At 40.6% G+C, this 288,358-nt stretch overlaps 6 protein-coding genes, 2 long non-coding RNA genes and 2 other non-coding genes across 32 annotated transcripts in view; 4 read left to right on the top strand and 6 right to left on the bottom strand.

The window, feature by feature from the left end:
• The window catches only part of adam23 (ADAM metallopeptidase domain 23), a 79,819-nt gene extending 45,273 nt beyond the window's left edge, over positions 1 to 34,546 (bottom strand). For 2 of the 8 annotated variants that reach the window (XM_062962449.1, XM_062962453.1), the window contains exons 1-8: positions 34,167 to 34,529; positions 30,742 to 30,962; positions 13,316 to 13,392; positions 7,877 to 7,940; positions 5,838 to 5,920; positions 3,593 to 3,656; positions 931 to 1,003; positions 436 to 503 (exon numbers count right to left, since the gene is read on the bottom strand). In XM_062962449.1, the coding sequence (XP_062818519.1) occupies positions 436 to 503; positions 931 to 1,003; positions 3,593 to 3,656; positions 5,838 to 5,920; positions 7,877 to 7,940; positions 13,316 to 13,392; positions 30,742 to 30,962; positions 34,167 to 34,323 (807 nt within the window). In that variant the 5' untranslated portion in view covers positions 34,324 to 34,529. Of the gene's footprint in view, positions 1 to 435; positions 504 to 930; positions 1,004 to 3,592; positions 3,657 to 5,837; positions 5,921 to 7,876; positions 7,941 to 13,315; positions 13,393 to 30,741; positions 30,963 to 34,166 lie in introns of all 8 variants that reach the window. The other 6 variants (XM_062962467.1, XM_062962457.1, XM_062962461.1 and 3 more) reach the window with 6 other exon arrangements.
• A 35,486-nt stretch (positions 34,547 to 70,032) lies between these two features.
• Positions 70,033 to 99,013, bottom strand: zdbf2 (zinc finger DBF-type containing 2). 6 transcript variants are annotated; one of them, XM_003223550.4, is made up of 8 exons: positions 98,923 to 99,012; positions 95,314 to 95,421; positions 94,213 to 94,264; positions 94,000 to 94,051; positions 85,980 to 86,085; positions 84,126 to 84,253; positions 76,073 to 78,446; positions 70,033 to 71,384 (listed from the first exon to the last, which is right to left on the bottom strand). In XM_003223550.4, exons 3-8 carry the CDS (start codon positions 94,262 to 94,264, stop codon positions 71,331 to 71,333), a joined length of 2,766 nt encoding a protein of 921 aa, XP_003223598.1. In that variant the 5' UTR covers positions 95,314 to 95,421; positions 98,923 to 99,012; the 3' UTR covers positions 70,033 to 71,330. The 6 variants fall into 6 exon arrangements, with proteins under 6 accessions (XP_003223598.1, XP_008113143.1, XP_008113144.1 ...); XM_008114936.3 differs by lacking the exon at positions 70,033 to 71,384 and adding an exon at positions 72,621 to 74,826; XM_008114937.3 differs by lacking the exon at positions 70,033 to 71,384 and adding an exon at positions 72,621 to 74,806.
• Positions 99,014 to 104,116: 5,103 nt separating this feature from the next.
• On the top strand, positions 104,117 to 125,464 carry LOC134293775 (uncharacterized). Of its 5 annotated transcripts, none has more exons than XR_010000736.1 (5): positions 104,119 to 105,484; positions 105,591 to 106,407; positions 106,513 to 106,620; positions 106,738 to 109,257; positions 109,358 to 125,464. It is a non-coding gene; the product is annotated as an uncharacterized LOC134293775 (long non-coding RNA). The 5 variants fall into 5 exon arrangements; XR_010000738.1 differs by having other exon boundaries at positions 104,131 to 105,484; positions 106,738 to 112,777; positions 112,884 to 125,464; XR_010000739.1 differs by having other exon boundaries at positions 104,141 to 105,484; positions 106,738 to 119,884; positions 119,996 to 125,464.
• Positions 125,465 to 143,429: 17,965 nt separating this feature from the next.
• cmklr2 (chemerin chemokine-like receptor 2) lies at positions 143,430 to 174,253 on the top strand. 2 transcript variants are annotated; one of them, XM_008114938.2, is made up of 4 exons: positions 143,430 to 143,533; positions 153,507 to 153,563; positions 166,234 to 166,319; positions 168,021 to 174,253. In XM_008114938.2, exon 4 carries the CDS (start codon positions 168,061 to 168,063, stop codon positions 169,162 to 169,164), a length of 1,104 nt encoding a protein of 367 aa, XP_008113145.1. In that variant the 5' UTR covers positions 143,430 to 143,533; positions 153,507 to 153,563; positions 166,234 to 166,319; positions 168,021 to 168,060; the 3' UTR covers positions 169,165 to 174,253. The 2 variants fall into 2 exon arrangements, with proteins under 2 accessions (XP_008113145.1, XP_016850638.1); XM_016995149.2 differs by lacking the exon at positions 143,430 to 143,533 and having other exon boundaries at positions 152,967 to 153,563.
• Positions 174,254 to 184,787: 10,534 nt separating this feature from the next.
• eef1b2 (eukaryotic translation elongation factor 1 beta 2) lies at positions 184,788 to 194,446 on the bottom strand. The gene is made up of 6 exons (XM_003223533.4): positions 194,286 to 194,446; positions 191,572 to 191,694; positions 187,286 to 187,409; positions 186,885 to 186,951; positions 185,635 to 185,760; positions 184,788 to 184,979 (listed from the first exon to the last, which is right to left on the bottom strand). The coding sequence occupies exons 1-6, from the start codon at positions 194,363 to 194,365 to the stop codon at positions 184,825 to 184,827; spliced, it is 675 nt and encodes a 224-aa protein (XP_003223581.1). The 5' UTR covers positions 194,366 to 194,446; the 3' UTR covers positions 184,788 to 184,824.
• Positions 186,460 to 186,589, bottom strand: LOC134295796 (small nucleolar RNA SNORA41). The gene has a single exon (XR_010002402.1). It is a non-coding gene; the product is annotated as a small nucleolar RNA SNORA41 (small nucleolar RNA).
• On the bottom strand, positions 187,021 to 187,098 carry LOC134295785 (small nucleolar RNA SNORD51). Its single transcript, XR_010002391.1, has one exon. It is a non-coding gene; the product is annotated as a small nucleolar RNA SNORD51 (small nucleolar RNA).
• A 115-nt stretch (positions 194,447 to 194,561) lies between the features above and the next one.
• ndufs1 (NADH:ubiquinone oxidoreductase core subunit S1) lies at positions 194,562 to 226,922 on the top strand. 2 transcript variants are annotated; one of them, XM_008114939.3, is made up of 19 exons: positions 194,562 to 194,715; positions 200,411 to 200,478; positions 201,023 to 201,114; positions 202,311 to 202,418; positions 203,763 to 203,839; positions 204,128 to 204,209; positions 204,300 to 204,430; positions 205,731 to 205,916; positions 213,271 to 213,405; positions 214,844 to 214,958; positions 215,574 to 215,719; positions 221,493 to 221,621; positions 222,513 to 222,642; positions 222,730 to 222,890; positions 224,001 to 224,155; positions 224,757 to 224,932; positions 225,681 to 225,815; positions 226,136 to 226,208; positions 226,430 to 226,922. In XM_008114939.3, exons 2-19 carry the CDS (start codon positions 200,415 to 200,417, stop codon positions 226,519 to 226,521), a joined length of 2,187 nt encoding a protein of 728 aa, XP_008113146.1. In that variant the 5' UTR covers positions 194,562 to 194,715; positions 200,411 to 200,414; the 3' UTR covers positions 226,522 to 226,922. The 2 variants fall into 2 exon arrangements, with proteins under 2 accessions (XP_008113146.1, XP_062818433.1); XM_062962363.1 differs by having other exon boundaries at positions 205,731 to 205,920; positions 213,275 to 213,405.
• Positions 226,733 to 237,030, bottom strand: LOC134293773 (uncharacterized). The gene is made up of 2 exons (XR_010000731.1): positions 232,897 to 237,030; positions 226,733 to 228,336 (listed from the first exon to the last, which is right to left on the bottom strand). It is a non-coding gene; the product is annotated as an uncharacterized LOC134293773 (long non-coding RNA).
• Positions 237,031 to 238,804: 1,774 nt separating this feature from the next.
• ino80d (INO80 complex subunit D) lies at positions 238,805 to 284,030 on the top strand. 5 transcript variants are annotated; one of them, XR_010000721.1, is made up of 12 exons: positions 238,805 to 239,426; positions 251,945 to 252,040; positions 252,470 to 252,716; positions 253,985 to 254,763; positions 257,013 to 257,121; positions 258,668 to 258,904; positions 265,311 to 265,414; positions 266,909 to 267,042; positions 268,612 to 268,829; positions 270,436 to 270,593; positions 272,122 to 273,776; positions 274,744 to 284,030. XR_010000721.1 is itself a non-coding variant. In XM_062962316.1 (11 exons), exons 3-11 carry the CDS (start codon positions 252,499 to 252,501, stop codon positions 273,288 to 273,290), a joined length of 3,126 nt encoding a protein of 1,041 aa, XP_062818386.1. In that variant the 5' UTR covers positions 238,805 to 239,426; positions 251,945 to 252,040; positions 252,470 to 252,498; the 3' UTR covers positions 273,291 to 284,030. The 5 variants fall into 5 exon arrangements, 4 of the variants coding, with proteins under 4 accessions (XP_062818386.1, XP_062818408.1, XP_062818392.1 ...); XM_062962316.1 differs by having other exon boundaries at positions 272,122 to 284,030; XM_062962322.1 differs by lacking the exon at positions 238,805 to 239,426 and adding an exon at positions 246,651 to 248,644 and having other exon boundaries at positions 272,122 to 284,030.
• Positions 284,031 to 288,358: the final 4,328 nt, after the last annotated feature.

Here is a 288,358-nt window from a genome sequence, read left to right as displayed (position 1 = left end):
TACACAATATAAACAGAAAATGAAACCCATCACATAAGCTTTGAAGAGATGAAGCACCAGAAAGCCATTTTTTTAAAGAAATCATGAAAGAGGATGAAAAATAAGAAACATTAGCAATCTTGATTACAAAGTAAGTTCACACTCCATAATGGCCATTCATACTTCTTGAAAGGAACTAATATTCCCCCACTCAACTCTGGCCAGAGATGTATACTTCTTAATAAATATTAATCATTAAGTTGGCTGTCCTAATTTCAATTACTTCTATATGTATACATTCTAATAACATTAAATTCTTTGATGATTATTTTGTTCGTCCCAAAAACTAAATGCACGAGGAACCACAATGCATAACACAGTTTTTGCATGCTTCTTAAAGGTAAAGAGTTCATTATCTGTAATGGTACTGTAACAGTACTACTGGTTAACACTCACAGCTCTCTTTTTTCTTCGTAGCCATGGCAGCTCAGACAGGAAAGACTGTTGAGAAGAAGAGTCATCATCTACAGAAGGCAAGATTAAAAGCAAAGAGGTTTCAGTTTCATGGGATAGTGATTTATCAGATGAAACCCTTTTTGTTGATAAATAGTTATTTCAAAAGAAGCACGAGTTGACATTATGCTACGCCTTGAGTTTTCCCACTTTTGTCACCTCTGCTTCTATTTATTACATTTTGTTGCAGAATAGTTTGTAGCAATTTATTGGGCCTCCATTAGCGCTCTATCAAAGACCCTGTTAAAACGAGGCCATGGTTTTCAGAAATAACCTTATTATAGTTTGATTGACAAATTTTCTCACTTTCTGAAAATAAAGAGCTAAGTGCTCAGTATCAAAAGATATTATTACAATTATAATACCAGCTTATTATAACATTAATAATTCAGACATATAACACTTCAGATATTACTGTAATATAATATAAAATTATACCAGGGTCTTCCAAATGCTTGGAAATGTTTCTTCCTAATGTTCTCTGAATGATGTGCGGTCTACATGTATTAGTCTGTAACAGAAGAGACAAGAGGTCTACCATATTGGTGATACAGATTTTAGCACATATAATTCTAATACATGTGATATATATATATATATATATATATATATATATATATATATATATATTTGTACACAGAAAGCTTCATTATAAAAATTATACAATACTGAAATATCCTAATAAAGTAGTCTATAAATGAAGGACCACATTATGCAATTTTGACTTCAAATATTGGAAAATTCATACTATAAATCTTTCTTGTTTCCAGGGGTGTATAATGAACTGAGTGTAAAGTAATTACATTCCATTTCCTCTTCACAATGTTGTACATTTCCTCAACTCTCTGCCAGGACTCTGTGGTCACTGGGTACTCCCAGCCCTTCTTGAGCTGTTTTGGAGACAAGAACTGGATCCTCATCTCCACTCCCCCCCTCCCCCAAAGGTTTTGTTGTTCTGCAAACCTTGCAATTCCTCTGAGTTTCCAAATACCTCCCTCTGGTATATGGATGGTACCTTTCTGCTATAGAAGGACCAGCACGTGTAGAATTGAACCCACTATTAGTACAGTAGAGTCTCACTTATCCAACATTATCCAGCCCATTTATGTTGGATAAGTGAGACTCTACTGTATATGGAATTGAGACCTCCAATAACATTTTTGCAACGTGAATTTTTTTCTATGCAATGTTCCAGCCATTCCAGTCTATCTTTCCTTTCCATTCCCAGTTCCTCATCCCCAGTCAGCACTCTGAGCACAGTCAGTTCCCACTGAAATGCTTGCAGGAGAATTGCTCCCTTATGCTTTGGTAGCTTAAAACCTCAAGGTTGCATCAAGCATATAATAAGAAGAGATACCTTTGTTGGTAGAAGGAGATGTTTTGGTTGCATGAGAACAATCAGATAGAAAACTGAGACTGCAATTAGTGCATCACTTGTGAGCAGGCTACATTTATTAATTTATGTATTTATTTCTATCATTTCTACCCCTTGGCCTCGCTCTACATTTCTACATATGTCCTTGGCCTTGCTCTGCATGATCCATATATCCCTAGGGTGTCCTGCCTATTCTTTTCGCTATCAGTAAACAGATGGCAGATTGCTGTATTTGGAGAGATTAATTTGGATTCAGGGATTCTGTAGGAACAGGTTTTTGCCTCAAAGAATGCATGCCCTTCTGGTGAGTTTCTCATAGACAATTTGTTGGTCACTCTGTGAACAGAAAGCGGAACTAGAGAGGGTTAGATTCTACTCAAGCATAGCACTCCTTGTAATCCCATGACTTTTTTTGTTGTTTTTTTTGCTGCTAATAGTTTTTGCTGTTTATAAACCACACAGCAGACTGGTCTCCTGAGACCCACTCTAAATCTTTTGCTTTCTGAAAAAGCAGATATATTACTGCTTCTATATAATTCTGTCTAAATTCTACCTGCTGGATTAGTTTCTACAAGATCTCTCATTTTTCTCCCAAGATGGATGGGGGGACAAACAGATGGATAGACAGACAGACAGATGATAGATTGATGTAGGTGATTGTATAGATGGATTATGTATAAATAGATGTATAGATAGAGATGCTATCAAATTCAGTTAACGTAGGGGAAAACAATGAGATATGCATAATGCGTAACATTTTAAAACAGCTGAAATAACAAAGAGAGAGAATGAGAGTAATAGGATTGGTTAAATTTGAACTTCTTAAGAAAATAGGTATATATAATATATACTAGTTAAAAAGATATACTTTTGCCAACAAACACTGGCAAATATGGAACTTTTATCAACTATTGTGTAATCACATGTTACTTCTGCTTATGAAAGCATACAACTGTTAAGTTCAACTTGGCTATGAAACAGCAATATTAAAATTCCCTTTATCTGAAAAATACAGGTTAAGCATCCCTTATCCAGAAATCCAAAATCTGAAATATCCCAACAACTAAACTATCCACATGGATGTCTAAGATGGTAAGTCATTTAGACTGACACTTTTCTTTCTGATGTGTTAATGAACACACATTTTGTTTCATGACAAAAATTATTTAAAATGTTGTACAAAATTACCTTCAGGTTATATGTGTATCATATGTACTTAAACATAAAGTATTATTTTGTTTAGACTTGGATCCCATTTCCAAGGTATTTCATATTGTACATATATACAAATATAGTCATTCCCAAACCCAAAACACCTCCAGCCTTAAGCATTTTAGGTAAGGGATAGTCAACCTGTACAAATGAAGTAGTCGGGTTGATGAAATCCCTGACTTTCTTTAACTCCTGAGAATCAAACAAATTCTGCTAAGAGCTGTTGTAAACATTGAGAGTAAGCTCTTGAAAAATCATTACATATAGTAACACTGTAAGTGTAGTTAAAATTCAAGTTCATCAAATGTAGACCATGTAGCATGTCATTATTATTTAAAAATAGACATGCAAGAAACTTGTTGCATAAATATTTCTAAAGAGTATGTTAAGAAAATATAGAGGCACTACATATGAGACCTTAGTCTGCATAAGATGCTACTGGTCTGTGTAATTCTTATTTTTATTTGTACATGTCTATCAACAAGCAAGTAAAGATGTAATTCAATAACTTACCATACTATGAATTAGCTCCATAGGTTCTATCAAGTATACGTAACTACTGTCTTCAAACATACCACTAGAAGATAAGGGGCGGGGAGAGATTTCAAAACACTACAGCCATCAAGAAATAAATCAATTATAACAGACTATGCATATCACATTCTCATCATGAAATATCTGAATATTCCAGAAATTGTTCCCAGACATTCATGGGGTTACCATAAGTTGACAGGTGACTAGAAGAGAGGTTTAGGAGACATTGGCTCAAGCTCAGGTATGTAGTGAATGCTCCAAAATGTGCCACATTTTCTAAATTCTCATTCCCTCAGCTTCTCATGCACTAAATTCCAGAGAGGAGATTCTAGTTTACCAAACTACAGTTTTCGCTGTGATGCCCAAGTCTGAAAGTTATGGCTTAAGCACTGCCTGAAAATTGTGGTTTGAAATTATACTTTGCAGGGAGAACTTAGTCATTCCGACATCACAGAAGAACGTACTGAACAAACCACAAAGTATTGACACTGGACACATGAGAAGAGGAAGGGGCAGTCAAGCTTGTTCACAATACAGTGAACAAGATGGACAAAGATGGACAAACCATACCCAAGTGAGAAATTCATCAACAGCATCTGTTGTCTAGTAATTAGGGATGTGCTAATTGAATTTTTGATATCTCTTCAAAGCCCACTTGCATTTTCTTTCATTCATACTGGATTTGGAGGGAAAGGCAGTATTAAATTCAATGTAAATGTTTTCTGAAAAATACATTCTTTTGAACACGTTTAGTTATTTCTGCAATACCTAATTTATGTATTTTCCACTGTCTAAAAAAATCTGCATTTCTTTCAGGTGTGCATATTTCGGATTTCTATTAAAAACGAGTGAGATTGCCCCTGCTCTCATCAGATTACCTTGGAAATACCATATTTCATCATGATCGCCATTGCATAATAGTTGAACTCTCTTTTAGGAAAAGCAAAATTTGTATTTTGCTTCTCCCTGCTTAATAGTTGCACCCCTAGCTCATTTGACCAGGCAAGTGAATTAAAGGTGCGACTGCCCTTTTGGTGTTACAGGGCTTGATCCAGCCGGAAGCTGTCAAGTCTCACAGTGCCAAGGAAAGGAGGCAGGCAAGTTCATCTAAGCATGGCAAGGCTTGAACTCGTCCACCTGCCTACCTCTTCCATTTGCAGCTATGCATATTTATTTATTTATTTATTTATTTCAATTATTTATACCCCGCCCTTCTCACCCAAGGGGACTCAGGGCAGCTTACAAGTGGCAATTGATGCCGTTACACTGATATACAATAAACTAAAATGATTAAGACAGTTAAAACAGTCATAAAATAGTCATAAAATACAATATACAAAGTTTAAAACAATGCAAAGTGCTTATGCCATTCATCCACCAGACCTAATACAAGAGCCGTAATTCAGACCGCGTCGAAGCCAACACATGCTTATGTCACCACTGCATAATAGTCACACCTCCCCCTTATTTTGAGGGGGAAGGAGAAGTGTGTCTGAAATACTGTAATTCCAAAGCTCATAAAATAATCCTTCCTTTTTCCAATCCTCCCTCATCTCTTAAATAGTTTCTCTGTCAGACCTCCACTTCACAAAATACCTCTCTTTCCCTTTCATATATTAAATAACCAAGAAATGATTGCAAGAACAGGGGTAGGACATAAGCAGGAAAGAAGAGTGTTCTTCTCTTTTTCCTCTGCATGTCATTTCTTAGGAGAAGACCTTCCATTCATTGCAACTTAATACATTACTGCTAGTACTACTGACAGCATCAGTTCATGAGGACCGTTCCTCTCGCTATGCCTACCATCTGTTTTCATTGCCATCATCTTCCCTAGTAAGACACAGGCACAGAGGAATATATGCTTTGAGAATGATGCCTGGGAAAGAGGAGGAGGCTGGGAAAAAATGTCCAGCTTACAGGTTGCAGTGAGAAGACAAAGCCCACCTTTCATTTGAGGTAGACCTAAAAAAATCACCATCATCAATTTAAGAGCTTTATTTGGGAACAAATTTGTCAGAATCACTGATTTTATACCAAAAGCCTCCTGACCCGCTTTTCTCCTAGAGGAGAAGCATGTTTCCTTATGCACAGAACATCTTGTGCAATACCAATTTCTTTGTGCTAAAGAACAGAGGATTAATAAGACTCCCAAAGTAACAGCTATATGAACTAGCAAGGCAAGCCTGTAATTAGTAAGATACTTATCAGCAATATTAATACTTACTGGAGTCCATTACATGTGGAAAGTGCAGCTTTGGAGTCCTTGATACCTCTGATAATCCCATGATAGTAACAGTGCTCTCCTCCCTAAGGATAAATACGAATCCATTAACTTAAATTGTTTTCATTCAGTTGAATGTAGCATACCATACAGCTGGAATGGCTACGTGACTGCAACTCTTAAGTGAATTATAATACTTTTTATGTATCTGTTTTATTAAGGACAATACAGAAAGGCTGATTTAGGCTGTTCTATCTACTAAATGGTCAAGAAGCATACTTCTGGTTAATAAATTATACCTATAAGCAATAAATCCATTTTATTTTCAGAGAATATATGTAATGATACTGTGGAAGACATATTTCAAGGTTCTTCTCATTTTGTTAACTTTTAACCATAATTTAATTCAACAGACAGTTTTAAGTGAAATATAAAACAGGGAAATACTATTAAATATAAGTATTTCACAACAAAAAGAATTACAGGTTTATTAAGTGGCTCCCAAGTGCCAAGCATCTTAAGGCCCTTAGCCATATAACCAGAAAGTTTATAGCAGTGGTTCTCAACCTGTGGGCCCCCAGGTGTTTTGGCCTACAACTCCCAGAAATCCCAGCCAGTTTAACAGCTTTTAAGATTTCTGGAAATTGGAGTCCAAAACATCTGGGGGCCCACAGGTTGAGAACCACCGATTTATAGTGAATAACTGCACTATTTGCCCAAATCACAACTCCATTAAAACAACTGAAGTTATATTTAGAGTAAGAGCTTATTGTTTTCCATATTAAAGAAAAATGTATCAGTCAAAAAAATTAAAAATATTACTATCACTTTTAAACATATTCTTAATATTTTGTTAAAGGTTTAAGGCATATTAAATAAAAGCTTGAGCAAAGTTTTACACTTGGCTGATGCTGCCTTCAAATTCTAGTCCTGTTGAAAGGCCCTCCTTTCTGAAATTAGCTCTTTTTTTAAATTTTAGTATCAATACTCTGGAATGGAGGTTCTCCTCTTCCAGTCGACAGTTTATATACATAAGAGAAAATATCTGCAGGTACATTTGATGTATCACAAGTTGGCTTGTCAAGAATGGGCAGCCTGTTAATTTATGCAAAACAAAATCTAGAGCTTCACTTTCTCATTAGCTTATATCATTAATTAGCAATAATGTTCTGATTTTGCTCCCAAGAAACAAAGAAATGATTTATTCAAATGCTCAGAAAGTTTTCAAAGACCTTGATGGGTTTTTGAAAAGTTTCATAGTTAGTTTCCAATTATTGAGATCCATGAAACGACAAATAAAAAAAGTAACAACAACAGAAATTTTAGATAACACTGATCTACAATTCACTAGAATTGTATCTATAAGCCTTTTCAGTGGATAGGGGATAACCTTTGCAGATGTGTATCTGCTTGTTATCATTAGTGACAAACATCATGCATACAACACTCCAAGATGTGAGAACAGTAAATGCATAAAATGTATAGTCATGTATATGTCTAAAAATGTTACTCAAAAAAATCTGAGTTCAACTTACCAATGGGTCACTAGATGTACTATACCTTAACTTATCATAAAAAGGAACCATTCTCCTCTCTGAGTAGAGTGAAGAAAGGCAAGAATTTAGTCCATCCTGGGAAAATGTAAATGAAGCACTAGTGTATCCACCATAGTGCCACTTCTGGCCTTTTTAAATGCCTGGACAGGGGAATGGCAGCAGCAAAAGCAACTCATGGTGCTTGCCCTCAAAGAAGTGATGATGGTTTTGGGCCAATTTTCAGCATGTTTTGTGGATTTGGGTTTGGAAAGTGAGCTGAGTGTATAAATGGTCTATCAGGTTTGAGGCAATTTTATAGATATTTGTGACTATTTCAGGAAATCTTTAATCTGAAACAGTAAAAAGCATAGGGAGTCAGGTGCTTGAGCGCCATAAAAATAGTTTGAGAGTCATGTAGAGGCTGGGCTTTCCCGAACACTATGCTAGCAAAACCATGCTTCTAGTGAATATGCTTTTAATTTTTTTTCTTGAGCAAATGGACAATACCTTTGAATATTGTGGTTTTCCATCTTCGTAATGAATCTCCATGTAATCAGAAGATAATAAATCACTACAAATAAATAAGGAAAGGTATATAAATATAGTTCTTTAAGCAACATTGTTTTTTAAAAAACAAACAAAAAAACCCCTGCATGGACTCAGAGTAATCATAACCATGAAAAATGTTTCCTTTACTACAGAAATATGAAAACAAAATAATAATGAATCATCTAGTTTAACCATATGTATAACGTGTAATGTTTTCAACTGCAATGTTATTTAATCTAATGTTGTATAATTGTTGATGTAATAACTAACTTAATTATTCAGTTAAGAGCTTGCAAAAATAAATATAATCAGTTACTTGTAATTAATTCCTTTTTCCAATAAGGAAGGATAGGTACATTTCATTAGGGTTTCCATTTAACAAGAGGTAATTCCTTTTGCAGCTTGGTTACACTTTTAATTATTTTTGCCATTACAGCACTGTGTTCTCACTGACTGTAATGGTGTATCAACACCATAGAATGAATGTGGTTTGATATCACAACTGTCATGCCTCAATACTATGGAATCAAGGGAGCTGCAGTTTTACAAAAGCTTTAGCCTCATCTCCCAAAGAGTGCTGGTGCCTCATGAAACAACAATTCCATTGCTTCTATATCACTGAGCCATGGCAGTTAAAGTGATGTCAAACTACTTTAGATGTACCCTAAGGCCACTTCTACACAGCTATATAAAATCCAAACTGAACTGGATTATATGGCAGTGTGGACTCAGATAATCTAGTTCAAAGCAGATATCTTTGATTATTTGCCTTGATATTCTGAGTTATTATAAGGAGCCCCGGTGGCGAAGTGTGTTAAAGCACTGAGCTGCTGAACTTGCAGACCGAAAGGTCGCAGGTTCAAATCCCGGGAGCGGAATGAGCACCCGCTGTTAGCTCCAGTTTCTGCCAACCTAGCAGTTCGAAAACATGCCAATGTGGGTAGATCAATAGGTACAGCTCCAGCGGGAAGGTAAAGGCGCTCCATGCAGTCATGCCGGCCACATGACCTTGGAGGTTTCTATGGACAACGCTGGCTCTTCAGCTTAGAAATGGAGATGAGCATCAACCCGAAGAGTCAGACATGACTGGACATAACGTCAGGGGAAACCTTTACCTTTTATTCTGGGTTATATGGTTGTGTGGAAGGGCCCTAAGTATCAATTCAGTCTGCGCCTTGTGCTGATTCTTCCTGTTCTGTTGTGATTGTTCAAGTGATTTTGAGTAGTTTTTATACCACTGAAACTAGCTTTTCAGTTATTTTACACACCTATTTTGGTCACTCTTAAGAAATGAGAAAGGATTACTATTTAAATAATAATTGAAACAAACTCTCTTGGGGGAATAGTACTATTAACATAACTACTTAAAATAACTTTCCAAGCACTTATTTTATCAGAAGAACTGAATCTGTTAAGAAATATTAAGCAGCGTACTGTATATCCTTCCATTTTTCAGTGTCAAAATGGCTTACAGCCTACTAAAATTGTCATCTAAGTACAATTAAGCAAATACAATGAGTTAGAAGAGTATCAGAAAAAAACTAGATATGACCACTAACTGCAGAATTCAGCTTGGTCCCCATTTGAGTGCTGAGGTTTTGGGACACTCTCCAGGAGATGTCATAATCGTAGAAAAACAGAAGTAAAAAAAACTAACACAGGAATCAGAAAGAAAAAGATGTCTGCCTCAAAAGAAAATGAAGAATGGTGGGGCAGGAAATTGCTCCTGTAAGAAAAGTGTGTGGTTTTGTTTTAATACTTAGGAAATCATGAAAATATTGATGACAAACATAAAAGCTATTAACTGCTTTGGTGCATCCCCACAGGAATCAAAGAGCTGCTAAAAATGCTGGTTTATAAAGAGGAGAGAAACTGATGCAGAGGACTGAAGTGTATGTCAATTTGCCCTTTAAGCAAAATAAATACAAGTTGAATGTTTTGCTCTAAGAATTTGAAGGTAAAAAGGTTACATATAGACTTTTTACTAAAATCCTGAATACATACTGTATGCAAGAACATATTTATTCAACAGGGCTTCTCACCTTTGCTGGGAGTACACATACAAATGAAAATGATCTTAAATGTTGTAGTCTTAAATATCTCATGTTTTCCCTTAAAAACAAACCCATAGACAAAATATTGTTGTGTGGATTTACTGAGTATTTAAACATAGATTGGAAGTAGGAAGTGAAAATGGCAAATAAATAACTCCTATTAATAAGTGCAAATGAAATCTTAACACCTGGTTCCAAACTTTGGAAGTTTGTCATAAGCCCACACAGCTGTATAAAATCCACATTGGACTGGATTATATGACAGTATAGACTACGGTAGTCCAGTTTAAAGCAGATATTGTGGATGATCTGTCTTGATATTCTGGGTTATATGGCTGTGTGGAAAGGCCCATAGATCTCCAGGATTATTTTTATGTTATTATTTACACCATTAAGGAAATGAACTATTATAGATGCCTTTAAGACTGGGAAGGTAATTTTCCAAATGAGAAGTAGACAATTGTATTCATCCAAATGTTTTTGACCCTTCACTTTCAGTGCCCTTCCACACAGCCATATAACCCAGAATATAAAGGCAGATCATCCACAATATATGTTTTGAACTGGGTTATCTGAGTCCACACTGCCATAATTCAGTCCAAAGCAATGTGGGATTTTATACAGCTGCGTGGAAGTTCCCTTCTACACTGCCATATACTCCAGATTATCAATGCAGATAATATGGATTTTATATGGCAGTGTAAAAGGGGCCTCACTAATCTAGGGTTGGATTTACACTGCTCTATATCCGAGGATTTTATCCCAGATTATAAATTTGAACTAGATTATATGACTCTACACTGCCACAAAGGGCCCTTCCACATAGCCATATAATCCAGAATAATACAGATAATTCATAATATCTGCCAGATAATCTTGAATAAGCAGATAATCTGGGATCAGATCCTGGGATAAAGGGCAGTGTGGAAGGGGCCTGAGATGTTATCACTTAAGATAGTATAGGGGGATTTCAATGTAGGTAGAAGCTAATCCCCTATTTGACTATATGCAAGTAACACAATTTAAACTCCATTAGCAACAGAAAAGTAATATCTCTTGAGATCCAGCTATCCCTGACTCATGCAAAGTTTTATCAGATGCCATCTGCAGGATGGCATGGGGACAGCCAACAGGCAAAGCCCTTTGTTCCCCCTGACTTAAATCGCCTTTGGAGCAGGTTTTATAAACCCACTCCGAAGGAGGTTTAATGAATGTCTGGAATCGTCCTTAGACTGTAATCCTAAGGGCAAGGAACCTTCCAATTAACAATTGTATACTGCTCCTGTAAAATGTCATTATACTAATGGTGCTATATAAATTAATGAAAACAACAACAACAGCAACAACAACAAGCAGTGGTTTTGCTTACCTCAGCCCCAGCCCCAAACGTCTTCCCAAAGGAGAACTCATCACAGCAAATTTTTGAATCAGAATGGCACCATGCCATTTTGAGTTTCATTTTGGAAGACCTGTGTGCCCTACTGGGGATTTTCAAGGGGAAATGACCACCCTTACACTATAGACAAGCCATAGTTGGATACAATACAATGCTAACATACTGGCTATTACAATTAAAACACAATGTACTGGCCCTCCTCCTTCCCCCACCCTCTGACATCATTTTAAGAAGCAAAATGGGGGCCTGGATGGCATCTCGGGGCAACCTTTGTTTGAGCTGGGATGACATCTAGCTACACCTCCCAGGAAAGCCCAGGGTTTGGGTTGGGGGTGGGGACTAGAACTTGCGAGGAAGTGGGTTGTTTTAGCATAATTTAGAACAACCAGTGATTGTGTAGACACACACAAACCATTTCCTCCCCATAGCTTGAACATTTTCCACCTTAAGGTATTGCTTTTATCCTTTAAATGGCCTTGGATCCGGATGCACTGTGAATTGCCTCCCCAGATATGAAACTCATATTTATATTTACTTTCTAAGGTCCCTTCTACACTGCCATATAAAATCCAGATTATCTGCTTTGGTAAATGCCATACTTATAGACAACCATGGGAAAGAAAAGAAAGTGCTGCAGTAGCATATCTCCAATGCAGATTGCATTTCTTATTTAAAGCTTTTTTTTCTACTCCAAAGCTGGGAAAGCCTTTTATTTGCCAAATGCTCTGTACCAAACATTTTGCATAAAATATACTGCAACTTATCTTCAAATTAAGAAATGCATTTACAAATTCAATTAGCAATTGTTTCCTTGCTGTTTCTCTTTTGTATCTTTTCACTTAATATCTTTCCTTATACCTATACAGACAGCTTTCCACATCTTTTGCATCTTCCCTTCTAAGCACTGCAGTAACCCTACCTTGCAAATGCAGCAAGAAAATTACAGCAAACATTTACTCTATAATATGCAGCACACACATTATCATACTACTGCAGTCATCTAACCTGCTACACTAAATTAATCTTATTGAACATGCAGGATTTTAAAGTGAGATTAATTTGGAATAGACAAAATAGGCTGTACTTCATGCAATTAAGAATGAGAAATTTGGCAGCATAAATAACTGGTGTTTGTAGTAGCTCTTTGTTGGAAGCAACGTCTTGTAATAGAACTACAGCTGGTAACTTGTTGGTGATTTTTGTGCCTTGGCCCTCGGATTACATGTTTTGGATCTTGACTTGGACATTTGGTGAGACTATCTGCTATGGACTTTGTGGAATGGACATAAGACTACTTTCTTGCTTTGAACCTCTGTTTGGACTGATTACTGTGTTGACTTTAGGACTGCCTCTGACTATTGTATTTGGAGAACGGCTGTACAGCATGACATAAAATGTGCTCCAGAGGTTTTCCTAGTCCTCCAAAATAAGTTCTTATTGTGTGTGGTGAGCTACAAAAGGGCATTGCCAACTCTTGAGAAAACAGCAGTATCCAGCAGAAGTCTCCAACTTGAACTTGGCTTCTACGATTATTCATTGTACAGTCAGACTTCCACATTTGTAATTTGACAGTTGTAGCTTTGATTATTCACAATTTGATTATTCACATATATTCAAAAGTACGTCCCATGGATTACAATGTTTTCTCTCATAAGTCATGCTTGAGGCCCTAGAAATTCCTCTAGGGTAAAAAAATTAGCAAGTTCTTTATGCATAATTTTTCACTTTCACGGGGGTCTTGTGCCTAAACGTCGGTGAATGTGGAGGACTGACTGTTTCCTCTTTGCATAATTTTGTCACAAACATATTTGAAGGGTTAGCAATTCCTTTGTAATCTGGGATAGATAATATTTCAGGAAATGAATATATCCCAGATAATTTCTGACAAATAAAATAGGTCATGATTTCTATAATGAAAAAGAATAAGGATTACAAATGTAAACTTACTTATTCAGTGAGAGGTCAAGAACAAATGAGGAGCCAAAGGCTTCAATTTGAAAACTCGCCTGAGCCAGATGCACAGCCTAAAGACAAGAAGTGAAGAATGTAGGGGCACGGGGAGAAGAAATAAGCACAAGAGAAACATTATTTTGCCAAAATAGAATAATCCAGTTCACTCACTAAGGCTGTTATACACTTTTAATCATCTTAGGCATAGTAAATTCACCCCACTGAAATACATGTAAGACATTTCCAAATTCTTACAAGAGCATGGTAAATTACTAGCCATACTGGCTGGGGAATTCTAGTCATTCTAGTACACACACAAAAAGATTTTTTCAAGGTCTGGTTATTACATTGCAGACCTTAGAAGTTAATTATATTTTAATTGGTTCCATTACTCATTATTTGCCTTTATTGGGCAACTCACTGTCATTGGCCCAGTAACATAATCCCATTATTTCCTTTCTTTCCACTCTTTTTCTGGGTAGATGTTGACGAGAAGTGTCAAGACCACTTGTCTTAACTTATACAGTATGAATCTCTATACTTGAGACCAGGTTTTTTTTCCAGTGTTATTAATTTGTTTATTCTGGAATACAGTAGAGTCTCACTTTTCCAAGACTCGCTTATCCAATGTTCTGGATTATCCAAGGCATTTTTGTAGTCAATATTTTCAATATATCATGATATTTTGGTGCTAAATTCATAAGTACAGTAATTGCAACATAACATTACTGCGTATTGAACTACTTTTTCTGTCAAATTTGTTGTGTAACATGATGTTTTGGTGCTTAATTTGTAAAATTATAACCTAATTTGATGTTTAATAGGCTTTTCCTTAATCCCTCCTTATTATACAAGATATTCGCTTATCCAAGCTTCTGCCAGCCCGTTTAGCTTGGATAAGTGAGACTATATATATAAAATGATAAAGTTGTTTGCGCAGTGACTATAACAACAAAACTAAACATCCCAGAAATACGAAATTTGGCAACACAATGCAAAAGGCTTGCCTCCAGGTTACAACAACACAACCACACCACAAAACCACAATCCAGACCCACAAAACTCACAACAACGCATCATGTGATAACAACACAACTAAACACCCCAGAAATACAAAACTTGGCAACACAATGCAAAAGCCTTGCCTCCCAGTTGTAACAACACAACCACACCACAAAACCACACAACACCCACAAAACTCACAACAACGCATCGTGACTATAACAACATAACTAAACGCCCCAGAAATACGAAACTTGGCAACACAACACAAAAGCATTCCCTCCTGATTGTAACAACACAACCACACCACAAAACCACAATCCGGACCCACAAAACTCACAACAATGCATCGTGACTATAACAACACAACTTAACGCCCCAGAAATACAAAACTTGGCACACAACTAAACGCCCCAGAAATACAAAACTTGGCAACACAACACAAAAGCCTTGCCTCTCAGTTGTAACAACACAACCACACCACAAAACCACAATCTGGACCCACAAAACTCACAACAACGCATTGTGACTATAACAAATACAAAATCTGACAACACAACTCATCCACCTCCCCAATCCCTACATTCACACTTGGCCTCCAAAAAAACAATTACAATAATAACAATTACAACAACAACAACAACAACAATAAGAATCAACACCATCACAGGCAAGAAGCAGCCAGGCACTGAGGCTGAGAGGCCAGTCAGTGCTACACTGGGCCTCCAAAAAACAATACAGTAGCATCTAACTTATCCAACCTTCATGACCACTACAACAACAATAATAATAAACACATACACAGGCAAAACAAAAAAAAGACTATTGTACCACAATAAAAATATAAACCGCACTCAGCAGAATCAGACATTACAATTAACAACAAACCAAAGACAACAGGGATCTCAAGCAATTATCAATCAACACAAAAATTGAAGAAGGTAACAGACTTCAAATACTACTACTAATGTGAGTATAAAGAAGGGTGGAGGTCACAGCATAAATACAACCTAGTGTAGACTGACCAACACCACCAGACTAAGCCACAGCAACGCGTGGCCGGGCACAGCTAGTATGCCTATAAATAGTGAATGAGGAAATGGGGAAAGGGACAGTCATACATCCAGTACCCTCTGTGTTTTCCCGCAAGGAGTTTTAATGGACAAACAGAAGTGGGGCGGGGAGGGGGGGGTTGCTAATTGTACAAGGCCCTTGTAAAAAGCAGACATCGGTGACACCAATCTAGCTGTCAGCATACTTTCTGTTGGTTTAGCAAAGAAGATGGAAAGAAGAGGAACATCATCTTCTTCCTCATCCCTCTCCCCCTGTGATTTTTTTTTATTTCCTCAGGGCGGGATACAAGAAGCAGCTTGCCCTCACATCTGTTTCCATATGAGAGCTGTTTCCATGTCCATATCATCCACCATGTGCTGCCTGTCACTGGCCGGATGGAAGATGAAAGATGAGGGATTTTGTGTATGCACTGTCCTCCCTTCGTCCCCCTTTTTCTTTCCATCAGGGCACCTTGAGGAAAACGTCAGTGTACACAGGAGATTTGACTAACCCCCTTTCCTTAAAGATGAGAGTGGGTAGCTGACAGTAAAAAGATTTGGATTTCCGCGTATTTGGAGTCTGGGATGTCTGGATAAAGGAGACTCAACTTGTACACTTAAAATGAACATGTGGATTTATGTCTATCTTGTTTGGAAGCAAAGGAGCCTTCAGTGTTCAGAGTACAATGGAGCCCTACCAGCTGCATCACAAAAACTGAAGAGAATCAGATGCACACACTAGACACTTCAAGCCTCAGCAGTACATCCTGCAGTGGCCAGGAACACTGCATTTCCCCCTATAGATTTTTGTAATTCTCCTATTTGTACAGCTACTAAAGTCCATAGACTGCAGTCATTTCAGCTTCTATGATACAGCTTGCAGCATGTAGGTTCCCATGTCTGGAAATCTCAAACTTTTCCAGTTTTGTTTGTTAAAGCTCTATCATCCAACTTTGTGTGAATCTACACTGTAGAAACAATGCCATGGCTCAATGTATGAACTCCTGGGAGTTGTAGTATAGGTTTTTTTCATGTCAGGAGCAACTTGAGAAAAGTATTTATTGTTAATCATGTTACACATACAGTTGTATACACACAGACTATTGCATTTATTGATGTGGGGCTCCTAAACTCAGAACATTAATACCAGGACATCTGTGCTTAAAATAGTATTTTTGTGTCCTTACTCATTAATAATGTATCTTGTTGTCTGCTACATGCATCCTCGTTTTTCATCTGTGATATGTTGGAAAGCATGAGACTTCGTTTTCAAGGAAAATATAGATAGAAAATATTTTCTGTCACTTTGTACATTTAAGGTAAAATTATGCCAACAGTTTCCCACATAGTTTTGCCCTTTGCTAGCTAATCAAAGTAACTAATTACTGTAACTAGTAATGCATGGCCATAAAGTGCTTCTAAAGAAACATGTAAACATTTGGACTCAGTATTTTAATACAGTGTTCCCCCGCTACTTCGCAGTTTGCTTTTCGCGGACTCACTGTTTTTCCGGTTTTCTCGGATGCTTATGGGACGTGGCCATACAGCCCTCCCTGGCCTGGCCTGTTCTCTTCAGCCACCAACAGGCAGCACCAGTAGACTCGGCCTGCGCCTCATCACTTCAGCAAATGGCCTACAAGCCTCCCCGGGGCTTGCGAAGGGGAGAAAGGCCACCTTACTACTAAAATAATGTATAAATATTAAAATAAATAGTAGCGTCCATACTTTGCAGATTTTTACTTTTGTGGGTGGTCCTGGAACGTAATCCCCACGATAAGTGAGGGAACACTATATAATGTAACTAATTAAAGACTTATTGTGTATACATTTGTTGATAGACCTAGATTTAAAAACAATGGTTATGACTCTGTTGAAAGTGCTATCATTTTTCCAGTTTCCGCTTCTTTTGTGATTGTATTGGTGTACTATTTTGCGCATTGTCTTTATTTATTTATTTATTTATTTACCATATTTGTACCCCGCCCTTCTCAATCCAGAGGGGGACTCAAAGTGGCTTCACATATTGGCAACAATTCAATGCCATAAAAACATGCTATTGGTAAAACATCTACATTAAAAACAGAGAATTAAAGCAAATAAAAGCAGTGACATCAATTATTAATAATAACTGTTCTTTAAACAATTGACTTATTGCTTATAAAACACTATAATAGTGACCACCACAGGTTGGGAGACAGGTTAAGAAGGTCTTCCCTAGGAGGCTGATGATTTCCTGATGGCTTTGGAGGATTTTCCTGTCACCTCGGCAGACAATTCTGTTGAAGCTATGGTTGATCTCTGGAATCGGTATATGACCCAAGTGGAAAGAACAATCACTCCTGATTTCACAGGTAAAAGTTAAATCAGCCCCTTGGTTTTATAGGGAATTGATAACAATGAAATGAGTGAGACAGCAACTCATAAAACATTGCCAAAAAACCTGGAGTAAGTCCAATCAGGCATGGGCTATGGCAGAGTTTTCCAACTTTTCATGTTGGTGACATGCTTTTTAGACATGCATCCTTTCTCAACAGAGCAATTCAGTTTTACTAGCAAACTAGAGGTTAATCCAACCCTTTATAAAAGTTTCATACAATGTATGTATAAGTATGTATAAGTTTCATATTATCTTTACTGTATAAACGAGGTTTGGAATGTTTTCCTTTACTCTTCTCATGTACTACACTTGATCCTTGTGTAGTGTCTTCTATAGCTATTCGGTGTGGCTCATCACAAACATCACTGTCAACAGATATTCTTTTCTAAATTAGAAGCTTATCTATTTTAGTAATTACTGCAACTCAATCAACAAAACTGTGCAAATTATAAAAATTATAACAGTACCTATTTGTGGGCAACTCCAGAATTCCATCTATGTAGTGAGTAAACTTCTCTGGAGGTTTTTAAACAGATGCAGATGGCCATCCACTGACACTTTGATTGTTTCCTCCTGCCTGGCTGAAGGGGGTTGGACTAGATGCCCTTTGGGGATTTCTTAAAACCCTAGTGAAGTATAGACTACCTGGGAGCTCAGTGGAGTCTCCTTCTCTGGAGGCTTTTGAACTGAGGCTGGATGTCTTTCTGTTTTCTTTTTTGGGGGGGAGTGGGGGTGGACTGTCTTCCTGCATGGCTGAAGGGGTTGGGTTGGATATCCTTTGAGGGTCTCTTCTTCCATCCCAGGGGCATGCATGCAGCGAGGCAAATGGGTGTGTGGTGGTCAGGCAAAAGGAGCTGTCTGAGTAGCTGCCATGGCTGTTGCTCCCATTGGCAGCAGCTACTCCCCTCAGGAGCAACACACCGTTTGAAAAGCTCTGGGCTATGGCCTATTTGAAGGCCTATGAGACGCAGTGCTGGCCCATACATACATATATACATGTGCATATTAAATCTGCCACCATTGCATCTGTAGAGAACCATTCATCACAGCTGTCTTGATTGGTTAGGGATCTTTTAAAACCTGGTCTACAAGAGAAAGCAGACCATTTGGCAGTCTCCAGTGAAGTTTTGGTTCCGCTGTTAGATAATATATAACAGAGACTGGACAGGAAGAACGTGTCCTTATTGATTCTGCTTGATTTCTCTGTAGCTTTAGGTATAATTGATCATTGCATCCTTCTAGGCCAGGCATAGGCAAACTTCAACTCCCAGAAATCCCAGCCATCATACCAGCTGTTAGGAATTATGGGAGCTGAGGTCCAAAACACCTGGAGGGCTGAAGTTTGCCCATGCCTGTTCTAAGCTATGTAGTAAAAGTTATTTGCCTGCTGACAAAAGCAAAGCCAAAGAGGAAAGAAAGCAGCTTCTCCACATGTGCTTAAGATGATGGATGGTGAACTTCAATGTATACTAGCTTGGGGACCCGGTGGTGCCCGGGTCATCTGGGAAAGGCACTGTTTGTCTTTGAATGTTAGGTATTCTTAGTTTGGAGTGGGTGAACTAAAATTCCCAGTATTCAAAGTTGGCCATTTTGGGTTTGTGTACCAAGGGCGGTCCAGATCTGTCATTGGCTGGGTTCAGTGCTCTTTGGATGTGGGTGAACTACAACTCCCAGATTGAAGGCCACTTCCCACAAACCCCTGCAGAATGTTCAGTTGGTCATGAGGCTTCTCTGTGCAAAGTTTGGTCCCGGTCCATTGTCGGGGGGGGGGGGGGGCACTGTTTGTCTGGATGCAGGTGAACTATAACTTCATTTCCCCCAAACTTGTCCAATACGTTATGTTTGTTATGGGGGCTCTGTGTGCCAAGTTTGGTCCTCGTCCATCATTGGTGGGGTTCGGAGTCCTCATTCATTGCAGGTGAAGTATAAATACCAGTACCTACTACTCCCAAATGTCCAGGCCAATTCCCCTCCAAACCCACCAGTATTCAAATCTGGGCATATCGGGAATGCATGGCAAGTTTGGTCCAGAGCCATCATTGTTTGGATTCATAGTGCATTCTGAGTGTAGATGAACTACAACTCCTCCACATTCCCCAGTAGGAGTCACAGTGCTCTGATTTGATGCAGGGTGAACTGCAACTTCCACCATGTGGAATCAATCCCCCAAACTCCTCCAGGAAGTGTAGTTGTGCTGGGTTTGTTCTGCAGACAGATTGGAAAGGGAAGGGCAGTAGGCGGGGTCATGCAAATTCCACAGCAATGGAGAACCCTTGGATGCCTGCCTGTGGTGGGGGACAATGCAAAATCTAGGATGAAATGGTTCCCAAATGAAAACATTATTTGGGTGGTGACCTGTAGTGTTTGGGAAGGACATTGAGAGGGTTTGAACTGCATGTTCATGGTGCTCGCTGTAACCGCAATGTCAATGGAAAACAGTGACTTGCTAGATTCTTAATCCTGGGAAGTATAGCCTGTTTGTGGAGGCCGGAGGCTGTCTGTGTGAGCAGACACATACACATATACGGGTTTTCGCTTTTATTATGGATTTAGATAGATTAGATTTAGATTTAGATTAGATTTAGATTAGATTTAGATGAGAACAAGCACACATTCATATATTAAGATATAGTCTTTCGTAAAGTCTATATCCAAAAATTTGTAGCTTCTAATGAACCACTATCCAGGAAAGCTGCTGTAAGATAAGAAGTGTTTTCTGTAGCTTGCCACAGTCAAAGCATTCTGGAACTGATGAAGGTTCCTCACAGTTTCCAAAGGCACAAGGTGCTACAACAGTATCAACAGTCAAAGCATGTGTTGACATGAAAAATATGCTTCCTTAACCAGTGAAAGTATGGCTATAATACACACACTTCCTAGTATTTCTCAAGAGGCAGCCCAGGTAGTATGTTTGAGTAATCTAGACAAAATATATCTTGTGGTTAGACCAGACACATATAGGAACAGGTGTAGACTCAGCTGAACAAAATCACTCCAGACAATCGAACTCTTGACATCAAGGATCATGTTCTCAACACTGAAATATGAAGGAAGTGTGACTCCATGCAGCATACTCCCTGAAATACCTTCTAATTCAGCAGAACTACCCCAACTTAACTGGGTAACCAACCTGTCAGACTACACACCTGAAATCTCATTTCTCTGATGAGGCACAGTCATATTTAAATATTTAATTTAGGTTGAAGAAAGGTCAATGGAAGCTGCCAAGCTTCCTAGTAATTTTTTTTTTAAGATTTAAGAAATCAAGGTCAGGGATTTCCAAGCTAGTTTCATCTGATACATTAAAACAGTGTTATACTATACAAGCTAACCAGGTGTCTGAATATGATTTCTTTTTGCATGCCTTCAAGTCATTTCCAACTTATGCTGAGGCAACCTTATCAGGAATGTTCTTGACACAATTCTGTTCAAAGGGAATTTGCTACTGTCTTCCTCTGAGGCTACAATTTTTTCAGATGAAGTTTGCCCAAGGTCACCCATTGGGTTTCCATGGCTGAATGGCGATTTGAATCCTGGTCAACCACTGCACCAAACGTTTCACTAAATGCTACTACAAGGTTAAATTCATTTGCTACTATACTTTCCTTCTATAACATATATAGGTGAAGCCCACGTTAATAATTAAGAAATGTCAATCTTTGCCTCAGTCTTCTCACAAAAAGAAAGCCATCCCCAACCTCAGCAACATGGAGTGGACGAGGGATTAGGGGGAATCCAATCCCAAATAGGGAAACAAGTCGTTCAGCAATATCTGGCCACTCTAAACGAATTTAAGTCCCCAGGGCCAGATCAACTACATCCAAGAGTATTGAAGGAACTAGCGGAAGTTATTTCAGAACCACTGGCAATCATCTTTGAGAGTTCTTGGAGAACGGGAGAAGTCCCAGCAGATTGGAGGAGGGCAAATGTGGTCCCTATCTTCAAGAAGAGAAAAAGGACACCCCAAACAATTACCGTCCGGTCAGCCTCACATCGATACCAGGCAAGATTCTGGAAAAGATCATTAAGGAAGTGATCTATAAACACTTAGCAACAAATGTGGTCATTGCTAATAGTCAACACGGATTTACCAAAAACAAGTCATGCCAGACTAAACTGATCTCTTTTTTCGATAGAGTTACAAGATGGGTCGATACAGGGAACGCCGTGGATGTAGCGTACCGGGATTTCAGTAATGCCTTCAACAAGGTTCCCCATAACCTTCTGGCAAACAAACTAGTAAAATGTGGGATAGACAAAACTAGTTAGGTGGATCAGTAATGAATGAACCCAAAGGTGCTCACCAATGATTCCTCTTCATCCTGGAAAGATGTGACGAGTGGAGTGCCGCAGGGCTCCGTCCTGGGCACAGTTCTGTTTAACATCTTTATTAACGACTTAGATGAAGGGCTAGAAGCATGATCATCAAGTTTGGAGATGACACCAAACTGGGAGGGATAGCTAATACCCCAGACGACAGCAGCAGAATCCAAAACGATCTTAACAGATTAGAGAGCTGGGCCGAAACTAACAAAATGAAGGGACAAATACAAGATACTCCACTTAGATAGAAAAAAATGAAATGCAAAGATACAGAATGGGGAATGCCTGGCTCAACAGAAGTACGTGTAGAAAAGATCTCATGGACAACAAGTTAAACATGAGCCAGCAATGTGATGCGGCAGCTAAAGAAGTCACTGGGATTTTGGCCTGCATAAACAGGAGTATAGTATCTAGATCCAGAGAAGTCATGCTTCCCCTCTATTCTGCCTTGGTCAGACCACACCTGGAATACTGTGTCCAATTTTGAGCACCTCAATTGAAGGGAGATGTTGACAAGCTGGAATGTGTCCAGAGGAGGGTGACTAAAATGATCAAGGGTCTGGAGAACAAGTTCTAAGAGGAGCAGCTGAAAGAGCTGGGCATGTTTAGCCTACAGAAGAGAAGGAGACATGACAGCCATGTATAAATATGTGAGGGGAAGTCATAGGGAAGAGTGAGAAAGCTTGTTTTTTGCTGCCTTGGAGACTAGGAAGCCGAAAGGAAATTCCACCTGAAGATCAGGAAGAACTTCCCAACTGTGAGAGCTGTTTGGCAGTGGAACTCTCTCCCCCAGACTGTGGTAGAGGCTCCTTCATTGGAGGCTTTTAAGCAGAAGCTGGATGGCCATCTGTCGGGGGTACTTTGAATGCGATTTCCTGTTTCTTGGCAGGGGGATAGACTGGATGGCCCATAAGGTCTCTTCCAACTCTATGATTCTATATCCTTTTACACAGAGAACCATAACAACATTTTTGGAAACAGGAGAAACTCTGGTTTTGTCAAAGCCTTGGTTTAGTCTTTAATTGCTTCAGAATCCCTCTTCCATTATTTATCATTCTACAATAGTTTGTAGCTTATAATTAACTGGAAATCCCATTAAAACAATCTACAAAATGTTCATGAAAAGCAGGATAATCTCTTCATTTATCTCAGGCTATGGAATAGCAAAAAAAACCCCTTTTTAATATTAAAGGTTCTTAATATGCTTGCTAAGGGCATTCCATCTGCTAAAGCCAAATAAATAAATGACTATAATCCAGCAATGAATTTATACAGTTTTTAAGAGTTACAGAAACAAAGCTCTCTTTATCAGTCTAGCTAGCACCTTCTCCTCCCTAAAATGCTAGTATTGATGGAACTCTGTACCCACAGATTCACCCACTTTGGAAATATCCCCCCCAAAAACCCACAGTCTAATTAGCAAATCTCAATTCTGTCATTTCATATAAGAGACAACATTTTACTATGCTACTGTATCTAATGGGACTTGAGTACTCACAGATTTTGGTTTCTATGTGGGGTTCCGAACAAAGCCTGAACGGCTATCCAATGTCCACTTATATGTGCAATGATACAGAAATGTAGATCCAGTTAATTTGAAATTGAGAGAGGAAACACCTGAAAAATCTTGGGTTTCCACCTACAGTTCTTCATCCAGCTAGGAACTATACATGTGCAGTAGCCTATTTCCATATACACATGTAACTTCTAGCTAGAATAAAACAACTATCTTTATATAATCCATGGCTCTAAAAATTAAAATAGAATATATATGTATATATTGAGTGTCATTTTTTAAAGGTCCATACAACTATATGGAAAACGGTTTCCTCCAGGTGAGGGGTCCCAACTTGTAGTTCAGATTCCATGGGACCTGGGATGTAATATGCTCTGAAATTCCCTACTGTTGCTGAATTCTCCTCTAGCTGATTTCCCACTGAATTGCTACAGATTGCTTTTCCATTGCAGGGGGAAAGAACAATATGTAATAGAACTGTTGGAAAAAGTGATGGAAAGAAGGCTTTTCACTTTCTCACTAAAGAAAGAAAGTTGTCTATGAGCTGGAGTGGGGGAAAGGCTCTTTATATTCAAGGCAGAAACCCACACAGCCCATGGCATTGAAAAAGCCGTGCACTTCTTTTCCAGGTGGTCCATAAAAACACACTATTATTACAAGGTATGGAGTGAATTCATAATTTTTCAATAGCACAAATATTCAACAATTTTACATAGTAACACTGATGCCTAACGTTAATATTTGAGGATCATCTTTCAGCATCCATATATTACATATATACAGTGATCCATAAATTACTTCTGCATACTTTTTGCAGTACATGTGCATTTATTTATGACATAAATTGACTTGCATATAAAAGTAGGATACAAAGAAATGTACACATTTAGCTCTTTTTCATATTGATTCCTTAATTTATTCAACTATAGTTTGGGGAGTTGGGGGACAGTTGCTGAAATAAAACTGCAAGATTGGTACTTAAGTAGATAATTAGCCTGTTCCTACTTAGCATTAAGATGTAATGACACTTAAAGCTGATTTTTTTAAAAAAACAACAACAACATTATTTTGTTAATAGAAACATTAACAGAACTAAAAAAATCAACCAATAAGCTATACCTAATGGCTCGCTGAACACAAAAATAGTATGGAATGATCTCAGGTCAATATCAAATGTAAGCATATTTGTAGAAAATTTGCCTAGGCCCAAACTGGACACTACATTCCTAGTTGACTATAACATGCATTTTTATATTTAAATTCTATCTTAAGGAAGCATTGGGAAGAAGCAGGGTGGGAAAAAAACGCTTAAATACTCGTTCATATTCACAACAAAATTCCCCATATGAAGAAAAAGTCTTGACACTGTGAAAAGCCAACACTACCTTTACATACTCATACCTGACTACTCCTATAATGCTCCAGTTTGTTTATTAAGAAAGGAGAACTGTAAAAAATGTATTGGATTGTAACAATACAACAACAAGTAGAGTATAACTTGTTGCCATTATATTACAGAAGTATTAAAGAAACAAAATCAACCAATACAAGGAAAATGGTATAACTTTTTGACTCCTTTATAATTCCAGTTTAGTCTCCTACTTATATCTATCTCCATTTTTTATCCCCCCCCCCCACACACACACACACCCTTCCCTTATTCTATTTGTTGGATCATGGAGATGGTCTGAATTAGTTCCTTGTAGTCTCTTTTTCCCTTTACTCTGGCTATCAGTTCTTTCCACTTCGAGACCCAGTTCCGCATAGGATGTCCATTTATGCATTTATTTTTCATTTCAATAATATAAACCTGGAGAATATAGTCTGCTAAATATTTATATTATTTTTTATTTCCCATTTTTGTACTCTTTCTATTTCAGTGCAACCGTTGCTTGTGCCACTCCTATCATATTTTACACCTGCCCAGGATAACTATATAAGGTTTGTGTTGATGGCCCCTCTGAGAAGCAGCCTCTTTTTACCCTGAATTGGAGACTGGGCTCGTAATCATGGTTAGGGTCATTACACGGATATCCACACTGTCAGAGACAAAGGAACCAGCAAGGGTAGACACATGGTCCATAAGATCAAGAAAGTTTATTATAACCCAGGTCAATGTTTTAATGAATATTCAGATGAAGGAACAGAGGGCTACATTGTATGATGGTACAGCATACTATGTGGTATACAGTATTCACTGAATTGAGATATAATGATCACTCCTGAACTTACTTAGATTTTGGCAGAAGGCTTTATTCAAAATACAGTAGAGACTTGCTTATCCAACCTTCGCTTATCTAACATTCTGGATTATCCAACGCAGTCTGCCTCTCGCCCATATCCACAGCTGTTTCTCTAGGCAGCATGAACTGAACTTTTTACGGATGTACCTTCCAACAATGTTGTTACTCTAAGTTCATTTTACGCAATTCTATCTTTATTTGTAGTCAATTTGTTAGTAGCCAATGTTGTTGTAGTCAATGTTTTCAATACATTGTGATGTTTTGGTGCTAAATTCGTAAATACAGTAATTACTAAGTAATATTACCATGTATTAAACTGCTTTTTTGTTGAATTGTTGCAAAACATGATGTTTTGGCGCTTAATTTGTAAAATCATAACATAATTTGACATTTAATAGGCTTTTCCTTAATCCCTCCTTATTATCCAACATTTTCGCTTATCCAACATTCTGACTCCCTGTTTATGTTGGATAAATGACTCTACTGTATGTCAAAGCACATGTATTTAAGGAGTATCTCTGTATATCTTCCCTCAGGAGAAGAATGCAAAAAACACTATCTGGAACCAAAAACCAGAGAGATTAGATCAACTCCCTCCTTCCTGACCTTCCCCAAAAAAGTGAAGACATGGCTCTTTGACCAAGCCTTTGAAAATCTAGCGCAATAATTAAATACAAAAGATGTGTAATTGATCTATGGAAGGGCCCCGGACTTCGCCTATGGATCACATGATTTTAATTTGTATGGATTCAAATGCTTTAATTGTTTTAATGGTGAGGTTTATTTTTATCGTCCTATGTTTTTAAAGACATTGCCTATGTTGTGAAGCCACCTTGAATCCCCTCCGGGGTTGAGAAAAGCGGGATAAAAGAGACGTAAATAAATAATAAAAAAATAGAAGCCTCTGTGGATATCAGATGAACCTTTCAAGTAGTTAGAGACAGATGAAAAGTAAAATTAGGTGACAGAAATAGGATCAGAATCTTGAATGCAAGTGTTCAGCAACTTGTCAAAGAGAATACAATAATCAATGCAGAGAAAAAGAAGACAACAATAAAGACAGCACAAGAGACCTCTTTCAAAAATCAGCAAAATCAGTGGGAAATTTAAACCAAGAGTGAGGATGGCTCTACAACCAAAAGAAGAACACTCTAAATGTTGAAGAAGAAATAAAAACACGATAGAAACAATACATCAAATCCCTAAAAGAAATTAAAGTATGACAAACTAATTCAAGAAAGAAGCATTCACTTGAAGCTGAATCCACATTCAGAAAGTGAGTAAACTCTTAAAGAGCTTGGGAGAAACAAATCACCATGAGCAGATGTCATACCAATAGAGTGGTTTCAAGTTACAGAGACAGAATCAATTCAAATACTAACTGCGTAAAAACTGCTAACAAATATCGAAAACAAAACAATGCCCTACAGTTCGGAAATTCTTGATATATCTTTCAATATATAAAAAGGGGACACTAATAACAGTAAACACAAAACTGTTGCATTAAATTTCTGTAGAAACAAAGTAATGCTCTAAATTCTAGAATCAAGACTTTTACCATACATGGAGCAAGGAATGTCAGGCGTCCAAGCTGTATTCAGAAAACAAGGAGACACCAGGTTGGATTATAGATCATACTAAAGTATTTCAGAAGAAAATTAACCTGTGATTTATAAATTATAGCATAGCCTTTGATTGTGCAGAATGTATGGATTGTGAAAATGTATGGATTGTTCTCAAGACATTAGCATGCCACAACTTTTGATTATCCTAATGTGCAACCTGTACTCAGGAGAAGAGGTCACTACTATCAAAGAACATGGAAAAACAGGATGGTTTCCAATTGGCAGAGCTGAGCACTAGACTAGGTAGCAATCACCTAAAAGCTCACTAGAAATAGAACCTGATAAAAATGCAATGTGGTGTGCCTGAGCTATACACCCCAACTCATCCTGCCAATAGTCATCCAACCTATAATGCCCAGTGAGCATGCTTAGATTACAATGGGCTGTTTTAAGTTTCCTTATTTAGTCCTTCCCCATTCTAAAATAGTTACTAAGTCTGCAAACACTGCGATTCTCCTGGGTCTGTTGATACCTCTCTCTTCAACATGGATGTTATTTTTCTGTATTCTGGTACTTGGAATACTGAGTTTGCTACCACTATGTACCATGAATGCTGTAGTAAAAACTAACAATTTTATGGTTTTCCTGTGCTAGAAAATTGCTGATGAAAAAATAGCTCTTGGAGAAGCTGCCCCCTTCCTATTTTGCCACCAGGCAGAAAAAAAATGATTACAGAAAGCACAGGAAATCATCACTGCTGGCTGCAACATGCTAAAACAGCAAGGCATAAAAAGAGGATAAAGTCTGCAAGAACAATTTCACTAATCAACCAGGATGTTACATGAAAGAATGTCAGGAAAAGAACTGTATTTGAGTGATACAACAAAGGTTGTGCAGGCAAAGGGCCTCAGGTTCAATCCCTAGGTTTTTTTTAAGTGCAAAGAACAGAAATAGTTCTGTTTAATCCACAAAATATATTAGGTACCTTTGGCTGATTAACATTTCTGCAATTATCTACCAAAATCCCAATTCTTCTCAGTAGTTAAGGATCTCTATTCTCCTAATTTCTGAATAAGCACAATCTATCTAACATTAAAATTAATGGCTCCTCTGTTACAATATGAAAGCCTAAAGTTTGTCCCATTTGTGGTAGAATGGTGCAAAAACCATTACAAAATTGCAACTTAATGCCAAATCCCAAAGAGCCAAGATCCCCAGGCACACATGCATCCATGGCTATACCATGCTAGCTCCTGAAATGTCCTGGTGCACTCCCTCCAAACCAACTTTTAAAGGCTGGAGTACCCTACAGAGCAACATATTTTCTAGTCATAGAGTTGGATGAGACCACAAGTGCCATCCAACCTAAACCGCTGTCATCAGGAACAAACAAAGCACACACACGCACACCCTGAGAGATGGACAGACTTTGCTTAAAAACCTCCAAAAAAGGAGATTCAGTCATGCTCAAATGCAGCATATTCCACTCTCAAACAGCTCTTAGTACAAGAGGCTGCAGAAAGAAGAGAAAAAATATTTTCTTGTCTGAGTTTTGCCAAGAAACATGTGGAAGGGCCTTTTTGCTGTGGCATGTCAGGTTTGAAATACATGCCCCTTATATGTCTAACTGGCACTGCTCTTACTTTGGCAGCTATCATCCAAGACTTTGGGATCAAGAGCCATTTGGTTCTGATCTGTTGGGTTATGGATTTTGCCGTCTATTTTATTCTGTTGAATTGATCTATTTCATAAATAACTGTTTTATAGTTATTTAACATATTTAATTAATTGTTTCAAGATGGTTTTACTGCTTGTATCTCATTGAGAAATCTTTAGGACTAGGGTGAGATAGAAACATTTTAATATATAAAGAAATAAATAACATGCAGTAGAAGCATTTTGTGTGCAAGCACAGGCATATTTGAATCACAATCAATTATATCAGGTTTTTTTCTTAAAGTTTAATGTTTGGTGCTTCTAGAGTTCTCATGTACTGCAGTTTGGAGAGGTTTAGTCATATAATATTACTAATGAGAGAAAATGCTGCCTTTTCACCATGAGATCATACTATGAATAAAGGTTTAGAAGAAGCCTCCGACTGGATGTATTCTGTCATTCAGAGAGAAAGGTGCTAGCTATTTAGGTGAATGAGCAGAGAAGGGAGGGTTTGGACAAGAAAGTCAGATAAATTACAGTTTAAAACAATAGCCTTATATCTAAATACAGGCTCAGGCAATGGCAGATTCATTCACATTTCTCTTCTAATATACATTTACATACTGTGGCCTAAATTCATTCATTCATTTCATTGTTTATTTTATATCTTATCTTTCATCATAGCACCCAAAGCAGATTACAATATTTTAAAACAGCTAAAATCTCATTTTACAGAAGTTTTAAAAAGCAATCAAACAATTCTATTGAAGTGATTTAGTCCCACTAAAATGAATGGGAGAAGCTAATTATGATGGACTTAAATACTAACCTTAGTAGGAACAAGATTATATTACTTAATCCATATCTTTCTACTTGAAATGAAGTGTTTGGGCCTGGCAGGGCCTGGCATCCACCCATCACAGTAAGAGAGATATTTGACTACTCAACTATTTCCCTACCATTCTCTCTAATCCGTAAACTATTCAGGAGGAAAAATATTCTGTGCCTGTAGAGAAATGAGGGAACAAGAGTTTATTCTATATTTGATTTGTATCAGCCATGTAGCCTGGGGGGGGGGGGGGGGGGGCTTGAGGGGCTTCAGCCCCCCCCCCCTGAAATTCTCAGGGTGATCCGCGAGAAGGCCTTACATTTATTATTTAAACTGTTTTGTTTATTGATATCATGATCTGATCACCATGCTCAATATATCCCATCAGTGCCAGCAATGGGAGTTCATGGAATCATTCAACTATAGAGGAGGCACAAGAGGGTCTTGGGATAATGATACAAAAGGTTTGCTAGGATAGACCCTCCCCCGCTCAGACTCAGCCACCCCCCCCCCCCCGAACCAAAATCCCAGCCCCTCCCGAAACAAAATCCTGGCTACGGGCCTGATCTGTATTACTATTTTTCCGATGAGAATAACAATGCTGAAGATTTAGTTACAAGACGTCCTGGCACCCTATATCAGCAAGAAGATGCCACTGTATGTAATCATTACCCATCTTTTTAATTGATACAACATTTAGTTTTAAGAAAAGTGAAATGATTTCTGAAGTATTACAGATCCACTGAACACAAATTACAAAAGACAGTTCTTTAAGAGATATTCCTATTTTGAGACTCAGTACTATATCCTTTTTAAAATAGTAGGTGCAGTACTGCATGCTTTTTTAAAAAAAGCCTTACCTTATTATGTTTTTGCTGGTGCCTTGTCTTAGTATCCAAAATATGGTAAGGACTTTCAGAGTCTTTGTTCAGATAATAGACAAGTCTTGAAGGCAATGTGATTTCTTTTTGGAATGCAGTGCTATGACTATTATTTTTGCTGCTACTACTGTTAGTCTGTTGAAATGCAGTGTCTTCATCCACCAGAGTCCTTTCTTCTGCAGTTTCATTCCAATGCAGAGCTAAGGAAGACAGGAAAACCTATCATGAATTCACAAAGGAACCAGGAACAATTTATAATACGTTTTCAATTCCACTACAGATACTCTGACTAATCGAACACATTTTACTTAAATGTGGGCATTTCCCTATTGTGCCTTATTTAGGGCTATACAGGAACATCACAATACTGTATATTTCAACTATACAAAGACCCAGATTTCAAATTCAAGAAAACTTCTAGTAATAATCACCCTATTTCATTACTCTGTTTCTGTCAACTTTTCATGCCAAATATTTAGTGGCTAAATTTTACCCATATAGAAATCTACATACAAATGTAGCCCATGAGCACTACACATTAACCAATTTCTTTTACACTGTAAGTTTTCACTGTAACTTTAATTGTAACCTAAAGCAAATTTACCAAAAGTCCCAATAAACTCTGGGGGGGGGGGGGGGGGGGGGTTGAGCAAACATGTATACATCATTTGCTTTATGGATATCAGGCAGTATCTTTCTGCAGACAAAATTTCTGAGTGATCTGAATGCACCAAAACCTCAATTCTGTCTGCAAAAGGTGCATTCAGAATGGTAAGAACAGATAAAGACCCAAAAAAACCATCTCTATGACAAGCTAGATTTGTTTTGTCTAAAAATCCTGCAGAAACCTCTAAAAACCTTCTGCTTCCTTGGTACCATTTGAAATCATTTCTTGCCCATCATCCTAAGTTTGAAGCAATATGTTGTACCAATACAGCCTGAATATTCCTCATTTTTGGCCCATCATTCTATGCACATCCCTACGTGTGAAGCTATACAGGCTGAGTATCTCTTATAAACCAGAAATGTTTGGGATTTAGGATTTTGTCCCGCAGATTTTGGAATACTTATATCTGCATATATGTAGAGAATGAGGTTTCTTGGAGACAGAACACAATATTTGTTTAAGTTTCCATATACATCATATATGGAAGCAATTTTAGATGTTGTGCATGAAACAAAGAACCCTTCCACACAGCCATATAACCCAGGATATCAAAGCAGATAACCCACAATATCTGCTTTAAACTGGATTATCTGAGTCCACATTACCATATAACCCAGTTCAATGTGGATTTTATACAGCTGTGTGGAAGAGACCAAAGTCTGTGTATACTGAAACCATGAGAAAGTCAATGTTTCATGCTCTCAGCTACTCAATTTGGGAGTATTTCGGGCTTCCAGGAAAGGGATGCTCAACCTATATAAAGAAAGGGGCATGGCAGGGGGTTGGGCTGGGTAAATAGCCCTTGTGGTCTCTTCCCAAGAGAGATGAGCCAAAGCTGCAGTCCTGGCCTGTTCCTACCAAAGCCTGACAAGGAGGCGATGAGATGGGATTGCGTCAAGAGGGAAACAAATATGTGCGTGGAAGTACGTGCATGGAAGAACTTATGAGGAAGAAAAGCTCTGTGTGACAGGCAGAGAGAGGAGTCTTGTCTGAAAAGAGCTGCTGCTGCTGCTAAGGAGGTATAGAATTAATATAGCGAGAGCTCACACGGATTCTCCTGACTATCCTAAGAAGTAATAAAGGGAAATGAAATGACAAGTGTCAACATTACCTTCAAGGGGAAGCAATGACCTGAAATCAGATTTATAGAATTACAGAATTATAGAGTATCAGAGCTGGAAGTGACCACATGGGCCATCTAGTTAAACTCCCTGCCATCAAAGTATCCCTGACAGGTGGCCATCCAGCCTCTGTTTAAAAGTTTTCAAGGAAGGAGCTTCCACCACATTCCGGGGCAGAGAGTTCCACTGCTGAACAGCTCTTACAGTCAGGAAGCTCTTTCTGATGTTCAGGCGGGATCTCCTTTCCTGAAGTTTGAAACCATTGCTCCAAGTCCTAGGCCCCTTCCACGCTGCTCCTTTATCCCAAGATCTGATCCTAGATTATCTGCTTTGAACTGGAATATATGAGCTTACGCTGTCAGATAATTTGGGATAAAAAGATAATCTGGGATCAGATCCTGGGATAAAGGTGCAGTGTGGAAAGGGTGACCTCCTTATGACATCCTTTCACATATTTATCATGTCTCCTCTCAACCTTCTCTTCTGCAGGCTAAACAACATACCCAGGGCCCTTCCACACAGCCATATAACCCAGAATATCAAGGCATAAAATCCACAATATCTGCTTTAAACTGGGATATCTGAGGGCCCTTCCACACAGCCATATAACCCAAATATCAATATTATCTGCTTGAACTGGGATATATGGCAGTGTGGATAATATGGGATTTTATTCAGCTGTGTGGAAGGGGCCTCAGATAGCCCAGGGCCTTTCCACACAGCCCTATATCCCAGAATATCAAGGCAGAAAATCCCACATTATCTGAGTGTGGACTGAGATAACCAAGTTCAAAGTTGATATTGTTGGATTTTCTGCCTTGATATTCTGGGATATAGGGCTGTGTGGAAAGGCCCCCGGTTCAAAGAAGATATTGTGGGGTTTTCTGCCATGATATTCTGGGTTATATGGCTCTGAGTTCACACTACCATATATTCCAGTTCAAAGCAGAAATGGTGGGATTTTATTAAGATGTGTGGTAGGGGCCCTATATAATCCAGTGTAAAGCAGATAATCTGGGATCAGATCCTGGGATATAGGCACTGTAGAAGGTGACTGGGAGCCCTTCCACATATCCATATAACCCAGAAAATCGAGGCAGAAAATCCCACAATATCAATTTGGAACTGGGTTATCTAAGGCCCCTTCCACGCAGCTGAATAAAATCTCACATTATCTGCTTTGAACTGGGTTATATGGCAGTGTGGACTCAGATAACCCAGTTCAAAGAAGATATTGTGCGATTTTCTGGGTTACATGGCTGTGTGGAAAGGCGTTCACAGTGCTATATATTCCAGTTCAAAGCAGATAATGTGGCATTTTATTCATCTGTGTATAAGGGGCCTGGGATAGTCTGGTCTACTCTTGCGGAACAATATTATCACGATTTAACAGTGGATGCACTTCCACTGTTGCTTTAATGCAGTTGGGCATCACTTTAACTGCCATGCCTCAATGCTATGGGATTATGGGGTGAGCCCCGTGTGGCAGAGAGGGCTACAGACTTTGCAGAACAGTAACTCCCAGGATGTCCATAGAAAGCAACATGGCAGTGAAAGTGAGGCGAGGAGGCTGCAGCTTCGCAGAGGCTTCCTTCCCTTCTCCCGCGCTGACTCACCGGTGTCCGCAATGACCCCTCCGAGGCAGCCGAGGAGGAAAGCCAGCAGCCAGGCCCAGCGGAGGGAGCGGGGCAGCGGAGGAGGAGGAGGAAGACGAGGCGAGGAAGAAGAGGAGGAGGTCTGCCGCAGAGGACTTCTCCTTCCAGGCGGCTTCATGGCTCATCGCTTCCCTCAAAAAGGGAAAGGCAAGTCTTGTGTCTGAGGCGGCGAGGAGGGGGCTCGCTCATCAGCGAGGCCGGGCAGCTCCTTCCCTCATCGCGGCGGCAGCGGCGAATGCCTCAGAAAGGCGAGCGCGAGGCGAGGCAGGGACAGGCACGCGACGCAGCGCTCGCGCGCGCGCAGGGGAGGGCCAAGCCGATGAGTGCGCGAGCGCAGAGGAGGGCCGAGCCAATGAGTGAGCGAGCGCGCGCGCTTTCTCCCTCCCCGAATGGTTGCCGCCGTCCTCTCTCTCTCTCTCTCTCTCTCTCTCTCTCTTCCTTTTTCACTTTCTGAGTGACGTCAAAGGCCTCGTTTGACCGTTTAGCTAGCAGCCACTTGGAAGAAGGAGAAGGGGCGCGAGCCTTCCTCCCTCCTCTTCCCTATTTCTCTCCCCTCCCCCGACGTGGGAGGTGGTACGACCCAGGAAGCGCGAATGCGGGCCGAGAGCGGAAGAAGCCATTCCTGTTGTGAGGGGCGGGAGGAGGATTGGTGCGCGTTTCCTTCCCAGTCGCGTTGCAGCAGTTCGGCCCAGGGAAGAGAGAAGGAGGGAGGTCTTGCGTCAGGGTGCCGTTCCTTTGGTGGTCCCTTCCCTCGAGATTTGGTGCAGAGGCACTGTATGGACCGACACTGCCATATAGCCCAGAATATCAAGGCGGATAATCCACAATATCGGCATTGAACTGGATTATCTGAGTCCACACTGCCATATAATCCAGTTCAATGGGGATTTTATACTGCTGTGTGGAAGGGGACACAGTCCTTATATCCCAGGATCTGATCTCAGGCTTCTTCCTCACAGCTGTATAAAACTCACATTGAACTGGATTATATGGCAATGTGGATTCAGATAATCCAGTTCAAAGAAGATATTGTGCATAGTGTTCCCTCACTGCTTCGCGGTTTACTTTTCGCAGATTCACTATATCGTGCTTTTTCAATAAACTCTAAAAGACTATTATAAATCAGAAAAAAATTACAATTTACAGCCTAAGGAAGGGAGGAAGGAGAAGCCAAAAGGAGAGAAAAGGAGGCAACGGGAGGAGAAGGTGATTTATGAACACATGATTGGTTGATAAAGACTTAAAATAGTGTATAACTACTAAGGTTCAAATCCCGGGAGCGGAATGAGCGCCCGCTGTTAGCCCTAGCTCCTGCCAACCTAGCAGTTCGAAAACATGCAAATATGAGTAGATCAATAGGTACCGATCCGGCGGGAAGGTAACGGCGCTCCATGAAGTCATGCCGGCCACATGACCTTGGAGGTGTCTACGGACAACACTGGCTCTTCGGCTTAGAAATGGAGATGAGCACCAACCCCCAGAGTCGGACACTACTAAACTTAACATCAAGGGAAAACCTTTACGTTTACCTTTATGGCTGCATGAAAGGCCCCTCAGATTATCTCCTTGTCCCAGATTATATAGCAGTGGAGATTCATATAATCCAGTTCAGAGCAGATAACCTGAGATCAGATCCTGGGACAGTGTAGAAGGAGGCACAACCTCAAAACCCCAGCTTTTCTGCCCCTTTCATGACTGTTTGAAGTGGCTTCATCCCATTGTTTAAAAAAATGTCCTTCCCTTTTTGTCCCCTTTTCTCTCTCCCTCCATCATTGGTTCCTGAGAAGCGGGCAAAGAATTAGTCTCATCCCACACAAGGAATGGTTTAGTGATTGCTTTAAAGTCTTACTTTAAAAAATGTGGCGAGAGGAGGAAGTGCTTCCTAACACTTAAGTAATAATAATAATAATTTTATTTCTTACCCTACACACCATATATAGCCATTTTAATTAGTTTTTCCAAAATCTACATTATTAGACACATATATCTTTTATGTATTTAACATAGTATTCCTGTTTAGCTTTTTAATATACCTCTGCATTTTAGCTTTTAGCCTAGATTCCCAATGATTTTAATGTATTAATGCTTTTATGAGACTGTGCCCCACTCTCCTATGCTGGTCTATGAGCATAATGAAGATTTGATTGATTGAATATATCATCACAGAATTTTAATATTATATTAACTTGCACTTTATCCATGAGTTTTAATCAATATTTTACCTGTGTGTATCCATTACATGTATTTTAATTGTCTTGTGTTTTTTTTCCTCTCTCTTTTAACCATGTTGTAAAACAATGTGGCCAACTGCAAGAGAAATAAGGTTGAATACTGTGAAAGCTACCCACTCTATAGCTATCAGCCTCCTCCCAGTAGACTTAAATCAAGGAAAAGTTTCATGAGAACCACTACTCCTCTAAATGTTCCTCCAGCAACAGAAAGAATATTCCTGTGGACAGCAAAATCAGGCAATTTTAACTGGATGGCCCCCATGAGGGTCTTCTTCCAGGGGCAAACCAAGAATGGGTAACTTGGAAATCCCTGAACAGACCCAGAAGTGGAGTTGGCAGATCAAAAGACAGCCTGGCAAAATGGCACTATCTAGGAATCCTCCACCATGTGTGACTGTGGAGTTGAACAAACAACTCCTCCGCATCCATATGCTTGCCCGCAGTGCCCTGCCTCATGCACAGAGGAAGAACTATTTAAAGCTACAGACAATGCAGTCACTGTTGCCCGTTTTGGATCTAAAACTATTTAGCTGCTTGTGATTCCTTTATTTTATCAGTTTTAAACTTATTTCATGCAATGCTTTTTACACGAAATAAATAAATAAACCATGTTGTGCCCTGCTATAAGCTATGGCAGGTGGTAAATACATCATAATAATAATTAATATATTTTAAAACATTAGGAAACCATGACAAATTTTGGTTAGAGATGAAAAAAGTAGCTTTCTTGTTTTTATTTAGTAACTGTTCACCCAAACAGTCTTTAAGCATTAATTTTAAATGTGTATACTTTGTTTAATCTCTATTTTGTGTATTTTAATGTGTATTTTTTAAGAAACACATTTTAATATGTAGCTTTTATAGAAATACGTTTTAATGTGTGTATCTATATCTGTAGTGTTTTTACAATGGTCTTTATGTATTTTAATTATTCTGTAACCCCCCTCGAGCCATGAGGAGAGTAGGGTAAGAAATAAAATTATTATTATTATTTTCTCCATACAGTCTTACTCAGGGCAGTTGATGAGAAAATGCAAGGTACCATTTAACTAAGGAGGCATCTACAGTGCAGGATTAGTGCACTTTGACACCACTTTAACTGCTGTGGAATACTGGAATTTGTAGTTGAGTGAGGCACCAGCCCTTTGGCAGAAAATTTATTTATTTACTGTATTTATATCCTGCCCTCACCCTAAAGGGGACTCAGAGTGGCTTTACAAATAGGCAGCAATTCAATGCCATAGACATACATATAATAAAATATACAGATTAAAACCAAAACATTAAAACAAGTCAATTTAAAAAAATAATTAAAATCACGCCATCCAAAATCATAAACCCAGGCTAAAGGTCTTGTAAAACTATAACTCCCACAAACATGGCAAAACTGCAATTCCCAGTATTCCAAAGCATGGAGCCATGGCAGTTTAAGGGGTGTATGAAACTGCATTAAGTCTACAGCTACATGCACTCTTTTGGCTGGGAAATAGAACATGGTTTTCAGCTTGGCCTTTGGAGCTATCCAAGGTCCTGAAGTTATCTGTGACTCAGATTCAACTGTATGGAAAATTCCTTCGAAGCATGCACAAGCATGGAGTGAATTGATAATCCTTGCCAACTCATTAAGCCATGGTAGTTAAAGTGGTGTCAAACTGCATCAATTTTACAGTGTAGATGTGCCCGTTGTTGTTGTTGTTATATTTATTGTATTTATATACCACTTTTCTCACCCCTGGGGGGCTCAAAGCAGTTCACAACATAATCCATGGCAAACATTCAATGCCTTACATGTGTAAAACAATCACAAACACAACATAAAACATTTAAGTTTTGCATCAATCCCAAGTTTATCTTAACTATTTTCATATTTCAATACTCCCTTCATTCACCAAATGCCTTCTTGAACAACCAGGTCTTAAGTTGCTAGGAGGGAGGGGGCCAATCTAATCTCAATGGGGAGGGAGTTCCACAGTAGAGGGGCTGCCACCGAGAAGTCCCTGTGTCTTGTCCCTGCAAGGGCCGCGGGACCAAGAGCAGGACCTACCTGGCAGATCTTAGTGTTCTAGCTGGCTCATAAAGGGAGATGCATTCAGACATAAGAATACAGTGGAATGAGTTTGCTAATTGTGGGGAAACACTATCTCAATGCTAATGATGAGAACAACATTTACTTGCACCCCACTTTCCCCCCTTAAAAAGCCTTCTGTGCATTTTTCATGTAGTTACAGCTATAATCATCATCATCATCATCTTTATTTTTATATCCCGTCCCATCTCCTCGAAGGGACTCGGGGCGGCTCACAACAGGAACAAGCCCAAAACAACAACACAACATATTTGACAAAACTTAAAACATTCCAACGATACACAAAATAAAATAATGGACAATACATTAAAATCCAAGCAGATAAAATCAGAGTAATTAAAAGCAAACCAGCAGGGTTTCATAAAGTGCTATGGGAGAGAGGAGCACCAGTGGCGCAGTGGGTTAAAGCCTTCTGTCAGCAGGACGGCTGACATGAAGATTGGGTTGCTGACTTGAAGGTTGATGGTTCGAATCCAACCTGGGAAGAGCATGGATGAGCTCCCTCTATCAGCTCCAGCTCCATGCGGGGACATTAGAGAAGCCTCCCACAAGGATGGTAAAAACATCAAAACATCCAGGTGTCCCCTGGTCAGCAGATGGCCAATTATCTCACAGCAGAAGTGACTTGCAGTTTCTCAAGTTGCTCCTGACACAAAGAAAAGCTATGTGAGAAGCAACAGCTACTGAAATTCTGCTTTCTGAACAGTTAATACAAACTGCAATATACCATTCAATGGTATTTTGAACTCCTCTCTCTGAAACTCTCCATGTGTGGTCCCTGCAGTCCAGGTCTTGAGATGAGTCCCAAAGGCTCATTTGGTTGGGGACAATTTTTTTACTCAAAGTGCTATAATTTTGATATTGATTTTGTCTGCTCAAAACTGCTAATGGTTTTTATGGTAGAATCTGGTCTCTTTATTGAGTCAAAAGTGCTGCTGCTGCTGCTTTTAAGCCAAATGCCAGCATAAGCGAAAGCCTTTTAAAATAACAGTTTAAGTGGCTTGGATCCATCAAATGTTTTGTGGTTATTTGCTTGTATGTTTTCTGCATGAGACTTTGGCCTAAAACTGGCTCAAAATACCTGGACAAATACCAGCAAGTATGTTTCCTATTCTACAGGCAGAAAAACCATGACTAGGGATGTAGGCCTTGGCCAGGATTGCATAATGAATCTATGGCCCCTTCTACACTGCCATATAAAATCCAAATTATCTGCTTTGAACTGGATTATATGGTAGTGTAGACTAATATAATCCAGTTCAAAACAGATGTGGATTATCTGCTTTGATAATCTGGATTGTATGGCAGTGTAGAAGGGGATAGACTTGATCCCAGGTTTTGATAGGAGCATCAGAATTAATTCTATAATTCATGCAGTTTGACACCACTTTCACTGCCATGGCTCAATGCTATGTAATAATGGGAGTTGCAGTTTGATGAGGCACCAGCACATCAGCAGAGAAGGCTGAAGACCTGGTAAAATTACAGCTCCCATGATTGCATAGAATTGAGCCGTGGCAGTCAAAATGGTGTCAAATAGAATTCACTTTACAGTGCAGATGCTGGTTTCCTTGTACACCAAACTGCAAAGCAGAAGAAAATGATGGATGTCATGATTGTTCCAAGGACTATAATTAATTGCACGATTTCGTAATTAATGTCATATTTTAAATATCACTTGCAGCTCAGTAATCTTACTTGAAATTAGTTTGAACATGCTGTTCAGTGTGTGACCCAAAAAGCGAGCCAGGCGGGAGGGATGTGGGTGATGCACTACAGATGAAAATATCTACATTTGGAGCATTCTGCCTTGGGGCTCCCTTCTATCATTCTTCCATAGATAGCCATGGCTAACAGAAATAGTTGGTTTATTGTTAGTGCTGTACTTGGTGTTGGTGCATATCCATCATGGGTGGGAATAATGTGGTTCTCTGGATGTGGGTGGACTCCAACTCCTATCCTCTATCGCCTACCCTCCATAACCCACCAGTATTTTATGTTGGGTCATGAATGGTATGTGTACCAAGTTTGGTCTAGATCCATGAGGACATGTTAGATACATACATGCATACATATATAGTGTATATACATACAGTACTTTGACTTTTATATAGAGCAGTGTTTCTCAACCTGTGGGTCCCCAGTGTTTTGGCCTACAGCTCCCAGAAATCCCAGCCAGTTTACCAGCTGTTAGGATTTCTGGGAGTTGAAGACCAAAACATCTGGGGACCCACAGGCTGAGAACCACTGACATAGAGAGATGTTTGCTTTTGAACCTCTTGGCTCACCATATTTCATGAGAAGAGAGATACAGCTGAAGAGATGGCTGATTATGCCTTCTGGGTAGCAAATTGGGTTGAATAGATTTTTAATCCTACCTCCAAATTTATGATATTGCAGAATCCTACCAAATTCAAACCAGGTACCTTTTCCATACATTTGCCTTCTAGCCTGCATTATGTAGAAAATCTTATTTGTATGTTTTTTTTGATGTGGGTATACATTTAGCCTAAAGCGTCCTGTGCCAAAAGTGAAAAAAAAAACTTGCTGAGAGAAACCAGTATTTCATTTGCCTGTGTTTAAATGTGCGAATTGCTATGTGCCATGAAGATGGATCTGCTCGGCCGGACTGGACTGGCACGGATCCACCAGAGCTGCCAAGTGAGTGCAGCAATGTTTGCTGCCTCTGCTCTATTGCTCCGTTCGAGTGTTCCCTGCTCTTCAGGCTGCCACCCAGCATTTTCAGAAAGAGCTACCAGTGCAATGAATATTTGAAAAGATAAATTTAGCTTCAAAGAAACGCCGCCAGTTGTCTGTTCTTTGTGCTCTGTGTAAGGGCTACAGGAATCAGGAAACATTTCAGGGGCATCAGCTTGGGAGAAAAACAGGCTGTACTGCTGCAAACATTTCTGTAGCATCCCAAAAATAGATGCTTCTGTTTGGGTCAGAGCTCACAAAGCGATACTTCACCATCACCACATCCTCAGTGCTATCCGGGGGAACTTTTTCAGCTGGTTACTGTATGTGAGCTTCTCCAGTTTGGACAGTAACACAATGTTATAAATTTCTTGAAGGGCTCCTTTGATGCAATGCACTGGCTGAATAAAAAGACTTGCATCCTTTGCAGGCTGATCTCCACTTCATTTGCAGATATGTCAAGGAATGCATCCATTCATGCTTGGAACTCAAGAACATACTTAGCTGCCTTTGATCCCCACTCCTGGATATAAAATAGATAGGTGATGGAAAGAGAGTCCTTTAGTCCCATGCTGTGCGATTATTTTCAATTGCAGCCTGGAAAACATGGAAGTATTTGGGGGAGTTCAGACTGCCACTCATTTGTGAGATTTTTGCATTTCCAGGATGATCACATAAAGTAGGTTCTACCTATTCTGAAAGAAGGTCACTCCAAAATAAAGCTTTTCTCACACAAAAACTCCAATTAATTGTTTTTGGGTTTTTTTACCATGTCAGAAGCGAACATATTGCAAGTTGTTTCAGGTGTGAGGGAATCGGTCGTCAACAGAGACATTCCCCAGGGGATGCCCGGGTGTGTTACCATTTTGCTGGGAGGCTTCTCTCATGTCCCCACATGCGAAGCTAGAGCTGACAGACAGGAGCTCACTCCATCTCGCAGATTCGAACTGCCAACCTTTAGGTCAGCAGTACAGCCAGGACAATGGTTTAACCCATTGCACCACCACGGTTGGTTGGTGATAAATATGCATTTTATGGACAACATGCTGAAGTTAGATTGCTGCATATCTCCATGTCCTTTTGGGGGATTAGTTTTCTGACACTAATATTATCTGACATCCAGTTAGCTTTTGGTGATAAAACATTTGGTTTACATGGTGGGAGGTCTATGTTTGGAAAAGGACAGGGTTTCTGCTTTTTTATCGTGTCAGAAGTGGCTTGAGAATATACTGCAAGTCACTTCTAGTGTGAGAGAATTGGCTGTCTACAGAGATATTGCTCACCTCATCTCGACAATTCAAACCGGTGACCTTCAGGTCAGCAGTCCAGCCAGCACAAGGGTTTATCCCATTGAGCCACCACGGCTCCAGGGTTTCCGCTAATTCTCTGGGACCCATTTTTGATATATAGTATAATTATATTTTTCTGCAAAAGCTGAGATGGTGATTGCAAGCATGTGTTTCAGTGTCTGCTTTTGTACTCAGGTGGCCACTTTCAGGAGGTAACACTGGAAAAGTACGATTTACCCTAGGGCAACATTTTTCTAATACGTTCTGGAGTCTCATAATTTGTCTCCTCTCAACATAAAGCTGCTGGCTGAGATCATTTGGGAGATAATTGTGTCTCTGGTAAACAAGTAGCAGAAGTCTGACATGTGAATAGCATCTCATTTTGGATGTAATGGGAAAGCATTAAAAGCTATTGTGGTGCAATGATTTGCGCCCTTGTCTACAACCTTGGAGGCCAGGATTTGACTATGAGAACCCACTCAGTGATCCTGGGCAAATCAGACTCTGTCAGGTTTAGAGAAAGGCATAGGCTAACCGCCTCTGAAGGAATCTTGCTAAGATGATTTACAATAGGGTCACTGTAAGTCATAAATTATTTGAAGACACACAGCAACAAGGCAAGCATTAAAATGTATTCTGAACATTTTTCCAAGAGCAGTGCACACTCCAGGATTTGTAGTTCTAGGTGATGGCACTCTCAGTCATAGCAGCAACCTGGCTTTCCAGAGGCACCCCCAGACTGCAACCTGCTTTTTCAGAAGTTCACCTTGGTCCGATACGTAATACGTAATACTTCTGACTTGTCTGGGTCAAGCTCCGGCTTGTTTACCAACATCAGACTATTCTGTTGGCAATGGCAATACAAAGGATGTTGTATAAAACAGCCCTTTGAGAACTTTAGTGTCTTAATTTGGGAAGTTTGCATCCACATATCTGACAATATGCCCCTGGCATCAAATCATCCCTAGCACTTAATAATCAAGCTGAGGCAACCAAGGACATGTCCTCCTTAGCAATTAGCTCGCCTGTATGTGAGTTACCTGCAACTGAGGATGAGTGTCATCCCAAGGGATTGTCACCCCTTCCTCCTGATACGTGCATAGGAAAAGAGTGCGAGAACAAGACGAGGTTAATAATTGTATATGGGGGAAGCAAAAGAAAAAGAGGGAGCATCTCCCATAGTTGTACTTTGTTCCCCAAGCCTTGTCTTCCTTTTCTCACTTCTATGTGGGGCTATGTTCTATCTCTGCAGTGACTGGAGTGAAGTATGATGTTTGCTGCTGGCATCCAGAGTCCCAAGATAGAGACTTGCTTATATCTTCTAAGGAACATTCTGAGGATAGGCTGTTTTGAGCAAAGTGCAGTTGGACATCATCTACATTTGGAGGTTTAACTTTTGCAGATTTGATTATTCCTGGATTTAATATGTCCTCTCTAGAAATTGCAACTCTGTAGTCAATTTCCATGAGAAGGACCCAGAGATTCCTAAAGAGAACACCTTTCTATGTGTTTGTAAGTCCTCCAGTTCAATTCTATGGTCAACTTTCCCAGTGAATATGGAGGGTCCACTGTAGCCCCCTGTGGTGCAGTGGATTAAACCACTTAGCTGCTGAATTTGCTGACCAAAAGGTTGGCGGTTTGAATCTGGGAGCAGAGTGAGCTCCCACTGTTAACCCCAGCTTCTGCCAACCTAGCAGTTCGAAAACATGCAAATGTGAGTAGATCAATAGGTACCGCTCCGGCGGGAATGTAATGGTGCTCCATGCTGGCCACATGACCTTGGATGTGTCTATGGACAATGTCAGCTCTTCGGCGTAGAAATTGAAATGAACATCAACTCCAGAGTCAGACACGACTAGACTTAATGTCAAGGGAAAACCTTTACCTTTACTTACTGTAGTCTATGTGTAAAAGACCCTTCCCTTTGGCTCCCCTCACCACACTTCCCCCTTGTTAACATGGGTTGAGTGCTGCATGCCAGCTATCTCTCATTATAGCCTCCCTATCTGGTGTTACCTGCTGGTGATGATACAGTGTGATTCTTATCTTACTGTTAGTCTGTCATTGAATTACACTTTATTCTATGCCCTACAGTGTTGATATAAGCAAAGGGAGGGGAAATGTCTGGCCACAGTCAAGGGGTATATCTGGGGTGGGGGATAACATTGTGCACCCATAATGATTCTAATCTTCAAAGTGAAATGTTTCATTCAGTTCCCCAAATTTATAGCATTGTAATCACTTAATAATTCAGTTGAGCATTTAGAAATAGAGTTTAGGTATCAAAAGAAATGAGTCAGATAATATTTCCAAGGGAATGTGAACACAGCAAATCTTAGTGTTATCGGTGTGAATCATTTTCATTGTCTCTCTGGAAGTCAAGAACTCCTAGGACCCTTCCACATAGCTGAATAAAATCTCACATTATCTGCTTTGAACTGGAATATATGGCAGTGTGGACTCAGATAACACAGTTCAAAGCAGATATTGTGGGATTTTCTGCCTTGATATTCTGGGTTATATGGCTGTGTGGAAGGTGTTGTATCCCAGAGGTACACCTTTCTGGCCATAAGACACACGTCAACTTAATATATCAGCAAGCAGTTTATTGAAGAATATATATAAAAGCCAAGCAATAAAAAGGATTAAAAGGTAAAGTCTCAAAAGGTTTTTTCAAAACATCAGCAATAGTCCACCACTTCCAAGGTACAGGAATAAATCAAAAGGTACAAGGTTGTAAAATCCAAAAACACAAGGCAAAGCAAATCCCAAAAGACAAGGCATGAACTTAGTAAACTGGAACCAGGAAAAAAATACACTTGGGTTCAAAGAGCAAAACTTGGCATGACAGGAACCATGAATCAAAATCCATATAGGAAACTTATAAATGTCCATATAGGACATTTAGTTTCACTTTCACAGCAGATAATTTATCTGCTCTTTTTTCTCGAAGACAAACTGACTGACGAAGGAGCTGAGAATTCTCTGTTTAGAAAAGTCTCGCCTCCTATCTGCCAGCTCATTACCCTTTGCAGTTGCATCTGTCTCTGAAGAATCTCCCTCAGAAAAGCAGCCTCTTTCAGGAATTTGGCCTTGGAGCTCCGGTCTCTGTTCTGCAGAAGCCTCTGGCTCTAAGGCAAGCCTGTCAAGACCATCATCCCTATTGCAATCAGGCACAGGCCCAGAATCAGACACAGGCCCAGGCCCAGAAACCTCATTGATATCAGGCACTAACATGGGCAACACAGGCTGAGCTACAACAGGAGGACTCCTATTCTCAGCCTTACTGTAATGGTCATAATATATGGTGGTATAGTTGTGATTTGAAATAATATAAGATGCAGTTCAAGCATATGTTCTGCCCACAGTCTCTGCTTTATTTCAGGCTTTCCTGTTTATTTCAGACTTTCCTGTCTATGCTCCTGTCTTCTGGAGTATTGGCTATCCCTCCCAGTTTGGTGTCGTCTGCAAACTTGATTATCATGCCTTCTAGCCCTTCATCTAAGTCATTAATAAAGATGTTGAACAGAACAGAACAATCCGATTCAGTCCAATGCTCAAGCCACCACACCATGCAGGTACAAAGCCTATGCTAGAAATTGTTCTGAAAATAAATGAAAATGAAATTGCCAGTATTTGGGTGGGAATCAAATCCTGATCTTCAAAGTCATAGTCTAACACTCCTGGGAATAAGCCCCAGTTTACTTAGTGAGTATATTTTGCAAAACTCATGAAGCAGGATGAAGGTTTTTCCATCTCTATACCTAGCATTTTAGATATTTGTTTCATGATGATCAATGTGCATAATAGTAAGAACCTGTATATGTTACTTGAATAAGCTACAGACTTCACTGGGTGACTCAAGGAGCATGCTTCCAAGAAGTCTTGTGCATTGAGGAACCTCAAGCCATCAGCATTAATCAAATGAAATAGCCCTAACAAGATCTCATTTCTAAAAAGTAATAATATGTAATTTTTTGACAAGGAGGTTAATTGATTCCATTCAAGTGGGTAGATACAAAGATGCCTATTAAATATTTAAGCTTAACTGGGACAAAATGGAATACTGCTCTTAATGGTGGGGAGGTTTCATGTCCTGTAGGAATTAGAATCAATATGCTTTCTTCCTCCTCCAGAAGGCAGAACGAGCAGATGGCTGATCTGTTCTCACTTTTAGTAACTCCTGTTTGTGGATACGCCAGCCAGAATGCCACTGTCTCTCACTTCCCTTATTTTAGAGCGAAACATTAATGCTTATTTTAATGCTAGCCTTTTCCTAAATGGAAAAGCTGGCAAATGCAAAGCCTCAAAACTGTAGTCATTTAAAAGTAGGCAGCTTACCTTTATTGATGCCTGAACCAGTATAGCCTTGTGTGGTTAATTGTTAATTTAGAAGTTTAATTGCATGAGCTTTTTATTTTATTTTAATGGAGGGACAGTCGAGGAAATTGGCAGCCTCAGCATTATGGCTGTAAGATTTCCAACTTTGCTTAAATGTCGGAGGAAGACATCTCATGCTAGACTGTTATCACTAATTGGAAGAAGCTCTAAGGCACCTGCAGAAAGATCAGGCAATGTCAAAACTGCAAAAGAATGATAAGCAGTAATTTATTTTAAATCATAACAGTCCAGTAGTCATACCTTTAATGGGATTCCCCATTAATACTTGCAGAATGTTGATCCTTATAAATAAATCAATTTCAGCAGACTTCACTATAATCAGGTGGAAGACTTTTGTTGTTGTTGTTGTTGTTGTTGTTGTTAATCCTCAAGTCATTTCAGAATTGTGAACATCCTAAAATGAACCTATTGTGGAGGCTTTTTGGCAAGATTTCTTCAGAGGAGGTTTGCCTTTGCCTTCATCTGAGGCTGAGAGAGTGTGACTTGCTCAAAGTCATACTGCAAAAAACAGCAGCAACAACTGCAATAGTGGTTCTCAACCTGTGGTCCCCAGATGTTTTTGGCCTTCAACTCCCAGAAATCCTAACAGCTGGTAAACTGGCTGGGATTTCTGGGAGTTGTAGGTCAAAAACATCTGGGGAGCCCAGGTTGAGAACCACTGGACTACAATATATGTCTTCTTAGGGCTCTTTTACTGTGGTCTTTGGTTTTCTGGGTGAAAGAGTCAGAGAGAGCCAATCTGGCAGATGAACAAAGGAGGACTTGCAGCTGACCCATGACTCAGATTTCAGAATTACATAATATGGTCAGAAACACTATCCTTGCCTGCATTTCATCACCTACTTTTGCATTGTGCCTCACTGTATTCCCTTTCTGCTTCCTTCCTGTGATAAATATAGGTAATGTAAGAAGGAGCTGTTTAGAAACAGCTGCTCAATACTTCAGTCTAGCAACTGTCTGTACTTTTGGCAGCCATTTATGATGTCACTGAAGGCTTGGTTTACCTGGAACAAGGGGAAGGAGACTTATGGCATGTCTACACTGTAGAATAAATTCAAGTTTTACGCCATTTTAACTGCCATAGGTCAATCCTGGGATTTGTAGCTTGGTGAGACACTAGCACTCTTTGCCAGAAAAGGCTAAAGACTTTGTGAAACTACAGCTTCCATGATTCATAGCATTGAACCATGACAGTTAAAGTGGTGTCACACTGCATTATTTCTAGAGTGTAGATGTACCCTTAGTAATTTGTATGAAGTAATAAACACAGGAAAAATCACAGTATAAATAAGGAGCCCCCGGTGGCGCAATGGGTTAAACCCTTGTGCTGACAGGACTGCTGACCTGAAGGTTGCCGGTTCAAATCTGGGAAGAGCATGGATGAGCTGCCTCTGTCAGCTCCAGCTCCCCATGCGGGGACATGAAAAAAGCCTCTCACAAGGATGGTAAAAACATCAAAACATCCAGGCGTCCCCTGGGCAACGTCCTTGCAGACACCAGAAACGACTTGCCATTTCTCAAGTCGCTCCTGACACACACAGAAAGCAATTTTGACTAGGGAGATAAAGTCCATAAAAGTAATGATCCCAAGGTAGTCTACTGTTTGGATCATATCATCAGTAAAAACAAGTATGGATCTTCAAAATAGTGTTCATTTGCTTAGAAAATAGACAAGATACATTCTTATCCTGACTTCACATTCTAGATTTTGTACATCTATTATGAGGCCATTCCAGCATTCCCCACAATCCAAATGAAGTGTACTTCAGAGCCATACATCATGAGACATATTTACAAAATGTACCTAGGAGTTCAATGATTTATTTCCCCTCTTTCATTTTGCATAACCACTGTGAGAGGATCAACAAGGATCAGGACCATGGAGAGCTGCCAGAGAGGTTCATGATACAGTAGAGTCTCACTTATCCAGCACTCGCTTATCCAACGTTCTGGATTATCCAACACATTTTTGTAGCCAATGTTTTCAATACATCGTGATATTTTGGTGCTAAATTCGTAAATACAGTAATTACTACGTAGCATTACTGCATATTGAACTACTTTTTCTGTCAAATTTGTTGTATAACATGATGTTTTGGTGCTTAATTTGTAAAATCATAACCTAATTTGATGTTTAATAGGCATCTCCTTAATCTCTCCTTATTATCCAACATATTCGCTTATCCAATGTTCTGCTGGCCCGTTTATGTTGGATAAGTGAGACTCTACTGTACCATAATATGGAAAGAAAGGCTTAGTGTAGTCCAGACACTGATTTCGCGGAGGCTGGGTGTTTGTTTATTTTAAGGAAAGACATACATTGTCAAATTGCACATTTGGGAGCGTAGGTGGTATGGACCTCTGATATCTGATAGAAATGTTTTTTATCTTTGGTATTTGTTTTTTCTTGAACTTTTCATGTTATAGGGCACAAATTTGTGTGTCAGTGTATGTCCCCTTCAAGACTCTTATTGGAATCTAATGATGCTTGTGACATTTGAAAGAAATATGTATTGACAAAATTTACAAGTGAACTGATTTTATAGAAATATAAGACTACTGGGCTTGTTTTTCCTCCTTTTGTGTTTTGATTTTTCTCCTTTTGTTATATTGGAACATTCTTGCTCATAATCGAGATCTCTTTTGAATGTAATTTTTTAAATGAAATTATATGCAGATGACAGCATGCTACAAATAGAAAATGCTAGAGGCTTGGGACAGCAAGAAAGTCAAGGAGGAAACTGCAAAGGTATGTTTACAGCTGAACACCGAGAAAACAAAAACAAAAATGACCAAAGATGATAAGTTTAAAATAGACAGGAATGAAACAATTCAAGATTATCCACACCTTGGCTCTGCCATTAATCAGAATGGAAACTGTAGTCAAGAAATCAGAAGATTAGTGCTTGGAAGGGCCGGAAGGGCTATTGAAGAAGAGAATCAAAGAGTTGGAAGAGACCTCGTGGGCCATTCAGTCCAACTCTCTGCCAAGAAGCAGGAAAATTAGGAATTGTAGAAGTTGAAGTCCAAATCACCTGGAGGGCCGAAGTTTGCCCATGCCTGCACTAGAGCATGAATCCACTTTAAATCTGGTTTCTGCCTCATGCAGAATTCTGGGGTTTGTAGTTTGGGGATGCCCAGGATCTGTCTGGCTGAGCTGTTTAAAGCCCCTTCCTTAAAGTGGAATTAAAGTGGATTTAAGGTGGATCCAAGCTCTAGTGTGATGAGGTCCTATGTCTATTCAGAAGCAAGCCCCATTGAGTTCCAAGGGACTCACTCCCAAGAAGTAAGAATTGCAATGTATATGCTTTTCTGTCTTCTTCTACACAGAATTAGAGCTTACCAAAACACCCCAGGCAACAGACATGGTATGAAAAGTTGCCAAGAGTTTTTCATTTATCAATAAGTCTGAGGAGAACTTTTTAAAACATCAGGAACACAGACTTGGCTACCAGACCCAAAGGTACCAAGTGATAATAAAACTTTCCAATTATGCCATTTACTTAATAAGAAAGACTGCATTTTTGCATGACTTTGCATTCACTGAACATAATGTCTGTGTTTGCTGTGTATTCATTCATTCATTCACTGCCAAGAGTTAAATATATTGCCTTAGTGATCCATTGGTGCAGAAACTCGTGGGCAGACACAGGGGATATCTGTAAGCAGGTGGAGCAGACCTCCATGGCTGAAATACCATCTGATTATGGAAGCTAAGCAGGGTCACATTTGGTTAATATTTGAATGAGAAACCACGAATGAATACCAGGTGCTGTTAGGATATATTTCAGGGGAAGGAACTGACCAAACCACCTCTGAATATCTCTTGCCTCAGAAATCTCTCTAGAATTGATGGAGTCACCATAGGTTGATCGGCAACTTGGAGGTACATACACAAACACACTCACATACAATAGGTTACAGTACCGTTCCATTATCCTGGTGGAGGCCACTAGAGAGAGGATAGGTCATTTTATGGGGGTGGAAGGTGGGTTGAAGGAGGGAAACCATTTCCCCCTGTTTTCTTGTTTCCCCCCCCTCCCCCATCCATATCCCCATCATAGAAACAATCCTCTTTTATGAAATGGAAAGTGGGGAAAGGGAATAACCAGCAAAAATGGGGGAAATGGTTTTCCTCTTTGAACTCCCCCCTATAAAATGGACTATTCTTCCCTTTTGGAGTCTGCCTGGATAATGGAATAGTACTGGTTATCCTTATGGTGAAATTAATTATTAGCCAAAGATTGGCAAACACTTTACATCAAAGCCTGTACCATTACACATCTGATCGTATATTATTTCTCTTTCCAACTCAAGACAACTGATAGTGTCTAGGCTAGAATGCATAGCTATTTTACATTAGCAACCAAAGAAAGTAAGAAGGAAACTGGGCAGCTGGCAGAAGAAAGGAAATGTTATTCCTCAGATCTCCAATGTATTCCTCCTTTGTCCTCAATTTTCCATGTGTAGAATCACAACTGAATGTATTTGATCTCCTTCAAGCAATAACCATGAGAGCGTTCTCCATTTTTGAAATGATCAGGTGCTTTGAGGAGTCTCATTGCACAAGGCGGTATTGAATACTCCTTGGCTCAATGAAAGTAAGAGCAGTATACACTAGTGTAAAATTGTGCTAGTGTGTGTCAAGTGCTAATTTGCAAGTTTCTGGTGCTCAACCTTAATTATAAAGCTAAAGATACATATTGACTGAAGGTGCTAGCTCACAATCAGTTGCAGTCTTATTACAATGTCTTACTTTTCATTCCTCATTAGCCAAGCTCCCTTTAGACCATTTTTATAGATAGACTGAAGTTTCCTTGCAAACTAAATATTACTCCACAATTAGGAGTGGCATGTAATAAGGGAATTGTCATTTCATTGAAAATAATGTAAGAAGACAAGCAGCTTTGACATGACCTCATGTATCATCATTGTCATTTAAAAGCAACTTTGAGCTGAACTGGCTGACCATAGTCACAGAGAACAAAAGGGCAAGCCAAAGAATTGATGTTTACTCAAGAATGGATGTTTGCTCATTTGTCAAACAAAAGATGATACAATGTTCAGGAGGGTCCAGAAACCCAGAGATTAGCACGAGAGCTTTCTTGCTATCACAAGTATTTGGAAATCAGAGGAAACAAGGATATTGTGAATGATTATCCAGAAACATCTAGTCATTGGGTGAGACACTATGAGGTCACAGAACATTTGTGAACATTCTGACCACAAAATTGTTAGCTGGCCAGGCTCTAGGATAACTAGGAGTATCTTTTCGCTACTCCAACAAGTTTTAGAATTTTGCTTAGTTCTGTTAAATTGTATTAAATTGCACTAAATTTTACATTCTGCACTTGCTATCTCAAAGTGAAACCCATTTCTGCTGTTCTATCTCATGAGAAGAAATGACACAAAACAGGAAATTGAAGAAGAAATTTAAAGTTCATTCTTAGAGGTAGAACTGAAATGACCTGATTTTTTTAAATGGGAAACATTAGCACCCAGTTTATAGATTGTCCAATATACTTGACTCAGTATGGTCAGGTGATAATTCACTCTCTGGGAGTGCCTGTTTAAACTAGTGTGAGTTATTCAGCAAGTAACATAATACTTATATGGCTCTAGATTTAAAAGAAATGTATCAAATAATATTTTCTTCTCAATTGTAAAGGTATTTTGTAGGGATTTTGACATAAAGTTTTAAATTAATTTTCGAATATTATCAATCTTGTTATATGTTTGTTGTAAAAATATGTGGTGCAAATCATACGATGCAATAAGGGTCTTTATGACATATCGTACTAATGAGTGATGATAACAGAGTACAGTTTGCTGTACACATTTGCAAGTGCAACTTTTATAAATTTGACTGGATTCTCCACTAGAGATTGACCATAGTGTAGCCTTGGAGGACTTAGAGACTAGTATCTAGTTGTTTTTTTTAAATTTGCACATTTTTCACTTTCATGGGATTCTGTTATCAAAACTCTGTGACCCCAAAAGAGGATCCGAAGGTCTGTGGCCATGGAAATGTCTTGATAGCCAAGTCGAAGTTTCTAGGTTTCACCCAGAAACCTAATTTAAGTTAACCCCAACAGAATTACATTTAGCCTAGACATACAAGTTTTGCAAATATACACTCATCAGGGGAGAACATAGGAAAATCCCATAGCCCCTTCAGGAAGTAGGCCCAATCCCCTAACAATGCCTTCACATATCTAACAATGGAGTCAAACCAAAGGACACGGAAGTTGTCCAACACCTCACCTCTGTCCTTCCCCTGGGAACCCATTCAAACTGGCTAACACCCATTGCAACCCATTGTTTCACCAGGACGGACCATTGTCCTCACCCAGGCTGGGGAAACTACCATCATTGCCACCCATTACCTCAAACCTTCTCACATTCTTTCCCTTCTACACCTATGAGAGGCAGAACAAGCAAAGACTTCAACATTTCAAACTGAGCAAAGGTAGCTTATTAAAATTCCCTCCAAACCTGGAGACCAATCAGCAACCATGGCAGACAGCACATCCCAGCCAAGCAGACTGCAAATCCTATCCAGCCACGATCTGGACTAATAAACAAACAGGGCAGCAAAGTTATTTGTTTTAAACTGCTGTCAGAGTGATATATCTATATATCTATACATGTATATGTATATGTAGATATCTATATCTATATATCTGTATGTTTACATGGAGTTGTGTCAGTTTTTGGAGTGCAGACTCCACTGACAACTGCTTTGGCCAAGGTGAATAAATGTCTCTGTTCTATGCCTTCATTTCATCTATGTTTTATTCGGTCCTTTGGGAGCTTGACACACCAGGCCCTGAACCCACTGTTCTTGTAGAGCTGAAATCACTTAACAAGCCTGCAAAAGGAGGGGGGTCATTGTACTTCTAAAGTACTGTGGTGAGTAATGGGAACCCATGGTGTTCAGTAAGTACTTTTTCAAGCTCTGGAATGATGCATGTAATCACAATACAACCCTTCTCTTTCTGCAAAATACAACTTCTTTAACATCAGTCAGGAATTTTTCTCATCAGTTTTGGCTATCAAAATGCCTTGTCTGTTTGCCTCATCTGTCCCTTTTATTGTTCACTTCTGGTTAATAGTCAACAGCCCGTGGACATCCAGAAGACTCTAGAAAGCTAATAAGGCACAACATGTTGTTTGCTCAAGTACCTGCTGATCAGAAGTGGTTGCCTCTAAACACAGATATTACCTTGTGCTGTGCAACATTGGCCTCATTCAGCATAAATCAAAGGTACTTTGGCATTCTCGGTTGCTGATTTGCCCTGTTAGGGATCCATTTCTGCACACCTTAGTGTTCTTTGCCTGTGCAATCAATAAGATTTATTCTTAAGTAAAGGTCTTAGCAGGATGACAGTCCCTGAAGAAGGCCATTTGCAATCTGGACTTCCTGCATAAGTAATGATGATGATGGCAAGGAAGAACCCTAATCGATGTACTTATCTAACATCCCCCTCTTTGTGCCCAAGAAGAAGCAGAGATAATACAGTGGGCCCTCGGCATCTCCTGGGGTTTGATTCCAGGACTATCTGTGCATAACAAAATTGGTGAATATTCAGGTTCCATGATATGCATTGGTCCAGTGAAATGATATTCCTTATATAAAATGGCAAACCAAAATGTGTTTTTTGGAACTTAAAAAAAAACCATTTTCAAATTGTGGATAGTTGAATCTGTTGATGCAGAATCTGTAGATATGGAGGGCCAGCTGTAGAACTCAAAAATAAGTTCAGGTGAGCAAGCTGAGTTAAAAGAAGCTGTATCAATTGGCCAGAGAACCAAGAGCCAAGGTGAGATGGGCCCACTCTTTAAGAAAGGCAAGGCAGCTCTTAGAGGATGGACTATCCACAAATATTTTATAACATCATAGCAGCTCAATCCAGTGAGTAGCCATCCATGTTCTAGAGAAACAGCTGAAGCATTCTTCCTCCCTGAAAATTTGGCACACCAGAGTTGTAGGGAAGTACATGTTGACTTCTGCCATGAACCGGGCAACCAACATTTCCTTGTTTGTGTGGTGAATATGATTTCTACATGCTGTAAGTTGCCTTGAAGGCATTCACTTGAAATGCAAAAAATGACTCTTCTATATAAATGAAATGTCACTGCTAAAAATTACTCATTCCTTCTCTATCCAAAGTCAAAGCTCTTACATCATTAGAGATCAGTAATATTATGGACTTTTGTTTCAAAATGTTGCATTGTATTCATTGGGGGCCCCTGGTGGCACAGTGTGTTAAAGCGCTGAGCTGCTGAACTTGCGGACCAAAAGGTCCCAGGTTCAAATCCTAGGAGTGGAATGAGAGCCCGCTGTTAGCCCCAGCTCCTGCCAACCTAGCAGTTCGAAAACATGCAAATGTGAGTAGATCAATAGGTACCGCTCCGGTGGGAAGGTAACGGCACTCCATGCAGTCATGCCGGCCACATGATCTTGGAGGTGTCTATGGACAACGCTGGCTCTTTGGCTTAGAAATGGAGATGAGCACCAACCCCCAGAGTCGGTCACGACTGGATTTAACATCAGGGAAAACCTTTACCTTTACCTAAACTTACTGTATTCATTATTAAAAGTATGCATATGTACATGGTGCATCCCAGATTGTCTAGCAGGGTAGACTCATATAAATCAGGTCAAAGCAGATAATCTGGGATCAGATCCTGACATATAAGGCAGTATAGATCCAGCCATAGGATATAGTAAAATAATAATAATAACAATAATAATAATAATAATAATAATAATAATAATAATAATAATAAAAACTTTATTTGTGTTCCACTCTACCTCCCTGGGGGGACTCAGGGAGGATTCCAACATACAATGGGAAACATTCAATGCGTCCATAAAACAAACAAATACTGACATAAAATTCCAGAGAAACCCTGCATATGAAAATAACATTAAAAACCTAACATCAAATTAAAATTTAACATCAATAAATTAAATCTAACATCAATAAATTAAACTAGACATAGTCAAACAAAATTATATAGCATAAAATCTAAGCAAACATCCAACAGCCAACTAGAGTTCACAAAACAGTGTGGGTTGGTTGTGTATTCCAGTATCTGGATTATATGACTCTCCACTGCCAGATAATCTGGGATCAGATACTGGATTATATGACTATGTAGAAGGGGGCCATAGTCTCTCTTTCAGGCTGGATCTAGGCTGTGATATAACTGTTTATCAAAGCAGATAATCCATATTATCTGCTTTGTACTGGTTGATATGAGTCTCCATTGCCATATAATCCAGTTCAAATCAGATAATCTGGATTTTATATTGCAGTATAGGATGGGTCTTGAATGCCTCTTCTAATAGATGCAATCAGTAATGAGCATTAAAGTGGTAAGTCTACCAAGGAGATGACATGAGATCCATACAAGGAGCAAGAAAAGCTGAAACTGTGCTGAACGGAGCTGCGCAGTGGCAGAGTCTGAAGTGCTCTGTTTCTTTAATTCCCACCTCTAATTTTTGAGACTTTATTAAAAAATCCATAGTGCTATTAGTCTCTTTGCCAGCCTTTGCTAGCTAGTCCTGTCAGGGGTATAAAGTCTTCAAACTGACGTGTTTTATAAATAACTGGTGAGTAAGAGATCCTGTTCCCATTTCTCTAAAAATTCTCCTACAAATGATAAAAGAATGGTAAATAATTGAACAAAGTGATCTAACAGTACTAAATGTAGCACAGTGCCATTTATATTTAAAGAGGCCGCTTATTTATAGGCAGATTAATCTCAGAGCTTGGGCTGTGTTTAATGAAAGAAACAGTTCCATTGCAGGCATTGCCTGTAGGCTCTTTGTAAAAAAGGCACTTTCTGCACGTTACACAGGTAGAAACTATGGGTTCTCTGGTACATTAACAAATAAGGAGAGATGTCTGTTATCTCAGATTTTGGAAAAGCTAAACAAATCTCCCCTTTTGAGTTAACAATAGCATTATTTCCCATATTACTATGACTGCTATTGGTCTTATTATTATTATTATTAGTAGTAGTAGTAGTAGTAGTAGTAGTAATAGTAGTAGTAGTATCCCATTTTTTCTCCCTACAAAGGAGACTCATTAAAATTCAAAAATATAATTCAAAAATATACAGACATTAAAATAGAATTAAACATCAATGGTAAGGTAAAGGTAAAGGTTTTCCTCTGACATTAAGTCTAGTTGTGTCCGACTCTGGGCGTTGGTGCTCATCTCCATTTCTAAGCCGAAGAGCTGGCGTTGTCCATAGACACCTCCAAGGTCATGTAGGCAGCATGGGTGCATGGAGCGCCATTAACCAATGATATTAACTAATAATTATCTGTTAAAATCCATAAAATGGAATAAAAACGTATTCAAAGCTAAAACCAAAGCACCCCTGACTTAATCTTTTCAGAAAGGTCATTTTCTCTCTGTCCTCCAAAGTTCAGGTGCAATGACTAGAATGCAACACAAATCATGTGTTGACTTGCTATTAGCTTTTCACCACAGATAATGCTATGCAACTGTATCCCTATATGACAGGTTTAGGGAATGTTTCTTGGGGGACATAAACTTTCCACTCTCTCTGCAGGCTGGGTGAGATCACATCTCCTGACTTCATCCCATCCGTGACTGGTTTCACCTGTTCTGCACCTTTTATAGTTGGACAGGAGACTCAATTATTGGGTCATATAATGTGCAGAAATATGATGACTCATTCAGGGCTTGGCACTCATCACTGTAATCAACAACAAATACAACAATGCATACAGATATATATTGAGGATGTTAAAGAATTTACCAGTGGCGATATCAACAAACTTGATTTCATCACAAACAGGATTGCCATTACATATGAATGTATCGACCATAGATTTCAGGACATCCACCTTCTTTAGTGTCTCAGCACAAAACAATTTGGCACAGCTAAGATCCTGCATTATGAAATCGCTCTGGGCAGACTGTGGCTAATGTTATAAAACAGAATATCTGCTCACATTTTGTATGAGTAGTTGTTTCTGTGACACTTGTGCTTCTAAAACATTCCTAGTTGTCACATACCATCCTAAATTGCACTTGGAAAGTTATAAGGTCCATATTAATCCAGGCTGGCTAGACTTGGGCCAACTTGTGTGTTAATTATATTACGTTAGCACTTTTCAATCTGTACTGGCAGCTGGATCTAAAAAGATCTTGGGTAACCTTTCATTGGAGTCCTTAACAGCTTGTGTCTAGATTTGCTGTCTAGAATTGTTTCTCCCATATCTACTTAATCAGACATTAAGATCATTTTTTCTGTTAAGCAAATTTCCTTTCATACAACGTATTTTGAAGTAAAACAATATAATTTGTAAATCTATTCCTTATTAGTTGCTGATTTATAAAATAATATCCTCTAGCTTGGGTACTCGGCATTGCCCACGTTATTTGAAAAAATCAGTTTTTTAATTGTACAAAATGCATTAGGGTTGTGGATTAACTACAACTGACATCATGCCAGGTTAACCCTGAGAAATTCCATCAGTACTTAAAGTATGTCATGTTGGGCAAGTTTGCTCTGGCTGCATCATCGGTGGGGTTTAGTGTGCTCTCTGGCTGTAAGGTAAACTACAAATCCCACTATGGTGAGTCAGTCCCCTCAAACCCCTCCAGTAGGTTCAGCTAGTCATAGGAGTTCTGTGTGCCAAGGTTAGTCCAGGTCCATCATGGGTGGAGGTTTTGGTTTCTCTGGTTGTGAGTGAACTACAACTCCCAGAAAGGAAGGTCAGCCCCCCCCCCCCCCCCGCAAAAAAAAAAAACAACTCCTCCAGTAATCACATTTTGGCTTATAAGTTATGTGTGCCAAGTTTGGTCCAGATCCATTGATGTTTGGGCTCACAGTGTTCTCTGGATGCCGGTGAACTATAACTCTCCCAAATCAAGGTGAATTTTCCCCAAAGGCCTCCAGTATTTTTTGCTGGTCATGGGGGCTCTGTGTACCACGTTTGGTCCAATTCCATCTTTGATGGAGTTCAGAGTGCTCTTAGATTGCAGGTGAACTATAAATCCCAGTACCTATTACTGTAGTAACAGTGTAGAGACTCATATAATCCAGTTCATCATCATCATCATCATCATCATCATCATCATTATTATTATTATTATTATTATTATTATTATCACTGACAACTAAATGCTACCAAAGCTATCTTATGTTATTCCTCCACAACATGTACATGTATGTAGAGAGAAAGGAAAAAGACTATATTTTATCAACCTTTTTTTTTTTTTTGCAGAAGTCTGTTTATATTGATGGTAGATTCTCTTGCTATCCAGATAAGATGCTTGTTGTAAATGTGTTTATTAAGCTCTTCCCTTACAGAATGAAGTACATTTCTTGATGAAACGTGGTTTTTGTAGTGCTGCATTGGCATCCCTAAAAATAATACTGCTGCGCTAAACAGCTTCTTGAGTTCCTTAGGCAGTCATGCTGGGCAGAAGGGATGTTAGAGGCCACAGAGGTGAATAACATACTTAAAATGGGCAGGGTGCTGAAAACTATCTATCATCTATATCTATCTATTTATCTATCTATCTATCTATCTATCTATCTATCTATCTATCTATCTATCTATCTATCTATCTATCTTTCTATCTATCTATCTATCTATCTATCTATCTATCTATCTATCTATCTATCTATCTATCTATCTAAATTGATGTTAAAGTAGGAGGTCTGTATAAGAACCAGCTCCATACTATTTTAAAATATATAATCGAGCAGAGAACAGTGTAATAAGGGAGTGGTTTAATATCCCTTGAGTCCCAATTGGAGCCCCCGATGGTGCAGTGGATTAAACCCTTGTGCTGCCCAGACTGATGACTTGAAGGTTGGGTTGCTGACCTGAAGGTTGCCGGTTCAAATCCAACCTGGGGAGAGCATGGATGAGCTCCCTCTATCAGCTCCAGCTCCATGCAGGGACATGAGAGAAGCCTCCCACAAGGATGTTAAAAACATCAAAAATATCTGGGTGTCTCTTGGGCAACATCCTTGCAGACAGCCAATTCTCTCACACCAGAAGTGACTTGCAGTTTCTCAAGTCGCTCCTGATGTGAAAATAATAAAGTTTAATTCCAGCTCAAGTGACAAATAAAAGTGGCATTGCTTTGGCTGTGAAAATAAACTGCTTGCATTTACATACATCGGCCAGAAAGATGAACCCCAAGCACCATGTCACCCAATTCCATGTTCAAGTAGGAAAATAATAATTATTGAAACGAAAGTAAGACCAAAATGTTCTATGACTAAATGCATAGAAGAAAGCTAAAGAAAGGGATTGTATGGGGATAAAGAGACATTTGACTCACATTGCACTGCCTTGTGATTACAAGTTTACAAAGTGTGAAGTAGCAGCAGCTATTACAACTGTGCATCAAATGATGCTGGCATTGATTGGATGATTATTCTTGAGTAAGAGGCTTGATGAATCCAAGGCTGGAGTTAAAAATTGCTGGAAGAAACATTAACAAACTCAGATATGCAGATGATACCACTTTGATGGCGGAAAGCAAGGAGCTGAAGAGCCTTATCACCAAGGTGAAAGAGGAAAGTGCAAAAGCCGGGTTGCAGTTAAACATCAAGAAAACCAAGATTATGGCAATCAAACTGATTGATAACTTACAAATAGAGGGAAAAAATTTGGAGGCAGTGACAGATTTTATATTTCTAGGCGCAAAGATTATTGCAGATGCGGACTACAGCCAGGAAATCAGAAATTTACTTCTTGGGAGGAGAGCAATGGCCAACCTCGATAAAATGGTGAAGAGTAGAGACTGGCAACAAAGGCCCGCTTAGTTAAAGCAATGGTATTCCCCATAGTAACCTATGGATGCTGGACCATAAGGAAGGCTGAGCAAAGGAAGATAGATGCTTTAGGACTGTGGCGTTGAAGGAAAATTTGGAGAGTGCCATGGATCCCAAGAAGATCCAACCAGTCCATCCTCCAGGAAATAATGCCCGGCTGCTCACTAGAGGGAAGGATATTAGAGGCAAAGATGAAGTACTTTGGCCACATAAGACAGGAAAGCTTGGAGAAGATAATGAAAATGGAAGGAAAAAGGAAGAGGGCTGACCAAAGGCAAGATGGATGGATGGTATCCTTAAAGTGATTGGCTTGACCTTGAAGGAGCTGGAGGTGACCACGGCCAACAAGGAGCTCTGGCGTGGGCTGGTCCATGAGGTCACAAAGAGTCGGAAGCAACTGAACGAATAAACAACAACAACAACGAGAAGCCCCTGGGGGCACAGTGGGTTAAATTGCTGAGCTGCTGAACTTTCTGACCGAAAGGTCAGCAGTTCAAATCCGGGGAGCGGAATGAGCTCCCGCTATTACCTCCAGCTTTGACCAACCTGGCAGTTCAAAAACTGCAAATGTGAGTAGATCAATAGGTGGGAAGGTAACAGCGCTCCAGGCAGTCATGCCGTCCACATGACCTTGGAGGTGTCTATGGATAATGCCGGCTCTTCAGTTTAGATATGGAGATGAGTACCAACCCCCAGAGTCAGACACGACTAGACTTAATGTCAGGGAAACCTTTTACTTTTAAGAGAAGTCCCTTATTTGCACAAAATGTAGTGGTTCCATCTCCAGCTTCAGACAATGAAGAGAGATTCATGGATCAGCAAGATGTGTGTGTCATACCCGACCCCTTGGGCTTATAGATGAAGCTCAGATCCCTCTCTGAGCTTCGTTTACAAACTGCTATTGGTTTGCATGGGGTCTGAACAGCCATTCTAGGGCTGAACTCAAGGTCAATGTGTTGCTGCACTGGGCATCCTATTATGTGTCTTCTCATGCTCTTCTCTATTTGGGGAACTGAAAGAGGAAAGACATAGTAAGGCAATGAAAGGCTTTGAAAAAAAATATTCTGCTTGCATGCAACACTGAGACTAATGTTCCATCCAAATTGATTTTGTCTCTGTGAAAATTATAACTTACGTAGCGGTCATACACCAAGTCATAAATTACAAGTTTTAAAAACTAGACATGAACTTCTGTACAACATGACCTTTATTCTTCATTCTCTGTTTCTTTCACAACTTGTTTTATTTACTCTTCATACAGATGGGATTTCTCTGAAAAGAAACAGCGGATTTGGTAAAGCACATCCCAAGCACTGAGCTCTATGAAATGGAGCTTTAACACTTTATTTATATTCTGCCCTTCTCCCAGAGGGGATTCAGAGAAAATTACAACATATAAACAAACACAAGCAAACATTAAGTGCCTTGTTACAAATGAAAATACAGTGAAACACAAATACACAGACAAAGGCAAAGGCTTGTCCTTTCATTTCCGGCTCTGGAGGCGATGCTCATCTCTTGCTCTGGGAGAGATGCTCTTCTCTGTTTCCAAGCCGAGGAGCCTGAGTTGTCGTAGACACCTCCTGGTTGTGTGGCCGGCAAGATTGTTTGGAGCATCTCTTTGTCTTTTCCCGCCAAAGCAGTACCTATTTAGCTACTCACATTTGCACGTTTTTGAACTGATAGGTTAGAAGGAGCTAGGAGGTCAGCCCGTCCTGTGGATTCAAAGAGCCAACCTTCAGGTCAGCAGTTCAGCAGCACAGCAGCACAAAGGCTTAACCCATTATGCCGCGGCGGCCTCAATTTCAAGTGGCCCTGCTTCCACGGCAAACAATTTCAAGAGTGATTCATTGGAAAGATAATTGATTTTAGAAGCTCACCTAATATGGAGAGGAAACCATTTAAACTATTATTTAAGATTTATGGTACTGTTCCATTATCCGGGTGAAGGTCACAAAGGGGCACTAGGCAGAGAAGAATAGTCCATTTTATGGGGGGGGGGGCAGGGATTGAAGGAGTTAAACCATTTCCCCCTCTTTTCCTGTTATGCCTTCCACCCATGTTGCCATCATTGAAATAACCATCAAATATGATATGGGGAGTGGGGAGGAGGAACAAACAGTAAAAAGGGGGAAAATAGTGGTTTTCCTTCAATCCCCCCCCCCTCCTCATAAAATGAACTACCATTCTCTGTCTAGACCCCCTTCTGGATAATGGAACAGTACCAGATTTATTTATTGACTCTGTGCCTAAGGCACATTCCACACAGCTGTATAAAATCCCACATTATCTGCTTTGAACTGGATTATATGGCAATGTGTGCTCAGGTAATGCAGTTCAAAGCAGATATTGTGGATTATCTGACTTGATATTTTGAGTTATATGGCTATGTGGAAGGGCCCTTAGATATCAACCTTTTCTCTTGCCATGGTGCCAAATAGCTTTCTGAAAAATGTTTGAATTTCAGTATCTGGAGGAGAAAACAATATTTCTCTGCAAAATTCATGCTGCCCTCCAAATGTTTCAGACAGCAAGTCCCAGCAGCTCCAGGTAGCATGACCAATGGGAACTGAAGTCCAACAACATCTGGACATTCATTAGATATCCTCTTGTCATACAGAGATCTTCAGGAGAGGCGAATAAATAACACTATGTAACAGAATTTTTGTTCCTGGGTTATAAATGTTATTTTCTAATCGGTTCTGTCATAAAAACATGGAAAACATTTATTAGACTACAAAAACTTTGTTTTTGCAGGACATCCTGCAGCACATCTTGCTGTAGTTTTTCAATTAATATCTCACAGTCTCTCAACCAATTCAACCTAGTTGTGGCAGCCACAAAAACAAAGGTTCTGGAGCAGTGGTTCTCAACCTGAGATCCCCAGATGTTTTTTTGCCTTCAGCTGCCAGAAATCCTAACAGCTGGTAAACTGTAGGCCACAAACATCTGGGGATCCCAGGTTGAGAACCACTGTTCTGGAGAGTAACAACTGCTGTCAAAGTAAGTATTGCACAATTAAACAGAAAATAACACATTCAAAACAGGAACAGTTTTTTTTCCAAATTTTGTTACATAGTGTAATGAATAGGACGTACACTAACTATTAATATGCAATATCTGGAATCATGCATTGGGAGATTTGCAGAAAAGTTCTGCCCAGGCATCTCCTCCTACTTCCCTTAAAATTCATTTGTCTCTTGCTGCCCTCCAAAATAGTTGCACAGTGGCGAGTAAAGGAGAGCACTTGGCTACACTTCTTTAGCCAGACAAACAATAATAGCATCTTCTTCTGAAACTTCCAGAGGACCTTTGTTGTAGTGCAGAAGACAGAGAGCCTTTATTAGCAACATTTTGCTCTCCAGAAACTACTTGAGGCCGACTTGGAGGAATGAACAAGGGACAGCTGGGTTTTGAGGGAATTGACATCATTGCATAGGAAAGGTGGGAAATGCCTTCCTCTGAAACAATGGGAAAACATGTCCCACTAACAGGATATAGTCTGAAGAACCCATATTTGCATTCTGTGAATAAAAAGCCTTCTTCAGTTCATGGTAAGGATAGAAATCTAGTGGCTCTGCAGTGGGAGATCAGAGGAGTTGGACGTTTTTGCTGACTGTCCTTTTCCCCAAAGTGCATGCTATTCTTGGACATCCCCTGATTCTCCAAACACGTGGCAAGACGAGAGCTCACTGAGTCCACACTAAATTTATCTCCACGTTTCTTTGGCTTTAGACACTCTTTCTTATTCTTCAATAATCCTTCCTTCTTTCTTTCCTAGCTTCTCTTCTCTTGCCAGCTGTATATTCCAATTTCTGTTAATGCAGCCTTTGTCCCATTAGTCATGCAGAAGATTCCATAATGTCTTCATTCCAGCCAGGGTATTACATGAGATCTTTTTTTTAAAAAATTTTTTAAAAAAAATTCTAAAAGAGCACATTTGAAAAAAATATTAACATCTGACATAATATATTCAATACCCTGGAGAAAGAGGCAGCAAAAGCTTCTAAAAATAGCACGCTTAATTCTAGAGCAAGGCAGAACATGAGAATCCAACTTCTGTGTCATCATTATAGGTGTATTACTAATAGTGTGGCTTATGTTGTGGGGATGATAAAGCAAATGAAATCGTAATGTGATTTTTTAAAAAATCCCAGATATTCCTTAGTGCTTCGAAAGTCCTTTATGTCCTCAAGGCAGTCTGAGAACATTAGCTAATTACAGAGGAGAGAGGTAAAATATGCTGACTTTGGCTGCAATGTTATCCCAACTGCAGACTCCATAAAACAAAAGGTACACCAGTCTGGCAGGAACTCAAAAGCTGCAGCATCCTGGAACAAAATGATATACAGCTTGCAGTTAAGGAAGGCACACACAACATTGAGAAGCCATGAATGTATCAGACAGAACGTCATTTTGAAAGAAACAGTATAAGACACTATGATATCTTTAACACTGCACAATTATAGCACTTTGTTACCACTTTAATTGCCATGAGATTCTGGGACAGGTAGTTTGGCTAGACACTGGCACCCACCACTAGAGAATTCTATATATTCTTCAATAAATTACTGTGTTGTTTTTTTCCTAGTTTCCAAATCCACCAGCTTGCCATTTAAGATGAATATCTTGACTTGGCAACTATATCCAACAGCATATCCATGTCCAGTCACAAGAGGATTCTTCCATTTCCCCCCTATTACTTTTTGATGTGTTTTGCCCACAGCTCAAACTTGTCTGCACAGAAATCAAGAAAAGGTGTTCCCCAACTCACATCTGTTTCTCTGAGAGTTTTTAAACTTTGTGCAGGATTTTGCTCGACGAATTTTAGTATTTTGTTTCTTGTAATCCCCCTTGGGTCTGTGTGTGTGTGTATTGGGAGGAAGCTGTGAATTAATCTATACACATAATAAAAGTGAAAATGTGTATGTGTGTATGTGGAGGTGTCCACTTACACAAACAGCCTCGAGCCTCCACAAATAGCTAAAGTTCCCACTGAGCAGGAGACACCAATAGCCCTCCCTCCACTGACATGCAGGTTATATCAATCAATCAATAAAATGTTGATTGATTGATTGATTGATTGACATGCAAGTTATAGTGAGCGCCATGAACATGTAGCCGAAATCCTGCCAATGTCCTCCACAAACACCATTCTGCCCCCCACCCAAGTGAAGGGTTTCATGCGGAGACAATTTCATCCTAGATGTTCTGTTTTGCCTTCAGAATGGACATCCCAAGGCTCCTTAATTTCCATGACCCCGCCCACCGCCTCTCCCTTATCCCTTTCCTACCCTTTCCTATGGCACACAGTTTACAGAGGTATTGATCAGCAACTGAACATACTGGAGAGGTTTTGGATAATTCACCATTATTTACAACAGTTATACATGCCCTATATCCAGTGAGCACTGTGACCTCCCCATCAACAATGGACTGGGACCAAACTTGGCACAGAGAATCCCCATGACCAACTGAACATACTGCAGGGGTTTACAGAAATGGACCTTGATTTTGGGAGTTGTAGTTCATTTGCATCCAGAAAGCACTGAACCCAGCTGATGTCAGATCTGGACCAAACTTGGTACACAGACCCAACATGGCCAGCTGTGCATACAGGCCTGGTTTGGGCGTGATTGACCTCAGATCTGGGAGTTGTAGTTCACCCATACGCAGAGAGCCCTGAACCCAGCTGACGACAGTTCTGGACTAAACTTGGCACACAGACCCAACGTGGCCAACTGTGAATCCTGTCAGGGTTTGGGGGTCATTGCCCTGGAAATCTGAAAGTTGTAGTTCACCCTTATCCAGACAACACTGAACCCAGCCAATGACAGATCTGGACTAAACTTCAGTGATATTACCTAACATCCCAAAACAAACAATGCCTTCTTCTAATAACCCAGGCACTGCCAGGTTATTTAAATAAAAATTAAGTAGGTAAACACACACACACACACACACACACTTACCGACTTTGTGGTTGTTAAGTGCCATTACATCAGCTTTGACTTTTAGCCACTTCATGAATGAGAAACCTCCAAGTCATCCTTGTCATCAACAGCCTCCAAGTCATCCTTGTCATCAACAGCCCTGCTGAGGACTTAGGGCAACTGTGGCTTACTTGATTGAGTCTCTCCATCTGGAATGCAGCTTCTCTTTTCCTATTGCCTTCTACCTTACCAAGCATTATTAGCTTTTCTAGAGAGCCATGTGTTAGGGATTCCTCTTCTTCAGAAGAGGAAGGGGAGCAGGAAAGTGTTCATGAATCTGAGGGTGAGTTGGAATCTGAGGAGATTTTGCAAGTACCCACATTTCAGGAGAGGCGAAAGGAAACAGAGTAGAGATGTCATTCAGCTAGAATAGCTGCCAGAAATGCAGCTGAGTAATTAGGAACTGCCCTAGCAGCTAGGAGGGGACTCAGGGCTATAAAACAGAAGCAGGTGAAGTCAGCTCTTGCTGGTAACAAACTGATGCTTTGCTCCCCTTGTGCCTGCTTCAAGTCTGCATCTGGGAAACTGCTCCTAAGGATTTATTGCTATTTCTTTGTCTGAAGTAAGACTGCTATTTGATTTGGGAATTTAACAGAGACTAAGAACTGTGTTACCCTAAGACTTCCTTGCTTATTGTATGGATTGTATGGTTATTGTATGTCTTTCGGGCTGTGTGGCCAAGTATTCTCACCTGACGTTTCGCCCACATCTATGGCAGGCATCCTCAGAGGTTGTGAGGTATGGATAAACTAGGCAAGGAAAAGATATATATATATATATATATCTGTGGAGAGTCCAGGGTGTGGCAAGAGTCCTTTGTCACTGGGAAGCCAGCATTAATGTTTCACTTAATTACCCTAATTAGCATTGGAAAGGTTTGTCTCTTGCCTGGGGGGCTCCTTTGTTCAGTCATTAGCCGTCCTTGGGGCTCCTCTGCCTTCAGAGTGTTGGTTCCCATCTACTGTTTTGATTTTAGAGTTTTTCTTAATACTGGTAGCCAGATTTTGTTCATTTTCATGGTTTCCTCCTTTCTGTTGAAGTTGTCCACATGCTTGTGGATTTCAATGGCTTCTCTGTGTAGTCTGACATGATAGTTGTTGGAGTGGTCCAGCATTTCTGTGTTCCCAAATAATATACTGTGTCCAGGCTGGTTCATCAAGTGCTCTGCTATGGCTGATTTCTCTGGTTGAATTAGTCTGCAGTGCCTTTCATGTTCTTTGACTCTTTTTTGGGCGCTGCGTTTGGTGGTCCCTATGTAGACTTATCCACAGCTGCATGGTATCCGGTAGACTCCTGCAGAAGAGAGAGGATCCCTCTTGTCTTTCGCTGACCGTAGCATTTGTTGGATTTTCTTTGTGGGTCTGTAGATAGTTTGTAGGTTGTGCTTCTTCATCAGTTTGCCTATGCGGTCAGTGCTTCCCTTGATGTATGGTAAGAACACCTTTCCTCTGGGTGGATCTTTGTCTTGATTCTCATGGCTTGTTCTTGGCCTTGCAGCTCTTCTGACATCTGTGGTGGAGTATCCATTGGCCTGTAGAGCCCAGTTTAGGTGCTTTAGTTCAGCCTGGAGGAGGTGAGTTTCGCAGATTCTTTGTGCATGGTCTGTCAGGGCTTTTATTGTGATTCTTTTTTGACTTGGGTGATGGTTGGAGCTTTTATGAAGGTAACTATCTGTGTGTGTAGGTTTTCTGTAAATTGTGTGGCCCAATTGTTGATTGGGTTTGCGGATGACCAGAACATCTAGAAATGGCATTTCACTGAGTGTGCTGTACTTTATGTTTTGCTAAAGTAAAGCAGTTTTCATTTACTTACCACAGTGTTTTAAGGCTGTTCATGAAAGACAAAACAGGACGCCATGTTTTCTCAACTTGGCTTCTAAGGAGACTTCAGGTTTCATTCACTCTAGTTGTGTCCGACTCTGAGGGTTGGTGCTCATCTCTATTTCTAAGCCATAGCGCCGGCGTAGGTCATGTGGCTGGCATGACTGCATGGAGTATCGTTACCTTCCCGCAGAAGCGGTACCTATTGATCTACTCACATTTGCATGTTTTCAAACTGCTAGGTTGGCAGAGGCTGGGGCTAACAGCCCGCTCCCCGGATTCGAACTGCCAGCTTTTCAGTCAGCAAGTTCAGCAGCTCGGCAGTTTAACCTGCTATATCACCAGCTTTTTTTTCATAACTGCACTTAATCTACCCATATTTAATCAAGTCTAATGCACCATCGAATCTAAAGCGCACCTCAATTTTCAAAACCCAGAAACCCAAAAATTATTTGCCAGCTAATGTAATGCGCTGTGCCAAAAAGTGCACTTATTACTTGGCAAAAAAGTGTGCATTACAGTGCCTGCATGCTTATAATTCCTTCTTTAAAAACAAAAGTGTAGAATACCAAAGATTTCAGCAATGGAAAAGAAAACCTTGGTGTGGATCTATGCTAGAGAATGAATCCACTTTAACTGCCTTTATTCAATGCTATGGGGTCATGGGGACTGTAGTGTGGGATCACAGTGGTTGCCGAAGAATGCTGATGTCTCACCAAACTACAAATCTCACGATTGCATATCATCGAGACACGGCAAATTAGAGATGCCATCCCTCCTGAAGTAGCTTTCCCTTTGGCTTTGGCTCAGCACCAATTCGCGTAGCGTATTACACAAATCTAATGCACGCCCTAATTTTGTGAAGGTAGTAAAAAAAAAGAGCATTAGATACAAGTAAATATGGTATTTATTGCTAAAGTTGAAGTAAAAATTAGTTTTTCAGGAAAAGTATGTTTAGACTCACCAAATTTAATTTGTTTGAGAACTTTTACTCTGGTTGAAATTGGTAACTGGATTTAGGCATAAGGTAGGTAAAGGTTTTCCCCTGACATTAAGTCCAGTCATGTCTGACTCTGGGGGTTGGTGCTCATAATAGGCATACACATCCTATTAAAGAAAAAAAAATCTTGAGTTCACTTTCTTCATAACCTGACTGCTAACAATTACGAAGAATTACCAAAACAAGGTCAGAAGTTCACCCTCAGTTCTACAATTTATTATTTACCTTAGAAATGTAATTCTATTACATTTCAAAAAGCCAGTCTAGTGTAATGGTTTGAGCTTTGAATTGCAACTCAGGAGACCAGGGTTTGGAGCCCTATTCGACCATGGAAACCTGTGTGATTTTGTGCAAGTCACATCTTCATTCTCAAAGTCTCTGAACAAATCCTGCCAAGAAAACTTTGTGGGAGGTTTCCCTTAGGGTCATCATAAGCTGGAAGCAACTCGAAGGCATACAACAAAATTCCACGATTTCTGTAGTTTTATTTTATTTGCACACCCCTTGATACGGTAGGCAAACATAAACTTAAAAGCCTACTACAGTTATGTCACTTGATAAAAATCTGCTGTCATTTAATTGTTTCATATTAAGCTACATATAGCCTAGAGCTTTAACAGTCAAGACTGCATCATCTGGGAAGCTATTTCAGTGAAGGTCAACCTTGAAACCAATGGCAATGGTTTCAGGTGACAGGTTTTTCAAAGACTAAGGCTCCTTCCACACTGCCCCTATATCCCAGAATCTGATCCCAGATTATCTGCTTATCCCAGGATTTCTGGTAGTTATTTTTTTTTTCGTGTCAGGAGCAACTTGAGTTGCTTCTGGAGTGAGAGAATTGGTCGTCTGCAAGGACGTTGCCCAGGGGACACCCCAATGTTTTTGACATCCTTGTGGGAGGCTTCTCTCATGTCCCCGCATGGAGCTGGAGCTGATAGAGGGAGCTCATCCACACTCTCCCCAGGTGGGATTCGAACCTGGCAGCTTTCAGGTCATCAACCCAACCTTCAAGTCACTTAGTCCACTACACCATCTGGGGGCTCCTTTTTTTCTGGTAGTGGGAACTCGCATATTCCAGTTTAAAGCAGATAATCTGGAATCAGATCCTAAGAGATAAGAGCAGTGTGGAAGGGTCCTTATATGAGCACCTCAAGGATTCCTTTTAGAACCTAAGTCCTAAGGTTTAACACACAATTCGCTTTGATAAAAGTTTTATTATATACAGTAGAGTCTCCCTTATCCAACATAAACAGGCCGGCAGAATGTTGGATAAGTGAATATGTTGGATAATAAGGAGAGGTTAAGCAGAAGCCTATTAAACATCAAATTAGGTTCCGATTGTACAAATTAAGCACCAAAACATGTTATACAACAAATTTGACAGAAAAAGTAGTTCAATACGCAGTAATGCTATGTAGCAATTACTGTATTTACTAATTCAGCACCAAAATATCACAATGTATTGAAAACATTGACTACAAAAATGCGTTGGATAATCCAGAATGTTGGATAAGCGAATGTTGGATAAGTGAGACTCTACTGTACCTATTTCTTTGGCAGCTGTACAACTCCTTTTAAGAAAAGTATTCATGAAAAGGTTACAGCCAGGATATGAAGGACAGATTCACTATGTACAGCAACATTCTCGAGCTCCTTCTTTTATTCATGACTACCCCTTGCCTCCTGCAAATTCCTCCATTCAGTAAGAAGATCCTCCAGAAGTGTCTCTGGCAGAGCATGAGAAGCTGCAGTCTAACCTTAGGTCACCAGATCTTCTGAGGCTCAGGTGGTTGGACCTGGGACCTGGAGGGAGATACCTGCCGATGACAGAGGATAGCACTTAGCAAGTCAGGAAAAAGAGACTGGGGGACATCTGTAGGGTCACTTGCAAATTTTTCAAGCCAAGAAGTAAATGGCTGGCCTATGATTCTGAACACACAATCCAAAATTGTACTCTTTTCCTGATAATCCATGAATAGTAGCCACGGTTTACTGTTTGGCACTTGCTTCTGCCAGCAGAACTGGGAAGGGAACAATCCTCTGCACTTACCCACATACTCCAAGAAGTGCATCTTGAGGGCTGGGGAGAGCAACAATGAGTTTGAGGCATGACAGAGATCCACAAGAGAAGGAAACCCTGGTATGCTAATAAATATTTACTAGTGAAACAATGAGTGTAAGAGGCTAAAACTCTCAAAATCAGAAACCTGGCAAACCTAATCAGGACTATAATGGATGGTCAACTTTATTTTAAATGCGAATAACAAATAAGGACAACCTAATTGTTGATACTCAAGTTACTACAAACTTTTCCTAAGTGATAATAAGGATCAGAACCTTTGTAACTATAGTGGAGTAGTTGCAATGAATTAGATGGGTGTGTTACCAAGCCTAGTGGATAAAACAAACTCTGGGTTAGCTGCTCACTGCTGGTGTAAGTAGCTGGTGGTATTGACTGTTAGCCACTGGTGTTGGCTGTTAGCTACAAGTTGCTGCTGCTGCTGCATACTATTGGAGCTGGAAGCTGAAGAAAGCTACTGAAAAGCCAGAAGTGAATGTTTGTCTCACCACACCAGTCAAGGGCATTGTAGATCACTTCGTAAGGAAAAAGTTAAACTGTTTATATTTTCCTTCCCTCATGTTATCAAGAAGACTTCTCAATGAGAGAGTCTTTGTTTGCTTTTCAATGTGGTGAGGATAACTGCTATGAACTGTGTTGTATATTTTTGTTATACAAAATGAATGAACTACTTTCAAGCACAGCTGACTCAAGTGTTTTTCTTTTGTCAAGACTTGAGTTCAGGGACACACAGAGTAAGAAAGGGCTGTTACATCCTTAACAGGATAAGGGCAAACAATCTTCCGCACTCTGTAAATCAAACTATACGTATACTACTAACTGTGGTTTGACACTAATGACACATGAAAATGTTTGGGCATCTGTAGTATAATTTGGATTCGGATGCATTTCTTTCAGTTGTGAATATGCACTATCCCATGCGTCAAGACTGGTTGATACAATAATTTTAAAATATACACAAAGAAACACTTGATGCATAAAAATATTTTTATAACTCAAAATACTGTAATCGCCCCAACATTGACGTTTATCGAGCATATACAAAGGAGAACTTTTGAAAGTCACTGGGGAGGCATATATACAAGTAAGAACTGCAGACCTGTTTACATATTGAACAACTTCTCCCAGACTTAAACTCTTTACTTTTCAAAAAATAACCCGTTAGTCTTCGCTCTGGTTTTAAAGAAAAAAAAATATAGCTACTGAAAATTTCTCTTAAATATAATTATTTTCTTTATTTTTTTAAAAAAAAATCACTCTGGTTCTCTACACTATTTACAAAAAACATCCCAGGACTCATTCAAATATCCAAAAGAGTTTTCAAAGGTAGACAGTTTGTGCCCTAGAGGTTATAAAGAAAGATGGAAGTGTCACAGAATGGAACAACACATGAAGATGCAGAACTATTCAGTAACTGCCTAAACATACCAATCTACTCAAAACAAAGACGTTCATAAGATGTTATGAATAGACACAACTATGTATACCTGCGTTTATATACCATTTTAAAAAAATGAATTGGCACATTAGGTAGAAAGGACACTCTTCCCCATAAAAATAGGCTACCTTGAATTTTATCAGTGATAAGCCATCATTTCAAACATAACATTGTTTCTGAAAAAGAAACCTTTGCATTAAAGCCTTCATAAATAAAGTAACTTTGCTATAAAACCCATCAGTTTAAGAACATTTGTTTTAAAAATCATTTTGCATTAGGCAGAATATCAAATGACAGGCACTAATAATTAACCGGCTACTACAGTTCACCCAAAAACAATGTCCGGATAGTCAGTGGTGCAGAAAGCAGTATAAACATTCAGTCTTGTAAATGCCTGATTGAAAGACATTTTCCAGTCTTAACAATCCAAATGGATCTCATGTAGATGGTGATGGAAACTATATCTTATTTAGATATATACATTGTAACTAATCACCTGGGACGTACAGTTATAACCATTTAAATAAATCCATTTATTTTAAATAAATCAATGAACATAAAAATAAACATTAGTGATTCATTTATGTAAACCTAAAGGATATTATTTCTTCAATCAAGATTTGGAAATCTATTTTTACCTAAAGTATCATATTTCAGATGTTTTGTCTTGCCTAGTTTTAGTTTGTTTAGTAGGAAGTCTATCTAATATTTTAAGGGAAACAGGGAAATTAATAAGAGTTGCTGTGAGTTCTCCAGGCTGTATGGCCATGTTCCAGAAGCATTTTCTCCTGACATTTCTCCCACATCTATGGCAGATATCCTTAGAGGTTGTGAGGTCTGCTGGAAACTAGGCAAGTGGGGTTTATATATCTGTGGAAGGTCCAGGGTGGGAGAAAGAACTCGTCTATTGGAGGTAAGCGTGAATGTTTCAGTTGGCCACCTTGATTAGCACTGAATAGCCTTGGGAAATAATCAGTGCTTTCCCTTCAAAAAGTTCATTCTGTGTTTAATTTCAATGACAGACTAAGGTGAGAAAGATTGCTTACATGCAGCATTCTTGGTTAACAGGCATAAGAAACAGTAGATCAGCCTTCTTCCAGGAGAGGAAAAAGAGGATGAATGATTACAAAAAAGGACATCTCTCTTTTCAGCACTGGCCTCTTTCCAGAACAATGATCTCTGATAATTTTTTATCTATAATAGCAGAGATAACAGGTGAAATACAGAATGGAGGATTGATTTTGCAAGTTTGTACTTCCATCTAGAATGTAAGTGCAAATTTACACAAATTCAGTAAGAAGTTAGTTCAGCTTTGTTCAGTGGGATTTACTCCCCCCAAAAGTGTGTACAGGACTATGGACTAAAATCTTGTTGGTTTTCAGTGTATCATACTATATTTGATAGTTACACCTTGCAAGTTACTTTAAATACATATCCCCTTTCACATGACAATGGAGATGGAATGAATTACTAGGATCCAAAGATCCCACTGCATGATCCAAAGGCATGTTTGCTAATGCAGCGAGGGTGCTCCCATTTCCCAATCTGCTGTCCCTTTGAAACTGGCTTCAGATGATCAGGGATTCTCCAGAGCAGCTAGGTGTGTGTGGAGGACTGCTGACGGTGAGAAAGTGCTGATCCTCACATGTGAGCAGCATTGACTTCTGCTCATACACCAGGATGTCTGGATCCAAGTCACTGTTGGATGAGTTCTTTGACAGCTGGATAAGAAAAGTGAATCCTATCAACAAGACAGACATATCCATCTTTGCAATGTAGTGCACTATATTTACCAGAACAATAATGAAAATTTTAATCCATTTATATATATATATATACCTACCTACCATGACAAGGATGCCTGGAACCTTATTAAACATGGCTCTTATTGCTTTTGATGAACACATATGTGTTTTGTAACTTATATGTGGTAACAGAACAGTGCATACACATGAACAGGAACCTTAGGTTTTTCAGCTTATTGTTGAACCATGGATTTATTCTATAGGCTGTTTAAAAAAGATGGACCCAATTTGAAATGGCTTTATCTCTGTAACCACAAACCGCCCATGAATCTCTTATCACTTGAAAGGATGGGGCATAAAGTTTCAAAGAATTACCACTATATGCCTCTCATAGCACACAATCATTCGCAAAATGGTGACCCTGCATCATAAGGTGTAATGCGATATTCTCCATTTGCAGAGTAATTTTTTCAATTAGTTTCTGGTTCAAAATGGTTAGGAAAGCTTGGCAACTCATTAAATTGTTTGTAACTTTTTGTGCAATTGTAACATATTGCCATCATGAATTATATTGCTCTGAAATTGAATCCATCTTTCTGAAACACCCTGTATTTCTAGTTCTAAGGCATAAAAACTGAACTCATCATACCCATGCCACACTGACTACTCTTAGTAGAGCACGTCAGAATCCAAGTTCATGTAGTGTGGAAAACCCTCATTTCACAGTGCAAAGGAAACTCTCCCCTTCCCTTTCTTTACTTTGGAAGAAGGCCTTGCAGTGGCTCTTTGCTTTTTTTCAGGATTCAAAAATGTCCTCTTGGACTTCCTTGTCACCTTAAGTTTTTTAGTATCCAATTTCTCTTTCTGAAGGTGCTTTCCTATACTACTTTTCTTTGTTTGATGCCTGAGAGTGGATGAGGCAGAGGATTTTGGGGTACAAGAAGAAATCTTTCTGATCCTCGCCCTCTTTTGCTGAGCTGGAGTCTTGGGTGACTGTTTCCTATTGCCTCTCCTAACAAGACTATGCTTGGCAAAGGCTAGCCCTGAAGCTTTTTTGGAACCCCCTGACTCTCGATTGCCTTTTTTCCTCCGCCTCTTTGTCTTTGGATTATCCCTTTCCAAACAGTCAGCCACATGTGACTTCAAACGAGTTAATCGAAAGTCACCTTCGCACTGCGACTGGTGAGAGTTCAACGGTGAGAGGACTAAATTTTTATAGGATTTCTCTGAATTATTACATACCAGACATTCAGAACTCTCTGTGGAAATCGAAGATCCATCTGTCTTATGACTTGAATTCACATCATTCTCTTTAACTGGGTGTAGCAGGAAAGATGCTGAAGAACCGTGGAAATCTGTTGAACTGAAGGCCTTTGGCATTATGCCATCACACTCTGAATCAGCTTGTTTCTTCTGGTTTGCGTCAACGTTGAGACTCCTAAAGAGTTGCCGAATGTGTGGCGGGTTCCTTGACTTTTCCCCAGACAGGCTTTGGGGAGGGGTTTTTAAGACTCGATTGGTCAATGGATCATAATATCTGAGAGAACCTTGTTTGTATTTGTACCTTACAGAGTCCTTACTATCTGTGGAGTGCTGGTTTCTTCTCATTTTGGGAATGTCTTCAGTTTTGCTTCTACACTGTTTAATCTCTGGACAAGAAAGTACATAAACCACTGTCTGGGGTTGTATAGGAGTCATAATTTTGGTATACGATTCAGGTAGCTTGAAGGCACAGAGCCTTGTTTTCATGGTAGGTGTTTTCTCATTCTCTGACCATAATGGGCTCTCTTTCTGATCTGGTGGGTCACAGTCCTTTCTAATTATTTTTTGTTTTACTACTGGATAGTGATGTAAGCTGGTTTGTGTGCCATGGCTAACCTTGACTACTTGGCATCTTGAGGCAAGACGCCAAGTCCTTTTTTTAGGTCTCTTTGATGTTTCTGGAACAGGCTGTGTTTCTGAGATTACAAATGAGTTGCTGAAGTCAGAGGCAACACTTAACGCATCAGTAAATTCTGGAAGTTCTTTCACTGGCACAGCCTCTATTTTGTTAGCTGTATTTGCAATGATCCCTCCTTCTTCCTCCTGCTTTTTCTTTCTTGCCCTCCTCCTTGCATGTTTAGCCAAGGACTCGGTATCGAAGTGACAGCGGAAGCGACCTTCCCTGAAATCCCGCACAAGGGCTTCAATTTTCATATCGTCTTCATACATGATCTGGGACCACGTCTTTCCTACAAAGGAAGGAGGCACGTGGGGCAGAGCGGGAAGAACAGGCTCATTGTTCTGAATTGGCACATCATTGCCTGACTCTACTTCCTGTTGCACTGAGCCACTCTTTAAGATGGTACTGAGCTGAGTGCCATAGTTCTCATCTTGGAGGTTTACTTGGACATCTTTGAGAAGTTCTAAACTTTTAACAGTTGCTTTGGGCAGGACTGGTCCTGACTGGACAGCTGCATTGCAATCAAAACTTATGTCTGAGTCATGTGCACTATTGTGATCAAGAAGAACAGGCTCATTGTTCTGAATCGGCACATCATTGCCTGACTCTACTTCCTGTTGGACTGAGCCACTCTTTAAGATGGTACTGAGCTGAGTGCCATAGTTCTCATCTTGGAGGTTTACTTGGACCTCTTTGAGAAGTTCTAAACTTTTAACAGTTGCTTTGGGCAGGACTGGTCCTGACTGGACAGCTGCATCACAATCAAAACTTATGTCTGAGTCATGTGCACTATTGTGATCAAGAAGTGACAGAATATTTACACAGGAATTAGTATCTTCATCTCTGGAAAGCAACTCATTGGGGGAAGTTTTATCACATTTCAGAAGGGCTTCTTCAGTTGTTTTAACTACAGTTTCAGCACTTCCACCCAACTTAATTTCATTTTTTCCTGACACTTGGGAATCTACTTGAAAAGCCTGGGAACTGCTGGTACCCAAAGGGTTGCTGGTGTTCCTGAGACTGAAGTCTGAAATCTGAGTTTTATCCTGAGGTTGTAAGTGATCTTGTTTTAAAAAATGTTGACCTGAGATTAAAGAGTTGCCTTGATTACAGACGGGACTCTCTTGTGAAAGTGGAACAGTTTTTGACTGTGTTGATGGTAAAACAGCACTCAGACTCGGATGTAACACTCCATCTTCACTGCATATTTCATGTTTACTTTGCTCACACCTTCTACTGGAAACGGATTCTGGGACTACTGGATCTTGAGTATTTTTTGGAAGTCTCTGTGGAGCAGATGGAGATTGGCTAATGGGTACTGGATCAGGTAAGAGGTTCACAGCTGTACATGAGGCTTTAGGATTATTACTTTCAGACAGATCATCTTCCACTGGAACAGTGTCCTTTTTATTACAAATGATTGCTAAAGTTTTTTGTGGACTGTGTTCCTGTCCTCCTTCTAGCTTATGGAGAGGTGCAACTACTGTAGAAGTCTTCTTCAGTTCCTCTTGTGATCTCTGGGAAATAAGGAGGCCTGATTCAGCAGTGACTGCACTGTCGATGCTTGGCTCTTCCCCCCTACTTGCGGTTCTCTCTTTTTTCACATCCAATGAAAGAAGAGGTTCGTCTTCAGGAGGTTGGGAGCTGGTGAATGGCATGTCATCATAAGTCGGTCTAAGAAGGGGAGGGAGGAAAGGGGAAGGAAGGCATATAAATATTTTAAATGCACTTAGTACTAAATTGGGATTGCAGTTTAAAGATTAAGAACTAAAAGAGTTAATAAAATAGAAAAGACCTATAGCTGTACAAACAGCACTAAAGCCAAAGTGAACTATTAACAAAAATACTCTCTCACAAAGTATTGCAGAGATTCTATGCACAAACTGTGAATTCCATTTTGTTTAAACTTCATGAAGGTAACTGTAGAAGGGTGGCAGAAAGGAGGAAGCTTTGAAATTCTGCTGCATAGGAAAGACTGCAGCGCTATTCCCAGAACTATGCTCCATGCCAAGAGCCTCCACCATAATGATTAACACTGTTCTGAACTCCTCGAACACCAGGGAAGGATCTTTGGTGACAGCACAAATAAAAGAACACAAGCTTTCACTCTTACTGCCATAGTTACAGCAGCCAGTGCTGCTGCAGGAAAGCTTCATGTAATAAAATAGCTAATTGTGATTGTCAAGAGCACGCTCAGGAGAAATAAAGCATGCTTCATGTGCCCTTACATTATAAAATTAAGCTTCTGAGATCCTTGACATTCTATCTTTCAGATTCAAGCCCTTGATAAGCCATATTGTTGAATGGAATGTCAGCTTTTAAAGAAGGCTCTGCAGAATGTTACATGTGCTTTGCTAGCATCCTGAAATCTAAAATTGATGCACTGTCTTTTCATAAAAAACCAAAGCAGCATGAAACAGCAGCCTTCAGAAACACTCTCCCTACCATCAGTATAGCACATAACATAAAACCCTCTACACCCGCTTTGATAAATAATACATCAGGTACTAGAGCAAAATACTATTTTAGTCTGCAATCATTAGAATGACCTACTCCGCAGCTCATGGCTGCTGCATGTGAGTGATGTGATTATAGCTAAGCCAGAATAGTCAGGTGTTCATTTCACTCCAGGAGTTGATTATTTGAAAGACCAATGGTGACTTCACAGCTAATGTCCAGATGGTATTTTGTTCCTGATAGACTTTGAAAGTCTAAATAAGAAAAAGAGGCAACTGGGGTGGGGGGGGGGGATTGCTTTGCTTGAGTTCAATACTAGGTTAGTCTCTAAACCAGGGCTTCTTAAACTGTGGGTTCGAACCCCAAACTGGGCCCCCTTATCTCAATGTTGGGGTCCCAAAAATTTGGCAACAGTAAAACGTTTCTGAATGCCACCCATTTACAACAATCTGTTAGGGACAATGTATAGTGTTTACAATGGACAGTTGTACTTCACAAAAGGGAAACCCGCCTGTCTAGTAAGTCTTGCAAATGCCGATTTATTAGTAAATGTTTGATTATTCCTATTTTATATACCTATATACCTGGGATCACATAAAACATTACTGGGCAGAAAGGGCTCCTGATCGGAAAAGTTTAAGTCTCTAGACCACATTTGCACATATATCCTACCATGGTGAATATAATCTATGACCTAGATTTTGTGCAATGATAACTTTGGGAGATCTATGACTAGACACAGCAGACAATGTGGGATTTTTGTCCCAGGAGCCTCACTCAGACTTCAGAGAGAAGAAAGAGAGTATAATAGCACCATCTCTGTAGCTGCCAGGCACTCAGCAAAATTGTGAGGGCACTTCCAGACAGGCCATATATCCCAGGATCTGATCCCAGGTTTTCTGTTTATCCCAGATTATCTGGCAGTGTGGACTCATAACTGAGTTTAAAGTAGAAACCTGGGATCAGATCCTGCAATATAGAGCCTGTCTGGAAGGGCCCTGAGAGAGCACTCCCTGTACCCAGTTCTGAAACCTGTCTTCTAACACTTCTTTGCCCTTCATGACAATCATCTCCTGCGACAAGGTTTTCATCTTTTCACCCTGGCTCTGGGACAATCTCCCTGGCCCTTCTACACAGGATCCATTTTTGTTTGTTTTTTCACATCTGAACTAGGCAGTAAAAAGGGAAAAATACTGAGTCCCTGGTAGAAACTTGTAATTACTTGATGGTTGATTTGACTGGGTGAATCAGGTGATCTGTAGGCTTGTTTGAAACCAGAGGTGAGAATCATGAGGACCTCCAGATATTGCTGAAGCACAGCTCTAAACATTTCTTCCCTGTTGGGTATGCTGGCTTGGACTGATAGAAAGGACAGTCCAATATCATTTGTAGGGCTGCATGGTTCTTATCTTGTCTAGACAACACTGCAATGCAAACAATATAATTTGATTTTTTTTCTAGAATGAAACATATATGCACATACTAAATTCAGCTATTATAAGGCATCAAATAAATGCCGTATCATTTCCAAATATGAATTCCCAGTCCCTTTTACACTTTCTTTTACATATCAAGTAAACTGCAAAATGATTGCCACTGTCAGCCTGAGAAAGCCAAGATATCTAAGAATAAGGTCTATTTCTTATTAAGACAGTCACAAAGAATGCAACGTTGCAATCAGTCACATCACATGGCAAATGATGGGTTCAAATGCCTTCAGCAGAATTGTCAGACTTAAAACAGCATACCATAATATGCAGACAAAGGAAAACAAAATCTTCGAGTGCACTGATTTCAATCAAGGGCATTTGAATCACTGATTCAGAGTACATGAAATTACCAATACAATATGAATTTAACTCATTAACTATATCAGGTTTTACACTGGATATTCTTCATAGATTTCTTAAACTGTGCAACAAACTTGATCAGTAAAAATGTCAATTCACTAAGTATGGCATTGTACAACATTTTAATATTCTGTTGTGTAGGAAATTTCTCGTTATATTTTGTTTCTGAAAGTTAGAAAACTCTAGCTTCTTTAATAGTCTTAGGTTTCCCTTCATAATCTCTATCAAGCAACCTTTAAATAATATTTGTTCTACCATAAGAATTCAACAATGTCAGTGAAATCTGAATTGTAAATTTATTATGAAAAAGTGACATTAATAATAATAATAATAATAATAATAATAATAATAATAATAATAATAATAATTTATTTTTCTATCCCACCACCATCTCCCCGAAGGGACTCGGGGCGGGTAACGTGGGGCCAAGCCCAGAATAAAACAAGTACAACAATTAAAACCAATGTAAAAAGGGATAAACAGTATAACAAAACATTCAGATGCAATAAACAAATTAAAAACATGAGTAGCAAACAATCATACAAACAAATAGGGAAGGTAATAAAACAAACATCACCATCAATGAATAAAATGGGGTGGTCAGGTCAAAAGTGCATGATATTTTAGAAATATTTTCTATAATGTCATTTTAGCATTTGCTAAAATTTAGAATTTGGCATTCTGGATGACTGAACGCTTCTGCTGTTATGCATACTTTACTGTCTGAACTGCAGCATGCTGCTGAAAGTTACAACTTTGAAAATGTTGCAAACAGACTGACAAAACAACTAATTATTATTATTATTATTATTATTATTATTATTATTATTATTATTATTATTTATACCTCGCCCCATCTCCCCAAGGGGACTCGGGGCAGCTTACATGGGGCCAAGCCCAGGCAAAACAGACAATATAAAACACAACAATAAAACAAATCAATCAACTATAAAGCAAGTCATAAAACAAATAAGATCATATAAAACAAACATGCTTGATAAAATCCTGGGTTGGCTCCTAAAAAGAACTGGGCCATAAAAGTGCTAGTAGTATCAGATACAGTCGGGGAGAGGATGATACAAAACCATTATCCCATTAAAGTGCTGGGGAAGGCATAAACAAAGGAGACTATGGAAACTAATACTTCAATGAGATCTTGAAAAGTTATTTCAAGTCGTTATGCTTCTAATTCTGTAATTCATTTACTCATTTACATCTTTTTCAACAAGAATATAGTTTCAATACCAAATTACTTTAAAAAGAAAGAAGAAAAAATCAAGACCGATTTGATTTTCTCTTCAACGATTGACATGATTTACTATCCAACAGATGATAAATTTAACCGAACTTACTAGCACATTAACATTTGGAAAAAAAAACAAGTATAAGACAAGTATGTGTGGCTCATTTTATCACCATCTAGATACAAAATAAGTTTTCTAAACCCTAGTCTTTCTGAAAAAAGTATGGAAGCCTATATAGGAAACTAGCTGAAATTACCCTTTTCTTTGGCAGGAGAATCAGCTGAACTGCATTCCCTATCCCAACCAGAAGGGCATATCTGGATCCAACTCTACATAAATAGCAGGCCAAAGTTCCTTCCTAACTCCTTCTAAGGACCTCTTCACATCTATTACTCCAGATGCACACAAAATCAGAACCTTACCATTTATCCATTAACTTAATGACTGATTCATGTAAATCAACTTTGCAATTACAGTGCGGATCCCCAAAGAGATTCTCACTACTCAAGTAGAAATAAGAGCAAAATCTGTTCAGTTCACATTTTAATGTACCTTCAAGTCGCCTGTCAATTTATAGTGACCTTGTGAATGTCACAAGGAATACTCAGAGATGCATATGTCAGTTCCTTACTTCAAAATATAGCATACCTCATCAGATAGTCAATTGGCAGTCTTCCAGCCAAGTTCTAACGAGGCAGACCCTGTTTAGCTTCCAAAATCAGACAGGATCTGGTGGCTTTAGAGGTTTTATGCCATCAATTGAATTGCCACTTCTCAAATCAATATACAAAAAGATCATGACTATGAACTATATAACGAGGAAATATGGTGTGTCAACATTTTCCGAAAGATCTGGATTCAAATCCTTGTTTGGTTCTGGAAACCACTCTGTGGTTCTTTAGCATGTCACACAGTCACAATCTCACATGAAAGTAAGGGCAAATCCCTTCTAAATAAATTCCACAAAGAAATCCCTGTATAGATTCACCTTAGGGTAGCCATACATCATAAATAACAAGAAGGCATACCAAATTCTATGCAGGATTTAAGAGAGATTTGCATATTGATGCAGAAACAAAATGGAACCAACTTGTAACTGAAATATGCAACTGTTGCAGAAAACAAAACATATAGATTCATTATATTGTTAAATATGTCTCCCTCTAACTCCAGCAGTATATCTACCCTGCACCTACAGTATGCATAATGTCTGCCACGGTTCTTATAGTACATTTGCAGTTTGAAGATGATATCACATTGCATAAGATAATAGCCATGATGTCAGCAGCTTTAGCAAACCATAACATTCACATCCACATATTTATAGTCCCAAGTATTTCATAGGATTTTCTTATGAAAGAAAACTTCTGAAATGGTTTTGCCAGTTTCTTTATCTAAAATACAGCCTATAACACCTGTAGGCAATATTTCAAAGGAAGGAACTGGCAAAAGCAGTTTTGAATTTTTCTTGTCCAAGAAAAGCCTGTGAAATTCATGGGTTGATCACAAGTCAACAGGTGACATGAAGGCACATATAAATGCACACATAACTGCACATCAAATAAGCTTGTTAGTCCTATTATATCAACTCTACAGAGTTCAACAACATATTGACATGCCAGAAATAGGTTTTTTTTAAAAAAACACTTTCTCTCAAAAGCGTCTAATATTACCTTTCAGGAATGCCAAAAATGCCATATATTCTATATGTCAACACAGTGCTATGCAACACCACATCTATTGCACAGTAACACAACATTATTACAAAACTGTCAGATAAGCCAACAAACAGAATTCCCTACCTGTTGTCATCATAACTGTAGGGATGATGCTGTAAAACATCTTGCAGGAAACGCTCCATCAAGCTAGTTGTACCCATACGATTCCTACAGTAAGTGGCAAAATGTCTGTGCTGGGAACTGGAGATATGCTGAACAGAGGAGGAAGATATGTTTTATATTACCTAATTATCCAAACTTAATCAATTTTTTCATTAGAAAGATTATACATGCTCTAGGGAAAATTGCTGATACAGTCTGTTATGAAGACTGAAGACTTTACACACACACACGCACACACACACACGTTAAACATTTCCATTTTTTCCACACACACACAAAAAGGGAAGATGGAAAAGTTGGGTAAAAAGGAAAAAAGGGAGGATGGGGATAGTGCAGTTATTGCTAGTAAATTAAATCTTTACAAATATCTAATATGTCGCAGAGGAGATGGGAAGGATTGAGGGGACAGGAGAACTCTATTACACTTGCACACATTACTTTAAAAATCCATATATCCTCTATACCAGTGGTTCTCAACCTGTGGAGAAATCCCAGCCAGTTTACCAGCAGTTAGGATTTCTAGAGGTTGAAGGCCAAACTATCTGGGGACCCACAAGTTGAGAACCACTGCTCTATAACAAAGAGAAGAGTGATATTGTCAACTAATTTTAAGCATGGTAGCCATACCTAAGACTGAAGACTTTAAAAAGATGGCACCAGAATGTATATGTGTTAATGATATTCTTCTTCCTCTTTACCAAGCACTAGCATATCAATGGGCAGCTTCTTCAGCTGGGAGGAAAGGGCAGACAAATTTCACAACACTTCAGAAGCTTCACCACTGTCTCGCCTTCAAAGTTACATCAAACTGCCATTTCAACTGACAGAGCATCCTTCTTCACAATTCAGTGACTCACAGAAGGTAGAAGGGAAGGCTGTGCCACTTGCTGCAGGGGACATGATTTTGAGAATGTGCCTTGTGAGGGAGGCATAAATTAATTTGGTGGAAATGGAGCGGGAAACATCAAAAACTGAATTTCAGAGACCTCATGCGGTACCCACCCCTACACTAGAACAAAAGAAGACTGTAGGAAGAAATAGCTATATTGGGATAATCAGAATGGGGGTTAAGATCAGAAACGAAAAGTATTATTACTGTAGAAAGTGTGGAGAAACAATAGTTTTGGAATAGTAGTAGGATACAGAACATAAACACATAAACAGCATAATGAAAATCTATACATACAAAGGAATGTAGTGACAAGCCATAGGAAGTTGTGCATCTCTGTCCCTTTGGTCATTGGAATTCTTTTTCCTGAGGCCAAGGAACATTTCCCACACCTCAAATGTTTTGACCTCTGTCCAATTGGTTCCCAGAAACAGATGAAAAAAGCATGTAATGCTCTCAGTTCTCACTGCCATTTGCTATACCTTCACCAACAGCTCAGTGTTCTCACTCAGAGATGTTATGAGCTAAACATTAATTCTTTTCCAACAGTCATAACAGGCAGGAGACAGGGTGGCCTATGTTACAAGCACATGGAGTTTCTCTGAACAGCTTAAGCACATATTCGAAATTGTGATACTTGTAACAAGAGATAAATATGAAGAGGCTAAGAATGTTTAATCAAACATGCTTGACCATGTTTGACAGCAAGTCACAGTTTGGCCAACTTTGCTACAAATGTATCAACCCAAACAATTTTTAGTACAAAACTCTTTCAAGCTGGAAATGAAAGAGACATTGCATAAACTAAGCAAACCTTCCAATTTTTTAAACTTTCAAATGCCCAGACTTGCCCCAAATCCTTAACACATAATGGAAAATTAGGATTCCTTTAATGGAGACTTGGAATTGATTTCTTGCTTCCATACCTGTTCAAGGTTACTGTAGTGTACATGGCAGCAATTGCAATAGCCTTGCCTGTTCTGCATAACTGGTAACCCAGACCGAGCTGGCTCTGGTCCCTGTGTGTTTAAACTGAAAGAAAAGATAATATATTTAATTGTTATCAGAGAGAGTAAGGAATAAATTGAGACCTTGAATATTAAAGGACTGCCTCTAAACAATATTCATTTTTAACACTCATGCAAAGTCCACTAGGGCCCACTGGATGTAACTATGAGACTCAAACAGCAAACAAAACACACTGAAAAATGTATGTTGTACGTGTGATGCACCTACTGCAAATCTACTTAAAAGATGCATTTTTTCTTATTCATAGTTTCATTCATGTTTGCCTGCAAAGGTGTGTATTGATTTATGTTAACCAAATCTGCACTGGCAAAAAAGTGAGGACAGGGCAATAGTGGCGTAATTTCTGATATCAAAAACTGAGTACACCTTTGTATAAGTAGTTTGCCAAGAAATGTACGTACAGTGATGTTCTTTAAGAAAATAGAACAATTTGGTATACCAAAGAGCTAAACTAAGAGCTCCCAGTGGCGCAGTGTGTTAGAGCGCTGAGCTGTTGAACTTACAGACCAAAAGGTCGCAAGTTCGAATCTGGGGAGTGTAGTGAGCGCCTTCTGTTACCCTGTTTCCCTGAAAATAAGACAGGGTCTTGTCATGCAGCCAGATCCCAGGGCTGAATTTCCAAGCCCTGAATCTGACTTCATAACATAAACATGCGAGCACCTGGCGGGAGAAGATAAAATGAGCCTGGGAACTCAGGGGTGAAAGTATAAACAATTATAATTGCTGTAGTGTGGGGGGGATAGAAACCTTGGTGGAAATGTGATCCAGAAGGTGGGGTTTGATGATGATATTTGCGTGTGATATTACGTTGCATCAGAAGTGATAAAATTAGATGTATGTAAACATTAGGTCATTCTCGACTTTTCCAAAGTCATGTATTCTTCAATAAAGATTGTGTTTGAGAGCAGCTGTCTTTGATCTGCGTTCAGACTGGTCCTTTGAAGTAAGCCTGACATTAAAGTCGAGAATCCCATTTCTCACCCTCCTGCGGAATTCGCAGTGAAGTGATAATGAGCGAGGAAGAAGATCAAAGCCCAAATGAGGCAGAGAGGCCTTTGCAAGGGGCCCGGCCGAAGAGAGAAGAGACGCTGCAAGCCATAGCTTCCTCTACGGGGTACCCCAAGCCGAACGGCGTGACCCAGAGAATTCCCAGGCTCGGAAGAGGCGTCTCTGCAGCTGCAGAAACCAGTTGGGGATCTGGAGGAAGTATGCCGGAGACCGTGGCCCTGCGGTTATCCATCCTGGAAACTAATTTATCCAGGCTGTCGGAAACCGTGGGGAGATTGGTGCCATTATTGGAAGAGAATCTCCAGAAGGAGGCCAGCCGATATGGCGCCGAGAGAGAACCAAGCAAAGAAGGAGATTGGAGCCAGAGGGGCCAGCGGGCGTCAACGCAGAGCCCCGTGGCGGCAAGGGACGAGGGAGATGAGGAATACTGGCAGGAGCTGCAGTTCCGGGACAGCATGGCGCGAGAAGTGGAGCGTCAGCGAGCCCTGGGGACCCTGAGGCCGCCGTCTCCAACAGAGCTCCCAACCCCCCGAATGGGCGTCGGGGTGGAAAGGCCACTGGGGCCAGGGATCGGGTCCAGTGGATTCGCAGACGAAGGCGGAGAGGAGCGGGGGGTCCAGGAAGAGGAGGACGAGGAAGACGAAGCAGGGGAAATAGACCCACAGCTATTGCCACCTGAATACAGAGACTTTGCGGATGTTTTCAATCAGAAAGAGGCCAGTAAATTGCCTCCCAAAAGAAATATAGAAGTAGGGATTGAAATAACCCCAGGAGCAGACTTACCAAAACCAAAAGTGTATCCCATGTCTGTGCAAGAGAAGGAGGAATTGAGAAAATACATTGATAAAAACCTGGCTCGAGGCTTCATTAAGCCATCTAATTCTCCTCTCGGGGCTCCAGTGTTATTTAGGAGAAAGAAAGACAATTCCCTAAGATTGTGTATTGATTATCGAAATTTAAACGCAATTACCAAGGACAATAAATACCCTATGCCCTTAGTCAAGGATTTAATTACCGTATTGAAGAAAGGGAGCATATTTACTAAACTGGATTTAATTGAAGCGTATCATAAATTAAGGATCAAACCGGAGGATACTTGGAAAACCGCATTTTCCTGCGCATTCGGCCATTTTGAATACGAAATTTTGCCTTTCGGGTTAAAAAATGGAAGCGGCTGCTTTATGCAGCTTATAAATGAAATACTACACCCGTTATTGTACAGAGGGGTGTTCATATTCCTTGATGATATCTTGATCATTTCTGAAGATAAGGAAAAGCACGTAAAATTGGTCCGGGAAGTTTTGCAGAGACTAAGAGAAGCAAAGCTGTACGCAAAACTGTCCAAATGTGAATTTAATAAAACTCAAATTGACTTTCTGGGATATCGGATGTCTCCAGAAGGGTTAGCTATGGATCCAGCTAAAGTAGCAGATGTGAAAGAATGGGGAGTGCCTCAAACAAGGAGGCAATTACAATCATTTCTGGGGTTTGCAAATTTTTACAGACCCTTCATAAAAGGCTTTGCACAAATAACCGCACCCCTTACAGAGCTTTTAAAAACAAAAGGGAAAGGGGAGACAGCAAAAGTGAAAGCTCCCGGCGCCAAACTGAGTTGGACGCCAGAATGCCAAAAGGCATTCGAGGCCTTAAAAGAATGCTTCACTGAAGGACCCATCCTAAAACACCCTGATATCAGGAGCCCTTTCATAATCCATTGCGATGCCTCAGACTGTGCGTACGGGGCAGTGCTATTGCAAAAGGATCAAAATGGGAACTTAAAACCCTGTGGATATTTGTCACGGAAGTTCAGCGAAACTGAAAAAAGTTGGCCAATATGGGAAAAAGAGGCATTAGCCATATTAAAAGCCTTAGAATGCTGGCGACACTTCCTCGAAGGAAGCGGAATCCCATTCGAAATTTGGTCTGACCATAAGAATCTCCAGTATTTAAAGTCTCCTAGAAAATTGTCCCCCAAACAAATCAGATGGGCGCAATACTTCAGCAGATTCGATTTCCAATTAAAGTTTTTTCAAGGGAAACAGAATGTCTTGGCAGATGCTCTTTCACGCATGCCTCAACACGAAGGCCTAACCACAGCAAAGGAGGGGACAATATTCTCTGACAAACAATGGGGCTTAGCTGTCAGGACAAGAGCACAAACCCAAAAGGAGGACACGGCTTTTGTCGAACTCGGCGGGGAAGATAACTGGGGAAATGAACTAAAACAGTCTTATAAAGGAGATCAATGGATCGCGTCCAACGCAGAAAAGGGGGACCAGAAGGGGGGATTTTGGTTTGTAAACAAGAAACTGTATATCCCAGCAATATTAAGGATTAAGATTCTGCATCGTTTTCACAACAACCAGAGCGCTGGTCATACAGGAATTACCAAAACAACAAAGGCAATAGCAAAACATTGTTGGTGGCCAGGAATGAGGAAGGACATAAAGAATCATGTTGTCCAATGTGATGATTGTGCCAGAAATAAATCGGGAGGAGGGAAGCCTATGGGATTGTTACAGACAGTAGCGGAACCTACCAGGCCTTGGGAATGTGTAGCTATGGACTTTGTGGGAGAACTGCCAGTCAGCAAAGGACATCGTTATATTTGGACAGTATTAGACCTGTTTTCTAAACAGGCCCACTTTATAGCACTGACGAAGCTACCATCGGCTGAGAAACTAGCTGAATTGTACATAAACCATATTTACAAATTACATGGATGTCCAAGTAGAGTAGTCAGTGACAGAGGAGTACAATTCACAGCAAAATTTTGGGAAAAATTCTTGGAAATGCTAGGAGCAGAAAGGAGTTTAAGTTCTGCTTTTCACCCCATGACAAACGGGGCGGTAGAACGTACTCAGCAAACGCTTGGGCAGTTCCTTCGAATGTACTCTAACATGAGACAAAATGACTGGTCTAGGTGGTTGGCGTTTGCGGAACTAGCCTTTAATTCAACTATACATTCAGCAACAAACAAAACCCCCTTTGAAGTAGTTTACGGGTATGAAATACAACCGTTACCCCAATTGCCGAGGTGGACAGAAAATGAAGGAACAGAGGCAGGGAAATGGAAAACGCAAATGATGGAATGTTGGAATCAAGTGACTGCTTCATTAAAAGAAGCACACAAAAAGTATAAAACGTTCGCAGACAGAAAGAGGGTGGAAGGCGATAAATTAGATAAAGGAGATCTAGTGTGGTTAAGTACCCAAAACATCAAATTGGGGTTACCTTCAAGAAAACTGGGCCCCAAATATATTGGACCATTCAGAATACAGGGTGTTATCAATGAAGTGACTTTCCAATTGGCATTGCCAAAAAGTTTAGGAAAAATACACCCAGTCTTCCATCGCAGCTTGCTGAAAAAATATATGGGGACTTTAGACAAAATGGACCCATAGAGTTATTGTTTGATTTGTTTCAGGACTATGGTGAAAGAAGAACCGAAGAGGAGGACGAAGAAAACGGGGGCGCCATGTCATGCAGCCAGATCCCAGGGCTGAATTTCCAAGCCCTGAATCTGACTTCATAACATAAACATGCGAGCACCTGGCGGGAGAAGATAAAATGAGCCTGGGAACTCAGGGGTGAAAGTATAAACAATTATAATTGCTGTAGTGTGGGGGGGATAGAAACCTTGGTGGAAATGTGATCCAGAAGGTGGGGTTTGATGATGATATTTGCGTGTGATATTACGTTGCATCAGAAGTGATAAAATTAGATGTATGTAAACATTAGGTCATTCTCGACTTTTCCAAAGTCATGTATTCTTCAATAAAGATTGTGTTTGAGAGCAGCTGTCTTTGATCTGCGTTCAGACTGGTCCTTTGAAGTAAGCCTGACAGGGTCTTATATTAATTTTTGCTCCCAAAGATGCACTAGGTCTTATTTTCAGGGGATGTCTTATTTTTCCATGAAGAAGAGCTCACATTTATTGTTGAACAACAAAATGAACATTTATTATATACTGTAAAGTAGTTGTCATCACAAACCAGCATAACCAGACAAACTGTGAATCCTATCAAGAATTTCTTGTTACTACCATTATTTACATGTGCAACAATCTATGGTACCTCTTGCAGTTTAGGTTTCACAAGGTTTCCACGCTGATTTCTCTCTATTCTAGTTTCAATGTAGTCATGAATGATGAATAATATAATATACTATAATAATAATATAATATAATAATAATATAATGATATACAATATATTAATTAGATAATATAATAATAGGATATAATAATAATAGAATATGATAATAATATGGTATTAATAGGATAATATAATAATGGGATATAATAACAGAATAGCATAATAATATAATAATAGGATAATATAATAGAATAATAGAATGGAATAGAATGATATAAAATATATTAATAGGATAATATAAAATGGAATATAATAATAATAAAAGAATATGCTAATAATGATAAAATAATAATATGATAATATAATTGAATAATAGTATAGAATATAATGATATAAAATATATTAATAGGATAATATAAAATGGAATATAATAATAACAGAATAATAATATGAAAATATAATAGAATAATAATAGAATAATAATATAATGATATAATAATAATAATAATAATAGAAAAATATAATATAATGATATAAAATATATTAATAGGATAATATAATAATGGGATATAATAATAGTAACAGAATATGATGATAATAATATGGCAATAGAATAATAGTATAAAATAATGTTTCAGGGCATAGGATAGGAATAAGGATGAGAGGAGAATCCTAATGCGTCCTGTACCTTTAAGAAACCGAAAGAGCAGGACGAGTGGAAAGCCCTCTTCCTTCCCTCCCTCCTTCCCTTGCCCTGGCTCCAGGAGCCAATCAGAAGCCTTGGGGGCGAAGCGAGCATGGCCAGGAAGCATGGCCTTGTCTCCTGAGGAAGAGGCTGGGGGACAGGCAAGGCAAGGCAAGGCCAGCAAGCACTTTCTTTCCCTCCCTCCCTCCCTCCGGTGTGTGTATGAGGAGTGCTGCTTTAGCCCTGCAGCCATGCTTCCCAATGAAACTCTGCTGCAGCCTTAGTTGCTAGATCTTACTTTCAGGGGAGGCCTTATATTTGGCAATCCCCCCAAACCCCTGCTAGGTCTTATTCTTTGGGGAGGTCTTATTTTCGGGGAAACACGGTAGCTCCAGCTTCTGCCAACCTAGCAGATCGAAAACATGCAAATGTGAGTAGATCAATATGTACCGCTCCGGCAGGAAGGTAACGGCACTCCATGCAGTCATGCCGGCTACAGGACCTTGGAGGTGTCTATGGACAATGCCGGCTCTTCAGCTTAGAAATGGAGATGAGCACCAACCCTCAGAGTCGGAGACGACTTGACTTAATGTCAAGGGAACCTTTACCTTTACTAAAGAGCTAAACTAAACTGTTTTGTATGTATGGTTTAAAAGACTTAACCTCTATAGACTAGAGGAGGATGATGACTTTCTTGAAATTTTGTAAACACAACTAATTATATGTACTGTATTTCATTATCTTTAACTATATTGCCCTTTCTTTGTCTCATTTTGGGCTCATCTGCACTAACTATTTAGGTTTAGGGTGGTTGGATCAGCCCTGTGGAGGCTGAATGACTTAATATGGCCTTGCCCCAAGTTGAACTAAGTTGGGTCAGATTTTGGGCTGTCTCCCAACTTTAGGGATGCCAAGACAGCTGCGGCTAGTTACTGACCAGAATTAGTTATCGGTATCTTAACTGCCATAGCATGTTCCTGGGCTCAGGTAGCCCAGGGACATAGGATGGCAGTCCAATCACCCCCTCCCACCATGATGTGGCTGTCAATGCGGGGAAGGAGGGGCCTGCTTTGGCTGATGTCACTCAGAACACCAAAGAGCAAGGCAGGTGGGGTGTTGCAGCTGGCAACATTTGGGGAGGAGGGTGAGTCCCTAAGGTGGCTGCCCAGAAGCACTGAACCATGTTCAGCACATCTGAGGAAAAGCCTTAAAACCTAGCTCTTCACACAGGCCTTTGGATAAGAACTTCCCATCTGCATAATAAATTTTGCTGCGGTGTCCATTTTCCGATTGGTTGCACCTTGTTTTGTTAATTTTTTGTTATAACCACAGGGTTTACTCCACTCCAAATCTTCTACGATTTTGTAGCACCTTACCAACTACCTCATGTTTACAAAACCCGCTCAGCGCACTTTTGCCCAGTTCGTTTTTATGATTCTACTGTCGTATTTTAATATGCTTTCTTACTAATGTTTTTGCTATCTTTATGTCAATGGTTATTCTCATTTGTGCGCGTTTTTTGTTAATTGCTGTATTTTATGTTTCTTATTGTATTTGCCTGGGCTGTTGCCCCATGTAAGCCGCCCTGAGTCCCTTCGGGGAGATGGAGGCGGGGTATAAGAATAAAGATTATCTGGGCGGTTGAAACTTGTTCCTGCCTCTGAGACAGTTGGGCTGCTTCCAAACAGCTGAATATAATCCCACATTATCTGCTCTGAACTGGAATATATGGCAGGTGGACTCCAATAACCCAGTTCAAAGCAGATATTGTGGGATTTTCTGCCTTGATATTCTGGGTTATATGGCTATGTGGAAGGGCCCTTTGTAAGTCTTTGCCAGGACACTGGATCAGCCATATGTTGGTGGTCAATGTAGAAGAGACCCTAATAGTTGTGGCTCATGAGTAGGGAGTATTCAAAACCTATCAGTTGCTTATAAATAGGTTTTAAGATGATTTAGTTCAGCACTGGATTTTCTATCCTTTTTTACCTTATTACTTTGAGGTATGGCTGTACAAAATATTGACATCCTACAAATTTGGAGAATATTTATAGAAACTGCTCAAGTTAGATTTTTAACAAGTCACAGGATATTCTGGATAAGAAACATTAAACAAACAGCAAACTTACCCACTGTTGCTCTCTTGTCGCAAAGAGTCTTCATTACCTCTTCTTATTACACCTATAAGGGGGGGAAAGATGGACAAAAGAAAAAAAATCCCATCAATATATACCCCTGTTCTGAAAGACTTTCAGTCACCCACCGCCAGTGCTGATTTTTTTTTTTTTGGGGGGGGGGGGGGGGGACAAACGCTCACAGATTGGCTGTACATTCTCTCATACCTTGTGCTGAAGCAGCAGAGGCTTCATCGGCTTGCTTATTTCGATCAAACATCTATAAAGCAAAAATAAAGTCAGTGCAAGCAAATGGGGAACAGAAAGAATCTTCCAAGAAATAAGTTTATTAAAAAAAACAGCCATCTACTGCTACATAATATACCAAAAACCTCTACATCTTATTTAAATTGCATTCTAGGATAGTAAAAGGGGTTGCTCTTTCCAAAGGCCTGTCCTACTTTCTACCATGAGATGTTACTGTTTTTTGGAAGGATATTCAGAAAATGATGAAAGTAAGCTAGTGATGGATCATGCATATATCTAAAAAATCTTTACGGGATCAATTTAGCTTTGTCTAAACTGCACATTTAGAAGGAGAACCTATTTAAAATGCCAAAGATTGCCATGGTACATCATGTCCAGATAACATAGAGCATAATTCTAAACATATATGGCTCTCTGTAGGAAGACAAGATAAGGAGGACTAAAAAACCTTGTAATCTGTATTTACTATCAATTGATCATAGAATTCTATGATAAAAAGTAGTTAAAAACTTGGATTCTAATCCTGGGATATTTAGGAAGATTTAAACAATGCTCCTGCTTTGTAGAATATACAATCTAAGCAATTCCATCCACTTAAGCAAGATATTCAAATAATATTTATTATCCATATTTATAAATAAATATTTTGTACTGGGAAACAAATCCCAGTAAAACTGAACACAGATTTTCTAAAGATTTCGAAGTTTATTCAAAGGGATTACTACTCACCCGCCCCAGTCCCCCGGCCAGTGCTAATAGTTGTAATTCCTTTTTGCCTACACAGGCAAAGTCTTCAAATCAATATTCAGTCCTAGGCACATTTCACACAGCTGTATAAAATCTTACAATATCTGCTTTGAATTGGGTTATATGGCAGTATGGACTCAGATAACTCAGTTCAAAGCAGATATTGTGGATTATCTGCCTTGATATTCTGGGTTATATGGCTGTGTGGAAGGACCCCTAGTGCTCTCCATTCTATAAATTTGCAACATGCTACCTGATTTCAAAAGGACTATTTGACAGTGCTATGGATGAAATTTAGTACATATATGAACTTACGTTTCTTATCAGCCTTGGTATTCACACAAAAAACAAACTACACTGTATTTCATGTTAGAAGTTGCTTTCTGAGCAGGACTCTCATCTGCTTTCATGTTTTCCAGAAGCCTGTAAAGAAATGTCAGACTCCAGGTATTTGTCACTCTCAAGAAACACATCATACATTCTCAAAGCTTAAGGTCACAATATTATATACATCTCTATGGAAAGCAAGTCCCACTCAGCAGAAATAGTCATCAAATTGGATGATAAAAATTAGAACTAGAACTAGATGGTCCTATGTAGTTAACAAAGGGCACTGTCACTATCAATGTTGCTGATAGTGCAGAAGGCACCCTACTAGATAAAACTTTTTTGCAAACAGTGGGAATGAAGTGCGTTGAAAACATGGACACCCCTCATAAAATGGTAGTTTTTGTCTTATATATGCCAAACTATAATCCATCAGAATAAAGCCAAATTTGTACTCATGTGGCTGAGAAATTATATGATAATCGGCTATAAAAGGACTCCAGTTGACTTACAATTATACATGCTGGATTAAGATTTTCTCCCCACTCCTTTAGTTTTACTATCTGAATCATTACTTTCACCTAAAGCAGAAAGACCTCTAAGCACTTTCAAAATAATTACGCCTTCAGGAAAACACCCACTGAAATCATTTTAAAAAGCTAAAAATTCAGGCTCAGACTAAATGTGACAGCAGAAAAGCAGTCCCTCTCCAGTCATATTTAAAGTGGAGATTGAGGTCTAAATCTTAAGGACAAAACATTTCTTGACCGATTCCTCAATCCTTCCACTTCTCCCCGTGTTAGGCTTTGATACTACAGAGAACACAAACAGACATACATGTTCCTTCTGTTCATTAAAAAATAGTAATACATGATATATGACTGATACAGAAGGACCAGGGTACAAACAGATCTGCAGCTACCCTTTAGACCTGTAGGTTCCAACCACAAATGAGGTCCCCTCTTAGATCAATGTTAAGATCCTGAAAAACATTTCTGAACATCACCTAGTGAAGGCATGGGCAGACATCAGCCCTACAGGTATTTTGGATTTCAACTCCCAGAAATCCCAGCCAGCTTACTGGCTGTTAGGAATTATGGGAGCTGACATCCAAAACATCTGGAAGGCCAAAGTCTGACCATGCCTGACTTGGTGGCTACTTTAGACATTTTTACATTAATCTGTTGTTCAGTGTTTATGGCGCACTCTGCAGATTTTCAGCTGTTACTTTATAGAAAGAAATATCAGCCTGTTTATCAAGCCTCAGAAATGCAGATTTGTTATCGGGAAATGTTTTAATTTTTGTATGTTTTATATGCCTACATACCTGGGATTTCTGGGAATTGAAGGCCAAAACATCTGGGGACCCACAGGTTGAGAACTCCTGGACTATTTGAAGCTTCCAAACAGTGTTCAAAGGCAGCCCCATGTAGAGTGCATTTCAGTAGTCTATTCTATTCATTACGGGTCCTTCCACACAGCCCTATATCCCAGAATATCAAGGCAAGAAAACCTTACAATATCTGAGTGTGGACTCAGATAACCCAGTTCAAAGCAGATATTGTGGGATTTTCTGCCTTGATATTCTGGAATATAAGACTGTGTGGAAAGGCCCTGGGTTATCTGAGGCCCCTTCCACACAGGTGAATAGTGTTCCCTTGCTACTTCACGGTTCACTTTTCGCTTCCTCTCTGTTTTGCGGATTTTCAATAAATATTAATGTAACTCGTTATCACGGTATTTTCGCTGTTTCGTGGGTTTTTTCTGGTGTATGGGTTTTGTAAGGGGGGAAAGGGAGAAATAAAAGGAGAAGGGGGAGGGTAGGGAAGGGTTGGAAATAAAAAAGGGTTATTTAGCTTCCATTTTTCTTCTCTGCGGGTGTACTGTATATTGTAACTGCTAAAATAAAGTACAGACTGTATTGTAGTAAGTTGTCTGTAGTTTGCTCTCCTCCAAACATAGAATAAATATAGTGTCCCTACGTCGCGGATATTCACTTATTGCAGGTGGTCCTGGAACGTAACCCCCACAATAAGTGAGGGAACACTGTAAAACCCCAAATTATCTGCTTTGAACTGGAATATGTGGCAGTGTGGACTCAGATAACCCAGTTCAAAGCAGATACAGTAGAGTCTCACTTATCCAAGACTCGCTTATCCAAGGTTCTGGATTATCCAAGGCATTTTTGTAGTCAGTGTTTTCAATATATCGTGATATTTTAGTGCTAAATTCGTAAATACAGTAATTACATCATAACATTACTGCGCATTGAACTACTTTTTCTGTCAAATTTGTTGTATAACATCACGTTTTGGTGCTTAATTTGTAAAATCATAACCTAATTTGATGTTTAATAGGCTTTTCCTTAATCCTTCCTTATTATCCAAGATATTCACTTATCCAAGGTTCTGCCGGCCCGTTTAGCTTGGATAAGTGAGACTCTACTGTATTGTGGGATTTTCTGCCTTGATATTCTGGGTTATCTGACTGTGTGGAAGGGCCCTCAAGCAGGATCTGGGGCCTTCCTCAAGCCTCTTCCACACAGCTGGATAAAATCCCACATTATCGGCTTTGAACTTGGATATATGGCAGTGTGGGCTCAGATATTTCAGTTCAAAGCAGATATTGTGGGTTATTCTGCCTTGATATTCTGGGTTATATAGCCGTGTGGAAGGGCCCTCAGATACCCATTTTCCTAGGAAGAGGCCCCATCTACACTGCCATATAATTCAAAATACAGTAGAGTCTCACTTATCCAACGTTCTGGATTATCTAACACATTTTTGTAGTCAATGTTTTCAATACATCGTGATATTTTGGTGCTAAATTCGTAAATACAGTAATTACTATATAGCATTACTTTCTGTCAAATTTGTTGTATAACATGATGTTTTGGTGCTTCATTTGTAAAATCATAGCCTAATTTGATGTTTAATAGGCTTTTCCTTAATGCCTCCTTATTATCCAACATATTCGCTTACCCAACATTCTGACGGCCGGTTTATGTTGGATAAGTGAGACTCTACTGTAGATGATCCACATGATCTGCTTTGAACTGGATTATCTATGTCAACACTGCCCAGTAATCCCGCTCAAAGCAGATGATGTGGATTGTATAGGGCAGTGCTGAAGGGGCCAGAGAAGGGCAACGGATGGGCAGCACTGATGGGACAAGCTTTGCAGAAAGCGAAGGGTACTAAAAAGCAAGGCGGAGCAGGGAAGAAACAGATCAGAGGGGGAATCCTCTGGCATGACTTCAGCTCAGGCTCAGTAGGCCGCACTCCACAGAGAAGCAAGAAGCTCTTTCCAAAGAATGGCTCAAAGCGAGAGACACCACGGGGGCGGGACGGGAGAGGAATCGCGCGCCTATTAGAAAACGTTCGGCAGACCCAGAACTCCGACCGTTCGGAACAGCCATTTAAACTGAGAGGGAGGGAAGCAGGGGGAGTGATCGCGTGCTTGCGTGTGTGTGTGCGCGCGGGAGGAAGTCGGGAGGCCCTATCTCCCTCCTTGTCCGCGTGCCGGGGGAAGGGGATGCCCGTTGCGCCTCCCGCGCGCCCCGGTCCCCGTTGGCCCACCTGTTCGCCCCTTTCTTACCTCCTCCGTCGTGCTTTTTTTTTTTTTTTTTGCAACCCAATGTTACCCAAAGGGCCGAGGGGCACGAGGCGCCGCTTCCTCTTCCGGTTGAGCAGAGCAACGAGACTGGAGTGGTCTTTTCCCTAGAAGGGCCACAGGAGGGAGAGGCAGGCGACGGCGTCCCGTGCGGGAGCGCGCATTGCAGGGCTCCAAGGTCCGAGCGGCGCCTGCGCTCCCCTCGCCCGCTGTTCAGGGAAGCAGTCTCATTAAGTTTTGTTAGAATATGTAAGAAATCATTTAGGGCCCTTCCAGACAGGCCCTATATCCCAGGATCTGATCCCAGGTTTTCTGTTTATCTCAGATGATTTGGCAGTGCGGACTCATATAATCCGGTTTAAAGCAGAAAACCTGGGATCAGATTCTGGGATATAGGGCCTGTCTGGAAATGCCCTTAAAGTGTATGTGTCAACTGCAAAATACAGCAGAGTCTCACTTATCCAACATAAACGGGCCGGCAGATCGTTGGATAAGCGAATATGTTGGATAATAAGGAAGGATTAAGGAAAAGCCTTCCTTATTAGGTTATGATTTTACAAATTAAGCACCAAAACATGTTTAACAACAAATTTGACAGAAAAAGTAGTTCAATACACAGTAATGCTACGTAGTAATAATAATAATAATAATAATAATAATAATTGATGTCGCCATCCCAGGTGACAGTCGCATTGATGAAAAACAACAGGAAAAACTCAGCCGCTATCAGGACCTCAAGATTGAACTTCAAAGACTCTGGCAGAAACCAGTGCAGGTGGTCCCGGTGGTGATGGGCACATTGGGTGCCGTGCCAAAAGATCTCAGCCGGCATTTGGAAACAATAGACATTGACAAAATTACGATCTGCCAACTGCAAAAGGCCACCCTGCTGGGATCTGCACGCATCATCTGAAAATACATCACACAGTCCTAGACACTTGGGAAGTGTTCGACTTGTGGTTTTGTGAAACGAAATCCAGCATGTCTATCTTGTTTGCTGTGTCATACAACATCGTTGTGTCAATAATAATAATAATAATAATGATAATAAATTTATTCTTATATCCCGACCCATCTCCCCAAAGGGACTCGGGGTGGCTCACAGCAATAATAAAAACAGTGACAAATTACACATTGTAAAATCAACATGGAAAGCAGTCATACAATCAATACATACATCACATGTTAAAACAAGGAGCTAAACAATTCTAGGCCGAAATAGAGGGCTACATGGAGAAGGTAGCTTCGTGGCAGAAGTCCTCAGCAAGGTAACAATAATAATGGGAAAACACTCTCTAATTAAATGGGCAGACAAATCAACCCCAAAAGTTAATCGTCGAAGGCCCTCTGCAAAAGCCAGGTTTTAAGGCCTTTCCGGAAGGCAAGGAGGGTGGGGGCCTGTCTAATCTCCCTAGGGAGTGAGTTCCACAGCGGAGAAGGCCCTCTCTCTCGTCCCCACCAGCCACAACTGCGAAGGTGGTGGAAGCGAGAGGAGGGCCTCCCCCGAAGAGCGAAGAGATCGTGCAGGTTCATAGGGGGAGATGCGGTCTCTAAGGTAGGTGGGTCCCAAACCGTTCAGGGCTTTGTAGGTCAGCACCTGCACCTTGAACTGGGCACAGAAAACAAACAGCAGCCAATGGAGCTCCTTAAACAGGCGTAGAACGCGCCCTGTAGTTTGCTCCTGTCAGAAGCCTGTATTCACTGTATACTGTATTCACGAATTTAGTACCAAAACATCACAATGTATTGAAAACATTGACTACAAAAACATTGACTATTAAAAGACTGACTACGTTGGATAAGCGAATGTTCGATAAGTGAGAGACTACTGTAAGATGCATGAAGCTGATTGGTCGAGCCATGTCTAGAACTGTTAAGCCTGGGAGTTTTGGATACTGTTGCAATTTTGTTCAGGCTTACCAGGTGCCCCTGGTGGCACAGTGCGTTAAAGCGCTGAGCTGCTGAACTTGTGGGCCAAAAGGTCCCAGGTTCAAATCCCGGGAGTGGCATGAGCGCCCGCTGTTAGCCCAGCTCCTGCCAACCTAGCAGTTCGAAAACATGCCAATGTGAGTAGATCAATAGGTACAGCTCCGGCGGGAAGGTAACGGCGCTCCATGCAGTCATGCCGGCCACATGACCTTGGAGGTATCTATGGACAACGCCAGCTCTTCAGCTTAGAAATGGAGATGAGCACCAACCCCCAGAGTCGGTCACGACTGGACTTAATGTCAGGGGAAAACCTTTACCTTTACTACCAGGTGCAGAGACAGTTGGAAGAGAGAAACAAGACAGAGACACAGTTTAAAGCTTGCTCTTGCTTCATGAGCTGCTGGAAGAAATGTATCCCCTTAAACAAAGGAAAGACTATTTTAAATCTCTTTCATTACCTCACAAGTTTTTGGGACTTTCGTTATGCTGTTTAATTATACTCTTCTGACTCTCGGGATTCAATGGTTATACTCAGAACCCTTCCACACAGCCATATAACCCAGAATATCAAGGCAGGAAATCCCATAATATCAGCATTGAACTGGGTTATCTGAGTCCACATTGCCATATATTCCAGGTCAAAGCAGATGATGTGGGATTTTACTCAGCTGTGTGGAAGGGGCCTCAGGACCCTTTCAGACAGATCCTATATCCCAGGATTTGAACCCAGGTTTTCTGCTTTAAACTATTTAACCTCAGCAGACCGAAAGCCAAAACCAAGGTCACAAGAACATCTGTTCTAGAACTCCAATATGCTGAATTCTGCTAATTCAGAAGAAGACCTACAAAACATAGGGAAAACAGGAAAACCAACAAAAATAACAGACTGGAAGACAAATGAAGAATACAGAAAAATGGCAAAGGATTAAAAACAAACAGGAGTTCCCGTGAAATGAAATTCAGAGGAGCCTAGGATACAAGAGTAATAAGACAATAAAAACTGAAGTAAACGTGATGAGAAAAGAGCGGAAGACCAAAATAAATTCTTACCCCATATTCCTTACCCCCTTTTCCTATCCCCCTCACTTGTTCCTTGCCCTGATACCCCGTATGGTAGTTTTTTTTAAATTCCTCCTCAATTTTCCTTCCTTCTTTCCTCCTTTTCCCTCCTCACGCCCCTTTTCCCACATATTCTAATTTCATTCCATATGGGTTTTTTCTTTTTTATTCCTTTTAACTACCATATCTATCACATATTAAAATCTGAATAAAATATTATAAAAAAGAAGACCTACAAACCAGTCTAAACACCTTTGTAGAAGCATATGAGCAGCTCAACCTCTCATTGAACATGGAGGAAAAAAGCGTTCTTCCAGCAGGCATCAGCCAACCCCTCTGCAAGGCTAGAAATACAGCTTAGTGGTGTAACACTAGAAAATGTAGACCATTTCCGCTACCTTGGCAGTCACCTCTCCACAAACCTGACCATTGACACTGAAATACAACACCACCTGAGCTCTGCGAGTGCAGCATTTCTCCGAATGAAGCAGAGAGTATTTGAGGATCGGGACATCTGTAGGGATATCAAGGTGCTTTTTTATAAAGCTATAGGCTTCCCAACCCTTCTCTATGCCTGTGAAACGTGGACTGTCTACAGATGTCACACTCAACTCCTGGAACGATTTCATCAGCGTTGCCTCCGAAATATCTTGGGAAGACAGGCGGACAAATGTCAGCGTGCTGGAAGAAGCAAAGACCACCAGCATTGAAGCGATGCTTGTACGCCATCAACTCCGCTGGACTGGCCACATTGTCCGAATGCCCAATCACCGTCTCCCAAAGCAGTTGCTATACTCCTAACCCAAGAATGGGAAACATAATGTTGATGGGCAGGAAAAGAGATTTAAAGATAGGTTCAAAGCCAACCTTAAAAACTGGCATAGACACCGAGAACTGAGAAGCCCTGGCCCTTGAGTGCTCTAGCTGGAGGTCTGGTGTGACCAGCAGTGCTGTGCAATTTGAAGAGGCACGAATAGAGGGCAAAAGGGAGAAATGTGCCAAAAGGAAGGAACATCAAGCCAACCCTGACCGGGACCGCCTTCCAGCTGGAAACAGATGTCCTCACTGTAGAAGAACATGCAGGTCAACAATAGGACTCCACAGTCACCTACGTACCCATCACCAAGACACTACACTTGGGGGGGGGGCATCATCCTTGGGCTACGAGGGATCATCTAATTAATATGAGTTCCCACTATCAGATAACCTGAGATGAACAGATAATCTAGGATCAGATTCTGGGATACAGGGGCAGTGTGGAAGGGTCCAGTGAAGCCAAATTCTACCCGTGTTGACTCAGGGCCCTTCTACGCAGCTATATAACCCAGAATATCAAGGCAGATAATCCATAATATCTGCTTTGAACTCGGTGATCTGAGTCCACACTGCCACATAATGCAATTCAATGTGAATTTTATACAGCTGTGTGCAGGACCCTCAGAAATAACCCTACTGGATTGATAAAAGCTGTTCTGGATGCTCAAGTGGCTTGTGACTAACCTGAAACTACACCCTGTCATGGAATTTTCTTGGCAACCTGAAAGAATTGGGATACTTTAAGGCCCCTTCCACAGAGCTGAATAAAATCCCACATTATTTGCTTTGAACTGGAATATATGGCAGTGTGCACTCAGATAACCCACTATAAAGCAGATATTGTGGGATTTTCAGCCTTGATATTCTGGGATATAGGGGTGTGGGGAAAGGGCCTCCGTTTTAATATCTGTTATGACTCAGCTTTGTTAGGAATGCAGTAACTCTTAGCACTGAAGTGTGAAGAGTGCTTTATGGTGGTGGCCAGTAGCAATAGGGATAGATCGATTTGAGTGACCTGAAATTTTCCTCTGTCAAACGGATCCTGCTGTGGACTTACACACTCAGTGTGGTGTGGACTTACAAACTCAGGAATGTATTTTCTATCTCCTTTTACCAGAAATCCTCTTACATCCCTTTAAAATTAGTAAGAACTCTACTCATTGACCTAATCTCAGCTATTACATCTTGGATAAGGTGAGCGGGGTGAGAAAAGGGAGGTGGAAAAGCACAGTCTGTTCTCCAAAACATTGGCGCATTTGCTCCTTAAATCTAGATCTCCAAGTGCTCAACTACTAAAACTCTTGAGATAAACATGGGACAGAAAAGAAAAGCTATTCATTTACTTTTATGCCGTACTTTTTTTTAACATCAGTCAAAGGTGCCGTTTTCCCCATCCGGGGGTGGTTCAGCTTTAACAGGACATGGATGATGCGCACATCTTCCATTGTGATGCGCAAATTGTTCTGTGGCAGTTAAAGTTGGAGCAGGGACTCAGGGTGAAGCAGTTGGCTTCGTCAGTTGGGCAGTGAAGTTGGGCAGTGAAGAGGCAACCAGCAGGTGAATTATTGCGTCTGTGAAATACGCACCTGATGTAGTTTTCTGCGTTCAGCGCAGCTGATTCAAATCCTCTGGAAAGCTCTGCAATCAAGGGGCTCCAACCCCGTCCACCCTCCTACATATAACGTGGCAGCCTAGATTGGAGCCTCAGTTCTTTTTCTTGCCGCAAAGCAGCACGTTCAGATTCTCTCCTTAGGACTGATTTTCAGGACATTGACTTAGTTTGGACTTTGACTACGACTTGCAGAACTAATATAGACCATTATGGCTTTAGCTCGAAAGGTCTGTCACTCCTGAGGGGAGAAGCTACCTTCGGATACCTCCCACCCACTGTGCCTCATTTGTCGTCAACCAGACAAAACCCAGGAGTCAGGGGAACCATTTCCAACTCTTCCCCACCTACCAGATCCTGAGGCCACCCAAGACTCCTCAGCTCCACCATCATCTTTGCTGGGTGCAGAACCAGAGCTGAAGCCTCGCAAGGATGCTAAGCACTCACCCTCTGGGTCATGATGTAAAGGTGTTGCGTTGATTCTTGAAGAAAGGAAACATTGTGGAAAAAAGGTGGAAATACAAAGGAACCTCATCCTGGCAAAACAGAATGAAGAACAAATGAAAACAAAAAGCAAAGGCAGAGGAAAAATGAGAAGGAAGCAAGAGAGAACAGAAGCCAAAAATATGAATTAGTGAATCAGAATGAAGGGGAGATGGAATACAATCGGAATAGGTTGCTCTCAGAGGAAAAATGAATAAAGAAGAAGGTGGAGGTTGACCAAAATGTTGGCAAAAGAAGAGTAAGAAATGAGAAAAAAAGGCAGATTGTGATGAAGCTGTTCATTTATTTGAAGAGATGGAGAAGCCAATGGCTGAAAACATCTTTTCATGCTGATATTTTAATACTGGAAAACTGGCTGTTTACTCGTTGTCTGGCACTACAGGTTTCTAGATTCCAACTGAAGCCATGGCTGGTGGCTTTGGGGTCCCCCATGTTCAGGAGCTCTAAGTATTAATGGAGAATCCATGCCATCTTTGAGGGAGGCAAGAAAACACCACAGCAAGCTTGGAATCACAGGAAGGATTTGCAACAAACAGGTAAGGGATTTACAGGAAGGAGCTTTTGAAGATACAGCATCCAAGAGTCTTTGCACAAAGTAGAAGATTCGCAGGAATGATTAACAGCTACTAGGTAAGAAATATTCACATGGAGGTACATTTCTCTTTCCACTTCCATTTCAGAACTTTTAAGACTATAAACTTCAGGTAAAGGTTTGTTTTTTTCTTTCTATTTGCAGCAGGCATATTTGATCTACACAATGATTCAAAATGTGAAGATGCTCCTTAGGCATTACTCAGGCCTTCCTATTCCACTTTCTCTGGCTTCAGTCACCTAAGAATGAAGGTAAATCATCAAAGGTCTGACTTGATCCCAAGCCTTCAGCTTCTCCACCTGAATCATGGGGTGTAGTGGAACCCAAATTCTAGTCGATTCTCCACAATCTCTGAAAAATATTGTTATGGAAAGGAAGGTGCCAGGACTTTTTGACGACCAAAGAACCAAGAAAATGGGTTCTTGTGAACACGGGAAAGTCATGATCCCATGTAAGGGATACCAGTTACAGCTTGTACTTCAGTGAAAGTCCTCCAGCAAAACAACTAGCTGAGGCCCCAACTGAAAGTGAAGGCCTCAAAGAAGTCACTGAGCTACGTATTCTAAGAAAGTTATTTCCTCTTTCCCTCCAGTCTCCATTGATTATAAATATAATGGCTTTGATTTCTTCCCTTTGCAGCAACAGTGTTTGATCTACAAAACTATGCAAAGTGTGAAGACATTGCTAAGACCATTTTTAAAACAAGGCCCCACAGGAAGGGAACAGGATGCCCCAAAATGTTAGTATGCCTTGATCCCCAAAGCCACAGGTGTTCGGATGGATTCTGGACACCATGTGCGTATTCCCAACCAGCTTCCTTCAGGTTTAGTCCGGTCAACGGCTATCCATAATGACTCTCCACAGCCATTGAGAGCAGTTGGATAATGGCCATAATATGGTAGATCCTGTACTGAAGATACCTGGGAATATCCGAGCAGAGTGTCCCATCGCACACTACAAGGTGAAACAAACGTTTTGGTTCTACAAGTTCTTGAAGAATTTTGCAAACTCGTTTTTTTTCTTATCAGACATTACTAATGTTACATAATGCACTGTTTCCTTGCAGCACATTACACTCTTGAGGGTGAATGGGGACAGGACCCGAACCCAGAACGTTGCAATTTCTATCTGAAATATTAGACCACAGTGGAGTTTGGCACTGAATGGTGACGAGGTAGGTAGTTGAAGTTATATCTCAAAATATACCAGAACTGAAAGAAAAATTATTCTACTGAAGTGACTTTGTCTAACACTACTGATATTTCTTTGGTTTACAATTTGCTTCTAACAGCAAGGTATGAGGTGTTTGAGGAACCAGAAGAAGAAGAAGAAGAAGAAAAAGAAGGACAACAAGAAGACAAGAACAGATGTAAATACACAAGAAAGCTATTCATTTGCTCTTATCACTGCATGCTTTGCCATAGGAACATCTGTCAAAGCAGCCATATTCCCCACCCAGGGGTAGTTCAGGACAGCTATGGCTTTAAGAGGACATGGATGATACACCATGTCTTCCATTGTGATGCACCAATTGTTCTATTTCAGTTAAGGCTGGAGGAAGGGACCCAGGGTGAAGCAGTTGGCTTTGTCAGTTGGGCAATAAGAGGCATCCAGCAGGTGGATTATTTTTCCTAGATTTGTCTGGTTGTTTCCCTTTCTTCTGAAAAAAAAAGGAGAGAGGGGTCTTTCACCCTGGGATTTTGTGTCTCGGTTGCCCAAATGCTTTTGCCAGTTTGGGTTCCTTCAGTTTCAAGAGCGAAGGGTGGCATTTTGCTTTTTCACTTCAAACAGCAACATCGTGGTCACCAAAAGAGGGAGAAGAGCACTGAACACAGGAAATGCAACAGGAGAAAGCAAGTGAATAGAGAAGGGTAAAGCTCAATTTTGGAGGAGACGTTGGTTTTTTTCTGGAAGAAGAGAGGTGCAGAGGAAAAAAGCAAAGGGGATTCTGCCCACGGGATCTATATCACAGCTTCTCACCTCCTGCCTATTCGCGGTAGTTGGTTTGGTCCTAATCTTAATGGTTGAGTTGGATGGAAATATATCTATGTGTTTGTCATGTTGGTTGGAGGTCCCAGCATTACTCAGTGTTGGATCTGTGCCCATAAAAATGCTGTTGCTTCAGACGCCTCTCCGGGTCATAATGTGAAGATGTCAGGTGGATTCCTGAGAAAGGAAATGTTTTGGAAAAGAGGTAGAAATGGAGCCTCATCCTAGCGGCACAGAATGAGAAACAGATGAATAAAGAAGAAGGAAAGGCAGTGAAAAGGTGAGAAAGTCGGAAGGAGAAGAGCCAAAATATTAATAAGCTAATCAAAATGAAGGGTAAATTGAATAAAATAGGAATAGTTAGGCTCAGAGGAAAGAAGAATGGAAAAGAAGATGGAGGTTGACAAAAAAATGTTGGTAAAAGAAGAGGGAGAGATGAGAAGAAAAGGCAGATTGTGGTGAAGCTGCTCATAAGCTGCTCATAGATTTGATAAGAAGAATCTTTTTCGCTGGCATTTTAAAACTGGAAGGCTATTTGGTGGTCGTCTGCTAGGACAGGTTTCTGGATCCCAACTTCAGCCATGGCTGGTGGCTATGGGGTCCAGCATGTTCAGGAGCTAAACGTATTAATGGTGAATTCATGCCATCTTCGAGGGAGGTAAGAAAAGACCCCAGCAAGCTTGGAGATACTTTTTTTTGTTACATTTTTTTCTTGCTTATGAACACCTCACCCCCATTTGCCATACATGTGGATATATGTATATCTCAAAGGAAATGTATTCTACTGATATTTCGTTGGTTTACAATTGGCTTCTAACAGCAAGATATGAAGAGTTTGAGGAACCAGAAGAAGAAGAAGAAGAAGGAAGAAAAAGGAGAAAAGGAGGAGGACAGATGCAAATACACAAAAAAATAACATTCAGATGGAAAAAACAACTATACTTAAATAGTATATAAATATAACTAGAACTAAAACTAAACCAAACATTGCAATGCACAGCTAAAGCATTTTTCAATGTAAGCTGTACACTTAATGAAAACACAAATGTCGCCGCTAACATAACCAAAAGGTTGAATAGTTTGTAAAAACATGTTATGCTATTGTTACAGATTATCTAGATTCCACATAGCTTGAATTCTTACAAGCCACAGCTACACATTGTTATATGTCAGAATTGCTGAAAATATCCATAAACAGTCTCTAAACTTTCAAAAATCTTGTAAAATCCAGATTTGTTTAGGAATTATTTTGAATTTTGCAACCTTCACAACAGGTTTCCAAAGGTTACCTATGCAATGTTTCCATATGAGATTTATTTTCCTGATATGGGAACATTTAACTTGCAATAGAGAAACATCCCTGGTTTAGAATGCATCAGTTACATAACAACATGTATCAAGACACAAAGGAATGTCAGATGACAAAGGATCCTTACTTGCCACCTCTTTTGCTATACCAGAAGCACATGGAGGTAAAACAGCAGGGGTTGGTTCGAAAGGAGCTCCCTTGGATAAGTCATTTGCAAGAAAGAATAAAAATTGGTAAGAAGACTAAAAATGGAAACCTGAGAATAAAAGCCATGGATGTGTTTCAGACAATCAATTCATGGTGTTAAACCAGAAGACTGAGGACATTATTGATTACATTTTAACTGGTAGAAATGATATATCAAGATGGTCAGCAAGAGAAATTACTATTTTGGTAAAGAATGGAATTATTGTGGATGGAGCTTTGGCATATCCTTGAAGAGACTAGATTAGATTTAATTACAGTTCTGTTCAGCACGCGAGTTAAGAAGACAGAAGAAATTATTTGGCAGAGGTGAATATAAATGATCTTTCACACCCCCATCTTCTCAAATTAGTAGAGGTAATTTCTTCGACAATGAATAATTCTATTTCTTTTTCTTTTTTCTTTGCAGAATAGATTTGGTACATCTGAACATCTTGGTTGAGCAGTGGACTTGTCTTGGCCACTGGTCATGATGGAGTTGGAGTGAGCTGCCTTTTTCTAAGAAAAAGCAAAGCTTCTTCCATGTAGAGTGTAGCAGAGGAACGCTAATTTCTTCATGGAACAAGTTAAAAAGTCCTTCCCATCAAAAAGAAGGTAGGAAATGTTATGCATAGAAATAGCATTTGATTCCGGGTTGTGATCTTCAAAAGAGGTAAGGAAAACCCAAACTTCTGGGCAACAACGGTACCATGTCATTCAGTCTTTTAGCAAACTTGTTTAAGCAACCAATGTCCAACATAGCAAATTGCAAATCCAGAGTTTAAAGGGCCATAGAAATTATGAGAAACATAGAGGATGTTTTGTATTATTATTCTACCCCACCAACTGGTCAGACCACCAACTCTGAAGGATTGATCCCAGCATTCAACTGAGGGTCAATCAGAGCTATTATCCACAATTTGAGGCACTCTGGGTTGTGTTTTTTTTCTGAAGGACTTGAAGATATTTTTTTTGATGGACTTCAATCATATTGTGAGTCTCAGCAATAAATGTCCCATTGCATCAAAAGGGTTTATCTATGTGTGATATCAAGTGTGACTCCCTAAAATCTCAACCTTTCTTCTTCTCTCACCCAGGCCATCCCTGCACAGGGGACTCCCAGCCTCCCAAATTCCTCCACCTCTTCCTCTAACTGTAGCTCATGCAGTTATAGTAGAAAGCTAGATCCCCACTGGCCTCAATTTCACTCCCAGGTCCTCCCATCTCCTTTTTCCTGAGTGCATGTGTGCAAATGTTTTAGAGAATCCACTAACCACTTTTAAATACTGAGGGGGGCGCTCCTGGCACAGCTCAAGAAGATCACTAACAACTGATCCTGAGGACTGGACCCAAGCCATCCTGTTGAAGACATCAGCCCTTCACCATCTCCACCTTCATCCTCCATTACCCACGAATCCATAACATACGACCCCTGTAAGAACATAAGCTGTGCCAAGGGGACTTCCAGAACTAACAAGGTATGAAAGATGTTACTTCTCTCCCCCTTCCCAAACTTCTCCCTCCTCACCTAGGGCCAAGGAGGGATGCGGGAGGGGGGAACCTATAATCTCTCTTTCTGGTCCCACTAGGCACTCTCTATCAAATGCTTCTGTCCCCCCTGGGTTTCCGTCTCGGCGGAGTGCTGGACCTGTGTGCAGTCACAAGGTGGTGCCATGCTGACAGAAGAGTGGCAGGAGCTGTGCCCAATCTTTCTCCTCCCCAACTGCCAGCTGCCTATGGGAGGCCACACTATAGCCAGAAGCAGGCAGCACCCCCAGAAGACCGGACAAACTAAGCTAAATGGGAGAACAACACTACAACCTGTTATGAAGACAGCCTTGAGACCCTCCGTACACCGCAAGATTCCTCTCAAGCCCTTCACCATCTCCACTTTCATCCTCCATTTTCCACGACTCCAGAACATAAGACCCCTGCTTCGCCATCGTATGATCACCCGCTATGTGCTGGCAGCCCGAGCCAAACTGGACTTCAACAAACTGTTTTCCCCTCTTGAGGCTGCTGCTTTCGACCGAAGCAAAACTACAACAATCTGGTTCCACTTGTGATATAGAGCTTGACCCCCCCAATAGCTCAACCTTTCTTCTAGCTCTTATCCCCATGCTTTCAAAACTTCTCCCCCCTGCAAAGAGGACACCAGTCTCCTAGAAGAAGTCCGTGGAGGAGCAAGCAGGATCTTGCCAATGGACACCATGGAAAACCTGCCCTGCCCTCGCCAGAGCTGTGCCAAGGGGACTTCCAGAACTCATAAGGTATGAAAGATGCTACTTCTCTCCCCCTTCCCAAACTTCTCCCTCCTCACCTAGGGCCAAGGAGGGATGGGGGAGGGGGGAACGTATAATCTCTCTTTCTGGTCCCACTAGGCACTCTTTATCCCATGCTTCCGTCTCCCCTGGGTTTCCGTCTTGGGGGAGAGCTGGACCTGTGTGCAGTCACAAGGTGCTGCCGAGCTGAGAGAAGAGTTGCAGAAGCTGTGCCCAGTCTTTCTCCTCCCCAACTGCCAGCTGCCTAGGGGAGACCACACTATAGCCAGAAGCAGGCAGCACCCCCTGCAGACCGGACAGACTAAGCTAAATGGGAGAACAATACTACAACCTGTTATGAAGACAGCCCTGGGACCTTCCGTACACCGAAAGCATCATCTCTAGCCCTTCACCATCTCCACCTTCATCCTCCATTTCCCACGACTCCAGAACATAAGACCCCTGCTTCGCCATCGTATGATCACCCGCTATGTGCTGGCAGCCCGAGCCAAACTGGACTTCAACAAACTGTTTTCACCTCTTGAGGCTCCTGCTTTCAACCGAAGCAAAACTACAGCAATCTGGTTCCACTTGTGATATTGAGCTTGACCCCCTAATAGCTCAACCTTTTTTCTAGCACTTATCCCCATGCTTTCAAAACTTCGCCCCCCTGCAAAGGGGACCCCAATCTCCTAGAAGACGCCTCAGGAGGAGCAAGCAGGATCTTGCCAATGGCCACCATGGAAAAGCTGCCCTGCCCTCACAAGAGCTGTGCCAAGTGGACTTCCAGAACTTATAAGGTATGAAAGATGCCACTTCTCTCCCCTTCCCAAACTTCTCCCTCCTCACCTAGGGCCAAGGAGGGATGAGGGAGGGGGGAACCTATGATCTCTCTTTCTGGTCCCACTAGGCACTCTTTATCCCATGCTTCTGTCTCCCCTGGGTTTCCGTCTTGGGGGAGAACTGGACCTGTGTGCAGTCACAAGGTGCTGTCGAGCTGAGAGAAGAGTTGCAGAATCAGTGCCCAGTCTTTCAACTCCACAATTGCCAGCTGCCCAGGGGAGGCCAAATACCGCCAGAAACAGGCAGCACCCCCAGAAGACCGGACAGACTAAGCTAAATGGGAGAACAATACTACAACCTGTCATGAAGACAGCCCTGGGGCCCTCTGCACACCGCAAGCATCACCTCCAGCCCTTCACCATCTCCACCTTCATCCTCCATTTCCCACGACTCCAGAACATAAGACCCCTGTTTCACCATCGTATGATCACCCGCTATGTGCTGGCAGCCCGAGCCAAACTGGACTTCAACAAACTGTTTTCACCTTTTGAGGCTCCTGCTTTCGACCGAAGCAAAACTACAACAATCTGGTTCCACTTGTGATATAGAGCTTGACCCCCTAATAGCTCAACCTTTCCTCTAGCTCTTATCCCCATGCTTTCAAAACTTCTCCCCCCTGCAAGGAGGACACCAGTCTCCTAGAAGACATCCCAGGAGGAGCAAGCAGGATCTTGCCAATGGCCACCATGGAAAAGCTGTCCTGCCCTCGCCAGAGCTGTGCCAAGGGGGCTTCCAGAACTCACTAGGTATGAAAGATGCTACTTCCCCTTCCCAAACTTCTCCCTCCTCACCTAGGGCCAAGGAGGGATGCGGGAGGTGGGAACCTATAATCTCTCTTTCTGGTCCCACTAGGCACTCTCTATCAAATGCTTCTGTCCCCCCTGGGTTTCCGTCTCGGCGGAGTGCTGGACCTGTGTGCAGTCACAAGGTGGTGCCATGCTGACAGAAGAGTGGCAGGAGCTGTGCCCAATCTTTCTCCTCCCCAACTGCCAGCTGCCTAGGGGAGGCCACACTATAGCCAGAAGCAGGCAGCACCCCCAGAAGACCGGACAAACTAAGCTAAATGGGAGAACAACACTACAACCTGTTATGAAGACAGCCTTGAGACCCTCCGTACACCGCAAGATTCCTCTCAAGCCCTTCACCATCTCCACTTTCATCCTCCATTTTCCACGACTCCAGAACATAAGACCCCTGCTTCGCCATCGTATGATCACCCGCTATGTGCTGGCAGCCCCAACCAAACTGGACTTCAACAAACTGTTTTCACCTTTTGAGGCTCCTGCTTTCGACCGAAGCAAAAATACAACAATCTGATTCCACTTGTGATATAGAGCTTGACCCCCTAATAGCCCAACCTTTCTTCTAGCTCTTATCCCCATGCTTTCAAAACTTCTCCCCCCTGCAAAGAGGACACCAGTCTCCTAGAAGACGTCCCTGGAGGAGCAAGCAGGATCTTGCCAATGGCCACCATGGAAAAGCTGTCCTGCCCTCGCCAGAGCTGTGCCAAGGGGACTTCCAGAACTCACTAGGTATGAAGGATGCCACTTCGCTCCCCCTTCCCAAACTTCTCCCTCCTCACCTAGGGCCAAGGAGGGATGGGGGAGGGGGGAACCTATGATCTCTCTTTCTGGTCTCACTAGGCACTTTTTATCCCATGCTTCCGTCTCCCCTGGGTTTCCGTCTTGGGGGAGAGCTGGACCTGTGTGCAGTCACAAGGTGCTGTCGAGCTGAGAGAAGAGTTGCAGAAGCTGTGCCCAGTCTTTCTCCTCCACAATTGCCAGCTGCCTAGGGGAGGCCAAATACCGCCAGAAATAGGCAGCACCCCCAGAAGACCGGACAAACTAAGCTAAATGGGAGAACAATACTACAACCTGTCATGAAGACAGCCCTGGGACCCTCTGCACACCGCAAGCATCATCTCCAGCCCTTCACCATCTCCACATTCATCCTCCATTTACCACGACTCCAGAACATAAAACCCTTGCTTCGCCATCGTATGATCACCCGCTATGTGCTGGCAGCCCCAACCAAACTGGACTTCAACAAACTGTTTTCACCTTTTGAGGCTCCTGCTTTCGACCGAAGCAAAACTACAACAATCTGATTCCACTTGTAATATAGAGTTTGACCCCCTAATAGCCCAACCTTTCTTCTAGCACTTATCCCCATGCTTTCAAATCTTGTCCCCCCTGCAAAGAGGACACCAGTCTCCTAGAAGACGTCCCAGGAGGAGGAAGCAGGATCTTGCCAATGGCCACCATGGAAAAGCTGTCCAGCCCTCGCCAGAGCTGTGCCAAGGGGGCTTCCAGAACTCACTAGGTATGAAGGATGCCACTTTTTTCCCCCTTCCCAAACTTCCCCCTCCTCACCTAGGGCCAAGGAGGGATGAGGGAGGGGGGAACCTATGATCTCTCTTTCTGGTCCCACTAGGCACTCTTTATCCCATGCTTCCGTCTCCCCTGGGTTTCCGTCTCGGGGGAGAGCTGGACCTGTGTGCAGTCACAAGGTGCTGCCGAGCTGAGAGAAGAGTTGCAGAAGCTGTGCCCAGTCTTTCTCCTCCCTAACTGCCAGCTGCCTAGGGGAGACCACACTATAGCCAGAAGCAGGCAGCACCCCCTGAAGACCGGACAGACTAAGCTAAATGGGAGAACAATACAACAACCTGTCATGAAGACAGCCCTGGGACCCTCTGCACATCGCAAGCATCATCTCCAGCCTTTCACCATCTCCACCTTCATCCTCCATTTCCCACGACTCCAGAACATAAGACCCCTGCTTCGCCATCGTATGATCACCCGCTATGTGCTGGCAGCCCCAGCCAAACTGGACTTCAACAAACTGTTTTCCCCTCTTGAGGCTCCTGCTTTCAACCGAAGCAAAACTACAACAATCTGGTTCCACTTGTGATATAGAGCTTGACCCCCCCAATAGCTCAACCTTTCTTCTAGCTCTTATCCCCATGCTTTCAAAACTTCTCCCCCCTGCAAAGAGGACACCAGTCTCCTAGAAGAAGTCCGTGGAGGAGCAAGCAGGATCTTGCCAATGGCCACCATGGAAAACCTGCCCTGCCCTCGCCAGAGCTGTGCCAAGGGGACTTCCAGAACTCATAAGGTATGAAAGATGCTACTTCCCCTTCCCAAACTTCTCCCTCCTCACCTAGGGCCAAGGAGGGATGGGGGAGGGGGGAACGTATAATCTCTCTTTCTGGTCCCACTAGGCACTCTTTATCCCATGCTTCCATCTCCCCTGGGTTTCCGTCTCGGGGGAGTGCTGGACCTGTGTGCAGTCACAAGGTGCTGCCGAGCTGAGAGAAGAGTTGCAGAAGCTGTGCCCAGTCTTTCTCCTCCCCAACTGCCAGCTGCCTAGGGGAGACCACACTATAGTCAGAAGCAGGCAGCACCCCCTGCAGACCGGACAGACTAAGCTAAATGGGAGAACAATACTACAACCTGTTATGAAGACAGCCCTGGGACCTTCCGTACACCGCAAGCATCATCTCTAGCCCTTCACCATCTCCACCTTCATCCTCCATTTCCCTCGACTCCAGAACATAAGACCCCTGCTTCGCCATCGTATGATCACCCGCTATGTGCTGGCAGCCCGAGCCAAACTGGACTTCAACAAACTGTTTTCACCTCTTGAGGCTCCTGCTTTCAACTGAAGCAAAACTACAGCAATCTGGTTCCACTTGTGATATTGAGCTTGACCCCCTAATAGCTCAACCTTTTTTCTAGCACTTATCCCCATGCTTTCAAAACTTCGCCCCCCTGCAAAGGGGACACCAGTCTCCTAGAAGACGTCCCTGGAGGAGCAAGCAGGATCTTGCCAATGGCCACCATGGAAAAGCTGTCCTGCCCTCGCCAGAGCTGTGCCAAGGGGGCTTCCAGAACTCACTAGGTATGAAGGATGCCACTTCGCTCCCCCTTCCCAAACTTCTCCCTCCTCACCTAGGGACAAGGAGGGATGGGGGAGGGGGGAACCTATGATCTCTCTTTCTGGTCCCACTAGGCACTCTTTATCCCATGCTTCCGTCTCCCCTGGGTTTCCGTCTTGGGGGAGAGCTGGACCTGTGTGCAGTCACAAGGTGCTGCCGAGCTGAGAGAAGAGTTGCAGAAGCTGTGCCCAGTCTTTCTCCTCCCCAACTGCCAGCTGCCTAGGGGAGACCACACTATAGCCAGAAGCAGGCAGCACCCCCTGCAGACCGGACAGACTAAGCTAAATGGGAGAACAATACTACAACCTGTTATGAAGACAGCCCTGGGACCTTCCGTACACCGAAAGCATCATCTCTAGCCCTTCACCATCTCCACCTTCATCCTCCATTTCCCACGACTCCAGAACATAAGACCCCTGCTTCGCCATCGTATGATCACCCGCTATGTGCTGGCAGCCCGAGCCAAACTGGACTTCAACAAACTGTTTCCACCTCTTGAGGCTCCTGCTTTCAACCGAAGCAAAACTACAGCAATCTGGTTCCACTTGTGATATTGAGCTTGACCCCCTAATAGCTCAACCTTTTTTCTAGCACTTATCCCCATGCTTTCAAAACTTCGCCCCCCTGAAAAGGGGACCCCAGTCTCCTAGAAGACGCCTCAGGAGGAGCAAGCAGGATCTTGCCAATGGCCACCATGGAAAAGCTGTCCTGCCCTCACAAGAGCTGTGCCAAGTGGACTTCCAGAACTTATAAGGTATGAAAGATGCCACTTCTCTCCCCTTCCCAAACTTCTCCCTCCTCACCTAGGGCCAAGGAGGGATGAGGGAGGGGGGGAACCTATGATCTCTCTTTCTGGTCCCACTAGGCACTCTTTATCCCATGCTTCCGTCTCCCCTGGGTTTCCGTCTCGGGGGAGTGCTGGACCTGTGTGCAGTCACAAGGTGCTGCCGAGCTGAGAGAAGAGTTGCAGAAGCTGTGCCCAGTCTTTCTCCTCCCTAACTGCCAGCTGCCTAGGGGAGACCACACTATAGCCAGAAGCAGGCAGCACCCCCTGAATACCGGACAGACTAAGCTAAATGGGAGAACAATACTACAACCTGTTATGAAGATAGCCCTGGGACCCTCTGCACATCGCAAGCATCATCTCCAGCCTTTCACCATCTCCACCTTCATCCTCCATTTCCCACGACTCCAGAACATAAGACCCCTGCTTCGCCATCGTATGATCACCCGCTATGTGCTGGCAGCCCCAGCCAAACTGGACTTCAACAAACTGTTTTCCCCTCTTGAGGCTCCTGCTTTCGACCGAAGCAAAACTACAACAATCTGGTTCCACTTGTGATGTTGAGCTTGACCCCCTAATAGCTCAACCTTTTTTCTAGCACTTATCCCCATGCTTTCAAAACTTCGCCCCCCTGCAAAGGGGACACCAGTCTCCTAGAAGACGTCCCTGGAGGAGCAAGCAGGATCTTGCCAATGGCCACCATGGAAAAGCTGTCCTGCCCTCGCCAGAGCTGTGCCAAGGGGGCTTCCAGAACACACTAGGTATGAAGGATGCCACTTCGCTCCCCCTTCCCAAACTTCTCCCTCCTCACCTAGGGCCAAGGAGGGATGGGGGAGGGGGGAACCTATGATCTCTCTTTCTGGTCCCACTAGGCACTCTTTATCCCATGCTTCCGTCTCCCCTGGGTTTCCGTCTTGGGGGAGAGCTGGACCTGTGTGCAGTCACAAGGTGGTGCCGAGCTGAGAGAAGAGTTGCAGAAGCTGTGCCCAGTCTTTCTCCTCCCTAACTGCCAGCTGCCTAGGGGAGACCACACTATAGCCAGAAGCAGGCAGCACCCCCTGAAGACCGGACAGACTAAGCTAAATGGGAGAACAATACTACAACCTGTCATGAAGACAGCCCTGGGACCTTCCGTACACCGCAAGCATCATCTCTAGCCCTTCACCATCTGCACCTTCATCCTCCATTTCCCACGACTCCAGAACATAAGACCCCTGCTTCGCCATCGTATGATCACCCGCTATGTGCTGGCAGCCCCAACCAAACTGGACTTCTACAAACTGTTTTCAGCTTTTGAGGCTCCTGCTTTCGACCGAAGCAAAACTATAACAATCTGGTTCCACTTGTGATATTGAGCTTGACCCCCTAATAGCTCAACCTTTCTTCTAGCTCTTATCCCCATGCTTTCAAAACTTCTCCCCCCTGCAAAGAGGACACCAGTCTCCTAGAAGAAGTCCGTGGAGGAGCAAGCAGGATCTAGCCAATGGCTACCATGGAAAAGCTGCCCTGTCCTCGCCAGAGCTGTGCCAAGGGGACTTCCAGAACTCATAAGGTATGAAAGATGCTACTTCTCTCCCCCTTCCCAAACTTCTCCCTCCTCACCTAGGGCCAAGGAGGGATGGGGGAGGGGGGAACGTATAATCTCTCTTTCTGTTCCCACTAGGCACTCTTTATCCCATGCTTCCGTCTCCCCTGGGTTTCCGTCTCGGGGAGTGCTGGACCTGTGTGCAGTCACAAGGTGGTGCCATGCTGAGAGAACTTTGGCAGAAGCTGTGCCCAGTCTTTCTCCTCCCCAACTGCCAGCTGTCTAGGGGAGACCACACTATAGCCAGAAGCAGGCAGCACCCCCTGAAGACCGGACAGACTAAGCTAAATGGGAGAACAATACTACAACCTGTCATGAAGACAGGCCTGGGGCCCTCTGCACACCGCAAGCATCATCTACAGCCCTTCACCATCTCCACCTTCATCCTCCATTTCCCACGACTCCAGAACATAAGACCCCTGCTTCGCCATCGTATGATCACCCGCTATGTGCTGGCAGCCCCAACCAAACTGGACTTCAACAAACTGTTTTCACCTTTTGAGACTCCTGCTTTCGACCGAAGCAAAACTACAACAATCTGGTTCCACTTGTGATATAGAGCTTGACCCCCCTAATAACTCAACCTTTCTTCTAGCTCTTATCCCCATGCTTTCAAAACTTCTCCCCCCTGCAAAGAGGACACCAGTCTCCTAGAAGAAGTCCGTGGAGGAGCAAGCAGGATCTTGCCAATGGCCACCATGGAAAAGCTGCCCTGCCCTCGCCAGAGCTGTGCCAAGGGGAATTCCAGAACTCATAAGGTATGAACGATGCTACTTCTCTCCCCTTCCCAAACTTCTCCCTCCTCACCTAGGGCCAAGGAGGGATGGGGGAGGGGGGAATGTATAATCTCTCTTTCTGGTCCCACTAGGCACTCTTTATCCCATGCTTCCGTCTCCCCTGGGTTTCCGTCTTGGGGAGAGCTGGACCTGTGAGCAGTCGCAAGGTGCTGCCGAGCTGAGAGAAGAGTTGCAGAAGCTGTGCCCAGTCTTTCTCCTCCCCAACTGCCAGCTGCCCAGGGGAGGCCAAACTACCGCCAGAAACAGGCAGCACCCCCAGAAGACCGGACAGACTAAGCTAAATGGGAAAACAATATTACAACCTGTCATGAAGACAGACCTGGGGCCCTCTGCACACCGCAAGCATCATCTCCAGCCCTTCACCATCTCCACCTTCATCCTCCATTTCCCACGACTCCAGAACATAAGACCCTTGCTTCGCCATCGTATGATCACCCGCTATGTGCTGGCAGCCCCAACCAAAATGGACTTCAACAAACTGTTTTCACCTTTTGAGGCTCCTGCTTTCGACCGAAGCAAAACTACAACAATCTGGTTCCACTTGTGATATAGAGCTTGACCCCCTAATAGCCCAACCTTTCCTCTAGCTCTTATCCCCATGCTTTCAAAACTTCTCCCAGCTGCAAGGAGGACACCAGTCTCCTAGAAGACGTCCCTGGAGGAGCAAGCAGGATCTTGCCAATGGCCACCATGGAAAAGCTGTCCTGCCCTCGCCAGAGCTGTGCCAAGGGGGCTTCCAGAACACACTAGGTATGAAGGATGCCACTTCGCTCCCCCTTCCCAAACTTCTCCCTCCTCACCTAGGGCCAAGGAGGGATGAGGAAGGGGGGAACCTATGATCTCTCTTTCTGGTCCCACTAGGCACTCTTTATCCCATGCTTCCGTCTCCCCTGGGTTTCCGTCTTGGGGGAGAGCTGGACCTGTGTGCAGTCACAAGGTGCTGTCGAGCTGAGAGAAGAGTTGCAGAAGCTGTGCCCAGTCTTTCTCCTCCCCAACTGCCAGCTGCCCAGGGGAGGCCAAACTACCGCCGGAAACAGGCATCGCCCCCAGAAGACCGGACAGACTAAGCTAAATGGGAGAATAATACTACAACCTGTCATGAAGACAGCCCTGGGACCCTCTGCACATCGCAAGCATCATCTCCAGCCCTTCACCATCTCCACCTTCATCCTCCATTTCCCACGACTCCAGAACATAAGACCCTTGCTTCGCCATCGTATGATCACCCGCTATGTGCTGGCAGCCCCAACCAAAATGGACTTCAACAAACTGTTTTCACCTTTTGAGGCTCCTGCTTTCGACCGAAGCAAAACTACAACAATCTGGTTCCACTTGTGATATAGAGCTTGACCCCCCCAATAGCTCAACCTTTCTTCTAGCTCTTATCCCCATGCTTTCAAAACTTCTCCCCCCTGCAAAGAGGACACCAGTCTCCTAGAAGAAGTCCGTGGAGGAGCAAGCAGGATCTTGCCAATGGCCACCATGGAAAACCTGCCCTGCCCTCGCCAGAGCTGTGCCAAGGGGACTTCCAGAACTCATAAGGTATGAAAGATGCTACTTCCACTTCCCAAACTTCTCCCTCCTCACCTAGGGCCAAGGAGGGATGGGGGAGGGGGGAACGTATAATCTCTCTTTCTGGTCCCACTAGGCACTCTTTATCCCATGCTTCCGTCTCCCCTGGGTTTCCGTCTCGGGGGAGTGCTGGACCTGTGTGCAGTCACAAGGTGGTGCCGAGCTGAGAGAAGAGTTGCAGAAGCTGTGCCCAGTCTTTCTCCTCCCTAACTGCCAGCTGCCTAGGGGAGACCACACTATAGCCAGAAGCAGGCAGCACCCCCTGAAGACCGGACAGACTAAGCTAAATGGGAGAACAATACTACAACCTGTCATGAAGACAGCCCTGGGACCTTCCGTACACCGCAAGCATCATCTCTAGCCCTTCACCATCTGCACCTTCATCCTCCATTTCCCACGACTCCAGAACATAAGACCCCTGCTTCGCCATCGTATGATCACCCGCTATGTGCTGGCAGCCCCAACCAAACTGGACTTCTACAAACTGTTTTCAGCTTTTGAGGCTCCTGCTTTCGACCGAAGCAAAACTACAACAATCTGGTTCCACTTGTGATATTGAGCTTGACCCCCTAATAGCTCAACCTTTCTTCTAGCTCTTATCCCCATGCTTTCAAAACTTCTCCCCCCTGCAAAGAGGACACCAGTCTCCTAGAAGAAGTCCGTGGAGGAGCAAGCAGGATCTAGCCAATAGCTACCATGGAAAAGCTGCCCTGCCCTCGCCAGAGCTGTGCCAAGGGGACTTCCAGAACTCATAAGGTATGAAAGATGCTACTTCTCTCCCCCTTCCCAAACTTCTCCCTCCTCACCTAGGGCCAAGGAGGGATGGGGGAGGGGGGAACGTATAATCTCTCTTTCTGTTCCCACTAGGCACTCTTTATCCCATGCTTCCGTCTCCCCTGGGTTTCCGTCTCGGGGAGTGCTGGACCTGTGTGCAGTCACAAGGTGGTACTATACAAAGTCCCAGAATACTTGTAGAGTATCTATACACACAAACGAACGATTGTCAAAAAGTTGCTGTATATTTGATTGAAGAAAATAATGATGGAGCACCGCTCTCAAAAAAGTCTTCAAAAGTAAAGTACAAATAAAGTCCCAATTCTCTACAGGGGTCCCGGGTATTTTTGACCCTGTTTCAGGGGAAAACCCCTTCTTCAGGAGTTGTTAAACTCAGCAACAATGAATTTCTATATAGTGCTAAATGCTTTCACTGAGTGACTCTGCTTGTGGTGATTTCAACTGCGAGTCTTTCTCCTCCACAATTGCCAGCTGCCTAGGGGAGACCACACTATAGCCAGAAGCAGGCAGCACCCCCTGAAGACCGGACAGACTAAGCTAAATGGGAGAACAATACTACAACCTGTTATGAAGACAGCCCTGGGACCTTCCGTACACCGCAAGCATCATCTCCAGCCCTTCACCATCTCCACCTTCATCCTCCATTTCCCACGACTCCAGAACATAAGACCCCTGCTTCGCCATCGTATGATCACCCGCTATGTGCTGGCAGGCCCAGCCAAACTGGACTTCAACAAACTGTTTTCACCTCTTGAGGCTCCTGCTTTCAACCGAAGCAAAACTACAGCAAGCTGGTTCCACTTGTGATATTGAGCTTGACCCCCTAATAGCTCAACCTTTTTTCTAGCACTTATCCCCATGCTTTCAAAACTTGGCCCCCCTGCAAAGGGGACCCCAGTCTCCTAGAAGACGCCTCAGGAGGAGCAAGCAGGATTTTGCCAATGGCCACCATGGAAAAGCTGCCCTGCCCTTGCCAGAGCTGTGCCAAGGGGACTTCCAGAACTTATAAGGTATGAAAGATGCCACTTCTCTCCCCTTCCCAAACTTCTCCCTCCTCACCAAGGGCCAAGGAGGAATGAGGGAGGGGGGAACCTATATTCTCTCGTTCTGGTCCTACTAGGCACTCTTTATCCCATGCTTCCGTCTCCCCTGGGTTTCCGTCTTGGGGGAGAGCTGGACCTGTGTGCAGTCACAAGGTGCTGTCGAGCTGAGAGAAGAGTTGCAGAAGCTTGTGCCCAGTCTTTCTCCTCCACAATTGCCAGCTGCCCAGGGGAGGCCAAATACCGCCAGAAACAGGCAGCACCCGAAGAAGACCGGACAGACTAAGCTAAATGGGAGAACAATACTACAACCTGTCATGAAGACAGCCCTGGGGCCCTCTGCACACCGCAAGCATCATCTCCAGCCCTTCACCATCTCCACATTCATCCTCCATTTTCCACGACTCCAGAACATAAGACCCCTGCTTCGCCATCGTATGATCACCCGCTATGTGCTGGCAGCCCGAGCCAAACTGGACTTCAACAAACTGTTTTCACCTCTTGAGGCTCCTGCTTTCAACCGAAGTAAAACTACAGCAATCTGGTTCCACTTGTGATATTGAGCTTGACCCCCTAATAGCTCAACTTTTTTTTCTAGCACTTATCCCCATGCTTTCAAAACTTCGCCCCCCTGCAAAGGGGACCCCAGTCTCCTAGAAGACACCTCAGGAGGAGCAAGCAGGATCTTGCCAATGGCCACCATGGAAAAGCTGCCCTGCCCTCACCAGAGCTGTGCCAAGGGGACTTCCAGAACTTATAAGGTATGAAAGATGCCACTTCTCTCCCCTTCCCAAACTTCTCCCTCCTCACCTAGGGCCAAGGAGGGATGAGGGAGGGGGGAACCTATGATCTCTCTTTCTGGTCCCACTAGGCACTCTTTATCCCATGCTTCCGTCTCCCCTGGGTTTCCGTCTTGGGGGAGAACTGGACCTGTGTGCAGTCACAAGGTGCTGTCGAGCTGAGAGAAGAGTTGCAGAAGCTGTGCCCAGTCTTTCTCCTCCACAATTGCCTAGCTCTTATCCCCATCCTTTCAAAACGTCTCCCCCCTGCAAAGAGGACACCAGTCTCCTAGAAGAAGTCTGTGGAGGAGCAAGCAGGATCTAGCCTGTGGCCACCATGGAAAAGCTGCCCTGCCCTCGCCAGAGCTGTGCCAAGGGGACTTCCAGAACTCATAAGGTATGAAAGATGCTACTTCTCTCCCCCTTCCCAAACTTCTCCCTCCTCACCTAGGGCCAAGGAGGGATGGGGGAGGGGGGAATGTATAATCTCTCTTTCTGGTCCCACTAGGCACTCTTTATCCCATGCTTCCGTCTCCCCTGGGTTTCTGTCTCGGGGAGTGCTGGACCTGTGTGCAGTCACAAGGTGGTGCCATGCTGAGAGAACTTTGGCAGAAGCTGTGCCCAGTCTTTCTCCTCCCCAACTGCCAGCTGCCCAAGGGAGGCCAAACTACCGCCAGAAACAGGCAGCACCCCCAGAAGACCGGACAGACTAAGCTAAATGGGAAAACAATATTACAACCTGTCATGAAGACAGACCTGGGGCCCTCCGCACACCGCAAGCATCATCTCCAGCCCTTCACTATCTCCACCTTCATCCTCCATTTCCCACGACTCCAGAACATAAGACCCCTGCTTCGCCATCGTATGATCACCCGCTATGTGCTGGCAGCCCCAACCAAACTGGACTTCAACAAACTGGGCCAAGGAAGGATGGGGGAGGGGGGAACTCTTTCTTGGTCCCACTAGTCACTCTTTATCCCATGATTCCGTCTCCCCTGGGTTTTCCTCCCGGGCGAGTGCTGAACCTGTGTGCAGTCACAAGGTGGTGCCGTGCTGTGAGAACTTTGCCAGAAGCTGTGCCCAGTCTTTCTCCTCACTAATTGCCAGCTATATGGGAGAACAATACCACTACCTGCCATGAAGCCAGCCCTGGGGCCCTCTGCACACCGCAAGCATCATCTCAAGCCCTTCACCATCTCCACCTTCATCCTCCATTTCCCATGACTCCAGACCATAAGACCCCTCCTTCACCATCATATGATCACTCACCATGTGATGGCAGCCCCAACAAAACTGGACTTCAACAAACTGTTTTCACCTCTTGAGGCTCCTGTCTTCCACCAAAGCAAAACCGGAACACTTTTGTTCCACTTTATGCACTTTGTTGGTCCTTGTTGCTGCAAAATTACATCGTTTAAATTAGGCCCCAAGGACTTAGTATCCGTGTTCTGGGGTTCCACTATTCACGGTTCGGATCTCATTATCCATGGCTGGTTCAATTTGCTCTATTTCACATGTTGATTCACATTTTAACAGAGGCTGATGACAATTATGATGGTGATGGTGGTGATTTGCATATCCATCATAGGCTTGATACCTTATATTTGATATCAGCGTGATATAGGGAAAGAGGTTCTTACTAGAGAAGGTTGAAGGTGAAAAAGACAAAAGAAGATGAAATTAGCCAAGAAGATAGAACTTCCAGAAACAGAAGAAAGTTTTGGATCTGGCCATGATCTGATGCCTTCCACAAAGAATCATCTGAAGATCCAATCCAGCTATTTGTTTATTTTTTAAACTGGGGAGGAGAGAGGACCCAAACTGATGTGGCAGAAATGGGCATCAGGATGTCCTCTCTGAATCTTGAGGGACAAGGGAGGAAGTATAGCCTCCTTAGCAATGATGTATCTGATGTGTGATCTTTGCTGATATGCCCAGGGTAGGACTGACTGCCACTTTTGGGGTCGGGAAGGAATTTTCCTCCAGGGTAGATTGGCCAGAGATCCTGGAGGTTTTTCGCCTTCCTCTGGGCATCCAGCAGGGACCACTAGTTAGGAATTATATTAATCGTATCACTTTTGAAACTTGCCAAGCTGAACTTGGCAAAGAGATAATGCAAGATTAATAAAAGTCACAACCATAGATACTGTTGTTTTTTTGTCTCTTTTTCATTTTTGTGTTTAACAATATCTTTGGTTGTGGAGTGTCAGCCATTGAGAGGGGGCTACATTTACAACAAAAATATTGTTTATCCACAAGCATTAATAATAATAATAATAATAATAATAATAATAATAATAATAATAATACTTTATTTATACCCCGCCACCATCTCCCCAACGGGGACTCGGGCGGCTTACATGGGGCCATGCCCAGAACAATACAATATAAACAGCATATAAAAGAACAACACATCACAACACAGTGAACAATACAATAAATAATAATATCCATTACAATACAAATCAAGGAAACAATGAAAACAAGGGTGGACCACATGAACATTAAGTTAAAACTCGGGGTGAGAAAGACATAAGAATAAAAACCATAGCGAACAGGGTCATAAGGAAGTGGTGTAGTCTAGAGGATAGATATTAGAGGGAGCAACGGAAAAGAAATATAAAAAAGTTACTCTCCAAAGGCACAACGGAAGAGCCATGTTTCAAGTCTTTTTTGAAGGCTACTAATGTGGAGGCTTGCCTAATCTCAATGGGCAGTGAGTTCCACAATCGGGGGGCCACAGCAGAAAAGGCCCTCTCCCTTGTTCACAAAAGGCGAGTCTGGGATATCGGCAGTGGCGACAGGAGAGCTTCCCCTGATGATCGAAGGGATCGGGTAGGCTTATGATAGGAGATACGGTCACAAAGGTAGGTGGGTCCCAAACCGTTTAGGGCTTTATATGTGATGGTATACACCTTGAATTGGGACCGGAAAAGAAATGGCGGCCAGTGGAGCTCCTTAAACAAGGGAGTAGATCTCTCCCTGTAACTCACCCCCGTTATTAATCTGGCAGCCGAACGCTGGACCAATTGTAGTTTCCGGGCCGTCTTCAAGGGAAGCCCCAAGTAGAGCGCATTACAGTAGTCCAGTCTAGAGGTAACTAAGGCATGAACCACCGTGGTCAAGTCAGACTTCACGAGGTATGTTCGCAGTTGGTGCACAAGTTTGAGTTGTGTGAAGGCCCTCCCGGCCACCGCCGACACCTGCGCCTCAAGCATCAACGCTGAGTCCAGGAGGATCCCCAAACTGCGGACCTGTGATTTCAGGGGGAGTGCAACCCTGTCCAGCACAGGTTGCCACCCAATACCCCGATCTGACGAGCGACTGACCAGTAGGGCCTCTGTCTTGTCAAGATTGATCCCCAGCTTGTTCCTCCTCATCCAGTCCGCCACAGCGGCCAGGCACTGGTTCAGCATCCGAGGGGCTTCCTTGGAGTCAGATGGAAACGAGTAGTGGATTTGCGTGTGATCTGCGTAGAGATGGCAACACCCTCCAAAACTCCGGATGACCTCTCCCAGCGGTTTCATGTAGATGTTAAATAGCATGGGGGATAAGACAGACCCCTGCGGGACCCCACAGGTCAATGGCCAGGGGTCCGAGCAGGTATCCCCCAGCTTCACCCTCCAGGAAGGACCGGAGCCACAGCAAAACCGTGCCACCGAGCCCCATCCCGGAGAGCCTCCCCAGAAGGATACCATGGTCGATGGTATCGAAAGCCGCTGAGATGTCCAAGAGAACCAGCAGGGTCACACTCCCCCTGTCCAGCTCCCTACGGAGGTCATCCACCAAGGCGACCAAAGCCGTCTCGGTGCTGTGCCCAGGCCTGAAGCCAGACTACGAACGGTCCAGAAAATCAGTGGCATCGAGGAACTCCTGGAGCTGCGTGGCAACCATCTGTAAAGAACTGTGGCAGGGAGGAGGAATCTTTTTATCCCACCGCTGCCACCAATTGTGAAGAACTGAGGCAGGGAGGAATCTTTTTATCCCACCTTAGATGGTAGTGTTACTTACGTTTAGGATATGAGTGTGACAGAGACTTAGATGGTTTAAAGAACAAAAACAAGTTTATTTCATGTACAAAGCTTAGTGGTTCAATAACTTCTTTGAGGCACTTAAATAACTGTTACAAATAGATGTTGAGGTGTTCTAACTTCCAAATACTTTCTTCTCTCAGAACCAAACTATAAACTGATCTCTTGGATCTCTTGGGATTACTTCCCCTTACTTCACAGCCTCCACAAATAGCCCTAAACAAGTCACCCAACTTGCTTAGTCTGGCTCTACTAGAGGTCTGCTTTCCTGGTTTCCCCCAATCCTGGAACCAGCCCATCTCCTGTGACTAAAAATCACAGACTAAGATTTAAACTTCCCTGATTTCCTTAAACTTGGAACTAGTCTGTCCCCTGTGACTAGAAATCACAGACTACCTAAAATAAGTCACCTTATTTTAGAATTGACTCAAATTCCCTCATTTGAGCCACCCTGATCCTCCACTTGAGAATCAGTCTTCACTGTAATTCCACCATTACAGACTGACCTGTTTTTAAAACATTCCCTCCTTTTTCCTTCAAACGGCGATTGGCTCCGCCCCTGTTGCTATGGTAACCTGCCTCAGAATGCTGAGCTGGTTACCTTCCCCTACATATTATCAACTCTAATACTTACCCATTTTAAACATAGCCAAACCTGACTGTTTAAACAAAATCAAACAAACATGTCATCCATAAATCAAAATAAAACACACACTTCTTTACACTCCCGCTCCAGAACCTTGCCCAAAAATGGGAGGTTGGAAATTGGTCTGTAGTTGTTACATACAGATGGGTCTAACGAGGTCTTTTTTAGTAGCAGTTTTACTACTGCCTGCTTGAAGCAGGATGGAACTGACCCCTGACCCAACGAGGCATTTATTATAGCCACAAACCAATCCAACAACCCATCTTTGGCCAGCTTAACCAGCCAAGAGGGACAAGGATCCAGAGCGCAAGTGGTCACCCTCACAGACCCAAGAATCCCCTCCACGTCATCAGGAAGAACAAGCCAGAAAGAATCCCACAAAATCAGACAGACAGGTACCTCGGTTACCTCCGCTGGAACTACAATTAAGCTGGTGTCCAATTCCCGGCGTATCTGAGCAACTTTGCCTGCAAAATGGTGCGCGAAATCGCTGCACCTACTTGCCAAGTCATCGGGAAGCCCCTGGGTCTCGGGAGGCCGCAGGAGCTCCCCAACAACTCGGAACAACTCCGATGGCCTGTTGGCCGCAGACGCTATGCGGGCAGTCGTGAAAGCTTTCCTGGCTGCTCGCAGAGCCACAGAGTAAGCCTTAATAGCGGCTTTAGCCCGTGCTTGGTCAGACACATTGCGAGATTTCCTCCAGATGCACTCTAGTCCCCTCCTCGTACGCTTCATCACAGCCAGCTCCTCAGTGAACCAAGGAGTCGACATGACTCTACGCAGCGAGAGGGGACGTTCAGGAGCGATCGTGTCAAGTGCCCTTGCCAGCTCACTATTATAGCGATCAGCCAGGACATCGACAGGATCGCCAGTCTCCAGAAAAGGAAGATTAAGAAATAACATATATTAAATACCAACACTTACTCATTACTTTATTTTCAGTACCACCAGATTACGCTACAGCAACGTGTGGCCGGGCACAGCTAGTAGTGTATTAAATTGCTGACTCTTGAATATGATCTTTTGAGAAAATGTGGATATTGAAGCAGCTATTTCCAGGCAAGGAATAGTGGATGAATTGAGTAGACTGACTCCTTCCACTGGCTACTGCTGCCTCTGCTGCTTCCCTTTACAAATCTTCCCTGATGTAGAAAAATGCCTATTTTGTTGGATGGAGTAAGTGAAACTGTAGTTCCTGGTCCCATGGTTTGTACTATATTCTGGTGTTGAGCCAGGCCACAGAGAGGAGCCACGGCATAGAGAAAGACAAGAGACACTGAGGATATTTCATCTTGTTGGGCTTCCTGAGCCATCCATAAGTTGCCATCCAGTTCCTGTGTTACTTCATCTTTTCCCCCTGCGTGGCCTTTGAAAATAGGATCAAGTGATCACGTGGCACATTATCCAGAGCCACATTTTCAAAGGATGAGGCAGGAAAGTTTTTGGGGAGGTTCTTTGTACAGAACTTCAAAAGAAGATGAGGTGTGACCTTAAAGCAGAATCACATGTTGGAATCCACAAATGTAGTTTGCATTACATACTCCCCAAATACCTGCTCTTTTCTAAAGTGATTCTTCCACAGAAAACTAGCCACTGCATTGCGTAGATCCACCATGGCAAACTGGCTGTAAAAAAGTATGTTGCAAAGCTGTTTGCTCAGCAGGAAAAATGAGCAAGCTTTAGCTGTATGGGAAAACAAAACAGTAGGCATCTGAAACAGAGAAGTGTGAAAGCCTGATTCAGCCAAAGAAAAGCACTTTTTGTTTCTGCTGATTTCATTGGACAAAACACCATTGACGTCAGTGATGTTAGTTGGTGCCTGGTTTGTACCATAAGTCAAAATAACTGTTGTGTAATAGTATTCGGGGTAAAAGAAGTAGCTAGATAGCTGTTGTGGAAAGCCAAGGTTTATGCTATATACACCTACATTTTTAAAAGAATGGAGTTACAAGTGACCTCCAACCCTTTTTTGCTGGTCTCAAGTGTGTGTGCCCCCTCATTTTATTCCTTGTTTCAGGTGAAACATTCACAAAAAAGTATCTAACCTATCCTCTTCAACCCTCATTAATTTTAATTCCAGAAACTGGACATAAAGTAGACAAAAAAAAGCCAGGAAATGAAAGTGGATGAGACCTCTGATTATTTCTGTGTCACTCTTTTAGGTTGAAAATACAGTCACATTGCTCACCACAATGGTGGAAGAATGCAAATATCCCTAAGCTAAACAAATATAGTACAGCTATCTATGTTTTAGAGCAGTGTTTCTCAAATTCTGCTCTTCCAGGTGTTTTGGACTTACCGGCTGTTAGGAATTGTGGTAGCTGATGTCCAAAACATCTGGAGGAGCAGAGTTTGAGAAACACTGCTTTAGAGAATGGGCATTTGTATACTTTAATAGTTAAGCATTCCTTAGTTGGAATTCCAAAATCCATAATATTCCAAAATCCAAAACTGGGTGGCTGAGATAGTGACACCTTTGCTTTCTCGTGGTTTAGTACATAAAAGTTATTCACAAAATTATTTAAAATGTGAGGATTTAAAGATAATGTGTATAAGGCGCACATGAAACATAAATTTTTGGAAAATGGAAATCTCCATAACCTTTTGGAGATTTTATGATCTTTGGAAAGGCATGACCTTGTTAAAAGTCATAACCTTTTTGAAAATGATGCCATATCTTTTTGGGGAAATGCCATTCATGCAAGTTACACATAGGTGAATACAAGTATTCCAAAATCTGGGGGAAAATGAAATTCAAAACACTTCTGGCCTCAAGCATTTCAGACAAGGCAGCCTCAACCTGTATTCTGGAAAAAAAGGACTGTGGCTGATAACTCTGCCTTTTCTGCATCTCGGGCTTACATTAATGTCGTTTTCTCTGTTGTGCAATGCACTGTAATATTCCATGCCTTCTAAAGAAACATGGGGCTTCAATGCCATCCAGCAGATGTTCCAAACCTTTTTAAATAGCTTCCAGCTGAGTTAATGTTCTGGGGCCTATTTTTTCAAAGTAACACTTATCAATAAATTATCAACATTCATCCTTGTATTTGGTCTATTTTTGTCACAGCATGGCAGCATAATAAAAAGAGCCTGGCACTGTGGCACTCTGTGTGTCTTCCATTAAGATATAAAGCATTTTCAGGCTGCATAGTTTTCTACTAAAAGTAAAATGTATTTGCAACGCCACTGCCACTTTTCCATCTCCTTAATAAAAACAGTGGGCTTCTTTCCCTCACGAAACCACATCCCCCACCCCCTGAGCGACATTTACTCCTACATTTAGTTATAAAGCTAATCTCAACATTTCCTTCTGAACTTCTCTATCCTTTTGTATGCAATAAAATGGAGGTGAGCATAATGCTAAATATTCTCTAGGGGGAAAAGAGATATTGTTTTATTATCTGGGCAGAGGCCACAAGGCGGCGCTAGAGAGAGAGAGAGAGAGAGGGAGGGAGGATTGTCCATTTTGTGGGGGTGGAGGGTGAGTTGAAGGAGGAAAACCATTTCCCCCTGTTTTCCTGTTATTCCCCCCACCCGTGTCCCTCCTTCATGTTATGGGAAGTGGGGAGGGGGAATAACCAGCAAAAACAGTGGAAATGGTTTCCGTTCTTCAGCTCCCCCCATAAAATGGATTATTCTTCTCTCTCTACTGCCCCCTAGTGGCCTCCGCCCAGATAATGAAACAATACCAAAAAAGATATTTTCCCAATCATTTTGCTGAGGTTAGCCCACAACCCTCTAAGTCAGGGGTCCTCAAATTTTTAAAGCAGAGAGCCGGTCCACAATCCTTCAAACTGTTGAGGGGCCGAATTATCATTTGGAGAGAAAAAAACCGAACAAATTCCTATGCACACTGCACATATCTTATTTGTAGTGCAAAACAGCAATAACAATGAAAAACAATACAATATTTAAAAATGAAAATAATTTTAACCAATATAAACCTATCAGGATTTCAATAGGAAGTGTGGGCCTGCTTCTGGCCAATGAGATAGTCAGGTTAATTAGGGTTGTTGTTGTTGTTGTTGATGTTGTTGTTGTGTGTCTTCAAGTCATTTCAGACTTTGGGCTGTTGTCGACCGCGTTTTAGGGGATCGGGCCCTTAAGAAGAGACCCGACCCGGTCCTGAGGGAACGGACCTTGGCGAAGCCAAAAGGAGAATATAAGCCGCAATACAACCTGGAGCCGAAATGAAGAAGGTCTGCCAAAGATGAAGGAAAATCCGCCAAGGAGTCTTTATTGAGCGATTCAGCCTAAAAGGACACTAGTAGCGATCATTCAATCTACTAGCGTATCATATGTTTCAAATAAAGCCATATTTATACAATGTTTCGGTCTGACAGCCCTTTGAATTTCCCGCCCCGCTCCCCCGCCCATCTGATCGCGGATAGGCTGGGAGGTTGAACGAGGCGGGCTTTCGTTTCCCGCCTTGCTCTGCTGGCCAATGGGGAGCCGCTTTTTGTCCCCACTCGGGCCAATCAGAGAGGAGGAGGCGGGAGCTATTGAAACAATGAAGTGACAGGACAGGAAATATCAGATTAATCCTTGCCCGGCCGATTTCTAAAGGAATTAATGGCACCCATCAAGGATGTCCGGGGTCCTGTCACATTCACAGATTTTAGATATGCCTTGGGGTGTCAGAGGGGAAGTGGTGATGGGTGTTGATGAGCCAAATTTGACAGGCTCCACACGGCGCCCTTCTGAGGTGTCCTGGAATTTCCTGAGATATGACAATGTTTGCCCTGGGGGCTGAATCACCTTTAGGACTATACTCCGAATTTGGTGACTCAAGCCTTATATTGTCCATGCAACCTGAATTAGATTGGGTTAAGCTGTAGCAGATTATCCTTTTGTTTTTGGGAAGGGAGGCCTGGGTCATAGGGGCTAGGGTTCATGTTGGGGTCAAAATATTTCCCATTTGATTTCATGATTTGACAATTATATGAGATAAAAATGAAAAATAAAATAAAGTTGGAGCGTAAACCCAGCTAGGAAAAACACATAATTTCCGGGGATCCCAAAGAGTACAAATACATATAGGCAGATAGACAGATTTCAAGGAAGTAAGGGGGGAATCCATAGAGGGGGGCTACATTGCATAAAGGGGAATCATGGATGATATAAACAATTGAAAACATTTGATAAGAACGAGGTTTACAACATCTGGGGAACCCAATATGGAAAGTCATAGAAGTGGAGTTCTAGCAGCATGATTTCACAATTCATGAAGTTAGCCCAACGATTAGAAATTCATACAACAGTGGGTCATGAGGGTGTCCAGGTACATAGAATATGAAAATTCATGGATACATGAGGAAAAGAGTTCATCTGTGATGGAAGGAAATTCATAGAGATGGCATGGGGAAGGGGCACATGTGGGTTATAGTCTTCGGAAGTATAAGATTTCATAAGTCCAGGGATAGGTCTGGGGAAGAGTGTTCTTCTCCTTCATAAAATTATGAAGGTATGAATGAAACGTGGAGGGCACCCGTCCGGGCACCCCCTGGCAGCTGCAGAGAGGGTGAGGGTACTTGGAGATCTATGTCTCCCCAGCGGGAGAGCGATCCCCCCATCCCCAGTTCACAGAAAGTGGCTAGGGATCTCTTAAAACCATTCCGCGAGTCGCGGGGAGAGGAAAGTCGGGGATAAGGCTGGAGGAGGGCAGCCCGGCTTGAAAAGAGCAGTCGGTCCCGTTTGACAGTCAGCTGTTGAGGTGCCGAAAACTGGACCGATTTCGGTTCCGTTGGTGGTCTTCGAGTCAGGAGCCTTAGAAAGGGTTAGGACTAAAAGAGGAGCGTTCTAGGGGTAATTTTGATAGAGATATGAGCCAATTTATATCGTCCGCCGTATTAATCTATGGCGGAGAAGCCTCCGCCAGGGTTTTTAAAGATCAAGCGGGTTAGTGAGAGAGAGAGAAATTGCATGCAAAGGAAGGAGTCAGAGAATGACACAAAATAACCAGATAGAGAGAGTTACTGTTAAAATAAGTGCTACTTTTATTGGGGGATTTGTTACATAGTTCAGGGAAGGGGAAAGTGAAGAAAGAAAAAAATCTTTTAATAATAGTCTGCTGCGGTCCCGCTCCGTTCCTTTGGTGAGTGATCTGCGGAACTCTCCGCTGCGCTTTTAAATTAATTTAAAAGCCGGGGTTTCGGTTATCAGGGCGAGCCTAAGTCCAAAATTATTTATTTATTCATTTACTACATTTATTTACTACATTTATATCCCTCCCTTCTCACCTCGAAGGGAACTCAGAGCAGCTGTATGTACATACAATATATTATATTATTAGCATAGCACAATATTAGCATTATATATTACTATATTGAACTATACCACTATACTGTAATATTATATGTAATATATAACATATAATTAATATTATTATATGGTATTATTATTAGTATTATATTGTATAACATTATAATATTTTATCAATATTATATGTATATATACAATATATACATATATATACAATATATACAATATATTATATTATTAAAACTGATATAAAAATATTATATTATAAATGAGGGTGGGGGCCAGGTAAATGACCTTGGAGGGCCACATCCGGCCCCCGGGCCTTAGTTTGGGGACCCCTGCTCTAAGTAGTCATAGTTGCCTTGCTTTTTGTTTTTGTCATTATCATCATCATCCATTTTGCATTTCTCTAAGGGTGTATATACACTGAAGTATGAATGCAGTTTGATACTACTTTAACTGCCATGGCTCAATGCTATGGAATCCCAGGAGCTGTAGTTTTCCAAGGTCTTCAGTTTTCTTTGCCTGATAGTGCTGGTGCCTCATCAAGCTACAAATCCTATCATTCTATAGTACTGAGCCATAGCCATTTAAATGGTGCCAAATTGCATTAATTCTACAGTTTAAATACACCCTTAGTTCCAGTTTAGCATTGTTAAAGGATGGAAATGAGTGCTCTTAACAGAAGTAGAACTGAGATGTTTTGATTCACTCAGCTCAAACTGCTTCCTTTTACAATTTAAGGAAGCAAAAAGACAGTTAAGCTCTTTGTCCAGTTTTGTAGCTGAAGGCCATACCATCAGAAGTCATGCTGATTTAAATCCAATGGACAGCAATGGGAAACCATATCCAAGTTCTCCATCCGTAAGAAAACTCTGTGAAATTCATGGGGTTGCCATTAAGCTGACAGGTAATTTGAATGCACAACATGGAAGCAGATAAACTTGAAGAGCCCTGAGGCACAACAAGGAGAGGAGAAATGGAAATGCCTATGCACAGGACATGTAATACTCTGGAGCCCCCAGCGGCGCAGTGGGTTAAACCCTTGTGCCAGCAGAACTGATGAGAACATTCAATATTTTCAGAGATTACTACCAAGTTTATAATTACCTTCTTGTTCTCCCATTTTCAACTATGGTGATAGGAACATGATACCTAAAAGTCTTTCCCCCGATTCTAAACAAGCAATTAGGGAGCCCCGGTGGCACAGTGGGTAAATCCTTATGCCAGCAGGGCTGATGACTTGAAGGTTGGGTGCTGACCTGAAGGTTGCCGGTTCAAATTCAACCTGGGGAGAGCATGGATGAGTTCCCTCTATCAGCTCCAGCTCCATGCGGGGACATGAGAGAATCCTCCCACAAGGATGATAAAAACATCAAAACATTCTGGAGTCCCCTGGGCAACATCCTTGCAGATGGCCAGTTCTCTCACACCAGAAGTGACTTGGTGTTTCAGACACGAAAAAAATACACTGCATCTGAAAGCATTTTCTATTGAAGAAGGTGAGCAAGAAAACAAATTCCCGAGGAAAGAGCTTGTCCTGTCGAAACCTACAATCTCCAAATGGTAGGCTTAAGTCTTGTGCAATTGTATGCTCACATATGCATGTGTATACATTTCTTTCAGGGTATCACAAATCTGCATGAAATGGTAGTCTGTCTCTGTCTGATGGTATAATCAGGCTTGTCAATAATTCCCTAACATCCAGGGTTATACTATTCACACTGTAGTCCAGATGCTATGGCTTGTTTACCATTATCTAATACTTCATTCTGCCAGCTGTCATTTATGAAAGAAGCCACACCTTGTGGATGTTCCAAAAACTTATTCACAGCATTGCTATTTATTTATTTTAAAGGTCAAATGAAAACATCTCTGGCACTTACAAGCTGCTTTTAAGATACAGAGAGGAAATAAATTAGGGAACAGTTGAAAAAAATGTGTTTTTATTTTATATGGGTCAGAAGGACAGCTGTTGCGCAAACTGTGGCTGGGGAGAGTGACCACATCCACTAGATCTTCACCTGGAATATTTTGGACTAGTTCCACTTATGCACACATTTGCATCACGCTAGGGCTTATTAGATAACAAATTAAGGGAAGAAAAACAACTCAGTAAATCAGTTTGAAACACCGATTTGTGAAGTGATGCAATGACATAAAATGACAACAAATAGTTGCTGAAGATGAAATATGCCAGCTGCGATGGTCGTGCAATGTTACATGGAGCTATTGATGTATCTACCCTGTAGAATGAGTGCTGATTGACATCAATTTAAGTAATTGGCTTAATTCTATAGAATGTTAAGATTGGCAAGGCACCAGCACCCTTTGACGGAGAAGGCTAAAGAACTTGTAAAACTACAACACCCATGATTCCATAGCATTGATCACTGAGTGGTTAAAGCGAGATCAAACTGCAGAGGCATTCTATGGCAGCTAAAGTAGTGAAATTATATAGCAGGGATCCTCAAACTTTTTAAGCAGAGGGCCGGTCCACAATCCTTCAGAGTGTTGAGGGGACAAATTGTCATTGGGAAAAAAATATGAATATGCAAAACAACAACAGCAACAACAACAACAACAACAACAACAACGAAATAACAATACAATATTTAAAAATAAAAACAATTTTAACCAACATAAATCTATCAGAATTTCAGTGGGAAGTGTGGGCCTGCTTCTGGCCAACGAGATAGTCAAGTTAGTTAGGATTGTTGTTGTTGTTGTTGTTGTTGTTGTTGTTGTGTGCCTTCAAGTCATTTCAGACTTTGGATGAGCCTAAGTTTAAAACTGAGGGTGCGGGCCAGATAAATGACCTTGGAGGGCCGCATCCAGCCCATGGGCCTTAGTTTGGGGACCCCTGCTATATAGTATGCATACATTAACAAACTGTAGATACGCCCTATAGCAGCGAAAGTGGTAAAACTATATAGTATGCATGCATAAACAAACTAGATGCACACTATGGCAGCTAAAGTGGTAAAATAATAATAATAAATTTTATTTATACCCCGCCACCATCTCCCCAGTGGGGACTCGGGGCGGCTTACATGGGGCCATGCCCAGAACAATACAATATAACAAAATATAATAGAACAACAAATCATAGCACATTAAACAACACAATAAAAGAAAATATACACTACATTAAACAAGATCAAAGAACAATAAAACCAAGGGCGGGCCACATGAACACTAGATTAAAACTCGAGGTGAGAAAGGAAGTAGGAGTAAAAACCACAGAGGACAGGGTCATAAAGTGGCGGTGCGATCTGGAGGACAAATATTGAAGGAGAGCAGCAAAAGGGATGTATGTAGTGATTACTCTCCAAAGGCACAATGGAAGAGCCATGTTTTCAGGTCTTTCTTAAAGGCTGCTAGTGTGGGGGCTTGCCTAATCTCACCGGGCAGTGAGTTCCACAATCGGGGGGCCACAGCAGAGAAGGCTCTCTCCCTTGTTCCCACAAGGCGGGCCTGAGATATTGGCAGTGGTGACAGGAGAGCCTCCCCTGACGATCGAAGGGATCGGGCAGGTTTATGATAGGAGATACGGTCACGAAGGTAGGTGGGTCCCAAACCATTTAGGGCTTTATAAATGATGGTCTGCACCTTGAATTGGGACCGGAAAATAAACGGCAGCCAGTGGAGCTCCTTGAACAAGGGATTGGATCTCTCCCTGTAACTCGCCCCAGTTATTAGTCTGGCCGCCGCTGGACCAGTTGTAATTTCCGGGCCGTCTTCAAGGGAAGCCCCACGTAGAGCGCATTACAGTAGTCCAGTCTAGAGGTAACTAAGGCATGCACCACCGTGGTCAAGTCAGACTTCACGAGGTATGGTCACAGTTGGCGCACAAGTTTGAGTTGTGCAAAGGCCCTCCCGGCCACCGCCGACACCTGCGCCTCAAGCGTCAGCGCTGAATCCAGGAGGACCCCCAAACTGCGGACCTGTGATTTCAGGGGGAGTGCAACCCCGTCCAGCACAGGTTGCCACCCAATACCCCAATCAGACGAGCGACTGACCAGGAGGGCCTCTGTCTTGTCAGGATTGATCCTCAGTTTGTTCCTCCTCATCCAGTCCGCCACAGCGGCCAGGCACTGGTTCAGCATCCGAGGGGCTTCCTTGGAGTTAGATGGAAACGAGTAGTGGATTTGCGTGTCATCTGCGTAGAGATGGCAACGCCCTCCAAAACTCCGGATGACCTCTCCCATCAGTTTCATGTAGATGTTGAACAGCATGGGGGATAGGATAGACCCTTGCGGGACCCCACAGGTCAATGGCCAGGGGTCCGAGCAAGTATCCCCCAGCTTCATCATCTGGGAACGGCCCTCCAGGAAGGACTGGAGCCACAGCAAAACCGTGACACCGAGCCCCATCCCGGAGAGTCTCCCCAGAAGGATACCATGGTCGATGGTATCGAAAGCCGCTGAGATGTCCAAGAGAACCAGCAGGGTCACACTCCCCCTGTCCAGCTCCCTGCGGAGGTCATCCACCAAGGCGACCAAAGCCGTCTCAGTACTGTGCCCAGGCCTGAAGCCAGACTGCGAGCGGTCCAGAAAATCAGTGTCATTGAGGAATTCCTGGAGCTGCGTGGCAACCACCCGCTCCAGAACATTGCCCAGAAACGAGAGGTTGGAGATTGGTCTGTAGTTGTTACATACAGATGGGTCCAGTGAGGTCTTTTTTAATAGCGGTTTTACCACCACCTGCTTAAAGCAGGATGGAACTGTCCCCTGACCCAAGGAGGCATTTATAATAGCCACAAACCAATCCAACAACCCATCTTTGGCCAGCTTAACCAGCCAAGAAGGACAAGGATCCAGAGCGCAAGTGGTCGCCCTCACAGACCCAAGAATCCCCTCCACGTCATCAGGAAGAACAAGCCGGAAAGAATCCCACAAAATCGGACAGACAGGTACCTCGGTTACCTCCGCTGGAACTACAGTTAAGCTGGAGTCCAACTCACAGCGTATCTGAGCAACTTTGCCTGCAAAATGGTGCGCGAAATCGCTGCACCGAGTTGCCAAGTCATCGGGAAGCCCCTGGGTCTCAGGAGGCCGCAGGAGCTCCCCAACAACTCGGAACAACTCAGATGGCCTGTTGGCCGCAGACGCTATGCGGGCAGTCGTGAAAGCTTTCCTGGCTGCTCGCAAAGCCACGGAGTAAGCCTTAATAGCGGCTTTAGCCCATGCTTGGTCAGACACATCCTGAGATTTCCTCCAGATGCACTCTAGTCCCCTCCTTGCACGCTTCATCACGGCCAGCTCCTCAGTGAACCAAGGAGTCGATGTGACTCTACGCAGCGAGAGGGGACGTTCGGGAGCGATCGTGTCAAGTGCCCTTGACAGCTCACTATTGTAGTGATCAGCCAGGACATCGACAGGATCGCCAGTCTCCAGAACAGGAAGATCCCCAAGAGACCTCAGGAGTCCATCCGGATCCATCAGCCTCCTGGGGCGGACCATCTTAGTGGGTCCACCACCACTGCGGAGGTTAGAAGACACGGCGAAACTTAAACAGATCAGATGATGGTCAGACCATGACAATGGAAGAATATTTTGCTCTTCCACTCTGACTGTCCCACCGTCCACAATAAAGACAAGGTCCAGCGTGTGTCCCGCCTGATGTGTGGGCCCAGATATAACTTGAGTCAGCCCCATGGTCGTCATGGTAACCATGAAATCCTGAGCTGCACCTGTCAATGTGGTCTCGGCATGGATGTTAAAGTCTCCCAAAACTATGAGTTGTTGGGAGACCAGGGCCGAATTGGAGACCACTTCTGCTAGCTCAGACAGAGAGACTGCTGGGTCGCGGGGTGGACGGTACACCAGCAGAATCCCCAAGCTGTCTCGCGCTCCCACCTTCAAGGAGACACACTCAAACCTCGAAGATTGCGGAACGGCGCATCTGATCAGGGCGATGGACTGCCGAAAGATCACCGCGACTCCTCCTCCCCGCCCCCCAGCCCTGGCCTGCTGATGCACCCCAAAACCTGGTGGACACAACTGGGTGAGATTCACCCCACCCAGCTCGTCCAACCACGTCTCGGTGATGCATGCCAGATCCGCCCCCTCATCCAGGATCAAATCCTGAATGACAGCTGTCTTACCGTTGATGGATCTGGCGTTCAAAAGCAGAACCTTAAGACCGGGGGGTCTGTCATGGAGACTACCACACCTATTCCTCTCCAGGGTCGCAAGAACTCTGTTGCGCTTCTCCCTGGGCAGCAAGTGACCGATCTTCCTCCTCCCCCACACCACCTCGATGGTGCCCCACCCGTGTGACCCCTCTTTCCCCTGGTGGATTGGCTGATTGAGGTTGCCTTCTGAAGGGGTTAGTCAGCTGTCCAAAGATGGAGAGCCTCCAAATGTACTTGTTTGTCTAGGGAAAGAGCCCATCTCCACTGGTCGGAGAGAAAAGGAGTCATCTGACATGGAGTCATCTGACGTGGAAAGGGGACTGAACAAGGGTAGCGTCTGTGGGCGGGATTGGGAGTTGAAGCAGGCAGGACTCGAAATTGGGGAGGGAGTCTCAAAATGGAACTCTGAGAAGGGGGCCAACACCGGCGAACATTCAACCCCATTGTTGGACATTATTGAGTCTTGTATATCAGATTTCAGCCCGATGACCAAAGGGCGGATCAATGGGTCTATTAATACCCTTCTAAGAGTGATGCCCCACTGTTGTAATTTGGGCCCAAGTGAGAACAATTCCTCCACTAACAATCTGTCTTCCAGTCCAATAAGAAGACACGAGGAGCGGTTCCGGGATTGATAATCTCTATGAAGCCAGTCAATAGTCCTGATCTTCACTTCCGAACAGCTTACAGATAGAATTTGCGATAGAGATATCTGGACCACTCTCTTAGATGTCCATCTGCCTCTGTTCAGTAGTGAGTCTGAAACTTCCACTGCCACATTGTTTGTTCGTAGCAGATGTTGAAAATTGCAGGGAGTGTCCAGAGATTGTCCAAACAATTCAGATGTAAAACTATATAATATGCATACATTAACAAACTAGATGCACTCTATGGCAGCTAAAGTGGTAAAACTATGTTGTATGCATATATTAACTAATTGTAGATGCACCCTATGGTAGCTAAAGTGGTAAAACTACATAGTGTGCATTGCATATATTAAGAAATTTCTTTCCCCCTTCCAAACATAGTCTTGCTGAGACCACAGAGCACGCATTTGGGGAATGTGGTATGTGATACAAGCCATGTAAATTTTTTTGTGGATATAAAGGCACACAGCAATAATAACACAAGAAAACATTAGCCTAGATTGGAGCCTCCGGTGGCCTAGGGGATAAAAGCCTCGTGACTTGAAGGTTGGGTTGCTGACCTGAAAGCTGCCAGGTTTGAATCCCACCCGGGGAGAGCGCGGATGAGCTCCCTCTATCAGCTCCAGCTCCATGCAGGGACATGAGAGAAGCCTCCCACAAGGATGGTAAAACATCAAAACATCCGGGCGTCCCCTGGGCAACGTCCTTGCAGACAGCCAATTCTCTCACTCCAGAAGCAACTCCGGTTGCTCCTGACATGAAAAAAAATTTTTTAGCCTAGATAAGGGGAGGGAGGGGGAGAAAAAGTATAGGAAAGAAATGATGTAGGGATTTTACATACAATGTTGCTTTTATACTTATGCTATATATTTTATATTTGTGTACTTGTATATTGTGTATTGTGGTTCAGATGCGACACCATGGTGCATTTGTGAGCTGCCCCGAGTCCCCCTGGGGAGATGATGATGGTGATTATTATTATTATTATTATTATTATTATTATTATTATTAAGAACGAGAGAGATTAATATAATCAAGAGCTAGGGACAGGGAGAAAGAAGAAGGAAATGCTTAGCAGAGACAATTAGAGGATGAGAAAGGGGGAAGTTGAAATGGAAAGTACTGAGATCAAGAAATAAAAGAAAAATAAATCAAGTTTCTAAACCAGTGGTTCTCAACCTTTTTTTGACCATGGACCACTTTGACCAAGGAATACTTGACCGGGGACCACTTTGACCAGGGGCCACTCTCCAACATTAGTACCAAAAGGGTTACGAATCGTTTTTTGGTCAGCTTTAGATTCAGTTTGGTTATTTGGGGTGCTGATTCCGAAAACTGCATTGGATAGACCACATCAGCTCTAGTTTCTGATACAGAACATATGCCATCCAGTAGTCACCATCTGCTCATCCACAGAAAACCATATTTAATAATGTAGAGCTGATTTTCCATACATGTCTTGTGGACGTTATTTTAAGTCTCGCAGCCCACAGGTTGAGAAGCACTGGTCTAAACAAAGGAGGAGAAAGAGAATTGTGCTACATCTTGCTAGGTGTTTGGCAGTCAATCGGCACCTCATATGCAAGATCACGTCAAGTATTCAGGATATGGCGTGAAAGAAAGTAACAGATCTGAAAACGTTAACAATAACATCGGAAAAGCCACAAAGCAACAGCCTTGTAGTCCTATATTCAGCAATTCCCGAGGCAGCAAATACTGAGGAAGCTCAGTATTTCTCCATGCTGACTGTTCTTTCCTGAAACTACTCCAAAATAGCTTGCAGCAAGAGGAACAGCAGCACAAAATGTTGTGTTGTTTTTTTTAAAAAAAACTTTTGAAAGTAGTGATGCAGATCTGAGATTTTCCCCGGAGACTTAAAAAAAAAAGAGAGAGAGGCCAGGACACTCCTGAGCTCTAGCAACCATAAGTAAGTTGTAGTCAGTGGGGTAGAGAGAATACTGCTGCTGTCTGGTGTGTGGGGAAATGGCAGTGTTAGAAGTTGGTGGACCTCCAGGGAGCAGACCATTCCTAAAATCAAGCAGAGGCACCTTCTGTGGATGAAGCTTTGCTTACCCCAGATGCATCTACCTGACTTTTAGGGATCCTTTGGGGCCACGATCAATTCCAATCAGTAAATTGCCCCATGGCATAACTCCACAGGATGGGAACCTGGCCCTCCAGTGGGAGGAGGTATCCAACTGGGAAAGCATGGGAAGATTTGCTCATGGATTGGACAACGTATCAGTCCTGCATTAGTGACATTGGAGGCTGGGCGTGGACACTGTTGCCTCCTTCAGATATTTTGGCATGAAACAGATCCAAGGATTGTGTCACTCAAGCAATCCCTGAATCAACTATTTAATGGCTAGCTATGCTGCTCAGAAACATTTCCTATTCCTCAGAAAGCTGACAAGAGACAGCGGCTTTCCTCGTGAGGCTAGAAAGAGGACATTAATAATTTCCTAGCAGCAGCAGCAGCAGCAAGTGTGAGTACTGTATAGCATTTGCTTTATAAACTATGGATCCATGCAGGGATTAATAGTGAAGATTTAATGTTCTGCATCAGGCTGCTATCAAGAAGCCAACCTGAGTGTGTTTTCAATTTAATGCTATGCTTCTGATATTATTAGTAGTATTCAATGCATATTTACCTAGAAGTAAACCCAGCTATGTCCATACTCCGTAAAAAAGCTGATTACTCTGGCTACAGACCTGTGGAATGTCAACCAGACCAAGACATTTTGCTGCCTGAATTTAAGGGGAAGGTTGTATTCCTAATGGCACTCCATGCAGTCATGCCAGCCACATGACCTTGGAGGTGTCTACGGACAACGCCGGCTCTTCGGCTTAGAAATGGAGATGAGCACCAACCCCCAGAGTCAGCCATGACTGGACTTAACGTCAGGGGAAACCTTTACCTTTACCTTTGTACTCCTTCTGTATTCCAATCAGAGTAGCTGGCATTTGGGTGTTCCTTCAAAACTGGCACGGAGGGAAGATCTCCGCCACATTGAAAGGGAGCAGGCCAGTTTAGAAGAGTGTGCTGGGTGACTAACTAAGCCTCCTTCTACTCTGTCATATAATCCAGTTTATCAAAGCAGATAATACACATCAACTCCTTTGAACTGGATTATATGACTCTACACTGCAAAGCAGATAAACTGGATTTTATATGACAGTGTAGATGAGGCTTTACTCTATCCTCTTTCCAAGTAAAACAGACAAACAGTTCAGGAATAACAACCTGGAAGCTACTACTGCTCTTCCACCTTCAATACCTACTTGTGCCTGAAATTATCCCCTTACTCATAAATTGACTCTGAGTCTGTGAATACCTTAATCAAGATGTTCAACTCCCAGAAATCCCAACAGTTAGTAAACTGGCTGGGATTGCTGGGAGTTGTAAGCCAAAACACCTGAGGACCCACAGGTTGAGAACCACTGATTTAGATGGTTCTGTGTCTGTCACTGGAACTGGAAAGGCAGCAATATCCCATTCCCACTGCATTCCCCCCCTCTCCATACACTCCCCAAATCTGTTACATGGAGTGGGAAAAGCTTCCAGTAGTTCTTTTCGGTTAGCATAGCTGAAGAGAGGGAAGTAATTTTCTATCATACCAATGGCCAAGCACTTGCACAATGTTGGATGTAGGCCATTGTCAACTCAAAGTCAATTTCATTGACATCAAGAGGGCTTCCTTCCTTCCAGTTAAGTGATAATAAGGCTACACCCTAGGGATGTTACCACATCATCCTTCTTTTCTGACTTCCCTTCCTTGCTAATTATTTTTTCCACTTTCAAAACATTGAATGCTTTCTAGGACATGGCATTTTCCCCATTCTTCGTGTTCTTTTGGAAAATTTTGTGTGCAGTTATGGAATTACCAGAGCGTAGAGATAATGGTACTGTTCCATTATCTAGGCTAGAGAGAAGGATTGTCCAGTTTACAAGAGGTGGGGAGTTGAAGGAGAAAAAACATTTTCCCCATTTTTGCTAGTTATTCCTCCTCCCCATTCCTCATATCATAAATTATGGTTGTTTTCACGACAGGGACATGGGTGGGGGGAATAACAGAAAAACAGAGGGAAATTGATTTATTCCTTCAACCTCCACCCTTCATGAAATGAACTATCATCTCTCTAACGCCAACTTGTGGCCTCTGCCCGGATAATGGAATAGTACAGAGATAATATGTTGAATGTTATTTCATTATTTGTAATACAGTCTTTTTTGCAGTGGGGACTATCCACGTCCTTTCAGATTTTTGTGCAGCAAGAACTGGGGTTGGACACTGTCCTCATTGTAAGGAGTGTCCATTCCTGACTCTGAAACTATTCTCTTTCCACTTTCTGTGTTGACTCTTTCTTAAAATGGGAATCAAAGGCACATAGAAACAAGTGCACCTTCTCTGAGATGTGAAGCTAATGGTACTCTAGAGAGGCTACTGAGATGCTAATAGTGTAATGTCTTCAAGTGAACTTTCTAGAGAACTAGAAATTTGTTGTGAATTTCAGAAGTATAGTTCTAGACTAGTGGTCCTTCAAGTGTTTTGAGGTTCATATTCTACACTATAGAATCGATTTGATACCACTTTAACTGCTACGGCTCAATGCTATTAAATCCTGGAAGCTGTGGTTTTAAAAAATCATGTAGCCTTCTGCGCCAAATAGTACTAGTGACCCACCAAAATATAACTCTCCTGATTTCATAGCATTGAGACATGGAAGTTAAAGTGGTGTGAAACTGCATTGACTCTATTTCATAAGGCCTGTGGTTCAAATCCATACTCTCTGCCTCAGAGGATGGCAATGGCAAGCCTCCTCTGAGTAGATCTTTCTGGGGAAAGGATAAAATAAGGTTGGAGAACACTCAGGATCCATTTACATTGTAGAATACTGCCATGGTTCAGAAATATGGAATCATGGGAGATGTAGTTTGGTGAATCACCAGAACTACAGTAGTCTCTCACTTATCCAACATTTGCTGATCCAACATTCTGGATTATCCAACACAGTTTGCCTCCTGCCCGAATTCACAGTTGTTTCTTAAGGCAGCAAGGATGGAACTTTTTAGGGATTTAATTTCCGAAAACGTTGTTACTGTAAGTTCATTTTATGCAATTCTATCTTTATTTGTAGTCAATTTGTTAGTAGCCGATGTTTTTTTAGTCAATGTTTTTAATACATTGCAATGTTTTGGTGCTAAATTCGTAAATACAGTAATTACTACACAACATTACCCTGTATTGAACGGCTTTTTCTGTCAATTTGTTGTAAAACATAATGTTTTGGTGCTCAATTTGTAAAATCATAATGTAATTTGACATTTAATAGGCTTTTTCTTAATCCCTCCTTATTATCCCACATTTTCGCTTATCCAGCGTTCTGCTGGCCCGTTTATGTTGGATAAGTGAGACTCTACTGTATTTGGCAGAAAAAGCTAAAAACCTTGTGAAACTACAGATCCCATAATTTCATAGATTTGAGCATAGTAGTTAAAGTTGTGTCAATGCCAAGCTGCATTACTTCTACAGTGTAGATTCACCTTTGGTTAAACATAACAAGAAAGGGAAAGCAAACAAAGAACAAGCCAGGGGAATAAAGACAAAGTTCCACCCAGAAGAAAAGTGTTCTTACTATACCTAAAGGGATTGCATAAGGAAGCTGATGAAGAAACACAACCTACAAACTACCTACAGACCCACTAAGAAAATCCAACAGTGTTCAGCAAAGGACAAGGGGGATCCTCTCACCTCTGCAGGAGTCTACCGTATACCATTCAGCTGTGGATAAGTCTACATAGGGACCACCAAACGCAGCATTGCCCAGACACGAATCAAGGAACACGAAAGGCACTGCAGACTGACTCAGCCAGAGAAGTCAGCCATAGCACAGCACCTGGTGAACCAACCTGGACACAGAATATTATTTGAGAACACAGAAATGCTTGACCACTCTCACAACCATCATGTTAGACTACACAGAGAAGCCACTGAAATCCACAAGCATGTGGACAATTTCAGCAGAAAGAAGGAAAACATGAAAATGAACACAATCTGGCTACGAGTATTAAAAAAAACTCTAAAATCAGGACAGTAAATAAAGAGCAACACCCAAAAAGCAGGGAAATTCCAGACAAGAATAATTAGGGCCAGAGCTAACACCTCCCAACAAAGGATTCCCCCAGGCAGCAACCAGCCAGGCATTGAATCTGCAAGGCCATTAAATGCTAATCAAAGTAGTCATTTGCAACATTCACACTTTCCTCAGGCAGACAAGAGTTCTTTCTCCCGCCCTGGACATTCCACAGATACATAAACCCCACTTGCCTAGTTTCCAACAGACCCCTCAGTCTCTGAGGATGCCTGCCATAGATGTGGGTGAAATGTCGGGAGAGAATGCTTCTGGAACATGGCCATACAGCCTGGAGAACTCACAGCAACCCCCCAAAAAAGGCTTGTTTGCAGAGGCGGAAATTTATAGTCCCCTTGCTGTGTTTGGGGAATGGAAATTCTCCAGTATCAGCAATATGTGTTATCAGTGGGTAATGTGATTAGTTTATTTCCAAGCCTAGTAATAGTATTGAATATAAATTAGCAAGTTCTTTCCCCCTCTTTTAAAAATATTTATTAATGAAAAAGATAACAAATACAGTTGTCCACTCTTTGACAGTAAGAATTGTTAAAAGGTTGCCGGGCTGTAATAGATGGTACAAAAATACAAAAATCTATTTATAACAGATGTACAAAGGACAGAACCTACTCAGAACATTTAGCCACATATATCTGGGGAAAGTTGGAGACTTTTACTTTCCGTCTGATTTATGGATGAAATAAAAAGAGACCATGTTCCCTCAAATGTTCCAATGATTTCTTGTTTCCGTAACCATTTTACTCCAAATGTTAACTCTTTTAGAGAAGACCAAATGAGGGTGTCCTTAAAGGCAGTGAATTGTATTTTGTTATTTAATTTATGGTGCATAATGGGGAGGTATTCCTTAATGCTTCGCTATAGGTAGCAGAATTGCTTGGACCAGCCCTGACAATACTGGGAACAAAAAGCAAGTTGTGCTGTGAATTGATAGCTTTAGAAAATCTGGAAGGTGACACTTGGTGAAAAAGTAAGAGAAAAGCATGAGCATTTGATCGGGGGATGACTAAGCAGGATTTATTCTTGGAAACCTGGTTTTCTTTTATTATACACTTTAATACAGAATCCACTGCTTAGTATAGTGTTCAAACCTATTTCTGGAAGGTATAATGGTTAGTAATGAAACATTAAGCATCTGCCCATATGCGACTATGATAAAATTAAAACTTTTATATTGAATATATATACTTAGAGAACTGTTTTCAGCTCTGTACAAAACTGATGAAGAGTTGATATCTTTGTTTTAGTATATTTTCAAATAAAATAGTAGAGCTCACAGACTTCAGATGAAATTGACAACTGGTGCATCTACACTGTTGAATTAATGCAGTTTGACACCAATTTAACTGCCATGGCTCAATGCTATGGAATCATGGGAGTTATAGTTTTGCAAAGTCTTTAGACTTCTCTGCCAAATAGTACTAGTGATTCACCAAACAATAGCACTCAGGATTCTATAGCATTGAGCCATGGCAATTAAAGTGGTGCCAAACCAGATTGATTCTTCAGTGTAGGGTACACCCAAACTTGGATGTTCCAAAAGAGTAGATCAGAACATATTCCAGTCACAGATGAACAGGAAATGGAGCGACAGATCCCCTTTAGCATTAAAACTGATTTCAGGTCAAAAGATGTTGACACAGCTTTTCGGACAAGGTAATTTCTCCACTTGTGTTTTCCTCTTCCTAGTTTACTTCATGGGATAGTATGAATAATAAGGTAAAAACAAATGACTGAAGCAAGTAATAGAGCTGTTGTGTGTTTTCCAGGCTGTATGGCCATGTTCCAGAAGCATTCTCTCCTGATGTTTCGCCCACATCTATGGCAGGCATCCTCAGAGGTTGTGAGGTAATATACTTCACAACCTCTGAGGATGCCTGCCATAGATGTGGGCGAAACATCAGGAGAGAATGCTTCTGGAACATGGCCATACAGCCCGGAAAACACACAACAACCTTGTGATTCCAGCCATGAAAGCCTTCGACAACAAATTGAAGCAAGTAATCTTGCTCTAATCTTGCTGCCTTTTTAGTATACTGTTCAGCCGACTTTCATCCATCATTTATGTGAAATGTCATGCAACTCTTTTATTTCCCTGCATGTTCTGGGCCTGAATCTTGGCTGGCTTACCTTTAAAGACACTAACAGCAAACACAAACACAAGCCTTCAGTGGTTTTTTGTTGATTCACTAAAGCAATTACATTTTGGAACAAAGTCCATCATGATACAATGATCTTCTGTTGTTTTGCACCAAAAGATAACAGATACCATAGCCAAACTCATGGGTCTGCCTGTTTGCATGTCTCTAAGAGATCAAGGAATATTGTCTCTATTGTTTTTTTGCGCTGGGTATGATTTGTTGACCTAACAGCATTCAGATATAGGAATGTGCAGGGTTTCATGCAATACAAAAGCTTTGATTAGAAAATACAGGGTAGGGCATAAAAATCTCCCATATTTCAAGTGGGCACCATGTGGGTAAAGAGGCGGGGTTGGTCTAATTTGGTAGGCTAGGCTCTGCCATTTTCAGTACCCATCATGTGCTGGATTGGTGAACATCGGGGCTTTGTTGTTCAAGCATATTATGAGGACAACCGTTTTGTGATAACAACGCAGAGAGCATTCCGCATGAGATGTTCTGGAAAGTGATGGAGAAATTCTGGGAATGTCTTCAGCAATGTATTGCCACCATTCGTCTGATATGATTTTCAAAACCCAATAAAACGAAACTGGTTTTATGTACTTTTTAGAAATATATACTTTTTTTCTAGATAGCTTCAGTTTTTGGGGTTGGTGCTCATCTCCATTTCTAAGCCAAAAAGCCTGCATTGTCCATAGACACTTCCAAGGTTATGCGGCCGGCATGATTGCACCGAGTGCTGTTACCTTCCCGCCAAAGTGGGACCTATTGATCTACTCACATTTGCATGTTTTGGACTGCTAAGTTGACAGAAGCTGGGGCTAATAGCAAGAGCTCTCCCCATCTCACAGATTCGAACTGTCAACCTTCCAGTCAGCAAGTTCAGCAGCTCAGCGGTTGCATCATCACAGCCCCTAATCTTTGCTTCTGTGCATTTGGGCATTGTTTGTTAACACATTAAGTTTAAAGCATGGACGTTTAGGAGAAATGCAGACAGTCTTTCAGGACCTGCAGGTTTCTTACCCAAAATAATCATGTTATACTTGGTGGAGCAAATGCAAATAAGCAGTGGACAGAGGCATATGCTGGAAGAACAGCTGTGCTACTATAATAATTCTACACCATTTGAAAGAGTCCCTTTGGGGCTATTTTTGCCTATCCATAATTTTTAGTATCCTGAAACACCCACCCAAAGGCCTGCTATGCCAAAGCAGAAAGGGAGAATAAAAAACAAGATTTTTCTTTAGCAAAGACAGATATTGATGCACTTTAAATGTCAGTTCCTCCCCTGTTTAAAGCCTGAAACTTTTGTACTGCCATGACCTCAACGCTCTTTTCAGGTATGTTTGCACTGTCTTTTTCCCTGGCACTGCACATTTTGAGACTGAGTTGTTAATCGCAATTGAGTGTTTGACTGCAGAAATATTTGCCTGTTTGTGTAGCTTGATCTGTTTCCATTAGATAAGGCGAAGGCTTGACGATACAGAATGATTTAAACAATTTTTTTGGAGAAAATTAGCTATCAGAAGTAATAAGGTATTCAGTTCCAAGAGCACTCATGCTCCTTCTATTTCATGGAGGTCCTCTGTGGTTTTGGATAGACACTTGAGGAACATTCCTTCTGTCCTGAGTCACTGAATAAATGGGAGAATTGGTTGTGGAAGATGTTCCTCATTATTTGTTGAAGTGTGGTATCTAGAAAAGACATAAATATTTTGGAGTGTTGGTACTAGGTACTGGTCAAATCATCACTGTGTTGCTTTTTCAATAGACAGCACAGAGGAGAATGTAACGGGAAAGATTACTTTGCATATTTTTTCTAAGCAGTCATTGGATATGATATTGCATTGCAGGCACATAATGTAATGTTCCACACCATCATCTCAAACATGTCATTTTCTTCCCTCTTGTCTAGTAAATTGCAGTGAAAATGGAAGGTTATCCCCATTTCTTGGTCACTGCCCTCCCTCTCCCCTGTCTATTTAATGGTCATAGCAATGGCTTGGCAGCTGCAGATGGAGAGTGGCACAAAGGGTTCAGGGGTAGTCTCTCGCAAACTCTAAAGCAAGACATATATGCATATAACCTTGCTTATGGACCAAGGCTCTATCCTTAGAAGATAATCCTACTCTGTCATGAGTGATCAGCTATAGAGTCTCCAACAATCTTGGAAATGAGGATTCTATAAGTAAGGTAAAGGTTTTCCCCTGACGTTAAGTCCAGCCGTGTCCGACTCTGGGGGTTGGTGCTCATCTCCATTTCTAAGCCGAAGAGCCGGCGTTGTCTGTAGACACCTCCAAGGTCATGTGGCCGGTATGACTGCATGGAGCGCCATTACCTTCCCGCCGGAGCGGTACCTATTGATCATGTTTTTGAACTACTAGGTTGGCAGGAGCTGGGGCTAACAGCGGGTGCTCATTCCGGTCCCTGGATTTGAACCTGGTACCTTTTGGCCCGCAAGTACAGCAGCTCAGCGCTTTAACACACTGTGCCACCAGGGGCCCCCATGAGGATTCTATAGACCACCTCAAATGTGAAGAGAGACACACCATCATCACAATATTCATGTTTGTGTCACTAACAGGATTCCAGGTGGTATGTTTCACTTTTTATTTCCAACTGAAGATAGAGATTAGTCTTGTGTGTCTTCAAGTCATTTCTGATTGATGGCGACCTTAAGGCCATAGGAGAAAACGTCATATAAACCAACAGCCTTATCACATTGACATTGGGATTTGCCACTCATCATGCTGAATTCGTGGGTTCCCAACAGGGGGCATGGAGAACTTGTCACCCCACACCCCGCATTGCCCGACTTACCTGGAAGCTCATCCCATGGGGGGAAACGCCCACCACCCAGCTTTCTCTTATTGCTTCAAAGGCAACACGGGAAGCCTCCCGTGTTGCTGCCGCCACCGCGTACACCGCTTGCTCTTCCTTTTCGCCACAGAGCCCGTCCAGAAGTAGATGTGCATTATGTAATGGACTCCGTGACAAAATGGGAGAACAAGTGGCATACAACGGTCAAATTGCCCCATCTGATGAGGTTACAAGATGGTTGTGCCAGGAGAAGCAATGACCTAGTAGAACAGTGGTTCTTAACCTGAGGTCCCCAGATGTCTTTGGATTTCAACTCCCAGAAATCCTAACAGGTGGTAAATTGGCTCAGATTTCTGGGAGTTTTAGGCCAAAAACCTCTGGGGACCCCAGGTGGAGAACCATAATGAGATGAGGCATGGGTCTCATAAAAGGAAGGTCACGTTACCAGATGTACAATTAGGCAAAGTGAGATAACTACTTTGTGCAGCAGCTTTGAAGTGGCAGGAAATTAGGATTTGTATTTTATGATTATATTTTTACTGCTAGATATGGACAGAAATACTTGTCTTGGGCTAGTCCTGTAAGATGTTCAATATGGGCGATATTCGTTCAGTTTGGAGATGGGAGCTCACATTATGAAATGGTTTCCCAGAGGTGGTTGGTGGCCTTTATTCTTCTTTGGGTTTTAGTCCAAACTTTATTGACAGTAACTGAGGTGCAGATCTCCACCAGCACTGGGTGATATGGAAGTGTGAGTATATGTGTCTTCAATTTGTCTGTCAACTTATGGTGACCCCATGAATTTCATAGGGTTTTCTCGGAGAAAGTAAACTCAGAAGTAGTTTTGCCTCTTCCTTCCTACAGAAATGCCATATCTTTAAGGGAAACCATGTCAATTAACTCTGAGGTAATGAGGTCCTAGTTGTCATTGATTTGGGAAGGAAAGTAATTTAACCTTCATTTAACCTTCTAGACATTTTGGTTTGGCTCCCATATGTTCTTTGAAACATAAAAGCTTCTCAAGCTCCCATATCCGCCTGAGACCCTCACCCGACAGCCCTAATTGTGTAGGGCGGATGCTATAGTAGATAGCAAACTTGCGCTGTTTCCTCTTCGATGCAAACACTGGTGTGGTGATTCATCTGCGTGACAAATATTTTCTTACTCTTCTTGCACTAAAGAAATAAACTTCCCATATTGCCAAGGGAGTATTTCCACCTTCTCTGCTGTTTAAGACAAACACAGCATTATTCCTCTCTTTGGTGTCTTTTAAAAAGACGAAAAAGACAGCAAATCTCACAGCAGAAGGAAAGCCTAATGATGTATTTTTCTCTACATGTGCTTACAGATTTAGGAGAGATCATCAGGCACAAGATACATTTTTTTATTCAGGAAAATTAAACTGGTAAGTGATGTTCTCTCTCTCTCTCTCCTGCCTTCATGTAATTTTTATCGTTTTGGCTTGTCTTAATGCATGCATTCCCGTGTATGTACACTCTCCCTTTCAGCTAATAATAACCTTTACCAAGTGTGGTTTGCTTGTGCGTGCCAGAAAGGAAGGTCGGATTCTGAAGTGGTAGAGTTCGCAATACTGATTCAGGCTTCATATTTTCTGTATACATATTTTAGTGGCGAAGGAGAGCAAGCGAGAATAGTCTCTCTCACACAAATCTTTCTCGGTTGGAAGCCTCTATTGCAGAGCTTTCCAAACTCTGCGTTGAAACACATTAGTGTGTCAGCTGCAGTGTGCAGATGTGTGGTGCGAACGTAATGAGAAATCACTCAGTCTATATGAATTAAGCAATAAATCATTTATTTTTAAAAATATAAATAAAAGTTTTTATGAAAAACGTATTCTTATATATTACTTTATCACAATTAATGTACAGTAGAGTCTTGTTTCTCCAACATAAACGGGCTGGCAGAATGTCAGATAAGCAAAAATGTTGGATAATAAGGAGGGATTAAGGAAAAGCCTATGAAACATTAAATTACGTTATGATTTTACAAATTAAGCACCAAAACATCATGCTTTACAACAAATTGACAGAAAAAGCCGTTCAATACACGGTAATGGTATATAGTAATTACTGTATTTATGAATTTAGCACCAAAACATTGCAATGTATTGAAAATATTGACTACAAAAACATTTGACTACTAAAAGGCAGACTGCATTGGATAATACAGAACGTTGGATAAGCGAAGGTTGGATAAGCGAGACTCTACTATATATGTCTGTATCTCTTGTATGGGGTTGTTTAACCTCCAGTTTGCTAGTAAAAGAAGAAGGCTTTAAAGAAGAAGGTTTTTAAAATCAAGTCTGGGTGCTGTGGTTTTTAGCTTTGAATGTTTTTATGATTTTAACTGAATTTTTAAAATATCATTGGTGGTTAATTCTGTTTTAATGTTTATATATTTGTAGATTTTAAATTGTATTGAAATGCTTTTAATGAATTCTATCCTGAATTTTATTAGGTCCCTTTTATTCTGGTATTTTAACTGATGATGTTATTTTAATATTGCTGCTGCAGTCCCCCCCCACCAATGAAGTCAACTGAATTGTACTTGGTGGTTGATTGATTTACTGCTGTATTAACTCTTGTTTTATTGTTTTACTGTGTTTTACTATTTTTTGTATATTGTTTAATGTTTTTATGCTGTTGTTTTTGTAAATTGTGCTAGTTGGGCCTTGCCCCATGTGAGCCGCCCCGAGTCCCCGTGGGGAGATGGTGGCGGGGTATAAAGTTATTATTATTATTATTATTATTATTATTATTATTATTATTATTATTATGTAAGCTGCTTTGAGTCTCCTTTATGGAGAGAGAAAGCAGAGTATAAATAAACACAATAATAATAACACTATGTAACAAAATTTGAATTAAATTATGTTCCTGGTTTGAAAGTGTAATTTCCTGTTTAATTGTGTGGTACTGCTTACTTTGAAAGTAGTTGTTATACTCCAGAAGCTTCATTTTTGTGGCTGTCACAAACAATGAAAAACTATAGCAAAATGTGCTGCAGGATGTCCCAAAAAAAAACTAATGTTTTTTCAGTTTAATAAACTTTTCCCATGTTTTTATGATAGAACCAATTAGGAAATGACATTTATAACCCAGGAAGAAAAATAATGTTACATAGTGTAATCTATCTATATCTGTCTATACACATAATAAAAGGGAAAATCTGTATGTGCGTATGTGGCGGAGGTGTCTACTTACATAGGCAGTCTCCCACCTCCATAAGCAATTGCAACCCACAGTACTGATGAGCCACTAAAGTACTCCCTCCTAGGACATTGCAGGCTATAGCGAGCGCCATGAACACAAACTTCATGTATTCAGCATACAGGTACATTTCTTATTGGTTGAGAGTTTAAACAGTAAGTTCTCTAAACTTAGTCTCTTCTTTGTTGCATACAGACTAACACTCTTCACTCTAATACATTACTGAACATTGACTCAATACAGACTGACTATACATTGCAGAATACTAATGCTGACTTTACACTAACACTGACAATTGCATACTGTACTGACTGACTTCTAAACTGTACTGCTTCTGATGCAAACTGGCTTCTAAAATGGAGTCTCAGTCTGAATAGTCCCAGATCTGGTCACATGTCTGCAGTCCCTCCCACAATCTCAAACAATATAGATTTAAGGAAAACTGCATACTAAATCCTATACATACAATATTGTAAGCAATCACAATTATATACATAACAAGTAACTAGTACAGAGGCTTGTAGAAGGTTGCTATTTCCAACAGTAAAACCACTGGGTGACCTTGGACAAGTCACACTCTCTCAGGCACAGGAAACTATGACATTGTTGGAAATAGCAACTTTCCAAGCCACTTACTATTTGTTTGTTAATGTGTATATTTGGTAACCTGTATTCTATGTGTATGTTGATTTGCCATTTTAACCCTTTGTGTGGGAGGAGTTATAGACATGTGATTATACTGAGCATGTGCAGACTCAAGACTCCATTTTGTATTCAGTATCTGTTTGGACTTCAATGGAGAAGTATCTGTATGGACTTCAAGTCTTGCATCAGACCTTAGAAGAAGTGAATGCATACAAGTTGCTGTTTGGACTTCATTGGAAAAGTCAGATTAGAGACTTCGATATTTGCTTATGGACTTCAGTGAGTACAGCTGTACTAAATACTGTGGATTATTGATAAAGACTGAAACCCTGTGTTCTCAACACAGAGAGAAGAACTATCCTATCTGTAACTGAACTTTATTAAGAAATATGCCTGTATAGTGAATTAATACAATATATGTTACTTGTTTTTATCTCTGAGTGCGTATTTTAGCTAAGAGGTTTAAAGGGAGTGTATAACTTTTGTGAATCCCGGTGGTGAAGTGTGTTAAAGCACTGAGCTGCTGAAGTTGCAGACTGAAAGGTCCCAGGTTCAAATCCCAGGAGAGGAGTGAGCGCCCGCTGTTAGCTCCAGCTTCTGCCAATTTAGCAGTTCGAAAACATGCCAATGTGGTTCTTCAGTCTAACAACTGAAGTTACCTGGGTGATATTACATGAATGCTTGTGAATATCACTTGTTAAAAGAGTTGACTTCTAACAAGGTCATGCTTTTCTTGATTTTCTTTTGTTTTCCAAAGGTGGTCTCCACGTCGTATTCATGGAGATTCACATTTGCCAAAAGGATATGTGCCCATAGACTGGGTGCAGTGATGTTCCAGTAGCTTATGCAATAAATTATGTTTTGCAATAGGTTATGGAATGTCCAATAGACATAGGTTCATTGTAAGGGTGGCTATAAGTCTGAAATTACATGAAGGCACAATAAGAACGAAACCTGGCTTTAGGCTGTGTTTTGAAGGCTGTATTTCAGAGGAAGTAAACAAAAGACCACCTGTGAGTACTTATTGCTTAAGGAAACCCTATGGAGTTAATGGATTTGCAATAAGTTGATAGGTGATTTGAAGGCATGCACACACAGTCTCTAGTTTTTTACATGTTTACGGTTGTAGAATGGAGGACTTGCTGCTTTCTCCTAGTCCTAATCCAAGAGATCAAACAATACATCGATTTAAAAGGACATTTGCAAAGGCAAAGGGATTGAGGAGGAATAGTAATAGGGCCAACTCAACTATTTGGAATAATGAGGCAGCTACTTCAGTCAACAGATTTTATCTATTGTGAAAAGGCAACCAAGCACTTATTATTTATCTAGTTGTCACTGCATTTTTTACTGCCAGGGAGTGCTGAGAGAAGACTGTGGGATGTTCTGCCTCCTGTGACAGAGCCTTGGCAGACGCTGGGCACTCTTCGCATTGCCTTGTGCTGGGAGATGCCATATGCTGTTCTCCCCAAGACAGCAAAGTGTCCCAGGTCTGCCCTGATAAAATGGAATTTCACAACCTTCACAGCATATCTAGGTCATGCTTGTGGTTAAATAATCAAAGCCCAGAGGGGTGGAAAAAACCAACAAAGGGAATTGGCATTAGCAGTGATAAACTTCAGTTCCCACTCCATCCATCATGCTTGTCCCTGAACTCAGCCTTAGGCCCCCACCCAGGCTCTGGCTGCCAACCAAAGGCTTTCTCCCCAGTGCCTGCCTCTCCCACTTCCAAACATTTTTTTAGCTCCATCATCATCTCTATGGCATAATGTTGGCTTCAGTCTTTCTCCATTCTGTATACTACTTCAACCAAACATCTGAATGACAGATATCTCCACCATTCCTATCTCTTATGCTGTTACACTATGTAACTAGATAGATTACACTATGTAACATTATTTTTGTTCCTGAATTATAAATGTCATTTCTTAATTAGGTCTATCATAAAAACATGGGAAAAGTTTATTGAATTGCAAAACTTTGTTTTTACTGGACATCCTGCAGCACATTCTGCTATAGTTTTTCAATAATATCTGATAGAGTCTCAACCAATTCAACATAGTTTGTGGCAGCCACAAAAATGAAGTTTCCGGAGTAAAACAACTACTTTCAAAGTAAGTCCTACACAATTAAACAGGAAATGACATTTCCAAACCAGGAACAAATGTGTCTTCCATTTTTTTTTATTTCATAGTGTCATCCTAAAGATTCTCGCCTAAGTTTTTATTGGTCTAAATTAACCATTTTTGTGGTCCTTCTTTATTTATGTTGGAATTGTGCCCTTTGGCTAAAATCCGCTTTCCCCACATTCTGCTGTCCACAATGACGAGGCTGCCACTTTATTTTGAGTCATTATAGGAATTCTTTTTTTGGGAATTATGAATCAGCATCTTAAGCACCCTATTGGCCAAGGAAGGTGTATTTGTTGTTTAAAAAAGACAGGGAAGCCTATATACTCAAGGCTATACTCACATTGTATAATTATGAGTTTGATAGTGTTACAGATAATTTTTGGAAAAAAAACTACTTCCAAATATGGGAAATCAAACATAGAATCATAGAGTTGGAAAAGACCACATGGACCATCTAGTCCAACCCCTGCCATGCAGGAAAAGCACAATCAAAGCGCCCCTGACAGATGGCCATCTGGTATATGTTTAAAAGCTTCCAATGAAGGAGCTTCCACCACACAATCAGCCTTTAATTCTTAGCATTCTGCAGAATGAAGCCCTTGAAAAAAGGTCCAAAGTGGCATTTTTTCTAAAGGATGGGGATATTAACAGGAATTTATAACCTTGTTTTGATTTGTCAAGAAATTAACATAAAAGAAGGTATGATTATTTGTATATAATAAAAACTCTTTTTCTTTAGCTGGTTCATACCAGGCAAAAGTCTTTTTTTTTCCAAATTGATATTAGTAAGAAAGGATTAGTGGAAAGCATCGTGTTGGTACTCCATATATATTTTAAATTTAAACAAAACTAAAAAAGTCTTGAAGACAGAACAATGTTTTATGATAGAAGGTTTGGTTGAATATAGTCCAGTTCATCAACTGCACTTGAGTGTATTCCATGAGTCTGTAACGTATCACCACACTCTGTAGTGCAACAGCTTAAAAGGAACTTAATTTTCCGGAAAAGTACCATAATTTTGAGAGGAAACAGGTACCTACTCTTCTGTTTCTCTTCTGAAAAAATATTTGCAGGGGTTCTTTTAGTTTTGTCACAATACTTTGAACAAGGAAAACATTTATATCGAGTGGGGTGGGCATGGCGTGGAAATATACGGTATATACATCAGGAGTTTACTTCTGCACTTCTTTTTTGGGAAAATGACAAATCTTCCACAGACTGTCAGCATAAATCAATATAAGAGGAAATTTGTATATTCGTGCTGTGTGCAGATCTAGCCTATTTTATTTCACATTCTGGGTGGGAGCCTTGTGTTACAAAAGTTTGTTATAAAAAGTATCTTAGGGTGAATTATCAGGGAGGGATTCATGCACGGCTGAATTCCCGCGTTTTGCTTTCGCCGTTTGGGCTTTAAAACATGTTGAATCCCAACCACAAGCCCTTGGGATGTAGAAATAAGACACAGTGTTCGCTGAAACCCAGAAAGCATCTTGATGTTCTTGAATCCTTGCCAACTCTTGGACCTCTTCCAAGTTCTAGAAGTCCTTTCCTTTTGTGATGACCTTTTCCGTCTGGGATTATATGTCAATAGCACCAGGCTTTTATTGAATTTTCTATAACTTAGTTAAAAAACTTTCTGATATCAATAAGACCTTTTAAGCAAATTAGGTTATGAATTTGATTAAAATCCACTGCATGTCACTGATCCCAGTGAGGCTTGCCCCTAAGCAGGCATGCCTAATATCAAAAGCTTACAGTGTTATAGTAACATGGTGTTATAGTGGCTAGAATGAGATCTGCTACCAAAGAAGCTTAGTCTCTGCCATTTGGACAAATTCTTGACTCCAAATATCTCTTCTCTGGGATAATGAAGCTAAGACTAATGACCTCATCAAACGTGTCGCTGAAATCACCACAGATCTTAGCTATTCCAGCAATGCCCATCAGGAGATGTGGGGAACCCATTCCCCCATGCCCCGCATCACCTAACTCACCAGTTTCCCCATCCCATGGAGGGAAGTGTCGGCCGCCTGGCTTCCCCGTGTTGAAGTCAGTGTAACATGGGAGTCCTCTTGTGTTGCCACTGTGGCGGCATGCACCGGTTGAACTTCCCTTTTACAATGGAGCCCCATCTGAAGTTGCAGTGTGTCATGGGATGGGAGCGAGCAGGCTCTGTCGCAAAAGTGAAGGCAAACTGACTCATGCTGCAAAATTCACTCCTATCTGATGAGGTATCTGATAAAGCATCTTCACTGAATATGTTGGCTGTCCTCCTCATTAAAGGGGCAATTGTTGTTGCCTGATTCTGGTTTGGAGGAGGACACATCACTGAAGCTGGACATTAGTGCAGGGATTCAGGCGTTTTTAAGTGGCCCCAAGTGTATAAAATGAGTATAAAAACCAAACATTTACTGAAAACAAATCAACATTTGCAATGTTTGCTAAACAGATTGATTTTCCTTTTTATGAAGTACAGCTGAGACATCTTCTGCAGCATCTACTGTAAACACTATGCACGCTGCAGAAGTAATATCTAAAACAGTGGTTCCCAACCTGTGATCCATGGACCACAAGAACTAAAATATGATCTGTGGACTTACCGTTACTACAACGAGAGTGCCAAGGCTTATTAAATATGGTTTTCTGTGGGCTAGCAGATGGCGACTACTGGATGGCATATGTTCTGTATCAGAAAGTAGAGCTGATGTGGTCTATCCAATGCAGTTTTCTGAATCAAATCTAAAATTGACCAAAAACTGATTCGTAACCTTTTTGGTACTAATGTTGGACAGTGGTCCCTGGTCAAGGTGGTCCCTGGTCTCTGTTCCAAAAAAAGGTTGGGAACCACTGGTCTAAAACATTCACTAGGGACCTTGTCAGACACAGAATCCCTTCCATTTATATACACTTTAATGACTGTTTGCCTGTGGTACTTTGTCTTTAAAATGTATAGAAATTGAAGGATTGTTTATTGGCCTTCTAGATCCTCCAGGATGATTTTATGGTATGCTACCAGCCCAAGTGCAGTCAAAATATAGGGTTCACTATATTATTGACAGTTTCAGGCATCCAGGGGATGTACAACCAGAGAATGTATTGTACATTCAAGCTTTTACTTGTTACATTACCAATGTCAATTGGTTTACAGAAGCAAGACTGAGCTCCTCAATAATAGACAAGTGCATCTCTGGTTAAAACTAACTGAACCCTTTGCCTTCTGCCCACTGAAGACTCTTCCAAATTTGAAATTACTCATAATTGCAGCTGTTTAGGTGATTTCTTCATGTTTATAGTATATTTTAATGACTCATATGGGTGGTAATGTTATTTCTGCAAAGTACACCTCCCCAAGAGAGGGATTACATGCTTAGATCTTGATCATTGAACAAAAATATGTTTTTAATGTTATGTTTGCGTGGATGCACCTACCTACACAATCCAAGTTGAACATAAACTTGTTAACTTAATATTAAAGTCTGACTTTGAAGATTTCATCTCTGAATTGACTAGAAGAAGCATAAGGGCTTGTTCTTGAGTTTTGTTGATGGTTAGGAGAAACCAAGAAAGGAGAAATACATAGCTGGATAAACTTGTTATGGGGTGTTACGGGCACCTCAGTAACCAAGTAGATGTGTTCCTGGCCATTACTTCTTTAACAAAAACTTTGGTGCCAGAGGCAGAAATAAGACAGGAAAAATAAAGAGAGTTTCTACACCACCACAAAAAAAGTTAAATACATTTCTGGAAACAGCCAACTGAAGTGGGCCTTGCATAAATAAACAAAAACATTTTAACTTACTAGAAATGCATCTAGGGACAGTTTTTTTCTTTCACTACCTCCCCCTTTCTTATGATTATTATTTTAATGGCTAAACATATAGAACTATGGTCTCTTTTTCCAATATACTGGGAGAGGAGGAGCTGCTTGGGAAGACTTACTTTCCCCCTTTTGTATTTCATATACGCTGAGCAAGCACTTCATCTCATCAGGAGCATAAAGTGGGGGAACCATCTTCTTATCATAGCGTTTCATGACTTTCTGTTTTTTAGAAAAAATTATTATTCGTTTATCGCCATCACACATTACTGTACTGCCTGTTTCTACAGTAATCCTCCACATTCTGAGCTATGACATGGGCAAGTGTACTCCCTGCTTATACTACTTTATTTTTTTAATCAAGAAAGAAGTAACTTTAGAATTGTGGAAGCCCAAAAACTAGGTCTGAAAAAGGGGGAAAATATAGCTACACCAAATTGGTAATATATCAAAATGCCGCAATTCCTGAAGAATATTATATTTAGAAAATTACTGTAGAAGTTTCATGCAAGAGGATTACTGGTGAGAAAGGGACCACTGAAACATATCCACAGGAATGTCCGTTCTTTAATATCACTACAACTCTCTAATATGGGGGAATCTGACAGTTTCCATCCTACCTTAAAATAAGCACCTTTATCTGTTTTTGAACATATCGGGAGCTCTGAAGATTATTGCTCCCCATCTCCAAAAACATCTATTTCTACACACTTTAAACACACTTTTATGACTGAGTCTCACAGACAACTGGCAGAACTAGTTTTGTGTCATATGATGGCTCCGTGGGATTCCATCTTTAAAATGTTTTAAAAGTGTGTAGAAATGGGGGGGGGGGGGAATCTTGCACCTGACAAGATCCTAAGATATTCTGGAGGAAGCTGCTGCTTACAAAGGAGCCCCCCGTGGCGCAGTGGTTTAGACCACTAAGCTGCTGAACTTGCTGACCGAAAGGTTGATGGTTCGAATCCAGGGAGCAGAGTGAACTCCTACTGTCAGCTCCAGCTTTTGCCAACCTAGCAGTTCGAAAAAATATAAATGTGAGTAGATCAATAGGTATCGCTCTGGTGGGAAGGTAATGGCGCTCCATGCAGTCATGCTGGCCACATGACCATAGAGGTGTCTACAGACAACGGTGGCTCTTTGGCTTAGAAATGGAGTTGAGCACCAACCCCCAGAGTCGGACACAACTAGACTTAACGTCAGGGCAAAGCCTTTACCTTTTTACCTGCTGCTTACTATGCCTATTGCAGGCAGACACACTGTCATGTTTTTCTGGAGTGTTTTCTTTCAGTGATGAGAAAGCAGGCCTACCTTTGGAGTTGAATAATTGAGGTTAGGTCCAGAACAGGAAGGGGAGCTAGAGGTCGATCCCCCCCCCCCCCCAACACACACACACACACACACAGAAAGCTGGAGAATCAGGGGTCTGTCTCAAATAATCTTCTGAAGCCAAGCTATCAAGAGGCACCAAGGAATAAAACTCTTCCTAAATATTGCCTGGGATCAGAGCACTGGCTAAGCATGCTTCCAACATCAGAAGACTGCATTCCCAAGCCACTTTGCTGAATACAACTTCAGCTTCCACTTGGCATGTGCAAGTATGCTTAAAAGTTTCACAACTCTTGAGTTATTTAATGACTCCACTAGCAGGACTCCTTAGAGCCCTATCTCTCTGATTTATGACCTTCTTGACCCTGGACTATTTTGACACTGGATACCTCTTGCTTACGTTACACTTCTCCATTGGGATGGTTGCACAAGACTGCAACAAAAAAAAAAAAAAGGAAGACAGCAACATAAGGGAACATTGGATAGATTGGGAGGAGTCATCCCTTAGCTGTGTGATAAGTCAAACACACATTAATTTATTAGATACAGAAATTAAAGAAGCATATGAGTTGGGGAGAGTAGGTGTCCAGCTCATTTTAAATGATGGGATGCCCATTTTAAAATTAATTTTCTGGTGTGTGTGTCTATAATGCCCAAGGACACATAACTGAGGTATACATGTAATTACCAATGCAAGCTTTGTGCATGACACCTGAACACAGAAATTTGTGTCAGTATAGAGACTAGTGTTAAGTCCTCCCTACGTTCTTCCATCGTGAACAGAATGAAGATGCTAATGTTTCAAGCTGAGTGTTATTATCAAAGTTCCTAAGATTAATTTGCAAAAATTTCCCATCAATTATTCCTTTATGCACAAGTCACTCTTGGCACATGCTGTTCCAAATGCATTTGCATTGCATGTTTTGATTTAGTTAGCAGTGAAGTTAATTAAAACTAATGAGGCTGAGCGGCATGTGGATTTTTTTATTAGTGTATTTCTGAAGTGCTCAAATAAGATGCATGAAATCTCAAAAGCTTCTTTTGGCTTGAAACCTTGCCATGTTATCATACTCTTCTCAAGATGCCACATTTATACTTGAGATACAGCCTTTGCTTTTTATCTAGGACACCTTGTGGACTCTGTCTGGATAATAATATACAGTTTCTGATGACTTCATTGCACCCGTCTTTTCAACTGCTCACTGTTTATGTCACCACAAAGGGATATTATTTTGTCAATAGATATTTAAATTCCAGTTTGTTTCTGCATTGTGTATTTGGTGCAAATTTCTGATATGCTTAGAATGTCTGTTTTATTGTCTAACTTCTATAGTTTAATTGTGAGTGGATATACCATGTGCATGTATTCAAACAAAGAGAGAATTTGCAAAATTTGATACAAAATTTAACTGTCATGACTACCGTCTATGGAATCATGAGATATGTAGTTTAGTAAGGAATTGGAGAAAGACTCTAAGGCAGTGGTTCTCAACCTGGGGTCCCCAGATGTTTTGTCATTCAACTCCCAGAAATCCTAACAGCTGGTAAACTGGCAGGCATTTCTGGAAGGTGAAGGCCAAAAACATTTGGGGAGCCACAGGTTGAGAACCACTGCTTTAAGGACTCCTCCCTCAACTACCAAACTAAGGTTGCCATTGGGTGGGACCATGACTGTTAAATATAATTATAGTGCTATATTTGTGTAGTATGAAGGAGCTCTTGATTTCTGACGCAGTTAGAACCAAAAACCTCTACCAAGTTGTTTCTAGGGAAAGGTGCAGAAAGGTATCTATGTTGCTTTTGCCTATACAGTATCTTTTTTCTCATAGGACAAAGAGGAATTTGAGAAGGCTAATTTTAAGAGAGAGATCGTGTCAGAAGCAAATTGATATAAATACAGTTATAATGTATTTTAAAAACACACAAACAAAGTTTGTCATTATACTACATTTCCTTTGACCAGAAGCTGGCCACTTCGAGTGTCTCTGGTGTCGCTGTAAGAAACTCCTCCATTGTACATGTGGCAGGGCTCAGACTGCATTGTAGTAAGTGGTCTGTGGTTTGGTCTTCTCCTGACTCACATCTTGATTAGCATTTAATGGCCTTGCAGTTTCAAAGCCTGGCTGCTTCCTGCCTTAGGGAATCCTTTGTTGGGAGGAGTTAGCTGGCCCTGATGGTTTCCTTTCTGGAATTCCCAATTTCCCTACTTTCAGGGTGTTGCTCTTTATTTACTGTCCTGATTTTAGAGATTATATTGTTCTGTATTACTATACCACAGTAATTATTATATATTATATTTATAATCTTATATTATCTGCTTAGAACTGGATCCTATGTGGCCCCTTCTACACAGCTGTATAAAATCCAGACTGAACTGGGTTATATGGCAGTGTGGACCCAAGATAATCCAGTTCAAAGCAGATACTGTGGAATACGTGCCTTGGCATTCTGAGTTATATAATTGTGTGGAAGGGCCTTGAGTCTACACTGCCATATAATCCAGTTCAAATCAGATAATCTGTATTTTATAGGCAATGTGGATGAGATCCAAGTCAACTCTGCCTGTGCCTTGGGTGCCACTGTGGCTGAGGAGGTTACTAGGACATGAAGGTGGCAGGGCCTAAAGGCAACAGGGTCTACCTTTCTGACTGGCAGCCAGGGAGAAAATGGCTTTTCCTCTATAATTTGGACTTTTTAAAAGGTTTTTTTTAATTGAAAGACATAGATTGGATGGCTATGTCTTTTGTGGCCAAATTTGGTGTGATTTGGTTCAGTGGTTTTGTTTTTTACTCCATGAGAAAAACGCACATTGCATTTTTATATATATAGATTTGTGCTTTACTACCTCCCAAAATCAACTTTGTTTTTTTCTGTGCAAGTCTACACATTGATCCTTGACTTTGCCTTTGAATTCTGTTTCAGGTATTTGCAGGAAAACTATCTGCCATGACTGCTAGCTCACACTTTTGACCAGTAAAAGAATCTAAGTTTCTAAGTCAACTTTATATGTAAGAAAGTTTGTTATCCTTTAAATTTTTCCATTTGTATTATCTCATTTTCAAATATTTAATTCTCCATTTCCACCTTTTCTAAAAAGGATATGCAGAACAGTATACAAAAACTCATTTGATCAAAATCAGATAATTTAAGGAATCAAAGTATAGTGAGGCTTTGAAATCCACTGGGGTTTGCTCCCAGATTTATTGAGAAATTAAGACCTCCCCCAACAGTGTGAATTATATAAAATATATGAATTGGAATTGGAAAATATAGCCAGCCACACAGTCATTTCTTATTTCCAACCTAGGGAGAGTTCGGATGAGCTCCCTCTATCAGCTCCAACTCCATGCAGGGACATGAGAGAAGCCTCCTGCAAGGATGGTAAAAACTTCAAAACATCTGGGTGTCCCCTGGGCAAAGTCCTTGCAGACAGCCAATTATCTCACACTAAAAGCAACTTGCAGTTTCTCAAGTCGCTCCTGACATGAAAAAAAGGAACCTTCCATTAATTTCATTGGAATGTTGCTTCACCACACCTTGAACTCCAGGGAACAATGCCCCACAACACCATAATTCCCTAACAATTAGTCCACACACCTAACAATGGAGCATACCAGCGGTCACAAAAGATGTCCAATGCCCTCTTTTGTGCTCTTCCTGGGGACTATTCAGGTTGATTAACATCCATTGTTTCACCAGCACAGAGCTTTGTCCTCATCCATACTGGAAAAGCTACCATCATTAGCATCTGTTTCCTCTTATTCTGTCCTCCATACATGCCATGACAGGGAGAATCATCAGCAGCCAGAAAACAGAGAAATGATAATTAATTAAATTTCCCACCTCACCCCTGACTGGCTAAGAGGCAGAGGCAGACTCATGCCTTCTCCAATGAGACTGCAGATCCTAGTCAGTACCCTCCAGGGCCAATGAAAAACCAGTGTTGAAATTTCAGTTGTTCTGTTATTGCTTCTTCTTTCTGTCAAATGTACATGTGTTCACAGTCTGGGTATGTTAGCTCTAGCTCTGTTGGTATCCTTTCTGTCCAAGAAGAATAAAGACCTTTGTTTTGGCTTTCATGCCCATCTCTGTCCTGATTGGACCTTCTGAATGCTTAGGGCGGAATATAAATACTGTAAATAAATAAATAAATAAATTCAAACAAGGAATCATGATAGCATTATGGTTCCACTTTGACTGCCATGGCTGTGTCCAATGAAATCCTCCTGGGACTTGTAGTTTTGTTGGAAGTACCAGAGGAGACTTCTCTGACTGAGAATCCTAAAGGTTCTGCTCTCGATGGCTTATCCCAGGATTCCACAGGATGTTATCATGGCAGTTAACATAGAACCATAGAAATGTAATTTTGCAGTATTGATGGGCCCCAAATTCTTGCTGCAATACTTAGTGCAACTTTTAGGCAAAGCCTTAGATACCATCACCTTAAATGGGGGTCCTGCACAACCCTGTTTATGTAAAATGTGTACATTGGCACCTTTTCATATCATAGCATTCAAAATAGTTTCATCATCATGTATAATTGTTTTTATAGAGACATTGAAGTATGCCTGACTGAACCATTGGCCTGAGAATGAAGGCAGAGAGGTGCCTGCAGGTTGCTATAAAATCGCTTTGCCAAGTATCATTCTATTAGAATTTGTTTTGATGATCTCACTTTTTCCTGTGATTTCCTTCCTATCCCCCTCCAGTTCTGCATTCTCCCAGGATTCAACCAGGAACGTTGGCATCATGTCGCTTGAAGATAACTTCACTGAATACTTTGAGAACTACGACGAAGATGAGGCTCCTGAGTTCTACTTCAGTGGTGCCCAAATTACTTCACTTGTGCTTCACAGTGTGGCTTTCCTTCTTGGAGTTCCTGGCAATGCTCTAGTCATCTGGATCATGGGCTTTAAATGGGACAAGACTGTCACTTCCCTCTGGTTCCTCAACCTGGCTATTGCAGATTTAATCTTTGTCTTATTCCTGCCCCTTTACATTGCATACATGGCCTTGGGCTTCCACTGGCCCTTTGGAAAGTGGCTATGCAAAGCAAACTCCTTCATTGCTCTGTTCAACATGTTTGCCAGCGTCTTCTTTTTGACGGCCATCAGCCTTGACCGGTATATCCACTTGGTCCACCCAGCTTTCTCATATAGGCACCGCACTCTCAAGAACACTCTACTTCTGATTTTTGCTATCTGGATTTTGGCTGCGCTCATTGGCAGCCCAGCACTGTATTTTCGAGACACGCTTTCACTACCCAACAACATCACAATTTGCTACAATAACTTTCACCCAAATGACCTTGATCTCATTGTGCTCCGGCACCATGTTCTGACCTGGATGCGGTTCATCTGTGGCTATCTCTTTCCCCTTTTAACCATGATAATTTGTTACTCTCTTCTGGTCATCCAGGTGAAGAAGAGAGCCGTATTGACTTCCAGTAGGCTCTTCTGGACCATTTTGGTTGTTGTGGTGGTTTTCTTCATTTGCTGGACTCCTTACCATTTGTTTAGCATTCTTGAACTTTCAGCTCATCACAGTGACTACTTCCATGACTTGTTTCGGGATGCCATTCCTCTTTCTGTTGGCTTTGCTTTTATCAATAGCTGCTTGAACCCCATTCTTTATGTCCTGCTCAGCAAAAAGCTCCAGTTCTGTCCCAGTGTCACTTTTTCAGAATTGGTGAAACACACATTATGGGAAGTCAGCCGTTCCTTGACAGTCAGTGAGCAAGCTTGGAACTCCATCAGTCTACAACCGTGTGAAACCCCAGAGGTTGAGGTCTCCCAGAGTGAAGCATGCACTTTGTCTGCAGAAGAAGGCCACACAAATATGAGATGTGTTTGACCTCACTGTTTCCAGTGAGGAAGGAAAATCTGTAACCCTACTAGCAAGATAGCTAAACAGTTACAGTGTATTCTCAGTTAAACCAGCTTCTTATGCATATGTGCTAATAATGAGTGCAGATAAGCACAGTTTTCAGGTTCTGCAGAGTAGTCTTGAGGAGCAAGATATGTGATCTGTGATGTATAAGCTATATGCATGGAAGATACTGGCACTTGAAAAAAGCAGGAGAGGATGGACGGGAATTTCACAGGTAACCCCTAGAGAAAACATGGCTACAGGCAAGCAACCCATTCTTCCTCTGCATGGTCCCTGTGAAATGCACACATATGGGTGACTAGTGGGCTATTAACTTTGATAGGTGGGTGTCATGCCACACAGGAAAACAGCACTACTCTGCCGAAGGCAGCATCCTTTCTGGATAAGACATCCACCTTGTAGTGGATCACGAAGGTGGTTGGTGTGGCCCAAGAAGCTGCATGGCAGATATCCTCCAGGAGTACTCCTTTGAGAAAGGCCTGGGATGTGACCACCGATCTCATTGAGTGGGCTATTAACATGGTAGGAGGATCACGGCCTGACAGATGGTAGGCCAGGTAGATAGTGGCGACGATACAAGATGATAAGCGTTGGAGTGTGAGTCATAGACCCAGAGTGTCCTGGTAATATTTAAAGAAAAGCTGTGATGATTTTCTATGAGGGTGAGTTCTATTGACATAGAAGGCGAGAGCTCATCTAACATCCAGAGTATGCAAGGATTGTTCCAGCAGGGTAGTAGGGTTCTGGAAGAAGGCTGGTAACACAATGCACTGGGACAGATGGAAATGTGAGACAACCTTAGGCAGAAAGGCGACGTCGGTACGGAGGACTGCCTTATCCTTATCCTTATGGAAGCGGAGATTAGGCTCATCCGCCCAGAGTGTGCACATTTCACTGGCTCTCCTTGCTGATGTAATAGCAATTCGGGATGCCATCGTCCATGACAAGTATTGTAGGTTGATCATCGCCAGAGGTTCAAATGGAGGCTTGGATTGTTGAGATAGTACCAGCTCAAGACTCCAAGCCAGGGCTGGTGGGCGTGTCGGAGGGTAGATGTTTCTGTGCCCTTTCAAGAACAGCCAAATTAGTGGGTTGGCAAAACAGGAAGGGTGACCATTCTTTTGTTGGTACCATGATATGGCCACTCGGTAGCACTTTAGGGAGGAGATGGATAGTCCTTTATTGGAAAGTGACATCAGGAAGTCAAGAATCATCGGGGTGGAGGCTGACGAAGGATCAGCACCCGTCTGTTTCACATAGGCAGAGAAGCATTGCCACTTTTAGACATAAGATTTTTGTGTCGAAAGTTTGTGAGTGGCTTGGATGATAGATTTAACAGAGTGAGAGAGGTCTACCTCGCTCGTATTCTCCATGCTGTTAAGTGCACGGAGCAGGCATCTGGGTGCTGGACTTGTCCACCTTGGGTTGTGAGGAAGTCCAGGCTGTAAATGAGGTGGCAAAATTCATTGAATGAGATCTGGAGAAGTGGTTTGAATCATGGTTGGCAAGGCCACCAGGGCGTAAGCAGTATGCCATCTGAGTTGTCTGTGAGTAGTTTTGACAAGACCCATGTTATTAGCGGTATTACTAATAACATTACAATATATTGATACAGTACAATATAGTAATTTATTACCAATATTGTACTATGCTAATATAATATTGTATGTAAATTTAATTTGTAAGCCGCTCTGAGTTCCCTTTGGGGTGAGAAGTGCGGCATATAAATGTAGCAAATAAATAAATAAAATAATATGGGTGGAAACGTGTACATGAGCCCTTGTGTCCACATATAAATAAAAACATCTCCTAAGCAGCCCGAGGTCTGGTTTGGAGGAAGACGTGCCCAGAATTGGTTGCACTGTGCGTTCTGAGCTGTGGCAAAGAGATCCACACGAGGAATGCCCCAAAGATGGAATATCGGTTGCAGAACTTGAGGGTGGACACGCCAATCGTGGCATAAATTGGGGGTCCTGCTTAGGAAGACTGCCAGGGAATTTTCTTTTCCTGGAAGGTGTAGAGCAGGGGTCCCCAAACTAAGGCCCGGGGGCCGGATGCGGCCCTCCGAGGTCATTTACCTGGCCCCCGCCCTCAGTTTTATAATATAATATAACTCTAATAATAATACCATATTATAATAATAATTATATATTCTATATTACATATAATATTACTAATAATATTACAGTATAGTGGTATAGTTCAATATAGTAATATATAATGCTAATATTGTGCTATGCTAATAATATAATATATTGTATGTACATATCATTTGTAAGCCACTCTGAGTCCCCTTTGGGGTGAGAAGGGTGTGATACAAATGTAGTAAATAAATGCAGTAAAAAAATAATAAATAAATTCTAGACTTAGGCTCACCCAAAATCTGAAATGACTTGAAGGCACACAACAACAACAACAACAACCACAACCCTAATTAACTTGACTATCTCATTGGCCAGAAGCAGGACCACACTTCCCATTGAAATCCTGATAAATGTATGTTGGTTAAAATTGTTTTTATTTTTAAATATTGTATTGTTCTTTCATTGTTCTTGTTGTTGTTGTTGTTTTTGCACTACAAATAAGACATATGCAGTGTGTATCGGAATTTGTTTGTATTTTTTTTTTCAAATGATAATCCGGCCCCTCAACAGTCTGAAGGATTGTGGACCGGCCCTCGGCTTAAAAAGTTTGGGGACCCCTGGTGTAGAGGAACAAGGTGGATCCCTTGTATTTGTTAAAATTGTGCCTGAACTTGTTTGTGTTTTATACTGCTGTTACTTGTTTTTATTGTCTTGTTTTATATTTTCTCTTGTTTACATTATGTCTTATGGACTTGGCCCCATGTTAGCCGCCCCGAGTCCTTTTGGGGAGATGGTGGCGGGATACAAAAATAAAGTGTTGTTGTTGTTATCCCCTGAGAGATGCACCAGTCCCAGATTTGTAGAGTCAGTTGGGTCAACCTGCAAGATTGTGTCCCTCCCTGCTTGTTGATGTAAAATTTGCTTGTTGTGTTGTCCGTTAAATGAACTACATGACCTGACAGGGGAGCCAGAAATGACCTGAGTGCGCTCATTATGGCGAGCATCTCCAGGTAGTTGATATGGTGGTGTCTTTCTGTTAGGGACCACATATCCTGGACTGTTAGGGTGTCTAGGTGCGCACTCCAACTCCATAGGGAGGAGTCTGTTGTAAGTGTCTTGGTTGGCTGTCGTCAAAACGGCATTCACCTCTGGACATTGCATCACTGTGTCCACCAGTAGAGTGACTTGTGGATGGTGGTTGATACAGATAGTATGTTTTTGGGCTGTTGAGAAGCATATCAAAGACACTTAAAAACCACATCTGCAGGGGGCGCATTTGCAGCCTGATGAACGGAGTGACTGCTGTAGTGGAGGCCATATGGCCTAGCACAGATTGTATAAGGCTGGCACAAACATGAGGCTATGTTAGAACTTTTTTGATGACAGTTTGCAAAGCTTTGAAGCGGTCCTTTGGAAGGAAGGACTTTTTTTGGATGGAGTTGATGACAGTCCCAATGAAGTGAATGGATTGGGTAGGTTCTAGGTGGGACTTCTCCCAGTTGACAACAAGGCCAAGGTCCTGAAGGAGAGATAAGGTTAGGTCAATGTCAGATAACAGTTGTTGCTTGGAATTGGCTACCAAAAGCCAGTTGTCAATGTACGGGTACACAATGATGTCAACTGAGATCAACTGAGGAGTCACTGAGAGAGACAAGTCCAAATCACAGGGAGAAGAGTAGTCAGAACAGTCCAGAGTCAAGTCCAAAATTTAGAAATTAATCAAATTAGAAATACAAGCTAGTCACAAGCGAAAGAGAAGTACCTAGCTGCTGCGGCAGAAAAAGAGAACTGGAGTGGTAGCCCCTGACTATATATACTATCAAGGAGAGAATGGGCGGGGCTTCCACCAAAATGTATCTTAGAGCTTCTAGAGATAAGCACAGGAGACCCATATGTGTGCATTTCATAGGGACCACACAGAGGAAATACAAAACCTGGGATCAGATCCTTAGATATAGGACCTGTCTGGAAGGGCCCTAAGAGACCAAATTGCTTTACCAATGTAGGTGCATGTAATCTTTGTCAGTTAAACATGTTTATTTTTACAAAAAAGGCAAAATCGTATCACCCAAAGCTTTTAAAGGGCACACATTTCCAAAGCAAGAGCCCATCCCTGTTTTAGCTCCAATCATTTTTTGTGTTTGTTTGAAGCAGACATTTCCTTCCAGTCACTTCTGGTTTTAGCTGGTGGACTCGTCCCCCAGGGCCCAGCGAGATGGAAAATGGCTCTGAGACTGTCTAATATTGCTAACACTTGCTTTAGGGATTTTGTCCCTTGGTCTTTTCGTAAGAATTTCCTTTTCCATTCTTAGCATACACTTCACTACTCTTTATGTGAGAGCTAGGGCAAGCAATTTGTCTAGTTCCAAGCCTCTGGGGGCCACACCAATCCCTTCATGTGAAACTGGAATGGAACAAAAAAAAAAAAGCATCCTGTTTTAGGGGGAAAACACTTCACAATTTTTCCTTCTTGAAAATAGGTGGGAATGGTGCCTTGAATTATATATGGGTGTACACTTTCCTTATTTGCAAAACCTATGGGAGTATGTGGGAAATGTGGGGGGAAGGGTCTTTGGCACTGAGAAAAATGCTTTTTGTGGGCAGCATGCAACTTTCAGGGTTTCAATCCCCGTTGAAAGTCTCATCTCAAAATTCTTTCCCAGAATTTAAACTACAAGTGTTCTGACAGTTGTGCTCCCTGATCATAGGGAATCATAATCTAATCAGTGTTGGAGGCTTTAGCCCAAAATTATAGATTGTGCATTGGATGGAGACAGAAAGTTATAATTTCCCCAAGACTTAATTGCTCAGGTGTCCAGCCTTCCTCTTATCATATTTTTGGAGTAATGTAAAATTATATTTGGATTTCAAGTGTAAAAAATATATTTTATATAAATGTATATGTTCTCATATATTCTATGTACCTATAAAGCACAAGCCAGACATCAAGTAAATAGTAATAAGCATGATGGATGAGCCCAGGATGTTGGGTGTTGTTTTCCTCTGTGTGAGCAAAGGGCAGTGTTTTGTTAATGTGTGAGTATGAAATGGGTTAACAGCTTTCCAATAATAATAATCAATAATTATAACTTTATTTTTATATCCTGCTCCCATCTCCCGAAAAGAATTTGGGCTGGCTTATAGCAGGACCAAGCCCAGAAGCAACAGAGTTTACAACTAAAAACACATTTAAAAACATAACAACATATAACCATATAATTAAACAATTAAAAACAGCAGAGTATAAAAACAATATTAATATGAAACAAAGCAAACATCAATAACCAGAGCCAGGAATAAGGTTGGCAAGGCCAGAAATTAGAAAGCGCTGAGCATGGGTTTGTGCAAAAAGCAGATTATAGGGCCAGGGCTGGAGGTAAAGTGCTGAGTTGCATCTAGCGGTTGGAAATCGTAGTAATAATAATAATAATAATTTATTTGTATTCCGCCCTATCTCCCCAAGGGAATTCAGGGTGGATTCCAGCATGCACAAACACAAAGGCAAACATTCAATGCCTAGAATCAACGAAACACAGATAAAGGTAAAGCCTTCCCCTTCTGGCTCTGAGAGGTGGTGCTCATCTCCATTTCTAAGCCAAAGAGCCTGTATTGTCCATAGACACCTTCTGGTCATGTCCGGCATCACTGCATGGAGTGCCATTTACCTTCTCACCGAGGCAATACCTATTGATCTATTCACATTAGAATGTTTTCGAACTGCTAGGTTGGCAGAAGCTGGGGCAAACAATGGGAGCTCACCCCATCCCGCAGATTTGAACTGCCAACCTTCTGGTCAGCAAGTTCAGCAGCTCAGCGATTTAGCCTGTTGCACCACTGCGGCCCCCTACTGCTCAATTTTTATTGTTCTACTAGCCATACCCGGTCACACATTGCTGTGGTCCAGTCTGGTTAGGTAAAACATCCGGGCGTTCCCTGGGCAACATCCTTGGAGGGAGGGAGGAGGGAGGAAAAGAGGCGGGTACCAGGGTACCTCTGGGCATTAGCAGACTGTTCTCTCTCTTACAGACCTTGTCCAACTTGGGCCCTCCCTCCAGATGTCTTGGACTTCAACTCCCACCATTCCTTACAGCCTCAGGCCTCTTCCTATTCCTTTTCCCTTTCCTTTTCTGCATAAGCGGCTGAAGGCCTTCTCTCTCTGTCGGGAGAGGCCTTCATGAGGGAAAAAGACTCGAGGAATCCATTCCCCTCACGCTGTGCAGCCCTATCCACATCAGTTGCTAAAGGGTGGAGACTGCTTGGCTGTTGCTTGCGCCATTGCTAAGGGGAGGGGCCATCTGTTACGACAGTTGCTAAGGGAGAAGGTGAATGATTGGCTGTTGCTTTGCGGTTTGTTTTTACCTTTCTCTGGTGGGTTAGGTTTGTGAGAGTAGGCTTAAAACACTTGCCAGGTCGAATGCTATGTTGTGTCCAAATTTCATAGCCATTGGTGAAATAATTTGGGAGATATGTTGTCCCTAACGGACAGACATTACATTTTTATTTAGATAGATGTGTCCAATTTTTCATTCACATAATACAAAACAAGTCTGCATGAGCAGGAAAATTTGGACTCAACTCAAATCCACTGCTGACTGTTACACATTTGCCAACTTCTTGTGAGTATTGTGTGTTTTGTTTTTTAGGGTTTTTTTAATGGGTTAATCCAATTTTACCCAGACAAAGTCTACTCTGCAATTTCCAGCAAACTCTGGAGCATTCCACCTCTCCAGATCAATCTTGATGAGCCCAGGGAACAATCATTTGTTCCCTGGGCTCATCAAGAAAAGATTTTATTTATTTCGTGTCAAAAGCATTGCATAATAAATAAGTTTAAAAGTGATAAAATAAAGGAATCACAAACAGCTAAATAGTTTTGGACCAAAAGCGGGCAACAGCAATCGCATTGTCCGTAGTTTTAAACAACTCCTCCTCCGTGCATGAGGCAGGGCGTTGTGGGCAAGCATACATATGAGGAGTTGTTTGTTCAGCTCCACAGTCACACAAGGTGGAAGATTCCTCCAGGTAGTGCCACCTTGCCAGGTTATCTTTTGATCTGCTTCTCAGTCTGTTTAGGGACTTCCAAGTTGCCCATTCTTGGTTTGCCCCTGGAGGCAGTCCCTCATGGGGGGCCATCCAGTTGGGATTTCCTGGTTTAGCTGCCCAGAGGGACACCCTTGCTGTTGCTGGGGGGACATCAAGAGGAGTGGTGGTTCTCATGAAGTCTTTCCTTGATTTGAGTCTGGTGGGAGGAGGGTGATAGTCATGCAGTGGGTGGCTTTCACAATGTTCAACCTTTTTTCTCTCACAGTTAGCAGCAACTTCCCGTCGCACGTCAGGGGGGCAATGCCAGCTAGCTTATAGAGTTTATCAACAGGTGTAGGTTTAAGGCATCCTGTGATTATTCTACATGTTTCGTTCAGTGCTATGTCCACCTGCTTTGCATGGGCAGACTTGTGCCAAACAGGACAGGCATACTCTGCAGCTGAGAAAGACAAGGCCAGGGCTGATGTTCTTACTACTTACTATCAAGAAAAGATTGACTCCCTCCTTCTTGCTGGTTGTGTGGACAACTCTACCAATGTCAAAAAGGACCACTAATGATGGCCAGGAGTTTGCAATGACTTACGTGATTCCCTGGGAGTGGCAGTGGTGACATAGAGGGTGAAATGACAGTTCAATATGATCTCCATCTAGCTCAGTGGTTCTCAACCTGTGGGTCCCCAGGTGTTGTGGCCTACAACTCCCAGAAATCCCAGCCAATTTATCAGTTGAAGGCCAAAACATCTAAGGACCCACAGGTTGAGAGCCACTGGCTAGCTGGACATCAATGTGGCAGTGCAACATATTTGGTTGAATGTGTCTGGCCATTTATGCACTAGACTGGTTCCAGATTTTGAAGTGAGTATAGACTAACCCATACTTACTTAAATAATCTTGTGATCTACTTGATTTTGAGTCCTTTGCCATGGAATCAATTGATTCATAGCATATAGTTTATAGTTAATTCCCTCAAGGGATCTGTTTTGTGTGGGGTTAGGCTTTCTCCATGTTTAGTTCTGTTGCAGCAGTTTGGCTTGCTGTTTAGTTCTCTTCTAATGATTCAATGATTTAACATTTGGCCTAGAAACATATAACCTAAGGCAGGGGTCCCCAAACTTTTTAAACAGGGGGCCAGTTCACGATCCTTCGCATCATTGTGGGGCCGGACTATAGTTGGCCACCGAGCAATAAATAATAATAATAACAACAACAACAACAACAATAAATAAGAGGGTTGGAAGAGACCCTTTGGGCCATTGAGTCCAATCCCCCTTTGCCTTTGGGCACCGAAGCACAAGCAAAGCACCCCTGACAGATGGCCACCCAGAATCAATGATAATAATAATAATAATAATAATAATAATAATAATAATAATAAAGAGGGTTGGAAGAGACCTCTTGGGCCATTGAGTCCAACCCCCTTCTGCCTCTGTGCACCATAAGCACAAGCAAAGCATCCCTGACAGATGGCCACCCAGCCTCAATGTTAATAATAATAATAATAATAATAATAATAAGGGTTGTAAGAGAAAAGAAGAAGAGACCCCTTGGGTCATTTAGCCCAACCCGCATCCGGCCCCCAGGCCTTAGTTTGGGGACCCCTGCCCTAAGGTCTTGCTTTGATCCTGTGACACATTTGAAGTTTCAGGCCCCTTCCACACAGCTGTATAAAATTGAACTGAATTATATGAGTGTGGATTCAAATAACCCAGTTCAAAGCAGATATTGTGGATTATCTGCCTTGATATTCTATGTGGAAAGGCTCTAAGTTATGTCACATTGTCTGAAACTCCACTTCTCACCCAAATCTACTTTCTACTATAAATAAACCCCACATAAGATAGGGTAATTGCTATGTTTTATATTGTATGGTTTTTAGTATCGTCAGTCTCTTTGGGTCTCTTTTTGGAGAGATCAATCAGGATATAAATGAATATAATAGTAATAGTAATAATTAATGGCGCTCCATGCAGTCATGCCGGCCACGTGACCTTGGAGGTGTCTTTGGACCACGTCGGCTCTTCGGCTTAGAAATGGAGATAAGCACCAACCTCCAGAGTAGGTCACGACTGGACTTAACGTCAGGGGAAACCTTTACCTTTATTAATTCCATGTTTAGACACAATTACTGTGGATGTCACATTTAGCTTGGTACTTGGTTTCCCTTCATACCTTTGTTTTTCTTAAGAGAAAAAAATTACATCAGCTCCATTTAGAGCTTAAATTTAAAACCTTGGAAAACACACTCTAGTGCCGTAGTTTGATCCACATTTGTTTTTGCAAGTGTGTGTGGCCTGTGGATGACCATAAAACAGCTGGCTTTAATGCCTGCAAGCACTGTTTTTGCAAAAGCCAAATACACACCAGACTTATTGTTGGGAACTGAGAATACAACGATTACATTATCTCAGGAGCAGGATTAGCTCCCTCACTAAGTAGGGTTCATCTAACTAACTTGTTACAAAATGCACTGTTGGTAATTTGAAATGCATCTTTTTGCCATCTGAATTAATTAAAATGTGTAATAATGGGATACAGTTTATCAAAGACACCCCACCCTCAGTCCAAAATGAACTGAGATCCATAATCTTCCTCATCCCAGGCCCAAGATGTTCCGAAATGACAACTGCCCATATTGGCTTGGACTACTGGGAACTAGGAGCGTTTGGTGGCACAGCAGGTTAAACTGGCTGAGCTGCTGAACTTGCTGAACTTGATCAGCGGTTCGAATCCGGGGAGCGTGGTGAGTTCACACTATTAGTCCCAGCTTCTACCAACCTAGCAGTTCAAAAACATACAAATATGGGTAGATCAATAGGTACTGCTCCAACAGGAAGGTAACAGTGCTCCATGCAGCCATGATGACATGACCTTGGAGGCATCTACGGACACGCCGGCTCTTCGGCTTAGAAATGGAGATGAGCACCAACCCCCAGAGTCAGACATGACTGGACTTAACGTCAGAGGAAAACCTTTACCTTACTGGGAACTGAAATCCAAAACAGCTGAAATACCCAAGGTTGAGAAACACAGTATGTTGATTGTTCTCTAACATATTATTTGGGAACTGGATGAAATTCCTCATGTCCAAGCCCTCTGCCACTTTTCTTAATTAATCACCCTCTTGGGTCAGCTACTATGATTTGGAGATAATACAAGAGGAGTATCTGTTTCCATAATTTATTCCAGATGTGATCAAATTATTCTGGCATTATTATTCTATGGTTTTATGTTTATTTATTTAGGCTCAAAGCTTTTCCTAGTTTGGTTCACAGTTCACCATGTTTCCATGATACATGGCAAGAAATAAGTAAAAAAGCATGGCACAGTTCAGTACAAAACAAAGAAGGCAATTTAAATTTCCCAACAGCATATTACTATTATGTTTTAATAGCAGTTCAAAAACATGCAAATGTGAGTAGATCAATAGGTACTGCTCCGGCGGGAAGGCAACAGCGCTCCATGCAGTCATGCTGGCCACATGACCTTGGAGGTGTTTACAGACAACTCTTCGACTTAGATATGAGTACCAACCCCCAGAGTTGGACACTACTAGACTTCATGTCTGGGGAGAATCTTTACCTTTACTAGTCATGGTTCATAGAAGATCAATAAATAGTTACTAGTCATGGTGGCTATGTAAAACCTGTATCTCTCCATTGATCTCAGCCAACCCAGTCAGTGATGACAGACGATGGGTGTTGAAGTCCCATTTGATTTGAAGCATGTATTCTTGTAAATAGTATTAAACATTCCATGGAATATGGAATTGGGAGTGGTCGGTCCCCTTCGGCCAATCCGGTTTGTTCAGCTTGGCTGGATGGTCATAACGATAAGGGCTCAGCTGTCACGTATTTTTGTCTGTTACAGGACCACGTGAAAGCTGATCACGGCTCCTCCTCCTCCCCTATTCAGCACCACGTTGCGCAGAGAGACTGCCTGATGCCCTCCAGATTTATTCAGCAACCTCAACCTTCCCTAGAACATCTAGAGCAGTGGTTCTCAACCTGTGGGTCCCCAGATGTTTTGGCCTTCAACTCCCAGAAATCCTAACAGCTGGGTAACTGGCTGGGATTTCTGTGAATTGTAGGACAAAACACTTGGGGGTCCACAGGTTGAGGACCACTGATCTAGAGGGCAACAGTTTGAGGAGCTCTATTCAGAGAGGTTTGTTTCCCTCATCCTCCCCTTGTCCTGTTATAATAAGAAAATTTCTGACACTTTTGGCTAGGAGCTGGAAAGTAATTTTTGTCATTTCCACACAGTCACTTGTTTTATGCCTTTCTGCTATACTGATCTCCAAAGTTTATGCAACAGGGCTGTTTAGCAGATGGCTAGAATATTTCCTTTCCATTTTCCCCTAGCCAGTGCTTGAGAAAGTGTTTATTGCTGCCTGAGAAAAAGAAACTGCTGAAGTAGACGTGTCTGCCTTGCACCTGCTCTTCCATTTGTCTCAAGTCAGCACCTTTTCCAAGGAGGATATCCTCATTCCTTCAAATGATTGTCCCCTCCAGAAAGACCCTGAAATGTTTGCAGCAGCTTCAGCCTTGCTGAGAATTATGAATTTCCAATTAAAATTGTTAAAGGACAGAACACAACTTACTGTACTGTTTAAAACTAAAGACTTTAAAGTTCAGCTAATTTCCTAAACAGACATACACTGGGAATTAAATCCTGTTGTTAGTCCAAATTATAGTAAACCCATTAAAAATGCAACGTACATAAATGTAGATTTATTAGATCTCTATGGATTCCATAGGTCTCTAGTTGGGAATAACACTATGTAACAAAATTTGAAGACAATGCTGTTCATGATTAGAAAATATTCTTTTCTGTTTAATTGTGTGGTACTTACTTTGAAAGTAGTTATTATACTCCAGAAACTTGGTTTTTATGGTTGCCACAAACTATGTTGAATTAGTTGAGACTTGATGAGATACTCATTGAAAAACTAGAGCAAAATATGCTGCAGGATGTCCCACAAACACAAAATTTTCACAGTTTAATAATTTTTTTAATGTTTTTTAATGGTAGAACCAATTAGGAAATGATATTTATAACCCAGGAACAAAAATTGTGTTACATAGTGTAATTGGATTTAAGTTACAATTTCGCAGAATTCTTCTATCTAGGCTGAATTTGGAAAAGTTTATTTTTGGGCTGCCATTCCTCCCAAAATACCTTGGCCAGTGTGGCAGGAAAGTGTCTTTCCTTTGTTCTGAACTGGTCAATTGCTATAAAAACAGGTCAGGCAATAATGTTAAGAAAAAACTGGCAACAAGGAAAGTGCCCAAAAGCAGAGGATGAATAGAATTGAAAAGACGATGCATCTGTTTTTTAAATCTAGAGTTCTCAGTGGCAATTCCTTCAAAGGGAGTGTGTTTGATGTGTGAAGAAAGGAAAGATTTTAGGATTTCAATTTGCAAATGATAGGAGGGCATACATTCAGTTCCTTACACTCTCCCCTGCAATCAACATCAAGGAGAGACAGAAGTATTAGCCAACATTATTTATTACTATTTTATTTACTGCACTTACACTTATACCCCGCCCTTCTCACTCCCAAAGGGAGATTCAGAGCAGCTTACAAACTATGGCAATAATTCAAAGCCAGATTCAGATAAGAAAGTTTTTCATGAGATAACTTGTGACCTTATACATTAGGTAAAGGTAGGTAAAGGTTTTCCCCTGACTTAATGTCCAGTCGTGTCCGACTCTGGGGGTTGATGCTCATCTCAATTTCTAAGTCAAAGAGCCGGCATTGTCCGTAGACACTTCCAAGGTCATGTGGCTGGCATGACTGCATGGAGTGCCGTTACCTTCCTGCAGTAGCGGTACCTATTGATCTACTCACTTTTGCATGTTTTCGTACTGCTAGGTTGGCAGAAGCTGGGGCTAATAGTGGGAACTCACCGCGCTCACCGGATTCGAACCGCTGACCTTTTGGTCAGCAAGTTCAGCAGCTCAATGGTTTAACCTGCTGCACCACGGGGGCTTCCTATTATTTAGAAACAAAACAAAAAAATATGAACTCTCCATAGGATATAACTAGTTTTAACCAAGTGCCTTATTATTTTAAAAATATCTGATGGAGGGACATGCAGTAAGTTTACTTATTTGGTACTGAGTTGAACTGACAAGATAATAATGAAGTAGTAGAAATATTACAACTTTTGCAGATTACCCCGTTTTTACCCTTTCAAGCAAAGATATCCCAGATAGCCAGGTGGACATAAGCAGGGACCATGACAACATGAAAGATGGCACGGTTGCAACACTCATCTCTTTCAAATGGAAGGCATTTTCCACACCTCAGAGACAATTGGGTTCAACCTATTGTTACAAGACGGAGAGCTAGAAATTTGGATAAGCAAAAAGGTTGGACTGTAAAGCCTGTGTTCTGACCATATGGAGATGTTTATTATTTACTGCTGATGCTTCATTCTGTTTTCAAAGCAGCTGGGAAGGAGCTCTGTAGACGTATTTACTCAAGAGTTTCTTATAGCCTCATTCAGTTACAGCAATTTAAAAACAAACAGCTTGATGAGCTTGCATTCCTAGTGGGGAAAGCTGTTAGCAACAAATCTTGTTCTCTCTGAAGGGCAAACAGACTTTGGAGTCTTCTTTAACACAGGATGGACACATACTTCTGGACCCAGACAAACATGGTCATGCACTTCCCATCTACCCACACAAATGTTGTTATCGTCCCCAGACACTCATGCAAAGCTTGCATTTAGTCTAGGTATGACCTTGCAAATACTGGTAAGTAAAAGCAATGCTTTTACATAATACTAGGACACTGAGCAGCAGTCATGGGGAGAGGAAATGGCTGTGGACTTTAACATGTAGGAAGATGGCTATGGTTCTTATTCACATCCTTCCTGTCCATTTGCTTTTTGTTTTTAAAAAAGAACTATTATGTCAGAGAAAATGATACATACAATTAGTGTCCATTTGTCCTTTGGCCAAGAACGAAATCTGGTCCGCAGACCTCCTTCCCTTTTATTTCAATTTCTGCTCCTTTCCGCAGAGCTGACCATTGCATTCGATAGGCCACATCCGCTCTATTATTAAACATGGTTTTCTATGGGTGAGCAGATGGCGACTACTGGATGGCATATGTCCTGTATCAAAAACTAGAGCTGATGTGGTCTATCAAATGCAATTTTCTGATTCAGCACCCCAAATAACCAAACTGAATCTAAAGTTGACTATTATCTGTAATCCTTTTGGTACTAAGGTTGAAGAGTGGTTCCTGGTTAAAAAAAAAAAAAAAAAAAAGATTGGGAACCATGGGAAGCCATGTTTTTTTTCAAAAACTAATGATCACAGGGACAGAAAGTGAAGTGAAATCTTCTGAACATGGGCACAGATAGCAAAACAAACACCACAGGGCAGTTACCCCTTCCCTATACTATCCAAAGCTTTTATTATGAGTTCCACTTCAAAAATGTACCTGTTCCAACTTACACAGAAATGCAACTTAAACCTACAGACCTATTTTGTTCATAACTTGTAGGCTACCTGTATATAGTTTTGATATGCAGAATAGGATTCATCATCCAAATGTCACTGTAGGATGAAGTTTGTCCAAACCATGGTGAACCCCTTACCAAAAAAATAAAACAAAAGCTGTAATATCTCAATACCTCTGAGGCATACAGCTTAGTCATAACTGAGACTGAAGTGTTGAATTTCCTCAATTCTAGCATACCTCATCATTCCACTGGTTTTAACTATCACACCAAGGAGAAAGCATTTCAAGCCAGCAACAAGCTGAGCTGCTTCTCATTCGTTCTCATTCATTAGGTAGCCCATAGGCTGTGCAAGGAGGCATCATCTTTCAAAATATATTGTGCGAGTCTAAGACAACAGCAGCAAGCATACTATTAACAGAGCAATCCGAGGTGGAATGGGAAGAGCAAAATTGTGGATCCTTCTGATTTTGAAGCCCCCAGTCTGTTAATCATGAGGATCTATCTCCTCACGTACAAATCCAGTGGGGAAGAAATATCATTCATCAGCTGCAAACCGACATAGATGAGCCCAATTGTCGTTTCACCAGTGCCAGATGTATGTCTGGTTGACTGAAGGATGCTCTTGCTTTGGGACTGCCTATTTTTGCAATGGAAGAGAGCAGGCTCATACTCAGAACTCTGGGAATTCCCTTACTTAGTATCAGATTCTTGGAAAATGAATTGCCTCACCATTAGCACATGAGATGCTGAGTTAAGACTGCATTATTAGCCACTAATGGTGAGTTAGGATAGGCATTGATGAGGCAGTAGTAATAGCGGTTTCTTGTAACAAAATATTATTTTACAACTACAATAAAGTGCTTTCCTATTAACATATGCACCTTAAGGTTGAAAACTAGTTTCAGAGAAGAGAGTATAAGTGCCTTTAAGTCAGTAAGAGTTTTGAAATTGCAATTTGTGGAAAAAGAAAACATTAACATGCTTGACTGTTTCAGCAATTTTATTCTGGATGTGACGACTTAAATTTTGTTGAAAGCAGCTACGTCCATTGATTGTACATAGTCTTCAAAAGCTGTAATCCTCTCTTCCAACATGTCAGTTCCAACTTTATCGTCTTCAACCACACATTGAATTTGAAGCTTCTTGATTCCATAACCAACTGGAACCAGTTTGGCTTGAAAGAAATAGAAAAACGATTAGAAGTGGTGTCCCGCTCTTCCTATATTTTTGTAATATCATGCCCACTATGAGTGGATGAGGGTTCTGCTGCCTGCCACAAGAGTCAGAGGCAGCAGATCTATCCCTGCTTTCATCTCTCTATAGGTGGGACAAGGTGTGCATGTTTTAATTGCCCTCACTGGAACAAAATAAGAGATAATTTAAAGGAAATCATTGGAAAAACATTCATAGCCTTTTTATTACTGTGCAAAGCCCTCCTGCCCCTACCGCCTTCCTGGTATTTGCTGCCTTTTTTCTTTGAAAATGTCTAAGAAGAACCAACACTGGCATTTATAACTTAATGTATTGTTGAAGGCTTTCACGGCTGGAATCACTGGGATGTTGTGGTTTCCAGGCTGTATGGCCGTATTCTGCTAGATTCTGCGATTCATTCCAGTGTCAATAGAACTCTATCAAAACACAACTCTCAGCTAAACTCAGTGCAGATGAATGTAGTGATTTCCTCTATTCACAGGAATGGCTAAAACAAGTTCCACAGTTTTGTGAATTGGAGACAAAGTATCTCCATCACGTTTGTGAGACTTCAACTGAAAAGTAATTTGTGCTCCGTCCCTAAACTACGATACGTCCAGCACCAGTCCAATACTTACAGGATCCCCAAACCAAGCCATCAGCCTGGATGCTTCTGACACACTCTTCCAATTTGGCCATGTCTGTCTCATCATCCCATGGCTTCACATCCAACAAAAGGGATGACTTGGCAATGAGCGCTGGCTCTAGGGAAAAAAAAAAAAAAAACAGCTCACTGAAAACAGGACAGAGTATCCCAATAAAAACTAGGAACACAATGAAAATATATTGCTGAAATTTTCCACGTGGATTCCAAAAAAAGCATCTAAATGCAGGCCATATTTTAGGACATTAGTAGTGCAGCCCACTAGAATTAATGCTTAAGTCTCCTTTAACCACGAACCTGTCTTAAATTTTCTATTTTACTACACCACACGTGTCAAACTCAAGGCCTGCGAGACAAATTTGGCTCACCGTGCCACTGTATATGGCCTGCCAGATGCCGAACTGCAATTCTTGTATTCCTCTGCTCATCATTACACATTATGACTAGAGCTGATGGGAGTTGGAATACTGTAACATCTGGAAGGCTCCTGTTTGCTCTATTTAGTCAGGATAGCAGGGTTTGAATTTAGATATAGGGCTTGCAGATATGTCTGACTTCAAAATATCTTTTAACATTTTCCCAATAATGTCTTGGGACTCAAACTGGATAAAAACTAGAGAAATTACCACCATTTTTTTAAAAAAAGAAAAATTATAGTTGCCCTTTTGTAATCATGGATTCTCCATCAATGGATCCAACAGTCCTTTGAAGGCAACCATAAGGTTGATGTGGCCCTAGATGAAAATGAGTTTGACACCCCTATTCTAGACTATGAAAAGAAAAAAAATGCAAGAGAGGCTCTTGTCCGTTACACGTCAATTATCTCCCCATTTGAAAGGAGAATCATATAGGTGTAACTGCTAATCTCCCACAGCTGGAATACTGCAATTGCTACAATACTGAACAGTTGCAGGCCAGTAGCTGTGGAATCCTGCAAGAATTACAATCAGAAGTTGGTATTTCACCATTAGCAGCAAAACATGAAATTAGTTTCTAAACATTATGTTCTACTACTTTGATATCACTGCCAATAAGTAATACTGGTCAAAACCAGGGCTTTAAACTTCAGATTTATTAAGACTCCAGATGATACTTCTAATATATACTAGCAGCAGTCGTATTATACAGCAGTAATGTGAGCGGCAAATTTGATTCATAATGCAGTAAATAATTACATTTCAAAGTGAGTAAATTTAAAGACCACCAAAGAGCAGATTAACATACTTTTGGATTTCTTTGATTCATACTGAGCAAGTCGCTCCTCTCTTAATCTTTTTGCTTCTTCACTTTCCTGTAGGGTAAGATATAGAATATATTAAAATAATACAAAGCAACAACTTCTGTACAGAGCTTAACCAACTAGATCATTCAGAAAAAAACAAATCATCACAATTTCAGCCGAAAGATGGTGATTTGGTTTTGTTCATCATGTCACCAATGAAGGTTTTGAAGAAAGCGCAGGCTGCTCTTGAAATTTATTACTACAAACCCTGTCTCTCCAAACAATCCCATTTCGAAACACAGTGTGGAGTAGAACATGTTCTACCATACCATTTAATTAAGCTTATGTTGCTATATGCATAATCTCTGCAAGCAAAAGTTAACAGGAAACAGATTTGGGGTACCTCCTCTTCATCAGAACCAAAGAGATCAATGTCATCGTCGTCTTTGTTGTCTCCAGCGGCACCAGTTGTGTCTTCAACATCTGCGGGGCCGTATCTCCCCAAAGGTTTCTTCACTCCAGGAAGGCTAGAGAAAAGACAGTACTTCATTATTTATAGGGCCCTCCTACTAATCACATACACTCCACAGCTAAATTGCAAGAGAGCAATCGCAGTTTTGCCAGTCAATTAACAAGAGATGCCACTTAACTATGCTGACTTTTCAGAGGAAAGTTACCAGATACCAGTTGCGAAGGCACCTGCAGCCCAGCAGGCTCCCTGCTATATGCATAAACACCGGGGACAAGGCATACATTTCAAGTGAAACAGACAGGAAGGAAGGGAGGAGAGTGCACAGCTCCAGACTTCAGCTTGTCTAAAAATGTAACGGCACGCTACAAATGAATAAGTAGTGCATTAGGAGGGAAAGATTCTAGATCAACCTTTGCCTGTTATGCAGCTTTTCCTTTTGGAAGGGAATCATTAGCATCAAGGAACAGATCAATGAGATTAGTTCCTGGTCTAAAGTGCAAAGAGGCTATTCTACCATGTCTATGTATGACATTTAACAGATCAGGCCTACAGCAAAATGTTTAACTATGCAATACCAATTTCTATGCTGACATATATAACAATTATGAATAATAATACCATTACTATCAATTTTTAATAACTGGTCTGTCATAAAACATAAAAGTATGTTCATTTTTTTCATTTGCATCTTGTATTTACTCAAAAGTAGCTCAAAATCATGCCTTCCTGCTTTATTATCAGAAGAGCCTTGTGAGGTAATTGTTGAAGTGGGAATGATTGTATATAGAGTTGTTTAAGTATTTAAGAGTTGTTATAGTGATGCAATGTGAGCTGGAGATTGCATCATGCACTGTCTGCTGTCCACTATGCAGGTGTGTAAAGAGTTAACTGTGTATTGTATCAGACAGCAGAGGTGGTTATAAATAGCTCCTTGTGTTATCGCTCTGCTCTCTGCCCTCTGCTCTCTGCACTTTGTCTGTATATATCGTCTTGAGAGTTAACCGTTTGTTAGTAAATCTTTTGTAGATAGCCAAACAGGCTTCAGCCTCTTTATTGGTGCCAGTGATTCTTCGTTGATCTTCCGCTGCATGTGTGTTTATCCAAACCGCACGCTCTGACAGTAATGTGGGTTGACAGATAGCTTCACATCTGAGTGGGAATTTGAATCTGAAGGTGGATCTGCATTGAAAAAGTAATGCCAATTGACTTCAACTGCCATGGCTCAATGCTATGGAACCCTGGGGGTTTGTAGTTTGGCAAGGCACTAACACAAACAGAAAAAAAGCTAAAAGGAAATGTGGAGTTCTAGCCTTAAATTCTACCCATTGATATACAGGGAAGAGAGGAGGAAAATGAAGAATCTTGTAGCACCTTTAATGCTGACCAGATATATTTTATCATGAGCTTGTCAGTAATAATATCATTGTAATTGATAAGAGTACAACATGCAAGTGTCAGATAGATAAAGAATAAGGTAGCCATGTGATTTGGATTACATTTATTGGTAACATGAAGATATCTCTGACTCTCCAGTGGCCTCAAAATGGTGTACAAGATTCTCACCTTTCCCACTTTCCTCTGAATAACTCTTTGAAGTAGGTCAGTTTGAGAGTGACTGGCCTTCTCTCAACCCGAAAAAAAAAATCACAACTCAAAGAGGACAAGGGTTTGGTTCTCCAAAACCCAGCCCAACCACCATTTGCAAGCAGGGATCCCTTATATCAAAGGTTCTTGGAACGACAGTCATTTGCTTGCTGAGCTCCTTGAGTGGGGTGCAAAATATATTTTTCTTCAATTTCCTTCTTGATAGTTTGAAAACCCAAACATGCATGCATAGACAATTTAAATTAGTTGAAATACATTTTAGAAAAGTTTCAAAATCTTATGCCGAACTAATTGCTCTCCATAAGTTCCCACAACTGAATGTGACTGAATGGCTTAGCACAAGTTTGGGGTTTCATTAGAAACTTCAAAAATGCAATTGTCTAGTGCTAGTAATGAGCTTTTACATTCAAATGATACAAACAAAGGAATAGCTCCACCTGGTGCCTTAAAGCACAAACTAGAATACAACACCAAGTTCATTATAAAGCCATGTAATTATTTTCGAGCATAGTTAACAGTAGCTGAGCAGAGGTGAACACTTAGCCACTGCAGTATTCTGCTTATTGTTTAAGAACATAAAAAAGAACTACCTTTACAATGTTAAATACAGAGAAGAGACACTGTGGCCCCTTCTACCCAGCTGAATAAAATCCCACATTATCTGCTTTGAGCTTGATTATATGGCAATGTGGACTCAGATAACCCAGTTCAAAGCAGATATTGTGGGATTTTCTGCCTTGATGTTCTGGGTTATATGGCTGGGTGGAAGGGTCCTGTATGTGAACTACTTTTCTTTAGAATAACTTCAGTTTCCACAAATAGCCTTCATTTTTAAAAGGAATTTGAAAAAAGAATATAATGGCTGTCACAATCCTCTCTACAGAAAAGCCTGACAGCCACCTTAGTTTTAATTTTTAATATCTATTTATAATAGATGTAGAACATGTTGTGATTGGAACATTGACCAAACCAGCATAATTGGTCCCTTTTGTCCCATACAGAAACAAAAGGGCAAGTCCAGAGAAGGCATAGCACTCACATAAAATAGAGGTCTGCTCTTCCACCAGCTCTCAGTTGGCAAAAACATGATTTTACTTGATAGAACAACAACTTATTATGGTCCATAGACCCATAAGTGAAGAAGCAGTCGTCAAAAATTATCCCATCTCATTGTCCAAAATTAATCTAGTTTCAATCTAGTTAATACCCCTATCCGAGGTTTGCCACTGCGAGGAATTTTGCCACTATGAGGGTCACCCTGTGGATAACTAATGATCCCCTGCATGGGATGGCTGGTCATGCGGGACAAAATTGGATATAAAAGTTGGCTATGTTGCACTGTGTAATAGCGGCAATTTATTAAAATGTGTTCTATAGTTTCTACTTCATTTCCTTCACAGGGGCATAGTCTTGTGGTGTAAGGTGTTCCAGACAATCTGCTTCCTAGCAGCTCTGAGGGAATTATGTTTAATCTCACCTTTGTAAAGAGTCTGTGATATTAAATCTATAAGAATTTTTAGGTATTCACATGTCTTAAATGGCTCTTTGTATGGCAAGCTGAAGACTCTGGGGGCACATGGTGAATTTGAGCAGGCTCTAAGCTTTCCCATGGCAATGTCCCACAACTTTTGCTTCAGGGATTCTCGTGTCATTTTGAATCCCAAATGGAGCAAAAGGGATGCGGACAGTCCAATTGAGGCTGCTTTCCATTCACTCCTCCTCGCCCAAAGGGGTTTGGAGGCTTCATAGGGGAGGTGATGTAGTAAACCCATTTCCAGTTTAAATACCATTGTTTTTACCATAGGTTCATTTTCAGTCCAGACCCTGGTACTCAATGGACATTCACCCGTTTCTAGGAGCAGGACCACATTTGGCACACAAGAATGCACATTTAGAAGATCTCTTAACCGGATAGTATGTTTTGTAGATGTATTTAAAATGTGGTAGTAAATACGAACTACGCCTTTCTATGTCTTCAAATTTATTGGACCCTTATTTAGAATGCCGAAATTGTATGGGATTCTTGTTGTAAAATTTTACACACATGAATACACAGAAATTGTGCATACATGGAAAATATGTATCACATGCTTACATCCACATTTGCAGAGTAGGAAAATTACAAATAAAAGAACCCTCTTTTTACTTAAAATAATACCGTTCTAGAAATCCTTAGGTCATCTAGCATGATTCTGGTCAACATTGACCACACAGTCACATTCTAGAACTTAGAAATTCTTAGAGATTATTTTAATCAAGTCTGGGAATAATCAAATCCACCAAAATCATAAACTCACAAATGTGGAGTGCTGGCTGCATCTCATGAAACATCATAAACTTAACAGTGTTGAAATGTTACTGTTTACTTGGTATTGTATTTATGAGATTGCAAATTGATTTTTTAAAACAATGCCTTTAATTAAATGGGACCCTTTTTTGCTTCACATTATCACCTGTTGTTGATACAGTTGTGTCTTAATTCTATCTAGACAATTATTTAAATTTGGTAAAATCTATGGAGGGTTTTTGTGTGGTCTGGAACATATTAAAAACAGAACAAACATAGAAAACATAGAAATGTAAAGAAAACCAGTCTACCAAATTAGTCCTACCTTCCCTTTTGTTTTTCATACGATTTAATATGATTGTACCACCGGAGGGCATGGAAAAGCTCAGCGGGAGGAGAAACACCAACTGCTTCAAAGACTGCAACATCTGCCTGGGATGGGACATATCTACAAGAGAACAAATGTACTTCAGTATCATTTTTATTTAGCATGACAACTGACCTTATTTGTATACATTAAAACTCATCCCAGCAAATCATTCAATCTTTTATCCAAATAGCAACTACATTTCTTGATGTTTCAAGAGGCACACTAGAGGTATGATACAATGATAGTGTAAATAAGTCTTTGGGCCTTTCTCAAAGAATCTTCTGTATTTCTAAACACCATAAAGCGATTCAAATTAAAAAAAATTAAGCTCTGTAACAAGGCACAATTTTGTTCTGGGTGAGGAAGTGCACACCATGCCTGAAGATTGGTGCCAGCCTGCCTAGAGGTGATATGGAGTACAACACCCCCAGTCCTCCAGACCTAAACCCAAGGTAAAAGCATTATTCCTTCTGAAGTACTTCCAAATTACTGGTCTTCTGTATTTTTCATACATGCTTTAGATCATCTGGTTTGTTTTGTTTTTTGGATTACACTATGTAACATTTTTTTTTAAAAAAATCTTGCTCTTGGTTTAGAAGTGTTACTTCCTGTTTAACTGTGCGGTACTTTGAAAGGAGTTATACTCCAGAAACTTCATTTTTTGGCTGCCACAAACTATACTGAATTGGTTGAGACTCAATGATATATTCATTGAAAAACTACAGCAAAATGTGCTGCAGGATGTCCCCCAAAAAACCCCAACGTTTTTGCAGTTTTATAAACTTTCCCCATGTTTTGATAGAACCAATTAGGAAATAACATTCATAACCTAGGAACAAAAATCATTTTACATAGCGTTTCTGTTTCCAGAATTTCCTAGTCAGGGCATTTGGGGGATCTGGAAGCTACAATCTAAAGTAGCTTTCCCAATTTGTGTTTCAATAGACAGATGGATTTTAATCAGCAATGAAGGTGATAAGGATGTATGTGAAAAAAAAAATTATCCACTGCTTTCTATGGGTGAAACAGACACTACAAACGTGATCATGAACAAATGTTTTAGGCAAACCCAGGAAAGAAAATCTGGGCTACACATATCATGAGTAGTTTAATATGGGTCTCTTAACTGCTGTAAAGGTGACTTTGACATATGGAGACCCTAGTAATGTGGAGTTACGAAGTCACCTTCTCATTAACAGCCCTCTTCAGTTCTTGCAGACTCAAGATTTTCTTGACTGAAGGTAATGTGGCCTTCCTCTATTCCCACTGCCTTCTGAGCCCCTGGTGGTTCAATGGGTTAAACCCTTGTACTGGCAGGACTGCTGACCAAAAGCTTGGAGGTTCAAATCCAGTGATAGCGCAGATGAGCTCCCTCTGTCAGCTCCAGCTCCCCATGTGAGAAGCCTCCCACAGGATGGTTAAACATCAAACATCCGGGCGTCCCCTGGGCAATGCCCTTGCAGACAGCCAATTCTCTGACACTTGCAGTTTCTCAAGTCGCTCCTAACCAAAAACACAAAACAAAAAAACTCACACCTTTTATCTTATTTTTGCAGCCTAAGCAACAGAAGGTACTGGATGTAAATCAGAGGAGGCAATTATTGCATCTTGTGAGATGATTTTTGTTCCTAATTGGCTCTATCATAAAAACATGGAAAAAGATTATTAAACTGCAAAAACTTTGTTTTGGTGGGACATTTGCAGCACATTTCATGATAAAGGTAAAGGTTTCCCCTGATGTTAAGTCCAGTCATGTCTGACTCTGGGGGTTGGTGCTCATCTCCATTTCTAAGCCGAAGAGCTGGCGTTGTCTGTAGACACCTCCAAGGTCATGTGGCCGGCATGACTGCATGGAGTGCCGTTTATTTGGTGATAGTTTTTCAATATCTCATAGTAGAATCTCAACAAATGGAAGGTAGTTTGTGGCAGCCAGAAAAACAAAGTTTCTGAAGTAGAACAACTACTTTCAAAGTAAGGGCTGCACAATTAAACAGAAAATAACACCTTTAAACTAGTTCAAAGCAGAAAATGTGGGATTTTCTGCCTTGATATTCTGGGATATAGGGCTGTGTGGAAGGGCCCACAAATACAAAGCAGATAATGTGTATTATCTACTTTGATAATCTGGTTTATATGGCAATGTAGAAGGAGCCTTACTGTATCCTTAGCCCCTTCCACACATCTGAATAAAATCCCACATTATCTGCTTTAAACCGGACTCAGGGTCCTTCCACACAGCCATATAACCCAGGATATCAAGGCAGGAAATCCCACAATATCTTTGAACTGGGTTATCTGAGTTCCATATATTCCAGTTCAAAGCAGATAATGTGGGATTTCCTGCCTTGGTATTCTGGGTTATATGGCTGCGTAGAAGGGCCCTGTCTTATATCAGTATACACTGCCATATATCCCAGTTCAAAGTAGAAACGGTGGGATTTTATTCAGCTGTGTGGAAGGGGTCTCACACAATCCACTTTAAAACAGATAACCTGGGATCATATCCTGGGCTATAGGGCAGTGTGGAAAGGGCCAAAGATTGGCGGGGCCACCCCAACCTAGATGCCCGGATGTCATAGCCTTGAGCCATGGCGGGTAAAGTGGCGCCATGAGGCCTCGCTCAAAAGGCTCCCTCAAAACGGACGAGAGGCGGAAGGCGGCCTGCTCACCCCTCGATGTAGCTCTTGTCCGCTAAGAAGCTGTTGAGGAGCTGGAGGCCAGCTGGAGATTTCAAGTCCCCGAATCCCATGGCGACAGATAGAGAGAGAGCAAACACGTTGCCGCCGCCGCCCGAAAAGGCCGCGCCTCTTTCCTGCGGCGTTTATATACACACCGAGCGTGACGTATCCTTCCGCGGCGGAGGCAGCGAAAGAGAGCCGAGTTCTGAGACAACCTTCGAGGCCACGCCTCCCTTTGAGGGCACCGAGAGTGTCTCCTTGACATGCCCCCCGGATGTGACGTTGTAGGAGCCGGAGATTGCCGAAGTCGTCGCGGAAATTGCCGAAGCCGCCGCCATATTACCGGAGCGGAGCGGAGACCTTCGTGAGGAGGTTTTGTTTTGGGTCCTTGGGGCCAGTGCGGCCCCCGCCTGAGGAGGAGGTAATGCGAGGGAGAAGGGCTTCCGGGCGGGCTGGGCTCCACAACACTGCTGCCTCTCTCCCCTCTTTATCGAGCAACGCAACGCCCTTGACTGGGGTCGTCCGCCTGTCTCCCTCAAGCGTCGTAGCCATAGTTGGAAAGGACTCCTCCCCCCGCCCTTGTCACAGGTGGTATATCCCACTTAGGCCAAGGGATGCTCAATCCCCCCCCCCCCCCCGCCACCCCTTCAGTGGTTGAGTCCGCCCTCTTGTTGCTGCCTGAATTGAAGGGGCGTAGCAGGTTTCCTGGGGGATCCACGTTTCCTGGGTGCATCAGGAGTGTTACTATCAATAGGAAGAAAGAGTACTAATGCAAGACAATTGTGAATAGGAGGCCAAGACCTGCGAGGTGTAAAAATTGTGCCAATGACTGGGGTACAGTCATTTTAATTTATTTTGTTGGCTGTTTTATCCGGGCTTGGCCCCATGTAAGCCGCCCCGAGTCCCTTCGGGGAGATGGAGGTGGGGTACAAAAATAAAGTACAGTAGAGTCTCACTTATCCAACACTTACTTATCCAACGTTCTGGATTATCCAAGGCATTTTTGTAGTCAATGTTTTCAAAACATCGTGATATTTTGGTGCTAAATTTGTAAATACAGTAATTACTACATAGCATTACTGCATATTGAACTACTTTTTCTGTCAAATTTGTTGTATAACATGATGTTTTGGTGCTTAATTTGTAAAACCATAACCTAATTTGATGTTTAATAGGCTTTTCCTTAATCCCTCCTTATTATCCAACATATTCACTTATCCGAAGTTCTGCCGGCCCGTTTTTGTTGGATAAGTGAGACTCTACTGTATTATTATTATTATTATTATTATTATTACAGTAGCACCACTTAGCCCCCCTCTACACTGTTCTTATATTCCAGGATCTGATCCAAGATTATCTGCGTTGAACTGGATTATATGAGTTTCCACTGCCAGATAATCTGGGATAATTATTTATTTTACTTTATTTATCAAAGATATTTCTAGACTGCCTTTCTCCACAAGAGGGCCCAAGGTGGCTTACAACATATAAACCATACAATACAAATTTAAAATATGATTAACAAAGTTAAAATCTAGATAAAATCGTATCTTCATTATACTCTAGAGTCTCATTTATCCAACATTCTGTCTGCCTCCCACCCGGATCCACAGCTGTTTCTCTAGGCAGCAAGGTGCAGCGGGCCAACAACACAAGTGCAGCTACACTCCCAAACAAGTGGCAGACTTGTTGTAAAACATAATGTTTTGGTGCATAATTTGTAAAATTATAATTTAATTTGACATTTAATCCCTCCTTATTTTTTGTGTGTGTCAGGAGCGACTTGAGAAACTGCAAGTCGCTCCTGGTGTGAGAGAATTGGCCATCTGCAAGGACGTTGCCCAGGGGACGCCCGGGTGTTTTTACCATCCTTGTGGGAAGCTTCTTTCATGTCCCTGCATGGAGCTGGAGCTGATAGAGGGAGCTCATCCGCGCTCTCACCGGGTTAGATTCGAACCTGTCAGCCTTCAGGGTCAGCAATCCAACCTTCAAGTCATAAGGCTTTAACCCACTACGCCACCAGGGGCTCCATCCCTCCTTATGTTGGATCATCTCTCCTTATAATCCAAAATTTTTGCTTATCCAACATGTTCTGCCAGTCCATTTATGTTGAATAAGTGAGACTCTACTGTATGTTGGAAATTACAACCTCCTTCAAGCCTTCTCTAGTAATTTGTTTATTTATAATTCTATTGCTTACTTATTTTATCTATGTTCTGGTTTGCAGCTTTCTTTCCTTGCTCAATGTTTTTTCCTGAGAAGTGGGAGGGGCTGCAGACTACGTGATCTGCTCAGGGACAAGCACAGACTGTCCATTTTTCAAATTTTGTTTCAAATGCAATCCTACATTTTATTTATTACCCATGTCTCCTGATGGCTTGAGGCAGGGTAAAACATAGTCCAAAATGAATTGTCAAAAGCTTTTATGGGAATCACTGGGTTGCTGTGAGTTTTCTGGGCTGTATGGCCATGTTCCGGAAGCATTCTCTCCTGATGTTTCGCTTGCATCTATGGCAGGCATCCTCAGAGGTTATGAGGTATGTTGGAAACTAGGCAAGTGGGGGTTATATATTTGGGGAATGTTCAGAGTTGGAAAAATAACTCCTGTCTGTTGGAGGCAGGTGTGAATGTTCCAATTGGCGATCTTGATTATAAGCATTGAATAGCCTTTTGGCTTCAAGATTTGGCTGTTTACTGCCTGAGGGAATCCTTTGTTGGGAGGTATTAGCTGGCCCTGATTGTTTCTTGTCTGTTTTCAGAGTGTTGCTCTTTATTTACTGCCCTGATTTTAAAGTTTTTTTTTTTAATACTGGTAGCCAGATTTTGTTCATTTTCATGGTTTCCTCCTTTATGTTAAAATTGTCCACATGCTTGTGGATTTCAGTGCCTTCTCTGTTCAGGTGAAATGTCAGGAGAGAATGCTTCTGGAACATGGCCATACAGCCCGGAAAACTCACAGCAACCCAAAGTCTAAAATATATAAACTCAAAGTATATAATAAATTGAGTAGATAAAAACACAAAAATATTTTTAAAACTTGCACCAAACACAGATACAGAATTGGCATATAGTTGCAACAGAGTATAAATGAAAAATAACACTAATTATAACTTAAAAAATGGAAATAAAATTTTGATTACGAAATTGATGATTGGTACAAATCACCAATTTGCAATAAACCGACTTGTGTAATAAAATGTAAAAAGGGATTAATGAAAAGAAAGGAATAAAACCAAATCATCATACACTAGCATTTTGAATAAGAGGTCAATATAAGAATCATTAATATTATGGATGAATATATGTCTCATGGGTGGTGGGTGCATGTGGAGATTACATGTATAAAACATATGATCCATTGTTAAACAGATTTACTGGATGTTTTGTGTTAATGTTAGTTGTGTGTGGTTTTTAAAATTTATAATTTTAAAAACTGGAAAAAACAACTCATGATTGATAGTTGACTGGGTCACTCCCACTGGAAGAGACTGGTCTTCAAATATGTTTTAAATTCTCATTAAACCTCCGTGTTGAAGTCGAAGCCCATGATGTGTATTAAGTGTTGGGTGATAAAAATCTCATTTCTTGATGAGCTCAGTGATTTAAAATGAGAGTCTCTGAAGTCTTTCTCCCTCTTCAGAAAGCAGTACCTCAGATCAGCTGCAGGTTGCCTTGAAAGACTCAGTTTACTGCCCACTAATGAAACACTCAGATGTAAACTCCAGTGAATTCAGTCAGACTTACTTCTAAGAAGTGTGTTTGGGATTGCAGTTTAAACTGTCTTGCAAGTTTTGCCATTTTAATGTCAGGCTCCTTTATTGGCTTGCATAGAGACTAATTTGTTTGTTTTATGTGGCAGAAGACCATTCCATAGCATCATCTGTTATCATAACTGTGCAATATATTTTGCACAGGTTGGGTATCCATTATCTGAAATGTTTGGGAGCAGGAGTGTTCCATATTTTGAATTTTTTTCCAGATTTTAAAATACTTGAATATTCATAATGAGATACCTTGGAGATGAGGTCCAAATCTAAACATAATATTCATTTAGGTTTGATTTGCTCCTTATAGTCATAGCCCGAAGGTAATTTTATGCACCATATTTTAAAATCATTTTGTGCATGGAAATATTCTGGATATGGAATCTACAAAAAAGCAAAGGTATTACTATATCAAATACCAACATACACAATCTTGGAGAATTTTGGAATTCCAGATAAGGGATGCTCAGTTTCTACAACAATTCCTCCACTTCAGTGGGTTTCACACCTGAGGGTTTGATTATTCATGAACTTGTGCTATTCACATGGCAGCCTTATCCCGAGGAGGTGAACAGGAGAGCTGTCCAGAAGACAGGTGTGCTGCATGTTTCTGTTTCACCCAGTAGCCTTTCTTTGGACAAAAAAGACATTCAGAACATGGATGATGAAGGGCCAGCCTTATGCACAACTTCATTCATTGTGTGGATGTGGCTCATCTTCCTTCGCCTACAGGCCATGGAAGTTTCTTTTGCCGTGGCAAGTGGGGACAGGGGACGGGACAAACGGTATATAGGAAAAGGAGGAAGGATGCAATCTGCTAGGTAAGCAACATTTCAGGTGTCAGGAGGCTGGTGCCTACCCCTCTTCCTGTTATTGCATGTTCCTGTTCTCGATATCTCTCTTCCTTTGCCCAGGTTTAAAAAAAGATGCACATGGCATGCAGGAAGAGGAAATGTAACTGGGATCTGCAGGAAAAGTGAAGTAGTATTTGTGGCCAGATCCTCCTCCTCCTCCCCCTCTTCCTCCCCCCCTCCTCCCCTCCCTTCTGGGACCACAGTGGTGGTGTCCCATTTCCCTCTAGAGATATTTGCAGTTTTCCCACTTACACAAGGAAGCTGTGCCTATAAATCCCCACAAAAGTGGATAACGGTATTAGACCAAAAAGTCAAACTCAGCCCCACTTCAGTAATATCTTATGTATTTTGCCCTGGCAAGGAAATCTATCTCTGAGATATTTGCTATTCATCTGGAATATTGGTTTCCTGTGGTAACTCCTAAGGAATATTTCATGCTAAGCAGCACCTTGGGCATGTGCCATTGATATTTTTGCCATTATTTTTGTGAGATGACAAATGTTGCTAAGAATTTTTTCCAACTTTCTGGGACATGCAGATCTTAGCATGTACAACATTCAACGGTGCTTGACTACTGATTGGGATTACTATCTATGTTTTAAGTTATTTTAACTTTTGTAAGATGTGTTATTATACTGTAATTTTATTGTGTTACTGTTTTTATTGATGTAATACTGTTTTGGGCTTGTCCCGGTGTAAGCTGCCCTGAGTCTTTCGGGAGATAGAATGGGGTATAAATAAAGTTTATTATTATTATTATTATTATTGTTGTTGTTGTTATTACTGTATTTTACTTAACATGTTTATACATTACCAACACTTGTTATGACTAAATCATGCTGCATTTTAAAGCTTTTTTTAAAAAACTTTTTGGGACAACAGAAATAATGAAATCTAATTTCATCTGCTTAAATATTCCTGACAGTACTTGTGATTATGTAAAGTTATGGAATATAGCAGAGTGAAAAGTGGTACAGATGATGTTGCAAGCTGCAAATGAAGTAAATTTGTAAATGTTGCAAATTGTAGTCAGTGGCTGGAATCTAGAGAATATAGTACATGAACAATCTGGACTATTATCACTTTCGGTTCCTTTTGGATTCTTAAAATTGTGATTCTTAAAATTGGCCTTCCAGAAAGACTGTATTTTGTTTAGCATCTTGTTTAAATAATGCAGACCCTAAAGTAGTAATAGTGCTTCCTGGAGTCACTGAGCAGTAAATCAATATAAAATGCCATGGTAAACATGTCTTGAAAGGGGTGACAACAGAATTTCTTCTTCAAAAAATAGATAGGATCATTTTATGAAATATTCTGTGAATATGGTGGTACAAAGTGACGGAAAGGTGAAATAATAATGCCAGAGCTAAACATTGCATGTATGACATGAAGGCAAGAAAGCCAATGCACCTAAATAATGATGAGAATGTTTGATGATATCTTCTTCGAGAGCTTCCTGAATCTCATCTTGGAGCTAAATATATACATTTATTTTCAGCATCATGTTACGCCTTCCTGCTGTTCGCAAGGCCTTGGCAGGTGCCACTTACTCTGCTCAGGGATGTGGTGAGTTGACCCTTTTCCTAGAGCTTGTGTGTAATAAACCTCATGCTCCGCTGGTTTTTTAGAAATGTAACTTTCATTACTGTGTTAGTGATTCACCGGTATTGCCTTAACAACCATGAGGCTGATCATGGGAATTATCTGAATAGCTATACATCTTTAATGTTTGAAACAAAATGGAACGGTCAGATCAGGATCCAGGATTCCATTGGTTGGCTATGTTAAAAAAAGTTGGAAATAGTAGGTCTTGTTTGTAACTTGGGGACTACCTATACTATGATAGACTAAATCAGTAGCATGTTGCATTTCAGTTGACTTGTTATGAAGACACTGATAATTGTGAAATGTCTGTATCAAGATGACTGACAACATAAATATAAATGAAGGTGAAGGGTTTTTGGGCAGAGGGGAGCTACAGTATGAGTTTGAACTATTTACCCATTACATTGTTAAAGTGTATTGCTACCTAGTATCAATGAATTAGAAATATTTAATGTAACTTTGAGCAATAAGTAAATTCTGTTTATTTTATTTCCGTTTCCCATAGTGCGCACAACAGCTACTGCAGCCAGCAACCTGATAGAGGTTTTTGTTGATGGACAACCTGTGTTGGTACCACCAGGTACCACAGTACTTCAGGTAGAATGAATTTGAGCACTACAGTCCCTTTCTAGCTCATCCCAGATTTTTGCAGTAGTTCTTTTTGCATCCTTTTAAGCATAGATCACTGTTTCTATCTTAGCAATGACTTGTTTCATTCTAAGCAATTAGTATGACAAAAAGAAGGATTGTATGAAAATAAGCTTATTCGTGTGTATAAGTTTATTCCCCACTTGGATAATTTGTTGAATGAAATTGGGGGCTACGTTGCTGTTGTGTTTCTCAATACCTGTCAAAATTCATGGAGTTATCACCTTTATATTTTGTTCTGGGTCTTTGTTTCCCACTATACACTATTCTGAGATTTTACTGAGATATTTAGAACAGAACTCTTGATGTTTTGTACAGAGAGTGCCTCTACTGTAAACTGTTTGCAACAGCTCATGCCTCTCTTGCTGTATAACTGATGACTCATAATACTGCATTTGCAGTACTTCTGCCACTGTTAGCCTGCAGGGTGGAAAGATTTCACACAGTGGTAGCCAGGCCTTTCAGAGCTGAATATTTCTGGGCTAGTCACTGAACAGGAGATAGAATTGAATTGCTGGAGACAACGGAGACCGCAGGAATGCAGCTTGTAGAGTGGCAGATGAGGCTAACATAAGTTTTTTACTTAGCAAAAACTCATATTTTGCCAAGTCATCATATATATTCATTATGCTAGAGTGAGCCAAAAATTAATGGGATGCCAGCACCTAAGTCTCCTGGTCTACTGCATTGACCCACTTTCTGTTTTGCTGTATTATCTTGCAGTTCTGCTGATACTGGGAAATAGAAATATAATCTGATGTTACAGAAGCACACAGACAGGGAAAATCCAGTACTTCTGTACAAGTTGTTTTCTCTGGGTTAAAATTCCATATAGGACAGGACTCTGAGAAGTCTTTGGTTGGGGAAAATTAATTAGTATATCTTATGCTTTTACTTTCACGTCCTTTCATTGTTTAAACTCTTCAGTGCCAGCTGTAGTATTCTTTAAGAGTATACTGGAGTTTTTTCCTCTCATTTTTTTCAGCAGATTGTATTTTAGTTTTGCAAACTGCACAAACAACATGATCTGAGAAGAACACTACGGATGGCTCTTAAAGTTTTTGAATTGATGACATTTGACTAGAAGGAAACTTCAAAACACATGCTTTATTTAGCACACCCTCATTGTTTTCTTTTTCCTTTAGGCTTGTGAAAAAGTTGGGATGCAGATCCCCCGTTTTTGCTACCATGACCGATTGTCAGTGGCCGGAAACTGCAGAATGTGTCTTGTGGAGATAGAGAAGGCCCCCAAGGTTATTAAATTATAAACTTTTGACAAAATCATTGTTGTCTAGAAGTGTGGAGATCTGTAATTATGTGGCATAACTAATCACAAAATTGTGGACATGTAAATAAGAACATTCATACATTTACTGCTTTGGGAAATTGTTCTAAATATTGGGACTACTTAAATTATAATTATAATCCTTCATTGTGTCTTCTCTTACATGTTCTGTATCCTTTCAAAAACACTGTCAGAAAAGCTAATGTGACCTCAGAGTTGCATTTCTGTGAGAAGTATTAATTCTTTGACTATGCTTGTTTAAAATATGTCAAAGATACGTTGGCTTAATCTCTTCAGTGTTGATCAATTAAGACTTTATTATGGCTGATGTCTTCAGTAGTTAATGATGCAAGGAGGATGTGTTTTCGTGAACATGCATTTTCCTACACAAAACAGGCAATAATAATAATAATAATAATAATTATTATTATTATTATTATTATTATTGTACCCTGCCTCCATCTCCCCGAAGGGACTCAGGATAGCTTACATGGGGCCAAGCCCAGGTAAAAACAACAAACCAAAGTAAAACACATCAAAAGTACAGGCAGAAGCAAGTTGCCTGCAACCACTGGTCCTCACAACTACACAAACACAACAAATATTCTTCGCTTTACTGGAGAATTCACTTAACCATCATGATGCTGACAGACCTAGTTTATTTATTCTTGTTTTGAAGCCTTCTTAGCTAGTAGCCATTGCCATGTTTTCATATTTCTATAACTTCTGTATTGTGTAATGATGTACGTTTCTGAAATATTGAATCCACCTCTTGGTTGACCAACAACTTTAGTCTTAAGGGAATGGGAACAATCTATCCAACCTCTTCCCATATTTTAACTGTTATGTATTTATAAAGTGCATATAATGTGCTAAGCACTGTACAGATATGTCAAGGAAACGATCCTACCCACAGGCCTAATATCAGATAGACATCATGCAAAAAGAGAAAAGAATGTAAATATGAGAGGAGAGCTAATATTGGAACAGCTGCTTTATTACTAAGTAGTAGATGTGGTCCCACTTTGTCCTCTATTTTAAGAGCCATAACTGCTTTTGAGTTGTCATGGTCAAAATACTCCAGCCCGTGATCATTTTTAGCCGTTGCGTTCTGCAACTTTCCCAGCACTTTGTTTTTGCCGTGGCATGCTCAGAAACTTCCAATGTTACACCAGAGTAATTTGTACAAAGGTCCCAATATATTGTCTATGTCGTGTTTATAATACAGGACCATTTAAGTATTAATGCTGTGCCACTGTGATTCATACATCTGCAAACTGGTAATGGCTATCTCTTTCTAATGGTTTTGTAGCCAGTAGCTGCTTGTGCCATGCCAGTGATGAAGGGTTGGAACATTCTGACAAATTCTGAGAAGTCCAGGAAAGCAAGGTAAGCCATATCTGATCATACAGACCTTGCAATAAAGTTATTAGCATATCTACTCAGAAGTGAGTTTGCTATGCCTTTGTTCCATGTCTTCAGCATTAGAATAGTTGGCCAATCAGGTATGTGTTTTCAATTATGAAAGTTCTAATGGAAAGAGAATATAAAATCATTCCTAAAACATGTACTGAAAAAAATGTATTGCTTTCACTGATTATACTAGGCTTATACTGTGTTTCTAGCATGTTAAGTGTCAAATAGCTTGATACTTCCTTTCTTGTTGACTTTTAACAGAGAAGGTGTAATGGAGTTCTTATTGGCAAACCATCCGTTGGATTGCCCCATCTGTGATCAGGGAGGGGAATGTGACCTTCAGGTAGAATATTTATTCTAGTATTTTAATGCCATTTAAAAAGAAACTTTGCTTCTCAGTCAGCCAATTAATGCATTGCTTACTTGTCACTAGGACCAGTCAATGATGTTTGGCAGTGATAGGAGCAGATTCCTGGAAACCAAACGTGCGGTTGAAGACAAGAATCTTGGCCCACTAGTGAAAACGATTATGACCCGGTGTATACAGTGCACCCGGTGCATCAGGTAACTCCTCTTCTATCTCATACACCAGCCACATTGTATTCACTTTTATTGTGTGACTAAGAAAGTTCACCACTCTGCATTAGTAGTATCGTATTTGTATGCAATTTATATCTGAGTATGTGTGCTGCTGACCTGTTGTTATTTCAGACACCTCATAGCATGCAGTGAAAGAACCCTACTCTGAACAGTATAAAATGCTCCTGGTTGTGAACTATGAAAAATTAGATAACAGAAGTATTATTGAATGTCATGGAATCTGTGCAGAGATGGTAAAAGACAGTTGAGAACAATAGTGTCTCATATCATATCCAACGAAGAGTTGCTCACCTCTAAAATCTATGCATTTGTTCCCTTATGCAAATGCAATTCCCTTGATTATGCCTATTTCTGATGGTGTGGACAACTGCAGTGGAGCGCTTTTTACCCGTGTAGTGGTAGGATACACTTTCAGCTGAAAATCAACTTCAAAAGTACCCAGAAGTCTATTTCTGATGTATATTTCCAAACATCTTAGTCAATTTTGTCTACAAAATAAGATATGTTTAAATTTAAATTTTACTACCCCACTCTAGGATGCACTATTTAGTATTTCAAGCAATGTTTTTATCTCAAGATCTTTATAAAAATCTGGGGGGGGGGGTAGGTCTATTGGCTTTAAGGATTTGTAAAGGGGGCTTTAGGGACTACAATTGGACTACAAATGATTAGCAAGAGTGTAAAGTGGGATGCGGCAGGCAGGTAATCTAAAGCAGTGGTTCTCAACCTGTGGGTCCCCAAATGTTTTGGCCTTCAACTCTCAGAAATCCTAACAGCTGGTAAACTGGCTGGAATTTCTTGGAGTTGTAGGCCAAAACACATGGGGACCCACAGGTTGAGAACCACTTATCTAAAGCAAAGAAATGCCTGATAACTAATGGTATCTTCCTTCTGTGGGCAGTGTCTCATACAGGAGGTCTGCCCCCAACTTCTCTATTTGGGCTGTCTGTTTATGAGAACTGCATCCTCCCTCTGCCCCCCTCTCCCCAATCAGTGAGATGTTTTGCCCACTGTATCTCTCTGGTTTTAGATGATATTTCAGCTTTCTATTTCCCAAATGTGGGTATATTTATCCACAAGCTATTATAGTTGTCTTTTACTCAGCAGCTGGATCTGGACAAGTTGGTATCAATACAAGAGGTCTGTGTTACCCATACTACATTTGGGTTTTCTGGTGAAATTCAGAAGTTACTCCTCTTAAAATGCACCAACTTCTAAAAAGTGCTATTTCAGGTATTACCAAAGTTATGTATTATTTTAACAGGTTTGCAAGTGAGATTGCAGGGGTTGATGATCTAGGAACCACAGGCAGAGGAAATGAGATGCAAGTTGGCACTTACATTGAAAAAATGTTCATGTCTGAATTATCAGGAAATATAATTGACATTTGTCCAGTCGGTGCCCTTACCTCCAAGCCGTATGCCTTTACTGCTCGACCTTGGGAGACAAGGCAAGTATCTTCACGTATTGCATTAAATGCAATCTTTTGTATATCATTATTTGCCATATATGAATATTAGTTGAAGTTATTTCTTCCCCCTTGGATCTTGTACAGCATTATATTCTTTTAGCTATCTGGAAGATCGCAAAATCTTATAATGAGCTGATTCATAAGATACCATATGGCTCCATATCTTCGGAGAATATATTCTTGAACTTATTGTGGAAGCAGGAAATAATAGCAAACCCTATTGAAATGAAAAATATCTGCTGGGGTTACTATACTTGTCCTAGGGGGGAGCTGCGCATGCGTCAACGAGAGTAGACGTGCCTAATTGCTCTCCTAACTATAAAGGCAATTAAAGCCTCAAAAAGCCCATAAAGGGTCATAAATCTCTCCTTAACTGGAGTCCGGATCAAAGGAGAAAAGAGAGAAGGCTGGGAGGTCACAATCAAAGGTGACTGAAGCCATAAATCTCAGAATCCAAACAGAAGTTCGGACAACTGTGAGTATGGCGGACAGAAAGGAGAAGGAAGGGGAGGAAGAAAAATTGAACAAAATTATAACTACATTGGAACATCTTAAATTAAACATGGAGATTTTAAGACAGGGAAATGAGCAGACAAGAGAGCAAATCACACAAATTAATAGCAAACTCGGGCTGATAGAGAATAAAGTGGAAGAATGCCAAGAAAAGTTTAAGGAGGCAGCAGCGGAGATCAGAAGACAAAAAGGTGAATTAATCACTCTGAGAGACATTAATAGAAAACTTCTAGATAAAGTTGCTGACCTCGAGGACAGATCCCGAAGAGCCAATCTGCGTTTGAGAGCAGCAGGAGAGAGTCTTCAGATAAAGGAGAATCTGAAGGGAGTTATAGCTGAGTGGCTTGCAACAAATGCTCAGGTCCCATCGCAAGGAATCGAGAGGATACATTGGGCTTTCAGAGGAGGCAGGAAACCCAAGGATATTTTGATACGGTTCACAAGGGAGGCTGAAAGGGACATTGTTTATCGAAAATTGAGGAAAATGAAGAACCTGACCTTGGCTGGCAGTAAAGTATGGCCACTCCTGGATTTATCTTCAGAGACATTGGGAAAGAGAGCAGAAATGAGGGAAATTACAGGAACTTTGGAAAGGAAAGGACAACGTTATACCTGGGCTTTTCCAGCCACCCTAATTGTATATAAAGACAATAAATTATATAAAGCTTCCGACTTGGAAAGTGGGAGGAAAATGCTTAAACAGTTAAAACTGGATACAGACGGAAAAGAAACAGACGGTCTGGAGGAGGAATCAGATAAGACCAAGGACAAGCCGACTGGACAAGAAGCATCGAGGGAGCTGGAGACTGCAGAGAGAGGCGGACCAACAGAGACAGACTTACTTCAGAGTCTATTTGCAATGGGAGATCCAAAGGACAGGGAAGAAAAGAGAACTTTAAGGAATTTGAAGGACCTGGATTTAGAACAAATTAAATCTATAGAAAAACAATTAAGAGATCTTAAAAAACAGAAAATTAGAGAGGAGAATAGAAGAATTGAAACGAGATCTAGTACAGAGACTTAAGAATGAACAGCCTAACATTTGTGGAATAATGAAATTTGGACAAATGGGGTTAAAGGGGTAAAAGATGATGCAGGAGGGGAGAGCAGTGGATGGCAACGCAGTCACCGGTGGGAGGGAGTCTGGGAATGGAAGAGAACAAAGGGAAAACTCTTTCAGGTCTCCCTCTGATGGGAGGAGGGAGAGGTCTGGACTCTGGGGGGCATGGGGGAGGATGGGAAGACAAGCAGACAGGGGAAAGAAACTACAGGAGGGTAAATGCAAATAATACCTGGTTATGGGTGAAGTAGTAATAATGTCTCATAATGTTAATGGTTTATCAACTCCACAAAGAAGGGCAAAAGTTATGAAAATGGTAAAGGATTATAAAGTTGGCATTCTGCTTTTACAAGAATGTCATAAGAGAAAGGACCATACTCCATTATTTAATGATAGGATTTGGGGACAGGTGTATGAATCGAGAGGTTCAAATAGAGCACGGGGTGTGGCAATTTTAATTAAAAATACAATAGACTTCCAAGTGGAAATGGTAAAAAGGGATTCAGATGGGAGATGGGTAATGATTAAAGGGAAAATTGAAAAAATTAGAATCACTTTAGTGTGTATATATGCCCCAAACAAAAATCAAAAAAAGTATTTAAAAAAGCTATTTGGGGAAATTGATAAGTTTGCACAAGGAGAAGTGTATTGTGCAGGAGATTATAACCTGGAATTGGTAACAACAAGGCAAAATAGTAATAGAAAGTTAAATATAAGGGAATACAACATGAATGATTTATTAGAAGGGGAACCAGAGAATAATAGATGGACATATTACTCGGGAAGACATGACACATATAGCAAAATAGATTATATTCTGGGGAAAAATACAAACCAATCAGTGATTCTAGAAGCAAAAACACTTCCAATACATTTATCGGATCATGCACCATTAAGAGTAAAAGTAAAATTAGAAATAGAAAGAAAAGAAAGAACCTGGAGATATAACACAGTTTTAAACAGTAGAGAGGAAGAATATGAAACAATTAGGAAAGAAATAAATAAGTATTTTGAGACCAATGACAATGGACAAGTAACTAAAGATATAATTTGGGATGCAAGTAAGGCAGTGATAAGGGGTCACTGTATAAGTTTAGAGGTAAATCTTAGAAGAAGATGGAGGAATGAACAGGATAAGAGAATAAAAGAAATAGAAACCCTGCAAGACAAACATAAAAGGACTAAGGATAGACAGATTTGGAGAGAGCTAAAGGAGAAAAAAAACCAATTAGAAGCATTTGAGGAAAGGAATATAATAAATAAATATCTATACGTTAAAAGCTATTCCCAAAGTTGGAATATAAAATCAATGAAGAGGATGGCTTACTATTTGAAAAAGAAAAAAGAAAAAACATGGATAAAGAGATTGAAAGACGAAAATGGGAAAGAACAAGAGGAGCAAAGTAAGATTAGGGAGATAATGGCAAAATATTATAAAAATCTATATAAGGAAGAGAGGGTAATGCAAGGGAACTTAAATATCAGAGAAAAAATTGCAGAGGAAGACAGAGAGTTATTAAACCAACCAATAACGCAAGAGGAAACAATAAGGGCAATTAAAGGGTTAAAGGGAGGCAAGTCACCAGGGCCAGATGGATTTCCAGCAGAATATTATAAAGCATTTATGGAAGAGTTGGCACCACACCTAACAGAATTGTTCAATGAAATATACACTAAGCAAAAAGTCCCCCTAACATGGAAAGTATCAGAAATTATAACTATACCCAAAAAGGGGAGAGATTTAACACAACCAGGGTCATACAGACCCATTAGTCTATGCAATCAAGATTATAAAATATTTACAAAAATTTTAGCAAAAAGATTGGAAACAATAATGCCAAAAATAATCAAAGAGGATCAATATGGATTTGTGAAGGGAAGAAAAATTGGGGATCCAATAAAAAATGTAGTAATTGCAATGAATCATGCAAATTCGAATAAGAAAAAAATGGGAATTCTCAAATTGGATGTTTACAAAGCATTTGATAAAGTCAATCACAATTATCTGTTAAGATTATGTCAACAGTTGAATATGGGGGAAAACTTTTGCAAAACGCTGCAACAATTGTACAGCAACTGTAAAGCAAAAATAAGGGTGAATAATGGAAGGACAGGAGAGATACCAATTTTAAATGGTACAAAACAAGGTTGTCCATTATCCCCCACTTTATTTGTAATAGCGATAGAAATGCTAGCTGAAAGTATCAGGAATAGCACCAATTGGACAGGGTACAAAATAGAAAAGGGAGGAGGACAAAAGGAAGAAATAAGGCTTAATTTCTTTGCCGATGATGCAATGATTATTACAAGTCAACCGTTAATTATGGTAAAAGATATTATTAAAAAACTGGAAGAATTTAAAAATATATCAGGACTATTCGTTAATATTAAAAAGTCAGAGATACTATGTCTTAATACCCCACCAAGGGAACAACTGGAGATTAGGAAAATATCAGGGTTAAGATTAGGATTAAAGAAGCTGAAATACTTAGGAGTATGGATATACAGTAGAGTCTCACTTATCCAACACTCGCTTATCCAACGTTCTGGATTATCCAACGCATTTTTGTAATCAATGTTTTCAATACATTGTGATATTTTGGTGCTAAATTCGTAAATACAGTAATTACTACATAGCATTACTGCGTATTGAACTACTTTTTCTGACAATTTTGTTGTATAACATGATGTTTTGGTGCTTAATTTTTAATATCATAACCTAATTTGATGTTTAATAGTCTTTTTCTTAGTTCCTCCTTATTATCCAACATATTCGCTTATCCAACGTTCTGCTGGCCCGTTTACGTTGGATAAGTGAGACTCTACTGTATAAAAACCCAAAGAGTATAGTCAAGGGGAATTATAAACAAAAATGGAAGGTAATAGAGAAACAGTTTAAGAATTGGGAAGGAAAAACATTAACAAGAGTGGACAGAATAAGGGCACTAAAAATGTTTATAATACCAAAATTGACATATTTATTTCAAACATTACCGAACACAGTAGATAGGAAGACACTAAAGACATGGGACAGGAGAATAAGAAAATGGGCAGTCGGAGGAAAAAGGCCCAGAATAAGGGACAAATGGTTAAATGCAAAAGAGGAAGAGGGAGGCTGGGGGATTCCAAGTTTAGAAGTCTATCACGATGCGTTTCAAATCCAAAGATTATTGGAAATACAGTATACTAAAAAAAAATGGGCAAATATGGAGAAGATAATAAATAATACTAAAGAAAAAGAAATAATATTTAGGGAATGGAGTAGGAGAGAAGAAGCAGAATTTAAGGAACCTTTTAAAGGAACAATAAAAGTGTGGAAAAAAAGAAAGAAGAAGCTAAGTCCAGGCAATGAGAATAAGATGGCAACTATATGGCAAATTAATTACAATAACAACGAAATTATAGGCAGAACATTGAGATCAATTGAAAGTAGAGGGAAAAGGTTAGTGGAGGATTTGTACACAATAGATGGAGACCCTGTAGAACAAAAAGAAATTCAGAATTGGATAGGATCAGGGAATTGGATTCAAAGCTGGGCTATAAGACAGGAAATTTTTAGATTGAGAGAAAAAATTAGAGAACAGGACAGTCCATTTGAGAAGGCGATTAGGAAATGTTTGAGAGAGGAAAAGAAGGTGGCAGGAGATCTGTATGAACAAATTATAACGGTAAAAGAAGAAATAGTAGAGGAAATTTTCCAAACATGGAGAATGGACATGGAAATTGAGAGGGAAGATATACAAAGGGAAATAAGTAATATAGCAAAAGAAAAGTACAATGTATTAAGGGAAGCAAGAAGGAAAATGTTACAAAAATGGTACAGAACTCCTGCACAACTTTCACGGTTTTTACCAGGGATGAAAGATAGGTGTTGGCACGGTTGTGAACAAAGAGGGGTGTTCAATCATATGATATGGGAGTGCGATCGGGTGCAAGAATACTGGAGAATGATTGAAGGAGAAATCAATAGAATGCTAAATCTACAAATAGTAATAGTTAATAGAAATGTACTACATGCAAGGATAACAGAAGTGAAGAATATACAAAAAGAAAAAATGATTGACAAATTAATAGCATGTGCACAAATTGTTTTAGTGAGCGGTTGGAAAGATAAAACAAAATGGACTCTGACGAATTGGTATAAGTATATAATTGATATGTTAAATGTAGAAATCACAAATTGCAAATGGAATAATATAGATAAAATTGAAAATATTGCAATAATCAAGGGGATGTGGGAACCAGTTAAGAACTATTTAGAGAATGTACTAAGATGTGGAGTGGAAAAATTAAGATTGAGATTGATATTTCAAATGTAACTTCTGTAGTTTGTTGTATAAAGTGTATGTACAAGGAGGGGAGGGTGGGAGGGTGGGAGTGGGATAAGATGACAAAACAACAATAAAAAAAAATTTAAAAAAAAAAAAAAAAAAACTATACTTGTCCTAGATCTTGGAGTCCTCGTGGACAACAAGTTAAACATGAGCCTACAATGTGATGCGGCAGCTAAAAAAGCCAATGGGATTTTGGCCTGCATCAATAGGGGAATAACGTCTAGATCCAGGGAAGTCGTGCTCCCCCTCTATTCTGCCTTGGTCAGACCACACCTGGAATACTGTGTCCAGTTTTGGGCACCGCAGATGAAGGGAGATGCTGACAAGCTGGAAAGCGTCCAGAGGAGGGCAACTAAAATGATTAAGGGTCTGGAGAACAAGCCCTATGAGGAGAGGCTTAAAGAGCTGGGCATGTTTAGCCTGCAGAAGAGAAGGCTGAGAGGAGACATGATAGCCATGTACAAATATGTGAGGGGAAGTCATAGGGAGGAGGGAGCAAGCTTATTTTCTGCTGCCCTGCAGACTAGGACACGGAACAATGGCTTCAAACTACAGGAAAGGAGATTCCACCTGAACATCAGGAAGAACTTCCTCACTGTGAGGGCTGTTCGGCAGTGGAACTCTCTCCCCCGGAATGTGGTGGAGGCACCTTCTTTGGAAGCTTTTAAGCAGAGGCTGGATGGCCATCTGTCGGGGGTGCTTTGAATGCGATTTCCTGCTTCTTAGCGGGGGGTTGGACTAGATGGCCCTTGAGGTCTCTTCCAACTCTACTATTCTATGATTCTATGATTCTAGAGGATCTAGAAAATTCCTAGAGATATGATCTCTAGAAATTTTCTATGGCCTCTAAGATGACTACTGTAATTTCTAGCAATGACATAATTTTCACCCGGAGAAAATTCTTAGGAGAACATGTGTCATATGAGGGTTGATGAAACCATAGGTGCTGGTAAGGTGGGTACTGGGGGTCATACTGTGTTTTGCAAAAGGTGACAATGTTTGCTACAACAGAGCAAGCAGTATTTGTCAAACATGTAGAATTTGCCAGTTGAAATGTTTATAAAGTTTTCATGTCTTTCAGAACTAAATACATCTTGCTTCATGGCAGATGGCCTCATGACAACCCATTATCTCATATAAGCCTTGTTCCCATTGGCTCCATTTGTTTCTTTCTTTCTTGAAAACATGCCAGGGACTAGCAGCCAGTGGGTCAGGAACTCGCATCAGCTCTGAAAGCAGTGTTCTAGATGAGTTGGACTGTAGCTCCAAGAATTCTGGGAGGTCTTTGAACCAAACTGCTCCAAAGTTGGTATTTAGGAGATCCTTGTGCCAGTGTTAATATCCTTGAAATATGTTTGATCCATGGGGAGAGGTGGGTATTATTATTGAAAGGTGATAATTGGATTCTGCATTTTTTTTTCTTTAGGAAGACTGAATCAATTGATGTTCTTGATGCTGTAGGGAGCAACATTGTGGTGACTACTCGAACTGGAGAAGTGATGAGGATTTTGCCGAGACTGCATGAAGAGATCAATGAAGAATGGATATCTGATAAGACAAGGTAATTGAACTTTTTGCATGCGACTTTGATACTATATTAGTATGCAGTTGTAAAACATTATTTTGTCTTAAAGAGTTGATACATGTTTGAGAAATACTTTCCGTGCATGCTTTTTTGAAGAGATAATGTACTGCTATTTTCTCTCAAAAACACTGACAATGAGCTGTGCATAATGTTCAGTAGCATAAACCGTAAACCTTTTTTCTGCTTGTATAGTGGGATACTGGCTGTATTTGAACAAAGTACTGTAAAGCTCATCTGTCACCATCTATCTTTATACATAATAAAAGAGAAAATGTATGTGTGTATGTGGCACGGGTGTCCGCTCACACAGATAGAGTCCCGCCTCCACAAACAGGCTATAGTTCGCACTATCTGAAAAATGTGCACCACGATAAAGGTTCAAACCATAGAACCCCATTTGTATATTAGAGCATCATATACATAATAATGTTAACAATAATACAAATAATAATACAAATAAGGACATTGCAGGTTTTAGAGAGTGTCATGAACATGTCCAAGAGCCCTGCCAATGTCCTCCATAAACACCAAACTGAAGTGAAGGCTTTCATTCGGGGACATTTTTCTCCTGGATTTTCTGTTTTTCCTTCACCAAAGACACCTCCCAGGGTTCCTTTCTTTTTCCATTGGTGTGGAATTTGCATTACCCCACCCACTGCCTCTCCTTTAACCATTTCCTGTGGTTCACAACAAACGGAACCTACTCCTGATATATAATCCTACAGCTGAAAGAGACCCCTAAGGGCCATCCAGTCCAACCCTCCAAAATGCAGAAAGGCACAGTCAAAGCTCTCCTGATTGACAGCCTCTGTGGAAAAGCTTCCAGAGAAGGAGACTCCACCACACTCCCAGGCAGCCTGTGCCACTCTCCTGGAGAGAGGAGGGCCTGAGAAAAGAATCTAAGGGGCCACATCCGGCCCAAACCTGCTGTAGGGGATTGGGGGACTGACTCCACAGGATGGAAGTTGTAGTGCACCCTGCCTCTGTGATCCCCACTTACAATGGACTGGAACTAAACTTGGCACAAAGAAGCTCCATGAGCATCTGAACATTTTCCGGGGGTTTGTGGGAAGTGACTTTGATTTTGGGAGCTATAGTTCGCCCTAATTCAGAGAGCACTGAACCCCACATCGTTACATATTTTTTAATAGGAGCATTAATAAAAATGAAATCAAAGACTGGCTTTTTTCTAGTAAATATTGTTACTAATTAACTTAAGTGATATTACCTAACACCCAAAACAAACAATCCCTTTTTCAAATAACCCGGGCACTGCTGGGTACCCAAGCTAGTAAATAATAAATATTAGAGGGAGTGGGGGTAAAATTAAAAGTAAATGAAGTAGCCAGTGTTAGATGCATTCATATTTCAGCTGTTATTTATCTCATTAGCTTGGTCTACACACTTTGCACAGATTTGCTTATGATGGCCTGAAACGACAGCGTCTCATTCAGCCAATGATAAAAAATGAAGAAGGACTATTCACTTATTCCTCTTGGGAAGATGCTTTGAGCCGCGTGGCAGGAGTGGTAAGAACACTTGCTTCTAACAACACAGTTACTCAAAGCCAAGTAGTTTAATGGGCTACTTTAACTGTTTCTGAACCCTATAAGAAATAAAAGACATTGGTAGAATAGTTCCCATCTCCTCTGCATCTCCCCTTTCATATGCCCATCTGTTTCAGAGGGTTGGAGTGTTCTGAACTGATGTGGGAGAAGGCTTCAGTAGAAAGAGGAGGAAGAGGATATCCTGTTGTTAGTTTAAACTATGACATCAAATAATCAATAAAATCAGTTACAGCACTTCGTAATGGCTCTTATAATTTTGTGAATTGTTGTTTTCCTGAACCGAATGCTTGTTAAGTCAGTGATTAGCTGCATTGAAGGCTGAATTTTCTCAAATGCACGTCTTGCATTGTGGATTATGAGAATTCCAGTATTCTATTTTACAGTTCCGAAGCAATATTGGTTTACTGTTACAAAATCATTGTTATTACAAAATAGATGTGGTGCTATCTCTCTGTACTGAAACAACCACTTTGGCTTATATTTTGTATTTCTCAGTCCGGTAGAAAATGAGTTGGTTTTATCAGATTATTGCATAGAATGTATTATCACCTCTTGGCATCTTTTCCTTTATTCAAGTTTCAAGGCAGCCAAGGGAATGATATAGCTGCAATTGCAGGAGGCCTGGTGGATGCAGAAGCACTGGTGTCTCTCAAAGACTTGCTGAATAGAGTTAACTCTGATAACTTGTGCACAGAAGAGGTTTTCCCTACTGCTGGAGCTGGGTAAGATAATGCAAACAGCTTTCTAGGAAAGGACAGCAAATATTTCAGACTACCTTCAAGTTGGCTAATGTACTTTGACAGGACTCGGAACTTATGTAGCAGAGGATTTAATGTAGGAACAGATGCATATTCCTGCAGTGCTTTCCAGTTGTGGGTTTCTACACTATTTCATACAAAATATTTTATGCAAAGTGTACTTTGAACACAGTTATGAAAAATATTAATCCAAGGTATAATATCAGAGTTTCAGGCTCATTCAGGAAGAGCCTGAAAACTTGGCTATTCCAGAAGGCCTTCGTTGACTGATCCTTGTGGGATCATGTTATTTACCTATTAAGCAGTAGACCCTCTGGATTGTTTTTAGGATTCATTCAGCACTTTAAGTATTACACCTGCTGTATAATTATCCCTCCCTGATAACTTGATATTGCTTTTCACCTTGGCCTGGATCTTTTGACCCAAATCGGGATTTTAATATTATTGTGTATATTGACTTTTATGACTGTTTTTAATCATGTTGAAGTTTTACTGCTCGGTTTAATGTTTTATCTGATTTGTGCTGTCGTGTCTGGGCATGGCCCCATGTAAGCCGCCCCGAGTCCCTCCGGGGAGATGGGGCGGGATATAAGAATAACATTATTATTATTATTATTATTGTTACAGTGGATAATTGAAAAATTCATATTCAAAAAGATCATATTATCCCTGGGAATAATTGTGGGTCCTGATCCCAAATAGAGTCTCCTTAGCTCTATGTTAGAGTCATGAATTTGACAGCTGTAAACAGTTTCTGAGTGTCACCCATTTACTCAAATCTGTTAGCAACAATGTGCAGTGCTTACAGTGGACTCTGCAGAAGATGCTTCAGCTGTACTTCAGTTAAAAAAAAAAAAGAATCAGTCTGATTAGCAAGTCTTCCAAATGATGATGTTTGATTTTTATACCTATTTTATATACCTACTAGCTGTGCCCGGCCACGCGTTGCTGTGGCAAAGTGGTGGTGGTATTGGTTAAAAATTGTTGTGGAATTTTTATTTGATGTTATTTGTATTTTATAATTAATTTTATTGTAACTTATCTTTTTTATTTATTATATTTTATTATTTTCTTGTATTATTTTTAGTTATTTTCTGTTAGTAAAGTATTTTATTGTATTAGTTTTTTAGTGTTTTTTATTATTTTTAGTGTTTTTAATTTTTTATTGTATCATTTGTATTAATGTTATTTTTTATTCTTTTATTATTATTTGTGTTTTTATTATTTTATTTTATTATTTGTATGTATTATATTTTATTATTAGATTATATTATTTTTATTTATGTTTTTTTATTGTATTATTTTATTTTGTTTTTTTATGTATGTTTTGTATTTATTTTATTATTTTTGTTTCTCTTTGTATTGGGTTGCTCTGAGTTCTGTAATCTGCCTGGTCATGTTCCAAATGTATTCTCTCCTGATGTTTCGCCTGCGTGTATGGCAGGCATCCTCAGAGGTTGTGAAATGTGTTGTAACGAAAGCAAGTGGGGTTTATCTATCTGTGGAATGACCAGGGTGGAAGAAAGAACTGTTGTCTGCTTTAGGCAAGTGTGAATGTTGGAATTGGCACTGAATAGCCTTGTAGCTTCAAAGCCTGGATGGTTCCTGCCTGCCTGGAATGAACAAAATGTGGCTCCCAGTATTAAAAAAAAATCTGTGAAATCAGGACGGGTAACTAAAGAACAGCACTGAGCAATCAGGGAATTCCAGACATGATGTACTGAGGGCCAGCTAACATCTCCCAACAAAGGATTCCTCTCCAAAGCAGGAAGTAGGCAGGCCTTGAAGGTGGAAGGGCATTCTATGGCAATCAAGGTGGCCAAGTGGAACATTCACAGTTGCCTCAGACAGATCAGAGTTGTCCCATCCTGGATATCATTGGTGAGCTAGAAATAAACATCTCACTTGTTTGTTTTCAAACAGATCTCATAATCTCTGAGGATGCCTGTCATAGACATGGATGGCCGTTTGGCAGCAGATAGGGTCCTGAGGGAATGTGATGTTTAATAGGCTTTTCCTGAATCCCTTCTTATTATCCAACATATTCAGTTATCCAATGTTCTGCCGGGGTGTTTATGTTGGATAAGTGAGACTCTACTGTATATTTATAATCTTATATTATCTGCCTAGAATTGGATTATATGAGGCTCCTTATACACAGCTGAATAAAATGCACACTGATGTGGATTATATGGCAGTGTGGACTCAAGATAATCCAGTGCAAAGCAGATAATATCTATATATATAAAAGAGTGATGGCATCACGGCGACCCACAAAACAACAAAAGTACAGGCCCCCCAACCTCGAAATTTGACAACACAACCCATCTCCCATGCCTCAGGGTTGATACAACAAAAAGAAAAGAAAAATAAAGTCCTAATTAGAGGGAGAGCAATAATTGTTTTTATCCAATTGCTGTCAGTTTAGAGGGCTAATCTTTGCCCACTTGGTTGCCTAGCAACCAATTCAGCCAAAGGACAGCCAGGGTTCAGTTAGGGGATAGGCAGATTTAGGCCTCACTTAGGCTTCTTCCACAGATTATCTAATTTGCACTGGATTATATGGCAGTGTAGATTCAAGGCCCTTCTACACAGCTATATAACCCATTTATAATCTTATATTATCTGCTTTGCACTGGATTATCTTGACTCCACACTGCCATATAATCCACTTCAGTGTGCATTTTATACAGCTGTGAAGAAGGGGCCTCATATAATCTAGTTCTAAGCAGATAATTTAAGATTATCAATATACAGTAGACTCTCACTTATCCAACATAAACAGGCCGGCAGGATAAGTGAATATGTTGGATAATAAGAAGGGATTCAGGAAAAGCCGATTAAACATCAAATTAGGTAATCGTTATACAAATTAAACACCAAAACGTCATATTATACAACAAATTTGACAGAAAAGGTAGTTCCATGCGCAGTAATGCTATGTAGTAATTACAGTAGAGTCTCACTTATCCAACACTCGCTTATCCAACGTTCTGGATTATCCAACGCATTTTTGTAGTCAATGTTTTCAATATATTGTGATATTTTGGTGCTAAATTCATAAATACAGTAATGACTACATAGCATTACTGCGTATTGAACTACTTTTTCTGCCAAATTTGTTGTATAACATGATGTTTTGGTGTCTCATTTGTAAAATCATAACCTAATTTGATATTTAATAAGCTTTTCCTTAATCCTTCCTGATTATCCAACATATTCGCTTATCCAACATTCTGCCGGCCTGTTTATGTTGGATAAGTGAGACTCTACTGTACTGTATTTACAAATTTACCACTAAAATATCACAATGAATTTAAAACACTGACTACAAAAACATTGATTATGAAAAGGCAGACTGCGTTGGATAATCCAGAACATTGTATAAGTGAATGTTGGATAAATGAGATTCTACTTTAATATGAAATAATTACTGGGATAGAATAATGCAGAACAATATAATCTCTAAAACCAGGACAGGAAATAAAGAAAGTAAATAAAGCAGGGAAATTGGAAATTCCACAAAGGAAACAATCAGGGCCAGCTAACACCTCCCAAGAAAGGATTCTTCCAGAACGGAAGCAGTGAAGCACTGTGTATTACCAAAGTCATTATTATTATTATTATTATTATTATTATTATTATTATTATTATTATTATTATTATTATTGTGTTGTGGTCAACCGTGAAAATGAATACAATCTGGCTCCAAGTATTCAAAAACACTAAAATCAGAATATATAAAAATTAATGTGGTATAATAAAACAGAACAATACAATCTCTAAAATCAGAACACTAAATAAAGAACAACCCTTTACCCTTTACCTTAACTACCACCAATTCCTCAATATTTTATTTCCCATACCACCATACTTCGCCACAGCAACGCGTGGCCGGGCACAGCTAGTAAGATTATAAATGGGTTATATAGCTGTGTGGAAGGGCCTTGAGTCTACACTACCATATAATCCAGTTCAAATCTGATAATCTGTATTTTATAGGCAGTGTGGAAGAGGCCTAAGTGAAACCTAACTCCGCCTGTCCCCTGGGCTGAGTGGGTTGCTAGGAGACCAAGTGGGCGGAGCTTAGCCTTCTAACTGGTAGCAATTGGCTAAAGACAATTATTCCTCTCCCTCTAATTAGGACTTTATTTTTCTTTTCTTTTTGTTGTCGGAACCTAGGGGCAAGGATGATGGATTGTGCTGCCAAATTTCTAGGTTCTGGGGCTTGTACTTTTGTTGTTTAGTGGGAGGGACGGACACCATTACTCATTTATATATATAGATATACCTAGGTCACGTAAACATTTCTCAGACGGAAAGGAGTCATGAGTAGAAAAAGTTTAAGAAGCCCCAGTTTAATCTATAAAGTGATTCATACTTCCCAAGGCAAAAAATCCTAATTGTTTGTACGATGGGATCTATTCTGACAGTGACTGATTAAAAAAGAGAATTTGGGATTACACATGATAGCTCAATGAAAATGGCAACCTCATGTGAAGGTGTTATGAAAAATGTTGAATTCCATGTTGAAGATCAGAAATAAATTTCTTTTAAAAACCCACCTGATCTATATTATACTTTTAGACAAATCAGTAGTGCACCTTGCATTTTGGAATACTGTGTACATACTTACTTATTCTGGTCACATAGTTTTAATATCATGTTTTATAAGATTGCTTTTATTTTACTTTTTAAATTATTTGTTTAATCCTAAATTTTAAATGGTTTACAGAGCAGAAAAATTACCATTAGAATAAGTGAAGAAAGATTACCTTGTTTGGAGGTCTTTAGCTTTGAAGAAAAACAAATAATGGGGCATACATATAAGAGTAAAAATTACAAATGATGTAGAGATAGCGGATAAGGACGACCATTCTCTTTTTCAAAGTACTTGAAACCTGGGGTCATCCAGTGATGATAAATAGCGGGAGACTGATGATAGGACAGCTACTCTGAGGTTTGCCTTTGCCTTCTTTAAAGCTGAGAGTTGAATCCTGGTCTTCCAAAGTCCAACACTCAAACCATTTTACACCATACTGGCTCTAAACCCAAGACAAGTGCTGATTCTACTATGACCAGATAATAGTTATTAGGTTATAACTGGTAACTGTTCATAATGGACATACAGGTAGTCCCCAAGTTACTAAGAGCATAGGTTCTGGAGGTTTGTTCTTCAGTTGAATTTGTTTATAAGTTAGAACAGGTGCATTTCTTAAGTGTAACTCCAGGTACACACACACACACACACACACACACACACAATCTTTGCATAGCATAGGGATGGGGTAAAATCCCTGTGGCGTTTGTTTCTTTTGCTGTTTGTGCCCTTGTTTAGACAATTTCACTTCACTTTCTGTGCTTGTGGATTTTGAGAAAAAAAATGACTAGTTGTGGAAATGAGGATTGGTGATAAAGCTTCAGCAAGACGCCGTCCCTCCATGATAATAACTTTCTTACAGGAGTGAATTTCCCTTTCGGAAGCATAAGTGAGTACTGCTGTACTCATGTACTTATTTGATTCAGTACTATGTATATTATATTTCCTTTTAGTTTAGTTTTCTGCTAGTGAAAGCAAGAGTTTTAAACTAAATCGATTGAATTTAGAGTCTTAATATGCAGCATTACTTTTATTTTGGTCTTAAGCCATTTGCTCAATCTTAAAATTTCTCGAAAGGGCTGCATTGCAGTGTTCCGTGTTGTAGCACCATGTGACATTGGTTTTTTTTTCTTGCAGAACAGACCTGCGATCTAACTACCTGCTTAATACCAAGATTGCAGGAGTAGAAGAGGCTGATGTCCTACTTCTAGTTGGAACCAATCCACGCTTTGAGGCACCTTTATTCAATGCTAAAATCCGAAAGAGGTTTGTAGTTCCATGATATTAGAGTAGCTTACCTTTACAGATGAGAAACTACACACTGAGAAGCCACAATGGAATAGCACATGTATACATTTACCAATGAGCATATTTATTTAATAAATGCCATTTAATTTCAGCTTTATATAAACAAATAGAAAAATCAATTTGATTCAGGTTTAGGGTTATGATGCCCATGGTCATATCAGTCTCCACATATTTGTCTAGTTCTGTAGGAACATTGAAGGGACTGATATCAAAAGAGAAGGGAATAGTTTTGTAATTCTGCATTTCATAATTTTTGATAAAAGTCAAAGTTGTATCTTAATTTTGATCAGAAAAACAACCTCTTCTGAGTAAAGTGGGAAAAAAGCCTTTTTGAATGCCAGGCAGTGAAAAAGGAGGATCATGTTAAAATCCATGGTTTGGGCCCCCAAAACTACCCTTGACTTACACACAAGTATATATGGCAATCATGTGTACTGGGACTGAATTCTCTCTAAGCCATCTTCTCCAGATTTGATCGGCTTCACAATTATGTTTGTTGCAGCACAAGTAGTTGCTTTATCATAGAATTATAGAATGAAAGAGTTTGAAGAGACCACATGGGCCATCAAGTCCATGCAGGAAAAGCACAAAGTATCCCTGACAGATGGCCATCCAGTATCTGTTCAAAAGTTTCCTGAGTTTTCTTTGAGGGAGAAGGCCAAGCCTTAAATGTGTCTGGATGTCATCCATGTACTTCATGAACCAGGGGCTTCTACCTATATTTATATGTTAAGTTCAGCAGCTTGAGGAGAGCTGTAGTAATGTGTTCTGTCAAACAATAAGACCAGGCACAGATTTGCCTGCACAGTAGAAAACAATGCCTTCTAATAATCTGTCCCTCATTTTCAGCTGGCTGCACAATGAGCTCCAAGTGGCCCTTGTGGGCACTCAGGTTGACCTGACATACACGTACGATCACCTAGGAGACTCCCCACAGATACTCCTGGACATTGCTTCTGGAAAACATCCTTTTAGCAAGGTACCTTAACCAAACTTCGGTGCTTTTAATATTTTCCTAGAACATGGTTTTATCATGTGAAATCCCCTCTTATTCCATCAACCACAGGTTTTGAACCAAGCTAAAAAACCAATGGTAGTGGTTGGCAGTGCAGCACTTCAGCGTAATGATGGTGCTGCTCTTCATGCAGCCATTTCCGCCATTGCCCAAAATGCCAGGACACAAAGTGGAGTTGGCGCTGATTGGAAAGTCATGAACATTCTTCACAGGTATGTCTGAATTTTGATGTTTGCCATCTTTCCTTCCACACAATTGGCATGAAGACCTCTAAAGCAAACATGTTGGCTATAGCCATACAGATCAAGTGTAAAACAAGCTGTTGTTTGAAAAATTATGAAATCGTTATTTTCAAAAATGGTTTCATAGAGCAGTATTGTAGCATATAATATTGGCATCTGGAAGTCGTGTCTGCTTGTATTCTGAGAGAAATATAAAGCTATTTTCAGAACTGATCATGAATACAGTACAGCTCTTTATCCATGGGGAATATGCTTCTGGATTTACCAGTTAGTGAAAGCAATGGATAACAAAAAACCCCATTGAACAAATGGTTTCTGATGAAAGCTTACCGTAGAGTCATGCTGGAAGACATAGGAAATGTATAGAGAGGATACTAATAATACAATATAATAATATTAATTATATATTATATTTTACATGTAATATTACTAATAATATTACAATATATTGATACAGTACAATATAGTAATTTATTACCAGTATTGTACTATGCTAATAATATTATATTGTATGTAAATTTAATTTGTAAGCCGCTCTGAGTCCCCTTCGGGGTGAAAAGGGCAGCATATAAATGTAGCAAATAAATAAATAAATACATGTTGTCAAATATAGGTAAATGAAATCACAGTTACTTGTCCTATGTATATATGGGTCTTAACTGTACGTTAACTCGATTTGTACAGGAAAAGGTAGCACTCCTATTTCTCACAAATGAGGCCTCCCTTACTTCACTTCAAAATGTCAAAAAGAGTGATCCACTGTCTGTTTGTGACTGGCAGATGGCTTCTTGCATCTGCATCTACCAGATACCTGGAAATCTTAGAACTCTTTTTATCCTATTTTATATAGCACCTCAACTCTCTTCAGAGTATTTTTAGGGGTTTGCTGAAGGGAGAGATGAGAATGTGTAAGTCTGAATCTAGCCCAACATGTTTGCATAGGGCAAAGGTTAGAATCATATGAATACCCCCTCCCAATGTAGCTGGACTGCAGTTTCAGTATTCCTCCAATTGATTCTACTTGTGGTACTAACATACAATGTTGTTCTGAAAGTTATTGAGGAAACTATCTCTTTTCAGAGTTGCAAGCCAAGTAGCTGCTCTTGATCTAGGTTACAAACCAGGAGTAGATGCAATCCGGAAGAATCCTCCCAAAGTGCTCTATCTCTTAGGGGCAGATGCAGGTTGTATCACTCGTCAGGACTTACCCAAGAATTGCTTCATCATTTATCAAGGTAAGTAGCATATCAATAATGTAGTGTTAATACTATACATTTGCTTGTGAAGTAAGAAATCGTTAGGATAAACACACTGAACTAGTAAGTGCAAGGACTTTGGATCTGAAGTTCATATTTGATGCAAGTTTTCCTTTATTCCTGTTTGGCTTATCTGTCCCCCTTTCTATTGTCAATTTTTATCATTTCTTTGAAATGTGTCTCTTTGCACTTCAAATAGTTTTATCAAATAATTCAATAAAAAAGCCATTCAACTTGGGCAAATGGAAGAACCTGTTAAAATTGCCTGGGTCAGACATAACTGATGAAAGCATACATTTCATAGCCAAGCATAGTAAGAGTAGCTGAAAATAGTAATGACACAGAGAATAAAGGGTACTTAGCCAGAAAGAAATATAAGAGCATGGGGATGTTTTATAGAAAGGTTATATGTTGTTTTCTTCCGGTCCTTGGAAATAACTGAATACTTCTGAACATGATCTCTGTTTGTATTTCTTTAAAGCAAGATATATGCAGCAGTTTATAGACTTAATGCTACCTGTGACTTGCTGTGAAGTTGCCCATCAATACTGATGCTTCTTCGTAATCATTTATTTTCCAGGGCATCATGGTGACATAGGAGCTCCTATGGCTGATGTTATTCTTCCAGGAGCGGCTTATACAGAGAAAGCAGCAACCTATGTGAACACTGAAGGTAGAGCTCAGCAAACCAGAGTAGCAGTAACAGCTCCTGGGATGGCAAGAGAAGACTGGAGGATTATTAGAGCAATCTCTGAGGTACTGCAAGTATATTAGAAATGGCAATTTCTAATAGCAGTTATTGCATTGATATACTGCTTTCCCCATAGGCATTTAAGCTTGCTCAATCTGTAAAACTAAAGCTTCAAAAAGACAAAAAATAGTTGCTACAAATAGTGATGCCTCTTGTAAGAGCTCATGGCATAAGCTCCCTGGTTCAAGCTTCTCTTTCCCTTTAAATGTAAGATGAAGAGGGGAAGTGGATAACATCTGCTCCCTGACCTGGGCTTTTCTTCTTAAATGTATGGGAGTTAACTGAATGCAGATAAAGACTTCCAATAATATAGACCCATATTTTGGTAGTTATATGTCTTATGAGACTTGAGTGTGGAGTCTGATAAATGCTGCCCAAAAGCAGTGTGTGGGCTATATGATCAAATGCATGTTTGAATTGGGAGTCCCTTGAGAAGGCTGGTAGCAGACTGTGAGCTTTGCTTTCCTGTTGGAATATAATTAGTATATATTGTGTGCTGCTATTACAGCATTTGGAGCTACATATCTTCTCCACAAACATTGTTTGCACAATATAAATATAGCGGATATGCCAAATGTTGCCCTTTTGTATTTGGATTAATCCGATTTTCTCTTTTTCTACATTGTTGTCTTTTGTCACCTTATAACTACTACTTCCATTAAGTGGGTAACACTTTACATGATTGAATTTAATTCTTTAACTATTTTAAAAGGAATATATCTTGATTTCCCCCCCTTCTGTTACCTGTTTCAGCTGGCTGGTATGACTCTTCCTTATGATAACTTGGATGAAATAAGGAACAGATTAGAAGAAGTGTCTCCAAATTTAGTTAGATACGATGATGTGGAGGAAGCTAATTACTTTAACCAAGCAAATGAGCTGTCCAAGGTAAAATGATCTTTAACTATGCATGCATGCATGTATGTGTGTGTAAAAATACATAATCAATGCACTATGTGGCTAATGAAAATAACAAACAACTCCTTCATCCTTTCTTCACCATCAGCTTTATTGTGATTAATACTATTTCTAGTGACATTTTTATATAAAACTTGAGTTACAAAAACATATCATAAATATTCTATGCGGAATATTTCTATGTTAGTTTGATATATAATGTAAATTTAACGAAAACATTGAAATTACATACACAGTTCCTTTGGGAGATAGGCAGTGATTGATATTTGACATTCATTTTTCAACTGCAGGCAGTGAATCAGAAATTGCTTGCTGATCCGCTTGTTCCACCCCAGATCACAGTTAAAGACTTCTATATGACAGGTAATAGTAGTGATTCCTATGTGATGTTAAATAAAACTTACCGTGTATGCTTTCTGTGTAATACTTAAAGGCATATTTATTTCTTCTTAACCTAATGAAGCAGTCCCTTTGTTTCCCTGCTGAATAAAATAACCTTCCCTGCTGATCGACATGCTATTGACTGCATATAATAAATTTCAGGCTGAAAACGCTCAGATTTAACAAATATTTTCTTTTTCCAGATCCTATTAGCAGAGCATCACAAACAATGGCTAAATGTGTGAAAGCTGTCACAGAGGGTGCCAAAGCGATTGAAGAACCCTCCATCTGCTAAAGAATGAAATTCTGCCACCAGAATGTATCGGGCACAGTTATGACTAATTTTGAGAGAGGAAAAGAAGTATTTTTTAGTTTGTTTAGGTTCTTATTTTATGAATGAAAGTGAAAGTTTATTTAAGGCCGCCTGTCAAGTGTGCATTTGGTAATTATGTTCGGCACAATTTATCTTGTTGAAACATGTATACTGATTATGGATAAACATGATGTAAAATTAAAACAGTTTTAATATGCAAGACTTTCTATGCGATGTGATTCAATACATTCAATTCATGAAATTTCCCAGAACTAAGATAGCAGACTTTTAACGTAAGTGAAAACAACTTGTACATGCGAAATTCTATACAATTAAGCCATCGTAATGTCATATTTTCTAATAAAGAAATTCTTGAACAATAAGTGAGATTAATGAGGTTTTTAAAGCAGCTTAAGTATTCCCTTTGAACCAAAATAGTACTTTCTGTCAAATACGAAATTTAGACTTTACAGTTTTAATGGACACACATCAAACTTTGAAATTATGGAAAATTTCTGTTCGTAACCTGAAGTGCTTTTTAAATTAAACATATATATCTTGTATAAAGTGAAGATAAGAGTCTTGAAACTTCAACAATAGCATAATTCTGACCCAATATCCTTAAATGGCTTTATCAATAAGGTACGTATTTTTATTTAATATGATAGACAGAAATTAAGACATGGAACCGTTTTCTCAGAGAAGGGGGTATACTGATTAGGGATTGTAGTACAGCATCTGAAGGGCTAGTTACCCATTTATGTTGCAGGGACTGGAGAAATTGCTTTTGCTAAAACCCAATGTTTTAAGAATTTGATCCATAGAACTAGTGGTAAAACGTAGAGCATCGGACATACAAGTAGTTATTTATTGTTTTCTACAAGGCTGGAATCCAAAGTGTTATGTTTTATGCTTCTACACATTAATGTCACCCTTCCTACAATTGTCCCTTGTGCTACAAATGCTATTTCAGATACTTTTGCAGCAGCAACTTGAAGGATGACAAGAAATGAGCTGATATATCTATAGACAACTTGATATATCTGCTGAGTTAATTTTTAATAGGATGTCCCCATTACTTCAACTATTTTCGAATTTGCAAAAATCTTTGTGATTTGTAAATGTATGCCTTGACATCAAGTTTCCAGTGTCTAGGAGGGGGACAATGGCTGACAATTCCAAACTTTAGCACTGCAATATTACATTTGCATTTTCAAGTGGTAAAGAGAAGGGGCTGGAAATTTAGTATCTGTTACATTGCAAGAAGGGAAGCCAGGCTTCTCAAATCTAATGAGTTATTTTTCTTTTGATACAACTCTTATAAGTCTGTCTAGAGTTAACATTTGATCTTTCATTTGCTTTCTAGAAACACGTTTCCTTAAAGGTAGCCAGTAATGAGAGAACGAGTTGTTTTATGCACAATACATACTGTTCAAAACATACCAAACAGCCGCATCCCCCTCCCAGTTCCGATACTGTCACCCTGTATTTTCCATATCATTGCCTCATGTAATACTGGTTGTTGCTAACTGCAGTTAAGTTGTCTTCAAGCTTCTCAGTGTACGCACATGTCCATTGAACAACCTGTCATCAAGTCTTACTCAGGTCTTCTTGAGTATCCCCTGTAATGCAGTCTCTCTTTTCCTAGTTAATCACATCTTCTCTTAATACCTCAAGAGTATCACAGTTTGATTATCTTGGCTTCAAATGAGAGTTCAGGCTTGATCCAGAACTTTATTCCAACACTATAGTTCAAATGAGGTGATGCTCTTCCTATCATCTTTCTTCACTGTTCAACTTTCATAACCACACAAAGAAATTGGAAATACAATGAGATGTATAATCCTGACTTTGTTTTTAATTATATATCATTACATTTCAGGACCCTGTCTAGTTCCTTCATAGCTGCCCTTCCAAGTACTGTATTAGTCTTTTTCTGATGTCTTGAATGAAGCCCCCGCCCCCCATTTTGATTAATGACTGAACCAAAGCATAGGAAATCTTTCACTTATCACCACATCTTTATTATCTGCTTTAAAGGTGTGTAAATCACATATGGACATTATTTTTGTTTTCTGTATATTCAAATAAACGATTGAACTTTCTTCCTTGATTTTTTTCAGTAGTCATCCCGAGTCTTCTCTAATTTATGCTAGCAGCATGGTGTCATCTGTCTGTGTTAAATTGTTGATGTTACTTCTTTGAATTTTGACACTTCTTTCCCCAGATAGGATTGTAAAATGCAGCCTTGCTTCAACCCCTTGGCAAGTGGAAACTACTCTGTTGTTCCTTCTAATTGTGGTTTCTTATACTGAGTATAGTTAAGGCATTAAGATAATAAAATGTTGTACACTCATTTCTTTAAAACCAAGCCACAGTTTTTCATGATACACACAATCAAAGGCTTTAATATAAAGCATAAAGCACAAGCTGATTTTCTTCTGAAATTCGTTTCTACTCCAGCCAGCATGTTTGCAATATGACCTAGCATGCCTCTCTTCCTTTCCTGAACCCAACCTGGGCATCTGGCATTTTCTCACTTCATACATGATAAACATCTTGGTTGTAAACTATGGAATATTACTTTGCTTGCATGGGAAATTGGTGGGTCCCTAGGAGCCTAGAGTTTCATCTGTCATTTGGGGTGCATCTACACTGGAGAATTAATGCAGTTTGATACTAGCTGAACTGCTGTGGAATCATTGGAGTTGTAGTTTTATAAAGCCTTCCTGACCAAAGAGTTCTGATGACTTACCAAACTACAAATCCCAGGATTCCATAGCATCAATAACATTACGGTAATTCTACAATGTAGATGAATCCATAATGGTTTTTTTCTTTCTTAATATATTAAAGTGGCTCTCTACATGAAAGGAAGTCATAGGGAGGAGGGAGTAAGCTTGTTTTCTGCTGCCCTGCAAACTAGGACGCGGAACAATGGCTTCAAACTACAGGAAAGGAGATTCTACCTGAACATGAGGAAGAACTTCCTGACTGTGAGAGCTGTTCGGCAGTGGAAGTCTCTGCCCTGGACTGTTGTGGAGGCTCCTTTGGAGGCTTTTAAGCAGAGGCTGGATGGCCATCTGGCGGGGGTGCTTTGAATGCTATTTTCTGCTTCTGGGCAGGGGGTTGGACTGGATGGCCCATGAGGTCTCTTCCAACTCTACTATTCTATGATTCTATATTATAATGAAATATTTCCTTTACCTTCTTAATAGCAGAACCATTTAATCTTTTTTCAGTGTAGAAAATGGATGCTTCCCTTCTGTTCACCATTCCCATTATGACAGTTTTGCCGATCTATACTATAATTCTGAACAAAGCCCCCCTTCAGTACAAATTACACATAGAAGTCACATGCATGGGGATTATGATGAATCCCATCTGTAGATCATGTGTGTGTGTATATATATATATATATATATACAGTATATACACACACATACATATATACTGAGAAATAGAAAAAGTTATAAAACAGCACTTCATAACCACTCCTTTATTTAATCATTTTATCTAAATAAAGTATGTAGGTCTAAGAGTAGGGACATTTCTACCAGTCTACAATTTAGACCTACAACATTGGAATGAACATGTTGGCAATAATGTAGCTGTATAACCTAAACTATTAGAATATGTAGTATTGGGAGAACAGAACTCACTAAGCCTAGAACGAATTCCATGCATCAAGTTTAGAAAATGCTTTGGATTCAGTTCACTCTCTGAGATAAGGACTTTTAACAATTCTGCTGAAACTTTATTGGGAAAAACAAACTTCTGTAATTGGGAATTCTGCCATTGAATATTTATAGGAAGATCCCTTAGATGTCTACTCAGAAATAAGTCCCAGTGAGCTCAATGGGAGTTGTTCCCAAGAAAGAACGTACAGAAGATAAAATACCTTTATAGATAAAATCCTTTATTCCTAACCATTTGGTCATGGTAGCCTATTTAAAATATGTTCCCACAGTGGATACCATGTTTCAAAAGGATTAATTTTGTAAATGTATGTCTAGGTATACAGTATGTAAACAAAATCAAGAGCATGACAATCATGCAGGCAATATTCTCCATGTTTTAAAGCACACATGTCAAATACAAGGTCTATGGGCCGAATCCTGCCTGCCATGTCATTTTATGTAGACCGCAAGGCTTTCAACGTCAGGGCGACATAGTTACATTTATAATCTTATAATTATAAATGGCCCTTTGAAGGCAACCATAAGGCTGATGTAGCCCTTGGTGAAAATGAGTTTGACACCCCCGCTCTAAAGCAACCTGTATGATTGCACTCTTATTTTTTATAAGCAAATCCAGTCTTTTCTCCACTTTTGCAGATTTCATTATTTGATTAATATCTCTAGGTCCTTCAGGGCAGTTCCATGGTCAGCTTCTGATTGCATCATTTAAAGCACTGGAAATTTTTCTGGTGGATTTTTTGGTTCTACTTTTCCTGGAAAATTCTCACCACTTGATTGTAAGCAAGTTTATCAACATGAATGAACAAGGTTCTATCTCAGGTAATTATGTACAATCGAAATATCTTACGATCTCATAGCTAAAATGGATGGGCAACTACTGGGTTTCAGACTCAACTCCCACAGTCTCACTCTTGCCTTGGTTTCTCCTTCACTAACCCCAGCACTGTCCACACACAATACGATTTTTTATCATGCTTCCCAAAACTAACTCAAAAGAGCTACAAATCAAAACACATATAGATAAAAACATACATAGTTATTTGAATGCAATTCATCTATAGAATGAAACTATTTAAAGCACATACATTTGCACAGCTACTTTTATATCTGACCATTCAGGAATCAGATTTACTAGTCATCTGCGAGCCATGCTTTGATTGTATTTGGACTATTTCATTACATGCTATGCATACAATAAGTTCTTGCAACAAGCCAGAATTCTAGAAAATGATGGTTTGTGGATCAGCTAATGTTTTGGTACATGCCAGATGATTTCATTAAGGAAGCAAACAGCTAAACCACAGAGGAAAAGTTTGTGGCTTATTTACATGCTTCAGCTATAAGTAGGAGTCATAGAATCATAGAATCATAGAATAGTAGAGTTGGAAGAGACCACATGGGCCATCTAGTCCAACCCCCTGCTAAGAAGCAGGAAATCGCATTCAAAGCACCCCCGACAGATGGCCATCCAGCCTCTGCTTAAAAGCCTCCAAGGAAGGAGCCTCCACCACAGCCCCGGGGAGAGAGTTCCACTGTCGAACAGCTCTCACAGTGAGGAAGTTCTTCCTGATGTTCAGGTGGAATCTCCTTTCCTGTAGTTTGAAGCCATTGTTCCGTGTCCTAGTCTGCAGGGCAGCAGAAAACAAGCTTGCTCCCTCTTCCCTATGACTTCCCTTCACATATTTGTACATGGCTATCATGTCTCCTCTCAGCCTTCTCTTCTGCAGGCTAAACATGCCCAGCTCTTTAAGCCGCTCCTCATAGGGCTTGTTCTTCAGACCCTTAATCATTTTAGTCGCCCTCCTCTGGACGCTTTCCAGCTTGTCAACATCTCCCTTCAACTGTGGTGCCCAAAATTGGACACAGTATTCCAGGTGTGGTCTGACCAAGGCAGAATAGAGGGGGAGCATAACTTCCCTGGATCTAGACGCTATTCCCCTATTGATGCAGGCCAGAATCCCATTGGCTTTTTTAGCAGTCACTCTTTTTTTTTAGAGTGACTCTGTAACATTCACCAAGATGATTTTTTTTTCGTGTCAGGAGCAACCAGAGTTGCTTCTGGAGTGAGAGAATTTGCCGTCTGCAAGGACGTTGCCCAGCGGACGCCCGGATGTTTTGAGGCTTCTCTCATGTCCCCGCATGGAGCTGGAGTTGATAGAAGGAGCTCATCCGCGCTCTCCCCGGGTGGGATTCGAACCTGGCAGCCTTCAGGTCAGCAACCCAACCTTCAAATAACAAGGCTTTTATCCCCTAGGCCAAGATGATGCTTTTGCTGGATAAGCCAGAGTAACTCTATAACACTGGCTTATCATGTGAGGAGCCCCGGTGGTGAAGTGTGGAGCCCTGGTGGCAAAGTGTGTTAAAGCACTGAGCTGCTGAACTTGCAGACCGAAAGGTCGCAGGTTCAAATCCCAGGAGTGGAGTGAGCACCCGCTGTTAGCTCCAGCTTCTGCCAACCTAGCAGTTCGAAAACATGCCAATGTAGATCAATAGGTACTGCTCTGGCTGGAAGGCAACGGCGCTCCATGCACTCATGCCGGCCACATGATCTTGGAGGTGTCTACGGATAACGCCGGCTATTCATCTTAGAAATGGAGATGAGCACCAACCCCCAGAGTCAGACATGACTGGACTTAACGTCAGGGGAAACCTTTACCTTCTCATGATGTGTAAATACAGCAGACATTGAGCTTCAAATAAACAATGCTGCCCAATGTTGTTGTTGTCGTCATTATTTGTACCTGGCCAGGAGCTTAAACAGGAATTTCTTCTAGGAAGAAACAAAGCCATTACATTATAATTGCTTCCAAGTTCCATCTCTGACAGGCGGACCAGAAGGATAACATGGTGATAGTCATCTCACAGTTTACAGTTATTTCTTATCCAAAAAACTAAAATCCCAAATGCTCCAAAATCGTGTACATTGGTGAATGAGATAATGACACCTTTGCTTTCTGATTCATACACAAACTTGAGATAAAACTACCTTCTAGTTATTAATATGTGTGTAAGTTGTATATGAAACATAAATGAATCCCATGTTTAGACTTGGGTCCTATCTGCAAGATACTTCATTATGTATGGGCAAATATTCCGAAATTTGGAAAAAATATACTAAGTATTTCTTGTCTCGAGCATTTTAACCTGTTTTCTACTTTCCAATTTTAGTTGCATCTGGGCTCCTGCATTTGTATAAAAGAAGCATTTAAAAACAAAACCACACTTCATAAAATATTTATATTTTTCTCCTGTCCTTTCTGTATATTATCTCAAATAAAGCAGTAAAGTACAAGATACCCCAGTAATTTTGCTCCAGCACCTCTACTGGTTGCTAATTATTCTCTGCCATTGGTTTTAGCCTTTATACTTTAAATGGTCTTCGGCCTGGTGATCTTAATGCCCACCTCATTTAAAAGGTACCTGACTGGTTGTGATGTTCAACAGGAGAAACCCTCTTGCTGCTGCATCAGTTTTACAGAGGCTGGCCTGCACACTCTAAAATCCCTTTCTGGATTTATGCCTCATACCCACTTTCCTTACAGTAAGGAATGTCAGTCAAGACACATGTTTACATTGTTTTACTAGTTTTAACATCTTTCTTGTGTTTTAACACTGATTTTGCTGTTACTGTTGTTTAGTATCTTGGTGGGATCCAGAAAAGCAGGATATATATATATACAGTAGAGTCTCACTTATCCAAGCCTCGCTTATCCAAGCCTCTGGATAATCCAAGCCATTTTTGTAGTCAATGTTTTCAATGTATCATGATATTTTGGTGCTAAATTCGTAAATACAGTAATTACAACATAACATTACTGCGTATTGAACTACTTTTTCTGTCAAATTCGTTGTATAACATGAAGTTTTGGTGCTTAATTTGTAATATCACAACCTAATTTGATATTTAATAGGCTTTTCCTTAATCCCTCCTTATTATCCAAGTTATTTGCTTATCCAAGCTTCTGCCAGCCCATTTAGCTTGGATAAGTGAGACTCTACTGTATATATATTTTAAATAAGTTTAAAATAAAAGGCGGAAAGATTAAAAAAAAAACCCACGTGGAAAAGGATGAAGGAAAAGAGGCAACATTTCGTAGGAGTGTGTGAATGAGTGAAAGAGGTACAGTGGTATGTTGATGATAATAAGCTATGATCACTATATTACACTTTTCCTAAAAAGAACGTGGGGTGTTTCATAAGTGTGTGGTCCCCAACTGTTCAATATTTCTCAATTCTGTTGTACATCCTAATGATTATCTAAACTCTATGACTGTGAATATGATATTGGAATATGATCCCATAAAGGGATATGCTCTGCTCAGCTAGATCCAGCAAGAACACGTGACTTCATACACACAGAAAACTTTCACTCACTTCTAGGAATGACCGATAGGACTGCAGTTCAGTCTGTTTCCAGTGTCAGTATAACATAAAGCATTCAGTGGCTGGTGGATTGCTCCTACCATCCAAGAATTAATACTCACCAACATTTGATTTTGCAGACCATTTTTTACTTCTCCTGACTGAAAAATGAGAGTGTTTGGATTGCATAAAGCAGCCACAGATTAGTACAAATCGAGTTCTGACTTCTGTTTGGCTCAAGCTAAGAGCCAGAGAAGCTTAGTGGTAAAAACATTTGATTTTGTAAAGGCTCATGTGATACAATTGCCTTTGGCTAATTTCCTGGTTTTTTAAAGAAAAGGGATAAGTTGGAAGATCCAATAAAATGTGAGCTCTCATGAGTTAGAACAAACTTTTTTTTTGCAAGCTTCCGGAAGCTAGTCCTCCCCTAAATGTTTATTGTTTGACCAAATGCTGACTAAGTACTATGAAAAGATAACTAAGATGCCTAGCATGGCCTAAAACTAGGAATTCTGCAGTTCTACTGGGAAGTCATCTACTTCCCCCAGAATACTGAAAATACAGTGCTGCTAGCTATCAAAGAAAGTAACAGTACTGCCAAATGTATAGGACTGAAAGGAAGTCTGTCAATTCCTTTGACAAGTATCCAGCATTCACCAATAATACTGTGCATTTGGGAGGAAAGCCTATAAAGGATTACTAGTTTAGAACCAGATACAACCTGTTATTTTACAGGGTAGTATATTTCTAAGCATATTGACATGCAAAGAATTCTCTGGAAATCAATGAAATTAATTCTTAATAGGTGTACAATACAAGGATATAATTATATATATATCTATATATATAAAAGAGTGATGGCATCAGGGCAGCGGACAAAACAACAAAACTACAGGCCCCCCAACCTCGAAATTTGACAACACAACCCATCATTCACGGCTCTAGGTTGATACAACAACAAAAAAAATAAAAAAATAAAGTCCTAATTACAGGGAGAGGAATAATCGTTTTTATCCAATTGCTGCCAGTTGGAAGGCTAAGCTCCGCCCACTTGGTCTCCTAGCAACCTACTCAGCCCAGGGGACAGGCGGATTTAGGCCTCACTTAGGTCTCTTCCACAGATTATCTAATTTGCACTGGATTATATGGTAGTGTAGACTCAAGGCCCTTCCACATCTATATAACCCATTTAGAATCTTATATTATCTGCTTTGAACCGACTCCACACTGCCATATAATCCACTTCAGTGTGCATACTAAACATAAAGACAGCCATACAACAGACATTCAATACCACCACTACCTCAACAATTTCTCACCAACACCACCACACAACGCCACAGCAACGCGTGGCCGGGCACAGCTAGTCTATATATATAAAGGAGTAATGGTGTCTGTTCCTCCCACTAAACAACAAAAGTACAAGCCCCAGAACCTAGAAATTTGGCAACACAACCCACCATCCTTGCCCCTAGGTTCCGACAACAAAAAGAAAAGAAAAATAAAGTCCTAATTGGAGGGAGAGAAATAATTGTTATTATCTAATTGCTGCCAGTTAGAAGGCTAAGCTCCGCCCACTTGATCTCCTAGCAACCCACTCAGCCCTGTGTTAATAAAAGAATAAAAAATAAAATAAATACAAATAATACAATAAAAATAATAAAAAACACTAAAATAATTAATACAATAAAATATTATAATAACAAAATAACTGAAAATAATACAACAAAATAATAAAATATAATAAATAAAAAAGATAAGTTACAATAAAATTAATTAAAAATACAAATAACATCAAATAAAAATTCCACAATGATTTTTAACCAATACCACCACCACTTTGCCACAGCAACGCGTGGCCGGGCAGAGCTAGTATATATACACACACACACACACACTAATATAAAATATACTGTATAAAGTATACAGTATATATCTCCTACATACGCGCACGCACACACAGAATGAATGCATCACAGTCTGTCATCAATGTTTCTGAAAAGATTTCCTGTCATAAAGTGTCTCAGCTATAAAAATATTAAGACTTGTGACCAGGACACAAATGAACACTGACAAAATTCAAAGATCCAAACACATGTAAAGACATCATCGAATGATAGTTCATCGGCCTCCTGTGTGGCACTGATAAACAAAGCTTGCAGTGCTTCCTGTCCCCAAAAAGTTGTCTGAATGTGACTCTCTTTCCTTCAAATGAAGCCTGTGGGTCAATTTAGGCCTCTTCTACACTGCCATATATAATCTAGATAGTCCAGTACCTGGATTATTTGAGTCTACACTGCCATATAATCCAGTTCACAGCAGATAATCTGGATTTTATATGGCAGTGTCGAAGGGGCCTTACTTACCTTCAGATGGGCCAGAAAGGCCAGCCTTGCCAAGGTGGCCTGATCTATTTCGAGAAATAAGAGCTTACCTTGACATTGTCAGAAGTTCTGAAGTTAAAAAGAACTGGAGGAAGGGAGGCTATATATATATATATATATCCTATCCTATCCAATTTGTTGTCAATCAACTCCTTTGGGCTTCATGCAAATCTACCATTTGCCAAAATATATGATCTTGTGCTTTTCTTTTCCATTTCTGGTCAAATATCTTAACCATTGGTATGTTCCTTTGAGTATGAGGTCTGCCCAAGGGCCGCTTGTGGTCTCTCTTGGTATCCAATTCGTTAGTTGACGTGTCCATCAGTTGTCTTTTGTTCGCGCTATATGCCCTGCCCATCTTTTTGCCTCATAGATTTCATTGACCATGTCAAGTACCCTGGTTCTTTGACACAACTCTTTGTTCCTGACTTTATCTCTTATTGTCACGCTACACACCTTTCTATTGCTCTCTGAGTTACTGCCAATTTTTCCTCCTCGAACTTTGTTATTGTTCATGTTTCAGATGTGTATGACCTTGCTGGTAGGACTGTAGTGTTGAAGATATCCACTTTGATCTTGATTGACATCTTATAATCTGTAACACTGTCCAGTTTCGATTTAAAGCCTTCCAAGCTGCCTTGCATCTTCTTGAATATTTGCCATTTGCCAAATTATTCGACTGTACTTGTCCAAGATATACATATTCAGTCACTTTCTCAATTCCATCTCAGTTTAGAATGATGAGGCCCAGGACACACTGCTCATTTGCCATCCATTTCATTTTTTGAAGTCCATATCCGGTCCGACTGATTTTGAGACTCATGCTAGTTGTTGGAGATCATGTTGTAAGCCTTCCAGATTTTGGGTTGTGATGCTTTTTATGATGCTCGCATTCGCTGGATTCACATCAGCTTTGGGCAGAGCGTTCAGGATAGCACCAAATATCCGTTGTGATGCTTTTGATGATGTTCACATATACTCGATTCACACTGGCTTTGTGCAGAGCATTCAGGATAGCACAGTGTATTTGTCGTGATGCTTTTGATGATGTTCACATACGCTGGATTCAGACCGGATTGGCACAGAGCATTCAGGATAGCATTGAATATTCATCGCAATGCTTTTGATGATGTTCACATACGCTGGATTCAGACCGGCTTGGCGCAGAGCTTTCAGGATAGCACTGAATATTCGTCGCGATGCTTTTGATGCTGTTCACATATGCTGGATTCAGACCGGCTTGGCGCAGAGCGTTCAGGATAGCACTGAATATTTGTCGTGATGCTTTTGATGATGTTCACATACACTGGATTCACACTGGCTTTGTGCAGAGCGTTCAGGATAGCACTGAATATTCGTTGCGATGCTTTTGATGATATTCACATACGGTGGATTCAGACTGGCTTGGCGCAGAGCGTTCAGGATAGCACTGAATATTCGTTGCGATGCTTTTGATGATATTCACATACGGTGGATTCAGACTGGCTTGGCGCAGAGCGTTCAGGATAGCACTGAATATTCGTCGCGATGCTTTTGATGATGTTCACATACGCTGGATTCAGACCGGCTTGGCGCAGAGCGTTCAAGATTGCGCTGAATATTCGTCACGATGCTTTTGATGATGTTCACATACACTGGATTCAGACCGGCTTGGCGCAGAGCGTTCAGGATAGCATTGATCCCAACTGAGTTGAAGGCCTTTGGGTAATCAATGCAAGCAAGACAAACCAGAACTAGATATTCTCTCATATATATATCTCTATATATTCTCTATATATATATCACACACACACACAAAGGAGAACTTCTTCAAGCCCACTGCACCTCAGCTTCAAATGATAGTTTTCTTGAGGGGAATACAAGCACTGACTTCCGCTCCTTCCCTCAGGCACATTTCAATACCAGAAGGCAGCCCTCAGAAGCATCGCCCTGTCCTTTATCTCCCCCCTCTTTCCTTCCTTCCTTCCTTCCTCCTTCTTGTGCCTCAGTGTCCTCTTCCTCCAAGATGGTAGGGAAGTTGTCGTTCCCTCGCCCTCTCTGGCGGGCGCTGCTATGTCCTCTCGGTGCCTGTAGTGGTGCTGTGGGAGGCGGCGGCGGCGGCGGCGGCTCAGCCTCTCTCCTCTCCTTCTCCGCGCGCGGCCCGGCCCCAGCAGCCCTGCCTTCTTGGCTGCAGAATATAGACATTCAGGGATTCCCCTTCATAATCCCCTTTCCCGCCCAGCACTTTGTGGTTCTCCAAGAATAAGGAGCGCGCCTTCTACGAAGCCTCCCAAGCCGGACTCCTTCTCTTCCTCAGAGCCAGCGCTGCAGCGACGCCCGCCGCCTCTTCTCCGCACTGAAGCTCATTCCCGGGGAGGAGGAAGCTCTACTCCGCCAGCCCAGCAGAGGGAAAGGGGGAGAGGAGAGAGACGAGAGTGGGGGAAAAAAAGCAGCCGGAAAGGTAAGCCAGGCCCGGCCTTCATCCCCGGCCTCGCGTAGTGTGGCGGGCGGGGCCTCAGTGGCAGGGCGGGCCGCCTGGCGGGCTACGCAAGGCCGGGGATTCCAAGCGGCGCACTAGGCCTCGAGGGTCTGAGAGCGGGGTTTGGGTCCTGTGGAGAGGGGGGGACTAATTCCTCGTGAAACGGGATAGTGGGGGGAAAGAGTGCCCATGCCGGGCTGCATTCGACGGAACGGGAAGCGGGCCTCGGGCTCAGCGCGGGCCTGGCGCTTCCCGCCCCCCTGGCCTTTTCTCCGGTCTCCGTCCCGCTTTGGGGGTCCGAAGTGAGGCCCTCAGCCGCCCAAGGAAGAGGACAGACGGGGAGAAGAGGCTCCGGGATGGGGCAGCAGGACCTAGGAGGGGAGAGGGAAAACCGAATATATTTATATGTATTTGTCAAAAGAAATGTTTAGTTGTATTGAAAATTGTGAACAGTTTTCGTCCGTATTCGCGGGGAGGGGGGGCACCTCGGATTGGAGAGTGGGCTTTAGCATATATATGTGCATATGCACATGTGTGTGTGTGTATGTATGTATATATAGATATATAGATATAATGCATATAATATATAAAATACACATATTATATAAAAACATTGTATATATATATAATGCACACATATGTGCTTTATATATAATAAATATATGTGTGTATTATATATAACATATATGTGTGTATATATATGGATATATAATATATGTGTGTGTATATATATGGATATATAATATATGTGTAGCCTAAAAGTTTAATTTCTAGGGTAGGGGTCTGTCTCCCCCTCCCCTACTTTTTAATCCTTCCCCTCATCATTCACATTAGTGCTTTGGCATAGGATTTAGCCTAAAAGGAGTTTCCCCCCCAATTGTAAATGGGGAGGGGTGAGATAGGGGCCCCCCTCTGCTTCCTCAGCCTCCTCTCCTTCAGCCCTCTCCTTCCTCAAAAACCACGAAGGGAATTCTGATTTCAACTTCTTACCTTGCAAATTTTCCAAGATGATGTCCTCCCTCTCATTAAAGGGTTAATCTCAGGGTGCCAAGACCTCGCTAGCAATAGTCTTGAGTTGCCTGTTGTTGTTGTTGTTGTTGTTGTTGTTGTTGTTGTTGTTATTACTATTACCATCATTATAACCAAGCCATGGTGGGGCAATGGGTTAAACTTTGTGCTGGCTAGACTTCTGACCTGAAGGTTGGGTTGCTGACCTGAAGGTTGCGAGTTCAAATCTAGCTTGTGGGGACATGAGAGAAGCCTCCCAGGCATCCCCTAGGCAATGTCTCCTTAGATTGCCAATTCTCTCACACCAGAAGTGACTTGTAATATGTTCTCTAATTGCTTCTAACATGATAAAAAATAATTATAACCCAGGATGGTTTTCAGGTTATTTTGGCAGGCGAGGGCTATGGAATTCCAGCCACCTCTCCTTGGACCTTGCATACTTCTGTTTCTCTTTTTGCTTGACTGCTCTGTTTTCCCACGTTCACCTTTCCAGTTGCTGTCACTTGGTGTTCAGTCTGTACTAACATGTGGTGTTTTGGTCATTTGATTTGGTAGATGAAGTATATTGCAAAAGAAAGGATGATTTCATTGGTTATTATAATTATAATATTTATTTATACCCTGCTTTATCTTCCCTGAAGGGGGACTCAAAGCGGCTTAACATAAAAGCATCAACATAACAATTTAAAAATGTACAAATATATGAACATTAAAACAGGATTAAATATAACCAGTTTTTTAAAAATCATCTGTTAAAATTCATTAAAACACATTCAAAGTTAAAAACCACAGCACTCCTTAATTGATCTTAAACACCTCTCATTGAACCTACAAAAAGAAATAATTCTCCCCAGCCTTGATATTCTAAGATTACAGTTGTCAACTCTCAGTATGCACTGGCTCATAAAGAAAGAAAGAATACTAAAAACCATGTATAGTAAACGTTGAGCTGAGCATCCCTTATCCGAAACCCAAAATATCCCAAAATGATTCGCCTGGGTGGCTGAGATACTGACACCTTTTCTTTCTGATGGTTCACTGTACACAAACTTTATTTCATGCACCAGTTTTTTTTCAAAATAATTTTTTTATAATACAAAGTTATTTTTCCATTTAAGTAAAATAAAAAATATGAAGTATGGGACACGGGGATGGGATTGTTGGGGGGAGTGTGTGTGTGGAGGAACAGGTGGAAAGTAAATAAGGAAAAAATAAAGAGGGTGAGAAGGTTGCATACGTTTTTAAAATGTTTATAAAATTAATTTCAGGTTATCTTTGCAAATGAATTTCGTATTTAGAGTTGGGTCCCATCTCCAGGGTATTTTATTATTGGTAGGCAACGATTCCAAAATCCAAAATGGTCCTAAGCATTTCAGATAAGGGATACTAGACTTTCCTGTGTATTGCTGATTATATAATGGAGTTCAAACTGTGTTATATGGCAGTGTGGATCCAGCCTTAGTTTCAACAGCGGACCTGTTATGTCTCCCCGGACAGATCAGTGGTATCATGTGTGTAAATGACTTTCTTATTTAGAGTCAGATCCCACCTCCAAGATATTTCATTATCTATAGGAAAGTATTCCAAAATCGGAAATAGTCCTAAGCATTTCAGATAAAGGATACTTGACTTGTCCTGTGTATTGCTGATTATTTTATTGGACAAGCTCTCAGTATTTGTGCGTATACCCCCAGGAGTAAGTTGTCATAGATTCTGTAAACAAATAAATGAAAAAGATACATTAAGGTAGATTTACGCTGCTGTATAATGTATAATGCTGCTGTATAACTGCATTGAGCTGCATTCTATGGGTCTACATCAGGCATGGGGAAACTTTGGCCCTCCAGGTGTTTTGGACTTCAACTTCCACAGTTTCTAATTGTGGAAGTTGAAGTCCAAAACACCTGGAGGGCTGAAGCTTGCCCATGTCTGTATAATGCAATTCAAACTGCATTATATGGCAGTGTAGATCCAGCCTTAGTTTCAACAGTGAACCTGCTATTTCTCCTTGGACAGATCAGTGGTATTATGTAGATGCAGTGAAGTCCTTGAAACTGAATTGTAGCAACTCATGGACAAGGAAGAGCCAAATCGCCTGGACATTGCTGTGAAAGATTGCATAAGTTCTAGCGGTCAAAATGTATTCATGAACTTCCCCCCTTGAGGTAAACTTTTGGCCAGGGTTGATAGAACAAGGGGGTTAGTTCTGTGAAGCTTTTCAAGCCACATGTCAGACAGTTTCTTAAACAGAAGTTGGGACCTGTTCATAGCAAAAGAAACCGCAAGTCATGGATGTACTCAGAGAAGATCTGTAGAATGTAAGCTCATTTGGAGATGCAGGTCTCAGATGAATAATAATAATAATAATAATAACAACAACAACAACAACAACAACAACAACAACTTTATTTATATACCGCCCTATCTCCCAGAAGGTACTCAGGGCAGTTTACAACAGTAGTACACAGCATCTAATACATAATACACACAATACATAACAATATAAAAAGAGATTATTACACAAAATAAAATGTTACACTAAAAATAGCAATCAATGATAATCACAACAGGTTCCAATCGGGGGCGAGGGTCCATAATCCCATAGGTTAAACATGGTCCATTATCAGGAAAGATAAGACTATGCAGTATATATCGGTGGGCTAGCCAGAATGGATTCATTCAAACACCTGCTGAAACCACCAGGTTTTGAGCTCCTTACGAAAGGAATGCAGAGTAGGGGCCAATCTAATCACCTTAGGGAGGGCATTCCAGAGCCGGGGTGCCACTACTGAGAAGGCCCGCTCCCTCGTCCCCACCAACCTCGCTTGGGACGATGGCGGGAGCGAGAGGAGGGCCTCCCCAGGAGATCTCAAGGACCGCACTGGTTCATGGGGGAGATGCGATCACTGAGATAGGCAGGGCCCGAGCTGTACAGGGCTTTATAGGTCAAAACCTGCACCTTGAATTGGGCTTGGCAAGTTATCGGCAGCCAGTGGAGCTGCTTTAATAGATGTATGAGAGAAACCTTTGTAAGATGGCCAGTGAATTATCTGTATGGTCCAATTCATATGACTATTTTTGTCCTGTCAGAGACTGGAATTCAAGGGTGTTTTCTGCATAGTATTTATACACCTATTCCTTGTGAGGATAATTCAGAGATGTAACTCACACTCATATCCGTTTTTTAATCTATGCATGGTGTTTCATTGAAGCAATGGTGGGGATCATTCTTGCCCAAGAACTCCCAGCATGCCTCAACATTGGCTACACTGGTTAGACCTGCTGGGATTTGTAGTCCAGTAACTCCTGGGGAGCTGCTTTTTCCCCACTTCTGCATTCAAACCATTTTGCCTGTAATAGAGTAAATCGAGGCTAAGGCCTATTCTTAATTTCATAATGTTTTAGATAGGTGTCCTTATGTGGTAAACAAAGAAGTCAACTATTTATGTAGTGCCATTACTTTGAGTGGTACTATTTACCAGAATACTAAAGTAGAGGATTCTTGTTACCAGGAACTTGCCATTTCTGAAATATTTCAGTATTCAGTAGCTTGCTATGTTACAATAATTGAATAAGGCACAGAATTTCCCTGATTGGGAACCTGGTTCTGTTAAATTAAGTGAGCTGTATTTTTAAGTAAGCATATTTGAATAGGATTGCCCCCACCCCCAAATTAATAGTGGAATGTACTGAACAATCTCCAATAAAGATGTAGTTGCTGTTTCTTTCTTAGATGTAAACGCATCCTAGGATTAATTTTACATTTTCTATCAAATATTTTTCCAGTTAGAGAACAGTGAATTTTGAATAAGACTTCAGCTCCAGATTAGGAAATGTTGCAATCAGGCAAGATGTATCAGTAAACTTTTTGTCCAGCAGACCGATCAGCAACTTCAATGGGCTGACATTTTGGTATTTAGGCCAGTCTATAGTTCTATGGTCTTGTTTGCTGGAATGGTGGGAAGGGAATAGGAATGGTGAAAGGGAAGTATTCATAAAATCAGATATAGCCCCTTTTGATTCAAGTGGTGCTGTAAATTGTGGTATTTTCACCAGTACGGAAACATTCAGAATGCTACAGAAACTTGTGAAACTATATTGTGCAATGCTTTGCATTAAAATATAGGAGGAACCGGTCTATAAAGTGGCAGTTCTAAACACAATCTCATTTTTCCAGAATCATCAATTTTGCATGTTTAAGGCTATGACCAGAAATATTACTATCAAAACAGTGATATCTAGGGACACCGCTCTTTATAGAACATTGGGGTGCTGACTAGTGTCCTCAATGGCAGGAGTAGCACTTTGCCGGCCTCCATAGGACTTCTCTGCTAGCTCAACTCATTTCATTAGAATTAACTCTGTTCTGTCACAAATACTATAACACTAGTTTCCTTAATCTGGTATTCTCTAAACACGTTATAGCACAACATCAGTCATTTGAAGCAATTGCTGAGAGTGATGTCACATTTCAATACATGTAGTGCGTACCATACTGGGGAAGGTTGTGGTACACACTAGATGTGCTAGATGTAACAGTTGCCTTTAGTGTTTGTAAACCCAAGTTATTTATTGGGAAGAGGGAAAGATGGCTCTTTAAATATTGTTGTACTGTAGGTCTCAGCAGCCCTATCCTTTATATAGCCAGTGGTAAGGAAACATGGAAATTGAAGTCCAACATCTAAAGGGCTATATATCTCCCAGTCTTGTGTTATATGGTAGAATATTTTCAAGAAAATTCCTGATGTCTAGAGTTCGGCATTTCCACATATAACTACAGAGCCACCTTCCACTAGCAGCTGTCCAAATGGGGAGGAGAAATGTACCAGTGATCTACATCTAATCAAGAATCCAGGGAGTTGGACAACGTTGAAAATCTCACTTCTTGTGCCTGAGTCTGGCGCTCAACTTGATGTCTGCAACTGGGGAAAGTTGTGGCAATAAATGGTAATTATTCTTCCAGATCAAGGAAAACTACAATTTACACATTGTAGGCAATTTAAAGCTGAAGATTTTGTTCTGGAAAGAAGTAAGTAAGCAGAATAATATAAAATAGAGAGTATCATCTCATTTCGGGAAGGGGGAAGCTATCCCAAAATAGGGATATCTTAACAGCTATCCATGAGGTAGCATATGCCTTTTTTTGGTTCTGAATATTTTGGTTCCACCAGCCTACCCTGTCTGCATATTCTAAAACTATATCAGTTATAGAAAGACAGAATGGGGGCAGTTTTGTCACATTTAGCTTCTGTAGAATTTTTTTTAAGTAGCTTGAAGTGTTCAAATATAGAATTACAGATGATAATGAGAAAAATGCTGCTGGGACTAAATTAACATCTTTCTGATATGTGGGAGTTAGTACTGAGAGCAAGATGATATGAGTCACTTTCACTCTGATGTTAAATATATGTGGAAACCTCCTATTAGTTTCAGTGGAAATGACTTTCCTATTGGGGCTGCATTCCTGTGCACACATCTGGGAACAAACCCTAGCAACCACTCAGGGATTAATGTAAGATGCCTGAGGTGAACTGGCATTGGGTTGTGTCATAAATGTACATAAGATCCAGCCGCACTCTGAAGATTGTAGGAGTAACCATGTTCCTAGTTTCCATGCATGGTTGCACTTGGGCTTTGTCCATCTTCATCTTCCTATGTGTTACACTTTGTAAACCAACAAACCAGGAAAAGGTTGTTTACTAGTTCATATAAATTATCTGCTGTTCGACAGTCTGAAATGAAAATAAGTGGAAGAGCAGTGCACTATTTTTGTCTACTTCCATCATATTTCCATAGCACAGGATGGCTTTATGGAAAGAAGAAAGTCTTGAAGGTTCTTCTTGGAATGAGGAGTGCTAGCATTCCTGATGATTTAGAGAGCCTCCATGCACAGGGGAGACTCTTCAAACAATTGTTATCCACTTCTGCAGGAGGATTGAAACAGGAATGGAAGAGACAGGGGTAGTGGACTCCCTATCCTCACATTGTTTGTCCTGTTCAAGTCAAAACACTTTTATAGGGTTAATTGAGTGGGAAGAGTAATGGGTTCAAGCTGCAACTTACAGCAACTAATCATTCTAAAACACAAATGATTAAGATCTGTCAGTGTGATGTGATTTCAACACTAATCTTTAGAATTTGAGGTATAAGAGATTTTCGTCATGGTAACTTAATAATAATAATAATAATAATAATAATAATAATAATAATAATAATAATACTTTATTTGTATTTCGCTCTATCTCCTCAAAGGGACTCAGGGTGGTTTCCAACATAGGTAAAGCATTCAATTACCAACACAGAAACATACATCACAACCATAATAAAACATAAAACATAATTACTATTAAAACAAACATACTCATTTAGAATTAAAAACTAGTTTCAGTACAATTAAAAACTAGTTTCAGTCTAAGCAATTGGTCCCATGAAATGGGATTTGTTGTTGACTAGTTTCAGTACTACTCCATTGGGTCAAAATCAATTGCCAATGGTTAAGATTCCAGGGTGCGCCTAGACAACTATGAGAGGCTGGGCCAGGGCTAGTGCAACAAAGTAACATAGCGGTGGGGGATGGGTAAAGTGCAAACTGATGGCCAGAATAGGGTCTGGGTTACTCGATCTCAAGGCCTGCTGAGAAGCTATAAGAGGGTGAGACTAGTGCAATGAGGTATCGTAGGGCCGGGGAAGTAGTAAAGTGCAGCAGGGTCCTAGCTTGTGGCCAGGGTAGGGTCTGGAGCTAATCATTTTCAAAGGCCTGCTGTAACCACCAGGTTTTCAGGTTCTTGCAGAAGGAGGATAGTGACAGGACTTGCCTTATCTTCTTGGGGAGGGTGTTCCAAAGGTGGAGGGCACCACGAGAAGGCCCTCTCCCTCGTCCCCACCAACCGCGCTTGGGACGGTGGTGGGAGCGAGAGGAGGGCCTCCCTAGAAGATCTAAGAGTCCGTGCTGGTACATAGGTACTTTAGCACCACAAAATGGCTAAGTATATTTTATTTATATCTTGCCTTTCTCGTGAATATACCCCAGGCAGCTCACACACAAATCAAAATAAGGTGCATGGTTGTTGCAGGCAGTGGCATTGCTAGAGCTGTTGCCACTCAAAGTGGCAAATCATAGTGTCGCCTCCATGGACCTTCTCTTTTATCAGATGCTACAGAATCTTTAGTAATGTTTTTGTACAAATATAACTTGTAAATAATAATTCCCGTGCATCACTTCATATAATGACAAAATCAGCAACTTAAAAAACCCAACAATAATGAAAACAGGTCTTATTAGTCTGATATGAGTGATAACTGGTTAAGCAAAGGGAATGAAATTGCACCAAAGGCAGATTGACATGATATCAAAGCTCCAATTGGAGAATGCATCCCTTAGAAGATTCAAAAAGTAAATAGGCATAGAGTTTTAGCCTTGCAGGTATGTTGCTACAGTTCCTGTAAGTTGGACTTATGAAAAAAAGTTGTTATATCTAACTACAAACATTTTTATTAAAAATATTAAATTTATGCTGTAACACTGCTCAGTTCCTTTTCTACAGTCATTTGTCTGTCACTTCCCTCTGAAGCTGTTATTCCATGCAATTTACAGTTCAAACTCTTCACTTCACTGGTTGAGTATTCCCTATCTAAAATATTTGGGGGCATAACTGTTTGGGATTTCAGATTCCCCCCCCCCCCCCAATGTTGATATATTTGAATACATATAATGAGGTATCATGGAGATGGGGCCGAGCCTAAACATAACATTCATGAAATTGTGTTTCATTTGCAACTTATACCTATAGCCTGAAAGTAATTTTATACACAATATTTATAATAGCTTTGTGTATTTTAATAAGGTTTTTGTGCATTGGGGAAACATCCCTTGTTGAGAATTCCAAAATGTGAAATTCCCCGAAATTGTACACGTAAGTGGCTGAGATAGTGACATGTTTCCTTTTTGGTGGTTCAATGTATAAGTCCCTCCGTAGTCACAAATTGAGTATCCACAGATTCAACTGTCATATTGTGATTAAATTAGCCATGATTTCTACCTCAAAGTGGTGTGCTAATATGACTATTGTTACATATCATGTGTCTTGACAAAGCAACTTTGGTGTCTAAGCAATTGGTCCCATGAAATGGGATTTGTTGTTGACTTACAGATCCTAGAACATACAGTGGTGGATCATTGGATAAGACAGCCTGTGAGTAAATGGTAGAGATAGAAAAGGAAAAGGGAGATACATTTTTGGAAATACATTTGGTTACAGGCAAGCAACTTGTCCATCTCCCTTTATTTTGTTTTTCTCTTGTTTGTTAATTTATTCATTTTTTTGTTACTGTGTATTTAGAGGGCAGTTAGAAGCTGAGGAAGAGATAAAGATGGGAAAAGTGGAATAAGCAATAGGGATGGGTCTATATTAAAAGGAACACTACCATTGATTTCATAAGATTGAAAACTATATATTAAGGGCAACAACAACATAAATCTGTCATGGAACTTTGTCCCAAAGGATAGCAAATAGACAAGGAACAAAAGTCTTAAATTAAATGGGGTGGTCCTTCTGGTCTTCATGTGTAAAAAAACTCCCAATAAGTCCCTTATATGACTGAGCAACAGAATCTTGGTAACCTGTGTCAATGCGCGTAGGTGCAGGTTTGATTCTTAATAGGCAGGTTCACCACGGCTAGGATAATAATAATAATAATACTTTATTTTTGTATCTCGCCATCTTCTTCCCTAAGGGACTCGGGGCAGCTAACATGGGGCCAGGCCCAAAAGAGAACAAGGTGTAAACAAGTTAAAATATAAAACAAAACAATAAAATAACAATAACAGTATAACAATCAATAAAACAGATTCAAGCACAATAATACTAATAAAACCATAGAAACAAGATAAGTTATAAAAATAATTTCATAGTAATTTAAATAGGTTAATGTGGTTCCCATTTCAATTATTTTTGCAGGGACATTTCTTTACTTCTTCCATTATGAGAGATGCTGCCATTAATCTCTATAGAAATAAATAAAACATTTCACCCATGAACAAAATAGTAGCAAAAGAGAAATATCCATTACCCTCTGCCACTGCTTGGTTTCATACTCTAAGATGGGTCTGCCTTTCCATTTTGAAGTAAGCTCTAAAGTTTTGAAAGAGGACTAGACTTCACTGCCTGCAAACAAGAATTCTGGATTGGAGTTGTGGAATGCAAGGTGGTTTTTATATATATATATATATATATATATATATATATATATATATAGAAGCTAGATTTAAAAAAAAACCTAAAATTGATTTATCACCTCTTTACTTAAGGACATGTGAAAATACTGTTACCATGCAGCTAACTTCTCTTACAAACTTCTCTATTTCTGTCTTATGGAATGCAAAGTTTGAGAGGGCAGCATATGTTTCTAACAGCACTATATTTGGAGGGAACAAAAAATAGGTTAAGGTTTTAAAAAAACAGGCCAGGTATCTTATCTATTGCTCACCAATAGTAAGAGCTTCCTATCCTTCTTTCCATTTCTTTTCTCTACCCCACATTACAAGTCTTTTACATGATTGCAGTGTTTATTGTTTACATTAAACTAGGGGAAATACTTGTAAATATAAAAAGGTAAAGGTTTCCCCTGACGTTAAGTCCCATCGTGACCGACTCTGGGGGTTGGTGCTCATCTCAATTTCTAAGCCAAAGAGCCAGTGTTGTCCATAGACACCTCCAAGGTCATGTGGCCGGCATGACTGCATGGAGTGCCGTTACCTTCCCGCTGGAGCGATACCTATTTATCTACTCACATTATCATCTTACCTCACAACATATCTTGCTAAACTGTGTATTTTAATAAACTTAGATGTGTTGTTATAAAACAACCCATAAGACAGATAACTACTTGACCACGTTTGTCCGTTTCTTTGGTTGGAAGGTGAGGAGATAAATGATAGATCGGGACAGCTAGACCATACCAGTCTAGAATAAATTTCCCTATGAGGTGGCTGGAGGACTTCTGGAAGCTTTGAAATACACCTGGACTACACTCCCATTCTAGGTCCCTGACTGTCACAGTAGAAAACTACAGCTGTTTCCAGAAAATTGTCTCCTACTTCCCACAAGCAATTCTTCTCACAAAGGCCACATGGCAAGAAGTGTGAGATCCATATATAATTCTTGGACAGAGGGAAGGTAGCAGGAGAAGATGAAGAAGCCACTCTTTGAATATTTTTTCCAGCTCAGCTTTCAGGCTTCTTCTGAGGGCATTCTGGCCAGGTAGACTCTGGTCTTTAATCGCTAACTCCTAGCCAACATTCATCTCAAATTGCCACCTCCTTCTCACCTCCTCTGGCTTCCCAGCAACTGTGGCCAAGGGCTGCATGTGTCCCAGTTGCTTGGAAACACTATAATGGTGTATCCATCACAGATTTAGTTTCAGTTCATGCTTTCACAATCACTTTAGCAGTTTCCAGTTTGTGCCCTGATAACTGTGTTATCTGCTCAGGTGTAGAGATGGCCAGCTTCTTGCCACAATTTTCTAGGCTCTCCTCAAAAGTATCATATTTTGTGGTTAACTATTTTAAACTAATAGGATAGGTTTCCCTACTTTCTCTGAATGTGATATAGTGAAGAAAGGCTCAGGCAGATATGCTCATGAAATAGGACTATATTGTGGGATGTTTCCATTACCTACGATGTTATTTGCAACTTGGTAAACTTTGTTGAAAGTGTGAATGGATCAGGCAGTGGATAGTGAACAGATAAGGAAGAAAATAGTTCAGCAAGCAGGTCTTGGCACGAAAAATGTTTGTGGTGTTCATCAGTTTGTGGCTATATGTTCAAATGTCTTATGAACAATTGATTAGTACATTTTCAAGGAAACTCAATTAACCATGTGTTCTTCTTTATAAATAAGACTGTTTGGACACAAAATATTGGTTTTATTATCCCAGACTATGCAGTTTGGCACCTTAACTACACTGGTGTTCTTTTGTTCAGTTATAATGAAGGACATCTGAGTTTTTTACCAATATGTCAAAAGCTCTCATTGGCAGAATAAAGGCTAAGTATCTCCTCTCATATTTAGTGCCAGTCTGCTCCATATTATTCCTCATGAATAATATTTTCTGAAAGGGAGAGGAATAGAATGTGGTGTGTGTGTGGGACTCAGTTGTGACTTTCCAGTGTTGTGCATGCTTAAGCCCTTAGACTCTTGAGTGGCATTCACAGAGCTTATTGATCAAGCAGTTCTGACACTACTATATGGAATAGAAGACTTGAGTTTGTCCTTTCCTATGGAATTACATAGTGGGATTCACCAAAACATACTGTCATAGAAGGATGCTTAAATCTGTTGAAAATATATTCAGTGTATATTTTTTTAGGCTACCATTCCAGGTAATAATGGATCTGGGATGATCAGATGGGTTGAGCTGATGTCAATAACTGGTGAATTTTTTCCTCACATGGTTTCATTGACAGTTTTTCTTCCTGTCGTATTTTTCTTAGACAATCTGCTTCATCTTGATCCATCATCATTCCAGGATAGTAGTGTCTCTGAGGCTCTCTGATGACTTTGACATGATACAGAAGATTTAAAATTAGGTAATTGGTCCTCTTCATATAGGTTAGAACTACCTACAGTAGAGTCTCACTTATCCAACACTCGCTTATCCAACATTCTGGATTATCCAATGCATTTTTGTAGTCAATGTTTTCAATACATCGTGATATTTTGGTGCTAAATTCGTAAATACAGTAATTACTACATAGCATTACTGCATATTGAACTACTTTTTCTGTCAAATTTGTTATATAACATGATGTTTTGGTGCTTAATTTGTAAAATCATAACCTAATTTGATGTTTATTAGGCTTTTCCTTAATCCCTCCTTATTATCCAACATATTCGCTCATCCAACGTTCTGCCGGCCCATTTACGTTGGATAAGCGAGACTCTACTGTATTTCCTTTTTCTTTGGTTTTGAAACTTATCTTTGATTTTCTTCTGACTTGTATGTGTTCTTCTTTCAGCTGATGTTCACAAGGAAAAGAATCACGTGATGTATGAAGGCAAACACATACACTTTTCTGAGGTTGACAATAAACCGTTGTGCTCGTACAGCCCCAAACTGTGCAAGCAAAGACGACTTAACGGCTACGCCTTCTGTATCAGGCACGTTTTGGAGGACAAGACCGCCCCCTTCAAGCAATGTGAATATGTGGCCAAGTACAATAGCCAACGTTGCACCAACCCCATCCCCAAATCTGAGGACCGTAGGTAAGTCAGGTTGGCACAATAAAGGCTTATCTCTGTGGTGTTCGGTATTAAGTGAAACTATGTCTGGCCAGTTTTTAAAAAAATTCGAGACCATCTAAATTCCCCATGTGTTGTGCTGTGAGCTTCCAGGAGGAAATATATAATATCATTCAAAACATAAAGGAAGAAAGTGAATTGTTAATCACACTGAAATGAAAAGTAGTCCAACATCCATAAGGTCTGACTCTGCTCCTAATCAGGGCCTGGAGATCTTGGCTGTGCTACCGTGTTTCCCTGAAAATAGGACATCCCCTGAAAATAAGACCTATTAGAGGTTTTGGTGAATTGCAAATATAAGACATCCCACAAAAGTAAGACCTAGGAGGAGGGAGCTGCCGCCGAGAAAGGCCACATGTTGCCTTAGAGAAGGGCAATTGCAAATTTCCTCAGAATGAAGTTTGCTAAGCAAATCCTGTGAGAGGGTCACCATAAGCACATAACAACAGCAAGGATTTCTAAAACAACAGCAACTAGATCCTATCTGATTTTGGAAAATAAATAGGGTCAACACTGCTTAGTACTTGGATGGGAGGCTGCCAGCAAATATCGGGTATTGTAGGCTATATTTCAGAGGAAGTGACTGGAAAAAGCTACCTAAGAAAACCCTCTGACATTCGTAGTGTTGCTGTGAGTTATTGGCAACTTGAAGGCACATGTACACACACTCCCTGTACCTATTCTGACATTTTCAGGGTTAGAATTGTTTGCACCAAACTAAAAATATCTTGTCTTATTTGCTGTTTGACTTAGTTATATTGAAAAAGAAAAAACATGTTCGTTCTTTGCTGAACTGGTTTCTATGGCTAGGACTATTGAACAAGATGCGTACCGTAATGTCCATACTTTCACTAATTTACTAGCATAAGATTTGAGTGTTAGAGAAGCAAATTTTCCACAGAAATGTATGCTAAATTTTCATTTAGATAAAATTTCTATTGGGAATTAAATATAATGGCCCCCATGTGTGCCCTTTAAATGCTGCTTGTAATTCTGCAACTTTTCTGATGTATATGTTAAATTAGAACAATCTCATATCTCTGACTGTAATATAACTCATGTAAAATGTTCACCGTGATTCAAATTAGTTTTATTTTGGCAAATTTATAATTGGCCATGAGATGCTTAAAATTCCTTTGTTGAACCTTCTCACAAATACTGTTTTTCTCAGCTGAACCACTGACATAAAGGCTGGCTGGAAAATATAATTTTGCTTGTTTTGCTTTTGAAAGGTACTGCAACAGTCATCTACAAGTTCTTGGCTTTTTACCGAAAAAGGAGAGGAAGAAAAAGAATGATCCAATAGAGGAGGTAAAAGTCCGGCACCAGATGGATTCCATGGCCTTCAGCTTGATGGTCCCTCCACTGGCCTTGAAGATGCCCAATGGCCTGGATGGGATGTCCCTCTCTCCACCAGGAGCACGGCTTCCTCTCCACTACCTGGAAGCAGAATTGGAAGACCCATTTGCTTTCAACGAGGAAGACGACGATCTCAAGAAAGGGACGACAGTGAAGAAAAAGCTGCAGAGTAAATTAGCCCAAAACCGACAGCGCCAGAGAGAAACAGAGATCCTGAAAGTTCGCCAAGAGCACTTTAACCCCCTTCCTGCACCTTTGCAGCAGCAGCAGCCGCCGCCTCAACCGCCGCCGCCGCCTCAGCCACCGCAACAACACTCCCATCTCTCACCTTTACCAACTTCTTTAAAGCCAGCAGGGCTACCGCAGGGCTTAGTCTGCAAGTCACCTCAACCTCAGAACACCAGCCTACCAATGCAGGGAGTGGCGCCCACCACACACACTATAGCACAAGCCAGGCAGTTGTCCAATAAGAGACCTCTGCCTCTCCCACACCCCGCCAAGGCTCCTGCTCCAGACCTGCCCCGGCCTGACAGGATCCTCATGAAAGCCACAGCCTTCTCTCCCCACTCATTGTGTATGAGCCGGCTACAGAGACTGATGAAACTGTGCACTCAGAAACAGCAGCTGGATGCTGATCTGTTTCCACATTTAGGTAAGTGGAGGACTCATGTCTGCTTCATTGGGCTTTCTTCATGGGAAAGAGTTGGGTGGCAGCAAGAACATGTAATTTGTGAGCTTCCCAGAGCATGCTTTTTCTATGGAAGGAGATAGTAGTGCATACTCAGGTATATTCAATATATTATAATCCTTCTAAAATTCTGCTTAGTACTAGTCAAACATTTCATGTTTTGATTACCATTTTTCAAGGGAGGGACTGTTACTTTGCTTTAGTCTTTGTTGTTTGTACAAAGAGCCAGTGTCACATATTTGTTTGAGCATTGGACTACAAGTCTGGAAGCCAGGTTTGAATCCCTGTTCAGCTGTGAACACACTGGGTGACCGTGGGCAGGTCACACACTCTCAGCCCCAGGAAACCCCGCAATGTGGTCACCTAAGGATACCATGTCAGAAGTAATTTAATAACACACAACAACAATTTTTGTAAAGCTTCAAAAGCAGTTTATCTCTTAAGGTTTTCATATATGAGTATGGATATACATGTGATTATATAGTCCAAGGTAACAGAAAATGCAGTAGCAAGTATAGAGAATAGATGTTTCTGTGTTTTTAAAAATTTGAACAGTTTTATTTTATGTGATGTTATATGTTTCTGTTGTGGTTGTTTATAATTTCAGGAACAGGTTAGGCAGGCTTATGTCTTGCCCCTTTTCTCTCTGTTTTGCTCTTCTTGCATGGGCAGGGAGAGATTCTGAGGTAGCTGCTGTTTATCCTGCCTGTTGGAGGAAGGCACATACAGCTACAGAAGGATAAGCTAGAGTAATATTCCATTATTTGTCAGTTCATGCTTTATTGCATTGTACATTGCAGACTTGCTGTCACAACCTAATACTGAAAGTCTCAAGTTTCTCCAGCTAGATAGAAACCAAGGAGGGAAAATGGGGCATTGCATATATAAGAAGCCTGCATCAAAAGGAGCCCCGTCAGAGGCTTTGTTAACTGAAGTATACCTGCATATGAGACAGTTACAGCCCAAGCCTCCATCACCTCACGGTCATATGGCCTGATGGAGACAATTCGAGTTACATTTTTTTGGGGACTTCATGTTACTGTAGGATATATCCTTGCTATATGTTGAATACATTGACTTATAATGGAGTTCTAGTTCATAATGAGGCATTCCTTGTGTTACCTGATAATAGAATCATAGAATCATAGAATCATAGAATAGTAGAGTTGGAAGAGACCTCAAAGGCCATCTAGTCCAACCCCCCGCTAAGAAGCAGGAAATCGCATTCAAAGCACCCCCGACAGATGGCCATCCAGCCTCTGCTTAAAAGCCTCCAAAGAAGGAGCCTCCACCACGGCCCGGGGGAGAGAGTTCCACTGCCGAACAGCCCTCACAGTGAGGAAGTTCTTCCTGATGTTCAGGTGGAATCTCCTTTCCTGTAGTTTGAAGCCATTGTTCCGTGTCCTAGTCTGCAGGGCAGCAGAAAATAAGCTTGCTCCCTCCTCCCTATGACTTCCCCTCACATATTTGTACATGGCTATCATGTCTCCTCTCAGCCTTCTCTTCTGCAGGCTAAACATGCCCAGCTCTTTAAGCCTCTCCTCATAGGGCTTGTTCTCCAGACCCTTAATCATTTTAGTTGCCCTCCTCTGGACGCTTTCCAGCTTGTCAGCATCTCCCTTCATCTGCGGTGCCCAAAACTGGACACAGTATTCCAGGTGTGGTCTGACCAAGGCAGAATAGAGGGGGAGCATGACTTCCCTGGATCTAGACGTTATTCCCCTATTGATGCAGGCCAAAATCCCATTGGCTTTTTTAGCTGCCGCATCACATTGTAGGCTCATGTTTAACTTGTTGTCCACGAGGACTCCAAGATAAACATGAGCCTACAATGTGATGCGGCAGCTAAAAAAGCCAATGGGATTTTGGCCTGCATCAATAGGGGAATAACGTCTAGATCCAGGGAAGTCATGCTCCCCCTCTATTCTGCCTTGGTCAGACCACACCTGGAATACTGTGTCCAGTTTTGGGCACCGCAGATGAAGGGAGATGCTGACAAGCTGGAAAGCGTCCAGAGGAGGGCAACTAAAATGATTAAGGGTCTGGAGAACAAGCCCTATTGTACTACATTGTACTATTGTAATACATTTTGAATAACCATTGATTTCTTATATCAGAAAGAGCAAGTGTGTATGTGTGTTGTTAATTGCCACAAGAAATCCAGGGATATTTGGGGCTGTCCAGGAATGTCAATTTTCTTTTAAATTTTCCAGGGTTGGACTGGTCTGAAGACAGCGGAGAAGAATTTGAAGAACTAGAGCAAAACTCGCCATACCATGTTGCATGGTCTATCCGGGAAGCCCTCAGATATGAAAGGAATGAGTAAGTATATTAATAGAAAGAGAAGAAGTGTGTAAGTAAAAATGGTAAAGAAATAATATGTCAAACTGGTGTTTACATTCTCTTGTCTTTGGGGAAGAACATATTTTTATAGATTCAGAGAACAATGAGGACTATGAAATTCAGTGTAGTCTTGATTATGTAAAGCCAACGTAAAAGACTTTATTTTCACTATTGAATTATGTGCTTTTATTCAGTAAAAGGATACAATTGGACTTAAATATTTTATTGGAACCATAAGGACAATTATTAGAACTGTTTCTTTAATGGAGATTCACATTTATGCAGTTTCTCATTGCTGTTGGGTCTGTTGAACTACATATTCTTTTCAATAAAATATTTTTTCTTTCAATATGACGCTTGCAAAATAAATAACTAATAAAAATAGTTGAATGTAAATAAGTATTTAAACCAAGGATTTTATTGTTAAGAAAAACATGAATGGGTTACTTAGTCAAACAAACTTTTAAATAAGGTATACATAATGCAGAAACTGAATAAAACAGGATTTGTGACCTTCTTAGTTGTCATCTTTCATAGTGGTTCTGGCCTGTTTCTAAACCAAAAGCAGTGTTTTATGGTCCAGTTGTATGTGCATTGTTGTATGGTATTGCAACATATGTTACTTTAGTAAGCCATTACATCACTGTAGTATTTTGCCTTGAAACTCTTCATTTCCAGTAGCCATTAAATGTTGCGTAAAGATAAGAAGATGTAGCAAGAAGGAGATTCTAGACCTGGAGATGACCTTTCAGTTGCATTTAAGACTCGTGGATCAGAAAGACATCTGTATGGATTGATTTGAAATCACATAGAAGGAAGTTGTAATTGAAGGGATCCATGTGGATTTATTAAATTTTTATACTGTATATCCAGTTTGTTCAGGAATTTCCAGGGTGATGATTAATAGTTAAACATTTTAGACTTGTGTCTTAAAATCCTGTGAACACAGAGCTTATTGGATACTTTGGCTGGTGAAAGGCATTTTCTCCAGTTCTACCTGCACCTTTCTGTAATTTCTGGAAATTTGTTAAAAAGGTTTGAAAGACAGGAAGTAGCATTGAAGTCTGTAGGGAGAAGGATCCTATCCTGGGAGAAAGGTGGGGTATAAATTCAATATATAATACCTCTTGATGGGACAGAAACCATTTGTTAGAAAAAGAGCAATTCAAAAAGCAACATAAAAGTTACTACGAGCTCACTAGAATACCTCAAAGAACAATTAAGTGAGCAGAGTAAAAGCAACAGTATAATCAGATAGTGAAAAATCTCTGTGTTATAAAAACGCGGCGTATATGTGGTGAAGTTGGTAGTCAGAGTCTCTACCTGGTTCTGGAGAGACACAGTTGTAGGCATCAGATGATTATCTCTGGAGTACCATTTCATAAATAAAGGCAATCTAAAATAAATGCAGATGTTCCTTCAGCACCCAGGACCCATACTATATAGAAGTGAATTTAATTGTGCTTGTTGTGTGCAGATGAAATTTAAATGCCAACTACCTCATTTTTACCCTCCTTATCTACAGGCCAGATGATGATGATGATGATGATGATGCCAGTGGCAGGAGTTCCCGCATTTCCCAACTTTGCACTTACTTTCAGCAGAAATACAAGCACCTCTGCCGCCTGGAGCGGGCAGAATCTCGTCAAAGGAAATGCCAACATACATTCCGGAAAGCATTGCTGCGGGCAGCCAACAGGGAGCCAGAGTGTGCTGGGCAGCTGATACGGGAACTTCGAAGGGCCTCTTGTAGCCGTACCAGGTGAGGGCCTAGCTGCACGAGTGCAGCAACTCGAGATGGTGACTGAAAGCAACTATACACACACACACACATACATATACATACACACATACATGCATGCATACATACATATACATACAGACAAACATTTAGACATGTGTATACATACAATTTCTGTGTATGTGTATATAATATATGCACATCAGTCAGTCAATCATTTATTAAATTAGACTAGAAGCCATGAAAAATCCTGTAAAACCCTGTAAAAGAATGAATATATATATATATATATATATACACACACACACACACACACACACACACACACACACCCATATTTTTTAAAAATATTTATTTATTTATTGTTCCAGAAGTGAACCAAGGATACAGGTTGTAATGTATTTGAAAACACAAGGTTTTAACAAAATAATGAACATAAAAAATTAATGAAAATGCTATATAGTCTATAACAATATCTTTTGAATAACTAGTATGAATAACTAGTATGAATAGTATTATAGCAGCATTTATATACAACATTTTGTTGAAATGATTAGTATACAGTATATCCATACAGAAACACACACTTAAGAATCATTTCTTTAGAACATTTTATGTGGATTTTATAGGAGTATCCTTGGGAGCAAATACATGAGATCCAGCAGTTCATTTAAAAATATTGTAAATTCTGTGACCATACTATTTAAAATTACTGACAAGTATTCACATTTAGTTGGTATTGCACTTATTCTTGCTCATGTAACAATAAAAAAATCAGAAGTGGTGGTGAATTAGAAGCAACAGCTTTTTGTGGAAATAGAATAAAGTATTTCTATAGCCTCATAATTACAAAAAAATGAAAGTGCTCACCACTTCGGAATTGCAAGGGTAGGAAGTTAATATGAGAATTCAGAGCAATAAATATCCCTATACAGGTAAGTACTCCCTTATTGTGAAATGGCAGTGTGGTGCAAAATTGTGTACGTTTGACTGGGATAGTGACACTTTCTGATGGTTCAGTGTTCACAAATGTTCTTTCATGCACAAAATTATTAAAAATACTATGTATAAAATTATCTTCAGGTTATGCATATAAAGTGTATCTGAAACATGAATGAATTTAATGTTTAGACCTGGTTCCCATATCCTAAGATATTAGGTACAGTAGAGTCTCACTTATCCAACACTCGCTTATCCAACGTTCTGGATTATCCAACGCATTTTTGTAGTCAATGTTTTCAATATATCGTGATATTTTGGTGCTAAATTCATAAATACAGTAATTACTACATAGCATTACTGCGTATTGAACTACCTTTTCTACCAAATTTGTTGTCTAACATGATGTTTTGGTGCTTCATTTGTAAAATCATAACCTAATTTGATATTTAATAGGCTTTTCCTTAATGCCTCCTTATTATCCAACATATTCGCTTATCCAACATTCTGCCGGCCGGTTTATGTTGGATAAGTGAGACTCTACTGTATATGCAAACTTCTGACTGTGCATTCAGAGCTCTATATTGCTAGCTAAAGGAAGATTCCAGGATTAAATTGCAGCTTTTATATTAATTGACTAGCTGTGCCCGGCCACGCGTTGCTGTGGCGAAGCCTGGTGGTCTGGGAAATAAAGTATTGAGGAATTGGTGGTAGTTAAGGTCAAGGGTAAAGGTTTTCCCCAGACATTAAGCCCAGTCGTGTCTGACTCTGGGGGTTGGTGCTCATCTCCATTTCTAAGCCAAAGAGCCGGCGTTGTCCGTAGACTCCTCCAAGGTCATGTGGGATGACTACATGGAGCGGCGTTACCACTCACATTTGCATGTTTTCGAACTTCTGGGTTGGCAGAAGCTGGGGCTAACAGTGGGGGCTCTCTCCGCTCCCCCAATTCAAACCTGCGGCCTTTCAGTCCAGAAGTTCAGCAGCTCAGCGCTTTAACACGCTGCGCCATCAGGGGATATTATTTCCTAAAGGTTGTGAATATACAATATTTCTGATTGGTTTTTTTTGTTTGTTGGAGGCAAGTATGAATGCTGCAATTAGGAAAAATGATTAGGATGTAATGGCCTTGCAGCTTTAAAGCATGGCTGTTTCCTGCCTGAGTGAACTTTTTGTTGGGAGGTGTTAGCTGGCCCTGATTGTTTCCTGTCTGGAATTCCCTTGTTTTCAGAGTGGTGTTGTTTGCGATATTTTATGTGCTTCTACTGTCTGTGGCCCTGAGAAAACAGAGGATTTTCCAGACTTTGATGATGGGAATACTTTGTTGGGAGGTGTTAGCTGGCCCTGATTGTTTCCTGTGTGGAATTCCCCTGTTTATTTACTGTCCTGGTTTTAGAGATTATATTGTTCTGCATTATTCTATCCCAGTAATTATTTCATATTAAAGAAGAATCTCACTTATCCAACATTCGCTTATACAATGTTCTGGATTATCCAACGCAGTCTGCCTTTTCATAATCAATGTTTTTGTAGTCAGTGTTTTAAATTCATTGTGATATTTTAGTGGTAAATTTGTAAATACAGTACAGTAGAGTCTCACTTATCCAACATAAACGGGCCAGCAGAACGTTGGATAAGCGAATATGTTGGATAATGAGGAATTAAGGATAACCCTATTAAACATCAAATTAAGTTATGATTTTACAAATTAAGCACCAAAACATCATGTTAGACAACAAATTTGTCAGAAAAAGTAGTTCAGTACACAGTAATGCTGTATAGTAATTACTGTATTTATGAATTTAGCACCAAAATATCACGATATATTGAAAGCATTGACTACAAAAATGCGTTGGATAATCCAGAACGTTGGATAAGCGAGTGTTGGATAAGTGAGACTCTACTGTAAATACTACATAGCATTACTGCGCATGGAACTACTTTTTCTGTCAAATTTGTTGTATAATATGATGTTTTGGTGCTTAATTTGTATAACGATTACCTAATTTGATGTTTAATTGGCTTTTCCTGAATCCCTTCTTATTATCCAACATATTCACTTATCCTGCCGGCCTGTTTACGTTGGATAAGTGAGACTCTACTGTATATTTCTAATCTTATATTATCTGCTCAGAACTGGATTATATGAGGCCCCTTCTTCACAGCTGTATAAAATGCACACTGAAGTGGATTATATGGTAGTGCGGAGTCAAGATAATCCAGTGCAAAGCAGATAATATAAGATTATAAATGGGTTATATAGCTGTGTTGAAGGGCCTTGAGTCTACACTGCCATATAATCCAGTGCAAATTAGATAATCTGTGGAAGAAGCCTAAGCGAGGCCTAAATCTGCCTGTCCCCTAACTGAAACCTGGCTGTCCCTTGGTTGCTAGGCAACCAAGTGGGCAGAGATTAGCCCTCTAAACTGGCAGCAATTGGATAAAAAAAAATTATTGCTCTCCCTCTAATTAGGACTTTATTTTTCTTTTCTTTTTGTTGTATCAACCTTGAGGCGTGGATGATGGGTTGTGTTGTCAAATTTTGAGGTTGGGGGGCCTGTACTTTTGTTGTTTTGTGAATTGCCGTGATGCCATCACTCTTTTATATATATAGATGTTGATTTTATATGCAATGAAATGAATTGTTGTAATGTATATGTTATGACTGGTAGAATAGCATGATTTGAGCTATCCCATAGAAATTAATCCTGCACACCTACCTATGCCTCATACAGCAAGACCCAGGTACATTTTCATGAAATAGACTTCAAAAATAGACTTGCATGCAGTCCCTTACAGTTGTCTAAGCAGAATGTTTCCATACATTAACATGGAATCATAGCACTATAGTTGTGTAGTGTGAACAGCCCCCTGCTGTTTCAGAGAGAGTTCAACACAGTCCAGAGCAGGTTGAATTCCATTTCCCAGTTAGATTCTGTGAAGAGAGGAAAGGCCCAACATGTCTCAGGAGGCCAGCTAGCCCTGACAACCTCTGCCATCTTTCTGCCCAGGCATTCAAAAAGGCCTTATGTCAATCTACTCTGAGAAGGGAAGGGCTCTTTTTTTAGTACAGTATTAACTCATACATACATACATATATATATATATATATATATATATATATATATATATATATATATATATCATTACCTTCTCTTGGTAGAATGGTGGAGTGTTAAGTCTTCACAGAATGAACCTCAACAACAACAATAACAACTTTATTTTTGTATCCTGCCTCCATCTCCCCGAAGGGACTCGGGGCGGCTCACGTGGGGACAAGCCCACCAACATAAGTTAGAAACACAGATCAATAATTCAAAGCATTGCAACAACACAGAACAATATAAAACACATCAGCAGCAATTTAAAATCTAGGCAATAATAATAACTAAATATTCAGAGGTAAAATTGTGTAAAACTGAATAGGGCTCCTGAGTGGTATAAGGACGATCAGGGATAAGGGCGGAAGAGCAGTCTCAGTAAAACACTGAAAACCTAAGAGGTGAGGGACAGTGGTAAAGTGCAGTAATTGATAATAAATTGTAAACGGGCTGAATATTTGATGGGTCTACTTACTCAAAGGCTTATCCATAGATCCTATTGAAACCCATCATTTTAGCTCCAATACCTGCCCTTTTTAAGGTTGCCTTATAAACAAGCATAGATATGGTATTTTAAATTAGATGTGTTGTTATGGATTGATTATTTTCTTCATGTACAGTAGAGTCTCACTTATCCAAGCCTCGCTTATCCAAGCCTCTGGATAATCCAAGCCATTTTTGTAGTCAATGTTTTCAATATATCGTGATATTTTGGTGCTAAATTCATAAATACAGTTATTACAACATAACATTACTGTGTATTGAACTATTTTTTCTGTCAAATTTGTTGTATAACATGATGTTTTGGTGCTTAATTTGTAATATCATAACCTAATTTGATGTTTAATAGGCTTTTCCTTAATCCGTCCTTATAATCCAAGATATTCGCTTATCCAAGCTTCTGTCGGCCCGTTTAGCTTGGATAAGTGAGACTCTACTGTATTGGTTTTATATGCCCGTGGCACAGTGTGTTAAAGCGCTGAGCTGCTGAACTTATGGACCAAAAGGTCTCAGGTTCAAATCCCGGGAGCGGAATGAGCACTCGCTATTAGCCCAGCTTCTGCCAACCTAGCAGTTCGAAAACATGCAAATGTGAGTAGATCAATAGGTCTACTCTAGCGGGAAGGTAACGGTGCTCCATGCAGTCATGCTGGCCACATGAACTTGGAGGTGTCTATGGACAACACCGGCTCTTTGACTTAGAAATGGAGATGAGCACCAACCCCCAGAGTTGGTCACGACTGGACTTAACGTCAGGGGAAACCTTTACCTTAATTGAGATTATGTGTTTTTAACTGGTATCGTGGGGTTTAAATTGATGCTGTTTCAATCTATAAAGAGAAGTGGTAAGAAACAAATACTGTAATTAACTTAAAATTACAGATATCTGACTATAAGAGGCTTGTTTGCCCATCAGAGGTGGTCCAGGGTGTACATAAGCTTCATAGGTCATCTGGTAATATTGTCCATGGGCTCTGTACTTTGGCTCGCCATGATACTGCTGTTCTACAGGAGCAGTAGCCCAATAGTCAGTTTGGGCAAGGAACTGCTGCATTTGACTGCAGCATTTACTTGGATCCATCATTTCCAGAGCAGAGTTATGTGTGTGAGGAATATAGTCCACAGAGTTCTCCTCTGGTAAATGTTTGGTGTCCAACTTTGGGGCTCTGGGAGTTTCTCCCTGGGAACCACTGTTTAATATCTTCCTTCTTCATCTGAGTAATTGCTTTTGGGTCGAGAGAAGACACTGAAGATTGTTCTTCTTGTGCCCCATGAAGATCCCCTGCATCTTGCTCGGAGGGACAGAAACTTCTCAGGAGGACATCAAGGTCCCAACAGGTGTCATCATACTCTTGCTTGATTTGCTGAACACCATCAGGTTGGGTCACCCCCAAGAACCCCAGAGGTGAAGAGTCTGGAGAATCTTTCGTTTCCCACCACTCTCTGATTTCAGACTGGACTTCTTGGAAGTGGTTAAATCCCGCCAGTATACCAACTGAGGGCATCACAGTTTCCACAAATGCCATGGTCTATAGATACCAAACTCACGTTCACAAGTTTCCTTTTTTGATTCTTGCACTCATTTGCCCAAATTACAGATATCAAGTGCCTGGAGTTTTGTTTATACACCTGGTTATGTACGGACCATTAAAAGTTTTTGCCTATTCCATAGTGGATAAATTGATAGAGGACAGGATTAGGGAGGAAAAGGCACTGGTTCCATGTTCATTGTGCTATACTTCCTTGTATTATATGCTAAGGGGTAATGACTAGACATTGATATCAATGCCATTACATTCTTTGCATGAGAAGGTTCAGCTAGACAAAAACTATTGGCCTTCTGAAATGTCATATCGAAACTTAGTTTCCCGATACTTTTTTGTTTTCAGCACAAGCCAGGTGAAGCAGCGGGATACATCACTGTGTCGTGGAACCACAAAGGGTGAAGCGTGCACCAACAAGGCTCTTCCATTCACAAAACATTGTTTCCAACGTATCCTTTTCACTGCACTCTTCTTCATAATTAGAACTGTTATGGTTGCCTTACTTTTCTTGAAACTATTGCCACAGGATACCTGCTGATTTCTCAAAATCTAGTTTATCTACTACTTTGTCATACTGTGCAGCAATAACTAGAGTTTAGTTGTAAGACTTTCTTGTGACATGGAAATAAAGTCAGAATCTGTTAGTAGGTGTGGTGCATGAACTGGGTATTTAAATCTACTCACAGTCAGGTTTTTAGGGTCTAGTCTGAATTCTGTGATTAAACACTACAACAGTATGGACTGTCTATCTAAGAAACCCACCACAAAGCGATAGAACAAACCTAGTTATACATATTCCGGTATTGATTATATATCAAAGTATTCAGATAACATTTCCTGTGGTGAGGTTGACTGGTTTGATTTTCACAGAAAATCTGAATGGTCTCATCATTTAAATTGCTTTCATGGTTTCAATAGGCTGTGCAGTCACAAAGAATGTAAGGCAGCAAAGTGACTTAAAATGAGTGAAAGATGTCCAATCCTGCAGTATCAGTAGAAGAGGAAGAATGAAAACCTTACATTGGAAACCCTTAGAAAAGAAGAGCCTAAGCATTAGTATATGGAATTGTAACAGCAAAGTAGAGAGAAAAAAGAAAAGATTCCAAAATTCAACAAGTTCGGAATTTTAATGAGTTTCCTTGCATTCCTTCACTGTATAAATTCACTTAAGTCTCTTTCAGGATTTCCCCCCCTCTTCCCCTTCTTAATAATGAATGTTGCCTCAACTTTACAAATACTTCAAGCATTGAAGAAGTTATGAGAATGATGAAAGGAACAATGGAAACAAGGCTGCCTAAGTATAGAAGGGGAATTTGCAGATGAGATGATGAGCAGTTAGTTCAGAAAGTCCCATCATAGTAAGAGTAAAAGTAGCAATGTGAGAGAAACTAAAGATCATCAAGTTTATATGTCTTTTCTAAGCCAAAGAACTTCACATTGAAAATTCAGTTTATTGACTCCCCTGTGCATCTTCTTTCAGGAAGTCAGGGAGAATAGTGCAGTTTTTATGTCTTCCCATATGTGGATGACAGAAATCCTCTTTTTAATATTTTAGTATGGATTATCATTAGTTGAGAAAGCAAACTATTGATTGCATTGCCGCCCAAATGACAATATTGATTAAGAATCTCCAGGAAACAGGCTCATGAACTCATTAGCAAAATAGCTCCTTCCATAAACCCCTCTCAATAAATTATAAAACATTAGCAGTTCTGGTTCATGGAATTTTTTAAAATTTTGTTATTTTACTTAAACTGTTGACTTTGCATCTTCTCAAGCTTGAACCGCTTTAAGCAAATGATTGAAAGCTACAGTAGATTGATTGGTTGAAAACAGCTGAATTGTAGGAAGATAGAAATAAGGATTATATTTTTATTTTCTGAAAACAAAACAGTCTGTTTTCCCCATCCCAAAAAGGCATGTTTTTCTTGACACAGATATAGATATTCTCTTGAACCGGTCACAGCAGCTTTTCTCAAGCTGCACAGCCAAGTTTGCCGATGGACAGCAATGCTCTGTGCCAGTTTTTGACATTACGCATCAGACACCCCTATGTGAAGAACACGCCAAAAAGATGGTATGTTTGTTTATGTGTTGGAATATTTGAATATTGTGTAAAATAACAACAGTATTTCCAGCAAAGAACATGGTAATACTAGAGTGTGGTAGGTTTCTTTTTCATGTCTCCCTTCAGAGCACTGTAATTTGGAGCTTGAGAGCCTCTATGTTATACCTGTCAGTAATAATAGAGTCATAAATCAAAGACTGCTTTTTAAAATGGATTTATTTATTTATATACCATTCCTCTCCCCAGGGGAGAATATAACTATTCACTTATAGGATTTTCAAAACTTCAGAATTCCATCCTAACCTGATTTTGTGCATGCATGCTTGCAATTGAGTCGCACCGCATTTTGTGCTCCCATGAAACTGTTCAGAGTTCAGATTTGTGGGAGAAGTCAACTCTCTTTCCTTATTTTATTACAGCAGACATGATTCTTCATTTTTAAGCAATTCTGCTGGCATGAAATATTAGGTGAAAGCTGAGTGTTTCATTTCATTGTGCAGTTTCATATCTCATTTCCAGAAGTGTCTGTCATTTGTGTTGGTCAGTGCAACACAGCTTCTAACGTTTTCCTCTGTCTCTCCTTTTGTTAAGCACAAGAGCCATGTGTCTCAGTATTCATAATAATGACCAGGGGTTGGATTTGTGTAATTCTGAGACACTATCAGCATTGCCTTTGAGCAGCTTCTTACTTAATAGCTCAAATTTCAATTTATTTATTTATTTTTCTTCTGAATCGGCTTCAAGAAGAGTCCCTTTAAGGGTCCATGTGTGTTATTTTGCACATACATTTGCAGTTCCCATCAGAAGAGTATTGACTTTCATCTGATATTGGAATGTGCTGAGTAGACTTTTTGCAACAGAAAAAAGTAATTTGATCAACCTTGGTGTTGAAAATCATTACTTCTGATTCAATGCCACCTTAAACCAGTGCAACTGAATTTGAAACAGTTTGGCTTGAATGTGCTTTTAAGTCTCTTTATTTCCTAACATTTCTGCAAGAAAGAACACAGGTTATTAAGTTTCAGGGTTGATTCTGGTCATGCATTCTTCCCTGAGGCCCTTTCTACACTGCCAGATAATTCAGGTTATCAAAGTGGAGAATCCATGTTATCTTATTTGAAGTGAATTATCTTAGTCTACACTGCCATATAATCCAGTTCAAAGCAGATTATGTGGATTTTATACTGCTGTGTAGAAGGGGCCCAATTTTCATGTCATATTAACATTTTGGAATGGCATGATAAATGACAAGGACACTGCATAACAAAATTTGAAACATTTTCTGTTCCTGGTTTGAAAATATTATTCCTGTTTAATTGTGTTGTACTTACTTTGAAAGTAGTTATTATATTCTAGAAACTTGGTTTTTGTGGGTGCCACAAACTATGTTGAATTGGTTGAGAAAACTATAGCAAAATGTGCTGCTGGATGTTTCACAAAAACAAAGTTTTTTTAGTTTAATCAACTTTTCCCATGTTTTATGATAAAAACCACTTAGGAAATCAATGACATTTATAGACCCGGAACAAAAATCGTGCAACATACTATTCATGTATTTTTTCATTTTCATTGTGAAAGGATAACTTCTTGCGAGGAGACAGTTCCCGTAAAGTTCAGCACCAGCAGCAGAGGAAACCCAGGAAAAAAACAAAGCCACCTGCGCTTACCAAAAAACACAAAAAGAAGAGAAGGCGAGGACCACGGCGTCCCCAAAAGCCTATTCCTCCTGCTGTGCCCCAAGGAAACCTCAGTATGCCCACCAGCGTCTCACTGCCAATGGAGATATCCCATATACGGTCAGTGTTTAGCAGTAATTAATGTTTGCCTTGACCAATTAGCATTGGGAAAGATGGGTTGTGTGGAAGAACACATTCTCTGGAGCCTACATGAGAAGTGGGTTAAACCATTTCAGCATTTGCAGGTTCTTCATAGTACATCTGGTCGAACACAATGGGATTTACTTCTGAACAAAGACTGGAGTAAGCTGCATATTTACATCCACACAATGATGGGCTAAAAAAAAACCCCAGAGAGCTGAATGGTTGCAGGTAGTCTTCCCATCCTTTTGCAGAGAGAGAGGGTTTCCTTTAATCTTAGCATCATACTGGTAATTGTTGCTGGGTAGGACCCCAAGGGGATTTTGCACTAACACAGATTTGGCCAGACTTGAGGACCTCAAATATATCTTTTTGCCGTTGTCATATTGCTCTTTTCCATACACTACAGCACTTTTCTGACTTAACAAGTTGATCTACCGAGTAGGAAGACATTGCTTTGGCACATAGAATGTTCTGGACATTCCGGGGCATTAGAAAAACAAATTTGCGTTTGTATGGTTCACAGTTTCTTAAACTATGGGTCAGGACACCAGATGGGCCCACCATAACTGTATGTTGGGGTCACCCTTCTTTCTGTCCTGCACATTCCTCTCTCTGCTTTCCCTTCTCTTGTGATTGTACTTGTCTCTTTCTGCTTTGTTTTCTCTTTCTCATTGCTTCTCTCTCAGCTTTCCCTTCCTGTGCATCTCCCTCTGCTTTCCCTTCTCTCCTTCATGCATGTCTCTCTGCCTGCCTGCCTGCCTTCCCCTTTCTCTCTTTCTCTAGCTCTCTCTCTCTTTGTCTGTCTCTCTGTCTCTCTTTGTCTCTATCTTTGTCTGTCTCTCCTCTCTCTCCCTCTCTTTTGTCTCTCTCCCTCCCCTCCCTTCCTGCCAATGAATAACAGAACCCACAAACACCTAATTCCCAAGATATCTTTGTAACGTTTTAGTATTTTCAACTCACGGATTGTTGACTCTGTGGATATGAAGGGATGAAACGCTAGATCAGCTTCTAGATCCCTGGATTGGCATCTAGAGGAGAGGGCAATTAATGGGATTTTGCCCCCATCCCTTCTAGTGTCAAGCTATGCTTGTAGGATTACCCTGTGCCTTCCAGCCCAACTGCCAGCTGAGTCAAGGAATATGAATTCCTCATGGTATCATTTACTGTACTTGGCTGTATTAGTTCTGTCCTTACCGGAGTGAAGGATGCATTCACTGTGGCTTAATTTAAAGGCATGCTTAATTTCCATTTGCACCACATTACTGCTATGAGTTGCACATGCCTAGGAACTGCTGAAGGATTGGGATGGTTTGGTTCAGTGGTATGACTCTGTGAGAGAGCAGCTCTTGCATTGGTTTCTGTCTACCAGTGAAAGAAAGTGGCTAGTCTCACATACATGGATCTGCAGACAGAGAGTACATGGGACTGCATGGCAGAATTGAATCATGTTATAAGAGAGTGTCAGAGAGTGAGTGCATGTGCATATTGGTGTGCATGTGTATCCATCCCACAGTAGATCAGTGCCGAGTAAGTAGGCATGATATCAAAGAGAAGGAGGTGACTGGCTTCCCTGTGTTCTTAGGAGCCCTTCCACACCAGAGCTGAGTACAGATGAACTGCCCGATGACATCGCCAATGAAATCACAGACATTCCACATGACCTCGAACTGAATCAAGAGGATTTCTCGGATGTCCTGCCACGGCTGCCTGATGACTTGCAAGACTTTGACTTCTTTGAAGGTGCCTTTTCTTTCTTGTCTTACATGAAAAGGTGTTCTTACAGCAAAAAGATGAATAACAGTTCAAAGTCAATCGTAAGACAATATAGTGAGCAGAGAGGATATAACTTTGTATTATATAAATTTTAATTTTAATTATTTATTTAAAAATATTCAATGTGAGAATGAAAAAATTGTGACTTGGAAACCAGTGCCAAATGTTACTAATCAGGCAGTGATGGGCTAGTTTGTTTTCAGAGAAGCTATGCCAGTCACTTGCAATATAAAAAGAAGGTAGAGAAGAAGGAAAAAATGGGAGTAGAATAGGATGTAGTAGGATCCAGAATCCTATTCCTTATTATTTCTGGTTACATCCTTACCTCCTCCTACAGCTGTATAAATGTGATTTCTACCTGCATATCATTTGGCACTGCATCCAAAGAAATGGGTTTATGCCGCAAAAGCTCCTGCTGTAATGAAAACCCATTAATAATAAAAAAGTTGAATGTTGGGAATATAAAAAGGTTTGCAAAATGATGTTAAAAGGTGTTTGTAACCATAATTAATTGTACATTGACAATTATTAGAAGTTTGTTATTAGGGAAGACAAGGCCGTGTTTCCTGTTGTATGACTAAAAGATCCAGGAATATATCTTGAAGTTATTTTGTGACCTCAAAAAGTCACTTCTTGTGATATTAACTTGGTATTTGAATGACCAGCTTTTGGTAATGGGGATTTCCATCCCAGTTATTCTCTGCTTCCCACCCCACCTTTTGCAGTGAGGGGATTGGCATCTGGCAATGGGGTCTTTTCAACTATGGCCCCAAGGGAAAACATCATTGGAATTCTCTCCTCAGGGAGACACTCCTATTCTTCACTGTCTTGCTAGTTTAGTGCCAAGTGAAGACTTTTTCCATTTTTTCTAGGTCTCTTAATTTAATGTAACTTTATCTAGTTATCTAGTTATTTTGATGTGTTTGATTAAAATAATGCTTATAGAGTATTATTGAAGAATGTGACAGAGCCATATTAAATGAATACCTAAAATTCAGTGAGAGAAAAAAAAATGGAGGTCATGCAAGATGCTGGATGGAGTAGAAAATCAATGTTAGGGTTTTTAAAAACTTTTTATACCTGCTCCATTATACTATGCAACACATTTTTTGTTCCTGGGTTATAAATGTAATATACTAATTGGTTCCATCATAAAACATGGAAAAAGTTTATTAAACTGAAAAAAAATTATTTTTGTGGGACATGCTGTGGCACATTTTGCTATAGTTTTTCAGTGAATATCTCGAGTCTCAACCAATTCAGCATAGTTTGTGGCAACCACAAAAATGAAGTTTCTGGTGTATAACAACTACTTTCAAAGTACGTACCACACAATTAAACAGGAATAACACCTTCAAACCAGGAACAAATTTTTGTTTCCAAATATTGTTGTATAGTGTTATTAAATGCATGTAGGTCCTTGGTGTTAAATGTATATATGAACTATGCTAATCAATTCCCTTTACATATATTTCCATATGTAAATTCAATACAGGTAAAAACGGAGACCTCCTTCCCACTACCGAAGAAGCAGAGGAGCTGGAGCGAGCTCTGCAGGCTGTAACTTCTCTCGAGTGCCTGAGTACCATGGGGGTGCTCACGCAGACAGATGGCGTCCCAGTCCCCGAGCTCTCAGAGCGAGGGATAGGGGTATTTTCCACAGGTGCTGAAACTTCAGGAATTCCATCCTTGAGCCGGGAAGTCAATGCAGACCTAGGCGAGTTGCTGAATGGGCGTATCGTACACGATGACAATTTCTCCAGCCTGGACCTGGATGAGAGCTTGCTTCGTTCTGCTACCTTATCCAACCCCCCCACGCCCCTGGCAGGGCAAATTCAGGGGCAGTTCTCTGCCCCCGCCAACGTTGGCCTTACTTCTGCCACTCTGATAAGCCAGAGTGGGCTCGGGGAGAGAGCCTTCCCAGGACAATTCCCAGGACTTCACGATGGCAGCCATGCCTCTCAGAGGCCACTCCCTGCCCAGCTGCTAAGCAAGGCAGACGACCTAATCACCTCACAACAGCAATACAGCAGTGACCATTCACACTCCTCACCCCACGGAAGCCATTACGACAGCGAGCACGTCCCGTCACCCTACAGCGACCACATAACATCCCCCCATGCCTCCTATTCTGGTGATAACCTGGCAGCTACGTTTTCCACAGAGATGCCCATCATAGCACAACATTTGCTCCCATCACAACTGGAGGTGCCACTGGGTGGGGTGGTGAACCCCAGAACTCACTGGGGGAGCCTCCCAGTCAGCCTAGGCGACCCTTCTCCGTTCAACAACCTGCTTGGTGCAGATGGACACCTCCTCTCTACTTCCCTCTCCACGCCGCCTACCACTTCGCACTCAGAGACCACACAGCCTGCCTTCGCCACTGTGACCCCCAACAGCTCCAGCGTGCTTCCGGGGTTACCACAGACCAGTTTCAGCGGCATGGGTACGGCATCGTCTGAACTCATGGCCTCCACATCCCCCAAGCAACAGCTCCCACAGTTCAGTGCTGCCTTTGGCCATCAGCTGAGCTCCCACAGTGGCATTCCCAAGGACTTGCAGCCCAGCCACAGTTCCATAGCTCCTCCGACGGGCTTCACAGTAACCGGTGCCACAGCTACCAGTACCAATAATGCATCTACTCCCTTCACCACCTCCAGTTGAGCTTGTCTGTTGCTCTGTATTTCAGACGGTTGTGTTCCCTTCTGCCCCACCACACCCTACCCATCATCTTCTCTTCCTGGTTTTTGTCACCAACTTTTAAAAAGACAGTTGGTTTTTTTATTTCAAACAACAAGAGTGAGCAAGAAGTCCCAATTTAGGACTGACAAGGCTTTTCTTGTCGCTAAGCTCTGCTCTGATGATCTTATGTGCTGTTTATGTAATGGTGCTCATTTTCTCCTGGCAGGTTTGCTGTATATTCCCAGTTAATACTCCAGTTAGGAAACACAGCACAGATACTGGATGTCATTGATCTTAGGCCAAGAAATGAGAAGATGGATGTAGTTGACCTTAGAACCAGAAATGAGAAGATACCTCAAATAAAACTAATGCAAGTTCCTAACGTTCTGTTCAAGCTTTCAGTTCCATTGGTATCTGAGAAGGAAGTGGAGAGCTGTTATAGTTTTAACGGTGCAAATAGGGTGAAAGGTAAATCAACTCTTCTTTTGTTTGATAATTTGGTAATTGGGCAACATAGAATTAAGCCAATACTATGGTTCTCTTGTTAACTCTTGACCTTCTCTTTAAGTGTAGGGGTGTGTGTGATTGCGTGTGTGTATATTTGATGGGTAAATGACAGTTCTTTTCTTTCCTGAATTGAAGAAGTTCTTTCTCAAAACTAGTGACTCTTTCTCCTGAAAGCTAATTTGTTTTCTGAAATTGGGCTTATTAAATAAAAGGAAGCTTAAATCAACAGAAAATGCCAAATTGTGCTTGTTGGTCCAGAGTAACCCAGGTGGCTACTGGAAAGCTTTGAAATAAACTATAATGATATAGTTGTTCAGATAAAGTATAGATATTACCTGCAGCTGATCAATTGTTGGTAAGTTGGCTTTTTCCGATAAAGTACTATGTGGATTTCTCCCATGGAAATAAATTCTTAAATGAAACTGGTAGACATATTATGAACCCCCTTTTTGATCCAAATCAGTTTAGACAAGAATTACTGAGTGTTTTTTATCAAGTTGTTGCTTTATGCTTCTGAAGATCCCTATAGGAGGGAGAAACTTTGTGGTGTTCCATAATATTTTTAAAATATTAAATATTTTTTAAAACCACATAAGCTGCTGAAAGGTTTTTATTCTTCTATGTCTTATTGTTCAAGAATTTTTTAAAACTCAGTTTCTGTTTTTGTCACTTCATGAAAAGCTGCAACAATCAAATTTTAAGGGTGGGTATTACGAGGGCTACTTCCTTTGAGAAATGTTCTCAAACAATCTTCAGTTTTCTCCTCCTCCTCTCTGTCTCTGAAAGTGGCCTTGTGCTTGTGGTGACTTTAATTCTCCCAAAAATATTTTGTAGCTTATGAAGTTTGTTTTCTCATGAAATCAAGTTCAACATGGTGGAAATAATCTTTGCTATTTGGATTTTATTTCACTTGTTTTCCCTCTCATAGGCAAGGAAAGAATTGTCATCTACTCATAAGAAGAGGTGTCATTATGTCTCATAGCAACAGGTCGAACTGTACATGACTTCCTATAAATTTCCAATATGTTAAAAAGATATGAAGAGAAGACACACTCTAGCAAACTATTTTAAATGGTTTGAGATTGGGAACAAGAGAAAGCTCTGATTTTTCTTTGTGACTGAAGCTGTTATTTTCTACTGTAGCTTTTGTATTCCATTTATAATGGTGCTTATATGAAAAAATGTAACAGAAGCCCCTCTGATTTTTAAACTTTGAGAGCAGATATTCCAGGTATTTCCCATTGATATCTCACTGATTAGAGGTATTGCCTTCTTTAAGAAAGCTTTGCTGCTTATTCTTTTTGAAAGGATCAGGGACTGAGAGCTAGCTCTTGCAAAACGTATGTAGCTAGAAACATTATGTGCTTTGCACTTTGTGACATCTTACCCCAGCTGAAACTGAACTGTATAATAAACGTGTAAGTGTGGGGAAAAAATCATATTTGGAATGTAGACCCGTTTAAGCCACAGGAAAAAATGAGGTGAAACTCCTTACATCTTTCCTATCTGTTTAAGTGCACAGTGTTTTGTGAAAGTGGGTTCCATTCAGCAGGGTGCAGTCTCCCTGCTGAACTCACATCAACAAATATGATTTTTGTGTTAAAAATCCTTTTGGTTTTGCTTTGGTCCTGTCTATTTCTTCATTCCATAAATTTTGAATGGATAACAATGATAGGTTCTCAGGAGATAGTGATTTGGTTTAGCAAATTGCAAGCTCAGTTTTGGTAATTTATTGTTATTGTCATTTGCCCTGACTTGATCCTGGTACCTAAAAATGCAACAGAATGACTGGGACCCTTTAGACACTACTGTGTCCTGTGCACACAGAAGGGATGCCCAGTCGCCTCCTTGGTGCTGCACCCTCTTCCAAACACCTGAAAACCTCCACAGATAACTATGGCACCCTCCAAGTTGGTGTGTCCAGAGGGAAGTCGGCAGAGAATGAAAACTCACCAGTTGTAATTTTGCCACTGACAACCCTTCTGCTGTTTCTCAGTTTTATTCACAGCCTAGCTTTAAAAACCAAACAAGCATAGCCCTGTTGACATTCAGTCCAAAGTCTTGCCAATCTAGCATGACAGTGGCTCTATTTGATTGTGATGCTAAGCTGTGGTTAGCATAACGGGAGTGGACCTTGCCTTTTTTCTCCTTGCCTGGAGTATGTGTCACGTTGCTGCTCACATCGCAGCTTCAAGGAGAAGTTTGTTTTGATTAATCACAGTTCTTTGTCACTCAAATTGAAGGAAACTGGTTAATCTTAACTCTGGTTTGTTTCATAGAACTCAACTTTGGTTTTAGGAAGCAAACAACTCTCAACAAAGCATAGATTAACCAAAGGTTTGATGATCTACAAGTTGTAGTTAATCAAAAATTGGCTGGAGATGAATAGAACTGTACAGACCTGTGGCAATAACGCATGGTTTCAGCAGTGGGAAAGTATGAGCATTTTTTATATATTCAGGCAGGAGAAAGACTATTTTAGACTGCATGCAAGCCAGAAGACTGTGAGCTAATTTGAAGAGAAGGAACAAAATCTATTTTAATCTCAGTTTCTCTATAGAAATGTCAATATTTTATTAAAATCTATCATGCAGCAGACCCCCTTTCTCTATTGCATTCAGCTTGCTTTGGCTGCTCCTGTAGATATTCCTCCTTTTCCAAAATATTCACAGATCAACAGGAGTTCTAAGGCTGCAAATTTTCATTAACCAGTATTTTGGTCCTTAACATCACAATATAGACTGGGGATTTCGAAGGCACCCTGCAAATTTTGATTCACAGTTTTAATTTGTTTTTACTTGTTCTTGTGAGTTTTATTAAGGAATTGATGATGACATTTAGCTGTACAGAATGAGTTACAGTAATGTAGAACCTCATGTTTTCCTATGTGGTTAAGGTGATGTGTGAGAGGGTAGTCTCCCCTAAAAGACATCTCCCTGGGTCAGTGAGGGCAAACATTGTATTATTTCAATATGTTTAATAAAATAGCTTGAACATAATGTCTCCTTTAAAGTATGATGCTCATGTGAGATTGCCAAGATTTATTCCAGGATATTTAACTCTTGGTTCACAGTAAACATCCTGTCTCAGAAGCAAATGCAAAAAGCAAAGTTTAAAGACACATAACTGGTTGTGTAAAACTTTATGTTTAAACAACCCCTATAATATGGTATCCACAAAAGAGTGGCATCTTTATTGACTAGCCAAAATGCAAAAGACACATCATGCAATTTATTGAAGCTTCACGGGGTTTCTTCATCAGGTGAAGATGTTCAAATTAATCAGGAGAAAAACAGCAAGTGTGTTTCGAGTTACAGGCCTACCTTCTGTCTCAGGTGTGTCTCTGTTTTCAATTAAGATGGTTTGAAGGATATCATTGCAGGCCCAAGTTATTTCCCTTCTTGATCTTGAAGACAAAGACCAATAAGAGGCAGCTGATAAAATTTGAGCTCCACTAGCAACAGAAAAGATTCAGCCATCCCTGTCCTATGCAAAGTCAACTGCTCTGGGAGTGGTCCCTATCTGCATTGAAATATTCAATATTTCCATTCAGTACCATCTTAATTGACCACAGAATAACGCCTGAGAAGGTAGGCCCGTTATTCAGACATCTTCACCTTTTTTTCTTTCTATACGCTTTTTAGTATCTTTGCCTGTTAGAGAAGCCAGTGAAGCATTGAAAACTTACATGAGGCATTTTACGCATTTTAATTGGTTAATAAACGTATTACTCTTGGATTTGTTGTATTTGGCCAATGGCTCCTCCTGAATATGTTTTCTGGATTTGGAAATATTTAAATATGGTAGAAACAGTGGTTCTTACCATTTATGTCCAACTTTAGGAGTGAAAAATGAATACCTTGTTGTTGTGACTTATTCCCCTTGCAAATGTATGTCCTCTATGAATCCTGGCTGTCATTGTTGCCACTGCTGTTGTTTTGGTTGGAAACATCTTAGCTTTTTGTTTGATTCCAAATTAATAGTGTGTAAAAGATGTGGGTATGCACATAAACACAGTTCATTGCCACTGGAGGGCAGCATTTGGAAAGGTTTTCCCTATCTCTTCCTCACTGTAGAGTCAGAGGATGAATAAAAAAGCATTTTGTTTTTTTCTGGAATTTCAGAATGCTAGAAAAACTAAGGGTGAGGGAAAAAGAGGTGAGAAGATAATTTAGTATAACTCATCTCCATAGCATAACAACACAATTCCATTGTAGACTCATAACCACACAATAATACATGAGCTGAATGAGTACATTAAATTGGTTTGTTGTTCCTCCTTCTCTTGCACCCCAAGACATAAAGCACCTAAATCTGTGTTGTCTGAAATGTAGTGATGGCTATGACTGGCTGAGCCTGAGATTATTGAAATAGCCTGCCGATTAAGTGGACCGAGTCTAAAGAGAAGTGCAGTTGGCTTACGCTGTATGTGGAGTGATTATTTCCGTTGAGGGAATGGGGCTGATTCTACCGTTTTTCTCCAAATGGTGATAGTGATCACTGTCCAGTTTGGGGCACATCTCAGGGATTCCTTATTGAAATAAGAGCCGTTAAAGTAGTTTTAAAGAAGTCATTTTACAAAATGTGAGCGCTGGAAAGAGCGTGCTTTGCTTGGTTTTTGCCTCCTCTATAGGAGCGAGAGTGTCGGCCTCTGTACGCATGTATTTCTCTTTCGGAAACTGCTCAAGCGCAACATATAGAGTCTTTTTCCTCCCATCATGTTTAGCTTTAAGCTTTTATTTAACAACGCCTTTCCCGTTTCTGCCCTGCCTACAACCCTAGGGTTCGGAATACTTATTGTAGATTTTTAAGAGAAAATGTATATTAATTTATACTATTAACTTCACCTCATAAATTATGTTTTATACTAAAAAAAACTATTGAGTGTAATGAATTATGTTGCATATGTGTTTTAACAGCTATGAAATTATACACATTTTTAAAAAGTCATCTCCCCACCCTATGTAGCACCTTTTTACACTGGATTTTTGCCGTGTCAAGGGGTACAGTTATGCTTTGCTACCTTGCAGATATAAATATATAAATAAAAAAATATAAAACAGATAAGTTGAAAATGGTATCTTGTACTGACAAAACATAATGTTGTTTGACCCACATGTTCCTCCTCCGAGGACTGTTGTTTTTCTGCAATAATTTAATCTGTGCTTTGTAGTTACGATGGTTAGATGTTTTTAGTTACAGGGTAAATAGATCATATTTGAAGTCCAAATGCGACGGCTGGAAATGGGTAACCAAGGTCATAAGACTTCTCCCCACAGTGAATATGTACGTTTCCAGTTTGCTATACAGGTTGGATATTCATATGACAAAATGCTGAATCTAGGGATCCACAGTGTCTTAATTGGGAATTTTCTCCCCTCCTGTCCTCACAAAGGAACTTTCCCACTGTGACTTAAGAATAGAACTTAGGAAACTTGTGTGCATGTATGTATAAGATATATGCACACAAACAAACACACTCACAAAAATATGCATTGAGGGAAAACTGTATGTGTGATATATGAATGTGTATATCGTATGTAGGTTATTGGGGGGGTTGTAAAGAGAAAAGTAGCCGAGGGGTGATAGGATGTATTGTGGAAATGTGGTCACTTAGTTGGGACTCATTTTGTGCTCACTGTTGTACAAATAATCAAACTACATATAGTTTTCTACTACAAAGTTAACACACTGATACTATGTTTGCTTGATTGGTTTTTTTAATTTCTTGATTGCACTGATCCCTCTTAAAATAACAGAAAATTCCATGTATTTCAGACAACATTAAAATAAATAGAATAATGGGGTCTTGCCTAAAGAGGATTTAAAGTGGGATACTTAAATTTGATGAGAGTTGCAGCCATGCAACTCCGCTATACAAATTTAGGGTACTAGAGTTTTCTGCTTCCAGTTTTGAAATCTTGCTACTAGGCTATGAACCTTTGTGCTTAGTGACTTTCTGTCCATGCAATTGATGTTTCATTTCAAAGTTTTACACCAGGAATTGTTTGGCTATCCAGAAAACATACACTGCAAGTCCTGTCAGCCATAACCAGTGATGAGGAATACATATTTGCTGTCAGTAAAGGCTTGTTCAGGTTTCTCTTCTGCATGAAAAGCTGATACCTTATAAAACCTAACTGTCATACCATGATTTAAAGGATATTCCTGATAGTTAACCATAGTTAATGACCAGGTTAGCATATAATGTAAAACCATTATTTAGCATTGTGTGGGCAAGCCAATTTTCCTCCTGTATACTCCCAGTGAAGCACACCTTTTCAGACTGAATTCACTGAGCGTGTCACTGATCGAGTTTGAAGCCAACATATGATTGATTGGAATAAGCTAGGACCATGAACACTAACTACCATTTGGCTGACATTGGACATAATGACAAACTGCAGTTAGTTAAAAATGTGACTAAATTTGTTTTGGTTTCCTCTGTGGCGGTGCCTTAGGCTTGGGCATGAAACAGTAAATGATGGTTTGCTCTATGTATGAGGACTGCTGTTGCCCTATGTGACAAATTGCTTTACTGCAGTAAAAAGGAAAAAATGAGAATTTTGCTACAAGCAGTGATCAGGTTGCAGGGAAGGAATATTGGCTTGCTCCCAGTTTTGCTAATTTCAGTTGGCAGAAAGATAATAGTATGTATGTTCTAGCAAATAAGTGTACGGGAAGGCCCTGAACATCCTTCCTTGTTTCTTTTCCCAACTGGATAAAGGAGACTGCAGTATCCAAACTGGAAACATCTATGCCTTGAATGCAGCATCTGCTTCTGCTGTGGAAATCATTCATTTAAATTAAAACATCTCCATTCATCCAAATTAATTATTGTTGCACACATGTACATCATAGGGCTTTTTATGACAGCTTTCATTGCAAAGCAGACTGTATTTTTTCTTAGAGCTGATTTCCCCTAATTCCTGTTTTTATTTCAGTTATTTTATGAAAATCGTACTCCTTGTACATATGCATGTAGCGAGAAGGGGGGTTGTGGGTTGTTTATGGTCTTTGCTTCCTATTAGTTGACAAACAGGGGAAGTACCAGAGCGAATTTATTTATGGGAAAGGGTAGATTCCTTTTGTGTATACTTGTACAGAGAGATGTATATCAGGTGTGGCAGCACTTCGCTGAATGTGGAATTGCCCTTCCCATGTACAAAAGAATATGAACGTGCGACTTCTAATTCTGTAGATGTGTGCATATTTGTGTCCATATGCCAAGTATACATGTGGCACATACAGACAAAATATATGTTGCAATGAGTGTGTGTGTGTGTCGGATGAAGATCTATGTATAAGAAGCTGAAATTGTAGTTCCATTTGAGAGTCTTGGATAACTTAAAATGTTTTGATTGCCACTACTTTTGTTAGCATGGAATTCTCTTAATGTGTTTGCTTTGTTGCTAATATAAAAGCCCTATGAGATCTCTTCAACATCTCTTCAGTAAAGCTCCCTTACATAATTTCAATCCCTCTGTTTGTCTAGCAGAATGCATCCCTCTCAGCACTTCATCTTCTACCTGCATCTCTCCTAGTCCTTAGCAAGAAAGGAGTTCTCATTCAGTACAGTTAGAATTGAGCTAGGATTTACTGCTCATGTGCTGCTTATTTTGATTCCACCAAGCAGTCTTTCTTCTTCTTATGCCAAAGCTTAATCTGAAATAATTGTTGTCTCTTTACTTCCCGTATGATGATGCAAACATGTTGAGAATCTCCTTGGTTTCCTCAAGATATGTGTGGAGCTTTTTTGTATTGTCCTACATTTTCAATTCTTTGCTAAAAATATTGTTTGGGGTTAAACATTGCAGAAAGAACATTTTGAATAGAGGCTCTATGAAATCTTACGATTGATATTTAACATGGCTCAATTAATATTATGAAATAACTGTGCCCATGTCATTTTTTAAAGTAACCTAGTCACTTAAAAATAGTATTTACATTCTACTTCAGTTGAAGGCCCCTTTCCATGACACATAGTTGATTTCGGAATGGTTGACCACAAAACAAAGTTATCACTGTTGTCCTGCTGTTTGGCTCTATTCTTTTGCTATGTATGACAAGGGATGTGAGGAAAGAGCATATTGTCTTTCAGTGCTTTGCTGTGCTGATATTTATCATTTTGCATTGAGTTTTCGGTCTTTTTTTTATTTATATTTTTTTGGTCATTCGATTCACCCCAACATTGGATTTAGAGAACTGCTAGTAGAAGATCTCATCTGTCGACTTAGTATACACATCCCACTGAAATTTGCAACCAGTTCACATTTTATTTAGTCTTTGTCCCATCTGTTAATAATATAACCCCTCTAAAACAACCCTGAGATTAGTTTAGCTCGCAACAGGAATTATAATACCCTTAATGTCCATGCACAACCCAAGAGGTGATATTGTAGGACAAAATGTTTCTGTATATGTATGTGTATATACATGACACACTATTTCAGGGCATAAATATATATTTATACGTGTATGCAATATATCCCCCCGCCCCTCATCCCACTCTGCATTCCTGAATATATGAGAGAGAATATATCCTTTATGTAAATTTTGGTTGACTTTTGGCATTTTAGCAAAACGCTGTCCCTTCTGGAGTACTTAAGCTGCGTTTTGCAGTTCTGTGTCATAAATGAAAGAAAGAAAAAATATTTATAATTCTCAAAAGCCATTTGAAATAGTCTTTTAACAAGATAGGAGGTTAGTTTATTATATGCTACCCTGTGTCAATAGGGAAGGTGCCTGTTTCTTAAATGTGGATCTTGTTGATTGTAATGATTGCCTTTTCTTTTTAATCCTGTTTTTAAAAATAGTAACTATTTGCATTCTGCTGTAAAAAAAAAATCAGTTTTCCTCTAAATTTCTCTAGAATCAGCATGCTTCCATCACTGTTTACTTGCGCTTTCAAGAGCATTGGGGGCTTAACAATATATTTCTGTGGGGGAAAACAGTGTTTCCTCATTGTCCTGCCACAAATAACAAGGGTTCGAAGATGTTTTAGGATTTTTTTTTAAAATGCCTGGAAATAAGTATTTACTCAGGAAGTTCTTCACTGGGAACTACTGTATTCGAAAGAATTTGTTGGTCTGTCTTCTACATCACATTATCCTGTAGATCTGTAAATCTTTTTTTCCAGGTCTGAGCATAAAGTGGAGGGGCATATTTAAGAACATGTTTAAAGCATTGGTGGTTTGAGCAGGTTTTTCTTAAATAGTTTTCATTCAAATAAAGCTAGAAAGGAGGAAATCTGCAAATGGTTAAACATTGGCCAGAAAGTATAGAAAACTAGGTTCTCCATCTTTCCTCTCCCCCCCACCCCCCACCCCCCTTTTCCGTCTCTCTCTCTCTCTCTCTCTCTCTTGCAAGATATCAATCTTTCTCAGGGCTATCCAAGAGAAAAAGTTGGTCTGTGTCATTTTAAAACTAGCTTCATTACAGTTTTATGTAACATAGAGATTCATGGCCACTGTTTTTTGAAATAGGGAGAATGTCCAGTGGGAAAACCATGGTGAGGTAGCGGTGCATTGCGGGAAATACAGCTTGCTAATGGTAGCACATGTCCTTTAAGGTAACAGCACGATAGTAAGGATTATCAGTCTACATTCATGTGTTGTTCCCATTCGAGCACACTGGTGTCTCTGTTTGTTGTGTTCTTTGCATATGTTGAATTAAAAGCTAAGAAAATGGTAACAGTTTTCAGCATAAGTAAAAGCCTAAAGGGAATATGCAAACAATGCTAGCATGCATAAATATCCAAGAGCAAATGTAATTCTTATCTCAAGACTAGTGTGGTTAGGGACAATCAAGAGCAACTATCCCTGAGAATGCTAGCATGAATAAAATCCATATTTCAACACATTTCCTGCTGGGAAGTTTCAAAGCGGCATTCCAGAGTGTAAGTCACGAGGCTGGCGTTTGTACTCTCTCTTTGAATTGGAAGACTCACAGTTTCCTCATACTTCTCAATGAATGTACTGTACTACCATTTTAAAAACAAACAAAACTATAAACTTGGTCTCCTTTGGTTATCTGGTCCTTGTTTAATTGATTTAAGGGTTTTTTGTATACAGAAGTTTACATTTTTATGTATATTATTGTGTAAAAACGGATGTAATATGTGTATAAAACACTTTATGTATTATCTGTATATAGTGTGAGAAAATGATTTTTTCCTTTCTTTTGGATGTATTAATAAATCTTGCTGTGAAGTAATCTCGGTTTAATTTATTAAAGTGACATTTTTATCTGATGGTCTTATTTGCTGCAGCATTGAGGACCAGTTGTACTGCTTTGTATCGCAGGTGTGCAAAGGACACACATCGGAAAATAATAAGTCACACATGAATTGTGCTTGTGTAGTCTCTGACTTGGAATCCTGTACAAATTTTAAATTGGTTGAAGATAATTCAGATCTGGAATTTTAACTTACACCCACTTCCAAAAAAATGATTTCCTTAGAGATGTATGCATCAATCTACACCCATGTTTAACCTGCTAGTGCCCAAAGCACACACAACTGAAGATAAGCAGTTGAGGACAATCCTACACAATGGAAAACATGTCTTCCACAACTTTAGGGAGCACCTTTGCCCAAAATATGTCAACTAGCAAGAGGACAACTCAGTTTTAGCATTTTGGGACTTACTTCCATTTCTAAGATAATGTATAGTTTCAGTAGCCTTTTCTACCACAAATGTTAGGGTCCATCAATAAATATCAAGACATAAGATAAACTTTTCCAGGACAACTAAAACTTTATCAGAAGTCAAATTTGTTAATTTTCTGGCCTTCCTTAGTAGCAACATTGCTTTGGAAAAGGAGCTGCTACTTCCTATATGTTCTACTAAATGTTTTTCCCAAATATTCACTCAGATAGTTATGCAAGACAAGTCCATTTAAATTGGAATCATGAGGTGCAGCATAATAAGAGAAACACCATGGATGTGAAGGCTCAGGAAGGCATCACTGGAATATTGGGATCTTCTAGTCTCCCAACAAAAACAGTGGCATACCATCCAAGGAGAAGCAGCAATCAGGAGACTTGTACCTTTCGTGGGTAGTCGGCCTCTCCCCTCGACATTTGTCGGGGGTGCTTTGAATGCAATTTCTTCCTTCTTGGCAGGGGGTTGGACTGGATGGCCCATGAGGTGTCTCCAAATTCTATGATTCCATGATCCCCGTTGCCTCGACACTATAAAAAGGGCTTGCCAGATCAGTTGCTCTTGTTGCAACGGTGTAGTAACGGTGAGGCCGTGGACCATATTTTAGTTCTTGGGGACCACTGATGGTCCATGGGCCACAAGTTGGGAACCACAGTTCTAGCGTGTCAGTTCATTCTAACCTTTGCCATTTTGACATTGATTTTACTTGACCTCGTGTGTCTTTATTTTCATTCGTGAAATATTGGAGAGTATGCAATGAACCATCAAGGACATTGAAGACATAAGAGCGTGATATGTATTATACTGGATCAGGCTAAAAGCCAATCTAGGCCATTCTGCTCACACAGTAGCCAACAGGACATGAATACTCATTACATATTTATTTAACGTTTGCCTCACCTTTTTCTGATTCAGGGACTCAAGGCGACTAACAATAGATATAAAACAATACTCTTTAAACCAATGTAAACACATTGAAATACAAAAATTAAAACCATTTATGCCATGTATATCATTAAAACCATTAAACAGTAATGGACTTCATCCCACAGGATAAGTTGGAATTGTTTTTCCCTTAAGTTTAGCAATGGCCCGTTTTGAAATTAAATTGATGATTTTTCTACCCCCATCACATGATTCCCCTCTTTCTGCTTTCTTTTCTAATTATCCATTTCCTTTCCCATCACACGGGAGACATATTCCTCCTTCCACTGTCTCCTCCCCCATTTTCTTTGGATACTACAATTTCTCTTTATAAGTACAGCTAGCTCTCAATTCAAAAGGTAAGTCTATTTATTTTATTTAAAAAGAGATATAAATTACCGTTCCTTCCTCCTCAGTCCTCAAACAGTAATGGTGGAAGAGAGGAATCAATACTTCCCATCTTGGCTCCTCCCTCCATGATGACAACATAATGTTTCAAGCAGGCAATGGGGAAATCCCATTACAAGTTAAATTGGGCATTTTTACACATCTCTAAATGGAGAATTGAAAAAGAAGTCAATTGCCAATCGACTTAGGAAGCATAGAAAAAACACACTTTAGAAGCAGTGAAATACCTAGAACCCATAGTTGAAGCTTGCGTCATGCGATGCATAAGAAATACTGATTTTATTGCATGTGATGGAGCCCCCAGATGGCGTAGTGGACTAAATGACTTGAAGGTTGGGTTGCTGACCTGAAAGCTGCCAGGTTCGAATCCCACCTGAGGAGAGTGTGGATGAGCTCCCTCTATCAGCTCCAGCTCCATGCGGGGACATGACAGAAGCCTCCCACAAAGATGGTAAAAACATCAAAAAAAAATCTGGGCGTCCCCTGGGCAACGTTCTTGCAGACGGCCAATTCTCTCACTCCAGAAGCAACTCCGGTTGCTCCTGACATGAAAAAAAAATTGCATGTGATGAAATCCAAAATATTAAAGTGCATTAAAACTCCATACCCACCTCAAGCAAAGTACAAGATGCATATTGCCTCTGATACAAAAAGTGATCTATTGACTAGTAGCCATCAATGGCTTCATTATTTATGTATGTATCTAATCATTTATTGGGGCTCCTGGTGGCATAGTGTGTTAAAGTGCTGAGCTGCTGAACTTGCGGACCAAAAGGTCCCAGGTTCAAATCCCAGGAGTGGAATGAGCGCCCGCTGTTAGTCCCAGCTCCTGCCAACCTAGCAGTTTGAAAACATGCAAATGTGAGTAGATCAATAGGTACCGCTCCGGCGGGAAGGTAAGGGCGCTCCATGCAGTCATGCCGGCCACATGACCTTGGAGGTGTCTACGGACAACGTCGGCTCTTTGGCTTAGAAATGGGGATGAGCACCAACCCCCAGAGTCGGTCACGACTGGACTTAACATCAGGGGAAAGCCTTTACCTTTAATCATTTATTTCATCTGGTGGCAATGAGTTTCACATTTAACTGCTGCATGTGAAGTACTTTTATCTGTGTTAACTGCTAGGCTTGGGCTCAAATCAGTTCAAACGAAAGTGATTTGTAGTTTTTGGTGGACTGTTTTATATAATATCCAAAAACAGAACGGGAAGGAGGGAGACAAAAAGCCCGCCAAAATGGATTCAGGGAGCCAGATTTTATCGGTTCTGTAGAGGAAGGAGTTAAGTCTGCAATATACCCGAGGCAGGGATCTGCTGCATCCCCCAACAGAAGTAGCATACGCCATTTTTTCTAAGAAAGTTCTCTACTCGTCCAGAGAGGGCCCTGGGAACTCATTTATTAGATACTAGCTTTGCCCGGCCACGCATTGCTGTGGCTTATGGGAATCCGTTGTTGGCCAGGTGAAATAGCAGTGAATAGCCTTGCAGTCTCAAAGCCTGGCTGTTTTCTGGAGGAGCTGGAGCTTTTTGTTGTATGAACGTAGAGGCATAGATGAGGGGTTGTGCTGCCAAGTTTAGTGTTTCTGGGATGTGTGGTTTTGTTGTTTTGTCCTAGGCCGAAATTCCATTACCCTTATATATATATAGATTGGACATGCTTATTCCTGGAAATTAAGACATTGCATGTAGCAGATGGAAAAAATACGAAAGACTGGAGTTTAGAGCAGAGATAAAAACAAGCATCCAGCCTCCCTTTCCCTTTTAAAGAGTCATGCGCATAAAATAAACATCAGAGACACCAAAATCAAAATCGTAAAAGTCTACTCACAAAGCTTGCACGAGGTAGTTTTCATACAGGTAAATCATCTTAGTTTCAAATATAGTTCAGGATATAGCAAGGCAATGTTAAGTCCGAAATCATGCAGGCCTATCTTCATCAAGAACTACATCTCTCTCCAAACAGCATGGTGGAAGATTGTGTAAAAAAAACTGTGTGCTTCTAGAGAGAGAACAAAGAAATTCCCCCTTTATATACCCAAATTCTAGATGCCTACGTGACTCGAGGTATGTCCCCAAAGATGCCCCCCTTAGCCCACATGCAAAACCCAGATAGGTGCCATAAACTTTGGAATGCAGCCTTTGGGCTCAAGTTACTATAAACAGACAAGCTAACTACACAAACCATCCCACTTTAAATGTATGCATGATTGCTAGAAATCCCAACATCGTTTTCCCAGCAGCATTTGCATAGGACAGGCATTGAAAAGTTTCTCTTGAAGCATGATGGGAGTTAAAGTTTCTCTCTCTGTTTCTCAGCCAGTAAAAATTATTTATTTATTTACAGTATTTATATTCCGCCCTTCTCACCCCGAAGGGGACTCAAGGTGAATCCCAATGTACACATACATGGCAAACATTCAATGGCATTAGACATACAGACAGAGAGAGACGAAAGCACAGAGGCTATTTAACTTTCTCCAGCTTCCAGGCTTCTTGAGGGTATGCTCGATTCCGGCCACAGGGGGAGCTGTTGCTTCATCATCCACTG

The sequence above is a fragment of the Anolis carolinensis genome, chromosome 1, assembly GCF_035594765.1.
Source record: "Anolis carolinensis isolate JA03-04 chromosome 1, rAnoCar3.1.pri, whole genome shotgun sequence".
Lineage (NCBI taxonomy): Eukaryota > Metazoa > Chordata > Lepidosauria > Squamata > Dactyloidae > Anolis > Anolis carolinensis.
The sequence above is the reverse complement of the archived record's forward strand: the minus strand, read 5'-3'. Positions and strand labels throughout refer to the sequence as shown.

Coding starts and splice junctions, on each gene's coding strand:
- zdbf2 (XM_008114934.3), bottom strand. CDS start 94,264: ATGTTTGATCGAAATAAGCAAGCCGATGAAGCCTCTGCTGCTTCAGCA. Junction 94,052..94,212: donor CTCTGCTGCTTCAGCACAAG/GTATGAGAGAAT, acceptor CCCCCCTTATAG/GTGTAATAAGAAGAGGTAAT. Junction 84,254..85,979: donor ACTACAGTAACCTTGAACAG/GTATGGAAGCAA, acceptor TCCTCTGTTCAG/CATATCTCCAGTTCCCAGCA.
- cmklr2 (XM_008114938.2), top strand. CDS start 168,061: ATGTCGCTTGAAGATAACTTCACTGAATACTTTGAGAACTACGACGAA.
- eef1b2 (XM_003223533.4), bottom strand. CDS start 194,365: ATGGGATTCGGGGACTTGAAATCTCCAGCTGGCCTCCAGCTCCTCAAC. Junction 187,410..191,571: donor TATGAAAAACAAAAGGGAAG/GTAGGACTAATT, acceptor TCTTTTCTCTAG/CCTTCCTGGAGTGAAGAAAC. Junction 184,980..185,634: donor TGGCTTGGTTTGGGGATCCT/GTAAGTATTGGA, acceptor ATTTCTTTCAAG/CCAAACTGGTTCCAGTTGGT.
- ndufs1 (XM_008114939.3), top strand. CDS start 200,415: ATGTTACGCCTTCCTGCTGTTCGCAAGGCCTTGGCAGGTGCCACTTAC. Junction 203,840..204,127: donor GAGAAGTCCAGGAAAGCAAG/GTAAGCCATATC, acceptor GACTTTTAACAG/AGAAGGTGTAATGGAGTTCT. Junction 225,816..226,135: donor AAGCAAATGAGCTGTCCAAG/GTAAAATGATCT, acceptor TTTCAACTGCAG/GCAGTGAATCAGAAATTGCT.
- ino80d (XM_062962338.1), top strand. CDS start 252,499: ATGTATGAAGGCAAACACATACACTTTTCTGAGGTTGACAATAAACCG. Junction 252,717..253,984: donor CCCAAATCTGAGGACCGTAG/GTAAGTCAGGTT, acceptor TGCTTTTGAAAG/GTACTGCAACAGTCATCTAC. Junction 257,122..258,667: donor CTCAGATATGAAAGGAATGA/GTAAGTATATTA, acceptor CCTTATCTACAG/GCCAGATGATGATGATGATG.